This window comes from Equus przewalskii, chromosome 18 (genome assembly GCF_037783145.1).
Source record: "Equus przewalskii isolate Varuska chromosome 18, EquPr2, whole genome shotgun sequence".
NCBI lineage: Eukaryota > Metazoa > Chordata > Mammalia > Perissodactyla > Equidae > Equus > Equus przewalskii.
In genome coordinates, this window is record NC_091848.1 from 38,365,277 (window position 1) to 38,653,634 (window position 288,358).

Sequence of the window (288,358 nt, forward strand, 5' to 3'; positions counted from 1 at the left end):
CTATCAGAATCCAATAATAAGAAAACAAACAACCCAGTAATAAATGGGCAAAAGGTCTGAAGAGACTCTTTGCCAGAGAAGATTTATGAATGGCAAATAAACACGTGAAAAGATGATCAACATCATTCATCATTAGAAAAATGCAAATTAAAACCACAATGAGATACCACCACAGACTGTTAAAATGGCTAAAATTGAAAAGGCTGATCACACCAAGTGTGGTGAGGATGTGGAACGACTGGAATTCTCCTACACTGCTGGTGAGAATGCGAAGTGGAACAACCACTTTGGAAAACAGTTGGCAGTTTCTTAAATAGTTAAGCATACAATTACTATATGATCCAGCCATTCCACGCCTAGGTATTAACTCATGACAAAAGAAAGTATATGTCCACACAAAGATTTCTATACAAATGTTCATAGCAGTTTTATTTATAAGAGCCAAAAACTGGACACAGCCCAAATATCCATCACCAGGTGAATGGATAAATTGTGGTATATCCATACAATGGAATACTACTCAACAATGAAAAGGAACCAACTATTGATACATGCAGCAACTTAAATGAATATCAAAATAATTATGCGAAGTGAAAGAAGTCAGACAAAAATAAAGAGTACATACTGTATTGTTCCATTTCCATACAATTCTAGAAAATGAAAACTAATCTATAGTGGCAGAAGGCAAATCTGTATTGCCTAGGGTTGGGGTATGGTGACAGGAGAGGTGGAAGGAGGGGGGGCATATTAAAGGGGGCGTGATAGACATGTCCACTTACCTTTTTTTTTAATTGAGGTAAAATGTGTATATAACATATACCTTTCAGGTGTACAACATTATAGTTTGACATCTGTATACACTACAAAGTGATTGCCACCAAAATTATGGTTGTTCATCACCATATGGTAGTTATATTCTTAATTTTTTGAGGAATCTCCATACTGTTTTCCATAGTGGCTGTACCAATTTACCTTCCCGGCAACAGTATACAAGGGTCCCTTTTCTCTACATCCTCACCAACACTTGCTATCTCTTGTCTTTTTGACAATAGCCATTCTAACAGGCGTGAGGTGATATCTCATCGTGGTTTTGATTTGCATTTCTCTAATAATTAGAGATGCTGTACATCTTTTCATGTGTCTTTTGGCCATCCGTACATCTTCTGTGGAACGAGGTCTATTTAGTTCCTCTACCCATCGTTTAATCGGGTTGTTGGCTTTTTTGTTGCTGAGTTGTATGAGTTCTTTGTATATTTTGGATATTAACTCCTTGTCAGATACACGATTTGCTAATATCTTCTCCCATTTAGGAGGTTGCCTTTCCATTTTGGTGATGGTTTCCTTTGAGGCACAGAAGCTTTTTAGTTTGATTGGTTCCATGTGTTTACTTTTGCTTTTGTTCCCCTTGCCTTCGGCGTCAGATCCACAAACACATCACCACGTATGTCCACTTATCTTGATGGTAGTGATGGTTTCATGGGTGTGTACGTGTCAAAACTTATACTGTATACTTTAAGTATGTTAGGCTAAGTACACGTCAGTTATACCTGGATAAAGCTGTGAAAAAATGTGAAAAAATGTCCAACAAAATATAAAATACAAACTTAGCTCTTACAATGTTTCCTTTACTCAAAGGTGTACCATTCATCTGTCTGGAGTAGACAGGGAACTTCCTTCCTCCTCCTCGAAATACTCTCAAGTATGGGACACAGACGGGGGCGTGGGTGGAGGAGAGCACTCTCAAAGCTCTTCCTCAAGACTGAGAAGGGGGAAGAGGCCGAGGGGATGAGCTTCAAAAGCAGCATGCTTTATTCCAATCCCGAATATTCTTAGACGGATACAGTTAGATGAGGTGCACATCCTTGATGTGTGTGTCACACGGGAGAAATAAGGTCCTGCCACCGTCACCGTTTCTCACTGATGTTCTCCATGCTTTGCTTTCTTGGAACCCTCAGGAGTTTGGCAATCTTTGACAATAGTTGGGGAATGGAAAAGGCGAGGTTATTAAAGAATTGTCATCCTTTCTGCTCCCCCACTCTATAATACAACTGAATTCCGAGCATCTCAACACAAGTCAAAGGACCCCATTTATAATGCCACACTGTCCTTAACAAATGTGTGTAAGAAGGGACAGACGTGAAGCCCTACCTGGGCTCATGATAACTTGTTACAGGAGGAATTGTGGATGCACATAATTTTAATTGTCCTCCTCCCCTTTTGGGGGGGCGGCCAGGAGGTTTTTACCTCCGAGGACCTCCATAGTGATGAATAAGTGACAAGAGACAGGATATACTGGAGTAGATAAGAAGCCATTTGGTTTAAAACTAATACTACCTGATCTTGTTTTTCCAGAAAGGCATGACACGGCTTGTCAAGCATGCATCGTACATCTGCTTTCAACATTTACAACGTCCCAAAGCAGAGAATGATGCCCTTAAAGATAGGGATGTGACTCTTCCCATATCACCATTTCTTTAAGGATAAGCATCTCTTCCCAGAAACTAAGGATTAGTTACCGACCTGCTGTGCTCACTTTGTGACCACTGACCTGCTGACCACTGACCTGCTAACTTCACCTTGTAACTACTGACCTGCTGTGCCAGCAAAAGTATCCTGTGACTGTTGTAAAAGGGATATTCCTGTCATACGTGATGTATGCTCTTTGTTCCAAGACAGTATATAATCACTCTGTACACCCCACTTCTCTGGAGTGCTTCCTTCCTTTGTGAAGGTGCTCTCCCAGGCTGGATGGTCCTGAGGTTGGGCTCATAATAAACTCACCCCAAGTTTGATTTATAGATTGATTACAGATTATTTGTGTTGACAATAGTAATAATGCTAAGCGTGAGAGGTGTACCTTTCATTTGTAAAGTGGGAAAAGGATGCATATGAAGGGGGAAGTGGGAAAGCAGAACCTAGCTCTGACCTCATGTCAGCAGGAGCTGTGTCAGATGCATTTTAGGAAAGGCAGTACTCGGTTTCCTTAAATCTCTCACGCTGTGACCCTCTTGCACTCCCATGCCCTGATGACAAGGTCCCTGACGCAGAGGGATGACCCTGGACTTTTGAATTCTAGACCCACCACTTACCAGCTGTGCTATGTGTGAGGTGGGAGTAGTGACACCTACCTCGCAGGACTTTTGTGACAAGGGAATTGATTACAGAACAGAGCCTCACGCAAAGTCTGGCAATACACATACACTGCTCTTCGAAAAACTCCTTCGCTCGCGCGTGTGTGTGTGCGTGAGACAAAGTGTTACTCAGGACCTGCTGCCTCCTGGTTGGAGCCAGGGGCTCTGCATGCTGGGCTCAGACCCATCCCCACTGCTCACCAGCTATTGGACCTTAGGCAATGTGTTCTTCTGATGCAAAATGGAGCTAATAATAGATGTACTCTGGGTTTGCCGAGAGGGCTGAAGCACGGAAAGTGCTTAGAACACTACCAGGCACAGAGCACGCACCCAAAACGGTGATCATTGTTACTGAGCTATGCATAGGGGCTTAAGGTTTGCTTCTGCAATCTGAGTCCCTGGTCTGTCAAAGTAAATACGGAAAATATGGTCTTGAGCTTCACAGTTGCTTTGTTGACAAAATTCCAAAATATGCCCTAGCTTCCTTTGGCGAAGAAATGATACCAGTCCAGCAAGTTATGCATGAAACTGCTCTGTAAGACCCAATAGAGAAAAACTGAAGTCTTTCATATTGGGCCTTTCCTCTCCATTTAGCCAAACTTGAGAATTTCCCTCCTTCCTTCCATCCCTTCCTACATTGCCTCCTTTCTGCCTCTTACTTGCTGGAATTCAGAATTGAACAGGTTCCTAAAGATCATCAGGTCCAGTGTTTTAAGGGTTGAATCAGCCCCCATCCGTGCCAAGTGTGCGTGGTTTACAAGAAGTGAAGCAAAGAAGAGAGGCCAACGTGACTTGCCCGGCTGTCACGGCTCCTTGTCACTTTTCCCACCTGAGCAGAATCCCTGAAACTAACTCATTTGCTGGTGGACCCTAAAGGGACTTGTAACACAATAAGAAATACACATTTGGTTTCTGCCTCTACTTCCTGGCACCCAGATCCTAAAACCCCTGGAATCTCTGAAGTGATGTCCTTCTGTTTTCTAAGGAGATACTGGTGGCTGGATGGGCTCAGGACGGAGGCTGGCTGCCAGAGGAACCAACCACGGGATCAGAGGGTTGGAACTTCAGGCCCACTGCCCCAACCTCCTGGGAGGGCAGAGGGTCTGGAGTTGAGCTAATCACTAATGGCTAATGATTTAATCAATCATGCCTACATAATGAAGCTCCACAGAAACCCTAAGTGAAAGGGTTCAGGGAGCTTAGCTTCTGGGTTGGTCAACACGTGGAGGTGCCAAGACGGTGGCACACCCGGCGAGGGCATGGAAGCTCTGTGCCCCTCCCCTATGCCTTGCCCTATGTATCTCTGCCATCTGGCTGTTCCTGAGTTGTTTCCTTTTATAATAAACTGGTAATCTGGCACATAAACTGTTTTCCTGAGTTCTGTGAGCCATCCTAACAAACATAAAACCCAAGGATGGGGTCATGGGAACCCCTGACTTACAGCCTTTTGTTGGTCAGAAGTACAGGTGACAACTTGGACTTGCAGTTGGCATCTGACGGGGGGAGGGGTGCGTCCTGTGGGACTGAGCCCTTAACCTGTGGGGTCCACCCTAATTCCGGGCAGTAGTGTCAGAGCTGAGTTAAACTGCTGGCGTCTGCTGAGAATTGGAGAAGTGCTTGGTGTGGAAAAACCCTCACATTTGGTGTCAGAAGTGGGTATTGAGGGCAGGGAAGAAACAGTTTTTTCCATTTATGCTGGATAAATAACTAAATTAATATGGGGCTACTTGTCAGGAGCTAAGTCTTTATACCCGAACCAAGTAATTCTCCTAGGTATCTTTTCTATGAGAATAATCAGAAACTGAGATGAGGATAAACAGACAACAATGTATTCCCCAGAATACACCACTCAAGAAGCAGCCTTGATGTCCAACAACAAAATTAAATAATTTAAATGATAAAAGTTTCCCTTGTCACAGGCAAATGTCATGATATAATGTCAAGGATATGAAGCAAAAATACAGTGATGGTCTGGTCTCTATTAAAATCGTTTACAGCAAGAAGTAAAAAAAAGCCTTATTCTGCATTTTTAAAAATGAAGACTTTGGAACCTTCAAGAGAACAGGACTGTTTGGAAACTAATCCAGGAAGGTTAAGAAAAACTTTCCTCCAAAAAGTTAAAGATGTTCATGATTCCAAGTTTTCCCAAGGCGGGGCTCCCCATCACTTACCCGGGGACGTGCTTGCTTTGAAACTAAAGGAGGAAGGAAGTGCTTCCTGGTTTTCTATCTCAAGAGCTTTCTTGGGTGGTTCTTTTGTTTCAAATTCCACAAAGGCAAAAAACTCCTTGGGGTCTCCAGGAGACTCAGAAAGTGGTGGACTTACATAAACAACATTGCCACATTTCCCAAATACTTTCAATCCGGCTGTGATCAACATTTTTGGGAATTAACTCCCATGACAAATTAAAAGCAGTATTAAATACGTAAGGATTTAATAATCATCCCCTTACTCAGAAGGTCAGTACATTTTAACTTGAAGATTGAAAAAGAATAAAACAAAACTGGGGCCGGCCTTGTGGCATAGTGGTTAAGTTTGTAGTGGTTAAGTGCCCTGCTTTGGTGGCCTGGGTTCATGGGTTCAGATCCTGGGTGCAGACCTACACCACTCATCAGCCATGCTGTGATGATGACCCACAAAGTGGAGGAAGACTGGCACAGATGTTGGCTCAGGGCTGATCTTCCTCAAGTGGAAAAAAACAAAAAAGAGGAAGATTGGCAACAGATGGTAGCTCAGGGCTAATCTTCCCCAGCAAAAAAACCCCCAAAATGATGACTTTGGGAGGGATACAGAGGGAAGGAAAGGAAAAAGGTGAAAAACATCGATCAGGCAACCAACACGTACCAGCTCATCACTTTATCCATCATCACAAAATCCACGTGAGGTAAGCATAATTATCCTCTTCCTTTATTTTACTATATCTTGTCAATGGATGAGAACACAGGATCTCCAAGAAACGAAGGAACTCCCCCGTCTCAGGGCTTGTCCGTGGAAGAGGAGGATCGGGCCGGCCTGCCCCACTCCCTGCTCAGGGTTTTTCCCACCACATCTCACTGACCATATGCTCAGGGGGCTTTGGCTCCACTTCGACTGCCATTTGGAGTTTGATTAAAAAGAAAATGCAGACCACATTATCACAAGTGCTTTCACTACACATTTATTTCAAAACCACAGCACAGTAACTCTAACGTCAACATAACCATATTTTCTAACTGGACAGGAGCTCGCCATTCTAATGTGCATTCTCCCAAGAAGCGAGGCTGACGCAGAAGCTCCCGCGCTGTGAGTGATGACTAGAACCCCCATTCTGAACTAGGAGTTCTAAACCATTAAACATCTAATTACCACTTTGGCAAAGCAACGCACATTACCATTTCTACAATGAAACAGCACAGAGACTTTAAATGCATCTTTATTTTTCAGAATCTTCATTATTCACAACGTGTAAAACGAAGCAGAGTTTTAAATAAAACGCTATGCCAAAACACAGTTTCTTAAAAAGACTCGATGGAAAGGAAGGAAAATTGCATATGAACAATAGTTATTAGTGCTTACAGTTGACATTAACTATAGTTTTAAAAGAATAAAAATATGCAAGACTTCATTTCCTTACAAAAGTATACTTGGCCATAAAATTAAAAAATCTATAAAACCCGAAATATTAAAAAAGTAAAATGCAAAAAAATTTTTTTTATTAAAATGTAATACAATCTTTACATGGTAAGAATTATTTAAAGACGCACAGAACACTTCATAAGTTGTGAAGAGTGTCGGAGGGGAATTCATCACACACACTCATGTTTTGACGGTCGCACAGACCCACCAGGTGGCAGGGCTGGGCCAGCGGACATTCATGACCCCCAGCACCAAGTCTCTGTGCGGGCCGATTTTAAGCCCCCTCTCTGCGCCCTTTCATATTTCTGCCATGTCTAAGTGTGCCCGGCACATGGAGTGTCACAGGAGGAGGAGCACCTGCTGTCATGGAGCCTGTATGTCACTTGGCTCTTAGTGTTGCTATTTTAAAAGCTGGTCCTGGAGCGGGAGGACTCTCAAGAGATCATCTGGTCTATCCTCAGTCTCCTGGGACAGGCCTGACCCACTCTCCCACTCCGAGCCCCAGAGGCAGGGAGCCTGCTGCAGCCTGCTGGGAGTCAGGACTTCTCGTGCTCAGCTGCAGCAGTTTCAGCCAAAACCATTCCCAGGGTGGACCCAGATCCCGACAGGAAAGGACTTTGTCCTTCCATAGACTAAAAAGGAGTCAGGGGCTTTGGTGCAGCCTGGGACTGGGAGGAGGGAACAGGGCAGGGCATCAAGGGCAATGAGAGCCAAGGCCAAGAGGGAGGCCCAAGGCTGAGGGGAGGGTCGCCTCCAGGAAACCTGGGAAGGGGGTGGGGGGAGTCTGTTTGGCACGCTAGGAGCCCCAGTGTGGACTGTGATGGCTATGGGACCATCGCAGGCTCCTGCACCAGCAGCTGCCTCTGCTCCGTTTCTGCAGCCATCCTACCTCCACTTCCTTCCACCTGCTGCCCCGGCCTCTGCTTGTCTTCCTGCTCTGACTGTCATGCGGTGCAGGGCCACGAAGGCCAGAGAACTCCGGATGGTGTAAAATTAGACCAAACACACCGTGGCTTGAGAACAAGAGGACAACAAAGGCTTGGGCTTTTGGATAGTGATTTTGGTTGGACAGGCGCTCTGGCTGGCTGCCAGGAGTGTGACTGAGTGGGTGGAGGCAGATGGGAAGGCCTAAATGGAGTAAGAGCTGGTAACTTCACTTGGCTGTAGTCCACCTGGACTACCCAAGGTTCCTTCGCATCCATGAATTGGTATGAAAAGTAACGACTCTGGAAAGGTACACGAAGCACAACAGGATATTTTGAAGACACGCCTTCAACTACAGAGCATTCCTTTGGAGGATGGAAGGGAGGGGGGATTGTGAAAGTTACAGACTTTTGAATAAAACACAGTTCCTCTCGGGATGTGCTGGATGTCTAGATTCCCACTGCTATTTCAGAGCAGGACAGGAAGCTCCACTATGCTAGACGGGGCATCTGTGAGGGCGGGGTTCCCAGAAGGCTGGCTCCGCCTTCCAGCGTTCCCACATGCTGTGGAGTGTGAAGTGTGAAATGCGGAGACTCTTTCCCCACTCCCAGCTCCACTACAACTGCTCTTCATTTGAGCTCCTCTGCCCAGATTGGTTCTGCCCGTCTCCCCTCTGCCACACTATTTCTTGATCACCTCTCTCCTACCTCCATTCTTGGAAAGCAAGCACTTCTAAGTGCAAAGGGGTGGCTCTGGAACAGATGACGGGGAGGCTGTAGAATCTCCATGCCTCGAGAGCTGAAAAAGCAGTTGGCCAGACACACTGCAGGCAGGATGTGCTTGGAGGCAGGAGGCTGGGCCAGATGACTCAGTGAAAATGAGCCAGTTTCGGGGTTCTGTTTCCCAGAATCCGCTTCCACCACAACTCCCTACCTTCACACCTCCGTCTCCACTTTTGCTCAGTAGACACATTAACGAATGTCTATGGGCCTGGCTTGTATCTCACTGACTCTTCCACTGGGGTCACCTTACATGGGCCCATCTCCCTCTCGCCAGAAGACTTTTCCTTCTGCCTAATCCCACGTCTGAAGGAACACCAGCAGATCTGAAATCTTTGGAAGCTTGTTAACTTTCCCTAAAACCTTTCCACTTCTTTTCAAAGCATCAAAACAGATTTCTATGCTTTTCCCTTCAAAGCCTGTCCAGGGCATTTTTCACTCTATAAGATTACACATAACTGTACATTGATTAGGGGCAAGCATGGATTTTTAATGGCCCAAGAAAACAGGATTTAGAACATATTTTTCCAAATAGAGTAAGATCTATTAGATCTTAGCTGTAGATATAGACAGTTGTAGAAATAAGCTACGAAGCTTCCGACAGCCTTTTGGGGGTGTTGCTAGCTTTGAATTATAATTCTTAGGAATGGAATCATCAGAATATGCGTCTCTCTGAGCGCCAGGAGGCTGTCTTATCTGTTTTTGCATCCTCAGTGCCTAGCTTGGTGCTCAGCATGCAACAGGAGCCCAAAATTAGGTGAATTACGAGATCCAGCTTCCTCCATCCCAGTTTTTTTTTTTTAATGTGATGTGCCTCTCCCAGCATTTAATATTGACTATGAGGAAATCACTGCCTGACTTTCTCTTAGAATGTTCCATATGTTCAAAGTGTATTATAAAGTATTCAGGAGGAAAAAGATTGTAGTCTGCTATAAAAGAAGTGATTTTTTAAGAAAAAAATTAAAGCTTAAAAAAACATGCAATAAATTTCAGGACCTAGATAACATACAATTTACTAGTAAAGAAATATTGATAAAAGAGCGAATAGGTACGAGAATCAATAACTGGTTCATCAGAGTAAACGTCCCCTCAGTTAGATGGAAGGACAATCATAGCAACAGAATGTAGCATGAGTTGCCTGTGCCTGAGGGTCTATAGTAAGCTTGAGTGAAAAAGACAACAAATGTAAGAGGGGGTTCTCTATTCTGAGATAAAAGCGGGTGAAACGTCACTTGATGGCTTTTTTCCCCTCAAAAGCACAAGGGTAACTGCATTCCTTTGGGACGCGGGGCGAGGATTCTGGGGTGCAAGTCAAAAGGACCGTGGGCTGATGGGGGAGCGGGACGGCTCCACTGGAGACATTTACTTCACTTACTAACACGCTTTTCTCAGCAATAACTTACTGATCAGGAAGGGCAGTGAAACGTGAATTAGTGAGTTCAGGGAAGGACTCAGAAGAAAGAGACGCCCCCAACGCACACCCTCCATTTTAGCTGGATTCCACTGGCAGACTCTATTCTGCCTTTGGCAGGTGGGGTGGGATCAGTCACCTATCATGACTTTTTCCAAGCACTTTCTCTGCGTCACAGACCTAAAGAGAAATAGGTGGTTATGTGTGTAGGTCAAGGAAGTGATTTTACTTGGGACTCGCGGATGCAATTCAGTAAGATGGAAGCAGAATTTTCCTAATACTTAGTTTTTGTAAGCCTCCAAAATGATATATCTCGGGTGGGGAGGGAGGGAAATTTGGAAATGGGGACATCTGTAGTAACTAAAATCATCTCCAGAACTACAACCTGCCCTTTTTGGCATTCTCTGGGTTTCTGCAAAGGCTTAGGCGGCCAGGATTTCAGTAGCGATGCATCGAGTGTGGCTTAGGTTTGCCCACAGGCGGGGAGACCTGAAGAGCTTCCAGTCTCCAGCCCCTAAAGTAGCCCTCCTCCAGCCGGCTGGCTGACAGACCCAGTGACAGCACTGGAAACCCTTCCTTTTGGTGTTCAGTCTGTTCTTTGTTAAAATTCAAACTTCTTTGGGTCCAGCCGAGCGGTTAAGTTTGTGTGCTCTGTTTTGGCAGCCCAGGGTTCGCTGGTTCGGATCCCGGGCAGAGACCTATGCACCCCTTATCAAGCCATGCTGTGGCAGGCATCCCACATACAAAATAGAGGAAGATGGGCACAGATGTTAGCTCAGGGCCAATCTTCCTCAAAAAAACAAAACAAAACAAAACTCAAACTTCTTTTAGAAAGGACACTCACAAGGCCTTATGAGTATGTGCATCTTAGCGTATATGCCTTTGTTAAATTTTGTCTTCAGAGAAAGGTGGGGGGAGCCAACAATATTCCCAACTTTCCAAAGGAAGAGTAACCATTCCCCAGCTGTGGAATGATGGTAAGGTTTGGGATTCCTCATGCCAGAACTGATTCTCTGCTCCCAGAGAGACACGGGTTCTATGATGGAAATTTCAATGGAACACAATCTACTCTCCTTGGAATCAGTTATGGTTAACGATGTTATGAGAAAAAAATTTGGATTTCTGCTCTGCATAATTATTTGGGAAACTGTCATTGTTCCTTTTAATTAAATGATAGTTCTGGAGAGTATTTGTTTTGTAAAATCTGTCTAAAAGGTCCTCAAGGGTAGAAACATCTATTGTTTTCTGACTCTCTTTCACAGGCACACAATGCACACATAATTACTCTGTGTACAGAACGAATAAAAGGAAGAATGAACAAAGGACTAAACGGACATGGTAGACAGTCTGAGTTTCCATAACTGCCGGCACCTATAACACACAACCAGCAGGGCCTCGCAGAAGTTCCGCGCTGGTTTGAAAAGATAACGTGTAATGGGAAGTACTGGTGGGAAGCTATCACACTCACGTTTTCTACTTTCTGCTGTGTGTGACCAGTAGGTGCAGATCAGAGAACTGCAACGCTTTTCAGCAAAAAGGAACATCTACTCCAACCCTCCTATTTTAGAGGTGAGGGAGCTGAGGTCTAGAGAGAACAGGTGACTTGCCCGAGGCCCCAGGGGGCTCAGCAGCCGCACTGGAGACAGAGACAGGTTCCCAGGCCTGCTGAGTGCCCGGCTGCTCTTCTTTTGGTTCACTTCTCTCTCTGAAAGCTTCTGTGCCCACATTAGAGACTCAAGGAAGCCCTACTTACTAACACCTGTGTATATGTCAGACCTCGACAAGCGAACCTTGGCGCTCACTCTGTAAAATATCTGCTCAGGATTCAGCCATGTAGAGATGACATCATTGCAAAGCAACTTAAAATTCTTCAGTGCCATAACTCTAGAAATGTAAGTTCGAGGATCAGCTTTCCCACCTGATCTGACAGTTCGATTTCTCCAGGTGCAAACCCACCGCTGACTCACGATGAATCAAACCAAACCAAAGGACGGGTTCCTGGTTTGGCCTGATTCCGGTGAGCAGATGCAGTTCTCAGACCTGGCTCCCAGGATGCTATCTCAACATCAGATGGCAGATTTTCTTATTGCGTTTCATATGTAAAGTCCTTGGGGAAATAAACAGCACCTGCAGCTTATCTCCTACCACAGACACTGAAAAAGCCTTTTCTTCCTGGTGTTGAATGTGTGCAGCGTCATGTCCGGACATTCACGGGAGGAGGGCTACTGCACAAATGGAACCCGAAGGTGCCGGAGAGCTCTGCAGTTCAGGCTGCGTGTGCTTCGGTCGTTTGCTAACTCTTAAATAAGAACCAACCTGCATTTCTGACCTGGAAGAGAGCTTCGCGAACATCTTTGTTCACTCCCTCATTTTACAGATGTGCATAAGTGAGAAATGAAGTGACCTGCTCAAGGTCAAACAGCTGAAGACACCAGGCATGGGACACGAGCCAGGCGCTGGGGCTCTGAGGCCAGGGCTCTTTCTGTGTACTCTCTAGTCTAGTTTGTGAAGAAACCGGCCAGCTCTCCTAATGCCGACAACTCAGAAAATCTGGGTTTCACACAGCCTGCTTCCCTACATAGTCAGAAATAACGAAGAAGAGAAGCAGAAAGGGGAAAGCTGGACGGGAAGGAGGGCAGGAAAGGAAGACGTGACCAGACGAAGCCACGTTGTCCTGCTGCAGAGGAGCTTAATGGGAGCTTGAAGGTCAGGAGAGCTAAGGAAGGTGACGAGGAAAACAGTAAGGATTACCAGAATCATCATAGCTATTATTTTTAAAAAATGGAAAAGCATAGGCTTATTCTCTCAACTTTCTGCTTTCTACAGTATCGCATGCCTCTGCCGAGGTAGGGAGTCATGGAGGTCCTGTCAAGAAAATCTATTTGAGTTTTAGGGGTGGGTCATTCACTTTCCTCTCTCACAGGACATGGATGTTAGCTGGTGGCATAAAAACAGAAACCATACTTCCAATACAGGGTATCGCACATTGGAGTCACCTTTAAACTTCAGAATACGATAGAGCTTGATGGCATATAACCAGGTCTGTGAAATGTCTCTACTAACTACTGTGACATCTGATACAGACTCATCTGGGAGAGAAACGAGGATCTCAGAAATTCTGCTTCTGCCCAAAACGCAGGCAACGTGGTCTTAATGCCAACGTGGTCTTAGAAAATAGTTCCCTGGATGACTTGACTTTAAATTCCCTCTAAATTTTTATACATGTGCATGAAAATGCACAGAAAGACTTCTGAAAGGATTCTAAGGGAAGGAAGGAAAGGAGGACGGATTAGCCAGCACGTGTGTATGGAGGTAGACTTCACTTCACGCTTCTGCACTGGGCATTTTATAATAGGTATACTTTCACGTATTTCTTGTTTAACCTTCAAAAATTTAAAGGAAAAGAAAGAATGCTGGTCTGGGACCAGGTGACCTGTTAAAACCCCACTGTGGCATTTAACCTAAAGGTTCTGTTTGCTTGTTTTTAAAGTGAGGTGTTGGATTAGACCATCTCTTTGAGTCTATGATCCTTCTGGGTAAATGGGAAGAAAATCAATCTGCATTACAGGAAGTCTAAAATAAATGGTAATAAGTAGAAGTATCATTTTCTGACATTAAGGTAAATTAAAAGCATCTCCAAGTCATTCTTGCCATTTTGGTCAAGACTGCAGACACCTCCCTCACAGACCAGAAGCGCCAGGAGGGAGCCCTGAGAGCACAGTTGTGTGGGGCTGATCTTCTCGCATCCCCTTCAGAGCCCCGAGCCTCACAACGTACTAAGTCCAGGATGTTAGAGTTAAAATGGTTTGATGTGGTTTTTGGTGAGGAAGATTAGCCCTGAGTTAATGTCTGTGCCCATCTTCCTCTATTTTGTATGTGGGATGCCGCCACAGCACGGCCTGATGAGTAGTGTGTATGTCTGTGCCCAGGATCTGAACCTGTGAACCCTAGGCTGCTGAAGCAGAGGGTGTGAATCAGGTGGCCCCTCATTTGATGTGTTTTTATCATTTTACCAAAGTCTCTGAAATGAATTCTATGCTTTGTCTCATTTTTCAGCTGTTGAAAAAAATTTAATTCTCCCTTGTTGAAGGAACAGAACAGCTAGGGTGGGGTAACTTTTTGTTCTCTCTTTTGGAGTCTGGGCTGCAATGGAAAGCTGTCATTTGAAGCCTACTGGGTTCAAGGCATGACAGAGAGACTAGATACGGCAATTTACTCAGTCCATACTCTACAAGGCAACAAGTAGCAACTACGGAAACTTGTTAGAGACCTTTGTAATTCCCTTCAACTTACAGGACTCGGCTGTGAGAAGAACTGGGAAGCCTTTCTGGAGTGCCAGGATTCACTTATGTTCTGATCATGCTGGCGTCCCGTTCAGGAGAGGGAAGCCTGGGCCTGCGGCCTTATTACTAGTCAGGAATGACACTGGGTTTTCGCCTCAGAGCTTGGGGAGGGGTGGAGGGTGAAGAGGCCTGTGCCACGAAGTCCGCTCAAGGAAGTAGAGACCTAGGAGGGTCCCAGGGACGGAGCTGAGGTCAGGTTCATGTGAGGGTTCATAAGGCTGAGGGACCAGGCACTGAAGACAGGAGAGAGCCTCAGAAACTGTTAAATGAAACAAGAGGCTGATGGTGCTTCAGTCCCGACCAAGAACAAGCTTAAATTGTTTATAAAAAGAAACGTGGTTCAGGGGAGAGATTCAGGGCCACATCATTGCCTGTACTCTCTGCCCCTGGCCAAAGGAGACACCCTCAAGGGTCTCTTAAGGGCCTTGGTATTAGTTCCTAGAAGTCATTTCCTAAGTTTGAGGTTCCAGCTGTGCCGGGAGGACACCTGAAAGGCAGTGAGTCCTCAGGATGGCCAAGAAGACGTCTGAGTTCTACTGAGCACAAAGGCTCAATGGACACTGTTAAAAGAGCACCAGAAAATCTCACTGTCAAGTTTTGTTCTTCTAAGATGGTCCAACGCTTTCCCCCAAGTACTGCTTATATTTCCTAATGGACTAGCAAACTGTTCGACAGTACAGAAGCAAACTTTATCCTGTCCCTTTCTGTGTGATTATAATTCCAAATTAAAGCGGAATTCTATTTTTCCTATGTTTATAAATTAGTTCTGATCAAATTTCCTTATGGTTTTCTATATCTTTCTTTTTAAATATGGCACTCTCTTCTTATCATAGCTTTTTCATTTGCTGGGTAATATGGTATAGTCATAGCAATGCCTGAACTTATTATTTCAGGGACAAATGTGGAATTAATGTGATTTTTAATGTTAATTTAAAGCAAATTTACTGTGTATTTGCATTTGATCTTGAGTTTTAAATGAAGCTTGTACTTACACAAACAGTAAGATGAATGTCTAGATTTTAGTAAAAATAATAGCAAAAAAAAGCTAATTAAAAGGAGATGGGAATTTAATCTCTTTAATTTAAAATCTCGTAGCTTGAACCCCTCATTAGAAGGGGGTTTTCATTAAAAAAACAAGCTGTAAACATTCCCAATAATTAAACATGAGCATATGATCTATGATAAGACTTGGGCCTTAGTTCATATATGCTTAAATACACAAAATTTTACTTGATTTCCTCTTATTATCTTATTAAGCTCCACCCTCCAGTGAAACGCATTTGTGTGTGTAATTGTCTTGTTCCTATACCTCCAGCATAGACCACATTAAAAACACTTCTTCCCAGACTGTGAAGTATTCAGTGATAAGCCACAGGGAACTTAACACGATAGCATGTCCTTACCAATTAATTATGCTGCTGACTTGGTTTATGAGGACTGAATTATTCATTAGAATCTTTTTAGATCATGTCGCTGCAAGCTAAGACTTAGAGATGTTGGAGCACCAACAGGATAGTGATGAAGAAACTAGAATGATTTTACTTAAAAACCAAATAATCACCTCAATTTTAATGCCTGTACTTTCCACACCCAATAATGGCGGTTTACTCTTATGCCCTATCATCTTTGAACATGGAAGAGAATTCATGGCCAAACTAAGCTGTAATTCTGTGAGGTAGAAGAAAACACTGCTTTGGGAGTCAGAAGATGTGGAATTTAGTTAGTTCTACTTTTGTCACAAACTAGGATTGTGACCTTCCACAAGACCCTTCACCTCTCTGGGATTGTGTCTATAGACTCTAAAATGAGGGCTTGGAGTGGAGGGTTAAGATTTCTTTCCATTATAAAATTTCACTAAGACTCGATAATGTTTGTTTAGAAGGTGCAAAGATAGCAGCTGGTCTATTTTGAAGCATGCTAGAAATAAAAACAAAAAGTAGAAAAATATGATTTGAAACACACAGGTAAATAAATAATGTGTAGTCCTGCCCCCACCCCCAAAGCCTTATGGGTCTGTTCTGGTCAGGTGTGGCATATGAAAGTGCAATCACTTCAAACAGCTGCGGCTTGTGATTGGAACAATTATCTGCTGGAGGGGAAAGCGGCTATCAATGAGACGGAGGGACTCATCTCATCTCATGTATGCCAAAAACAATGCACGGTGTCTGGTACAATGCAAGGACTCTTAATTACTACCCACTTGGGACGTCTTTGAACTAATCAGTCATTAGGTAATATTTTTTAAGGGTTATTCTTTGTGTTAAAACTAGAATTAACCATAATTAAAATGTTCTATATCAGAAGTCCTGTTAGAGCAGAATTTTATACAGCAATGTCCCCAAACACAACAGTTCTGACTAAAACCAAATACATCATCATTCTTCCCTCTCTTTTCTATCTTCTTCCTAAACAGGAAGGGGTGGCTGTTACTTTAGCACCCGGGTCATGGACTACTGACACCTGTAGTGTCTGGCTTTCAATCACCTTCAAGAATTCTGCTTTCCTTTTATTTTATTTAAGAATAACAGAGTTAACTGGAACTAAGCCTAACTTTCATAGATCTTATTCTTCTCTTTAGCAAGCGCCTTAGTTCTTTCAGTTCTTGTTAAGTTAGCAAGGTGGTTATAAAGAGGGATGATTTAAAGGTGACTGAAGACTGACATTAAATCTGAGGGTTTTCTTACTTTCCAAGTTGCACAATTTAGGGTCTTAGAAGAAGGCTCAGCAGTAACAGAATCTTCCTCTAGGACCAAGGTCAGTTAATGCACAGCCTTGAACTTCCTAAGGGGGAAAGGATGGGCATTCGGGACCATGTGTGATGGTGTGTGCACATGTATAGAGATGAGTAGAACTGAGTGCTGACCAGCTCCCCTTAACCAGATTTCACCACCTTGGCTAACAGAAGGAACTGGCTTATACTCTATCTGCCCAGAAAAAGACAAAAAATATATATATTTAGCCAACAACGAAGATAGAATTTCAAATGAGGAAAAAAGAAGACAGGGTTGGAGGAAGCCTGGAATAATGAAGGTAAAGTACAATTCTTGACTTTTGGGAAAATGTTTGGTTTTCCTGTGTGCGGGGAATTCACATGTAAATTTGGACAGTGGTGATATCATAATCCCACCAGAGCGTATTTACATCATAGTGAAATACACATCTGAGAGCTGTCCGATGAGTAACTGCTATTTTTTAAAAGCCATCATCCATAGAAAGAAGACAAGTACTGGCAAAATACTGCCCTCTCAGATATGCTGACTCCATATAGAATTGGATATTTTACAACCCGAACTGAAATATAAGAATGTAATTCAGAAACCACTCAACAAGTTTGGAAGTTTCAATGTTATAAACTGTTATTTTCAAACAAGGGTCATTTAATAAAATGTAACCCTGGTAAATAGCTGGTGGTGGACTTGACATCCCATGCCACCATATATATATATACATATATATATATATATAGGCTGAAGACACGGAGTGTTCTACGTGACTTGTCATTTCACTTTTAACAAAGTGCTAAGTCAGAACAGAATTACATTTTTCATATACTATTTAATGCGATCATATTAAACATTTAGTCACCTTTAATGTAATTACTTAAGAGCCTAGTAGATGAAATTATATTTCACAGAAACAAGGATAAGTAGAGACCGAGACACAAGGTATGTGCTCGGAGTCCTGGAAAGCACTCGATCACCACAGTAAAGATGGCCAAAGGTTTCCGATCTAATTAAAACTAGGGAGTCGTATAAGAAATGGCTTTATTAGAAAAAATGTAGTGTACAGGTGGCTAATTCCTATCATTGATATACTTCTTGGAATTAAAATCTGACACAGGGTTTAAGCTTCTCTAGAAGTTAGTGGCATTTCTTCCTGCTCTGATATGTGACTTAGGGAAGGAGTTATCTCCACTTGATAGACACCCTTTATTTCTTTTCATAATTACAATCAATCACTCAGTAGTTTAGCACTGGCACAAAACATAGAGGGCATTATTTAGGTAGTGCTTTATGTGTAGACATCACTCTCCCAACCCAGCATCAGGCACAGATGGGCCATTTATAGAGTTTTAAAATCCCCTATTATCACTCAAGTTCCACATTATTATTACCTAGAAGTAATTAAATTAATGCGATCATCTGTAACCTAACAAAACCTCTGAAGGAAGTTTCTCTCTTCTCCTTTTTTTTCCTGTTAGATGTGCAATTCCAAGCAAATGTGCAGTATGCTGTATTGATTTCCAGTCTCTTTTTAAACTCCTTCAAGTCTGTGCTATTAAACTGAGACAACCACATCAAGATAGAGTCTGTCATAGGATTCCCTGAAGCACAGAATGAGGAGGAGACTGAGCAAACAGGACCCGGGAAGGCACCAGTTGAACCAAGACAACTCTGTAAGACAAAAACATGCAGTTGTCAGCATTCATGTGTCACCAGCTCAACACCACCTGCGTGCCGGGAGCCATCGGCTCTGCATTCACAAGCACTCATGACAAATGCGCCCTGGAGGCCTGAGAACGGGCTTTCAATAAACAAGAGACAATCCGGAGTCTAAGTGATGCATGTAATATATTACAGGGCTCCCATGGGGAATATTTGTAATCAACATTGTTAATAACTTCTCATCAATTTAATCCACCTTGACTTTGGTGGCAAAAAAAAAAAAAATCTATTACGTCAAAGAAAAAAATCAATCACCTTTAAATGCTAGTTTGTTAATTATTTTTTAAGTGCCCTCTACCACTATCGCTCTTGGCCCTGTTTAGAAATATCTGATGGATTAGAAATATAAATAAGAAAATCAGCTGAATTTTGAGATAATACTTTTAATTTTTTTGCATAGAAATAGCTAATTCTCAACAAAAACATCAAGTAATAATCACTATAGAACAGAGCAGAAAATATATTTAAAAAAATAAAGGAAAACAAATTAATCCTAATTCTAGCCTCAGGTAAACCACTGTGAATATTTCGGTTCATTTCTTTCTAGTCTTTTTTTTCCTACTAGGATAAACGGTTACCTATGACACCAATTATCAGAACGCATATAGACATCATCTAAACAGGTAATTCCATTGTTATTTAACTGATGGTATCAAGAACACACTTCTTCAAAAATGCCCACTCCTGAGTTCAGGCCTCTTCCACAAGTCAGCCCGGGCCTCCTGCTCCCAGCACCCCCAGCCCCGCGGTGGTCCGGGCTGCTTCCTCCAGCTCCAGTGGCCCTCATGCTGTGCCAAAGTTCAGCTTCCTTCCACCCCAACCCCTTGCCGGTCAACCCTGAGGCTCTGGCTGCAGAAATGAGCAGCTTCTTGGCATAAAGAGGGTGGTAGCAGGGGTATAACTGCTTTAGTTTAATATCCATTTAGCAGTTTCAATTAAAAAACCAACAAATGAGAGAAACAAGTTCCCCGGCACAGTTCTTTCTTTGGGCATGGCTACAGGTTTATAGTTTCCCTTTGTACTTCTACAGAATGCTAATACTGTCTTAATCTTCAAAAATCATCCTAAAGATTTCCACACTGCTGCCTTAGTTTAATCCATAATTCATATGGCTAAAAGAACATTATGCTCAGGAATGGAAATCAGAAAACCACCCAGTAAGAAAAGGTGCTGAAACAGAGCCTTTTTCTGCAGTATGCTCATGAAAACAGCCTCGCCACCCCTCAATTTCTACATTTAAAAAGTCAGACATGCTTTCTGTAGCATGTAACCAAGACGTATATTTCAGTGGTATTTTCATGCAAAGCTGTTCTCTGTGCTTTACTCGGATCGAATGTAATCTCAACACTCAGAAGGGCTGTGACCTCTGGGATCTTGTCTTTATTCTGATCTTCCCTGCAATGATGCACCAGGCATTTTCTGCTCTCACATTAACCATACAGCCCTTGGATTCTGACGATAATTTTAACAGGCAAAAAGAAGCAGTAAAAAATAAGAAGAGAAAAAGCAGTAGAATACCTCTTGTATTAAAAGTGAGCATTTTGACTTTAAGGTCGAATTTTAAGCAACAGCTAAAGGAAAGTATGGTACTTGACAAAACGGTGTATAGCAATGACATTTTCTAAATCTTAGAGATTGTGTTTCATGGGGAGCTAGAGCAACACACATGTAGCAACGATCAACTAGTGCTTGCTCTCCTTAAACCTAGAAAACGGTCGAATATTGCCAAAGCACACCTTTTATTTCATCAGAGTTGTAAAATGATTCCTTCTACCTGGTTTCAGATGAAATCTCTACAAATGCCTCATAATTGCTCTCTGGTGTCGTGGTTTGTTGGCTGTTTTTTACCACCGTGCCTCTCTCGGAAAAGTCAAGCTACCTTCCAGTAAGTTCAGTTGTCAATCAACTGTAAGTGTTCTCTGAGATTATTTGCCTTTTCAGAAAGCAAAAGGTCAGCGACGGGAACCTCTACATTTTCCCACTGAAAACCATTCACGTAAACCACAGCTCAGGTGCCCTACTAGGCAGGAAAGGGCTTGCTTAAAAGTCTAATTGGACTTCGCAGGAGCAAAGTCAACTGCCGTCCCTCCTGAGCCCGGTGTCACATGATGTAACTGAACCAACAGAGTCCTGATCCACTGAAATGTTCTTATTCTTGCCCTTGATATATATCCTTTAAAGTGAGCACAGTTTCCCAACATTCCTTCCCTCTGCCTGTCACTGGAGAAAACATAAATCCATACTCCAGCTCCACAACTGGCCTCCATATTTCTGCTGGCTCTCTATCACCTACTGTACTGTAACCTGAGCACTCTCTTTGCCAATTTGCAGTTAGACAGGTGCTGTATTTTACTCTGTGAAGTGGGCTCTGCACCAAATGGTGATGCTCTGTTGGGACTGAACTAATTAGGATTTTGCTCATCCTTTTACCTTTTCCTTCCAGAAGCACTATTATCCTTTTCACCTTATCCTTCCCTTCAGTGATGCCATACTTTCTGGTACGTGTCTGGTTCCAGATACTGTGCTCCAGAACCATCCTTCTACAGGCACACCTCATTTTAATGCACTTTGCTTTACTGCACTTCACAGATACTGCGTTTTTTACAAACTAAAGGCAAGATCCTCCAGCAGCAGAAAGATTATGACTCACTGAAGTCTCAGATGATGGTGAGCATTTTTTAGCAATAAAGTATTTTTTAATTAAGGTGTGTAGTGTTCTTTCAGACATAAGGCTATTGCACACTTAACAGACTACCGTATAGTGTAGATTTTACATGCACTGGGAAACCCCTAAATTCCTAACTTGCTTTATCGTGAGATTAGCTTTAGTGCTGTGGTCTGGAACCAAACCTGCAACATCTCCAAGGTATGCCTGTACTGTCTTTGTGATTTAACAAAAATTATGGTGATTTAACAAAACTGTCCCCACTCTCCCTCAAGAAGAGATAGCTGACACATGATTTCACAGTTTAAGGCCCTGCTCCTTTCACGCCACATTAATTACCCAACAGGTCTGACCATCACATTGCATTATCATACTCCTTAGACACAAAATTACTTCTCACTAGTCCACTGTTGAACCTGTTCTGGTAACCACTAGTCAAGGCCTCCCACTTCAGCCAGGCCCCTGAATCTTCTGAGCCACAATGCAGCCTCAAATCCATGGTCAGCTACTTCAAAATGAAAGAACTGAGGTAAAAACCTTTAATGCTTTTAGCTAAAACCTGCTGCAAAGCTTCTAGAACAAAAAATAACAGACAATACACACTTCAGAACAAGGTACAAACTATAAAATAGGACATTAGACTACATTTCAGAGTATGTAATGAATAAAATAGCATTCCCAAATTGATTTTGTATGTGAAATTATTAGACTAGAGCATCACTGTGCTGTCTGAAATAACTCGCTGAGATTCTCAAAGCAGACATTACAGGAAGCAATTCAGTTCTACAAACATGCTTAGATTGGGGAGCAAGTAACAATTTTTTTCCCAAAAGTGACCTTGAAAAACCCAAGTCAGAAAAACTCTAAGAAAATTCTGACACTGTTTCAGGTACCTAAAACAGAAGCAAAACAGGACATGGGAGACCCTGTAACCCAGGGCTCCAAATAAGCCAGAGGCATTGACAGCCGGTGTGACATTTGCTGTCAATGATAGTGATGGCCATAATCTGCAAGCAAATCACCAGCGGAGCCTCTCTTGGTGCACAAGCCAGTTGACTGTGGTCATTCTGGGCTTAGTCTGTTCAGCCCTGAAAACTTATCTCTGATGTAGTCACCTACCAGATAGCAGATTGTGGGGAAATAAAAACTCTAGTCAGGAAGTTTAGTACTTCTTTGAGAAGTGACCAAAAAACCCACAGATGTTCATGATGATTAAAAATCAGCCCTTCCAATCGTGAAACTTATAGTTGAATTTTGACATGTAACTAACTTCTGGGTGAGCTTTTCAAGTTTTAAAATGACTGAGTTCTGACATTTGAACCTAGCTTTAATGGAAGGGAATTCAATTTATCATATAAAATGTTTACGGCACTAGGCTGTCGGAACCACAAGTTATTTTTAGGAAATAATTTTACAGAATTTTCAGATTTGCAATTCATATATCATCATTCCTCAGTTATAAGGCATGTGGATCTGCCACAGGACTTCTGGGGTGAGACCAATAATCCTATGTGAAAGAATCTCAACACAGTTTTCGTAGTTCTAGTAACCTTAGCCTTAGAGAGCTGTGGGGTATGTTCGTGTGTATCCATTATACACACTCACAAATAAACATATAAAAGCATGTTTTTAAGTAGAAGCCTCGCTATTTAAATTTCTGATGTCAACCAGCTAATTAACTAGAAGGAAACACAACAAACACTGGTGAGTGTTGGCTATGCCCTGGTCTAAGCTCTTTTCCACATATCTTCTCATTAACTCTCTAAAATGTGAAAATGTACTGAGATTTTTATTTTTTCTGCAAATCACCTAGTTGGATTAAAATTAATTATTATATAAAGTTTCATTTTGCATAATAATCATGGAGTTTGGGCAGAAACCTTTAACATCTACACAGACATGTAGAACACGTGATCAAGAAACACGTGATCAGAAACCAACCAAAAAGAGGGAAGCCTTTGTTCCCCAGCTAGATAAACCCCTGGTTCTATCAGTGAGATAGGAATTAGCAGAAACGGTGCTAAGTGTTTCTTCTGCCACCTACGCCAAAGAGAGAAAAATATCTGCTTGTCTCTGGTCACTCTGCAAAATGAGAAGTGAGCACTGACTGAGGCCAGTTAATTCATGGCAGATGCAGTCTCTGCGGAACAAATTGGAAGAGCAGTGGACCTGGGATGGTGACAGAGAGACTCTACCGGCCAAGCAAAATGGTCAGGAGTGCACTGGGGTCTTCACAGTCGGACAGTTTAGGGGCATTCCCTTCCTTATACTGATCAATAAATACATGCTGGTATATTCTAGAGACCACATGCAAGAGGCTTATAGGGAGATAACATTACCTGTCATCTACTGTTGTTTTTAAATACTGGGAAGATAAAACTATTTCCAGCAGACAGGAAAAGCCACACTCTACTAGGCTGCAAGGACCCCCAGCAAACCTGTGCCCGTGAGCTGGAAAATCGTTTCTATCACCTGAAGGGGCGACACAGCCACCTTTGGCACTTTACCAGGCAAAAGAGAGGCACTGAGCCTCTTAATTTCAACTGTGTCATAACTGAAGTGGATTAAAGCTGATACGTAATAAGCGTTAGATGATCCTGTTTAGAAAACTCATTGAAAGCAAAGACCTGGGGATGGCATTTTCCCTAATGGAAGCACGTTTCCGGGAGGATAGGAAAGTGTGGTCTGACTTCATTACTATCACTCTCCTTCATATGATAAACCAAACTCACATCGAGTTTAGCAAAATTGAAATCTGCTTTACCTGCATTACTGATTGACAGAAATAATCTAATTTGTTGTTAATTATATTAAGAAATTAATATATCATTTAGATGCCTTTGGCTGTTAACTCAAAGTGCTATGCCAAAAGCTGTCCAAAACCCAGGGCGGTTTCTGTTTCACCAGCTTTGAAAGTTTGAAAAACTAATTTTCCAGTCAAGGAGGTTATTGTGGTTATTCTTTCAATTATAAGCATATCAGAAAGTTTCCTGTAAATAAATAGGCATCTTCAAGTATCACATTTTAGAGCCTTTCTTATCTGAATCTTATCAATCAGATTCTTCCATGTACAAATTATCCAAATTTACTGCTATTTGATGAGCAGTTAGGAGATCAGCCACCAGGAAAAAAAAAGGCAGTAATATTAGATTGTTTAAGACAAGGAAATAAAATGGGATGTAAATCTAGTAGAAATTAATAAAAGCTTTATATTCAAGACTCCCAAGTATAAATCCTTATTTCAACATGCAAAAAAGAATCCTAGAAAATTATGCCCAAATTTTCTGAAATAGTAAGACAGAATTTGGACCATAGAAAAGAGAATCTCAGAGAACACCAAACAACTGTGCAAAACGGAGTTACTACAAACCTATGGATCTCAACACCAGCCAGGCCTGCCCTCAACATGCCCAGCCATCTTTCCAGCTCTCCCTGCAGCGTCTCCTCTCACCCTCTCAAAGGTTATTTTAAAGTTTCATTCTCTCCTTAAGCCCTTTCTCAACTTTCTTCCCACCAACTCTTAATAGATGACCTGGCTTCTAAGCAGAAAGTTGGTGTCATCAAGAAGTGACTCCTTCAACAATCTGTCCAGCAAAGGTAGCTGCTTCTGTGCCATGCATACTGCCTTCTCTCTCATCTCCGTCTGTCCAAGGCTGACTCCTCCACTTGGGTTCAGGACCCCATCGATTTCCTCTTTCGTAAGGATTTCCCTCTTCTTCAAAACTGTAACCTGGGGTTCCAACTTCAACCTTCTTTTCTCTCTGTACTTGCACTCATCAATTTGGTAGCTGCTAGCCACATGTAACTATTTAAATTTACACTTAAATTAATTAAAATAAAATTAAAAATCCAGTTCCTTAGCTGCACTAGCTTCATGTGGCTGGTGGCTACTGTATTAGACAGTGCGGATAAAGAGCACATCTATTATTATAAAAAGTTCCATCGGCTAGTGCTGTTCTATATACTCTATACACTCCTTGGGTGACTTCTCATTCATCCCTAGGGCTTTAAACTACATATATACCCCTGACATTAATTTATACCTTGTGTTAAGACAGTAGATTCTAAGTATTTTTTAAAAAGCAATATACCAGTGGTTCTTAATGAGAACCTGTATATTAGAATCACCTTGGGTGGGGCTTTTAAAAATACAAGTGCTGGGCCCTAGTCCAGGTTAATTAAATCAGAAACTCTAGGGGATGAGAGTGTATTAGATCAGGCTAGGATGCATTTCAAGAAAAACAATTGAGGATATTTTCTTTTATTGGCAAGTGACAGCTCAGATAAAGCAATTTGCCTTAGCGAGAATTCTCCATATAAATTCTCTATATGTCAGTGCCACAAACCTCTCTCATAACACATTTGGATAGTAAACAAAGAGTCAAATTTCTTACCTGTGTGATAAAATGTGAGAAAAAATAAAAGTACTCCCATGAACATATTACTTAAAAAAGTGACAACTCCACAAGTAATTCCTTCTGGAACTGGGTAGACAGTTTCCACAAAAAGCTCAAAAAATATAGGTATACTGCTGTTCAAGAAGACTCCCAAGAGAATGCAGGAGGCATACAACGTCACTAAAACAGAAACACAAACATTTTAGTTTCATGGTGGCAGCAGAGTCGTAGCGGACAGATCTTCTGGGTATCCTCCTTCAGAAGTATTGACTCTGGAATTTCGCCTCTTTTCAATGGTAGTTGATAAAGTTTGACCAAGCATCACACATCTGTCAACTCTTTGCTCAGCTCTTGTGGAGCAGACAGGAGAAGGTTTTGTCACTGGATGATTACTAGTTTATTTGCCGTATCTTTTTGGTGAGTGAGTCCAAAGCACAGAAACAATTTTACCACCCTGATATCATTAAAAGGACTCTTCGCCCTTGGTCACACTCCTGGCAAATAGAGGGACAGACAAAACATACCAACTTAATTCAAAATCTAGACTCATCCTATAATCTTATAGAGAACTTAAAATCTAAGAATAAATGTGAGAAACATTGTCAATGAAAATTATATATTTAAAGAGATTGGTTAATAATAGCCTCCAAGTACAAAATAAAAATTATTCAGTATGTAACTCCTGGAGAAACACTTAAAATAGAATTAGTCTTCAATCTTGGAATGAGTTTCATGTCAACAGTTTTTTAAAAATACTTTTTTTTAACACAGAAAAAGTTTTCATCCAGAAATGTATAATTAAAAGTGGTTAGGATCCAAGATCCCCCAATAAAAAGCCTATTAACTCTATTTCGTAATAAAATCTCTGAATAAGGACATTGCTTAGAGACATGCACCCCACTCCAAATAATTATATGTTTTTTACTGTATGCATACAAACCTTCATTAATTTTAATTTGAAGGTGAAAACAGAACCAATGAGGAAAAAAATGATTTCCCTATTTAGAAACCTAAAACATTCCTATAGACTAATAAGTGTATCACACTCAGTGATGATAATGAGTAGAATTTATTCTAAGCTTAAGGTTACCAGGAAAATATTTTTAATAAAAATATTTGTTAAGGAAAAAAATTTCTGTACAGGAAGTGCAGAAAGTGAGGGAATTACCCTAAATCTGTTATGTATTATTCATCGAACATATCAAATCACCAGAATTCACCATAACTGATTGCAATCACTAAAGTCCATAACATTGTTGAAGAGGTAATAGGACCCACTGTTTTCTAACAGAATTTCTCCAATTAACTTCAACTCCCACTTCCTCCTCCAATTACACCAGCCTCGTAGGATGATAAAATATTTAGTACATTCTAATAACACAAATGGCTGGTGATTTTTTTGACTTTCTTTGAACAGAAGACACATATGAAAATATGGAACAGAAGGATGACAGTGAATAAAGAACATACTTGGCTGAGGCATTGACCAAATTATTCACAGAATTAAATGGGAAGCATCTGATAGTTACAATAAATAAATTTAAAACATGAAGGAATTTTCAAGAGATTCTTAAAAACAAAACAAAACCTAACACCTCATGCTCACTGTACATTTGCTAAACATAGACCACGTCGATCAATCAAAACATTCTACTTCACACGTGGCTCGTTATCGGCACATTGGGAAATCGAGGGATGTATTCTATCTACAAAACACCTTATAATAATTTACTGGTCAGTCAGTGGTAATCAGAGCAGAGATGGCTACTGATTCAAACACAGATGAGGCGAGGAGTTTAAAATAAGAAAACACTGAAAAAAAGGACAGGAAAAAGCAAACTCTTAAGAACCAGGAAGTGCTACTTCTAAGTAAGGATTCACAAACCACCCATGGAATTGGTTGTTTTCAGGAAATATGTTTAGAAATGATCCTTTCAATATTTATATTCCTGAAGGAAATATATATACCCTCACGTGTAATTTGTAATCAGGCAAATTAAAATGTAATAATAGAAAAGTAATTATAATCTGTATATAACAGAATAATTGCACATTGTAAAAGAAAGAATGATAACGTAATGATGAGGACACACTAAAGGGGGAATATCGGTATGGACTCTTGAAAAGAGAGATTTGATTCTGTTGATTTTTATCAAGCATGGTCCAAAAAACACAAAGGAGAGAGAGACATAGGATGTGTCGGGAAAGCAGAGCCTGGGGAAGCAGGCCTGTCTGAAAACCCCTCAAGACCATGCAGCTCCCTCCGCTTCATGCTCCTTAAGAATCTTCTGATTTTGGTTCCTAGGTACCTAAATTCTGGGAAGAAAACTGGAAATCTTTGTCATTGGAAAGCTAAGATTTCTACAGTGGTTGAACAAGGTTGATGGAACTATAAACAGTCCATCTTCTGTCAGGAAATTTGGAAACATCTGTCAAAATAAGTAACACACTCCCTCTGTGACCCAGCAATTCCACTTCCAGAATTTATTCTATACCTATGCAGGTACAAGTATACAAATATGCTGCAATATTGCTTGTAGTATGTACAGATTAGAAACAAGATACATGTCCACCGGTAGGGGTTTGGTTGTTTAAAAATTTATCAGACATCCAGAGGTGTATTATACAACCATTAAAAATGAAGTAACTCTGTATGTACTGATATTAATGACATCTAAGGTATAGAAATGAAAAAGGTGTTGAAAAGTGTATTATGTTTTTTAAAAGGACACACACACACACACCCATCTGTAAATGTATAAACTTCTCTGGGCAAACACCCAAGAAACTGACATTCACGGTTGCCTCTAGAGAGGAAAATTGGGGGCCACAGAAGGGTAGACATCTTTCATTGCATACCCTTTTCCTACTATTTGAATCTGACTTCTTTACTATGTGTATATCTGACCTATTTAACAAAATAAAAAAAGAGAAATTTCATTGTAAGCTAACGAATTGGCAGCTGATCCAACTCCCCTTCCTGCGAGTTTGTTAGCTTACTGACTCAGAAGTGGTTTATCACTGGGTGAGCTGACCCACAGACCTGATGTCTACACCTGGGAGGCACCTAACGCAGCCTTGGTGCAGGATCCTTGATGTCAATATTCCCACTTCGTTTATTAGAATTCCTGTTACACACAGGAAAAAGGGGCTGTGATGCATGATAGAACTTCAGAGGCCAGTAATAAAAAAGCAAGTATTTTCATTCAATCCTCTCCCTCTTGTTGTTTCCTTCTTGTATTACTACAAAAATGACCAAGAGGTTGTTTTGCACTGGATGGATGTGCTGAAATAGCTTCTTATTGAAGAAAGTAAAGAACCCAAATAATTACACAGGAAAGAGTTAAATTAAGATGTTCATACTCAGAATGGGGAAAGGAAGCTGTGTCAGGACTGATTTAATATATTCCCCAATGCTCTGGGACATGCATAAAATAGAAGCCGATTATTACGAGTCTAAATTTGACCTTCATTTGAGTTTTCAGTTTACAGTCTGAGACAGCGTATCTTTGTCCAGTGGTTTGGCAGATCCAGTGGGTGAATGCCATCTATTAAAAGTCAGGCAGACAAGATAATTTCCTGTTCGTCAGAGAGGGTTCAAACTACATGATCGTTAAATATTTCCATGACTTTCTACAGTAGTGATACTAAAATTAAAATAAACTGCCTTTCAATTAAAAAGCTAAGGTAATTTAGCAGAACAAACACAATGCTGATGCAGAGTTTTTTCAAAGAAGCTAATAAAATTTCACAGGCCCATAATTTAAATTGCAAAAAGACAAAGTCTTGTGTAGCACAAAATACAGTTACAATGGATGTATTTCAAAAACACAAATTGGACCATAACCCTGAAAGTACTCCTCCCCTCAGCCCTGCTCTTAATGACAAATGAAATTACTAAACTTTAGGGAAATAAAACTATGGATGAATACAGTTTTATTAACTGAAACACGCAAACCTTAGGTCATCGGCAGTTATAAAACAAATCACAAAATTTCAGATAATATGAACTATTTCCACTCAACATTTAATGAGATCTTCAAGACATCATCAATAACAATAACAACTTCAAATCTTGGATTTATAGTTTTTTAAACATTTTTTGAAAATGCCTTTAAATATATTATCACATGTGGTCACCCTATCAAGTCTTTGAGGCAGGTAAAGTATCTTACAGATGAGGTGACAAGTTCTGAAAGTCAAAATGACTTATTTACAAACAATGTAAATTAGCAGTGCTAACAATAATATAATTAAGACTTATAGAATCTAGCATGTTTTCCACCAAGCCACTGTGTCAAACTGAAAAAAAAAATAACAAGGCTTGGTATTTCTTTCATTCAATGGTACTGACACAAAAGGCATGCTTCCCAAATCTGTTTTCCACACAAAAGCTGGAAGTGATTGCACAGAAGGCAGATGATGGAATCAAAAATAGACCACCAAAAGGTTACAAACAAAAAGATGAACTTTAATCGTGATAAATGTAAAATGGTCCAAGAATTATTGCTTGGATATATAACAGGGGAAACTCAGCTTAAAGCCTTTCTTCAAAACCATTTATCAAGTGCCTATTGTATGTAAGCGGCCCTGGTGGAACAATAAATAGGACACATCCTATCCTCAAATCACTCCTAATCTAAAGGAATATGGTAGACACCTATTGGCTCAGTAGCCATTTATATGCACAGTATCAAGGAGATGATTATACTTCATTCTTAAAAAAAAAAAAAGCTATGTCTAATCACAAGAAGCAACAGTCTCCCAGTATTAGGTGTCGAATGTAGTGAGAAAAGTGTGCTAAATTCTAGTAATATTTTCTAAGGAGGACCCTGACAAGCTATGGAGGTTGAGAAGAGAGTGAGTGACTACACTGATTAGTGGTGTGGAATCCAGGTTAGATGAGGAGCGGTTGTGAGAACTGGGAGACGTTTAGATTAAAGGCCAAGTCCAGACATGACAGACACCTGCAGATGTTTTGAGGGCCATCAATGGAAGAGGGAGGGAGATGACTTGCTCTGTGGGAGCTGTGTTGCTCCAAATCACTTACAGCTCAGTAGGAGGAAGAAGCGCTCAGGACTCAGAGCTGACTAACAATGGAAGAGGGAATGTGTTTCCGCTTTCGGGAGGTGTCCAAGTGGCAGTCAGATGGACATATATCTGGAGGGTAACGGAAGAGACTCATTTACTGAGTGATAAGTTATATCAGATGATGGCTAAGGTGCATTTAAGTAGATCAATAACAAATTTAAATACGTGTAGATAGAGAGTTTAACTAGGATATTAAAAACAAAAATCTTACAGGAGCTTCTAGGTAGACAATAATAGAGAATTTGTTTACAGTTTTATTATGGAGCAATATAAATAAGAAATAAGAAGGATTATAAAGTAACACAATAAATTTTTATCATGCATTATTTTAAGGGTTAGAATCAAGAATTTCCCTAAAAAGTAGGTTTATAACATTAACATACTTTACTGGATGAACTTTCATTATTGTGCATATTGACTAAATTTTTATTTGATTGATAACGTTTGGAAAGTTAACTGGGAATTATTAGATTAGACCTTTATTAAATATTTCTATAATCTAAATTAAACTTGATATTGCAAGCAAAAACACTCTTTTGGAAATAAAACACTTGTAAAGAGAAACAGTAAACATCCATAATGTTTGTTAGCTACATAGTTTTTCCGTAGGTTTTGGGCATGTTGAATACATAGAATATAAATGTATGTGTGTACACACACTGATAGACATTTATTTAATAACATGCATTTCTTTGACCATGTTCATCATCCTTTTCTGAATTTTCTCATTCCCTTCCCCATTTTTGGGCAAGTGGATGTTTTTACTTCTTTGCATGCTATAGAACGGGACATAATTATCTTAATACAGGCAAAATACATGAAAATATCTTAAGAGGATTACCCTCTCACCTATACATGTCACATGCCTTCCAATACAGCCAGATGTTTTCTTCCTTCAAATGTCACTTGAAGTCAGCTCTCTCTCTCAAGGGGCTTGTGTCTAGCTAATCATCCCCCTTCTCCCCACCCACTATCTGTTTCTGCCACCGCCATCCTGGCATCCTACTGACTTGAATTGGATGAAGAACCTCTCCCAATGCAGCTGCTGTTAAACAGTCAAATCAGTTATATCATTTCAGCAAACTCAACACCAAAGTGCTAACATTTTTCAAAATGCCATTTTCAAAGGATTCATCTGTTTGGTGAAAAACAACTGTGTGAACAGTGGCTAAAAGGGCTACACTTACTCCAGTTCTCAGATAAGGTGAATGATGCATTTTCATAATTTTGTTTGTAGCATAAACTTCAAGATTTTGAAAAACTCACATTATCTAGTTATGAGTTTATTTATTTGTCCTATAATGTAGTGGATACTTAAACTAATGAAGATATAGTACAATTTTAAATACTGAGTTTCCCTAAGGAGACAAAAGCATGCTGCTGATAGCCTCCAAGAGGATGTACGTAAGCAAGCACGTGTATCACAACAGTACACCTGTACATGGGATGGAATGATCAAGTTTTTCTTCTGCAGAGATGGCAACAATAACATCAAGGGCAGTGGACAAAGATTGCAATAGAAGGTTTAAGCAGTAGTGGCACGTGTAACACATGGATTGAACAAAATTAACTAGCTTTTAATTTATGTCAACAGTTATAATTAACACATATATTTTCAAGCATTTTTCACGTAGATTCTTCTGATATATTAAAAAGTAATAATTGAAATACTAAGTTTGCTGGAAACAGGAAAAACACTATTTTCCTGATTACAAGAAGACTGAGTCTGGTAAAAAAGAAACACAAATTTGCCATTACTGACTTTAAATACCAGCCTAAAGGTCTAGATTTGTCTATAATTAGATTCTGTAGTAAGTTCCCTTTCCTGAAACCTCTTTTACTTAAAAGGAATTAGGTCAGAGTTTTACAAAGGCAGCTCTAAGAGTATCTGTGACAGATTTATTCAAATTCCCCATTGTTCCATTAAAATGTGCCCTTTTGCCTTCCTACAGCTAGTGCTGAATAACAAAGAGAGGCCCTGGTTGCTGTCTGTTACTGGCATTAAGTCATATCTACTGAGATTCAAAATGAAGATAATATACACTTCATTCGTTCATTCACTCATTCATTTATTCCTCAGGACTTGTGCTAGGGACTGGGGTGGGAGTTGGGGTCAGAATTTATAAGGCACAAGGTCATGCTCCAGATTTTCAGACTTGTAGGGGAGATAAGACATACTCAAGTAACTACTAAGTGGTAAGTATCAGGAAAGAGAAAAAAAAATACTACGACAATTCAGAGAAGGTAACTGAACAAATCTAGTTCTTAACCTAGTGTATTTATAGGTTAAAAATGCATCTTTCAGGAGTTTCTAAGTGACATTCAAAAACTGACTTGCAATTGAAAACAACAGCAGAATTTATAAATTCGGTGCTTGTTAAGATGTCCATATCAAACTCAAGCTTTCAAGTCTGGCCTTGATTTAATTTAGAATTCTGCTTTCCTTTCTGTCCAACATAATTATTTTCAAGGACAGACTGGGAAAGCAGTCTTGACCAGGGTCAATTACACCAATTTTCTTTTAATTCAGAAGATATATAGTTTTCAAATATATACTATTTTTTCTAATTATAAAAGTAAAACACGCTCATTTATTACAAATCCAGACAAAAAAGAAGGTGAAAAATTAAATTCATTCCTAATGCCTCTATCCAGAGATAACAGTGTTAATTTTATCATGTTAAATAGAAAGTACATAAAATTTAATGAATGTACTATCTTATAATGAATATTCTACACTAATTCAAGGGAAAAAAAATCTGTTCATTATGTACTCACAACTACGTTCTTGTAAAGTCTAACAGATGCATACTTGACATGCAGTAGCACAAAAAAACTGAGTGTAATGCCATGAATAAGAAGAGTTGTAAACTAAAACTGTTCTACCAGAATGTTGTACAACTGCTAAATTATGAAATTATACCAGGATAAAATAAGAAAAAATTCTGGCCCAGAATACTTGCCAAAACTGCTCAAACTCCTAATGTAGGAATGTTAGTATATAAAAAGTGCACAGTATCCAAAAATTACTACTCTGGACAACTGGGCTTTATAGACAAAGCAATAAACATTAGAGAGAGGGATTCCCCGCAGGATGCTATAGGGCGGAAATTTCCCAACCTTTCTTCTCAGCGCCCTTAGTGTCTCAGTAATTTTTTCATGGTGCCCCAAGGCCAAAAGAAACAGCTAACGATTCTATTAACTATATCATTAAGTCTGAATAATTTAATAAAGATATATGTCCTAACAATTTAGTGGTCATTTAAAAATAATACCCATATATTGAAAGAAATATATTTTTATTTTGTTCTTAAATAACCACAATTACTTTCTAATGGGATGTGCGCATCGGATGGGCACCGCACGACTTGTCAAATCTTGGAATCAGGATGACACCACCTCCTCATTTCCTGTTCCACACTGATTTTTGTGTGGTATTTGCTTTTTATTACAATTGTAGAAAGCCAAACTTTGCAAAGATTGACGTCATCAAAAAGAATGTAGCAGGTTCTAACGATGAAACTGGGAACTCCCTTGAACCAGAGGTTCACGCAGTGTCTGACCGACAGGGAATATCCCCAGGTTTCCCCTGGAAATTTAAAATAACCCACGCTGCCCTTGTGAGCTTGCTGTGGCACGCGAGGGTGGCCGGCTTGGTGCCGTTTGGTAATCGTAACCTCATCCCATTGCCTTATTATCATTGTAAAAGTGGCTGGAACTCCCAAATAAATGGTTGTCTTTGAAAGGCTTGATGCCTTTGATGTGTAAACTGCTGGTCATTTTATTATAGAGCACACAAATCCAAACTGGGATATGTAATTACATGTAGACAAATTATATGTAGATGAAAGGAACTTCCTCTCATGGAGACCTATGAAACGACATGCCACTGGGTAATAGGCCCATAAAGAGCCACTTTCAGACTCTTGCTTATTCCCACCATACAAGTGCTTGTTATAACAAATAATCCTACAGTCTACCTTTATAACAAATAATCCTACAATTAAACACACAATCCCAAAGGGGGCTAAATATTACTTGCAAAAAGAATAAAAAATAAGCATCTTAATCTTTTGTTAAAGGAAAGGAAGAAGCAATGATAGAGCCCTCTTAGCTTATAAAATGATCTGTTGTAGTAATTTTAAAAAGATCCTGTGGTGGGCAGAATAACATCTCCACTCCCCTCAAAAGACACTCATGTCTTCATCCCTGGAACCAGTGAATATGTTACCTCACATGGCAACATGGATGAAGGCTGCACATGGAATTAAAGTTGCTAATCAGCTGACTTTAAAATTGGGAGATTATCCTGGATTATTTAGTGGTCCCAATGTAATCACAAGGATCCTTAAAAGTGGAAGAGGGAAGCAGAAGATGAGCGTTCAGAGCAAAATGTGACCTTGCAAGAAAGGCACAGACGATGTAATGTGAGAAGGACTTGACCCACTGTTGCTGGCTTTAAAGACAGAGGAAGGGGGCCACGAGGCAAGGAAGGGGGGCAGCCTCCAGAAGGTAGAGAAGGTGAGGAAACAGATTCTTCCCGAGAGTCTGCCCACACTCTGATTTCAGCCCAGTGAGACCTGAGCTGGACTTCTAACTTAGAGAAATGTAAGATGGTAAATTTGTGCTGCCACGAAGTTTTGAGCTACTAAATTTGTTGTAACTTGTTACAGCAGCCACAGAAAACTAATGTAGACCCCAAATGATACTAACAATAACGATAAAAACAACATCTACTATAAAGGTTTCAGGTGAATTGGGTAAGCTAAGTAAGCTGCCTATAATACACTTCCAATAGGTATTTCTAGTAAGTTTTATTTTGTATAGATGATGTAATAAGACTAAATATAAAATAAACCTATAGATTCCAGATCAAAGAATTTTACTGGGTGTACTTCAAACATAATAGCTTTTCGCCTTTGTTCTTCCTCCTTACTGCTTAACAATAATGTAATGGCCATAAAGAAGATAAAAATCTTTGTATTATGTTCTGATATGAATTTTAAAAGGATATAAGCTTCTCCATGCTATATAAGCTTAAGATAAAGTTTACACATCTATTCCATATGTAAAATATCAATGAAAATATTTTTAGTTACATCTTGAGCTCTTTTTAGATGGGATGATGGTTTGATGGCTGGACAAGGGAGACCTTTTTGTATATTTAACAATTACTTATGGAAAGCAAGAAAAAGTCCTACTGTCAGAGTATGTATACTTCTGTGAACTGAAAAAATTTCTTCAAAGTTCAAAATAGTCTGTATTTACCTGTGGTTAAAGGCAGGTGTGTGATGCTGTTCAAACAAGTCAGAGTGAACCATGTGGATGATATTGTAGCCCCAGAAAACAGGAGGAGAAGAATTAGTTTCAGCATACCCCTGATAAAATCTGCAAACCTGGAAAGAAACAATGTTCTATTAACTCTAGTTAGATTTAAAAAATACTATTTAAATCAATGACACACTTTCATTAAACAATAATTTCTTTCTTTCTTTCTTTTTTAAAGATTTTATTTTTCCTTTTTCTCCTCAAAGACCCCTGGTACACATCTGTATTTTTTTAGTTGTGAGTCCTTCTAGATGTGGCATGTGGGATGCTGCCTCAGCATGGCCTGACGAGTGGTGCCATGTCTGCGCCAAGGATCTGAACCAGTGAAACCCTGGGCCGCTGAAGCAGAGCACGTGAACTTAACCACTCAGCCATGGGGCCAGCCCCCTCAATACTATCTTTGGATTTGCACTTATTTGACATGATATGGTTAATCATGTTTGTAAGTGTTATCTAGACTAAAACGACTTCCTATGGGAGCTGGTGCCATCTTTTGGTGGGAAAAATGGATGCATCTCTGCCCAGTGACTTAGGTTTGCTTTCAACTATGAAAGTTCACAAGCAGAAAATTCTTATGTACTCTGAAAAAGGTTCCACTTGATACAAAGCTTGATAGAAATACCCCTCAAGGAAATCCAAAAACTTTGTTTTAATTCCATGCCCACCAAACAGTTTTCTGATCTATATTTTGGTGCTGCATGAACTTAGTTGTCAGACCAGCAGATGGTCAGGTATGAGAGAATGAAACAGTTTTCTGGTACAATCAGAACTGAGTGAAGAGTGACGAAGTGTCACAGGGCCAGATCACACAGGAATAAACTGACCACTGCAGTCTGCTGTTTTTGGAGACCCAGTCCTTGCAAATGAGCTAACACCATCAAAGTATACTGTTAGGACCAAAGTAGGACATTTAGCAACACAACTACAAAAAAATCACCCCAAGCACTCATGTCTATAGGGAGATTCCATTCCAGAGATCCCAAAAATGGTGTTATGAATATAATTTTAAAATTTACTTTAGGTCTAGTAGATACCTACAATTTATTTCAGATCCCAAGGTGAGGGCAGTAATTTTTACAACTCTCATTTCAAAAAACTAAAAACAGAAGTGTCCTCATTCTAATCGTTCCCTTTACTTCTATTTCTATATAGTTAAAATTAGGGTTTGTAGAAAGAAAATAAACACAAAGAAGCATGTGAGATGTCATTTCTGATATATGATGGTTCCCTCTTTGACTTATTTGGTGCTCAGAATAGGATTTGGTAAAGGATGACTCATTATAATTGGTTTGGAGATTTAACTGAAAAATTAGATATGATTCCTGTCAAACGTGACAGGTCAATGTATTTCAGTTATCAGTGTAGTGATTTCCTATGCAGAGCTACCTTCCTGTTCCTCCTCTTTAGTTTTTAGATTTTATTCTTATACTTTCCTAACTTGTAAAAACATCAGATAAACTGATGTAGAAATTACCGTGTCAATGTATTCTTTCATCATCCCAGAAACACTATACACACTGTAAGGTCTAGGATAATATTATCCTGTGTCAATTATGGTTAAGTATTTAGATATTGAGGTGATTTACATATCTTATTTTATCTCCCCACATACGTAATTAGAACCTCCTCTTCCTGGTAAAGTTGATTACCTAATTTTGTTTTTGATTAAACAGGGTAAAATGATTTGGGGAGTAAATGAGTATGATCTCTATGGAAACACCATGAGTAGCTTTATAGGCAGTCACCTAGACGAGTGACATTTTCATTCTTTATTTTTTTTTCCCCTAGAAAAAATGGGACTTTTTCCTCCTTCTGACTCATTCTAAAAGCGTGTTGTCATAATAGGTTAAGATCAAAGAGAGTTCGATGAAACTGGAAGTCTTTAAAGACATTTTTCATCAAAATGGGATAATCGGAGGGACATACCTGGCAAAAAGGACCAGAAATAAATATCTGCTAATCAGGACACTGCCTTTTCATGGAAAGTTCTAGAGATGTCCTTACAAATAATTCATTTTAATTTTCAATATCTATCAATTTGCCTTTATTATTGTATCACCTTTCTTTGGGTTCCACTTGTAGAGGTTGTCCTCTAATAATATGGAAAGAGGCAGCTTAATTACACTGGAAATACATTTCTAGTCTCCAAAAACATTTTGGGATGGACTACTGCTGAAAAGGTTTCTCATAGGAGAAAAAACTGTCTACTGCATGTGAATTTTATTGTAGCCCAAACAGGTGCCCTTTTCTAACCTTTGCCTGTTTTATTTTTCCCTGAATTCTACTGTTTATCTAGGGGAACCGATTTTCCCTTTGGGCTTTGGTTTGGTTCCGTCCACTCACATGTTTAACATAAAATATTCTCACCTTGCCATAGCTATACCAACAACACAGCCTCCAACTATGGACCAAAATCCAATCCAGCCAGCATCTACCTGTTGAGAAAGTGGCAGACACATTTAATTCAATAGTATCATGTTGAAATTTAGAAGGCATGAAAAAAAAATCCTCTACAATCAATATATAATTCAACATGTAATATATATAATTCTATATGTATAATTCAATATATAACCAATAGCTAAATGGCAACAAATCTAGCAAACACTATTTAAGAAAATGAGTAAAAGGATTTATGTGTCACTAATTAATACAAACTTATCTAGGTAAATACATCCTTGATTAATTTTTTATTGGAATATTTAAAACAACAAAATAATGTCACAAACAAATATTTTCACGTATGTAGTATATGCTTAGCATTGTACTAGAAACTCTTAAGAAAACAGGAAAAGGACAAAAGACGGTCATTGACCTCAAGAAGTTTAAATATAACCAACATAAAGGAAGCTATTAGAAAATAATTAAGTGCTGAAACATCTGGCAACAACTAAAAATGTATTAAGAGATCACAGAAGAGAGAGAAATGTGGGGTTGAGACTGCATAGAGAAAGAGAACTTGGGCTGGGTTTCAAATGTATAGCTCACTCCACTCTTGAGAAACCATTTCCAGCACTGCCATTTACTAGCTTTGTCACCCTGGGAAAACTAGGTCTTCTTACCTATAAAATGGACTACATGAAATAATGTGTATACAGGGCCAAGATCAGTGGTCAGCATACAGCAAGTGCTCAATAAATGTTAGCTTTTAGTATTACCTGATGATGCTTCCCCATCTACCTACTGTCTTATGTCTTTCCTACCTTCATGGCCAAACTTATTCAGAGCAATCTACAATGCTGCCTAGGTTTCCCCATCACTCAAATATTCTTAACTCTCATTATGACTTGGCTCCTGTCCCAACTCACACTCTAAGTGAGACTCTCAGTTTCCTCATTTGTAGAATGAGGGTAAGAAAAGTTTTTTTGAGAATTAAATAAGTTAACAAATGTAAAATGCTGAATAACGTTATTTGTGGTTACCACTGAAATTCCACGTATCCTAACAAAACCAGTACATTCTGTCTCCTCTTTCCCCTTCCCATGGCCACCACACTTGCTTATTACCTTATTTCTTACCCCTGAACTCCTGTAGTAGTTTCTTAAACGGTCTCCACAATCTATTCTGCCCACTACTGCCAGGATAATTATGACAATCATTCCACTTTCCTGCGCAGGAATAGTTACTGGCTTTCCTTGTACCTATCGGGCCAAGTTCAAACTAGACCTGGCACTTGAGCTGCCCAAACTAACTTATTATTTTTCTAGTCATAAATTATATGTCCCAGCTCCTATTCAGTTACATGTGACCATGTGACTAAGAAGTCCTACAAACCTTCAGTAGAAAAAAAAAAATCACTACTTAGGCATATCATAGTAAAACCGCTGAAACCAAAGACAAAGAGAAAACCTCAAAGGCAGCAGGCTTTTAAATTTGAGAGCTAACTTCTCAGTTGAAACAATGGAAGCCAGAAGAAAATGGAACATTGTCAAAGAACCAAAAGAAAATAACTGCCAACCAAGAATTTTATGTCTGACAAAAATAATCTTGAAAAATAAAGGTGAAATGAAGACATTTTCAGACCAAAATAAAAAACAAACCCCAAATAAGAGAATTTCTTGTAAGTAGATCTGCATAACAGACAAACACACATCTACACCAAAGGAGTTTTTTACACAGAAGAAAAACGGTCACAGATGAAAGTCTGAAGACGAAGGAAGGAATGAAGAGCAACAAAATAGGTAAACATGAGGGTGAATCTAAATGCATATTGACTGTGTAAACAATAATAACAATTTATTCACAGTATAAAATATATGACAATAATAGGACAAAAGATGGAGAGGGTTAAACGGAGTTGAAGGGTTCTAAGGAACCTGGACTGTCCTGCGAGAGGTGAAGGTTCTAATTTATAATAGATGCTGATAAGTCAAGAGTGCATTCTGTACTTTCTAGGGAAACCATTAAATAGTAAAAAAGACTAGAACTACCAAGCTATTAGAAGTGGGGAAACAGAATAATAAAAAGTACTTAATCCAGAAGAAGGTAAGAAAAAAGGTAAAAGGATAGACTAGACTGAACAAAATGAAAACCAATAGTAAGATGGCAGATCTAGACCCAAATTTATCAATAATTACATTAAATGTAAATGAACTAAGTATTCCAATTAAAATTCAAGGATTATCAGACTGGATTAAAGAAAAAAATTATATGCTGCCTACAAGAGATGTACCTTAATAAAGTTTCAAAGTAAAAAAAAGTAAAAAGATATACCATGCAAGCACTAACCAAGAGAAGGCTGGTACAACTAAGCTTTAAGACAAAAAGCATCATTAGAAATAAATAATACTTCAAATGGATGAAAAGGTTCAATTTACTGGTCAGATACTACATTCCTAGATTTACGTGTACCTAATTACATAGTCTTAAAATACATAAAGCAATATTGACATAAATAAAAGGGGGAAACAGACAAACTCATAATAATTGTGGAAGATTTTAACACACTTCTCTCAGTAACTGATAGAACAAGCAGATGAAAATGAGCAAAGATATAGCAGATGTGAACACACACAATTAACAGAATTGATTTAATCGACATATATAAAACATTACACCCAAGAATTACAGAATATAGTTGACCATATATCAGGTCCTGAAATTTGAAAATACTGAAATCACAGAGTATGTCCTATGACCACATTTATGCATTTAGGGATTATGCAATTCCTAATAATTAGTTAGGAATTAAAAAAAAAAAGAACTAGAGAATCTTCAATAGTGTGCAGATTAAGAAACGTCCTTCCAAATAACACATGGTTCAAAGAGGAAATCACTATGGAAACTAGAAAATATTCTAAATTGAATAATAATGAAAATCCTACTTAACAAAACCTATGGAATGCAGCCAAAGCTGTGTTTGAAAGGAAATATATAGCCATAAAATGCATATATTAGAAAAGAAAAGCTAAAAATCAAGGACCTAAGCATTCATATCAAAAGTTAGAAAGAGGAGAGCAAAGCAACTTCCCTCAAAAGAACAGGAGAATAGAAAAATAGAAAGACAAAATCAGAAATCAATGAAATAAAAATAAGTTCATTTAAAAAGCCACTGGTGAATTATTCAAGGAAAAAAATAAGAGAGAATATATACCCAATCAATATCTGGAACGATACAACAACTTATCTTGGAGACTTAATAAAATCATAAGATGATACTGTGAAGAACTTCTTACCAATAAATTTGAACAAGATCAAATGAACAAATTCTAGAATGGTACAATTTATCAAAATTGACACAAGAATAAATACAAAATCTGAATAATTTTATACCTAGTAAAGAAATTGAATCCATATTAAAAATCTTTTCACAAAGGAAACTAGATGCCTTCATTAATGAATTCTACCAAATATTTAGTGAAAAAACAAAAGCTCCAAACCACCAAACTTACAGACAAATTCTTCTGATAATAGAAAAGAAGGAAACCTTTGCTAAGCTGTATTTTGAGATTAACAAAACCTGGATACTAAAATTGAAAGGATACGACAAGAAAGAAAAATTACAGTCCAATCTCATTCATGAACATAACTGCAAAAAAATCCTAAAAAATATGAGCAAACTGAATCCAGTGATATATAAAAAGTATAATAAATCACTGACAAATTGCATTTAGTATAGGAATGTGAGGTGGCTTAACATTTAATAATCAATAAATGTAATTTGCCACATTAGTAGTTTAAAAAAGAAAAATTATACAATTATCTCAATGATGAATTTTATTATATGTGTTTTCCTCCATCTATTTGTCATTAGTCACATTTGATCTGAGTGTATATGTAGAGAGGCCAAAGTATCTACGGATAAACTAATACAATAAATGAATTTAACAAGTTGCTGGATACAAGATCAGCCGTATTTCAATTACTCGCCAAAATCAACTATACTTCTATATGCCAGCCAAGAGAAAATAAAATTTTAAAAGTTTTATTTTATTTTTAAAATTTTATTTTATATATAATATAAATATGAGCATATTTATATTATTTTTTTATATTTTATATTATTTTATAACCAATTACAATAGCTTCAAAAAGTATCAAATACCTGGGAATAAATCTAACAAATATATAGAAAGCATCTTCGCAGACAATTATAAAGCATTATTCAGAGACATTAAGACCTAAGTAAATAAAGAGAAATACAATGACTGTGGTTTGGAAGACCCAATATTAGAAAGAAGTTAATTCTCAAACTGATACAGATTCAAAAAAATTCAAATGAAAATCCCAGTAAAGGGGAATATTTATTCTATCAATACCAAAACTTACTATGACACTAGAGTAGTTAAGACTATTTGGTATTGGGACAAAGACACACAAAGGGACTAGAGGAAAAAAAGTAGTTTAGAAACACATCCATCCACGTAAGGGCACTTCATTACGACAAAGACAACATTAGAGAACAACAGGGAAAGCACGACCTTTTCAAAATTTGATACTAGTTTAATGGATATCTATATGGGAAAAAAGAAACTTAACCCCTACCTTATAACAAGCACAAAGTTCAATTATAGGTTTAAATGTGACAGAAATAATGACAAAGCTTCTAGAACAGCACTGTCCAACAGAACTTTCTGTGATGATGGAAACGTTCTATATCGGCACTGTTCAATATGGTAGCCGTAAGTCACAAGTGGCTAGTGTCATTGAAAAAGTGACTTTTTAATTTTAATTTTCTTTCAACTAATTCCGATTTCAAACTAAATAGCTACATGCGGCTAGTGGCTACTGTACTGGACAACCAAGTTCTACAAGATAACACAGGGCAATATTGTACGAACTTGGAGCAAGCAAAGATTTCTCTTTCTCTCCTTTGCATTACAGTCTCTGCTAAATCCAACATCTGACTATCTCTGAGTTGGTTTCTATTGACTACTTTTTTTTTTAATATGGGTCACACATTCCTGTTTCTCTGTACGTCTAATTTTTTCTTTTTAATTGTTTATGTCGTGGATGATACAATATAGAGATCCTGGATTCTTTTATCTCTCTCTAAAATGGTTGATTTCTGTGTTAGCAGGCAGTTCAATTCCTCACTGATCACCCTGAACTTGAGTATGCTTGATTTTATGCTTTATTAGGGCAGATAAGCTGAAACCAACGTGTTTCCCCAGGCCCTCTCATTTGACAGGACGCAATCTCTAAATTGTCTCCTCTGCAGATTTTGGTCAGGGCTTGGTTCATGGTCCGTCTTACTCTATCCAGGGCAGGGTCCTTGATTCTAAAGTTTGGCCTTTTTGGTGTCTCAGAGTGTTAATGAGGTCTTACCACTTTGGCTGAGCTAGAACTCCAAGAACCCTCTGCTCACCCTCTACTCTATTTGTTCTGCTTTCAACCCCATAGTAGTCTCTCTGTGCAGCCTGTGGTAGCTCTGCCCTTTACATGTGAAGTCCATTTCTCAGCCAAGACTTGCTGGAGACCCCACACAGTCCTCTGGGGAGTCCCCTTCTGCACAGCTCTCTTCTTTATAAATCAGTAAGAAAAAGGCAGCCCAAGAGTAGATAAGAGACTTGAACAGGTACGTCACAAAAAAGGATATTCAAATACCCAACAAATACTTAAAAAAAATATCACTACGGTGGCATACAACTGCCCAGCCATCAGCATGTCTAAATTTGAAAAGACTAATATTGCCAAGTGCTGGTAATGATGTGGAGCAACGTACTGCTGGTGGGACTGTAAACTGATAGAACGACATCGAGAAAGTCCGGCATCATCCATCAAACAAGTCATCCACTATCACCAGCAATTCCATTCCTAGCTACACATCTAACAGAAAGGTGTACAGAGGTGCATCAGGAAACATGTGAGAAAATTCGTGCAGCACTGTTTGTGACAGTCAAAAACTATAAACCCAAATATTCATCAAAAGCAGAGTGGACAGGGGGCTGGCCCTGTGGCCAAGTGGTTAAGTTCCTGTGCTCCGCTTTGGCAGCCCAGGGTTTCGCAGGTTCGTATCCTGGGCGCGGACATGGCACCACTTGTCAGGCCATGTTGAGGCGGTGTCCCACATGCCACAACTAGAAGGACCCACAACTAAAATATACTGGGAGGATTTGGGGAGAAAAAGAAAAAAAAAAGATTGGCAACAGTTGTTAGCTCAGGTGCCAATCTTTAAAAAAAGAAAAAAAAAAGCAGAGTGGACAAATTGTTGTTCATTCATACAACGGAATATCATCCCAGTGGGCTGGATTTCTCCCAATTACCTTCCAAATCTCTCTACCCCTTTCTACCAAGCTACTTGGAAGCAAGGAGAAGGAATGGATGGCATCAAGCACACAGGTGAAACGGTTATTTTTAAAGAAATGAGATACATTTATCCTGAGACTGGAGAAAAAGTGAGAAATTAGATGCATATACTTGACAGGAGCTTAATCTTCTTTATGAAGTATGAAGCAAGGATAAAGGATGGAGTCAACAAAACTAAGATTTTCCTCCTTTATTTTTTGGTTTATTAGCATCATTAATAACACCCAAAGAAATGTGAAATTCATGGCTGTTAACAAAATCCAGGAAGAAAAATCAATATTGTTTATAACCATTTCATAAGCATCTTGCTTTTGCAACAATGGTCTAGGATAACATTTTACCCAGGCCTTGAAACTAAATGTAGACAACATTAATAATTTAAATGAACTAAAAATACTCACAACATATTAGGAAATAAAATGCTTACTTGGCTGACATGCACTGGTGTTAAAATTAAGTCCAGAACTCCAGACCAGCCAGCAAATACACCAAGTGGTATGGCATATGCTAAAGCAATCATCAAAAATCTCAAATTGCTGTAAAAGAGAAGTAAAAGAAAATATTACTACAGATTCAAAATCTAGAATTTAAACTCTTACTCATGAAAAATGTAAGTCATTTGGAAATCAGAACACCAGAATCAGAAATAGAAAATATTTGTCAGTTTGTTAATAAGTTCAAAGTTCTTTAAATTTTTTACCTTTATACAAGGAATATTTTTTGTTCATATTGTGTAAAATTGTCAACATTTATTATATAGACGAATTACCAACATTATTTCATAGAATGAGTAGGTAGATTCAGTTAAAAAAAGCTCTTATTTGAAAAGACAAATTACCGTTTCTCCTTATGAACAAGGTAGAGGGAAAAAAACAAAGATTAAAAAGAAATATATAATTTGCTAGTTTTATTATTTTCAAAGAATAGTTTTAATTTTTGTTTTATTATTATTAAAGTTTGTAATAATAAAAAATGTTAATGGGCAATACAATTCAAATGGCTCAAAACCAAAAAGGTATAAAAATATGGGAAAATGTCTCCCTGTTACCCCTATACCCTTCTTCCCACAATTACCAATGTTATCACACTCTTGGGTAACGTCCCAGAAATATTTCAAAAAATATAAGCCAATACAAATATATATATATTCTTTCCCCAATCTTTTTACATAAATGTTAGCGTATTACAACCATTTGCTGAACTTTACTTTTTTTAACTTAATAAGTCTTAGAGCTCTTCCACAGTCAGTACATATAGAGCTTCCTCATTCTTTTTTATAACTGCACAGTATTCCATTATGTTAGTATATCAATTTATTTAACCAGCCCCTACTGAGATATATATATATATGTAGAATTTTATCCCTTTGCTCTCACAGTCATTTCACATGTGTACTAGCAAACTTGGAGAATCGATTTCTTGAAGTGTAACTGCCATGTCAAAGTGTATGTGTATCTGTAACTGCAAGAGATAATGCCAACTCCCCTCTATAGAAATTGTACATCCACATACCTATCAAAATGGCTAAAATAAAAACATAGTGATAACACCAAAGTCTAGTGAGGATGCACAGAAACTGGATGACAGGTATATCGTTCACGGTAACAAAAAAGGCATAGCTACTCTGGAAGACAGTGTGGCAGTTTAAAAAAAAAAGCTAAATATACAACTACATAGAATCTAGCAACTGTACTCCTGGGCACTGATCACAGAGAACTGAAACATGTTCACACAGAACCCGTATACAAATGTTTATCGCAGCTGTATTTGTAATCGCCAAAAAAACCCCTAGAAACAATGCAGATGTCCTTCAACAGCTGAATGGTTAAACAAATTGTGTACACCCATACCATGGAATATTACTCAGCAATCTAAAAGAGTAACTACTGACACACAAAACAACCTGGATGACTCTCCAGAGAATTATGTTCAGTGAAAAAAGCCAATCCTCAAATTTTATGTACTCTATGATTCCATTTATATAAGATTCTTGAAGAGGCAACATTACAGTAATAGAGAACAGATGAGTGGAGTGGGAGGGAAGTGGGTGTGGCTATAAAAAGGCATCAGGAGAGATCCTTGTGATGCTGGAAATGTTCTGTATCTTGACTGCATCAATGTCAATTTTCTGGTTGTGCTATATAGTTTTGTAAGATGTTACCATTTGGGGAAACTCGGTAAAGAGTCCATGTTATCTCTCTGTATTATTTCTTACAACTGCATGTGAATCTACACTTATCTCAAAATAAAAAGTTTAATTTAAAAAATATCATAAAAATTGGGGCTGGCCCCGTGGCTGAGTGGTTAAGTTCGCGTGCTCTGCTGCAGGCGGACCAGTGTTTCGTTGGTTCAAATCCTGGGCACGGACATGGCACTGCTCATCAAACCATGCTGAGGCAGCATCCCACATGCCATAACTAGAAGGACCCACAACGAAGAATATACAACTATGTACCGGGGGGCTTTGGGGAGAAAAAGGAAAAAAGTAAAATCTTAAAAAAAAAAAAAAAGGAATAAAAATCACATACCATTCACACCAGCTATTTAAAAATTTTAAACTGTAAAGTATCTAGGAATAAACCAGGAAGGCCCAAGATCTTTATGGGGTCAGAGGGGGTAGCAACCTTTAATCTAATTAAGGGCATAGAATATGATCTAAAGAGATGGAGAGACAGTCCATGCTGTCAATTCACTCCAAATTAATCTACAAATTCAATGCAATCACAATTAAAATTCCAGTCAAATTTTTTAGAAACTCAAGAAATATGCTCTAAAGTTCACACAGAAGAACAGAAGTCCTTGGAAAGCTAATTCATCTTTTAAAAAAAAATGAAAAAGGAGGCCCTGGTCCTATCAGATATTAAGACAAACTGTATGGCCAGAGTAATAAAAATAGTTTGGGACTGTCTCAAGAACAAAGAGAACAATGGAGGAGAATAGAGAACTAAGACATGGAAACAATACACAGTAACGGTGGCACTACGAGTCAAAGGCTAATGCTTGTTTCCTACGTGGCGCTGGATCATTAGTTATCACCACATACTAAGGTGGATTCCAGGTGACTGAAAACCTAAACGTGGAAAACAAACCAGAAAGTTCATAATTAAGGAATCCGTGGACAAAATAGGTAGGCAGATGACAGACTGGGAATAAATATCTGAAATTTTTATAATATACAAGGAACTTATATCTAGAATATGTAAATCATGAAGAAAAAGATAGCAACCACCATTAAGAAACGGGGAGAAGCTACGAGGAGGAATTTACAGTAGATGAAACCTATGAGGCAAACAATCACATAATTAGAGACAAACTTCTTAATAACCAGAAAATGCAGATTAAGCAAAAGATATATTAGTTTATACCTATTAGACTGGAAAAATTAGAAAGAAGGATAATGCCAAGTTTGGTGGGCATACAGGAAAATGGGCACTGCTGATGCAAGTACAGATAAGTGCAGGCATTTTTGAGAGCAATCTGGCAACAGTTGGCAAATTAAGCCTAAAATATCTTATGACCCAGCAATCCTACTGTGGGGTATGTTTTCCAAAGAAATTCTCAGGTCTACAGTAATGTGTATGAGGATGTCACTGTAGTAGTATTTGTGGTGGCAATGAATTGGAGGCAATTTGGGTACGCAGTGGGAGTGGGTAGATAAAATGTGATGGTTTTATACTACGGAGCACACAGAAGTAGGTGTACACATAGCAACAGGGATGCAGCTTGAAAACAGTGCTAATATCACAAAATGAGAGCTATCCAGATAGCATGTGCCTCCTTATGGAATAAGGTAGCATCACTGATGAAGTAGTCTTCTAAAGCCAAAACAAAAACCTAAATCAGATCATAGCTCTGGCTAAGAATTTACAGGAAATACAAGGACAGAGGAACATGGTAAATGACGCCACAAGGAGGCAATCAACAAAATCCAGACAACGGGGACAAAAGAGCAGAGTCGTCAACAAATAAATTAGGAGAAAAAAAGAGAGAGATGGAGAGGAAACCTATAGATTATAAGGCATTTGAATCAATTGCAATGTAGGGACCTAATGTGGATCCTTATTTGAACAAATTGTTAAAAAAACATTTATGAGACAACTGGAAATTTAAATATCGATTTGATATTAGCCAACTATTGTTAAAGAGATTTTAAGGGTAATAATGGTACTATATTTGTTTTAAAAAGTCCCTATCTTTTTAACACATATTATACAGATTGAAATATTTATTGATAAACTTATTTGTCATCTGAGAATTTGCTTAATGATTCCAGAAGGGGAGACGTGAGTGGAACAGACATGAAATAATACTGGCTATAAATTGATAATTGCTGATATTGGGTTATGGGGATATGGAGGTTATACTATTCTACCTTTGTACATTACTGTAACTTTCCAAAATGAAAAGTTATATAAAAAAAAAAAAACCCACATAGTGTTTAGTGAAAAAAGTCAAACATAATGAGATACATAATAGGCGATCATTTAAATAAAACATAGATGCTACAAAGCAATACACATATTGCAAAAGCACAGAGACAAAGAGATACACATTAAAACGCATTTGAGAGGCGGTCTGGGTAGGGGGAGGGGAATGGAAGTGGGAAATATAAATAAAAGAATCAATGAAAAAATAAAAGAATAAATATGTCCATGTGTCCTGAAGTAAGGAACGTGTTCAACTCAACTCTCTACTCTTGAAGTCTAAAAGGCAAAACCCACCAGCACTATCATCTAACATTAAACCAATATTTAAAGGCAGAGAGAGGTTTACATTAGGTCACACAGGTTAAATGCATATTAGGAGATGGGACTCATATGGATATAACTGTAGTGGGAATTCTGGAGCATAACCATTGAGGGGGATTTTTGCCCATCAAAAAAAAAAACAGGCAATTTTTTTTTGCTGAGCTTATAACTTTGGCCAGCTATCAAACAGTTTGGATTCCTGCACAAAAAAGAAAACCACTTTTAGATGGAGACATGGTAAAAGAAATTGTTATTTCATCTATGGAAATTTTGTTAAAAATTATGAAGAAAAGACTAAAAAAAAAGTGAGAGAGCTTTAATTAAGGCCCAAACAATTGCCTGGAGAACATAAGACCTTACAAACAATATCAAAGATGTGTTGATTCAAAGTTTCAAAATTGAAAAGTTGATCCAAAATTGAAAAATCGCAAGTACTTATTTTTAACTTTAGATAAGTAGTGTAATATGGGAGACACTGCTCAATGAAAACTTTTTCAGCTGTAAACTTAATGAAATCTAAATGCACATCAAGTATTTACTTCTAATGAAAGCTCAGCATCTGAATTGAGATGTGTAACCGTAAAATACACACTGGATTTCCAAAGATTTTATAGAAACAAAAGAACGTAAAATATCTCAATAATTTTGCATATTGATTACATGTTAAAAGTAATACTTTAGATATAGTGGGTTAAATGAAATATGTTACTAAAATTAGTTTTATCTGTTTGTATTTCCTTTTTTCAATGAGGCTACTAGAAAATTCAAAATTACTTATGTGGCTCACATTATATTCCTGTTGGACAATATTACTACAGAGGATACAAACACACAGTTCTTGACCACAGGGAACTCACCATCCGTGGGAGCGCAAGACTAGAAGAGACAAAATCAACTGGAGACAGTCGCCAATGAATCAATAAAAACTCATCACAACTAACTGGGAAAAAAAATTCAAAAGAAGTTCTAGCGGCCCAACTACAAATCATAATCAACAGCAATGGTCTATATAACCACGGAATCACATTCAGTGCTGGGGCATTGCAGCCTTCAAGGGTAGAATTTAATCTAATTCCACTTAAGTTATACCAATGAAATATAATAAAATATTAAGTTTCTCAAAGTATCATCCCACTGGAGGCACATGATTTTAGGTGATATGTAAATAAACATTATTTATTTTATTTGCTTTGTATTGACTAGCATTTATTTTAATGTGTATTAAAAATACATAAGGAACAAAAAGCATATGCATATTAGGAAAAAATAATAAACACCTACAACCCATGATTTCACAGACACTATTACGTGATATGTGTCCTTATAAAAGACTTGATTTTTAAAATACTAAGTAAATAATAGTATAGGTGGCAGGTAGAGAAGGCAAAAATTATAGAGGTTTTTGTTTTGCGTGATTTTTTAAGATAGATTTCCGATAGGAAGTCCCTCTGAAATATTTAACCGGTATTTTATCAATTATTTACAACCTGATGAATCGGTTGCTGAAATATTACTATCTTCAATAAATGTGGAATTATCTTGAAGGTGCTCGTTAAAACGACTCTGATTCTAGGTACTGACCTCAGTAATCTACAGAAGCTCCGCCGGTAACTCAGCCGCTGGCTGGCCGCAGCAACACTGGGAGGAAGGGGCGGCCGGGGCGGGAAATAGGCTAGAGTTGCAGAAAATAGTAAGCAGACAACTCCAAATTCTGGGGGAAAAAAAAAAAGAAAGTAAAATGTTCACCAGGCAACACAAAAAGTTTCAATATTTCAAGCATTTATCTAACAAATATTTATTGAGCATTAGCTGAGCTCTAGGCATATAAAGATAAGTAGAATACAGTACCAAGCCGAGACAGCTCAGCCTTGTGAGAAAGACGGATGTGTAAAGATAGAAATTTCAAGGGGTCGTAGGTAAGAAGTCACGCTAGAAGCAAAGAAGTATGGTGGTACTGTGGTATACTCCACAGACAAAAAGGTTGAGGCAGTAAACAAATGTAAACAGATGGAGAAAATGAATTAAAAACCCACAGTACTGTACTGTAAGAGGGATTCTGAAACAGGTCTAGGAGGACTGTCTGGTAAGCATGGTCCTCAGAAGTATTCAGACTATGACTGGGAAACTTGTTCACTGCTAGTGTATAGAAATACAAGTGACTTTTATATATTAATCTTGCATCCTAAATTTGTTTTTTTAGGATGAACTTGTTCACTTTGGCTGAACTTGTTTTTCAGATCTAATAATTTTTTTAGTGGATTTCAGAGGATTTTCTATATTCAAGATCATGCCATTTTCAATCGAGATGATTTTACTTCTTCCTTTCCAATCTGGATGCCTTTCATTTCTTTTTCTTGCTCAGTGGTCCTGATTAGAACCTCCAGCATAATGTTAAATAGACATGGCAAAAGTGGACATCCTTGTCTTGTTCCTGATCTTAGGGGGAATGCATTGTCTTTGACCATTAAATATGATCTTATCTGTGGGTTTTTCATAGAAGCCCTTTATTGGGTTGAGTGTTTTTATCTTGGAAAGGTGTTGGATTGGTTAAATGCTTTTTTTTATCTATTAAGATGATGACATAGCTTTTCTCCTTTATTCTACTGAAATGGCTACTACATTAATTGAATTTTGACTGTTAAACCAATCTTGCATTCCAGGAATAAGTCCCATTTGGTCATGATGCATAACCCTTTTTATATGTTGCCAGATTTGGTTTGCTAGTATTTTGTTCAGGATTTGTGGGTCTATATTCATAAGAAATATTGATCAACAGTTTATTTTTCTTATGCTATCTTTGTCTGGAATAAGTTAGTTTAAGAGTCTTTAATCTTTTAAGGTAGCAATTCTAGCAAAATATTTTTAATGGAATAAAGGGTCAAGGGACAATACTTTAGGAAGGCAGATTGGCAAATACGCAAGCACTGAAGCAATAACTGGGAAGCTTTGAGTGGGGCTTCTGCTTGACTGCATGGGAATCATGAGCCAGAAGGATGCAGAGCATGAATACATGCCCAGTAGTGCCTAAAATCCAGTCATCTAAAAGACACAAACATTGCTTACGTTTTCAATAAAAAGAATGACATGACCAAAATAAAGTTTAAAATTTGTTTCACCTGCTTTCAGTTTTATTTACTTATTTTTACATTTTAATTTTTTTCTTTAAAAGGAGTGAGTTGTCTACAGTGGGTTAAATGCTTTATATACTGTCACCACCTCTGCTTTCACTTTTATTTCCTCCAAATTATATTTTGAAATGTAAATCTCGCAATAGTGTAGAATCCTTCAGAGTGCGGCCTTTGCCTACAGCATGGTGAACTTCACACCCCTTGGTCCTGTTTGGATGGCTTGCATGGCCTGGCTGACCTCTCTAGCTTCATCTAGCACTGCTCCCACCAGATCTAAGCCACTCTGCACTTTCAGTTGCTTAAATGCACCAGGCTCTCTCCCCTGACTGGCCTTCTCCTCCACGGCTCTCTTTCTAGTATATATTTCCTCCTGCTCACTGTATTTGGCTAACTCTCTCTCATCCCTCAGGTTCCAACTTAGATGCTGCATGGCCAGGAAGCTCAAGTTGACCTTCAAGTTCTGGGTTAGGTGTCCCTCCTGTGAGCTCTCAGAGCAACTGTGGGCCTTTGGTTATAGCACTTTTCCCTCCCTTCTACAATTGTCTGCCTGTCTGTATTCTTCAGGATGCTAAGTTCTGTAAGGGCAGGAACCATGTCTACTTCAGTGCCTAGCACAGTGACAGATATATAGGAGCTCAAAATATATTTGCTAAATTAATAAGTGAATAAACGAATTAATGCAAAATTCATCATAATCTGGTCCCTTATCTTTCCAGCCTCATTTTCTGCCACTTGCTACCTATACCCAAATGCACACATTTACACTACTGTAGCCACAGCAGATTACGTAAAGTTCTCTGGACAGACTGAGCTCTCTCATACCTTCTTTGCCTTTGCAGTTGTTGTTCCTTCTGTACAGAATACCCTAACTCACTTGAACACTCAGTGAACTCCTATGAAAGTCTTGATTTTGTTTAATTATCACATTCTTGGTGACGCCTTCCCCGACTCCTCAACTTCTCTCCAAACCCAGGCCAGTCAGGCCTCTCAAGCTCTGTACATCTCTATTTGTATTATAATTGTCTCATCAGTCATCTTACTAATTCCCAGTGGTTTGCCCAGTGCTTGGTATACAGTAAACACTTATAAGAAGTTTCTGAATGCAGAAAGAAATACAGTCATACATCACTTAACAACAGGGAAATGTTCTGAGAAATGGGTCGTTAGACAATTTTGTCGTTGGGCGAACATCAGAGGGCGTACCTACACAAACTTAGATGGTATAGCCTACTACACACCTAGGCTGTATGGTACTAATCTTACAGGGCCAGTGTCATAGATGTGGTCCACTGTTGACTGAGACATCATTATGTGGCACATGATTGTAATGAACAGGCATATGGGCAGAAGGGATATATTTAAGGACATCTGTAGGGGACTGTAATATAAAAGTTGACTAGGACTCGACCCTAGAAATAAAGAGAAAGGGTGCAAGAGAGTGTTTTGGTGAGGTCAATATCCTTGATTAATATACTAAACATACAGACAGTAGGAAATGAAGAGAAGAATAAACTGTGGGTGACCCAAGTTTATAAGGTTAGAGAACATGGCCAATGATGGGGAAAGTGCAAGGGAGAAAATGGGCTTAACACCTACTAACAGATGATTAACAAATGTTTACTGTTGATCATGATGTTTAGTCTTATACACTGATAAGATTTCTAGAAAAGACACTACACAATGTGCTACACAGTGCTTAACTGTAAGTGGATGGGAAAAGTAAAATTAAGAAATAACCTTCTGTGTAGCAATAATACATTTTAAACTTAATAACTCCCTAGAAAGGGTACATTTAATTTATTTACTTACTTACTTATCCATTTATTTATTTATTGGCAATTGTAACGCTTTTTCTTATTACCTAGGAAGATGAGGAACACTATTACTGAAGCTGGTAAGAGTCCAGGCTATCTCACAAGACTGATTTTGCTAAAACATAGAAAACCATTACACAAGTTTAGGAAAGATTTCACTACGAAAAGACTTTGGAGCTGGCCCCTGGAAAATGTGCAAATTTTGCAGGTGAAGAGGGACAGCGTCTTAGAAAAGGGTAACTTTCAAATAGGCATCTCCATATTATATGACAAGGAAAGCTCACATATGCATATGCCTGTGTTAGTCTGCTTAAGTATTTCCTAAGAAGTGATCTGGTACACAAAATTAGAGGGAAGATGACTGGGATAAAAGATAAAGTGTAACAGGAAGAAAATAAATTTCAAAATACCTGCATATAATACGGTCTCTATGCGATCTTTAATGTGGGCCCTGCTATTCTCTGAAGCAAAAAGAGGCGATGTCCCATTGGGAGCTGGAACAACAAGTGGTCCAACTAAAAATGCACAGGCTCCACCAAGATAACTGAGCATTGACGCGATCGCTGTGGCAGTAGCCCGTTCATCTGCAGAAAACCACGTTGTGGACAGGAAAGGAGCTGCATTCATTACAGTTGGACCTGCCAATCCATTTAACAGCTGTCCTCCATGGATTAGTCTAGAATTAAAAAAATTAAAAGGCTGTCAGGCACGTGAAGCGAGGATTTCTGAACAAAAAGAAGTTAGCCAAACAGCAGTTTAGTTCTAGCAATAAGTATACACAGCCGAAGGAATATGACAAATCTGAAAGGTAAAGTGTGTTGACTCTCTGTGAGGAAGAGCAAACACAGTAATGGTTTCCCTTGTTCATCTCACAAATATTCACTGAAGCCTCTGACTTGTGCCACATACCAAACTAAACAGTTCCAATCACCTTGTTTCATTTGTTATAACACCATGTGGGAGCTATTATTATCCCTATTTACTGAGATGCGACAGCCTTGGTTTAGAACAATTAAGAAACGTGCCCAAGTGCTAACAGGCAAAGTGGAGATTTAGACCCAGGTCTGACTCCAAAATCCATATTCTACTAGATTGCCACTTATAAACAGAGCACGTAAGTGCCACCAGTCATACAAATAACACAGCTGAACTCAATACTGCACGCCTACTCTGCTCCAGGTGATGGAAATACAAAAAAGACAAGAGCCATCACAGTATCTTCTAATAGAAAAGGAACTGGTTGAGGAGTCGGAAGACCTGAGTTCCAGCTGAGCTCTGAAACTAACTAGTTGAACGGTCCTGGGCAACATGTAAATTTGTGGAATTCCATTTCTTCTCCCATAAAATGAGGAGACTAGTCTAACTCAATATGCATTCACAGAGCATCTGTTGGGTTAAGGTACTATAATCATAGGATCACTGGGTCCCTTCTTGTTCTAATACTTTGTGACTTTTAATTGTTAAGGGTTAGTGAAGACTAGTTTCTTGCTTCCCTTCCATTTGTTTTCCTGCTGATCTTTCCTCGATATTCTATTTAGTGCTCTATCTTGTTCCTTCTTGACCATACCCTTTTCCCGCATTGCTTCCTCTAACCCCAAAATACACATTCACATTCAAGAGTAGGCTTGAAGGAGAAAAGAAGCTGCAAGTCCAAAAAGCATAGACAAAAAAGGGAGGCAAGGTACCTCTTCTGCCTTGGAGGTAGAGGAGAGGGCAGGCACAGAACATGTGACATACACATGATACTAATTACTCCTTTTTTCCTGCTTATTTTGCTTTTTAATCACCATGTAGGTGTCAAATTCTCTTTTTTTAACAATCGCCACCTTGAACTACTTAGAAAAAGTTTTTTGAACGCAGAAGGAAATAATAAACAGGCATACGGGAGAGAGGCAGGGCCCTAATATAGAAGCATGAGTGAGTGGGAAGTGAATATGTGAATCAGGCCTGCTCAATTCTTTGAAAATGCTGGAAAAATTATTTGAAGGCAAAATCGCTCCAAGCATCATTAATATTACTAAATTAAGAAAACTAAAGACATTTTAAAATCTTTTTTTTATAAGGGGAACTACTTTCTAGAGGACAAAAACTATTTAAACTGTTTATGAAACCAAATACTTCCCCTAAAAGCCAGTAGATCCCAAGCTGTCAGACAGCAATTTCACCATAAAATTTTTCTTTAAAAATGTCATTAAGTGGTTTTAATCAGGACTCGTGATGGCACAATAATCTGTGTGTGGTGGCTCATAAAGGTCACTGCTTTGATATTAACACTTAGTGTTCCAGAAAGACTCGTCTCATCTAGAAGGAGAAGGGTTGGGATGAGAACATTTTATTATGCCTAAAAATACTAAGAGTGGAAGGAGAATATGGAAGAAACAATCTATGAAAAAACGAAACAAAAAACTTGACAAAACAATATGAATCTTAAGAGTTATGATACAAAACAACTTATTGCTTAACTCGTCATGAGCTCTCAGTAGAATCACGAAGGGACTATTTTCTAAGCAGCAACGTAAGTGTCATAGGACGTGTCAGCTTGTGACAATGTAAGGATCATCCAAGTCCAGTTTACTCAGTTCTCAGATCAGAATACTTCTCACTCCAACAGGGTACCCGTGCTCAACGAGTACCCAAAGAAGGTAGAGCACTACGGACCTTCAGATGGGCTCTAAGTCTATGAGGTCACTGAACTTGGGGGGCCAACCTTGAATATGTGAATTTAATGAAAAGTCATCTCAGGAAGTAAAACATACTGATTTGACTTTTAAAAGTTACTCTACTTTAAATAATTATGTGCTTTTTGCATTAAAAGTCGTCATACACAAACACACTCCTCACAAATAAGTTCAGTATGAGAACTGGGACCTACAGGATCTTAGGGTTACCCTCTGAATTCACAAGAAACCTGGCAGGGAAACCCAGTTCCATTCGTCCTGACATCTTTAAGAATTCCAGAATTTAGCCCTGCTCCTTGTCCCATCTGTATCCTAGAGTCCCTCAGAGCTTGGCATCACTAACGTAACTGGTTATATAAACTGTTGACCTGGTAATCCTGACATAACACTGACCTGTAACATCAAGATTTTCATGTTAGCCTGACACTATTTTCTGTCACCTACCATCAACCTATCCTATTTTGTGAAATTAACTTTTTAATAAAAATACATTTAAAAGTAAAATTTACTTGTATATATAAAAACCAGTTTTCCCATTTAAAGGTAATACAAAATAAGAGGTACGTTTTTCTGGAAAAATGCTGGCCATAAGATATAATAAAATCATACAAACATAATAAATTCTTTAAAATGACAATAAAGGAGATGAAATACTTATAAGTTGTTCAATACAAGCTGTGTTATTTAACTCATTCAACAAACACACACTGAGTATGCATTGTATATTGGGTAGGCATTGTGACAGGCCTAAGTATATGAGAATATAAAATTAAAAGCTAAAGCCCTTGCCCTTAAGAATCCCTAAGAGTAGCTGAAGCATCAGCTACCAGCACTGTACCAGGAACATAAAGAAAAACAAGGCAATAATTAGTCCTGCCCCTAATGCTTGTGGGGCCTGTGACAAGAGTACCAATAGAGGTCCCTGCACGTCCTCCTCTTCTCATCTCTGGCTCTAGTCTGCAAGATCATCGCATGTGTATGCACGTGGACCTGAAGGTCCAATTCCATCCAAGCTCCATCTACCCCCTTACAAACAGCTGCCCCTCAGCTACTCCTTGGGCCTAGGGAGTACACACCAGGGATGCATGAGGTCCACTCTTGGAAGAACAGACCAGGGAAACCGGCCCACACAGGGATTTCTGGGGTCTTGTGTAGCTAGAAGATGATGGGCAGGGTGGGCACATTTCCTTGGCTCTAGAGACCCCTCAGCCCATAGGTAATGGCAAAGCTGAAGGAAAGCCAGAGAGGAACACTCTCGGGCATGGGGTCCAGGACACAGACCCTTGGGCAGTATTGACAACAGTGGGGATACAGAAGGGGATGGTTTGGAGAACTGTTCCTAGCCATACAAGAGAGATGGCTGAGTGAAAGATTGGATACTGGGGGAGGGGACACCCACAACTCTGTAAAAATGTACAATAAGAGGTTGAATATAGTCAGAAGGTAAGGAAAGAGGTCTGAGCGAAAAGATATATGTTGGGGTTGGGAAACAAACACTGGAGAACACTAACTTTTTTTATACAGTCAGAGGAAGAGAAATTTAGAGTGACATTTGAGAAGGAGCAATTACAGAGGCAGGAAAAAATAAAAGAGGGACGACTGGTGTCATAGCAACTAAGGAAAGAACGGTTTTGAGAAGATGAGAGGGAGCTGTTGACAGAGTCAAATCAAACAGAAAGATGGTTTGGTAATGAAAATGTAATCACTGGATGTGGCAACAAGGAGGTCGTTCGTGATCTGAGTAGAAGCAGTTTCAATACAACATCGAGGGCGGAAGTCAAACTCGTGAGGAAATGGAAATTTGGATTTAGGCTATTCATTCTAGTAGTTAGAAACAGATGGCAGAACAAAAATTAGGTATATAAGCTTGGCAACATGAAAAAACACCCAGCTTAAATGAATAGTCTGAACTGCAAAGTCTCTGCCTTCACATATCGAAAGACAAACGCAACTCGTAACTGTCCTATCGCTTTCTAAGCCCTCGTGAAAGAAGCTGGCTTTCGGAAATTAATACCTATTGATCTGGGCTGTCTGTTAAAAATAACATGCAAAAACAAAAGAGGAGTGATTCACAATCTTCAGTAAAGTGAAGGAAATCACATAATTTAATGTTAATGTTTCTGTGTCATCATTGCACGCTTCAGGTTAGTTTGGCAAGTAACAAGTTAAGTTCCTTGCAGACAGGACCATGGCTTCTAAATTCCGCTCAGCCAGCGCCTCACAAAGCACTAAGGCAGTGCGCACGCTCCCTGGGACGCATGGACTGATTCAAGGACGGGGAAGCGGGGTCACCGAAACACACAACTGAGCCTAGTTTTAAAAACCTCGCAAAGTCCCTTCACGTACATCCTATCAGTTCCATTTATAAATTTTAAAAAATTTACTCAGCAATACAAAAAACAAGGTGATTAACAAATATTTCGGGAATAAGGCTTTTTAAAAGACATTGAGGGTGGTAAAAGGCAGGCCCTCACTTTACTACTGTCTCGGGCAGGGGGCACGTGGGAAGGGTCGGCAGGAGTCAGGAGGGTAAGGAGGTCATTTGGGCTCCTGGGCAGTAAGCTCTGCAGAAGAAAGGGAGCTCTCTGGCAGCCGACTGGAGAATTCAAGGGGTCTAACTCTTGCTTTCTCCCCTGAAGCTGCACACCTGACGCAGGTCAGTACATAGTCACGGTCAGGGGACTGCAGGTCTGGCCTCTGCAGGTCAGCCTGGCACAGCTCTGCAAGGGGGCAGGTGGGTTGCTCTCCTTCTTCATCCCAGCCTCCCCACACTGATTCCTTAATTTACTCCCTCTTCTCGTCCTCCTTCCAATTCCCTTTCCTTCTCTTCTTCCTTGGGTCTTTTTTCCTTTTCCCTTTTTTTCTCCTTGCATAACATCTACCCACTTCTGAGGCCCAGTTTGTCCCACCCCCATAGGCCAGGTGGAAAAGTGGATGAAAGAGAGGAGGATTTTCCTAGCAGGCTGAGAGAAAGATTAGACTAAAGATCTCGGAGTCTCTCCAGCATCAGCAGAACTAGATGACAGAGACTAGGAAGACCGAGAGCTGCCCATGAGTGTCAGTGCTGCTGAGGCATGCTAGCCTGTGGTGAGCCTAGGAGGGACCTAAGGGGGCCTCACAAAGTCCCACCCTTGCCCTGTGCACCTTCACCCCTCAGTTAGTGCCTCTGTCCTTAGAGAGGCTGAGGCCTCGGTGGCACGTGGTATGGCATCTGTGCACAGCTGCATTCCTTTTTGTATCCCTCAGTTTACACTACAGCTTTTCAAACTAATGCCAACTGCTGAAGTTCAAACTGCAGAACTGAGTTCATGATGTCTAACATACTTGACATTTTTGTTTGTATTTAATCATATTCTGGTATCCTCACCTTTTGCTTTCTGACATCGTGGAACAAATACCTATGATTCCTAAGTTATTTTGTACTTAGAATAACATGATGTTTTAGAATTAGAATTTTTATAGCTGGAAGAGACATCAAACCTCACCTAGATAACCCACCCTCCTCATTTTACAGACATAAAAGCTGAGTTCCAGAGAGGCTAGAGACACATTTAAAATCATACTTATAATTTTATAACTTTCCTTTCTCCAAAAAGTATTGGAGAGAACTCCAAATTCATATAAGTAGCTAGTGGCTAAGCCAGGATTAGAAATCAAAATTAGAACTGATTTTATCAGTCCACAAGTCTCTCTATCCGTCCACATGGTCTCATTCTGAAGGTTCTCTGTTAATAAGAGCAACAAAAAAAAGCATTGATGTTAAGATAATCCAACGTTCTCAGATCTAAAGTCATGCGGTAGCTGGCATATTTTTATTCTGTGCATAGACCTACTTTATAAACCTCTGGTTTATGACGACCAGCATTGGTGAAAGCAACAGAGTCGGCTTTTTACAAACTTAGCAGATACTTTCTCAGTGTAAGTCCTGCATTCTTAACTTAAATTCTATGTATTTTAATATGAAATAACTTAGAATCCATAAAAATACTTATCTCTAAGACTCAACATGCCAACAGTTCACAAACTTTCCCCCAATTCCCAAATCCTAATCATCCTGCATCAGAATAAACTCATGTGTTACAGGATTTCCTGGATACTGAAAAGGGCAAAAGCACTAGAAATAGTTTTCCTTTATTTAGTCCAAGAAAAGATAGAGAAATAAAAAGAGGCAGAGATGTTATGAATTAATTACAGGAAAAAGGAAATTAGGAAGGGAGAAATAGAGACGGTGGTGGAACAGAATGAGCCTTCTAAAGACTGTTATCACAGCCTCAGTTTTCTTTTACGAAAATCTTTTTCACGTTTGTATCCTTTAATAATTTTGTCCAATTATGATTCAATGAAAAATATCTACTATGGTCAAGGCACCTGTGGCTAGACACTCAAGAGAATATAAAGATAAATATTACAGTTTCGGTCCTAAAGAAACTCATAATAATAACTTATCAAGTGCCAGTTATAGCATCTATACATAAAAAAATACTGTGAAAAGAATATTGGGTTAGATATCAGAAGACTCAGCTTCTAGTCTTAGCTAAATTTATTAACCGTATAATCTTTGGTGAATCACTTATTCTCTTTCTGTTTCAATTTCTCCTAAGGTATTTTATCTGTCTCATGGGGTTTTTAAGGCCAAAGATGATAATCTCTCGGCAAGGAACAGGGGAAATGGACTTAGTCTTGACTGAGAGGTATCTACCTCCCTCCATTTTGTCTCATAACTTTTTCTTGTCTCATGACTTTTATTTTGTCCTTTTAGTTTAAAAGTATATATAGTCACAGTAGAAAAGAAGTGCATAGAGAAGGAAAAAAATCCATAAATTCACTAACTCAATTCAACAAATCAGACAACCACTACTAACATTTTGATTTTTCAGTCTTTTTCTTTCAGTTTTTTTCCCTACATAGCTCTCAATCAATACTTAAGCATAGGTAACCCCAGATACCATATTGAATCTACAGTTTTATGCACTAAATCACTTTAACTGTATAGTCTATCATCAGCATTTTCTCATTTCATTGAAGATTCTTTACAATCATAATTATTAATGGCTCCATGAAGTCTATTATACAGAAACACAAAAACTCATTTAACATTTTCCTAATGTTTGCTATTTATTTGGTAATACTAATAACACTGCTGTATGCAATAATCTTTGTAGGTAATTATTTGCCATTTTCCAAATTATTTCCTTAGGGTCAATAAATTAAAGGGTATGAACATTTTAGGCCTTATGAAACATACTCTTAAATTGTTTTCCAGAAAGGTTTGTAGTAATTTACATTCCCATCAGTGGTGTCCACAGTGCCTGCCTCACCAGCACTGAATATCACTATTTAAAATATACACACATATACACAAATAACTTGGTATATTAGTTTTCTATTGCTGTTATAACCAATTACCACAAACTTAGTGGCTTTGAAACAACACATATTTGTTATCCTACAGTTCTGTAAACCAGAAGTCCAACATGAGTCTCGTCGGGCTAAAATCAAGGTATTGGCACGCCTGTGATCCCTTCCAGAGGCTCCAGAGAGGAATCTGTTTCCTTGCATTTTCCAGCTTCTCACAGCCGCCTGCATTCCTTGGTTCACAGCCCCCTTCCTCTTTCTTCAAAGCCAGCAACAGCAGTTTGAGTCCTCACACTGTATCTCTCTGACGTCCTCTTCTGTCTCTCTTTTAAGGACTTGTGTGATTATGTTGGGCTCACCTGGGTAACCCAAGATACTCTCCCTATTTTAAGGTCAGCTGATTAGCAAACTTAATTCCACCTGCACCCATAGCGCTCCTTCATGTATGTATGCACATGAATATGTAACATAACATATTCACATATTCCAGAGATTAGAATGTGGACATCTTTTGGGGATGGGAGGCATTATTTTCCCTTCATATTTGGGAAGGCCAAAAGGTATCTCCTTGTTTTAATTTGCTTTTCTTTTTTGACTATAGGTCCTTTTTTCTCTTGGTATAATTTTTCTTATCTTGAATGAGGGCTTTATATAGTATCTGCATTATTTACCTGTTATTGCTCTTATTTTGACAAATACGTTTTCCCATTAGTCTATGTTTTGTGAAGCAAAACATTTAGCCATCTGTAACTAGTCAGATCTATCACTTTTTCTCTTTATGATTTTCCTTTATTTTTCATGCTTAGAAAAAAATATCTTTCTCATGTAGAGATTAGATAAATATTTCCATATATTGTTTTCCAGCTAAATATTTAACTGTTTAGTTCATCTGAATTTGTTTTGATGCATGGTATGAAATGAGGATCTAAAATGATCCCTTCCCCAAATAGGTAACTGATTTGCCAGGGGTAGACAACCAACTGTCCCCCAGTGTCCATTCTATTTTCCTTTTAGTTATAGAGCACCCCAAGTTTTTGCTGGGGTGCCACATTCTACATCTCAAAGCCCCCCTTGCAGGGAGGTGGGGCCTTGTTACTATGGGTAGGCCAATGAGATTAGAGTGGGAGGACTTTAAGGTCACCTCTATGAGGACAAAGAGCTCTCCCTCTTCCTGTGGGATGAAATGTAATTACAGTGCTGATGGACCAGCTTTGGACTTTACTGCCAAGGTCATCTCCCTAGGGGAGAACATGAGGGGGAACTTAGGTCCTTTGTAGAACAGAGCTGCCCACCTGCCCTGGCCCACCCGCCAACTCTGGACTATCAAGTAAGAAAGAAATACTATCTTGTTGGGGGCATTACATTTTGGGGTATCCTCATTCCCTAACTGAGGAATCAACTCGAGAATGCGGGCACTGTGTTCACATAGACACAATATGTTTGGTACTGACTTAGTGGTTAGGCTGTAGCCTGAAAAGGCAGGTGACTTGTGAGGCGCACAAAACCACTGCTTGGGATAACTTAGAACCGGCTGGAAAAAATCAGACCATTGAGTTCCTGCCCCTTGCTGCTTTCAGGATGGCACTACAAGAGAGATATAAAGTCAGGCAAGTGTTAGATTGTTTGCAAGCACAGAGGGAAGGGACAAGAGCTATGCTAAGAGAGTTTCTCTCTGCTTGAGGACTGCAATCTAAATTTAATGAGAATCCAGGAATCTGAAGCCTCAGGTTGCTTCTGTATCCTAAATGGCAAGAAATAAAACGTCTTTTAGAGCCTGTCTAGCAGCAGAGATCATATAAAAGGTGTTATTTTCCTACACACAGGCCTACTTTTTTCAGATGGCATCCAGGGAGCCACCACTAAATTGAGGGGAAAAGGGATGGGCTGAGCACAAAAGCCAGTAAATGAAAGGAGATGCAGCAAGCGTTAGAACCACAGCCACGGGTAAAAATCTTTGGGTGTGGCTACATTTACACGAACCCACTGGATGTAAATAGACCAGAAGGCTACTAAGCGTGTGAGAGAAGCGTACTGCCAGACACTACAAAACAGGTCTTTCCACAAAAGTTCAAGACTGCTGATGTGGGCCAGCCCCGGTGGCCTAGTGGTAAGTTTGGTGTGCTCTGCCTTGGAGACTCAGGTTCGGGTCCTGAGTGCAGACCTACACCACCCATCTGTCAGTGGCCATGCTGTAGCAGTGGCTCACATACAAAAAGAGGAAGATTGGCTGTGGACGTTAGCTCAGGGCTAATCTTCCTCAGCAAATAAACAACTAAATAAACTAACAAAAGACTGGTGATCCTGCAGGTCCCCAAGTCAGGCAGAAAGTGAAATGTGAAAGCTGGGTAGCCCCCAAGAAGGGCATATTCCCCAACATTCACTTCAGGTGTGGCCACTGAGGATAATGGACAAAAAAGTCTCCAGAGGACAAAGCCAAAAGCCACCAAGAACAATCAAAGAAACGTCTTCCAGAGAGCCACAAAGACCTGACAGGACCCAGAGATGCTGGAGTTTTATGAGTTGGATGCAATAACTGGACAGGACTGTGGGTTTTCTCCTTTGAGGAAGGATGAATACGTTCTCTGCATGGGAAGAGGCAGGACATGGATATATGGGGGAATTTGATAGCAGAGACTCCTAAGTGTCTCCTTACATCTATTCTCCCTTTCTTTGTTACAGCATCTTTGAGTTTTGACTGGGTACATGGCTGCTGAGCCACATTTCCAGATTCTCTTTCAGATAGATGTGGCCATGTGACTAAGTCTGTAACAATGGGATGAGAGTAGAGATGATACACACAACCTCCTAGTTATCACTTAAAGATGTGGTCACTTGCCCTGGATGTCCTACTTCCTTTTCCTGTGGGCCAGAATGACAGTATGATAATGAGCCAGCCTGGACCACTTGGACAAGGAAGATATCACCCTAGCGGATTTTGGAGCAACAAAAGAGAAGGAGCCTGGGTCCCTGGAGGGCCTTGTGGAACAGAGCTGCCTACCTGCCTTGAGCAGCCCCAATCTTTTAGACTGTTTCTTTGGAGAAAAATAAACTTCTATCTTACTGAGACTGTGTATTTTCGGTCTCTTTACACAGCTTAGCCTATACCTTACTAACACTTGGCTGTCAGTAAATGTTGACTGTTGAATTGTGGACTTAAAAGATGAAATTTGGGAACCAACATTTGTTAAGTATGTCTACTATGTCTGTTTTTCCATTCTCTTTTCAAAAGTGCTTACATATTTTTATGTTATTTTATAAGTTATTTATCATATTTGCGATGCATATTTTTCCCAGTTTGCACTTTAATTTTATGATTTGTTTTGAAGCATAAGGGTTCATATGTTTATGTAGTCAAACCTACCTTTCACTGTTTTTGTGCTTGGAAAAAAGCAATCTCTCAGGGCTAAGATTCATTTTCCCTTATGCTGCCTCATTTTAAACATGCAGCTCATCAACCCATCTGGAATATATTTCAATGCATGGTCTCTGGTAAGTACCCCCAATTTTTTTCTATTCGGTAATCAATTTGCCCAAACACAGATCAGATAAACTTATTTAATAAAATAGGATTTAGTTAATAATCTTACTGATTTGTGTGTTTATCACCATATGTTACATTATTATCAACATCTACTTCTGGCCTATTTTGTTCCTATAATCATTTTGTTGCAGACAAATAATGTTTTAATTATTTGTCCCTTTCGATATTAAGAGAAAAGAAACCAGGGAAAATCTTTATTCAGAAGAAAAGAATAAATAGGCATTTGCAACAGACTTTTAGTATATCTTTCATAACTTTTAACCCAGTCTACTCTGAGTAACCTATCAACATGCGTGACTATGATTATCCACAGCAGGGAGAGAGAGGGTTGTTGTGATCAGGGAGGGGCACTGAGGGGACTTCTGGAATTCCAACCTGGGTGATGGGTATATGGCTGTCTATTTTATGATTATTTCATAAAGTGTACATGATACAATAACGTATATAATATGTAATAATATAATAAAGTAAATGTACATGTACATTTAACAACAGTGAATTTAAAAATTCATATATGATATTGTGGGCCCTTGGAAGAAATGTCTCAGAAATAATCATATCCCAAAAACAAAGGGGAAAAAAAAAGTATTTTCCAAAACTCTAAAGATCATTTTACACACCTTTCTATTCCCTTTCTCTCCATGTTAAATGCTTATTATGAGGAGTTAATCTTCTCCTACTAATCTTTCTTATTGAATCCCATATGGCTGATCACCATGCAGAAATACCTTCATGAATCCTGACCACTGGAGTGTTAAAAGTCAAATTGGGGCAAATAAAATTATTAAATAGAGGGTAAATCTTAATTTGCTTTAAAATAAGACATTAAAAATATTATGTGATTATACTGTAGGATGGGCAAGCACAATGCAATTTGCTTAATTACTATGTAAAGTGAGGAGGTTATGTACCTAGTGCAGTAGTTTTCGAACTTAAAATGAGCATAAAATTAACTAATCCAACTGGAATCTACTTAAATGGTAAGGCAGACATTTAAGGTTCTTCATTTTTTTTTTTTCAGAGAACTAAACAGTTGTCATAAAGCCATTTGCTAAATAATTCATCTTTCTGGTATGGTCATTTTAAATGTAATTTCGCCAGCTGCAAAGTATTCCACAATGGGATATATTTCTAGAAAATCTATATTTATTAGAACTATACTATTTAACTATTTAGCATGTTAGTAAATGTTACCCATTGTTAATATTAATGAAAATTACACACAAATGAAAGATAATATGGCACGTGTTATGGAAATCACTGGGTACACCTATGATTAAAAGCAGATATAGCTTACTATAAGTTCACCTTCCAGAAGTGTTTAAATTGTTTCCTGGGCAGATAATATCATATTTCACACTTAGAGTAATGCCATTCATTGCTACAGAGCAATGCCATCTATCATTTTTTTTGTATGATTTGCTTCCTGATCATAGAAGAAGAAATGCTTCATGGTTCAATATTCTAAGTTCTATGATGTTAAAAAGAGAAAAGTGACAAAATAATTTTTCCCGAATTTTCATTGGTAACATGCAGACCAAAGAAATACTGACACTATGCAGAGGCAGAACACCATCAGGAAGGTGGTAAGGATAGTTCTGACTGAGGAAAGGGCTCTTGTGAAAGCTGCTCTTCTCGTGTCTTGAGACTTACGGAAGCCAAGATACAGGAAGCCAAGGGTGCAGGGCACTATTCCAGAGGGCTGGGTCAGAAGGTCAAAAAGCTCCAAGTGCACCAGGGCACAAAAACACAGACTGCTAAATACTCGTCTCAATGCCGGCCAAAAGCAATATTAAAGGTCTTTATCCCTTCCCGCTGAGTGTCAGATCAAGACTGAAGCTTAAAAGTGGTGAGTGATTGAAACCACTAGTCAAAAATATGTATTCCAATCATAGCATTTTCAGTTTAACAGCTGCGTATGCATTGTTAGTAATACTGCTTAAAAGAAATATTGTACGGACATAAAAGGAAATTTCATTTCAAGGGAACAATATTCCTACATTCTCTATAGATAAACACACGAGGACTGAAAATTCAATTTATATCGTCTTTTTATGAAAGACCCAATCTCTCTGAACTCTTTATTTTATTTCTCTTTTTTCTCTTTCCTATCTTTATTTTTTTTCACGAGCTCTCTTTCTTTTTCATACCATCTTCTCCACTGACACAGAGAGCCAACTCTATTATTCCTAGAATTTTGTATCTGGAAATGATACGAAGGGTATAAGACTAGAGAGAAGCAATAACATGGATGGCCAAAACCAGAAGAAAAGCCAGAAAAAAATTAATAGGATTTTTAAAGAATATGTTGTTGAATTTAAGCTTACATTGAAATTTATACTTACAAACTTTGGATGCTTAAAAAAAACCTGGATGTTTGAAAAACTAAGAACATCTCAAACACAATAACGAAACTCATCCATTAAAACCTTGCTCAGAAGGACAAGAAATGGAGACTCGCTTTCCACAAGAACCCAAATGATTTTGCTATCTTCCTTTTTAAAATATGAAACACTTGTACTCTACGTTTTCTGGAAAGATAACACATTTTGAAAATTTGAAAATTAACAGCATTTATTTTGAAACTGAAAAATTCTGTTCTGAATGAAAGTTAGCATCTTTTCCTTCAAGTCCACTCCTTCCTCCTCCTGCATCCCCTCTCTCTGTGAATGGAATCAACGAGGTCAGTCTCTGGAGTGAAAGCTCAACCATATCGCCTCCCATTGCTCTCTCTCACAAGGGCTATCCTTTCCATTCTCACAACTTCCCAGGGCCAAGAGTCATTCTGGACTTCACTCTCTCTCTTATTCCTCGTATCCAATCCGTCAGCAAACCCTTCAAAATATAAGCAGAATTTGACCACTTCTCACCACCACCACTGCCCTCACTATGGTCCAAGCCACCACCATTTCTCACCTGGTCTACTGCACTGGTTTCCTAACTGGGTGCCTTACTCCTGCCCTTGACCTCCAGCTTCAATCTACTCTCAGTAAAGCAGCCTGTGACCATGATTCTCCTCAGCTCAAAACCTCCAATGGTTTCCCAGCTGAGACAAAGCTGACAGCCTTAAAGGCCCTTGCCTTGCACTCCACCCCCCCCTCCCCCGACACCCGCTTCAGTCTCCTTTCCCACTTCTCCTCCCATGAAGTCTCTCACTGCGCTCCAACCAGACGAGCCTCCTTGCCAGGCCCTACTCTTCCCTTGCCATCCTTTACACTTTCTGTTCTCTCCTCCTGGAATGCTTGTCCCCTAGATAATGCAGCGACTATTCATTCCTTCAGGTTTTATTCCAAAAAGTTACCTTCCCAGGAAGGTTTTTTCCAGCCCTTCTTTCTGAAACTTCATGCTTCCCCTGACATTTCAAATCCTTCTTTCCTATTTTATTTCTTCTCCATGGCACATACTATATATTTTATTTATTTACCCAGTTGATTGCCAGTCTCCCCAGTGGAATACAAACTCCATCAGGCAGGGATTTGCCTATTGTGTTCTCTGTTGTATTCCCCACCCTCAGATGAGAGCTTGGTGCATAGTAGGAGCTCAGGGAATTTTGCTGAATGACTGAACTAATAAAGAAATAAACAAATCAACAAAAGAATGACTCCAGCTTGGGCTCTCACCGCGTCTTTCCTGGTCGCCTGATGGCAGTCTCTGTCCTCTGTAATCAATCCCACAGACCTCAAATCAGCAGTTTACCCAACATAGGTCTGATCCTCCTGCTGCTCAGATTAAGAACCTGGGTGGCTATGTGAGGAAAGTACAATTCCACAGAATGGCATCAAGATCCTTCATAATCTGGATACCCTTTCCTAAATTCATCTTTTTATATCCCATTCTTTTTTAAAAAATTTTTTAAAAATTTAAAAATTTTTTTTAAAGATTGGCACCTGAGCTATATCTGTTGCCAATATCTTTTTTTTCCCCTTCTTCTTCTCCCCAAAGCCCCCCCACCCTCGGTACACAGTTGTATTTTGTAGTTGTGAGTGCCTCTGGTGTAGCTGTGAGTGCTATGTGTGATACCGCCTCAGCATGGCCTGATGAGCGGTGCCATGTCCGCGCCCAGGATCCGAACCAGCAAAACCCCGGGCCGCCGAAGCAGAGCGTGCGAACTTAACCACTTAGCCACTCAGCCACGGGCCAGCCCCTATATCCCATTCTTACACTTCATTCTGTAGACCAGCGTCTCCCAAACTTGAGTGATTTATGGGTCCTTTTTAAAAGAAAAAATTTCTCAAAGGCTTTCAAGGTCACATGCAAGGAACTCCAGTTTGAGAAACACTAATTTAAGAGATTGACATTCTGGTCAACAGAAATGTCTTTTAATTACAGATTGTTACTGGTAAAATAATTTTTGATATTACAACCACAAGGGAAACAAAATGTAAACATCTTCAGATACCTTGCACCCCCTGAGAATAAATGCATGGACCCCAGCTGCAGAAATGCTGCTGTACACGAATGAAACGACCTAGCCATCCCCGAAGGGGCCTATGCTTACTCGCCTCCACGCCTTCATCCCTGCTGGTCCTCCACCCTGGAATATCCTTCCCCTAACTACACTTACCAAAACCCTACTCATCTCGCAATGCCTAGTTTACTTATCACCTCCTTCACGAACTCTTCATTTTGATACCCTCAGCCGAAACTTCTCTCAGTCTCTCAGGGCAATTTTATCTCTCTCTATGGCATTACCTACATGATTCTTCCTCATGCTATACTACTATTTTCCCACGGTTATTATACTATTATCTTCCCCTGGTTATTATAGCTCCTGGACAGCATGAAGATTAACTTGTTTTCTTTTTATTTACACAACAATTAGCACAGTATCGTCCATATGACAACAAATAAATGGCCACTGAATTAATCATCATGTAGGAAAAAAACACTACTATAAATATGACCCTCTTCTGATCCTATTAAAAATGGAATTGTTTACTAAAAGCTTATAACCAAACAAATATAATATTCTCATAACAAAAGACAAAATGTGGGAAAATATTAAGTTATTTATAGGATTTACCTTCTTTTAAGCATTAAGTCTGCTATAGGTATGCATCTTAGACCAGTTCCCAAAACCATAAGGAAGGATGTCAGAAGCACAGTTATCCGAAGACCTAAAAGGAAACAAAAACATCTGGATTATTTTCTATTTTCTCTTTAAGTAAGTCCACTGTTAAGAACAAAGATTTTTTTACTCAATCAGACTTATGTTACATTCTAGCTTTTCTCTATAACTCCCAACATGGAAAAGAACCCTCTACATGCCTAAAATGAAATGATTCTAACTTTAATAGAAAACTCCATTAGCTCTGTTTTTTCAAAATGAATGGCTAGAATGTTTTGTTCACCTATGACACAAAAAAATACAGAAAAATAATTTTATTGTATGTTTTTAAAGATTGGCCCCGAGCTAACATCTGTTGTCATCTTCCTTTTTTTCCTTCTACCCAAAGCCCCCCAGTACATAGTTGTATATCTAGTTGTGGGTGCTTCTAGTTCTGCTATGTGGGACACTGCCTCAGCATGGCCTGATGAGTGGTGCTAGGTCCATGCCCAGGAACTGAAGGAGTGAAACCTGGGGCCACCAAAGCAGAGCGCGTGAACATAACCACTTGGCCACAGGGCTAGCCCCCTAGAAAATAATTTTAAAGGACTGGGTATTTTAGTTTTATATCTCCAATATAAAATTTCGAATTTTTAAATGTAAGCTGCAAAAACTCTGAAACTCTTCAAAAACTGGCCCCAAAAAGTTTTTTAAGGTGATAGATTATTGCTTTAAATTTTCTCAAAAAATGACAATTGGCCAGTTACATATTTTATCTTATAATCAGGAGGACGAGCTAACGCTTGTTATAGGGTCATAGGAAGTGGTCCTTTAGAACCTTTTGATTATTAATACAATGATGGTCAATTATTTTGAAAACGTGTGCCAATGGTTGGTCACATGGATAACAGGGTAAAAGAGAATATAAAAACAAAGTAACCAAAACCAGGCACAATATTCTAGCTATGGCAGAATAATATAATGGATCTGTATCTTCCTACTATTGCAATGCTGCACTTATGTTACCACTAAACTAATACTGCCTTACTGTTTGCGGCAGCCACATCACACAGGTGGCTCATACTGAGTAAGTGGCAAGGTGGCAACATTTCTTCCATTTGCTCCCAAACTCAACACCTCCTTGAGACCACTTCACAGTGAATAGATTTAAACTGTTTAATGCAAAATTTTCTTTTTTTTCAGAACTTTCTTTTTTTGGCAGAGGGGAGATGGTTAAATCCTCGGTTTTCAAAGAGCTTCTCTGCTTGAAGGAAACTGAAAGTCAACAAAACTATAATTATGCAGACTAAACACATCAAGGAAAATAAACTTGAAATCTGGATCAGGCACACACATGCTACATTAAGCATAATTTTGTGATATGAACTGAGTTTACTTTATAATATTCTTATATAATCTGAATATGATTAACACAATTTGGCAGAAGGAATACCAGAGAAAATCATGCTTCTCGGCAACAAGTAATGCATATATACTGCTCATTTACTGCTTCTACTAACAGAATACAGATTTTAAAACCACATTATAGCCACAGGAAATAGAGTGTAATTAATAAAAAGCACATTCATGGTCATAAATATCCTAAACTTGCAAAATGTTGCTCTTATAAGGTTAGACTGGGTGCTGTATGAGATACTGAAGAAAATTTTACAGATTTGGGACTATAAGGCTTCCATTCCATATGATGTTTATTTTTTTCCTAAATATTTGGTTTGTAATTAAGATAAGTAGCCACCAAGTAGGCAGTGGGGCACTGTTTACGGCTATATGGTCCAAACGACCAGGTTCCCTATTGTTACTGCTGAAGCTAGCACACTTTTGTGCTCAATTATGCTGTTTATCAAATAAACAACAATATAACAACTAATATAAATATTTAAGAGTAGAGCAGCTGTGAAAAGCTGATTATTAAAGCAACCTCCCAGAGACAGCTCACGGCTTTGTTGCTTATTTTCAATTATTGCCAACTATTATGTAATCTAATGCTCAATTTTGAATAGAATGTTTTCTTCATCTCATTGATCTTGACAAGGCAGGACTCTATAATTTCATGTAATCAAAAAGATATCAACTGACTTTGGGAAGGAGAGGTATGAAGACCCCAGAAAAATGAGTATATGAGACTTTATGTAAATAAATCCCAGATGATTACAGTACTAGGATGTGAGGGCAAAAACCATCTGATGAAAAAGGTAACAGAACAATTTTGGGAAACAAACATGATGGAAAATAACAATAAATTCTATGCAAATATAGCATCCAGACATTGCAGTAAGCTTCCTTCCAATGCATGAGATACTCTTTTTGCTGGGAACCTATCTGGTATAGGAACAGAGCCTCTAAACAGGTGCCAAAACAATCAGGATGCAAAGTTGGCTGGAGAAAACCAACCACACACACAGCCATAGCAGAAGTATGGGAAATCAGTTATGCCCACAAAGTTGATCTGGTAAGACTGCCCTTTCCAGCCAGGCTCCATACTTCCATCAGCTGCAGAGGTGACAGCTTTGCTTGCTCCTGGCCAAGACCTCCTGTTCCTGCCCCAACAGTCACAGCCCTGCCACCTCCATCTGCTTTGGAGGCTATCAGGCCTAATCACATCATGCCCATTTTTCCTGTTTACAGCAGTCACAAGAGACCCAAATTCACAGGTCACCCTTATCCCAATGAGGTTTCATATATCCCCTAATCTGACCTCATCTCCACCATCTCCCCAACTCCTGAAACCCTTCTCCTGTGCCTTATGGAGTGCTCAGAATCAGTGGATCACCGGAATCAGATTCTCAAGCTCGTCTCTAGACGTTCTCTTCACCTTCTTACTCCCACTGAGAACTCTCCCCTGATGACACTGCTTCCCAGCCACTTCCACATTCCTGTTACTCTCTCCTCCCTAAAACTCCCCAATCTCTTTTCGTTCGATGCTTTTAAGATTTTCTATGGTTTTAAGCGATATGATTATGATGTGCCTTGGTGTAGTTCTCTTCATGCTTCTTCTGCTGGGATTCTTGAATTTCTTAGATTTGTGGGTTTACAGATATCACCAAATTTGGAAATTTTTCTGCCATTACTTCTTCAATACCCTCCCCCCCATCTCCATGCCCTCTACTTCTACCTCTCTCTTCACCTTCTGGGACACTAACTACATGTATATTAGCCCACTTAAAACTGTCCTACACCTCACTGATGCTCATTGGGTTTTTGTTTTAGTCTTTTTTTCTCTTCTTTGTTCCATTTTGGACAGTATTTCTTGCTATGTCTTCAAGTTCACTAATCCTTTCTTCTGAAATGTCTAATCCGATGTTGAATCCTGTCCAGTATATGTACATTTTTTGTCTCCGACATAGATTACATTACATCCATAGAAGTTTAATGCTGGTCTTTTTATGTTTTCTGTGTCTCTCCTTAACATGCTCACACTTCCTTCTATCTTCTTGAACACATGTAGTATATTTACAGTAGCTGTTTTGATGTTCCTGTCTACTAATTTTAACATCTCTGCCATTTCTGGGTCTGATTCTATAGATTGCTTTTTCTCCTCTTTATGGGTTATATTTCCCTGCTTCTTTGCACGCTTGGTAATTACTGAATTGGATGTCAGGCATTCTGAATTTTACTTGTCGGGTAATGGATTTTTTTTCTTTGACCCTCCTTTAAATATTTTTGGATGATGTTCTGGGATACAGCTAAGTTACTTTTGATCTTTTCAAGGCATACTTTTAAGCTTTATTATGTGGAACCAGAGCAGTCTTTAGTCTAGGGCTCTTTTGTCTTTACTATTGAGGCAATGCCCTTCTGAATATTCAACCCAACCTCCAATGTATTCTGAGCTCTTCTATTCTGGCTGTGGGGAATGTGAACTATTCCCAGCCTTCTGTAAACTTTGGGAATTGTTCTGCCGGCTCCGTTTTGGTGGTCCCTTCTCCAGACTTGGCTGGTTTCCTCACAAGTATCTGCTGATCAGTGCTTGGCTGAAGACTCAAGAGAACTCCCTGTAGATCTAGAACTTTCTTTCTCTGAAGCTTTTTTCTCTCTGGTACTCTACCCTAAGAATTCTAGCTAAGTTGGCCTCTTGCAATTCTCAACTGTCTCCTCAACTTAGGAAAACTGTTTGGGCTCCCCATCTCTGCACTGCTGCCGAGAAATTCTCTCCAGGCAGTAAGCTGAAGCAATCTCCAGGATCACTGTCCTGCTCTGCCTGTTGTCCAATGTGTGAAAACACTGTTTCATATACTTTTATTTTGTTTTGCTTTTAGTTGTTTAAGATGGAAGGATAAATCCAGCTCCTGTTACCCCATCATGGCCAGAACAGCCTTTGATCTAAATTTATCTGACTATAATACTCACCATTCCTTGCTGCAATTGTCTATAGACCACCACATACCTGCCTCCAAGTCATTCACCCTCACTTGCTTGCAAATGTCTTGGCTCATTATTACTCATTAGCATGCTACTTCTTTCATAAATCTGGTGATTTCAATATCCACTAGATGATCCTTTCAACATCCCGACCTCTTGGCCCTGTGACTTCTTATTCCATGATCACGTCCTCTACCCTACCTCAGGAGTCTGTTATCTTGGTTATACTCTGACCTTATCTTTACTAGAATGGCATCCATGACATAATCTCAATTTCAAGCATCCCATTCTTCAACTATGACCTCCTCTCTTTCCCATTCATTTCCTCTACTACTCTAAATTCTTGATCCAATTGGGAATGACAATTTTGGAGCCTTCTACTTTCTCTCATCCACCTCAAGTATTTCCTTTCTCCTTTACACAGTTTAGATTCCACAGTCCATTGCTGTATCACTCTCCACATAATCCTCTACTCTTGGCCTACACTTTCTTAGTCCTACGCACCTAGCAAACTGCAACTTTGGTTAAATCTTGCTCTGCCAACTCTGCCCGTGCCTGCACTTGCCCAACAGCACAGGGTGAAGGAAAACACACAACCATGGCAACTGGTCTCGCTTGAAATTAATACCCAATCACCTAAAGCAGGCCCTTAGTGCTGCCCAACAATCCTACTATATAATTTCCTAGTCCATGTGTTCTCCACTTTCCCAGGAAATAGTTTCATAACTTATCCTCTCTCTTCAATCCTCCAAAAACTGCTCTCCTATCTTCACTCATCACTAACTTCTCTTCTTATTTTCTAAGAACTATAAGCAAAGATAATTTCTACAAGCTCCTACCACCCACCATCTGCATCTGCATCTATTCATCCTATCTTCTCTTCAGTTAGAGGGGAGAAACAAAGGGAAGAAATCACTCCACCACTATGCTGACGTCCCTCCCCTCTTCTCTTCAGTTGCTAGTGAAGAATTAGCTATCTTCTATCCGAGGCCAACCTGTTTACTTGTGCTCGGAGGACCGCATTCCATCTTGCTTACTCAAGGCCATGGCTACAGCAGCTCTTCCCTCTCCCTCCAGCATCGTCAATTTCCCCCTTTCTATTGGACCCATTAGGATACTGCATTAGAGAGATATATTTAATAACTCTTATGTTTAAAGATACCTTGGCAGTAGCCACATTCCCTCCAGCTACTGTCCCATTTCTCTCCTGCCCTTTACAGTGTAACTGCTTGACATAAATGTCTACTCATTGTCTCCAATTCCACACCTTGCATTTTATTTTGAATTCATTCCTACCACTTGAGTGAGACTATTTTAAAGGACACCAAAAATCTCCATGTTGCTAACTCCCAGGCTCTATTCCAGTCCTCAATAGCAGGTTCTTCCTTATCTTCCCAACCTCTAAACGTCCGAAGGCCTCAGGGCTCAGTCCTCCACAGAAGCAACACCCTTCTCCAAAAGCGATCTCACTTGGCCCTGAGACTCTAAATACCATTACAGGTTGACAAACCCCAAATTTATTGCTCAAGCCTCTCCTGTGAACGCCATATTTGTAATCCAGCCGACAGTTTAACATGTCTACTTGCTGCTTCCACAATCTTCTACCTCTGAGTAAAGTGCAGCTTGATTCTCCCAACTACTAATGCCAAAGAGTTGAGAGATATCTTAGACTCCTCCTTTCTTCACGCCCCACCTCTGACCCATCAACAATCACTGGTGAGTCTACTTTCAACACGTATCTGGAGTCTAACCGCTTCTCAGATCCTCCATTCCCAATACCCTGGTTGGAAGTCACCATTAGCCCCATCTGGATTATTCTGCCTGCCTCCTAACTGGTCTCCCTGCTCTGGCCCTTGTTCTCAAGACAACAGCAGAATCATCATTTTACTCTTCTGCTCAAAGCCGTCCAGTGGAGTCAGGCCCCCTCACTCCTTAATGGCCAACGTGTTAACAGTGGCCCACGAGGCCCTGCATGATTCAGCCTCCCACAACGTCTGTGACCTCATCTCCTACCACTATTTCCCTCATGGCTCACCTCTGGCTGCAGAGGCCCCACTGCTCTTTCTTGCATATGCCAAACAAAAGTTCAGGACCTTTGTCTTTTTGACCCAAACAGTCTTGTCCAGAATTGACAAGTCAGGCTTCCTTTTTCCCTCAGGTCTCTGCTCAAACATACCTTATCAGTAAGGCCTTCCCTGATACTCTATATAAAGCAGAATACCACGCAATCACATTCCTTTTTTCCCTTGCTCTGCTTTATTTTTCTCCAAAGCGTTTATCACCATCTGACTTACTAAATATTTAATTTTATTGTCTGTTGCCTGGATCTCCTCTGAGAGACCAGAATGTAGGCTCTGGGAAGGCTATCTCCCCAGTGCTTGGCACACATTTACATGCTAGCTCCTCCTTGAAACTTTCTTCACTTGGCTTCTCAGAGCACACTTGCTCTTGGCTCCCCTATTATGTCACTAGCTAGTCATTTTTTGTCTCCTTGCTGGAAAAGGAAAAGGGGTGAGAGAGTATGAAATCTATTTTAGCAAGATAATTGGTCTTCTATGCTAAGCTGGCTGGGACTCACAGCAGCAAGAAAGCCAGACTACTCTCTGCCCTCTAGGGAGCAAGATATGCTAGCATCCTGGACGCTGGGAATTTACTTTCTATGCACACAGATAGGACACCTGCAGCAGCAGCCAACAGATGAGTGTATTAGCTTTCTCCTACTGAAAAGGAAAAGCACTTTCTTAAAAGAGAATTTTTAAATTTATTTTTTATTGCTTCAACCCACAGAAAATAGAAAATTGAATTCACCATATAGTTACAGGAACTATGAAAGAACTCCTGAAGTAACTTATCTTGCAAAGCAAATAAGTAACCCCTAATTTATCTGGCCATAGATAAAAGATACGATTACAATAAAAAGGGTAAAAAATTAATCTTTTTATGCCATAAAAACAAGGTTAGTTAAATTTAGGGAGTAATATTGAAAAATGCTCCTGATAAAAAGATGATAAATAAACTATAAAATAGCATTTTCCCCTAAATTTAGCCAACCTTGTAAGAATGACATAGGAATTGACACAGATTGAAGATTAAGGAGAAATCAGAATTAAATGCCATTTGGACCCTAGACTGAATCCTGGAAGAGGAAAAAAAGATACTGGTGGAAAAACTGGTGAAATCCAAATAAAGTCTCTGACTTAGTTTAAAAGCAAACAAAAAAAAATCTAAACAAAGAAAACCTCCACTCAGTACAAGAAACTCTTCCTCAGCATCTAGCACACATCCTCTGCATAAGTACTTACTCTACCTGGAAGCTTGACACTGGTCAAGACACACCTTCCAGAGCTGGACACCTTTCATTGTTAGAAATACTTCCTCGTCCCGCTTTGAGTTAGAGCCCTTTGTAACTTCACTCCATTTAGTTCTTCCTTCTAGAACTACACACACTAAGTCCAATTCTTCTTTCGCTTGATCTTCACATATTTTATATTCCGCCTTAAGTTTCTTTTTGCAGCTTGACACACCCAGTTCCCTTCATCTTACACATTATGATTTTTACATCCTTTATCGTTCTTGTTACACAACTTTTAAAGTACGCAAGCTTGTCAATGGCCTTAACGCTCAGAACTGAACACTAGAGTAGAGCATAGCCAACTATTTCTCTTCTTGTTGTGGACACTATTGTGCCTAAAACAGTCCTTCCTGTTCTTAGCAGCTACATCATATTGATCACGAATTCTTTACTCAAACTTGTGTGGTCTAATTCAATGCCTTATCATTCAGTCCTAGGACCTTTTTTCTTCTCCTCACAGAATCACACTGGCAAGTGGTAAAGTCAGACATCTGGCCAGAGTATTCCTCTGCGAAGTCTTCATTCATCTGCCAAGCTTTATCTGAGAGTCATAAATCTCAACCGATACAGCCACCAAGTCACACATACACACTTGAAAGCTGCTGTTAACCATTTTCCAGAAACCAAAGCGTCAGATCTGAGTTTCCCAACAGCTCTTCCTGGGCTGGAGTCATCTATTATGCAAGGCCAACTCATTACTTCCTTATATCTAGGCATCATCAGTCTATTTTCTGACCTTTCATCCTCAACATCCCCAAATCCCTTTGAAGTCAAAGCATCAGTCATTTTTGTCAGATGTAAAAAACATACATGGCACGTGCACAGGGATGCTCTCTGATGTCCACAACATGCAAAAACTTGAACACTTGGAGATCGCTTAATCCCTGCTGTTGCATAATGGGCTTTGACATAAACAAACAAGTATCTGCAAAGAAGCCTTCCCATATTCATCGCTTTAAGGACGGAGGGTTTCTATTCAGGAATGGGATGCCAGCAACACTCGGTCACCTCACACAATCCCAAAGACGAAGGCGAGGGAGGCGGCCCGCGGGCCTGGACACCGGGCAGACTCCGTTCCCCCAGGAGCGACAGCGCTGGCCGGCGCTCCCCGGACCCCCTCACCTCTCTTGTCCAGGAGCCACATGAACGCGAAGCAGGGCAGGAAGCCGATGGGCCCCCACAGCACGAGGAGCGCGATGTCCCAGCTGGAGAAGCCGTAGGCCTGGCGCGCCGAGTTCTGGATGGGGCCCCAGGTGTTCCAGACCAGGCCCTGCGCGAAACCCAGCAGCGAGAAGAGCAGCAGCACAAGCCAGCGGCGCCCGTACACCCGCCCGGGACCCGGGGCCGCCGCGGGCAGCGCCGCCGCCGCCGCCTCCCGGCTTCTCCAGGCAGCCGCCGGCGCAGGCCCGAGCGCGGGCCCCAGCAGCGGCTGCCGCTCCTCCTCGCTGCTCCAGCCCGAGCCCATGCCGACGCGCGACCCGCGGGGCCACTGCCCGGCGCGGTCCGGCCGGCCGCGGACCAGCCCCGCGCGTAAGCGGCCGGAAGAGGCGGGGGCCGAGGCTGCTTGGGTCGCCTTCGGCCTCCTGGCCGCGCCTGGTGCGCCTGCGCCGTGCGAGCCGGTCCCAGGTGGGGAGGCGGGGCTGGGACGGCCGGCTGTCAGGAAAGAGACCAGAGAGGGAGTGGACTCGGGTCCTGGAGAGAGGACGGAGAGGATCTGAAAAGGCAGGGAGGACCGCGGCTGAGCCCGGGGCACGGGAATCTCCCAGAGAGGGCTGTGTTAGAGGAGGTTGGGCAAGGAACACGGGGTTGCTGGAGGAAGTGCCCAAGTTTACATCATGTGCCTAATAAACAAGTCGGAGACCTCCGGTCGCTTAAGCTAGTTAATGCTTGCTTCTATATTGGGTTTATTCTTATTTTTCTTGGATTTATAACTTGAGAAATTATAGGGGGAGATAGGATAAAATTGAGGAGTAGTAGGGACTAGAAGATTGCTGCATGAAAATAATGTCTTGTTTTTTACGTACAGCAAGAAATGCCTAGTTTTATCAGCTTTCTTTTTGTGTCGTACATACCCAATGAGGAGATAATAAAGTAGCCAATTTAATTCATCTGTATATACATGGATAAAGATATAGATATCTTCCTATCCATTTTCTTGTCGCTTAATAGATGAGCAAACAAAGATATGTTGATTAAGGCTGGAAGATTTCTGCCCCCAAACGACCTCAATTCGTCTCCAGTTATTATGATTTTGATCAAAGAGTAAATGAGGAGAAGGGTGAGGGTTGTTGATCTCTTGCTCAAGCAGCCGATTGTTTATTTGGTATACAAATCCAGAAGCCTGACAGGTGTCGGTTAGTGTCCTTGAAAACCTAAGTCAAGCGATTTGGCTTGTCTAGGTCGGGAAATGAGTCACGGGGAACGCAATTAAAAGACATTTGCCTGAGGTTCGTATTCTCCGGCAGCCAAGAAAACCAGATGGAGTCATGTTGCTGCCAGAAGGGCAAGGGAGGTGGAAGAGAAACGTGAGCTCTCCTGGCATCCAAGGCTGGTTAAGAGCGGCTGCAGAGCAAGCGAACGCAGAGCCACATTCCACTGTCCCGAGCCCCACAAAAAAAGCAAACCGTCCCCTAAAACTCCAGTACGGTTGGGTGGCAAAGAGCGTCAAGGTGGAAAGGAAGGGCCTGACTGGAAAACGAGGAGAAGCAGAAATGAAGCCAAGAAAAGACTACAGTGAAAGGAAGGCTAAGCTCTGGGGAAGGTAACAGGCGCCACAGCCTACACCACGTGCTTCCGTTTCAACAACAGGGAAATCAAAACAAATCTGCGGGGCCCCGCCCAGCCCGTCACGTGACTCCACGTGAGCGGCGCTTCCCTGGGACCCCGGAGAAGTCCTTCCGGTGGTGCTGCCTCAGAACGCGGTTTTGGCACTCGTCGTGTCCCACTCCCACTCCACTTTTGGGTCCGGGCGGAGCCCTTGTTGTGCTAGCCATGGCTGCAGGCCCGGGGGCGACCTCCGATACGGGCCCTGCAGCTGGAGCTGGCGAGGAGGCAGGTAGGTGCCAGGCTGAGGTCTGACCGTGACTACATCCCTGTGCCGACTGGCTCTTTGGGCATCCCTCATGTGGCTTTGCGGACCTGCCTTAAGCTATAAGGAAAATGATTTGTTTTCTAGTGAACGTGTCTTTTCTCAAATTGTGGCATCCATATTTTTGATCGTCGTTCCGGGCCCCATATCCCCTCCTCCTGCCAGTTCTGTTTCACGCAGGAGGATGTTTTGAATGTTACAGTGGCTTAAAATTAAGTTTGTGAAATTGGAGCTCACCCTTGGGGTAATTAGAGATATCCGGGACTTTTGTAAACAGCGATTACGAGCTTTTGTTTGGTTGCGGTGGAATCCTGCTGTAGAGAACGGGTAAGGTTTGGAGACCCTTGAGCCTGGGATCCCCCTTGGCATTTATTGAATGATTGCTCCGTGCCTGGCACTGTTCTGTATACTGCCGCGGGATCCAGAGATTTTTGGATGTTTATAACATTGCCTTTTCCCAATTGAGTAAAGGGGCTTAGCAAGGAAAAAAGTATGACCAATGTGTCTCACGTGAATACTAACAGTACACAGTGGGTAAAGGCTGTCACCTAGAGGAGCGCGCCCAGTGGGGAAAACATAGATGCTTCTAGGAGGGACTAGTTGGAGGTCGGCCTTTATGATTGGCTGAGATAGTGACAAACTCAGGTGGTGGCTCTGGGGGGTCATGGGAAGACAGGGAGCAGAAAAGCACTGGATAGATGTGGCTGGAGATAAAATAGTCATGTTTGCCTAGAGCCGGAGATGACCATTCCAAGCAAAAGAAACTAATTATAACTTCCTACTGACAAAAGTCACTTGGTTCTGTACCCCAGGGTACATGAACTTCATCTGTATCTCCAATCCATTAATCCTTCCGTTTCTGTCCATCTGTACCCCCTTACCCAGTTTAGAGTGTGTGTCAGTTTATCATTATAATCTCTCCTTTGACAATGCGCTATTCTCTTGTCCCTCTCTGCCTTTTATTTTTCTGGCAGAACCCTTCCTCTGGCTGAACCCAACCTTTACCCTCTTTGCATCTGCACCTGTATGGTTGAACTTTGCTCGAAAAAGTCTGGACAAATTGGTGATACTAAATTGAAAATGGCCAACCTCTTGAATATTCTCTCAGCATGATCCTATTTCTCTGATAAGCCTACTTTCTTTCTCCAGTGACAGTTCCTCAGACTCTCTCTCTCCATCTCTCACTTTCAGCTGATGACTTTGCAAGTCAGGTCAATTCTGCATCTAATCTGTCCACTTTTTTCCTCCTTCACTGTCAGACCCTTGTCCACAATGTCCATATTTCTCATCTAAACCACTCCTGTATCTTCAGGCCGTGTGTTCTTGTTTCCTGTCTTATGTCCCCCCAATCCCTTCTCCATTCAGCAAGAAAAAGTGACACTCCCTTACTTGAAATTCTTCAGTGAATTCCATTGCACCCAGAATTTAGAAACTCCTGACCATGGCCTACAAAAGTCCTTGGTCTGAGCTCTGCTGTTGTCTCCAAGAGCATCTCTTGCCATTCATCCCCCTCCTCCTCCCACCTACTTTCTCATATCTGGCTTGTTAATCTTCAGGTTTCGTAGTATATCACCACCTGAGACCTTACTAAACCAACCCATTGAAAACAGTTGTGGTTTTCCGCTGCATCCTAACCCTAGATGTTGTGTAGTGCTGCATCCTGCTTCCTTCCTTTCACTTATCACGTTCGGTATTTACTTGTTTATTATTTGTTTCTTCCATTAGACCTTATGCACCTTGAGGGCAGGACCTATGTCTGATTTATTTCCCTCATGTGCCCAAGCAGCAAGTACCATGCCAGTGTATAGTGGGCACTTAATACATATTTGTTGAGTGAATGAATAGGGGAACCCTGTACTAAGTCCAGAGGCAAGAGGAGAAAGAGCATGGCATGGTCCAGGAACTGACAGAAATTGAAATGAGAAGTGGGATCCTGCAAGGCACCTTGTACCAAGTTAAGGAATCTGGACTGTAAGACAGTGGGAAGCCTTTGAAGAGTTTCAGGTTGGGGAGTATCTTGGTCAGATTTGGTTTTAGGAAGATCACTCTGTGAAGGGTGGAGGGTACGTTGGAGGGAGAAAGACTGAAGAGCAAGGTACTTAATCCCCCTTAGCCTCAGTTTCCTCCTCTGTAAAACACAGATTTTTGTGAAAATTAAAGATAATTGTGGATTATCTAGTATAATGTCTAGCAGGAATTAGATATTCAAGAAAGGTAATTATTTTTATTAATAGAAAGTGCTGGCATTGGTGACTGACTGATGTTGAACCTGAGAGAAAAGAAGAATTTCCCAGTGTGAGAAATTAGGAACCTTAAGAAAAGGAGGTGGTTGGGAACACTGTTGTTTTAGTGTGAATGCGTAGAGTTTAGGTATGGAAAGATGATGCAAAAGAGATGTCAAGCATGCAGCTGGGGAAGAGGAGGTTTTTTATATACATATACATATATATATATGTATATATATATATACATATATATACTCACATGTGATTCGCATACCATAAATTCGCCCATTTAAAGTATACGAATCAGTGGCTTTTAGTATGGTCACAAAGTTATGCAGCCATCACTTCTATAATTCCAGTTCATTTTCATCACACTGGAAAGAAACCTGGTACCCACTAGTAATCACTCCCCATTAGCCCTTCCCCCCAGTCCCTGGCAATCACTATCTACTTTCTGTTTCTGTGGACATGCCCATTCTGGACATTTCTTATAAACGGAATCATACAATATATGGCCTTTTTTGTCTGGCTTCTTTCACATAGCATAATATATCTATGTTGTAGCATGTGTCAATCCTTCATTCCTTTTTATGGCTGAATAATATTCCATGGTGTGGATATACCACATTTTGTTTATCTGTTTATCAGTTGATGAGCATTTGTGTTGTTTCTACTTTTTGGCTACAATGAATAATGCTACTATGAACATTCATATATAAGTTGTATTAATGTATGTTTTCAGTTGGCATATATCTAAGAGTGGAATTGCTGGGTCATATGATAATTCCATATTTAACTTTTTGAAGAACTGGTGATTCTTAATCTTGATGTCCTAAGGAGGGAAAAAGTCTGATGAAACTATGGATTTGCTCCCCTGAGAAATGCAGCATGCACACACACATATTTGCAAGTGACTTTAAATTTTTGTATTAAAGGGTTCTCTGAATTCCATCTGTGGAACATTCAACCCTATTTTAAACTTTCATCCTCCCCAGAAACACCACTTTGGAGTGACTGCTTATAAGCATTACAGAGTAAGTTAAGTGGGCAAAATCCTACTGGAAGAGAAGGCTTTGCTTTAAATTAGGTAAGGATTATGTGAACAAAGGTACATAGACTAGATAAATGCATGTGAAAGGGTCAGGGTGATGAATAATATTGTGGGAGTCATAGAAAAGTTGATTTTTGAGCAAACTTATTACCGTTCCATTATCAAAAAATATTTGAATGTACACTGTAAACAGGAGACCCTCTCATACAGTGAAGTAGAAGATAGTCTTTGCCCTAAAATAGCTTATAAACTATAGCTTAGAGTTTTGGGGAGAAGACATAAAAAGAGTTGTCGTATAAGATAGATCCACAAGGCAGGAGGCAATTAGATGGGATGCAAATATTACACACATTAAGTGCTTTGTGGGCTGAGATGAGAAAGCATGAATACAAATTGAGTTGGTCTCTGCTTCCTAGAGTAATTTGAATGCATAGAGTTCAGTATAGTTCGCCTATGGAATTGATGGAAGAGGCCATTTGTGGTGATGGGAAGCCGGGTTGTGGAAGTGAGTGGAGAAAAGCCCAAGGCACAGAGGGCGGGGAGGGAGGTGAGGAGACAGACTGGTTCTGCTAGAGTGGAAGCAGTGGCCGAGAACGCTGGTGCAAAGGAGGAAGAGTGTATCCTTTGAGACCAAAGAAGAACAGGGTGAACCAGAAATGTTGAAGTGAAAAAGAGGGAAATCATGGGTTTCAGATTTCTCAGAAAAACAGAGCAAGGCACCACACAGAGTGAGGAAGTGGAGAGGGGTAGTGGGGGTTTGAGAGAGGAAGCTTTGGCGTGGTTGCTGTAGGCGCGAGAGGGATTAGGAGTCAATTAGTGATAAATAGTGTGATGGGGAGCAGGAAAGGGAACTGGTGGAGGTGAGCGTGAAATTGTGGAACTGGTCCCGATCTTTTGAGTCTGTTTCTGATTCTATTCAACATCGCATTATGCAAAAGTGGAGAAAACAGATGGTTAGTTTTGTTTTTTTTTTTAAAGATTTTATTTTTTCCTTTTTCTCCCCAAAGCCCCCCGGTACATAGTTGTGTATTCTTCGTTGTGGGTTCTTCTAGTTGTGGCATGTGGGACGCTGCCTCAGCGTGGTCTGATGAGCAGTGCCATGTCCGCGCCCAGGATTCAAACTAACGAAACACTGGGCCGCCTGCAGCGGAGCGCGCGAACTTAACCATTCGGCCACGGGGCCAGCCCCACAGATGGTTACTTTTAATAAAATTTAGTATTTTTATTCATCGCTAGAAATGTGGTGTAAATTCAGAAAACATTTATTTATTTAGCATCAGTTTATGCCAAGCACTGTGCTGAGTTCTGGGGACATAAAAGTAACAGGCTTGCCTTCAAGGATGTGATATTTTTTATTTGAAGTAATAGCTTGGAAATTATTAAAAACAAACGTGAGATGAATAGGCAAGGCACAGAGGATTTTTAGGGCAGTGAACATACTCTGTATGATATTATAATGATGGATATATGTCATTGTACTTCTGGCCAAACTCATAGAATGTGCATTATACTTTTGTCCTCATACTTTTGTCCAAACCCATGGAATGTACACCATCAAGACTGAATCCTAAGGTAAACTATGGACTTTGGGTGGTTGTGATGTATCAGTTTAGGTTTATCCTTGTAAGAAATGTACCATTCTGGTGAATGATGTGGGTAATGGGGGAAGCTATGCATGTGTAGGGGGAGGAGACGTATGGGAAATCTCTGTACCTTCCTCTCAATTTTGCTGTAAACCTGAAACTACTCTAAAAAATAGTCTTAAACAAACAAACATGAAACTACTTATTGTTAAGAATCAACTTAAATTCTGAATTCCAGGATCACACATTGGTTGAAGCATTTCAGTGAAAGTAAACATTGCAATTCTTTGAATCCGATTCAGTCTTTCAGACTGAAGTTATTATATTTCTTTCTGTTGAGCTCTCATCATTTTAGTTGTAGCCAGGTTTATGCCTTGATGAAGACAAGAATGGATTCTTAGCAACTCTTCTTCCAGGCCTTCCCAAGGATGTAGGTCATTCCCGAGTTGTAGGGATTTGAATTTCATATAGAGCTGACACTCCTGGATGACTGGATTTACTCCTCTTGAGTTGGAGATGTCATACTCTTCATGTCATTCTTGTTTTCATTTTTTTAAAAAGGGCAGTGGGAGGCAGGGGGGTTTAAAGAAAAGCCAAAGTCTGGGTAATCTTTTTTGTTTTTAAAGATTGGCACCTGAGCTAACATCTGTTGCCAATCCTCTTCTTCTTTCTTCTTCTTTCGTCCTTCTTCTTTCTTCCTTCTTCTTCTTCCTTCTTCTTCTTTTTCTTCTCCCCAAAGCCCCCCAGAACACAGTTGTATATTCCAGTTGTGAGTGCCTCTGTTTGTGCTACGTGGAACACCACCTCAGCATGGCTTGATGAGTGGTGCCATGTCCACGCCCAGGATCCAAACCTGCGAAACTCTGGGCCTCTGGAGTACAGCATGCAAACTGAACCACTTGGCCACAGGGCTGGCCCCTCTGTAATCTGAAAAAGTAAAAAATTCGCCTGCTGGGGCATCTGTGTAGTTCGTAAATTCATAAATGTAGCTAAAATCCTTTATATTTGATAATGATGGATATCAGAAAAGCTATATTGTTGAATATTTTTAATTGTGGTTAAAAACATAAAACTTATCATCTTCACCATCTTTAAGAGTACAGTTCATAGTGTTAAGTATGTTCACGTTCTTGTGAAACAGGTCTCCAGAACTTTTTCACCTTGCATATCTGAAACTGTATCCTGCTAACAGCTGCCCGTTTCTCCTTCCCCTCAGCCCCTGGTAACTGCCATTCTACCTTCTGTTTCTATGAATTTGACTATTTTAGATACCTCATATAAATGGAATAATACAGTGTTTGTCTTTTTGTGACTGGCTTTTTTCACTTTGCATAATGTCCTCAGGGTTCATCCATGCTGTAGCCAGATGAATATTCCTTTTTAAGGCTGAATAATATTCCCCTGTATGTATAAACATTTTGTTTACCCTGCCATCTGTCGACGGACGTTTGGGTTGCTTCCACCTCTTGGCTATTATGAATAGTGCTGCTATGAGCATGAGTGTGCAAATGTCTCTCTTCAAGACTCAGCTGTTGAATATCTTTGATGAAATACCCATTTTATTTTGAATTATGGAAAATTTACTTAGTGGAAGCTGAGAAGTTAGATGTTACATTTTGTAGTTACATTTTGGTTGCAATTTTGAAGATACTTTGGAGCATTTTAAAGAGCATTAATCTTTAAGACATTGTGCTTTCTAGTATTAACTTCGCTTAAAATATAGATTTACCTTTCCTTGCTTTAGGTTTAGGACCAGTATTACTTTTGAACTTGTAAGTATTATTTGTGAGCCATTTTGTGGCTCATAAATGGATTAAAGTGAGAAGGAGAAGACAATTTTCTGGGTTGGCTGGACAGGAGGATGGTAACCGTTTGGCATGTAACTGTCTCTTGTCCCCGGCCTGAACCTGCTTGGGTGTCACCGCCACACCAGGCATTGGTATTGGCAACTTTGTGTCCTAACAGCCTCCACACTTCCGTTTGTGGTTTCTTCAATGGCACCACCTTCTAGACCTTGAAATTTCAAGGTTTATGACTAGTCATCATTTTACTTAAGCATTATGTTAACATTCAGGAGAATTTTCTTAGTCTGTATTGACATTTTAAAATAGTGACTATAAAATAAAAAATTATCTTTGGCTTAAGTTTACCATTTGGTCTTTAGTACAAATACAGTCATTTTGTTAAGTAGTACTTGCATACTTCTATCAGTGTTTTTTCTGACGTGGCCCGAATGGTCCGTGGTTTTTATCCTAATATCTACCATTCCAGAAGTTTTATTAAAATTTCTTGTATATATATGTAATAGTTGTCAGAGTGATGAAAACATCATAGGCTTACATGTATATATTTGGAAATAAATTAGCTCACCCTGCCCGGACCCAGTTTTTTATTCCTGCTATGTCACTATGGTGAGTCTCTGACACATTGTAACTTGTAACTTACTCTTGTGTCACCTTCTGAAAGTTTTTGAATAGAATTAAAAACTATTAAATTTAAATTTAATAGTTATTAACATTTCTTTTAAAATTATACTTGACATAAGAGTTGAGTTAATTTCAATTTCATGATCTTTGTCTTTGTTGTATTCTCTCAATATTAGGAGAGTATTCTGGAAACTTGGTAAATTTTCCTTATTCTTGCCTTGAATTCTAAATCTTGGATATAAAGCCAACCCAGATATTAATTGACTAAAGCCAGATTGCTAGAAAATTCAGAGAAATAAGATTTCAAATTATCTTGTACTTTGCTTTAATTAAAGAAAAAATTACTGAGAAAAAGGCAATTTGCTTTTTGATGATGTTTCACTATCTCTGAAGAATTAGTTGTGACCAAAGCTGTAATAAATCCTCTGAATAACGTGCCACATTTAGAGGGAGAAAAGACTATTGTGCAACACTTAGGTCACTCATCTGTTTTTTCAGCAGTTTCTAAGTCATCTGATTAGAAATTGCCGCTGGGTGCAAGTTTAGACCAGAATACCCTTGTGCTTTAAAGGCTGTCAGAGTTACTTCCGAATTTTTATAACTCTTTGCAGATATTCCTGCCATGAAATGACTGGGTACATCCTTAGGCTATTTAATTAATGCAATGTCGATTGCATTCTTCTTTAAAGGAAATTGTAACACTTAAATTTGTTAATTTAATTGCCCAGTTCATTGTTGATTAAGCTATCAGAAACCAAATTAGTTTTATCTCACAACCAGCTGATTGTTTTATCTCACTGATAGGCCTGAAATTCTGTAAATATGCTAATTTCTTGTAATGGTGAACATCCTCTTGCTCTGTTCTGCACACACTTTATAGCACTTTTCATTCATTTAGCAGATGTTCGAGCATTTAATATATTTCAATCACTGGGCCAGGTGCTTTCTCAGCAAATTTTACTTTTTAGAATCTCTTATTAAATAACCTCTGGGATGTCTGGGACTTTTAGATCAGATCATTAAATATGCTTTTTTTCCCCTTAATTTAACCTTATGTTAGAGGAAAAAATATTTATTGACTTCTGTGAAGCTATTCTGTCAAAACACTATTCGTGTGTTACTAATGCCCACGTACTTGTTTGTGGAAGGGTGCCTAGACATGTCTTACCCAAATATGACAGCTGTTTTGGGAAAATTCAAAGCCATGTGGTCTATTCACTCCAATTTAAGATAAGCAGAACAAAATCCCCACCCCAAAAGGACAGGTGCTTCTATTTTTCTCTGCCCTTTAGAGTTCTCGAAGCTGAATGTTCTAAGTCTGACTATTTTGCCTTAGAACTGAAAGGATGCCACTGTGGGTCAGACCAGCCGTGATTCATCCATCCTAAGCCACAGAGCGCTTTACAGGGAGAATACGGTTGTCCCTGAAAACGATAGCCCCAGAGGGCAACGTGTTACGCAAGTTATGAACTAATAACAGAGTCTTACTATAAGAGTTAATTTTTTTATGTGAAAGGATTCAGGAGGTAGAAATTTGCCAATGTTGGTCCAGTGACACAAAGATGGACATCTTTACAGTATTTTGGCTGAGGTTTGCAGTTTTCACAACTTTTCTCTCTCAAGATGGCTAGCCATTCTGTCTGTTTTCTAGGCAGAGTGTAGGAGAGGAGGTTACGGGCAAAAAGGCTGACTCAGCAACTTCAAACACATCTCTGGCCACTGTTATCTGCAAAGGAGTCTAGGAAATGTAGTTTTTCAGCCACTCCCATTGCCCAAAGTTCTGTTAGTGAAGAGGATGAGAATGGGTGTTGGGTAACTATTACAGGTATTAACACATACACCCCTACTCCCACCCCCCACACACATAGGCACAAACCAAAACATTCTTCTCTCCCCAAGAGCACACATGCATTTATTATCTATGCATTGATCTAAAGCTTTCCTAAACCTAATTATCTTTTCAGGTTATACTCTCCCCTGAGTTTTTAGTGCTAGTGTAAGTCCCACAGTTTTAATTCTCTGGAGGCAGGATTGTGCAGTGGAAAGAGCACTTGGCTTGGAATCAGGAAACCTGAGCTATAATTCCAGTTCATCACAGGTGTGTTGACCTTTGACGTCTGAGCTTCTACTTCTTCCTTTGGGAAATGGAAATAAGATACCTTCTCTGGCTGTGTTTTACTGGCTTCTTAGAGGATCAGATGAGCACTCTTATTTTAATATATATGAAAGTACGCGGCAAATAGTAAAGCAGTATACAAGTAAATATATGGTATTATGATGATGATTTTCAAAACCAAACTCTTCATCTTCCCAACAGAATGAGCTGTTGCGCCTAACTTTTCTCTTACGGCAAGTCACAAAGTCTGGAAACCTCAGTCTTCCTTATAGCTGCATCTGCCTCCCGCCCTGTCTCTTTGGTTGTAATAGTCTTTATATTATTCTTTGAATATTTCTCCATTCCTGTCATCTCTGCCACCCTTTATTGTTCAGGGCCTTATTATCACACTTCTTGCTTGGCTGTTGCAATGGTTCTCTGAGTCAATCCTAGTCCCTACATTTCCACACATTTCTACATAGCCCTTGTTTTTATTATTAATGGATATAATGTACCATGGGAATGTACTGTGGAAACAATGTTAGTAAATATTTTTCTACTTATAGACATTAAGTTGTTTATATTTTCAGTTTTTATATTGTGGTAGTGGGTATGTATATAGCTTATGATTAACTATTTTGTTACAAATTCCCATAACGTGAATTACTAGGTTAATGGGTTCCTTGAGATTTCTGCTTCATTTTCTCAGTTGTTTCCCAAAAGTTAGTTCTAATTTGTATGCCTCAAACAACAGAGTGTTATCATGGATGTATCGTAGCTTTTCATAGTCTAGCTAAACTTAAAAAATACGTAATGAAAAGTACAGCTTGTCCGTTTCCACACACATGGAATCCAGGCGCTCCAAGTCCAGGAAGATCGGGCACACTGTGTCTAGGTGACCTTGTACTTAGGTTTATAGGCTGGTTTGGGTTGAGACCTTTAATGAGAATTAATCACACATGCCAAAAGTGGCGGGGGGAGGAGGGAGGGATCTCAAGGAAAGTTAGAAAATTTTGTTCTGGTCACATCCCATTTTCCTTAACATGGCTCTTCAGCACTTAAGGTCACTTGGGGACAAACTCGGGGCCTCTTGCACTTGGAGACCTAAGGGCACCTTCTGTCTTCCTCACTCCACGTGGGCCCCAACCCATCTACCTGCCCTTTGCCTCTAAGCATCCACCCTCATCTCCTCCTCGCTTGGGAGCCCTGACTGTGTAGAAGGTGACACATTGTTCTCAGATGTCCACTTCTGAGGCTTAGAGTCTGCTCACTTTCACCAGGTGCTTAGGAAAGGATTCCGAGTTTCTGCCCTTGTCTGAGAAAGGAGGCCAGATTGACTTAAATTTTCATTTTCTTTAAAAATAAGCCTTACATTCAGACAAGTACAAATTACTCAAGTTCCTTGATGAGTCCTCCCCATTGCCTCTTCCTCTCATCAGAAAGTTTAGAAGAAAGTTGGATGATGGGAGAATTTGGGTTATTTATGAGCTTTTCTTAGTCTTTTGAGTTAAGGTAATTACAAGTTTGGTAACTGAAATAGAGGGTTTAGCTGATTGTTCTGGAGAATCATAAATATATGTTTTGGGGGTCAGAGTATGAAGCATATTTTGACTTTCCCAAAAACCTTTCATCTTAAGATGCCTTTGAAGAGAAACCTACTTGTTCTTTTAGTTAACAAATAACTAGTCTTTACTATCCTATCCAGGATTAACATTCTGTGATTCTGTGAAATGTGTTGAAGCACTCAGTACGTCGCAGTGTTAGTTTGTACATATCCCCTGTGCTGTTGATGGATGCAGTTGAAGTCGAGGGTTAACACTGACCTCCGTCCTGGCACATCTTTTGTCTTCTTAAATCTTGGAATAAGAATACTCTCTCCATCGTTGAGTGCTGTATTGATTCCGTAGTCTTTTCGGCACAGACGCGTGCTAGAGCCAGGAGACTCATTGCTGACTCTGCAGCTCTGGCTGTTCTAGAGTAGTTCCCATCAGCATTTCTCATACAATCCTTCATTTATTTATTTATTATTCTTATTAATCCTCTCTTGGAAATTGTAAATATTTTCTAACATTTAAAATTTAACAGGATAAAAATCATTTAAGAATTATGGTTCTTTGAGGCCAAATAGTAATAAGTGAAGTGTAAATGCAATGTAATTATACAGAATTTGCCATAATAGAAATGATAGCAGCTATTTTTTTGTCATGTTATCTGGAACTACCTTATGGTTATCTATCCTTTGCTCTATTTTTTTTTATCCCTAGGTGAACATGTCAAACCTTTTACACCAGAGAAAGCAAAAGAAATTATAATGTCTTTAGAACAACCCGCAGTCTTCTGTAACATGGTTTTTGATTGGCCAGCACAACACTGGACTGCTGAACACCTTTCGGAGGTCCTTCCTGGCAAGCGGATACGATTCAGGATGGGACTGAAAAGCACTGATACAGGTAGGACTACAAGCACAGTCATGTGCCGCATAACGTTTCGGTCAACGACGGGCTGCGTGTATGATGGTGGTCCCGTAAGCTTGGGACCATACAGCCTAGGTGTGTAGTTTGTGTATGTACACTCTATGATGTTTACACAGTGACAAAATCACCTAACGACAGATTTCTCAGGGTGTATCCCTGTCATTAAGTGAAGCATGCCTTAATCACGGGAATGCCTCTTCAGTAGCATGCCTACATTCTGTTTCTTTATCTCTAGAGAATCCTTTATTTCTCATCCTCTTTTTGACCCATTTGCAGATAGGAGAATTTTATTGGAAGTTGTAGGATAGTTTCTGTTAAGATTTCTTTTTAGACTAAACAACCTAAAGTTTATGGCCTCATATAAAATGTATTTGTTCATGTATCATGGTTCATTGAATGTGATGGACAATAAATATTTGTTAATGTGTTGTTATATATGTTCTTGTGTGACTGAAAAAGACGAATGCTAATCTCATAGTCCCTTCCACTGTTGACTCATGTAGAATGTGTCCTTTTATTTGTGGCTTCAGGCACTATTTATAGTGCTCAGTCTTGGTTGTGATTTTATCTCTGCTTTATCAGCTGCCTGACCTCTATTGCGTTGCATAAACATGAAACGTATGTAAAGCTGTTTTGTTCATCGTCTTAAGAAGCCGTTAGAGTTTGCTCCCTCTTCCTCCCTGAAGACTTGGAACATTTTGATTTTTTACCTTATAGTCAGATAAAGCAATTACTGTTAACTCTAAAAATAATTTAAAGGAAAAAATAGTGCTGTTTCTAATCTTAAAGAGTTCATAACCGTTGTCTGGCTTCAGAACATGTGTTTAACTTCTATTTAAATATGAGTAAGTTTGGGAGTCTAGAAATTCACAGTGTTTTAAGCATTACTGTGAAGTGGCTCTATGAATATCTGTTAAAAACTCAGAAGGAACTAGAAAATTACCCACCTTCACTTCCAGTTTCTCCAAGCTTCTTTCTCTTGTGTTGACCTTTTTGTATTTTAAAATTAAATGCTACACCAGCAGCAGCCACGTCAAAATCAACCTGTGCTTCTTCCCTCTTGATTTTAGTCAAATAAATCTTCCACTCATTGAAGTGTCTCTTAGACAATAATTTGGAGAGAAACAGGAATTGTAGTTGTTTTCACATTCTGGTTAGACTCCAAGTACACTACCGCTAAGAGCTAGCAGTCATCAAGAGCTATTGTGTCCAGCACTGCTCTGAGTTTTGTACATACTAACTCTCTTAATCTGCTTCAGACCCTCTTAGAATGGCACTCTTATTATCCTGGTTTATAGATGAGGCACAGTAATTTGACATTTTCAAGTTAATACTTAAGCATAAAAGAAAAAGAAGGTAGAAAGTCTCTGCAGTTGTGGGCAACTGCTCTGAGTTTTTACTAAAGATGATTTGTTCTCTTTTGAAATTCAGAGAAAATTCACATTACATAAAAGTCACCATTTTAAAGTATACAATTCGGTGGTTTCCATGTAGTCACAATGTTGTGCAACCATCACCACTGTCTAATTCCAGAACATTTTCATTGCCCCATCAAGAAGCCCAGTACCCCTTAAGGAGTCACTGTCTATTCCATCTTATCCCCAGCCCCTGGCAACCACTGATCTACTTTATGTTTTTCTGGATTTGCCTGTTCTGGACCTCATACAAATAGAATAATACAATATGTGGCTTTTTGTGTCTGGCTTCTTTCGCAAAGCATGTTTTCCAGATTCATCCATGTTGTAGCATGTATCTGTACTTCATTTCTTTTTATTGCTGAATAATATTCCACTCTCTGGATATACCACATTTTGTTTATCCATTCATCAGTTAATGGACATTTTCACCTTTTTTTTTTTCCATTGCTCAACAAAAACTTTATGAGACATCAGACAGTATTTCCACTTTTTGGCTATTGTAAACAGTGCTACTATGAATCTCTATGTACAGATTTTTGTGTCAGTGTATGTTTTTGTGTCTCTTGAGTTTATACCTAGAAGTGGAGTTGCTAAGTCATACTGTAGCTCTGTGTTTAACCTTTTGAGGAACTGCTCAATGGTTCCAGGCAGCTGAACCATTTTAAATTCCCACTCCAATGTAGGAGGGTTCCAGTTTCTCTACATCCTTGCCAGCACTTCATTTTTTATTCCAGCCATTCTAGTGAGTGTGAAGTGTTATCTTATTATAGTTTTGATATGCCTTTCCCTAATGACTAATGATGTTGAGCATCTTATCATGTGCTCATTGACCTTTCGTATATCTTTGGAGAAATGTCTTTTCAAATCCTTCACCCGTTTTCTAATTGAGGTGTTTTTTGTTTGGGATTTTTTGGGTTTTTGTCTTTCTGTTGTTGATTTGTGAAAGAGATCTTTATATATTCTGGATCCTAGACCCTTATCACTATATGACTGGCAAATATTTTCTCCTATTCTATGGGTTGTCTTGATAATTTGTTCTTTTAAAAGTTATTTCTTTGAGTATAATGCAGTATTTCCACAAGCAGTGTAGGGTAGTGGCGTAAGAGAACTTAACTCATGTTCAAATTTTGGCTTACTGTGTGACTTTGGGCAAGTCACTTAACCTTTCTGTATCTTAGAAATGTTTTCAAGATTAAATGCATTCATATGTATAAAACATTTAGAACAGTGTCTAGCACACAGTAAATGCTCCAAAAATGTTATTTAAAAATAGAAATAATTAAAAAATAAAAGTATGGATTTCCTCATTGTAGAAAACATGGAAAACATGGGAAGATCGAGAAATTTTAAAACACTTGGTCCCATTACCAAGAGATAACCACTAGTTGCACTTTGATATATGTCCATGCAGGCCTTTTTGTATTTTAAAAATAAAGTATTAATTTTCACAGCCTGCTTTTTTTTTTAATATAACATATTCTGAGCAGCTTCTCCTGACATTAAATGTGACTTTTAAATGACTCCCTAATATTCCATTATATGTTCATATCATAGTTTATGTTAAAAATCCTCCTATTTTGATTATTTAGATTTCTTAGAAGTTTTAAATTATAAATAAGACTGTAGTGAACATCTTTGAAAATAAATCTTGTCCGAGTTTCTGATTATTTGCCTGGGATAGATTCCTAGGAGGACGATGGAGTCGAAGGGTGTGAACATTATCATCAGTAGCCGCACCTTCTATGGAGCTTCTGATACCAAAGACCTCTGACTTATTCTCATCGCCTCTCTAAGTGGTGTCTGGTGACCCGGTGACTTACACCCTAAACATCTAGTATCCACTAGCTTCTCTCCTTCTCCCTGGCCATCCTCTAGTTGGGGTCTCTCTCACCTACACAACCACAGTAGCCTTGTCCCTGGTCCCTCTGCACGCCCCCTCCACCTAGGCCATTCTTCATACTGAAACCAGAGACAGTTTTTAAAAAACAAATCTCATCTTTTTTCTCTGCTTAAAACCCTTCAGTGGCTTCCCGTTACCCTTAGGCTAAAGACCCAGGTTTTTGTCTCGTGTAGAAAGCTCTGTTTGCCTGTCAGCTTAATCCCTCTCCCTCAGTGCAGGCCAAACGAGCATTCTTTTCAGTTTTTGTGATTCCAGAGGTTTACTGCTTCTTACTTCAGGGCCTTTCCATCTGCAGGCCAGCCATTCTCCTTTCTCTTCTCGTTTCCCCTTACCCCAGCTCTACCTAGTTAATTCCTCTTCTTCCTTCAGATCTCAGCTCAAATGTCATTTTCTCACGGAAATCTTTCCTGACCACATCTCCCTCCCCCACCCCCCAAATCACATGCAGCTATCGAGTTACCTCAGTGCCCCTTCTGTTTCTCAGTAGCGCTTAGCCCAGTTATAATCACATGGTTAGTTGTGTTTAAGTAAGTAACTGTTTAAAGTCTCTCTTCCCCTCCAGGAGGTCACCTGTGAGGGCCAGGGCGGTGGCTCATCATGCACCGAGCGCCTAATGGACATTCAGATATTTGTGGAGTGACAGCATGAAAGGCCTTTGGTCCATATGGCCAAGTGCTTTCCATTTATTCTCCTTCCAGAAAGAGCGAGGGTGCCTGTTTTGCCTCTCCTTTGCCCAACTGAGATTTATCTTTTAAAAGAAAATCTTGCTGATAGGTGAAAAATGGTATCTCATGATTTTAATTAGCATTTCTTTGATTGCTGGTGATGTTGAACATGTGTTCAAGTTTATTAGGAATTTGTATTTTTTCTGGTAATTGTTCTTTGTTCCTTATTTGGGTTTCACGTTTTTGAAACCTGAAAATAGATTTCTTTTTTATTAAGAATACTGTATTTGTTGCTGATGTGTTTCCCAGTTTATTGTTTGCCTTTTGATTTTGCTTCACATTTTTACATTTTTATATAGTTGAATAATATTTCATTAACATTTTCATTCTTATTTATTTAGAAATTTCTTCTGTATCTTTTTTACATTTTACTCTTTATCCATTCCATATTTATTTTGATATATGGTGTTCACTGACTTTTTTCTAAATAGTTGTTAGAAATAACAATACCTTTTATTTTAGTACCATTTACTGAATAATCCCTTTTTCCCCTACTGACTTTGAAACCACCTTTATTATATTAATATATTCTTTTATATTCCAGCTTCTGTTTTTTGGACCATGTACTGAGCTATCAGTTTTGAGGCCCATTAAACACTTTTTAAAAACTATTTTAGCAACTGGTATATATTTTACTGTTTGAAACAATGACTCATCCTCCCTAATGCTCTTCTTTCTCTGTATTTTCTTAGATGTTATTGAATTTTATTCCTCTAATGAATTTTAGAATTAAACAGTGTGCTCACATTAAACAAATCCTTTGGGGATTTTAAGTGAAAATTCACTAAGCACTGTGAATTAATTTGGAAAGAGCTACTCTGTGATAATACTGTATCTTCCTACACAAGAACATGTTATTTTCATTTATCGAGTTTATTCATCTCTCAGTAAAAAGATTGGAGTTTATCATAGGTCTATAAATTTTTTAAAGTATTGTAAATTTTTTATATCTGTTATGAAGGAAATATTTTTGCCTATTATATTTTTCTAACTAGTTGTGTTTGGTACATGAATGAAAGCCATTCATTTTTGTATGTTCATTTTTTTATCCAGCCACTTATGAGTGTACATAGTTTTTTAGTATATTGTTGTGGGTTTTCTGTGAAGATGGGCATATTATCTTAGAAGGATTGATAACTTTGTTTCCTTTCTGTTTCATGTATTTCTTATTTTTTTTTTAGGTCTTGGTTAGAATTTTTCTAGAATGCTTGGAAATAATAGTACTAATAAATAGCATATTTGAACATATTTGTAATGTATCTCTAGTTTCTTTTAGGAAGCAGATAGTGACATCACACAGCTCTTTTGAAACCATTTTGGATCAAATTCCTTTGCCAGCATATGTGCTCAATGGCAATACTATATCTCAGCTGACAGTAATTTGGCAAGCAATTGTAGAAATAACCCTAAACATTTGTAAATAGGGAATGGAGCAGTGATCAAAAGTTCTCCCCAGTACCCACATACCATGCAGTGTTCCTTGCTTGTGAAATGATGAAATCTAACAAAAAGAGGAATATTTGTTTGCCTGCTGTGCAAAAAATATTTTAGCACTCCCTTTTATGAGAGTTAAAAGCAAACTCAATTTATACACTATTTCCAAATCCCGAACTCGGTTGAGCTGCTTCGTACCTGACACTTTCACAGTAAGTGGGATGCAAATTGCAGCTGCCTACGCTACTTCATTGTTAAACGAAAGAACAATAATAATAAAACTAGAAAGGAATAACTTTGCTGCATCGAATAAACTAAGAAAAACAGCTGTACCACCCAGAAAGACATGGTCATGATAACAGAATGAAAACAGTACCTTTGGTACTGCTACTACCAGGAAGGAGTGAAAGACTCTATTTTGAAATCACTATGCAAATGAAAAAGTCTATCATTTCCATTCATTCCATTCATTGTAATTTTCACCCGACAGTGACTGTTCTCACATATAATTTTTGCGTTTTTAGATTTTCATTTTTTAAAGTACAGAACTTGATGTGACAGAAGACAAAGTCCCCTGGTGAGGCTGCAGTGCAGACATGCCTGTGAAGCTGGCCTTACCTGAGAAGTCCTTCTCAGTCCACCCCAGCGCCCAGTGGCTCAAGTAATGGCTTCAGTGTTCAGTTGCATCAGTTGGATTGAATTCTGTGAAGGGAAAACTCAGGAGACAGTGTCCTGTCTTCAGGCTTACACTGGAGCTTACTGAAATGATTTAGAAATGACTCCTGTTTGCCTGCGCCGTGCAGCTTTCTTGCCACATGGCTTTTTGTTTATTAAAAAACTCGGATGTCCTCCTAGCCATTATGGTAAATTCTTGATGGTGATGTTGATAATATTAAGAGTTTATGTATATTGATGGGTTACTGTGTGCCAGGCACTATTCTAAGTACGTCTCAAAAATTATCAAATTTAAATAGTTCTTAAAGATGCAGATTTTTATCTTTTAGATAAATGTACCCTAGTAAAGTTTTCCTGTTTCTCAAAGCAGGTGACCAGTTGATGAAGCAGATGAAGTAAGATGACTCTGACACACACCCTCCCTTCTATTACTTCTCTGCCATTCTGAGGTTTTAGGAAAAAGGTAGAAACGGGTAAAGATAATGGGGATAATCCTAAGCAGTTCAGGCAGAAGTGGGAAAATATAAAAGCTGTTGAAATAAGAGTTTGAATACCCTTCTCCTCCTGCTATTAATATAGCTAACTTTTAAGGGGCCCTAAGTAAATATATGAATGAATAATAAGTACTAATAATAGTGCCTGGCTTTTACTGAGCATCTGCTATGTGTCCAGCGTGGACCTAACTGATTGACATGCGTTAGATCTGCATCCCCGCTGGAAAGGATTTCATGCTTTGCAAAGGAGGTCATAATCAGATCTCTTGAATATTAGCTTTCCAATGCACACTTAAAATATTCTGCTCACTGCCCTCAAAAAATTAATTTCATCACTATTTAGAAAAATAATTCTTGTGTAAATGAGTCACACTCATAATAACAAAGCACTGTGGACAGACAGTAGACCTCTGTAAGCTTTTTCCAGATCAGCCCTCATCTCTAGTGGTCTTTGCCTTTTTCCTATGTGTCTATGGCACAGAATTTTGCATTTAATTTCATGATGCCTCAAATTCCCTATTCTGGTGAAAGCTTTTTCTGTGTCTCAATATTCTAAACTCAAGAGTATGATCTATTTCTTTTATGTTCTCACAAGCCTGAGCACAGTGCTAGTTACAAATTAGGTACTTAATAAATGATTCTGAAATAAATGAGTTAATGAATAAATGAACAGACTTTAAATTGCCATTGTCCACTTAATGATTCTGAGGAGCTGTGTATAATATACGTGCAGGATAAAGTCAGATAATCGTCAGAAGACAGGTTTTTGGTGTTGCTTTTTCTTTAATCTGAAGATGAGTTCTCAAACTTTTTGGTCTCAAGATCCCTTTACACTTAAAAAATTATGAGTACCCCAATGAGCATTTGATGATGTGGGTTATACTAGTGATACTTACCATATTAGAAATGAAAACTGAGAGATTTTAAAATACAAGGACATAAGCACATATTCCATTAACTGTCAGAGCAGTGACAGCAACGTGTGTCATGTGGCCTCTGGAAAACTCCACCTCACACTCATGAGAGAATGAGAGTGAAAAAGGCAAGTAGTGTCGTAGTATTACTATGAAAATAGTTTAGACCTCACAGACCCCAGAAGAGGTCTTTGAGAATTGATAATCTGAAGTGTTGCACTGGATTACTGACTAGGCTATAGTAAGGGTAGTCTTTAATCTTAAAGCTAAAACCGTGTTTTTTACTTTTATGTTTAATCATGAATATTGTGAGTGTTGTAAATGGTTCTAATTATATCGCAAGTACAAAATTAATTTTCAATTAATGTTAAAGGATAGCTAACATTTTTTGGTTGAAATTACCTTCATTTGAAAAAACAGCAATGTTTAGAATCTGTGTTCGGTCTCTACATTTAAAGCTGGGTTCTCTTACATTGCAGCTCCTCAGTTTGAAACTGCCTGTAGTTACGCAGAAGCGACACTTGAGGAGTTTCTGACCTGGAACTGTGGCCAGCCTCATATTTCTGGACCATTTAGAGATTATGATCATTCTAAGTTCTGGGCTTATGCTGACTATAAATATTTTGTCAATCTGTTTGAAGACAAGACAGATATTTTCCAGGTAAGTCAATACATTGTTTTTCATCACGGTAATAATTTCTTCTTGAGAAAAGATCACAAATTAGAATTTCCCTAGTACCTTTTTCCTTCTCTGTCTTTTTCTCTCAAAAGTAGTTATCATGAGTCTTGTGTATTTTATCCACTCAAGCCAGAAGATTTGCTCCTCAAGAGGGCTGTCATGTTTGGCTCGCACAGCTGAGCAGCCTTCTCACTGTTTTCCTGTTCACCAAACTTCCTATATACTCTCCCTTGCCTTTACACAGCACCCGAGCTGTTTGAAGTACATTGGGAGCAGAGATTGTGTATAAAACTTCATTTCCTCCTGGCCTATGTCTAAGTTCTTGTTCTGTCCGCGAGGCAGACGGAGGTGCCCAGCTGACTACATGAAGAAGCATTTCTGGAAGCCTAGAAGCACTGCGGGCTGCTGCTGCCGTGCCTGCCTGCACTGGGGGGTTTAGTGCAGGGTGAAGGCCTGACGCAGGGAGGGCTGTGCTCCCGGTGTTTGATTGTAGAAGTCCTGCAGGAGGATGGGAGCGCGTGCAGAAATAAGAATGTGGAAGTTCTTTGCTATGTGTTGACATAACTGACAGCAGAGTTTGCAGACTGCCATATCCTCTTTTCTTTTCAGGGTTTTCTACCTCAAACTGACGGTTTATTTTGTGGGGTGATTTTACAAACTCCCTGCTCTGGTTTCAGTGCATGTCTTAGGCATAGGGCAGGGGTGGGAATAGTCCCAGGAAGCTGTTCGGAGGCCCACAATCAGGCCAAGGCTCCAGAGTTCTTTATCCTGCCCCTAATCCTTTGTAGAGCCGGCCCTGGTGGTCTAGTGGTTAAGTTCTGATGCTCTCACCGCCATGGCCTGCGTTCGTTTTCCTGTCAGAGAACCACACCACCCATCTGTCGATTGTCATACTGTGGCAGCTGCATGTTGCTGTGATGCCGAAAGCTATGCCGCCACCGTTTCACATGCCAGCATGGTCACCTGTGGTGAACAGTTTTCAGCCGAGCTCCCAGACTGAGACAGACTAGGAAGAAGGACATGACCACCCACTTCCAAAAACATTGGCCATGAAAACCCTGTGAGTAGAGTGGAGCATTGGCTGATAACAGCACCGGAAGGTGAGAGGATGGCGCAGGGTTCCGCTCTGCTGTGCACAGGGTCGCTCGGACTGGGAATTGAGGGCGCTAACAACAGATCCTTTGTGGAGAGAAGTATCTCATCATCAATGCAGGCTGTTCACCCCAACTCCTCTCCTCCTGCCGGGCACCACCACCCACTCTCCGCACTTTCCTCTCACATAGGCTGCTAGTCCTTAGACTCCAGAGTACTTTTACATTCAGCCTATACTGCATTTGTCTTTTTCACTTTGCGTTAAGGAGTAGATGCTGATGTTTACATAGTTATTATAATACAACTACCAAAACTTTGTAACTTTCCTTTATTAAATTTTTTATGTATTTACTTACATTTTGCTTTTTATAAAAAAAGGAAAAATATATCACCTGCCCCATAATTGTTAGTTGAGGATATGTTTTCATTCTCATAACCATGAAGGAAATGCCTCAGTTTTGAAAACATTCAGTAGATGCTTTCTGAATCCAAAGTCTATCCCACATCTAATATTTGCTCATTTTTTGAATGATAATTTTTTTAGGTAACTTTTTTTTCTTATAACCTTAGTTGTGATCACTTTATGGATCTTTAACCCTGGAAATTCCAGATATCATAGTTAATGTTTAGAGTATTTTATTTTATTTCTTATAACCTCCCCACTCTGTATGTTAGACTAGTACTTTTTTACTCCATATTTCCAGTAAAACATTGTGTAATGGTAATATTTATAAATACTTACTTATACTTGGTGCATACTTGGCCTATGATTTAATAATTATCCCTGTTTTAAGAAAGCTGAGACACAAAAAGGTAAGTGAACCTTTTATGAAATTAGACAACTAAGAAAGACGTAACCTGCCCTCCAAGCTTTGCCTGCCGCACTGTGTACTGCAGGGGGTCTGATACCGTCAGTTCCGTAGGGCCTCTACAGCGTGGATTAAGGACTCCATCTGTGCTGAGTCTGGGCCCACTCTGCCTTGGCTGCATCTCTCTGACCCCATCGTTGTTCTATCTCAGCCCGGGCGTGATAGCACTGGGCAGACATGCGTCCTGTCCATTAAGTGTGGATATAAAAGGCAGCCTTTTGATAATGTGCTGGAATTCTAATTGACCCGTTATAAAATCTGATATTTTTAGTTGAATGAGTTTTCTGTCAGCTCACATTGTGGTGATTAATTCTCTGGATTGGAACAGGCCGGTCTACTATGAACAACCAAGTCCATTAAGATTATATCATTTTTTATGTCAGAGTTTTCTGAACACCAAGTCCTCTTACATTCCAGGTACCTAAGTTTTTGTTGTTTTACTTTTACTGTATAATTCATTCAGTTACTAAGTCGTATTACTTAGTGTTTCAAGCTTTCTTCCATCTGTCATAAAATGGTGGGTAGTTGAGCATTAAAACTGATAAATTTTTAAAATATTTATTAATTCACTCAAAACACACTCATTATACTCATATGAAAATAACTGTATTCAAAATTTTTAAAAATTTTATGAGAGGAGTGGCATTCTTTTACGTTTTCATAAGTCTCTTTAATGTCTGGCTTCACAGAAGACAGCTGGATTCTTCTGTCTGCTTCTGCATTCAATCTGTTGCAGTTTGTTGGTTTGTTTGAAGTATATGAAGAATATCTTGCCTCACGCACATTTGCAGCTGAAAGAGAGGAGTATTTTAGCAGCCTTTTTAGATAATTGTGGATTTTTTTTAACACTCCACCACACTTGACAAGAGGTGATTTCTTAAAGGTTTGTTTGCTGCAGTACAGAATCTGAACCCACAATTGATGAATTCTTTGTATTCTTAGAATAAAATCCATTGATCTGTCTTGCATGGAATGGATCTTTGTAATGCCTTAATTGGCCATTTGGAAAATATTGGTTTACTGAGTTACATAGATCTTCCAAATGTTGACAGATTCCCTATACTTCATTATTTAAAAAAGTGACATTTGTTAATATCTCCGTTCTCGTCAAAAAAGTTTTTTAAGTAATAGGAAGCTTTCAAGCTCATGTGTTTCAAGCTAGGAGTTTTGGAAATCATTTTCATTTTGTTCAAAATATTTTCTAATTTCCCTTGTGATTTATTCTTTAGTTTATTGGTTATTTAGAAGTGCAATGTTTAATTTCCAAATATTTGGAGATTTTCCAGCTACGTTTTTATTCGATTTCTAATTTAATTTTACTGTGGTCAGAGAACATACTTTGTGTGATTTCTCCTTTTAAATTTAAGTGTTTTATGGCCCAGAATATAGTCAATCTTGATAGACATTCCGGGGCGCTTGAAAATAATGTGTATTCTGCTGTTGTGTTTTATAAATGTCAATTAAGTTAAATTGATTGTTTTAAGTCTCCTGTATCCTTAGTAATTCTCTGTGCTGATTATATAGAGAGAGGTATTGAAATTTCCCAACTATAATTGTATATTTGTTTCTTTTTCAGCTTGGGTTGGTCAGTTTTTGTTTCATGTATTTTGAAACCGTTATTAGGTTTATACACATTTAGGATTATTACGTCCTCTTAATGGCTTGATCTTTTATCATGGTGAAATGATCCTCTCCCTCCTGGGTTCTTCCTTGTTCTGATGTTTACATTGTCTGAAGTCTGCTTTGTTTAGTTTACCTTTGGTTAGCGTTAGCATGAAAGAGGAGTACTTACTATATGATTCCATTTATATAAGATTGTAGAACTTGCAAACAAGTTTATAGTGACAGAAAATAAATCAGTAGTTGTCTGAGAATGAGCAGGTCGAGAGAGATGGGTTACAGAGGGTCGTGGGGAAACTTCTGGACCTGATCAAAATGTTTGTCATCTTGATTGTAGTGGTGGTTTCTCAGGTGTATGTAAAAATTTGTCAAATTGTATACTTTAAATATATGTTGTTCATTGTACGTCATTTATGCCTCAATAAAGTTGTTTTTTTTTTAAAAAAAGAATACAGTGCTACCAATGCACTTTGATTCCACTGTCTTGACACCAGCAGTTTGATTCATCATTGTTTTGTGCCATCAATGCAAATGTCAACACAGTGAAATAGGCAAATAACATCTTAATGGTATTATAAAAATAATTTCAACCTCACAGATCCCCTGAAAGTGTGTCAGGGACCCGCAAGAAATTATTCTTTTAAATAGCAATGAAATTAAATTTTTTTTGGCAACTAGCAGAATATTTTAATGCACGTTAGAAAGTTAATATTCAAGAAACCTGATTATGATCTCCTTTGCAAAGCATGAAATCCTTTCAAGAGGGGATGTAGATCTAATGTATGTCAATCAGTTAGGTCAATGCTTGACACATAGCAGATGCTCAGTAAAAGAAAGAACCCTGGTCTACAATATCACTTCTGAAATTACTCTTTATTCCTCCAGTTCTGACTCTTCTAATTGATTCTAAAACTGTTTCTTATGAAACCACATTTCAAGTCATGCTCCAGATTAAATATTGAAATATGTTAATGATGTTCACCAACATTTCATGATTTAAAATTGTATCGGGATAGCATTTAAGACTCTCTCCAGTATGACTGACATGACCTGTTTCTTCTGCGTAAGTCCCTGACTAGTCTCTTCGCCAAGTGCTGGACCGCCATGTTCTCTCTCATCTTCTGTCTTTTGCCCATGTTCTCAATTTCTGCCTATTAAAATTCTGCTTCTAGGGGCTGGCCCCGTGGCCGAGTGGTTAAGTTCGCGCGCTCCGCTGCAGGCGGCCCAGTGTTTCGTTGGTTCGAATCCTGGGTGCGGACATGGCACTGCTCATCAAACCACGCTGAGGCAGCGTCCCACATGCCACAACTAGAAGGACCCACAACAAATAATATACAACTATGTACCGGGGGGCTTTGGGGAGAAAAAGGAAAAAAATAAAATCTTTAAAAAAAAAAAAAAAAATTCTGCTTCTTAGGGCCTGGCTCAGATTCAGCCTTGGCTGTCAATCCTTCTCAACCACTTGTACCCACATCCATCCATCACTTGCCTTCATTCCTTTATGTTTTATTTGCATTGTTATTTAAATGATCAATGACACAGAGTGCTTTCGTCTTGTTCCTCTAACAATATTGTAAGCTCTTTGGGCACAGGGACTGTGTTTTATAATTTTTTATTCCCCAAAACTGCTAATGTAGTGCTTGAATACATAATAGGTATTTGAATGATTATGTAAATGTGGTTTTTTCCTGGTCTTACATTTCTTGTTTTGATATTTCTTTGGTCTTCAGGGCCTTTCAGAGAATGTTTTAACTTAAACCCCCAGCTTTACCCTTGTCACATTTTCTGTGGCTTCTAGTAATCAATTGTAGCATTTGTCAATCTTGATAAGAAATTCTTAGCTCTCTTCAGCCTTCTATTAGTTTTATAAGGTTTTGCTTTTAGCCTCTACTTAAAGATTCCATCTATTAACCCTTTTCTTCCATAAAGTAAATTAATCTGCTGATAATTATGTAATATTTATATATACTGGTAAATATACTGATATGATTGGAAAAATATCCTGGGGCCTTAAAGGTGGCCAGAAGTTATTATTTTGATGCTTAACTGACTTTCATGTCTGGCAAGTGAAATCAGTCCCATCAGTTTTTAGTTACACATCATATCATTGGCTAATCTAAGTAAAACATGTATTCGGAAGATTTTGTTCTCTACTTCCCAAGGAGAGTAGGGAATGGGTGACAGTCCCATGTAAAATTCTTTATCTCTGACTCACTAGGTAAGAATGACAGGTGTTGCCTTTTGTAATTATCAGTAAGTATCATCGACATTGAAGCTATTAAGAATCAACATATGGCAAAAGGAATTTCGCCCCAAGAATGTTTCCCGTGTAGATTCCATTTTATGTTGTGATTCACACTGGCTACTAAGAGTCAGGAGTCTTGTTAAGACACCAGGACACAGAATCTCAAAGTACAATATGTGGAAGATTAGTTCTAACCTGTCTTGGACTTTATAACGTAGTTATAAGAGTGTGTTGAAATTGAACCTGGTGGTTTAGTAATGATGAAAGGAGTTTGATGGCTAGTGGTGATGATGGGGCAAATTGGAATGTAAGAATTTGGGTGTTTATCCAAGCCTGTCTGTGGGTAGAGTTAACTCCTTCTCCTCTGGTTATGTTACCTAAGGTAATTTCCCTAAGGAAAAAAGAGGCTTAAGTACTTGCTAATTTATAATGTCCATCTAAGGAGCTGTTTGAAATTTAAATTGAAGTGTTTATCCTTTATACGTTTTAAATCGTCATTATAGTTTATATTGTTTTAAAGTTCCATTTTTGTTGGTTTTGACCAGTATTGGTTTTTTTCTTTTTTTTCAGATGTAAGTTCGTTATGGAGTTATGTGTAATCAGTTTTCTGTATTTATGACCTAAGCCTGGAGAATAAATAGAATGAGACACATTTTTTTCCTTAAAGATTGGCCGTGAGCTAGCATCTGTTGCCAATCTTTTTTTTCCTTCTCCCCAAAGCCCCCCAGTACATAGTTGTATATTCTAGTTGTAGGTCTTTCTAGTTCTGCTGTGTGGGACACCACCTAAGCATGGCTTGATGAGAGGTGCTAGGTCTGCACCCAGGATCCTAACCAGTGAAACCCTGGGCCACTGGAGCAGAGTGTGTCAGCTTAACCGCTCGGCCACGGGCTGGCCCCAGAATGAGGCAACTTTTAATATCATTGACAGACTCACATCAACCATGACTACAAGTTGCCCAAACAGCATGGTATAGGTAAAAGAACAAATAGTTTTGAGTTGGAGCCTTCTCAGAGCCTAGAGCTTAGACTAGCTCATATCAAATCTAGGCTCTGAGAATGCCCCAACTCAAAATATACCATCTTTTAGAAGTAAACAACTTAAGAATGAATTATTTTTTGGTGATTGGTTTACATGGTAGGCTAAAAAGTGATCCTTCAATATTATAAGCATCTTACCAGTTTTTCTTCAGTTCTTTGGTTAAAACTAAAAATTATGGAAGATTTGGTGACTTGTACAGCATTTTTTAAATGGTGTTTGGTTCTCTAACAGTTATTTAACTTGTTAATTGAAACAGGTTTAGGAGCTACTGAAGATAAAAATAGACTAGTTACGTAGATCAGTAACTCAGCAGTGTGTCAGCGTTTGTTGTGCTCGCTGTTAGTACTGGAGATGCCAACCTGAATGAAGCTGGGACTCCCTTGGGACTTGAAAGTCAAATGCGGAAACCAAGTCTTAATATAGAAGAGTATAAAATGTGCTGTTAGAGTTCAGTCCTGTTTTTGACGTTATTTCATCACTTAATTGGTTGTAATAGTTTTGGAATATTGTGCATAATCAAGAACACTGAAGCATATACATTTTCTTAAACTTTTTTGTTACACTCAGATTTTTAGAGTCTCTTATTTTGTTTGAAGTGTTGGGGACATTTTTAGTTAAGCAGTTTTCAAAACTGATCCTCATTGCTGTTATGTGTACCTAAAGGAATCCAGTTTCAAAATATTCTTATAACAGAAAGTAGATCAGTGGTTGCTAGGGGCTGAGGATGGAGACAGGCAGACTGATTGCACAGTAAGAGGGAACTTTTGGGGGTAATGGAAGTATTCTGTCTTGGTGGTGGTTACACTGGTGTATACATTTGTCAGAACTTGTTGAACTGTACTCTAAAATGAGTGCATTTTATTGTATGTAAATTTTACCTCAAGAAAATTGATTTAAAAAGAAAACTAGGCAGTGGAAAAAATATAGTTTCTAAATATTCCGTTATGTTGGTATTTGAGCACTATCTCCCCAACTAACTCTTATCTTCCACAAATGGCACAAAAATCTCTTGTCACCCTGTGTGTCCTGGTTTTTTTATTTGGGAAATATGATTACTCTATGTACACATCAAATAAAACCATCTTTCTTTATAAATTGTATATTATGTTCAGAACATCATGACAAGGCAGAGCAGTCCAAAAGAAAGAGGAGAGTTAAGTACCTGCCCTACTTTTGTGTTATAAGCAAAGTTCATTTTCATTGGCCAGCCAGTTTTCAGCTATGAGTGAAGGATGAATTTTGGTCATATTGCTCATTCTGTACAGAACTGTGCTACATTTGGCCTTATCCTGAAACACTCTAATGTGTTATTTCCCTCCCATTTCCCTCAGGGGTCTTTAAACTGCAGATGAACTTCCCAGATAGATTCTTGGGGGAGACTAGGACTCAGGGCTGATAGGAAACCGTTGGGGTTAGAGATGAGGGAGGGCGAAGAAGAGAACTGAATTCCTCGCTAACTCCTTTAAGTGCTGGGGTAAGATATGGTGTTATTTCCATCTAGAACTTCCCCTAGCCACTGGAGTATCTAAAGGACTACTGAGTTACTGCAGCCCTGTGTTAGTACTTCCGTAATAGCTAGAGTCTTACTCTCTAATTAAAGAGTTGGTTATCCAGACCTTTATGGCTCTGTTTCTCTTTTGCTGTCTTTTAAGTCATTTTCGTTGCTTATTATCTACACTTTCTATTTGTATATGAGTTGTTTGGACTCAGAACGTTTTTTTTCCCCCTGGAGAAACAGTGATGATGTTGGCGGTAGGTTCTCCAGGCCAGCCTGGGGAAGCCTACTAAATTTATGGTGTACTCGAAGAATAGTACCGTAGAACTCTCCCTATTCCCACCCCAAAGCATCTCCAGGAATATTTCTTCAGGGGTAGATTTCTCAGGATATATATGTATGGGGTTTAGGACTAGACTAGCTGCAAACCTGGGATAAAGGCTCTGACAAAATGGGATGATTAGGGAAACACAGGGTTCTGTGGGTTAACCTGAATCAGTGTGAGTTGGGCTTGGTTGCTTATAATGAAAAACCCAGAGCTAGCCTAACCAAACACACAAGGGTGATGTTTTTCCTCATGTAAGGAGAGTTTGGAGGTGCTCTGGCCAAGGCTGGAATGGAGGCTTCGTCATGCCAAAGAACCCAAGTTCTTCCTGCCTTTCTGCTCTGTCCTTGGGATATGGCTTCCATCTTCAAGGCCGTCTCATGTGCCAAGTTAGCCATTACAACTGTATTCCGGAAAGGAGGAAGGAAGAACAAAAGTATACTCCTGGCTCTCTGTCTCTCTTTTAAGGAACTTTCTCAGAAGTCCCACCCAACAACTTCTGCTTAATGGTTAGAATTTAGTCTCATGGCCCCGCTTAACTGCAAGGGAGGCTGGAAAACGCGTGTCTCTTAAGCTGGGCACATTATTTCCTTGAATAAAATTGGGGATGAGATATTAAGAAAGATAGGCAGTTTCTGCCACACCTGGTCATGGAAAGTCATGAAAAGTTGAAGGAAGATTTACATCTTAAAAGGAAAGTAGAAGGGCTGGTCCTGTAGCATAGTGGTTAAGTTCGTGCACTCTGTTTTGGTGGTCCAGGGTTCGCAGGTTTGGATCCTGGGCGCGGACCTAGCACCGCTCATCAAGCCACACTGGCAGCACATCACATAAAGTAGAGGAAGATCGGCATAGACGTTAGCTTTGCAACAATCTTCCTCAAACAAAGAGGAGGATTGGCATCAGATGTTAGCTCAGGGCCAGTCTTCCTCACAAAAAAATTTTTTTTAAAGCAATAAATAAAAGGAAAGTAGAGTTATTCCACGGTCTCTGCATGCAGCGAGAATAGGGCCTGGAAGAATTGCGGCATTTAAGGGGGGCTTCCAAGTCTTGCCCTCTGCACCGTCATCCTTAGCGCACAGCTGAGAACATCCTTGCCAGCAGCGGAGGGAGCCTTTTGAAGTCAGGGGGAAGAGCAGTTCTTAGGCAGTAGGTCTGGCAGTTTCAGGGGGAGGCCCTATGGCCAGATGCCTGGGGCAAGATGATCGACTGTCATTTTATTTAGTGGTTAAGTGGATAAGTTGGCATCTGCTCTACTTCTCCCTGAAGCAGAGAGAGGGAAAGGAACACAGTTCAGATCTCTGCGTTAAGTACTAATGCATTGGTTCCTTGTTGAGGGATCAAGACAGATTGGCAAAAAACAAATTTCCACCATTCTTGACCTCTTTATTGTACAGTTGTGTGACAGTGGTAGAAACTGCCTTCTGGCATTATTTTGATAATTTATTTGTTTATGTTGTTATTTCAGGTTGGTGTCTCCAGCTAGATTGTAAATTTCTTGATAATGGAGATGTTTACGTCTTACACTTTTTTGAGTCTCCATCCTTGATTATTAGCGTATCACGTTACCAGTCAGTATTTGTTGATTTGAGTAGATGTGTTAGAGCAGTGATTCTCGACTCTCTTGGATCTTGCATTCCTTTTATGATTCTGAAATACAATTTGTAGATGATATAATTACTTACACATGTAGTTTTTTAAAATTGTTAAAATGCCTTACCTGTAATATAAAGGAGAATTTTAAAGAAAGTAATGTATAATAAAACAACATATATTTTCTTGTGTAAATGCTCAGTGACTGTACTAGAAGATGTAATGAAGTAGTCAGATCCAGGTGCATGATTAAGTCAACCTCCAAAACCAGTGTATCATCCTCCTGAAGAAATGCCACATTCCATGTAGTCCAGAAACCAGGCCGAGCTCCGGCGCACACTCTGCTCTGGGATGCTCCGCTTCCGACGCTGCAGACCCTGAGGGAGCTTGCTGGGTTCCATGTGAGGCTCTCCCAGAGGCTGTTTTCAGTCGCTGTGTGTTAGGAGAGTTGTTTAGACTTGGGCATTGGCCTAGGATGACCAAGGAACCCCAAACCATACCCACCAGACCTATATTTGCCCAAGAAAAAAATTCCAGAAGCAAAACAGTAATAAGAGTTCCAGCCAGTAAAAAACATGAAGTGCCAATGCTGAGGCTAGATAAATGCAGAAACTAGATTTGAGCTCTGCTGCTGCTGTATGCTGTGGCGTCTGCCAGTTGCTGGAGTAACTGAGGCAAGTAAGTGTTTGAAAGACAGAAAACAATCGTAAAATGTGAGCGGTTACGTATTCCTTCCACAAACACCTGTTTTTCGGGCGCTGTGCTCAGCCTAGAGAGTCACAGACAGCCCTGGTCCCCTTTCCTCGGGGAGCTCATATTCTAGTGAAGAAGACAGACAAGTGAGTTTAACAAGTAATGGCCAAACTGTTGTTAAGTGTTATGAAGTAAACAAAAATGGGCCGAACAGCAGGGTAGCTGCAGAGGGACTGACTCTAGATAGGGTAAGTTGGGAAGCCTTCTCTGAGGAGATGATATTTAAGCTGATACCTAAAATATGAGAAAGGAGGGTCAAGAGCTTTCTAAGCAGAGTGAATAGCATGTGAAAAGGCCTTGAAGAAGGGAAATGTTTGCCTTTTTTGAAAAAAAGAAGGCTGGTTTGACTGAAGCCTCGCCAATGAGACAGAGAGGGTTAGAGGTGTCAGAGAGATGAGAGGGGTCACACAGGCCTATGATAGAGGACATTTGGGTCTAATTCTACGTGTAAAGCAAGGGAGTGACAGGACCTAACCTTTTAAGGTCACTTTTGCTGCTGTGAGGTCAGAGGCAAAGAATGAACGTTCTTTGGAAGAGAATGACCAAGTTGCACAAGGGGGAGTGGAAGGGTTCAAGGAAGTGACATTTACATTGGGTCTTGGAAGAGAAATGTGAATTGCGGTGTGGGAAGGGATGGGGAGAAGACCAGCCAGGCAGAGGGAACAGCAGGAGCAAAGGCGGGGAGGTCTGTGGTCCGTACTGGGGGAGCTGTAGAGATGGTACAGCAGTGGTTCTCATATCAGAGCCTGCATCCCCTTCCTGCACCAACCTACAAGGAAAAGGCCCAATTTAAAATAATAAAGATAAAATTCTTAGAATATTTCCAACATTTTGTATTTAACACTTGGAAATGAGGCTAAATAAGTATATTCATCTATATGCATGTAAAAATCCTTTGATGGTATGTGGAATAGAGTAAGAGTTCTAGTCTCAGGTAATTAAGGTCAGATTTTTCAGCATTATTAAAATTGTACAAGATACAGGACCTTTCTTTGTTGTGTTAAGCTGCATCTGTGGCCCCTGTCCATCAAATAACCCGTAGCACCCCCTCCTATTCATCATGACAACCAAAAATGTCACCACGTCTTTTTATAGGACTGTCAGAAGGATAATACTGTCCCTTAGTTTCCACATATGTAAAATGGGCACAACTACCTTTAATCTCATAAGGATTAAGTGAGATGGTACATATAAAATGTTAGAGTCAGGGCCTGGCTCACTGTAAGGATTCAGTAAGCAGGTAGAAATAACTTGTTAGCAACTGAAAATACGGGGTTAGTCATGGACAGGAGAAAAAGACTGGAGATGAAGTTTGGGAGTAGTGTACAGAGGTTGATGTAAACATTGCAAAGCATCAGGCAGAAACTAACAAGATTCCGTTTAAGAGGGATAAAGGGAGGGTCCCATGGCTATTTCCTAAAATCTGTTAATGAGTGAAGGCTGAAGAGATAATGGCTGGGCAATAGTTCATAAGAAAAAGGCAGGCAAGCCCAAGATTAGCCGTGGTATAATTCAGTTACTTAAAAACAAAACCACACAGCACTGGCAGTGCATTAATGTATAACGTCCAGGTCATGGAATGTTGCCATCGCATATACAAGGTACCACGCGGGCTGTGCCTGGGGTTCAGTTTGGGAGCCAGGCTTTAAGAGGGCTGTTGACGAACTAAAGGCAGTGGGAGGAGAGCAGCTGAAAGGAAAAATGCTACTGAGTCTAGGTATAAAAAAAAGTTACAGGAGAAGGCCTGACAGTTTTTCAGATAATTTAAAGACAGCAACTTTTGGCAGAAGAGAAGTTAAATTTGTTGTCTCTAGAAAGCAAATCTAGGACTTTCTTCTGGAAGTTGCAAGAAAGCAGATACTGATTTTGTAGTAAGCCGTCAGCCAGACACTTGATTGCTCTTTTCAGGGGTGATGTAGAATAGAATTTTCTGGATATAGATGATTTCTGAAGACTTTTCCAACTCCTGAAGTGGATAATAGAATAGACCCCAGGATGGATCACCCCACTGGTCACCTGTGTTGGTGCCACTGATATACAGCAGCCTAACAGGTCACTTGTTTCTAGCAAGACTCAAGGCAGAGTCTCCTGGGCCCGTGTTGATTTCAGACAGTTGACTACCTGCAAGTAGCTGAACTCAATTGGCCAGAAAGTCCCAACTCAAGACCTGAGGAAAAGAAACACTAAGTAGGTACACTAAATGCTCTCTTTTTTCTGACAAATTTACTTTGACTCACTCCCTCTCTCTGCCCCTACCCAACAAACCCTTCACCCTTTGGCTGTCCCAGCCAGTTTGCAACTGAATTTTAGGTAGTTTAGGTCACCCTGATCTAATTATTCCAAAGTAATTTCCCTTTTCACATCGTTGCTGTGTTAGATTAAGAGGTCAGGGAAACCTCTCGTCGGTTTCTCATAGTCACCCCCACCCGGCAGAAAATTCTTCATTCTCTGACTCTTCCTAAAGCTGTGCTCTAGAACAGGGTTCTTCCCTGGGGTCAGCCCATCAACTCCCTCAACGTATCTATGAAATTGTATGTGTGTGTGCATTCTCCTCAGGAGAGGGGTGTTGGGATTCATTAGATTTGCAGAGGGGTGTGTCTATAAAAAGATTAAGAACCGTTTAACCCAGCCTCTTCTTAGCTAAGGCAGAACCCCGTTTTTTGTTTTTATGCTGCAGGTCTTTCAGCTGCCTTTAGTTAACTTCCAGACTGAGGTGTTGTGACTTGTTCCCAGGACCGGGTTAGTTGGAAGCCTCTCCTAAGCTCCTGCTTGGGCCCGGAGCCCTTCTTCTGTGATCTTAGAGCTCCCTCTGCTCAGTTCTGTCAGAGCACTTGCCATACTGTATTGAAAAGGTCCATTTATGGGACTATTTCCCACGTTAGATTTGAACAGGGGCGGGAGGGGGGGGCCTATGTTGCATTAACATTTGTATTCCAAACACCCAGCATCATACCAGGTGTGTGGTACATGCTCAAAAATGTTCTTGACCTGAGCCATTTGTCCATAATAAGCCAACAGATTCTTCTTTCCGTCCCAAGCAGCCAATGTCATCAGCACTCCCCCTGCGCCAGGCATTAGGTTAGACATTGGCAATACAGAGCTCCCTGCCTGGAGCTTATGGGCTATATCCAAAGGGGATGTGATTTTTGCCACCCCGGAGCTGCTGCGTGTGAGCCATATGCATTTACAGTAGTGCTGACCTTGCAAGAACTCCCCTTCCATAACAGACATTAGTTACATGCACATATTCCGCTATTTTCATCACTCAAAACAAAAATGAAAATGCCTTTTTCTAGGCTTCCTCAAAACCATCCATTAAATATCTCTCCAAAATCTTTCTCTTTGAATACAGCTTTTAATGGTTTGCCTCTAAAAATAGAAAATATAGATTGAAGATACTGATAAAAGAGGTGTCAACATTTAGGACCATGTTCTGCACATAGAAGTCTTTCTTGTTTTATTTTTCAGAACTCAGTAGGAAAAATTGATGAGTAAAAAAATGAATAAAACAAAATCTTTATGTCTGGTTCACTAGTCTGTTCTTTTCTAGCTTATACATATTTTTAATTCCATGGATTTCGGTTTATGTCAAACTATGTTTGTAGTTTTCCAATTTTTATTTAAAAGCAGGAACAACCCTTTCTTCAAACCTGAATAAAGTAGAGCAGAGCCATTGGTAGCAGGGCAGCATCCCTGAGGGGATGCAAGGGAGCCTGGTTTAAGAACTACTGGATCAGATGGTAGTTATGGGTCAGTAGTTGACTTGGGCACGCTCTGTCCGCAGAACCACGTGTAAGGAGAGCCAAGCCAAGAGCGCTGTGTTGTCTCTATTTAAAAGTTCATTACTTACTACACTTAGGAGTGCATGACTTTTGCTGGTACAGCAGAAGTCTTCAATAGATGTGTTTTTCAGAAGGTGTGCTCTGCTGCCCCCACGTGGAGACTGATTTAGCAGGTATGAACTAAAGCTCTGGCATCTATAGTTTTAAATAACTCCGCTAACCTAGGAGAAGGCTTCTTTTATGTGATCATTGAAGGGCAAAAAGTTAATGTAGTACTTGTGTCCAGAAATATCTGCACTGCTTACAGGAAATACGACCTTCTGGCTTCCTGAGTTGAGCTTCAGAGATATTTGAAATATTTCTACTTCCACTGCAGTCACTGTTCCTGCTGCCTGAAACACTGTTCCCCTAGAAATCTGCATAATTATGTCTGTAATTTACTGTCTATCTCCAGCCTCTAAAACATGAGCTTCATCTGGGTGGGCATTTTATGTGTTTTGTTCATCGATTCATTACAGGCTTCTAGAACATTGCCTGGCATGTTGTAGGCAGTCAGTAAATATTGGTTGGATAACTACTATTAGTGAAGTAATTCAGATATGTTATTGGTTTAAAAGATCTCTTGGACTTCTCTGGAAACCTAACCTCCTCCATCGATAGCTTTTTCTATAAGAGTATTCCAAGGGCCAAAAACCAGACGCTTAAGTGACAGTGTGCAACACTGCCATACAGTGGAGTTGGTTGGTTCTTGATGGACTGTACCTTTATTTTCAAAACAGGATGTGATGTGGTCTGACTTCGGATTTCCTGGAAGAAATGGACGGGAAAGTACATTGTGGATCGGCTCCCTGGGGGCCCATACACCCTGTCATCTGGACTCCTACGGTTGCAACTTAGTATTCCAGGTCCAAGGAAGGTAATGCACAGGCGCATGCATGAGTGTGTGTGTGTTGCACAGGAAGAGGAATGAGTATCAGGTAGGTGGCAGGACCCCAAGGTTTAGTCCCAGCTCCATCCTGTCAGCCTGCCTCATGACCAGGGCAGATCTCTTAACGTCTCGTTCACTTTCCTCCTTTGTGAAGTGAGGGGAACAGTTTACTGGTGGTTTCCACGTGTGTCTCTCAGCTGTGATGAGGATCGTCTTCAGAAAGCTGATCCTGAAACTCCAGGCTTCCACTCCCAGTTCAGCCAGACAGTTGTCTGCTTCGCTCTTTTACATAAGAGTCTGCATTTGTAGCTTTCAAACTTTTATTTAAAAGGAGGGACACCCTTTCTTCAAACCTAAATAAATAAGAATAGAGCAGTTTGTTGAAAGGAAGAGGCTTTGCTGCTACCTGCCAGTGCTGAGGGGATGCCTGGGAGCCTGGTTTGAGAACTACTGGACCAGATATTTATGGCCCCTTTCAACTCTAAATTGTAGTTTGTGCCTCCATGTAGACACCATGCAGTATCTTACTACCTTAAGTCGGTTTTTATCTCCAACTGTCTGTGGCCCCTAAGAGATGCCGGGGCTGAGTCAGGCAGCACTCTGGTAGTCCCTGGTTCTGGGAGTCCAGTGAGAGTTAGTGTTTCTGCCACTTGGAGGATGTACTCAGAATGCTGTATGTGCAGCCTTATTTCCCCCCAATTAGTGATGCCCCAGTCTCCTCCCTTGGCCTCTCGGGACATTTACAGGGAGCCCAGAGGGAAAAGCAGCAAGGGCCACATGCAAGTTCTCAGACCCTTTGGACGTGAAAAGGATTATGAGGATTATGAGATCTAAGAGAAACAGTGAGTGTGTTTGTGAGTAGATTTCACATGCGAAGTACTTTGAAGACTATAAAATGGTGTAAGGTAGTCCACTCCTTGATTCATCAGGTCTTTTTTAAAGGTCCTTGAACTTCTCAGGTGCATTATTATGCACCTTGGATGCAACAGTGAATCAAGTATGCATGGTCCCTGCCCTTGTGGAGTTAATAGTCTGAACTTAAACTCAGTAAGGGAGGGCATCATTTTAGGTAGCTGCTTTCCATGTGTTCTGAATTGGGAAATAAGCCAAAGAAATTCAAGTTGGAAAAACATTAGCAAAAATACCTGGGTTCTTTCTATGGTATAAAATTAACATAGCTTTATGTGAACTTTGTAGTAGAGTGTATTTTATGGCCTCATATAGCTCTGCAGTAGTAAAGTAACTATTCCGTAAGTGGTCGTTGAATATCCTGCTGTGCAGGTACCACATGTTACAGTAGGAATCTGGAAGTGAATGAGGTGAGTGAACAAGACGCCTCTGCTCTAAGAGAGTTTACAGCCAGCATGCAGGCAAGCCCACTGCTAGCTGTGATATAAGGCAGGCCGTGCATGCTCTTGAGGAAGGTTTTATAGAGCTGGAGAACTCAAAAGTGAAGAGAGAACGTTCCTGTTGGAAAGAGCAGGGAAAGATAGAGAGGAGCTGCCATTTGTGATGGACTTTGAAGGATGGGTAAGCGTTCAAAAGACAGATGGGAGGGGCCGAGTGACCAGCACGAGCAAGACCCTGGGAAGGCATGGGATGTAGAGGAGCCTGTGAGTGGTCCCGTGTAAGTTGCGCATTAGAGACAGAGGGATTAGGTCGGAAGGGCAGGTGGAGCCTGGGGGTCTTGCCTCCCAGGCAAATACTGCTTATTCCCTGTCCTCTCAGCATGCAGAACCAAGGATTCTTGAGCAGGGAGGACAGGATGACAGACTACCTTTTCCGATTAACAAGAGGAGGACGCATATATGTTACATTTTAAGCCAAGCAAAGCAAATTGTATGAGATGGTTATCATTATGGCTATTTCTTTGGGAAACACAGCTATGGTGCAGGAGAAGGACCTGGTACCTGGAGAGGTCAGGAGATCTGTGACCTAGTCCTGGGTCCACCACCAACCATTAGCCCAGTGAATGGCACTGAGCAAGCACTGGTCCCTCTTCCACTACTTTGAAAGTGAGATTAGACTGATGATCGCTTAAGAGCTCTTCCAGCTCTAACATTCTAAACATACTGAATGCCAGAAACTGCTCCCGAACTCGTCACAGGTACAGTGGAATGGAGCAGCTTTGTCATTTCTAAGGCAACTAGAATACTTCTTAGTTTGAAAATAGCAGCCAACTGCATCCCGGTTCTAAAAGGACACAATTGCCCCACTGTAACTGCAACAGGTCACTGGAGGGCGTGAGGGCTTTTCCAGAACTGGGTGGTTTTTATATCTTGCTTTCTCTTTGCTTCCCCATCTGTGTATTTCTGTCGCTGTCTTTTTCTTCCCTTTTCACAATTCTCCCTCCTTCTCCTCCCTCTGTTGGCTCTGAAGTATGGGTGTGTCAGGCATGTTGTGAGTTAAGATTTATCACTTCTATTTTTCAAAAATATTTAAAGTGATGGAAACATTTTACAATTTTTTCTTTTTGAAAATTCCTATATTATGCAAGTTTCTAGCTATGTGGCATCATTTTTGCATTTCTCTTCCTTCGTGGATAAACTTAACAAATGTTTAACTTAAGGAATTTATAACCCAAACAGAGAAGTCTGGAAACTATTTTAGTTAGAGCTCTGGGTGGTTCCTCTGGCTAAGAATGCAGGTATTTGAGAGGGTGGAGCTCGTGCTGGGTAGCTCTAGAGTCAGGACAGAAATGGTTTATGAGGAGGCAGACTTTGATTAGAGATAGGAAGCAGTGATCTTACAAACTAGATCTGTCCCGGCAACAAAGGGGCTGCCTCAGGGAGTCATGAGCTGTCCACTGGTTGCTGTCCTCCCCCGCCAGGTGTCTGCAGAGGGGATGCCAGCCCTGAGTGAGGGATGGGCCAGGTGACCACTGAGATTGCTCCTGTATTTCTTTATGGATTGAATTAAAATGAGTAAAAATGAACACATGGCTGCTGCCCTCCTACCTGTTACGTCTCAAGTTCGGTGTACTAACTTGTATCTTGCTTTTTTTAATCAGGAAAAGATGGCATCTCTTTCCTCCTGAAGATACTCCTTTCCTTTATCCAACTAGAATCCCTTATGAAGAATCTAGCGTGTTCAGCAAAGTCAATGTTGTCAATCCTGATTTAAAACGTTTTCCTCAGTTCCGGAAAGCTCGAAGACATATGGTTACGCTGAGCCCAGGACAGGTAATGTGGGCTTTAAACATCGATGACCTGTCAGTGGACCCACCAGCTGTAACTTCTCTCAAGTCCTCATGCCACATGCCTCCCCAGCAGTACAAATGAGCATGGTTTTCCTCTCTGCCGTGCTGCTAGTGGGAGGCAGCTAGAGGCTTCACACACGGACTTCTCGGCTTCACAGGTCGTGGAAGGGAAATGGGAGGGGGTACACAGCTCCCCCTACTGGTGAAGAGGAGAATGGACTGTGGAGGAAGACGAACTCACAGTCGTTTTTATTCAGGTTAAGAGAAGGTGTCAAGGCTTGGGTACTTGAGCACCCTGGAACATTTATTCACAATTAATGTCTGGTCAGCTGTGCTAGAACCCAAACACAGAAACGCAGGTTGGAATGCATCCAGGTGGTGGGCCAACAGAGCAGAATGAGCTGAGAATGATTTGCTTTTAACTGACTGCCTCTGAAACATTTCCAAAGGTATTGTACTTAGTGCTGCTACCCAGGGGGACAATCCCCTTTACAACTCCGGCAGCTGCTGTCTTCTATGTTATTAACAATTTGAAAGGTTTTCTTAGTCTCTAAGGAGACTTTATGTCCTCGACCATCCCTCTTCCCTGCCTGTTTTTCTTCCTCTGCTCCCTGCCCACCGGCTCTTTTTCTGCTTCCTTCACACTCAAGTACTCCAACTCTAACAGTTTGACTTGACCAAGTTGCCTCATCCTGCGAGCAGTGGCTCCTCACTGACCCGTGCCCCCAGCCCCTGACACCCACTCTTCTCTTTTCTTTCTCTGTAGATTTGCCTCTTCTGGACATTTCCCATAAGTGCCGTCATACAAGTATGGCCCTTTGTGTCTGCTTCTCTCACACACCATGATGTTTGCAAGGTTCATCCATGCTATAGGATGTTACCAGTACTTCATTCCTTTCTGTGGCCGAATGTGTTCCATTGTGTGGATATACATTTTATTTCTCCGTTAATCAGTTGATGGACATTTGGGTTGTTTTGACTTTTTGGCTATTACGAGTAATGGCTCTGGGGTTTTTTTCTTGTTTCCCTTTCCTACAGCAATATTACTATAAATTCATTTGTATTCCTTTTTTTTTCTGGCAGCCTCAATTAGGGTGTGATTCTAAAATAACAATAAAACGTCCTGTTCTTGTGCTAACCATTTTTTGTTTGGTTTTCAGGTTCTCTTTGTTCCCAGACACTGGTGGCATTATGTAGAATCCATTGATCCTGTCACTGTCAGTGTAAACTCGTGGATTGAGCTGGTATGTTTTTCTTTTAAATAAATGTAATCTCTGCTTTTAAGATATACAAAATTTGTCTATAGAACTTGGTGATTAATTTTAACCAACACTCCAGTCTTACTTTGTCTTGAGATGCTATAATTTATGTATTCTATTTTCTGCTGATGGATGTTTAGGTTGAAAATAGGATTCTTAGTGACGCGCCATTCTCTTTCTCTGGAGGGTACACCATGGGCCCTGATGTCAGCATGCAGGGTCTTCTGCCTTGACCAGTGTTGTTAGGAGAATTGTGTTGGGCCTGGCTGGATCTGCCATTTGTGTCCCGTGTTGCCAGTCCCTTCCCACACCATCTGGGCTTCTTGGTTCAGGGTCCTCATTATGAATTTCAGAATTCTTAGTCCTGGCTTACCCATTTTCTCAAAGCAGAGTTTTTCAGAGCTAGGTTTTTATCACTTCATTTCTGCCAGAAGCCTCTTCCCTCCAGTGTGCTATGCTTAATCCTGGTTGTGTGCTCTACTTGACAATTAAAATGGCTGCCATTACAGCTCACGTCTGTCTCTTTAACCTAAGGCTTTGATTGTGCCTATACCCTGTTTAACCTGAGGCTTTGATTGCATCTCTCTTCTCTCTCTGGCAGCTACATCCTCCCTTCAGTCAGGCTTTTCTTATCCTCTGGTAATGGAAATGCCTTTGGCATAGGTGGAGCATAAGGAAAACAGTCATGGGCCACATAACGAAGTTTTGGTCAACGGTGGACCACATTATACGCCAGTGGTCCCATAAAGCCTAGGTGTGTAGTAGGTTATACCATCTAGTTTTGGAAGTACACTCTATGATGTTCGCACAACCACAAAATCACCTAATGATGTGTTTCTCAGAACACATCACCACTGTTAAGCAACACTTGACTGTACTGTAACAGGAAACTGTTTTATGGGTCTTAGAGAAGAGTGATGGGTAGCCTTTGCGGATTAGGTGAGAGGTATGGCAGGAAAAATTCTGCTCGTAGCATGCTGAATTGGAGTTGGAGCAAACGTCAAGGTGTAGTGTCCATGGAGTCCACCTCTGCTCCCAGCGCCAAAGGCACATCTGCAGTAGTCCTGACGGATGCTTCGCCCCCTAAGGCGGCTCATCTGTTTTTAAGTACTCGAGCTGTCATTTGCCTGCTCGTGACCATATCCATTATTTCTGAGACTATATAGAATTTTTTTCTTTTTCAAATATTTGAAGATACCTGTCATGAGTCCTCTTAATCTTTTTCTTTTCCAAGCTCAAAACCTCTGGTTTCTTTCTTTTTTTTTTTAAACATTGGTACCTGAGCTAACATCTGTTGCCAGTCTTTTTTTTCTCTCTCTCTTCTTCTTCTCCTCCCCAAAGCCCCCCAGTATATAGTTGTATATTCTAGTTGTAGGTCCTTCTGGCAGAGATATGTAGGACGCCACCTCAGCATGGCTTGATGAGTGGTGCCGTGTCCGCGCCCAGGATCTGAGCTGGTGAAACCCTGGGCTGCTGAAGCAGAGCGTGTGAACTTAACCACTCAGCCATGGGGCCAGCCCATTTCTGTATTTTTATCTCTTCTCTTACACTGAAAATCTGGGTCCTTAATAACAGAAACATATTTACTTATTTGCTTTATCCAGCAATATATTTGTTAAGATGTAAAGTTTGCAGTTCCAGAATTCCAATACTAATATGACTAACCATTAAACTTGCAAGTAAAATTTAAGATTTTTTCACAAGCTGTTTTGTTATTTGACTGTATCCCACTAAGGGAGTACAAAGCCCTGTGTTCAGAAGTCATTAGGAAGGAATCCTTTTCATTTGTGGTTATGTTACTGATTTCAGTTAGGTTCATTTATTTCAGTTTGTTTTCAGTATTAGGATTTACTTTTTCCCCCATTTTGATCTAATTTAATATTTTGAATATGTAAAACATTTAACTTGTCAAAGTCACATTAGAAGATATACTCAGAGAAGTCTCCCTTTCGTCTCTGTCCCCTCTACTCCGTTCCCCCATCCCTATAAGGATCCACTTTTATTCGTTTTCATTTCATTATTCCAGTGTGTCTTCTTTGTAAACATATATATACAAATACGTAAATGAATAAATATACTTATGTATGACTACTTATATGTGAATAAATAAGAATTTACATATTTATGTATTTATGTGCTTGTTCATATTTGTTCATTCATATTTCCTCACTTTTCTTACACAAAAGGTAATAAACTATTTATAGTGTTCGGCACTTTACCTTTATCACATAACAATAATATCCTGAATTTAACTACATAGTGGTACAGAGAAATGTTCCTTTCTTCTGTTATATATAACTTTTTTACAGTTATATATACCCCATATATGGGTGCACCATGGTTTATTCAGTAGTTCCCATATGAATGGATGTTTGGGTTATTTCCAATCTTTTGTAATTATAGATAATGCCAGTGAATAACCTTGTACATATGTTTTTTTATATTTGTTGAAATGTGTCTTCGGGGTAGAGTCTTAAAAATGAGTTTGCCAAGTCAGAGGGTAAATGTATCTTTAGTTGTTAGGTTTTGCCAAGTTCCACTTCGCGGTGATTGTGCCGTTTTGCATCTCCATCAGAAGTATGTGAGAGTGCTTTCTTCTTCCACAGCCTCACCGACGGATGTGATGTTGAACTTTATGGCTTCTGGGTTTTGAATTATAGTTAGAAAGATTTCATGCTCTTCCAGATCGTGAAGGAATTCACCTGTGTTTCCTTTTAGAATTTGGATTGTTTCATTTTTTTACGTTTAGGTTTCTTATCCATTTAGACGTTTATACTAGTGTATGGTATAAGGTTGAGATTTAGTTTTATCTTTTACCAAATGACAATAGAATTGTCAGTGATGTCATTTATTTTAAAGTCTGTGTTTTTTCTGGTGGTTTGAAATGTGACCTTAATCGTATACGAGAGATCTGTACATACTTGGATCGATTTCTTCCATTGGTCTTTCTTCCTATTCTTTCATCCCTTCTATCTTGTTTTGTTTAGAGAGTATGTTTTAATATCTGTAGGGCTAACTTCTCTCCTAGCTTTTCTTTTGCAGTGTTTCCCTGGCTCTTCTTGAATTTGTTTTTTCAGATGACCTTTAGAATTGACTTGTCTAGCTTCAGGGGAAAAAAAGATTGACATTTTTATTGAATCCGTATTAAATTTTATATGAACTTTGTGATGTCGAATTATCCTGTGTAAGAATGAGATACCTTTGTACTTGTTCCAGTCTAATTTTCTTTATTTCACGAGTGTTTTAAAGTTTTCCTCATGTAGGATTTGCACATTTCTTTTTAAGGCTTATCCCTGGGTAATTCATCTTTTTTGTTGCTGTGGTCTGTAGAGTCTTCTCTTCCATTATATCATCTGACTAGATATTGTTTGTGTATGTGAAGGGTATTGATTTTTGTGTTAATTTGAATTATTTTATTGTTTGTAGTGATTTCTTATTGAATTTATTGGGTTCTCAGGCATCTCTCAAATTACCTGAAAATTAAAATAGTTTTTACCTCTTTTTTTCATTTGTTTGCATGTAATTGTTTTCTTTTGTCGGACTACATTGGCTAATAGCTCCAATTCAATAGTAAATAATGGTGGAAATAGTGGGCATCCTTATCTTGTTTTTGACTTTAGAGAGAATTCCTTGAGTGATTTCTCTCTCTTTTTTTTAAAGATTTTATTTTTCCCTTTTCTCCCCAAAGCCCCCCGATACATAGTTGTATATTTTTAGTTGTGGGTCCTTCTAGTTGTGGCATGTGGGATGCCACCTCAGCATGGCCTGATGAGTGATGCCATGTCCGTGCCCAGGATCTGAACCGGCGAAACCCTGGGCTGTCGAAGCAAAGCGCGCAAACTTAACCACTTGGCCACGGGGGTGGCCCCCTTGAGTAATTTCTCTTTTTAAGTTAAATGCTGGATCTGGAGCTGAGTTTTATATATATATATTTATAATCATGTTAAGTATCTCTCAGTTTGTTACATTTTTATTTTTTAAAATCAAGAAAAGGTGTTGAATTTTGCTGAATGCTTTTTAAACATTGATGGAGATGATCATATAATGTTCCTCTTTAGTCACTATGTGGTGTTTGAGTAAATGATATCAATGTATTTTCCTAATATGGATCCATCCTTAATTTCTGGAACAAATCCCACTTGATTGTGGTGTATTTTTTTAACGTACTGTAGAATGCTCTTTGTCCATATTTTATGTAGATTTGAATTTACATGGCCTGAAGGGCTTGAAAGCCTTCACCATGGTCTTTTTAGAAGCTTGTTATATATAGTCGTCTCTTAGAGAATTTTCCAAAGGATTGGTATCATTGAGTATAACAAGCTCCAAGGAAATACTTACAAGTTTGGTCCTAAGACTTCATACTGATTTAAAGTGGATGCTTTCTGTCCTCCACCAGTCTAGGACTCCAGGTCCTTCTTATCTTCTTTCTGTGTACTTCACAGTTTGAAGACCATTCATTCTCTCTTGAAAAACTGGAGTGCAAAGTAGGAGCTGAGTGATTCTGTCTTCCTCTTCGTATGTTGCTTTTATCATTGTCTCTTCGAGCACTGGACCATAATTCCTTCTCATTGCCAAATTTAGCTGCAAAAGCCCCTAGGTTTCAAAGCCTGCCGTATCCATATGGCTCAAGCTAACTCCAGGCCCTGGTATTCGCGTCGTGAGTCACATCGGTTTGGAAGAAAGTAGAGATTCTAGTCCAGTTCAGGTGATGTAATATTCATCCCTTCTTAGTTTCTCCGTTAGAGAAATGCAGTCTGTCTGTTCTGATATATTCTAGGGGATAAAGTACATTCTCAATTCTTCTCACTTGTGCCTTTTTCATCCTTTTCACCTTATTCTTTTAGTATTGAAATGTATTCATTTTATCAGTATTTGCCCAAACTTTGTTTTAAAGTATTTTTAATTTGTAAGGGCTTTCCTCTCACTCTCATATTTTTCCATTATTGTGTCTTTTATTGTATTTATACATATAAAAGAGTATATATATAACATATTTGTAAGATATAAAGGAAAATATAATGAATACCAATGAAATCACCTAACCCCAAAACTAGAAAGTTAGCAGTAACCTGCATCTGTGTTGCCCTCTTCCCCACCCCATCTCGTCTGTCCCCTTCTCTAGCCTCATTCTCTTGCTTAAACAAGAGTTTTATCACATATTTGTATGTCCCTGTAAAATATGTTTGTGTAGTTTTACATGTTTTTGAACTTTATACAAATGAGATCATATTTAATGTTGCCTTCTGGGGCTTGCTTTTTTTGAAAAAGTAATGGCTTTATTGAAATCTAATTCACAGACTATACAGTTCACCCATTTAAAGTGTACAGTTCAGTAGTTTTTGGTGTATTCACAGAATTGTGCCACCATAACGTAAGCAATTTTAGAACATTTTCACCACCCTAAAAAGAAACCCCATATCTATTAGTAGTTACTCCCTCATTTTTCTCTCTGGCCATAGGTAATCACTAACCTATTTTCTGTCTCTATAGATTTACCAATTCCAGAATCATATAGTATGTGGTCTTTTGTGGCTGGCATTCTTTCACTCAGCATAATGTTTTCAAGATTCATCCATATGGTAGCATGTGTCAGTGCTTCATTCCCTTTTTTTTGGCTGAAAAATACTCCATTGTGTAGATAATACCACATTTCGTTTATCCATTCATCAGTTGACAGACATTTGGGTTGTGTCTTCTTTTGGCTATTATGAATAATGCTACTGTTAACATTTGTGTACAAGTTTTTGTGTAGACATATGTTTTCATTTCTCTGGGGTGGAATGGCTGGGTCACATGGTACATTAGTCAGGGCAAGCTAGCAGGCTGGACACTCGGACAAGGGTTGAACTTCAATCTGGAGTCTGAAATCTGTAGGATAGGCCAGCAGGCTGGACACTCACTCAGGATTTCTGTTACAGTCGTGAGGCAAAATCCCTTCTCCAGGAAACCTTAGTTTTTGCTCTTAAGACCTTCAACTGATTGGATGAAGTCCACCCACATTATTGAGGATAATCTCCTTGACTTAAAGTCAACTGATTGTGTAAATCACATCTACAAAATATCTTCACAGCGACATCTAGACTAGTGTTTGACCAAACAGCTGGGCACCACAGCCTGACTAAGTTGACTCATAGAATTAACCATCACATAAGGTAACTCTATGTTTAACCTTTTGAGGAACTGCCAGGCTGTTCTCTAAAGCAGCTGCGCCATTTCCATTCCCACCAGCTGTGTGTGAAGATTCCAATTTCTCCACATCCTCACCAACCCTTGTTATCTTTTTGATTACAGCCATCCTAGTGTGAGATGGTGTCTCATGTGGGGATTTGCTTTTTTTAAATTTAGTATTATGTTTCTGAGACTCATCTGTGTTGTAACATGTAGCTGTTCATTCATTTTCACTGTGGTATAATATTCTCTTGTGTTCCTGTACCGTAATTTATTGGTTCATTGTTCTATTGTTGGATAATTGAGTTGTTTCTAATGTTTTGCTTTTTTTTTTTAAAGATTTTATTTTTTCCTTTTTCTCCCCAAAGCCCCCCAGTACATAGTTGCATATTCTTCGTTGTGGGTCCTTCTAGTTGTGGCATGTGGGATGCCGCCCCAGCATGGCCTGAATGAGCAGCGCCTTGTCTGCGCCCAGGACCCGAACCAACGAAACACTGGGCCGCCTGCAGCGGAGCGCACAAACTCAACCACTCGGCCATGGGGCCAGCCCCTCTAATGTTTTGCTTTTATAAATAGAATATTCCTGTACACACGTGCAAGAGCTTCTCTAGAAAATATGTATATATGTAGGAGTGGAATTGCTGGTCTGTAGGGTGTACAGTACTCAAATTTACAAGATAATGCCAACACGTTTTCCAAATGGCTCTATCAGTTTGCACTCTGACCATCAGTGTATAAGACTTCTGTCTGTCAACGCACATTTCTCCACGACCTGGAATTATCAGACGTTCTTTTGCCAGTTTCATGGATTTTTCATTTTACATTTCCCTGATTATTAATGAAGTTAAGCATATTTTCATGTGTTTATTTGTCATATGATTGCCCTTTTTTTGAAATGCTTGTCTTCATATCTTTTGCCCATTTTTAAAAATTGGGTCATTTATTGATGTGTACAGATTATATACTCTCGATAGCAATCTCATATTAATTGTGTGTGTTACAGACATCTGGTTTTTCTTTTTCCTTTATAGTGTCTTTGATGAGCAGAAGTTGTTGATTTTCATGTAATTTATTATTAATGCTATAGTTTATTGTATCGTAAAAAAGAAAACCATATTCAGGCGTTTAACCCTCTCATTCTTGTGGCCCACCATGTTTATTATAATTTTTCTCCCATTCCTCAAACAATTAGCTTATCAAACTCTATAAGGATTATTCCTCTGTATGTAATACTTTTAAAAAAAATTTTAAACATGTCAGAATGGATAGCATTGGACAAAATATCACAAGGTGGTTCACACTTAATGCGTATGTCTTATAGACAGGATACATACTTAAATTTGATTGGTGAAATGTTCTACAACTCTTCTAGATGGCAGATGATAGTGAATATATAAAAATTGTGGTCTGCCAACAGTATATTCGTTCCTTCTGTAACAGAGTTTCTATTAATGAGAGAACAGAATACACACTTAAGAGAGACTCTATTCTATCTGAAGCCATGAGACACAGAGACAAATGAAGAAACCTGTATTTTTTTAATCAACTTAGGAAGAAGATCACCAGGCCCGGGTAGAAGAGGCAATCACACGCACACTTGTATGTGCCCTGAAAACTGCAGAGGATCCGCACAACACCAGAGCTTGGTTAAACCCAACCGAGGTAGGTCGCTTCTGCTTTTCATCGTGGCACTTAGTTTCCTACGATAAGTCAACCCCAGCTAGCACATTTGTCTTCCAGGTTATGTAAGTGCATATAACCATTCTAAAGGGTTTTCCTTTTTCCTTAGGTAGAGGAAACATCTCATGAAGTCAATTGTCGCTACTTAAATGGAGCTGTTTCTGCCTTTTTTGATCATTACCGAACATCTAAGGTAATAGAAATGCAAGCGCTGAGAACAAATGGGGAAGAATTAAATGTGCACAACCACATGGAGGTGGGACAAACAGGTCGCCAGAACTTAACCTTGGAAACAGTGAAACAGGAGGCAGCAAGTCCCTTTGGCCCTGATCTGGTTCCTGTAATACAGAGTCCTGAAGAAGCTCCCTCAGAAAGAGGAGGCATATTTGAAAGTGACGGTAAAGACTTTGTTGGCAAAGATGGAGAACACTTTGGAAAATTGCATAATACCAAGAGGCAACGAAGGATGAGTAGAAGTGAGAATGCAATTGTGGAACAAGTTGCTTCACATGGTACTACGGCCCCTTCTCAAACACTCATTTCTACAGATGACTTGCTGGACTGCTTGGTGAATCCACAGGTAACCAGGATAGTGGCACAACTTTTGATACAAGGAAGAAATTTGTGATTCTAATAGAAAATGACTTTTTAAATAATATTTTAAAATATCTTTTAAATAGTATGATTTTTAAGTAAAAGAACAGCAGAAGGTCAGTTTGCACGTGCTTGTAAATGTACATGTTCTCACCTGGTTAAATTTCAGCCTCCTGCCACCTTCTTGCATGCATGTTGCTCTTTGGCCACACTAGCTCTTTGTTATTTGTAGGCCCTCTTTCCTCACTGCCTTTATCTTTCCTCTCCCCTCCCATCCCTGCAGCCTATCTCAAATGTAAGCCCCAAGTATTCTCAACAGGAAGTAGTCTCTCCATCAGCCTCAAACAGGGGTCAGCCTGCTGCTTGTTTTTGTAAATAAAGTTTTATTGGAACGCAGCCACGCCATTCATTTACATATTGTCTCCCATGGCTTTAGGGTTACAGTGGCAGAATTGAGCCGTGACAGATTATATGGCCCGGGAAGCTGAAAATATTCAGTGTCTGTCCTCTTTAGAGAAAAGGTTTGCCAACCCCTGGCCTGTTGTATCCATTGGGTGGATTCTGGCCTTGATCTGAAGTGATCACACTTTTAGCACCTGCAGAATTCTCACTGGTTAACCCCTGTCATCCAGAGCAGGATACCAACCAGGAGAAGAGTAGGTGGGGGTCCAATATGAGGCCTCCTTCGGAAGGAACTGGGACATCTAGGAACACCAGTCCTGACAATCAAAAGGACTGGGTGCTGCTGCCTTCTGAAACTGACTAAAAGCTTGGTTTAGTGAAATTGATCCCGCTCTCATTTGCAAGAAGATCTGGGGATAATTATTACCATTACTGTGTAACTAAGAATTTCAAAATTAAAAAAGCATATCGATCTCTGAGTAACCATTCATGAAACAAATACATAACAGAAAAGATACGCAAAGTCACCTTTTAAGATGACTTGACTACTTGCCCCATCCTTCTCATGCTTTAAACTGAGGGTATCGATAAATCCGAAGACAGTGTATGCCTTCCAGGAGAGAGAGTGAAGGAGGTGTTATGTGAACGTGCTCAGGAAGAGTCTGAGCAAAACCCTTCTGTACCACCGTCTGACCACTATCTATTTACCTATTTATTTGATAATTGTCTATCTCCCCAACCAGAATGTCACTGCACGAGGGTTTGGACTGTTTTGATTATTGCTATATTCACGGAGTCTTGATCAGTGCCCAGCCATTATAGCTGCCTGTTAAATATTTGACTGAGCAGATCTGAAAAAGGAGACCTCTGGGGGCCGGCCCCGTGGCCGAGTGGTTAAGTTCGCACGCTCTCCACTTTGGCGGCCCAGGGTTTCGCCGGTTTGGATCCTTAGCACAGACATGGCACCGCTAGTCAGGCCACGGTGAGGCAGTGTCCCACATGCCACAAGTAGAAGGACCCACAACTAAAATATACAGCTATATACTGGGGGGATCTGGGGAGTAAAAAAGCAGAAAAAAAAAAAGATTGGCAACAGTTGTTAGCTCAGGTGCCACTCTAAAAAAAAAAGGAGACCTCCTTGGCAATACTCCATCAAATACATTGGAGCAGACGATGTTGTCACCAAGAGTAAGATGTCTCTTACCCTGAGCAGGTATATCCCTATATTGCAGAAATAGACATATCTTTATCTTCATTTTATTTTTTATATTTGCTACTCCTTTGACCACTGTTTTTCAAGTTGCAGGTTGTGACTCATTAGTGGGTCATAAAATCAATTTAGTGGGTGAGACCAGCATTTTTAAAAGAACAGAATAGGTAATTTTAGTGAATTTAACAGTAAATGTAAGTATTATTTTGTGAAACTTGGCCAGGAAAAATATTTTTGTGGGGCGAATATACTTCATAAAACTTTTCAGTCCTATCTGTGTATACAGGGCCTGATATAAAATGTGTATTTCTTTTTTTTTTTTTTAACAGGCTTAATTCACTGTATGTTGTTTTTCTTAGTGTAGGCTGGGATCAGAAAAGTTTGAAAGCTGTTCTCAAGCAAGGCATTTAATTCAGTTACAGGCATGGTCTTTGCCATGTGGAGACCTGGGAAGAGAGTTAAAACAATATGAATGGATTTCTAAACGTAAAGAGATCCTGGCTCACTTTGAAGGGGGAGTGGGAAGGTGAGAAAAGATAGTGAAAGGGGGAGGCTGTCAGTCACCAAGAGAGCTGGGTCCCATTTCCTCCTACATTTCTCAGATGAGCATGCCTGAATGAAATCAATTAGTAAATAAATACTTTGACCCTCTAGAGGCCGAGGAGATTAAAGGATACAGGCTCGGTGTTACAGCTAAAGGCACAGTATCCACGTAATGGCAGGGCCCACCTAGCCAGCAGGCACAGTAGGCACAGTGGCTAGGGCCCATGAGCTTTTAGAAGTCCACAAAAATAGTTTCTTTTACACTAAAAAAAGGAATATAATACAGCCTCAGTTACATTCATGTTTATATCAATACAGTTGCAAAGTATAATTTTTACTACTTTTTATAGAATAAGGGACCCACAAAGGTAGAAGTGCCTCCAGCTCATGAAAGTCCTAAGCGGCTCTGGGTATCAGGGATGTCAGGAGCCTTTGAGGGGGCTTCTTAAAATGCAGATTTCCAGGCCCCACTCGAGCTAGAGAATCTGACTCCTTTGCCATGGGCCAGAACTTGCAGGCTCTGCAAACACCTCAGGTGATTCAAATACCCAAAATGTTAAGAATCTTTGGCCCTAGCTTAGACCTCCAAGACCTAGCTCAGGCTCGAAGTGGACTTGTTTTAGCAGGGGCTACTTGCTGTGGGCAATTAGCCCTTCAGATTTACTGAACTAAACCTGTACTGTGGCCTTCCTGTAATTTTCAGCTGAATCTGACTGATAGGCTGAGGATTCCTCGCTGCTGTCTTGGGCAGTGTGGTCTTCTGTCAGCAACAGCCTGTGTTTATCATCAGGCTCTCCTGTATTTGCCTTTAAGGATAAAGATGTTTACCACCAAATGCCATTTTCCAAGTATTTTACTCAAAAAGGAGTAAATGACATATTCCTTCAGTTTGAGGATAACTATCACATTTACTGACCAGATCATTCTACTTTGGTGCAATACACTCTGATATTTAGCCTTGCCCTAAGTTCACTAAACCACTGGAGAACAAGAGCAAATTCACGGCTCTCCTTTTTATTTCTTAGACTCACTGTCAAGCCCGAGTTCAAATGGCAGTGGCTGGGAAGGCACTCATAAGCAATAAGGAGACTTTATCAATCCACTTAAAAAACAAACAGCACAAACAAGAAAAATTTCAAGACAGCTGTGTTAATGAAGCAGCAACTGTGGCCCTTTCAGCCTCCTCAGCTTGAAGTGCAGGCGTTCCGGCAGTCAGGGAAGAGCACCTTTATCTTCCTAGCAACTCCTAGCATGCAAGGGCACCATCTGCACTGGCTCCGCGTGGGCATCGGCTCATGACCCTTGGCCTACAAAGCTTCAAATGAGGAGACTCTACAATAGAAACCAAAGCTACAAAGAAAAAGCCAAGGGAATATGAGAGTAATTCACAGATTGTCTGAGATGTTCCTGAATCAGTAATGTTACTCTAGAGGCCATCTTCTGAAGCAGGAAGAGCAAAGGGCTTGATGACACAGAGACCAAGATGCAGTTCCTGGCTCTGAAGCTGTTACCTAGGTGACCCCAGGCAAGGAAGCTTCTTGCACTCTTAGCATCAGTCCTCAGCTTTAAAATGGGGATATAAGTCTTACCTCACAAGATGGTTTGGGAGAATATAATAAATACTGTCTGTGAAAGCAGCTATTAGACTACGTGGTACAATCTAGATACTCAATAAACAGTGTTTGAACCTGAAATTCGCCTGGAAAAGTTAAAAAAACTTTTCTTTACCATCCATTAGATACGAGTTAGCAAATTAGCAATATGCTTAATTCCTTTGGTTTATTTATGCACAAGGCTTTAAAAGTATCAAAAGCTAGGCTGCCAAGGAAAATACGCTATTTAAAAACCTTACAATTCATTTAATCTTAACATAGTAGAGGATTTCATATTGAAGATGTAGCAGGCTTTATCTCACTGTTTTCACTGGGCAAAACTAAGACCAGTGAGTAGAAGTTAGAAGAAGGCAGATTTGGGTTCAGCATAAAAAGGACCAATGGAGCCAGGACTACGGGCTGCACAACTCCATGGGACACAATTCCCCTGGACCACAAGCTAGACCACAGCCCCAGGACTGGGCGGGTGCAGCTGCACTGCAAAGCCAGAGCCCAGAATGGAGCTGTCCCATGTGTTATGGGCTGGTTCTTGTAACCAAAGTCCCCTGTCAAGGAATCTGCTCAATTTGAGGCAAAGTGACAAGTCAAGGGTGTTGAAGAGATGGTTCCTACTTTGGGTAGGAGTCCAACTAGGCTTTTTCATTCTTAATTGATTTATGAAACATTTATGGAGCATCTAGTAGTGTACATCAGGCACGGACCTCAGCCCACGGATAAAAAAAAATGAGTAAGACACCATCCCTGCCCTCAGGGAAGAAAGCAGTCCCACCCACTTAGGAATACTGTGCTCCCCACAGCAATATGGCGTCCTGGCGGGATACCAGCTGTCTCCTTCAGCAGCAGCTAAAATTGCATGGCTGTGCCCTCTGCTTTTAAGACTAATGTTATTCTCTCCTTCCTGAGAATACAAGCCTGTTCTACAGTGTGATGTCCACAGTTGGGACACAGTTGGGACCAAGTTATCTGATTTAAATTCTCAAATTTATTGCTCTCAAGATAGCTTCTTTCCAGTTATGAAATGGAAGCTGAAGAAAGTATGACTTCAGTGACAAGGATCCTTTGATCTTAGGAAAAGCTGTTAAGAGAAAAATAAAAAATCTAAAACTTGTTTTACAACTAGATATGTGTAGATGAATAACGTCTCCTGTGAGGGATACCAAAATTGTTACTGTCTAAAAGTAATGAGGTACTCGGGGTAAGCCTGATAGTCATAAAATACGACAAATAAACTTGGATTCTGCATGTTATCTGTGACTGTGTCATAGAGGTCAGTAGGATTTTGAGCGTTTTTTGGAGGAGGCACAATTAATCCCTGATATCCACACGTGTAGACTCCAGTAAGTACTCGCACATAATACATATGTTTTTTCCCATTACTGTCTGGTCTGGAGTATGTATTATGGGCAGAATAATTGGCATTGACAGCAAAATAGGTTCCCTTTCCATATGCCGTAGCTGTGAAGAGAGAGAAAAAAAAAATTTTAAGAATTTTCATTTAGTCTATAATTTGATATGTTGACCCAATATACCAAATAATGGTAAATTAATGTTCAGTCCTTCTCTCTAAAGCTTCTTAGAAAATTTTTCTTTGTGTTTTCAATGAAAAAAATCATTCCTCCATCCCAGAGGGCCAGTCAGTCCCTTTGGGATGAAACATACAGAGTCCAACCCGAAACTCTGGCTGCAACATGGCCCACTAATCATAAAGGAACAAAATGCAATCCACACTGTCCCTAGCCAGTCCGGGTTCTCATGGCTGACACCTCGTTTGGAGCAGCCAGATTACTTGCTTCCTTACCATTCTTTCCAGCGTAACTGCGGTTAAAGCCATTTTGGTTAACGTGTGGCACTGAGCCAGCATCTGTCCCGTGGAAGAGCTGCTGCTCATTTGTTACATAGACATTCTTGGCATCCATGGTTTTTTTCTTTGCCTGGTAGCTATTCCAGAGATCTAGATTCTGGATCCTCTCAATCTGCAAATCCATAAAGAAAAATATTCTGTCAGTGACAAGAGCCCTTGGCAAGATACAACCAATGAAACATGACCACTATGTTTTACAAGTAAAAATTAAAATAAACAGCAAATTCAATGCCAGACGGCAGCTTTGTGCATTCAGAAATCTTTTTAGATCCAGTGTTCCACAAAAATAGGCCTTGGGAAGAATGTTAATTTAATTTTTAACATCTTTTATGCACCACATGACAGCAAACAGTGTTTAGGATCTTAAGTCCTCATTATGTGGACTTGGCCAACCAAGCCTCTCCAACTCCCGCTGGTCACCTTCACTCTAACAACTCCCGTTGCTGTCCACCTGACTTTGTCACTTTGCCTCTCCCACTTCAGTCCTTCTGGGGGACTGGTTTACCTAGCCATGTTCTACCAGTGGGAGAAGCAGTAGAGTGTCTAGTCAGGAAGGAAATTAATTAATGAAAATTAATCCCTAATCTAGTTGGAAGAGTCGGGCATGAATCCCGGGGCGGGGGCTTCTGGTTGCAGACCAAAGTGGCCATGCTCTGACCATACTCTTTGGACAGTGGCCTCCAGGGCTGTGGTGGACACTCATTGGGTCCTGGATTGCAGATGAGTTTCTAAACTCCCCTAATCCCCAGGTAGTGGCAGTTTCATAAGGTTGTCCTGGGAAAAAGTGAGGTGTGAGGGGGGCTAGGCCTCTCATGGAAAGGCACAAGGTGAAGATTCCATTTTGTCAGAATCTTTGTCCATCCTAGAGAACTCGCGAGTTGAACACTATTACCTACCTTCATCTGGATCTTTTTTTTTCAGTTTTGCATTTCCTATTTTTAGTTAAGATACAGTTTGCTCTCTAGTTCAGAGTCTCAGCATTGTCATGTGTTTTGTTGATCTGTTTAAGATTCTAAAACTTATTTTTCCTTTTCCCCACAACCAAGTTTCTAATCTTCAAACTGCCTACTTCCATTTTGTTTCTATTTACCTTAAATTTTATTTATTTGACTCATTTTTTAAAAGCCTTACAAATTTCTTCTTACAGAGTTTTGAAACCCTTCTTAATTTTAGTCTTTTCATTCTTGTTTCTCACCCTTTTTTAGTATAGAGGTAAACCTTGTTTTATTGCACTTCACTTTATTGTGCTTTGCAGATAACGCATTTTTTTACAAGACCCTCCACCAGCAAAAAGATTACAACTCGCTGAAGGCTCAGATGATCGTTAGTGCTTCTTAGCAATAAAGTATTTTTTAATTAAAGTATGTACATGTTTTTAAAGACACAATGCTATTGCACACTTAACAGATTACAGTATAGTGTGAATGTAGTTTTTATATTGCACTGGGAAACCAAAAAATTCATGTGACTCACTTTATTGCAATATTAGCTTCATTGCAGTGGTCTGGAACCGAACCCCTAATATCTCTGAGGTATGTGCTCCTGAAGCAAGCACTCACCCTTTTAAAATTTAATAAATACACAAAGAAAGGAATTATTTCAAGTAATTTTGAACACAGTAGTCTGATTCTATATTCCTAGTGGGATAAATCCTAAGGTAAAAAAAAAAAAACCACTGCAAATAAAATCTTAAATTTACTTAGTAGGTTTCTTTTCGCAGCAGACTTCTGGCTATGGTAGACTACTACTTGTATCAGACCAGTCCTCTTGCCAACAACTGCTAGAAGAGCTGTGGGGGAAAGGTTTATTTGAAGGCAACAAGGATTTGATGGGCTAAGTTCCCAGAGAGTAAGGAAGTACAGAGAGAAGCAAAGTCAGAGACAGTAGAATAACTTCTTCAAAGCACTGAAAGAAAATAACTGCCAATCCAGAATTCTGTACCCAACAAAAATATCCCTCAAAGAATGAAGGAAAAAAGACATTTTTCAGACCAACAAAAACTGAAAGAATTCATCACTGCCAGATCTATACGAGAAGAAAGCCAGAGGAAAAATGATCTCAGATAGAGGCATGGAAATACATGAAGGACTGAAGAGCAGTGGGATGGAAGGGTAAATATGTTGGTAAATATAAATAAATACTGGCTGTATAAAAAAATGAAAGTGTTTTATAGGGTTTCATATATACATAGAATTAAAATACATGTTAAAGTTAGTACAAAAGGCAAGAGGGAGATAAATGGGGTTAGTGTCCAAAGTTCATTGTATTGTCTGGGAAATGATAAATATACTAATATGCATTAGAGTTTAATAAATCACAGCTGCACACCTTAATCTCCAGGTAACCAAGGAAAGAACTGTAATAGAAGGTATAATCAACAATCTAAAAGGAGATGAAAATGGAATAAAAATACTTAATCCAAAAGAAGGTAGGAAAAGAGAGAAAAAGGAGCAAAGACTAGATATGACAAATAGAAAACAAAGATTAATATGGTATATTTAAACCAGTACAGCAAATACATTAAACAGACTAAGTAGTCCAATTAAAAGATAAAGATTTTTAGACTAGATGCAGAAAAAACTCAGGTATATGCTGCTACCAAAAGACATCTTAAATATACAGTTATAAGGAGGTTAAAAGAAAAAGGGTAGAAAAAATACAGCATGCTAACAATAATCAAAATAAATCTAGTGTAGCTATTTTAATATTGCTAATAATAATTTTGGTATCATAATTTTGAAACAATTTTACATATACTGTAAGATAAATAAGACAAATAAGTAAATATATAATATGATTAGGAACCAAAATTTCTATTGTATAGGAAAAGAGACATAAGTATAAAATATAAGAAATTAAGAAAAAATCTACGATATTACATTTTCATTGAAAACATCAATATGAACTCATGATTTTCTTAGCTCTAGCCATGAAAGAGCCTGGGAGCAATAACACCTCAGGAGCAGTGAGCACCCAGCACACAGATCTTGGTTTCTCACTACCATTCCCAACTAAAAGGAATCAGGGCTTCTTAGAGAAAAGTCTGATTCCAGGGCTCAGACAGGGAAAGTACAAGGTGAGCTGAAGAGATCTTGTGCCAGAAAGTAGAGAATGTTCCAAGATCAATGGGGTCATCAAAAGGACATGAGAGCCAACTTCAGAGGGTCCCTACTAGCTAAATGTAGGATAATTTGTGCCTCTAAAAGAATAATCATTGTAAATATAACTTACTGAATTTTTTAAAAAGCAAAAGGGAAGAAAATTTCTTCTTTACAAAAATGACAGATAATAAATGTAGAAGGAATGACAGGATTAGAAAATCACCATTTGCAACCTCCAATGTAATAATGAATTTGGGAAAGGGTCATCAATGAATGATGTTAAAGTCAGTTGGTAAAAGGTTGTTGAGGAAAAGTGACAAAATATCATCCCACAGATTACCTACTGATTCCAGTGGAGAGAGATGGTGGTCACCACCCTAACTAGTGACCAAACTTCGCATCATTAATAGTGGGACAGGCTTATCCCATGAGGCTTCTGATGTGATGTATCACCTATGAAATATTCTTGCAAAGAATATTTATCTGAATTTACCCAAGCCCTTTCAACCTAACTCCCAACTTACCAGAAATAAAGAGGATAGAGAAATAAATTAAATGACACCATGAGGAATCAGACAAATCTAGAATCTATAAGAAAACTGGCTTGGGTCCTTCAACAAAAAAAATTAAGGCAAGAAAGAGCCAGAATGTGAGACATTCTATAACACAGCAGGCTTGAACACTTCAAAAATTTTTAAAAATTCAGTATCATGAAAAATTATTTTTTAAAATGCAGAAGTACCATTCTAGATCAGAAGAGATGATGGAGACATGACCAAATGCACTGTAACAACCCAGATTGGGGAGAGTTATAAGAAAGCTGTTTTGAGCAGTTAGAGAAATTTGAATATGGACTCTATATTGGATATTATTGAAGGTATGGTATATATCTTTGTAGGACACTTCAAATCTTTTTTGAATTATTATGTGGTTAACAACATAAATAAACAGAATGGTGGCAGTGCAAATAGAGCGTAAGAGAAAATTTGCAAAAAAAGAAAATGGAGCCTTTATTGGCAGGCTCGTTATTCTGGATCAAGGGAACATACTCAAAGATCTCTGGCTTTATTCAGAAAGTGATAGAACCAAGGACAGAAATGGGGAAGGAAGGGGAAAGATAATTACTTAGAGATGATGAGTTAGGTTTTAGGGAAATTGATTTAGCAGAAAGATATTCAGTGGAAATTTTTTAGGCCACTGGGAGTATGTTCCAGAGCTGGAGTCAAGGATCCAACTTGGTGATGCTGATTTGGGGGCTATCAACATTGAGATAATAGATGAAGCCAAGAAGGGTAAAACTCTCACCTGGTGTAGTGCCGAGACAGAAGACCAACGTTTAAGTCCTGTGGGTAAAGCTAAGACTAGAGGTTTGAAAGAGAAACAGATACCAGTGATACTGAAAGGAAAATTAGTTAAAGAAGGAGAAGAAAGCATCAAAATAATATCGTCATAGAAATCAAGGGAAAACATAATTTCAAAGAGCATATTAACATTTAAAAGTGTAAGATGCCAAAATAAGTGAGATGAACAAGGAAAGGACCATTGTATTTATCAAGGAGGAAGCACTGTTGATCTGCGAATGGCAAGGCAGAAGCCCAGAATCCTCATCAGAGGAGCCTCCACGTGCCTGTGGTGGTGGTTTGCTAGTTATCAAATGGAACTCTGAAGCCATATCTTTGAATTTTTGTTAGCTTGCATCACAAAGTAAATATGTGTCTTCGGTACTCTAATATCATATTACAATCTAAGATAGTGTAGTAACTGACACAAGAATTTCAATGTCTCTAATTATGGTGACATGAGTAGAATCTAGAATCTAAAATCTAATTACCATAAAATATTCTAATTCTGGGTAAAACCATGTGATAGGAAGTGAATGAAAATGTATTTTTCCAGGACCATGATACCCCTTATTTTCACCATTAAGAAACTCCATGTCAGCAGAAGGCTTACCTTCTCTATGGTGAAGTTTGAGCAGGTCTGATTAAACTTGCTTGCCACAGTGGTGTATTCTGGATGACCAGGCTGCAGCTCAACCACACAGACATTCTGCTGCTTCATATCACTCCAGTGTGGAGGGAGCTCAGCTGCAAAGTAGACATTTGAGGACTCCCTCACACCTGGGAAGGCTCATCTACATAGTCCACATTTCTGGTATGCTTTGAAAAACTGACTATCATTTGTGTTCTTGTTTTACAATCTCCTAATTCAATGTATTCAAGAAGTTCCTTAACTTTCTAGAAGAAAGCTTTTCAAAGCATGGACCACGGACAACCTACATCAGAACCAACCATAAAGCTTATTAAAAACAAGAGCAACAACAACAACAGATCTGTCAAACCAGAATCTCTGAGGGATGGAACCCATGCAGCTGCACCTTAACCAGTTTTGATCATGCTCAGATTTGAGAACTGTTGGTGTCGTATAACTCAGCTGCATATTCTGTTCAGTCTCTAGTCTGTTATAATTTAGTAATTTAACAATAAATTACTTTCCTACAATGTTTTAAATAAATAGTCACTATTGTCTTGTTTGCAAGTGCATGGGATTTTGCCAGAATTCTCCACCACCACATAGCCCTCCACATCTATTCTTTCATTATTCTTCAGTGTCCGTAAGAGTTGGGTGGGCAGCAGGTTTTGCTATGTGGCACATTCTGGGAGCAGCTCTTTCTCCCCTTCTGCTAAACATTAGGATACTAGATTTGTCATTTCCCCAGGGTTGCTCAGAGTCTGACTTCATTCGCACCGATTTCACAAGAGATGAAGATAATGTACTAGAAGCCAATTTACTAGTTCTCAGTGGGGGACTTATGTGGTTCGAAGGCGGGAGTGGCTGTCTTCACAAGACAAGATTTCCCATCTTGGGGAGTAGATCCAGCCAGAGAATCTGAAGGCTGCTTCCTGATGCATGTGTCAAGGAACCTTATGTTCAGGGTAAAGGAGGAAGTGACTTCTGGGAGAAGATCCTACAGGTTCCTGATCCTCTCTGGGTTATCAGTCACAGACACAGAGAGTGCCCACTTTCTGACCAGGTTGTCTTCTCCCTTTGGTTCTAGAAAACCTTGGGCCACTTTCCTTTAAAGCCCATGGCTTTCCCTCTCCTGACTGAAGAAGCCAATAGCTCCCCAGCAGAATTGGCTCTGGGAAGCTTGTAAACTGTAGAGATGGGAACAAATGTAAGGTTTGGCTATTGCCACCATTAAGATGGTCCTCCTCAGGCTGTTGGGTGCACCCATACTATATTTTCCTGGCCATGATGTAAGCCCCTTAAGCTCAGAGACCACATTTTCTATTTTATTCCATAACACTTACTTGAATTTTATCTACTTGAATACAATTTTGATGTATGTACAAAATACAAAGTAGGTGTAAAATAATGGATTCAAGTATAAAAGTTTGACTCACCTTCTGGTTTTTTAAGGCGCTGAACAGATAATTGGTATCCATTTGCATCTGTAGCAGTGTTTGTGTTCAAGTCGACTGTGTAGCGCTGAGAATTAATTTTGACACTAACTGTCCTTCTCTTTGCTTTTCTTGCCTCCTCCAATTTCAGATTGGTTATTTTGTCAAAACTATGGGAAGTGGTATTATCACTATATTGCCATTCTATAAATTCACTGACAGCATCTGCCCGGGATTCCTGTTCTTTGTCTGACCTAACTCTCTTCATCATTTCCTCAATTACATCTCTAGCCTTCATCACATCTCTGGTAATTCCAAAAACCTCAATCAAAGGTCTTTTATTGTCCACGGAAATGGAAATATCTAATTTCTCCTGCAGCTCCTTCAATTTCCCATATTCCTTTTCGTAAAAGTCTTTGATACATTCATCTTCACTGGTGTAACTCCACTGGTCCTTTTCAATCAGATTCTGTATCCAGGAGAGGGCGTCTGCCACACATTTTACATTTTCACCACACACCTGAAAGATGGCTGATTCTGTTTTCTTTTCCAAAACCAAAGGTTTCTGTTTTTTGGGAGATTGCCTTGATAAGCCAAAATATGCTAAAAAGGAAAAAAAAGGAAGATTAGCTGTTTCGTTTTGGTTGTTATCGCCATAGTCTACATTATATCCCGCAGACCTATTTACCTTATAACTGGAAGTTTGTACCTTTTGACCACCTTTACCCATTTTGACCACCTCCCACCACCCCTGCCTCTGGCAACCACTAATCTGCTCTCTGTAGCTATGAGTCCTGTTTTTGTTCTTTTTTTTCAGATTCCACATATAAGTGATATCATACAGTATTCATCTTTCTCTGTCTGACTTATTTCACTTAGCATAATGCCCTCAGGGTCCATCTATATTGTTGCAAATGTCAATATTTCATTCCTTTTTATGGCTGAATAATATTCCATTGTGGGGGGTGTATGTGTGTGTGTCTTATATATATATATATATATATATATATATATATATATATATATACACACACACCACATTTTCTTTATCCATTCGTCAATGGACACTGAGGTTGTTTCTGTCTCTTGGCCATTGTAAATAATGCTGCAGTGAACATGGAGTGCAGATACCTTTTTGAGATAGTGATTTTGTTTCCTTCAGATAAATAACCACAAGTGGAATTGCTGGATCATATGGTAGTTCTATTTTTAATTTTTTGGTTTTTGACTGAGGAAGATTCACCCTGAGCTAACATCTGTTGCCAATCTTCCTCTTTTTTTTTTTGCTTGAGGAAGATTAGCCCTGAGCTAACATTTGTACCAGTCTCCCTCTATCTTGTATGTGGGTCACCACCACAGCATAGCTGACAAGTGGTGTAGGTCTGTGCCTGGGATCTGAACCCACCAACCTGGGCTGCCGAAGCAGAGCACACCAAAGTCAACCACTATGCCATGGGGCCAGCCCCTATTTTTAATTTTTTGATGAACCTCCATATTGTTTTTCATAGTGGCTACACCAACTTACATTCCTACCAACAATGCACAGGGTTCCCTTTTTTCCACATCCTCACCAACACTTGCTATCTCTTGACTTTTTGATAATAACCATTCTGTCAGGTAAAGTGATATCCCAATATGGTTCTGATTTGCAGTTCCCTGATGACTAGTGACGTAGAGCATGTTTTCATATACCTTTTGGCCATTTTTATGTCTTCCTTGGAGAAATGCCTATTCAGATCCTCTGCCCACTTTTTAATCACATTGGGGTTTTCTTTGCTATTGAGTTGTAATGAGTTCTTTATATATTTTGGATATTAAGCCCTTATCAGATATACGATTTGCAAATATTTTCTCCCATTCCATAGGTTGCCTTTTCATTTTGTTGAGGGTTTCCTTTGCTGTATAGAAGCATTTTAGTTTGATGGGGTCTCCGTTGTTTATTTTTGCTTTTGTTGCCTTTGCTTTTGGTGTCAGATTCAAAAAAATCATTGCCAGGACCTATGTTGAGGAGCTTACCCCCTATGTTTTCTTCCAGGAGTTTTAGGGTTTCAGGGTCTTACAGCCAAGTCTTTGATCCATTTAGAGTGGATTTTTGTATATGGTGTAAGGTAGTAGTCCAGTTTCATTCTTTTGCATGTGGCTGTCCAATTTTCCCAACACTATTTATTTAGTAGATGTGCTGCCAAAGTGAGCACCCAACACTACTGAAGAGACTATCCTTTCCCCATTGTATATTCTTGACTCCTTTGTTGTAAATTAATTAACCTTGTATGTGTGGGTTTATTTCTGGGCTCTCTATTCTGTTCCATTGATCTATGTGTCTGTTTTTATTTCAATATGATACTGTTTTGATTACTATAGCTTTGTAACATACTTTGGAATCAGGAAGTGTGAGGCCTCCAGCTTTGTTCTTCTTTCTCAAGATTGCTTTGGCTATTTGGGGTCTTTGGAGGTTCCATACAAATTTTAGGATTGTTTCTTCTATTTCTGTGAAAAATGCCATTGGAATTTTGATAGGGATTGCATTGAGTCTGTAGACTGCTTTAGGTAGTATGGGAATTTTAACAATATTAATTCTTCCAACCCATAGAATATGTTTCCATTTATTTGTGTCTTCTTCGGTTTCTTTCATCAATGTCTTGTAGTTTTTCATTGTACAGGTCTTTCACCTTCTTGGTTATATTTATTCCTAGGTATTTTATTCTTTTTGATGTAATAGTAAATGGGATTGTTTTCTTAATGTCTCTTTCTGATAGTTCATTAAAGATTAGCCATTTCTCATGTAACATCAATATTAGGAACATACATTTCATAAAAATGAATAACTCACATGCAAGTTTAGATATCATAGATTGTTTGACAGAAGCCTGAGATCCTACTCTTTTTTTCATATTGTCATAAAACACATCCAGTAGTTTAGGCAGAAAGATAACAACTTTAACTTTTTTCACAGACTGGACTGCTCCTTTCTGGATAAAGTCTTCAATGGCATCAATTATGGCTCTGGCAACTTTATCAGGGTCTTGTTTGGCACTTCCTGGAAAGGCAAATAATAAAAATGACAGGGAAAAAAAAAGAACAACTGGAAAAATCTGAGGAATAAATTAGGATTTCCAATTCTCACAGAATAAATGCCCACTCCCCAACTCTTAATAACAATGCATCAGCAAACACTTTTGAAGTCCTAGGTTCAGTGGGGCATTTTTGTTCCAGGATGTCAGGAAGCCAACAGCCCAGCAATGAACAAAGGACCCAGAAACCTAACTTTTAGTGTCTGACTCTGTTCATATCTGCTCTACCATCTGATCCAAGCTTACTGTGATCCTCTCTTACAGAGCACAGTTAACATTTCTTGGCTCATTAGCATCCTCAAAAGACCCATAAAAAGAAAAAAACCCACTAATATATGTTGAAACATCATGCTCTTTAAAGAGAACAACATTTTTTTTCCTCAGACATCACTTGACTTTATGCATATGTCCTTGTTCTCCCAGATGTCTTTGGGGACATGATTTAAACTAAGCTAATTTTGCAAGACACCTGGAGCTATCAGCCATTTGTTATAATCTCTCGTTCTTTGCACAGAAGTTGTCCATGAGCCTCCAGGAAGCCTTTCCCCTCACACTCAGTGAGATGTTAGCTGACTTGCAGATGTTCAAGGTTGCCACCTAAGTAGGTCTTTTCCTATCTTCAGCATGCTCCATATCTTGTTTCTTAAGCCTACTGCCTAGGTCAGATCATGAAAATTCATGCAAACATTCCCATGTGAATGGCAGCGGGAAAAGTCACTTGGGGTGGGGGGGCAAAGTAAAAGTCCCCTGGCCAACCCAGTGTGATAGATGAAGGGCCTACCATTACTGCAGAAATGATAGTAGACCTCTTTAACTTGACTCTGTAGACAATTGTGGGAATGTAGACAAACCCCATATAAAACTAACCAAGAGGGTTTGTTTGATTAGATGATCAGGGAAAGAGAGAAATTCTTTGCAAAGCTCTGGTTATCTTTTCACATTTGGAAGGATTTAAACAGGAGTGTTCAGATACATTCATTCACTCTCAATAAACATTTACTGTGTCCCATCATAGGCTAGATGCTAATCTAGGCACTCAGGACACAGAGGATGTGATATGTGGGGATGACCAAGTGTTCAGTAGGTAGAGTGTGGAAAACTGAGGGAAAAGCTAAACCAGATAGAACTGTGTAACAGGGGTGTGAGATGTTCACCTTGGGGTGTTCAGGGGAATAGATCTGTTTTTGAGAAAGATAAATCTGGCGGGGGAGGAGGGGAGTGGAGAAGGCACTGGAGTGGGGAGCCCAGGTCTAGATAGGAGACTGTAATAAAAGTTTAAGCAAAAGACAAGAGCTGAAGAAAGAGAGGAGGCCAGAATGAAAAGTTGGCTATAGGGACTGGGGAAATATTTAGGAAGGAAAGTCAGCAGGACCTAGTGACCACCTGGGTTTAACCTTGACCCTTTGTCCCCCATCTTCTGCCGCCCTCACCCCTTCATGTGTATATCATGGGTCACGCTGTATTGAAGCTGCTTACATGTCTGTCTCTCACAGTAGGCTGGGTGCTCCTTGTGGACTGGACCCTTTCCTTAGTCATCCTTCTATCCTTAGTGCCTAGGCACCGAGCCTGGCACGTGGCAGGCACTCAGTAAATATTTAATCAAACAAATTAATAAGCTAATGAACATGGGAGCGATAAAGAAGGTAGAGGCAAGGATTCTAGATAGAAAATGATGCATTTAACATGATCAGTGATGTAGGACGAAGGGCTGGTTTGGGGGAGAAGACAAGGAATTGGAGTTTGGAGTTTGCATTGAGCTTGAGGTGCTCGCAGGTTTCGCTGACCACCTTCTCTCCCCTTACGCAGACGTCTGTAAGGAATGGGGAGAGGGCTTCCTTTACTGCCCAAAGCCTCCTGATCACAGTCCCAATTCAACTCATAAACACCACTAAGGGAGAAAACTCCCCCATCCATTAGTCTAAGGAGCAGCTCAGGTGGTGCTAAGACAGGTAAAGAAGACAAACAAGGAGAATCTGCTAACCTTGACTTATTTGAGCAGACCAGCAATGGAACCGGTCAATGGAGGAAACAGCAGGTTTGCAATAACCCAGAAATACTTAAACATGGGTATATATTTATAGAAAACTAAAACTGCCTCCTCTCCTTGTTTCTTCTTTGACTCCACTCAGGGGCTCCCTTGGGAAGGTCTGTGCCACCCCTGGGCTGCCTGTTTTCTTGGCCCAAATCAAGTTAAGGTAGAAACACAAGACCAGAGCTTAGAGGAAGAAGCAGATAGAGACAGAGACTGGGGAGTCATTAAGTGGGTGTCCATAAAAGATGATAGATAGACAGACAGACAGTCAAGTAACAGGTTGGCTAATCTGCTAGGATTGGATGATATTACAAGGGGGATTAAAACATAAAGAGACTATAAATTATTTAGAAATAGAAAAGTAATAGACAGCATTCCATGTGAGAACATTAAGAGGAATGGTAGAGAATTACAGAAATCAAAATATGGGATAGAGGATTAGAAGAAGGCCCAGAAAGTGACAAGGGTGGTTAAGTTTATTGAGGCTAAACTTTTGGAGGGCCTAGAATGCCACTGTGAGACACTCGGATTCATATTCCTGAGCAACGGAATGGTCAATCCAGTACTGAGTATTCTCCCTCTGGGACCAGTCTGCTCCATTCAACTTCAAGCCCGAGAGTGTTGCCTCCCTTGACCAGCTCTCTTAAGGGAGACCAAGCAGGAATTCCTAATCAAGGCACATGACTCAGATTCCTGGGAAAAGAGCTCGCGGAGCATCACCTTACTAATGATAAACCCAAAGCACCAACTTTCTATATGAAGAATCACAAAATCATTATATAGTTTGAAGAAAGCAAGTAACTCAAAAGAGGCAAGTAGGCTTGAAAAGAGGAAGGTGGAGAGTTGAGTTTCTGACCCATTAGAACCCATTCGGTTCTGGTGACTGAGCAGCTTCTACGCAGAGATGTCCTAAGGCCAAACCTACACAGCCACTGTTGAGAAGTGAGAAGAGAGGGCAGGAAATGCTCATCTGGGAGTCGGGTACAGGGAGGTGGAAGTCGATGCACAGATGTTCTCCATGGAGACGGGATAGAGGAGGAGGTTCAAGACTAAAGAATGGGAAACTTAGGGGATGGGAAAAAGAGGCAGCAACTGATGAAAGAGAAGGAGAGATAGGCTTTCTTTCTCTTCCCCTCCCTCTCCCTTCTCTTCCATATTAGAGAGCAAAAGTCTCTCTAATATTCTCACACACTCTTCAGTTTTCCTCATTTCTTCCTCTTTTACTTAAACCACCCACGAGCCTTGCCCATTCCCGCAGGGGCTGCCTCGGGTGAGGAGGCTGCTCTGACTCAGATGCAGCACTAACTATATTAACAGTCAGCACCAAACCTCAGAGAAAGTGGACGCCTTGGGATTTAGACTTCCAGAGGCTACAAACCTGTTCCAATGGCTGGGAGGCAAATGGACGAGTAATTCCGATTTTCACACTCTTGTAAAACACAGGAAACCGATGTCTTGACATCATTTCCACCAACGACATGAATAATATTCTTGCACCTCAATGATCCACCTTCAGTAATTATATAATCACTTTTGCCCTGTTGAGCTGGGAAACACAAGACAAAAAGATGCAAAAGCAGATGCTGAGCCCACTCTTTGATTGTTTAGAAAGCAAAATGTCTCATTTGGCAAAGCATTTTATGTGAATAAGAGACTCCTGAAATACTATTTTGGATGAGGGGCTGGCCCCGTGGCCTAGTGGTTAAGTTCGCGCGCTCCGCTGCAGGCGGCCCAGTGTTTCGTTGGTTCGGATCCTGGGTGCGGACATGGCACTGCTCATCAAACCACGCTGAGGCAGCGTCCCACATGCCACAACTAGAAGGACCCACAACGAAGAATATACAACTATGTACTGGGGGGCTTTGGGGAGAAAAAGGAAAAAATAAAAAAATCTTTAAAAATACTATTTTGGATGAATCTTTCTGGCTTATCTTCTTTTTTGAACTGTGAGATTACTTTTCGCTTCTAATTCTCTACAATTGGAATTCTTCAGTAAAACGTGTGATTTTAAGATTAATATGCTGTCTCCCCAATCGCAACACTTTCCCCAGCCTGTCCACAGCCTCCCATATTCAGTCTTCCACTTATAATTTAGGACCAAAAATAGCATTGTGCTTTACCTTGGAGAGAACATTCCATTTCCACACTTGGTCCAGCATGTTCTAAAATTGCTTTGGAGACCCCTACATGAGAAAATCAAGATGGTTACAAATATGAATTAAAAAATCAATATAGTACATTTGGATCAGAATGATTGCCTCATTATCCAAACGCTTTCCCTATCATCAAAGGAATCCTATAACCTAGGAATTTCTGATAACAAAGAAGAAAAGTTCACATGAAATAACTGTTACTAATTATGAGAAACCATGTCAAAATAATTTCAAAATTATTAATTAATATTAATAAACCAAAGTTGTAGAAACCAGTTTAGCTGTAGGAACCATCCCTTATGGGATCTACTGTGACTATTACACTGGTCAAAATCCTACAAGTGGGCCGGCCCGGTGGCGCAGCAGTTAAGTGCGCATGTTCCACTTCAGTGGCCCGGGGTTCGCTGGTTCAGATCCCGGATGCAGATATGGCACCACTTGGCAAAAGCCATGCTGCGGTAGGCGTCCCATGTATAAAGTAGAGGAAGATGGGCACGGATGTTAGCTCAGGGCTAATCTTCCTCAAAGAAAAAAAAGACATCCTTCAAGTAAAGTACCTGCTTTGAGATTAAATGTGTTTGATGTTGAATTTACAATCACGTCTGCCTCTTCTTTAGTGATATCTCCAGAGGCCACCTGGAAGATGATGGGACCAATCTTCATTTCATGCACTCCTAAAGCAGGGCTAGAAAGAGTCCCATAGAAACCTGAAAAGAATAAAATTGGAGTCAATAACAAGTTGGCAACAGCAAGAATGACTTAGGTCTCATGCTCCTCACATGTGCCCCTCTCATACTTCTTCCCCCGCTCTCTCTGTGATCTGTAGCTTTTAACCTGACCCTGACCCTGAGCCCCAGTGATGGTCTTCTTCTGAAAAAGAATGATAAAATATAATACATATCAAACGTGGACTTCTGGTGCTGGCCAAGGTGAAGTTAGCCCACTAGAGCCTATCTCTGAAAACACAGGACAAATACAAGAAGCCACGAACTGAGAACTGAAAACTAAACAAAGGCAGGCAGGTTGGGGAAGGGAGTCACAACGTGAAGAAGCAACCTCAAACACTGCTGGTGAGAATGCAAACGGATACAGCCACTACAGAAAACAGTATGGAGATTTCTCAAAAAATTAAAAATAGAAATACCACATGACCCAGCTATTCTACTACTGGGTATTATCCAAAGAACATGAAATCAATAATTCAAAAAGATTTATGCACTCCAATGTTCACTGCAGCATTATGCACAATGGCCAAGACGTGGAAGCAACCCAAGTGCCCATCAAGGAATGAATGGATAAATACAGTGGAATACTACTCAACCACAAAAAAAGACAAAATCATGCCATTTGTAACAACATAGATGGACCTCGAGGGTATTATGCTCAGCGAAATAAGACAGATAGAGAAAGACAAATACCATATGATTTCACTCATATGAGGAAGATAAACACATGGATAAGGCGAACAGATTGGTAGCTACCAGAGGGGAAGAGGGTAGGGATAGGGCCAAAGGGGTAGCTGGGCACGTATGGATGGGGATGGATAAAAACTAGACTATTGGTGGTGAACACGATGCGGTCTATAGAAACCGAAATATAATAATGTACACCTGAAATCACACAATGTTATGAAGCAATATGACCTCAATAAAATAATTTAAAAAGAAAAGAAACAACCTGTACAGGGGGAGTTTCCCATTTGCTTCTGTTTTGAAATTTACCCTCGTTTCTCTCCCAGCTTTGACCCAAGGGTGGCTCTAGTTGCAAAACTGCTCAATGAGCAGAGGCAGCAAAACTCTCAGCGCATCCCTGTCCTTGTGGCCAGAGGACTGGGAAAAGGGGTCCCTGTGGGCTAAAGAGTATGAGACGAATCTTCATCATCTTCCACACTTTTTCTTTTTTGATCCAGGCCCTGCCCCAAGGCGACTCCAGTTGCAGAACTCCACAGTGGCACCACTGGGAGCTAAAACTCTGAGACAGATTCTGTATTTCTATCCAGAAGAATCAGGAAAAAGGACTGTGGTAGTCTGAAAAATGTATATATGTGTGTGGGGGGGAGGGGAATCCCTGTTATTTATTTTTTCTCTCTCTACTTTGCCCAAGGCCAACCCTGATCATGCAAAATTATGAGGCAGCTTAACTCCGAGAGAACCCTGTCTTTCTGGCCAGAGGACCTGGAAAACGGGCTCCTGCAGCCAGAGTGTCAGGGCAACCCTAGAGAGGCGAGAGCTGGAAGAGGTGAGCCCGTTCTGTGTATGAGCTGGAATAAATGCCGAGCTCATCCCAGAGCTGCCCACGTGGGGGCAGACGAAGCAGCGCAGCAAAGGCTTTCAGAACTGAACTGACCCTGGAACCGCTGCCCACACAGAAGGTGAGACAGAACTTCAGAATAAGGTCACCTGACTGACTGCCTGCTCAAAGAAACAAATGATCACCATCTTCCAGAGGATTTTGACAGGACCCAAGTCTCACAATATAATAATCAAAATGCCCAGCCTAGAATCCATAATGGCTTGTCCTACAAACAACCAGAAAGATGTGACCAATTCTCAAGGATAAAGACACTCAATCTAAATGCTAATCTCTAAATAATCCAGATGTTGGAATCACCAAATACTTTAAAGCATTTACTATACCTATGCTCCCGGAGGTCAAAGTAAACACATTTGAATGCATGGAAATGATTTGGAATAAATGGAAAAACAGTTCGGAAAAACTGGAAAAACAGTTTATATTCTCTGCAGAGAAATATAAAAATATATATATATAAATATTAAAAAATAAACTATAAAATAAGAATCAAATGGATATTTTAGAATTTAAAAATACAATATCTGGGGGCCAGCTCGGTGGTGTAGTGGTTAAGTTCGCACGCTCCACTTTGGTGGCCCCGGCTTTGCAGGTTTGGATCCCGGGCATGTACCTATACACCACTCTTCAAGCCATGCAGTGGCAGTGTCTCACATACAAAATAGAGGAAGACTGGCACAGATGTTAACTCAGGGCCAATCTTCCTTAAGCAAAAAGAGGAAGATAGGCAGTGGATATTAGCTTAGGGCCAATCTTCCTCACCAAAAGAATAAATAAATAAATAAATAAATAAATAAATAATACAATGTCTGAAATAAAAAATTCACTGGATAGGCTCAATAGTAGTAGACAGAGAAGAGTCAGGGAACTTGGATGTAGATCATTAAAAATTACCCAATCTGAAGAACAGAGAGAAAAAAGATGAAAAGAAAAAATAAAAAGAAGAATAGATCCTCAGGGACCTGTGGGCACTATCAAGAAGCTTAATATTCACGTTATAGGAGCACTAGAAGAAGAGAGAGAGAGACGAGTGCAGAAAAAATATTTAGACAATGACTGAAAAATCCCCAAATCTGATGGAAGACATACATATTGGGACTCAAGAAGCCTCAGCAAGCAAACAGCATAAACTCAAACACAGCAACAGCAAATTTGACAGAGGAGAAGCATTTGGTTGGTATTATCTCTTTAAATGTGTCATGTCTGAAAACACACATCCTTAGAAAATAGCAGCCTCATCACAACTTAAAAACGAATTGTACACACTACATGACTCAGCCTGCCTACTCTTTCGCTCCAGATCACGTAAACATGGCCAGTGTCTTGCATGCTCAGGGGCATGGAATATAATTTAATATCTTCTTTATCACGAATTGATTTTTCCATAAAAATCATCACTACCATCTTTCACTTATGACTGAATAGTTATTTAGCAACTAGAAATAATTTCGCGATTTAAAAGCTTTACTGAACCTTGCGTATCTTTGGCCTTGGGAAGTTGCTCACTGACGAAATTTCCATTAGCCATTCTGGCAAGTTCATCTGCAAATGCCTGCAAATACAAAGACAGTTTTGACCACTATAATCCGCAGTAGATAAAGGAATTTGATTCAACAGGGCTTTTGATCCTGCATGCACACAATTTTAGGAGAGAACAGTTCTCCAAATATTATTTATTTTCATTATAGATTTTTAAAGTTATGAAAATAATACATATATGCTGTTTCTACAAATGCAATTCTGTTTCTACAAATAATTTCCTATGAAAATTATCAAAGATGTGAACAAAGATATAAACACAAGAATATTCATCACAGTGCTATTTACAATCAAGGAGAAATAAAACAGTTTAAAAATTCAATAGGGAAATGGCAAAATAAATGTTAGTATCCCCATGTGTTGGGATATTTAGCAGCCATTAAAAATCATATTTCCAAAGAATAGTTAATAGAAAAGGGAAATGCTCATTTTATACGATTAAATGAAAAAAGACTGATATTAAATTACATCATGTAATCCCACTTTTAAAAGTACGCATGCATCAAAGAATCCTGGAATGAAATACAGCTAAAAGAACTTATGCATTTTGTATTGTTCAAAGTTTCTACAATGAATATGTATTACTTCCATAATTCAGGAAGAGCAAATAACTTGCTAATTGTTAAAAATACAGTGTTAGAAAAACTATCACAAGGACCCAAACAATTCAGTTTTTAACTTCTTATTGGGACCAGGAGAGGAATGTCTAGGGCACAAGCGCTTTTTGGAGGAAGAGCTGGTATATGTATTCTAGGGTTAATTAACGTGTGAATTCCCTTTCTTCGCCTGGTAGTGACACCCCAACATCATCACTTTCTCCCTCCTTGTAAATAAACAAACAGAGAATTTTGTTGGAAAAAAACAAGTCACATCTTGGCTAAAAGGCTGATACAGTAACGGGAGGAGGCCTGGGAGAGACCATAGAGCCAGGGCCGCAGGCTCACAGACCCCTGGAGGCCGGGCAGGTGAGCCACGTGTCAAGGTGGACTGGTTTAACTCTGGAGAACTAGAGAGCACCTGTCACTCAGCCACAGCAAACTGTTCAGGCAGAAATTCATGTCCCATGTGCCAGAACTTTTGAATTTTTAGGTTACAGTGGATATCTGGAGTTTTATGTGAAATTCTTAAACGTTAGCAACTGATTCAAATTTCTTAAAAATACCTGACATAAAGCCCATCTAGAGGCCACGATCAGACCACAGGCTGCTGTTATGCAACCTCTGTTACAGTCTCCACCTACAAACATCTCAATAAGTCTTGCTGATTTTTGTGAAATTATAACCAAAGTTTAACTGTCTTTAAAAGTCTTAAGAGAAAAAGTGTCACAGCCTTGTGTGGGGCATCAATACTATTTCCAGTGACAGTAAAGGTGTCTGTATAGACTAATCCTTTTACAGAATACTTGCAGAGTACTCTGAGTCTTTAGGAAAGAAAATGAGGGCTGGAGTGACACAGAATTAGTGAGATTCAAAGGTTTAGGTCCCTGTCACACACTCACTCTCCTCTTCACTCAGCCATTCATTCAAAAACACTCAGCACTTCACATCTCTTAGTTCATTTTATGTGTAAAAATCTTAGCTCTCAAAGTAATTAAGATCTATAGGAGGGAAGGTATGTGCTACATACCCATTCCATAATCCACATCACCTTGGACAATGCAAGTCACAGGGAGGTTGTTCAAAAAGTATTCATTTACTAGAAATTCCTGGAGTTATGCACACCAACCAAATAGACTGCCTGGGTGGTTTGGCCATCTGATTAGAATTTAAATTAGATTTGTTTGCTTCCAAAAAACTTAAAGGTAGTGTTGAGATCCAGAAAAAAATTAAGTATGACCTAAAAATTCAGATGGTCCAATGATCGGTAGACATCTCTTGAGTTGCTGACCTTAATCTGTTTAATTCTTGTACTATCATGGAACTATCCAAACATTTACTGTCATCTACTCTGCTGGACTCTAGGGACTTGGAAGACAGGACTAACGGCCTCTTATTAAATGCCTCTTGTTCTCCCATATTGACAGTGAGTCCAGTGGCTCACTCACAGCTGATGCTCAGCAAATGTGAGCTGGTTCATAAACTCTCTATGACCGAAGATGGTTCTGGTGTTTCTGGTCCCAATTCTCCTACTCCCATGGGGATGTGCTGACTTCATTCTAACCACACCCTTCAGTTCTATCTCATCCTGACTTTCTCCCATTTGTAGGACCACAACTGTGCTTTTATATTAAGTATCAAAATGTCTATGTTCATATGGAAGGGAATCATCTAGATTAAGAGAGAGTTAAGGGATATGTCAACTCTATTGCAATGTATGGGCCTTATTTGGATTCTGATTCAAACAAACTAGCTGTAAAAACAAAATTACACGTTTATGAGACTGTTGGAAATTTGAGCATTGACTTGATAATTGATAAAACAAAGGAATGATTGTCAATTTCTTTTGTGTGTGAAATAGTATTGTGCTTATATTACTTTTTAGAAAGAATCCTAATGTCTGAAATAAATACTGAATTGTTTATGGGCAAAATGTATATATCTGAGATTTGCTTCAAAATAATACGGGAGGAAGGTAAATAATAGAGATAGAGATGAAACATATTGGTTATTGGTTGATAATTATGAAGATGAGCGATGGGTACAAGGAGCTCATTATACTATTTCATCTATTGAAATTTTCCTTAATAAGAAGCTGAATTTTTTTCTACATTCATAAATTTGCTTGCAATTTGCCATGACACAACTACGCTTTTAACTTTCCTGGATGGGAAATATATGAAAGAAACAACCTATTAGACCAAGAATACATTTGAAAACATTAGGGCTCAGTTGCCAAAATAATCAGAAATGTACCTGAATATTTCCAAGATCATTCGGGTGCAGCAGAAAGTGAACCTCTTGTAAAGTTGACGGTTGGTTCTTGCTATGAAATTTGAACACTTCGGAAATGATTAATTTAGCAAAAACAGGTTTAGGAAATCCCAAATTTCCTGTTCCTATTGCTGGAAATGCAATTGATTTCAAGGACAAGCTCTCAGTGACTTCCAAACATTCTCTGATTATGTCTTGCATGATCTGAAAAGCGCAAAGCACATCCTTATAGGTTTTGCGTAGAAATAGGAGTTAAAACAAAAAGAACAAGAATTTAGCAACTTTGACTGTGATCTCTGTCTACTCCTTTTTGTTTTCTACAAGAAGCAGGTGAAGGGCAGTCAGAAATAGAAAGAAAACTACAGGAGTAGACGAGGAAAAGAAAAGGAGAATGTGAGAGACCCTCCAAAAAGATTCAAACTCACTCAGCGATGAAGGAAAGAAGGAAAGCAAGGACTCTTCTAACCCTTCATTCTCTTCCGTTCTCCATGCCCTCACTTCACCTTCTTCATTAAAGACGTGTTGTCTTCAATAACTCTTCCCTGAGCCCCAATAATGTTTGAGCACTCGAATTAATTTTTATTATTAACTGGTCCTCAGGAGAAGCTAGCTACAGGGGAAAGAAAAGGCCAGAATGACGAAACCCGCCAAGAAGGTGACGTTATTACAGAAGAGAAACAGACAGGGTCCAATCTACATTATAGTGAAAGGAGAGTCCAAAGGGCTACGAATTCCCTGGAGAATTTACAACCCGGCCAACCTTGGATGAAGAGGTGCTGTCATTTGCCCAGTCCGGAGCCACCACGTGAAGCACACGGCGGCAATGCAGATTGCAACCACTGGTTTGGAGAATCGTGCCCACGCTGACGGCTATCCCTTGTCCGGCTGTGTTCAATTCCTCCTGGAGCTTTGGCCCAGCTTTATTCAAGAGGGCCTGAGAAAGGGGCCCGCTATTAAGCTCAAGTTCCGAGGAAATGGAGTTGACAACAACATCGGTCTTAAAGACAAAACCAACACTTTGTTTCAAATTCTAACAAAAAGCATTAATCAAGGATTACTATATCTGAGCTGCGGGGCTTGGCACAACGGGGGACAACTAAGATGATTTAGTGTTCAGAGACTGAAATACCACCCCAGGACAAACTGTTATTAGAAACTTATTTAAATAACACTCCAGGACAAAAGAGAGCTGTCAAAAAGCAATGTATAAGTGTCATGCGATTGCTGAAAGAATGCAGAGGAAGCACCCTCAGGGCCTAGTGAAGACACCATGGGCAATGTGGCATCTGAGAAAGGGGAAGAGTGGCAGCAGGCAGAGAGTGCCAGGGAAGTCATTCGGGAGGGGGAACAGCATGAACATAAAATGGTAGGTTGTGAACTGTGAGTAGATTAGTTTGACCTGATAAGAGAGCTTCTGCAGCAAAATGGTGCAAGCCAGGCCAGAAATGTTACCCTGGGGATAACTGCAGAGGCCTTTGAGTGCCAAGCCAACCGGACTTCCCGACAGTGAGGAGCCGTGGAAGTTTTTCAGCAGGAGAGTTAGTATAGGCAGATTAATCAGGCTGGATTAAGATGCCGAGAGAACAGAGCAGAGGGAATGTGACCAAGGGCTTTCAAAGCTGCCCTGGATGGGTCACTGAGGAATAACAAGTAGCAGGAAGGCACACATCGACGGGAATGAAAGGAGCGGGAGGAATGTCTCACCGGTCAGTGTTCAAGGTGGACGAGAAACGGAACTCATTGCGATTATTGACTCTTGGTCAAAAGAGTTTCTTGTTTATTTGTTTGGTTTTTTCAAAATGAGAAACAAAATTATTTTTAATATTTTGAAATAGTGCAATGGTTAAGAGCCTGAACAAATTCCAATCCTGGATCTACCATTTATTAGCTGTGGGACTTGAGCAAATTATTTAACCGCTCTAAGTGTCGTTCCTTCATCTGTGAAATGAGAATAATACTACTCCGGGAATTTACCTCATGGCACTGAATGAGAATATGCACGCCAAGCACTTAGCGTAGTGCCTGGCACATGGTAAATAATCACTGTTAGCTATTATTCTTTTAGTTATTATTTAAAGTTACTGTCAGTAGAGATCTAATTTTTAAAAATCTTTCAGTATTTTAAACTAAAAAAATATTTTCTAAAAAGTAACAGCGTGAGCCAAAAAGGAGGATGACCCACAGAATGGGAGAAGATATTTTCAAATCACATACCTGGTAGGGGTCTGTGCCCCGAATATATAAAGAACTCTTAAAATCAATAATATAAAGATAACCCAATTTAAAAGAGGGTAAAGGATCTGAATAGACATTTCTCCAAAGGAGATTTGCAAATGACCTTTCCTCAAGTCCCTTCCCCAGGACTGCCCACAATTGCCCAATTAAAGAAGAAACACCTGGCACAGCAGGGGCTTGCAGAGCGGCTGTTCCGAGACATTAGAGTTTCCAAAATATGACAGGTGTAAAGGCACTGAAAAAGCATAGAGAGCCTTGTAGATAGAAAGTATCATTGTGGATTTTCACATTTACTGGAAACCTAGTGATGTGAATACACTTCCAGTTCTCACAAATAACTGGCCAATCTGTATCAGTAAACCTCTTGCTGAAGTAGCCCAAGTTTCCAAGGAAACCTGTTTCAAAGCAGGGATGGAGGGCATAGGATTCTCTCCCTTGATTTTTCTTTTTTTTTTTTTTGAGGAAGATTAGCCCTGAGCTAACTGCTGCCAATCCTCCTCTTTTTGCTGAGGAAGACTGGCCCTGAGCTCACATCCATGCCCATCATCCTCTACTTTATATGTGGGATGCCAACCACAGCATGGCTTGCCAAGCAGTGCCATGTCCGCACCCGGGATCCGAACTGGCGAACCCAGGGCCGCCAAAGCGGAACATGCGAACTTAACTGTGGCGCCACCAGACTGGCCCTCTCTCTCCCTTGATTCTAATCTTCCTTTGTCAACAGACTAACTGGAGTCACAGCACCTCGGTGGAGTTCTGTACAGAGGGACACACACCGTTGCATTCTGCACATCTCCTTTCACCAACAGGATCCTCAGGCCTCTCGGGGACAACAGCATTTGTCCGTGTCCGTGATCTTGTCTCAAGCTGGACTGGACCGCTGCTGGTACACTGGGTGGGGAAGCAGTACCACGCAGGGTGTCTCTAAATATAGTTTTCACGGTTTCGGCAAAGGCCTCGACAGTCTTCTCAGCCGTATCAGCTAGGTAAACCTCTTTCAAGGTGTATCCATCCCAGGTGTCCTGGAAGTATTCCTTGATAGCCAAAACAATGGTCTCCACACACTGCAGTAAGGGAAAGCCAAAGATTCCAGAACTAATAGCAGGGATGGCTATGGATTGGCATTTGTAGTCTTCGGCCAAAAGGAGACTTCCTTTCACCACTCTCTTTAGCTGGCCCACACACCTCTGGGCCTCATCTCTAGTCCACCGGGGCCCCACGGCGTGGATCACATGACGGTAGGGGAGCTTTCCTGCTTTCGAGATGGTGGCATGGCCAACGGGGATCTTGCCCTCTCGCTTCACTATCTGGTCACATTCGGCTTGGAGCTCAGGGCCAGCTGCTTTTAAAAGAGCAGCAGCAAGGCCGCCGCTGAGCTTGAGGTCCTCGTTTGCTGCATTCACCACGACTTCAACAGGAAACTGTGTCAGGTCGCCCTGCTGCACAATCAGCGAGACCCCGGGGGCCACGTCTGTGCGACAGAAGCACTTCCGCCCATCAGTGCTGCCTCCCTCCTCCTCTTCATTCTTCTGTAGTTCAAGAAAACAACCAAATGACCGTTTGACCTCACTTTTACAATACTGTGCCTTATCCTGGAACAACTGCCTGGCTCCCGGCATATCGATACGGATGCTTTTAACATGGACTGAATCCCGGGCTTCCTTGACCGTCTTCATTCCCTCGAGGACTTCGGGCTTTGGGCCAGTTAGTAAAATCCCTTTTGGTTTGTGCTCATGATTGAAAATTACCTGCACATTTTCCCTCTTTAGCTTTTGCCAGACTGGCTTATTTTGTGACCTTAAATAATCAATAACTAAGGAAGGCTTTACTTCAATCAATCTCTCTATTTTCGTGTGTTTTTCCACGAAGTTAAAAAGCAAGCGATGGACTTCATTTACTTGTCTCACACAGCCTGCAATGATGACCTCAGCCGTGGTTTCTGAAGTTAACTCGTTGATTATTACAGTCTTTGACAATGAATTATGTGTCTTATGCAAACTACTAGTGAGTCCTTTCCATTTCTTGTCATTAAGAACTTCCCTGTCCTCAACGTCAATGCACTTATAATGTAAGGCGCTCACCATTTGCTTTTCAGCTTCTAACAGAACATCAGAAGAACAGCTGGTTAAGAGAATAGTTGTGCCCTCTAGCTCATAAATTGCAAGAATTTTCTGTGCTATAAAAAGAGACTTAGAGAATTCTGCACAGTCTACCTGTTGCAAAAACTGGAAAACCTCAGGGGGAAACTGAATGTTTTTCTGAACCATGGTGTACACCATTTCCTGGAGTTCACACTTTACTTTATACACATCTACTCGGAGTCCTTTCAAGCACAAGTGTTGAGTGGCTCTATCATAAGAAATCTCCATCTCTGGGCACTCCTTGAAGAGACGCTCTTGGACACCACTGTGGCACAGAAGAGAATACCTTCCTGGAGAAATGGCCACTTTTTCCTTCAGACTTTGCTCTTCTCTTTTAATTTTTTGAGTGGTACTTTCTATTAATTCCTTGATTTGTGGCTCAATGTTTTGTATATCCTCTGATTTCCCCACTAAGGTTACAATCCCCATAGTTGTATCAAACTCCATCAAAATCCTATCATCTTCTAAATCTTCTTTTATGACGTCCCACACTATTGGATCCACCTTAAGTAGAGTAACTTCATATTGAGACCTGATACCAGAGAATGCTGTGGAAGCGTCTTTCTGCCAGGTCTTGATTCTTCGTCTTCCTTGATTGGCTAAGGTGGCCGCGGGTCTGATGGTAACATCACCACTGAGTGGGGACCATGTTAGCTCACAGTGACAACGTTTCACTTCATCATTTATCTCCTCAATCAGGTGATTCTTTTTCTGGAAGAACTTCCATAAGGGAAGATCCACGGATTCTCGGAATGGGGCTGGAAGCTTGATCAGAGGCTTCTCCTTTCCATACAAGGCTGTGCCCAAAGAGGTATAATACGGGAACACAGACAGTGGCATATTATTGAGTTCAAGTTTCTTGGTCAAGATGGTGTCTAACACTTAAAAGGAAAGAAATAAAATAAAATAATCTCAGTGTGATATGTTTCAAATAAAAAAAAAAAAGCTTTCCTATTCTAGAGGGAAAAAAAGCCTCATGTTTCTAGAACTTTGCTGTTACAACATGCTATTAAAAAGCAGCACTACTCTCAAAGTTCTCAGATATAAAGTGATATGTATTAACACTACACAGATATCCTTCGTTTAGTGGAATAATTGCTTTCCAGTTAAGGTCGCTCTAAGTTGAAATTCTGTTAAGTAAATTCTATTTTCTGTTTTTCTGATAACACTGATATGTCACCACCAGGTTAAGAAAGAGGTAGGAGTTTGGGCACAAGCATGGGGACAATGTTGCCCCGCTGTAAATAATACTTTGGTGCTCAGAGCAAAGCTCATCTGAGTATCACACTATTTCTTCTTCTCACACAGTTTCACAAGTTCAGCCTTCATACATAACTTAGAGTCCAATGGAACCACTGAAATACAATATTGCTAACCAGATTCTGTTTTTAATCCAGCTTTATCTACAGTTTGCCTCATTACTGGTAACCCATTTTAAGGGGTAAAATAGCCTACAAGAAAAATTACTGTTACAGGTGTATAGGAGATTAGGGAAAAGTAGAGAAGTTAAGAACATAGAATATGGGGCCAAAGGCTCAAATCCTGGCTCTGTCACTTATGAGCTGTGTGATCTTGGTCAAGTTATTTGACTTTTCTGCTCCTCAGTTTCTTCATTTGTAAAACAGAGATTATAATAATAGCAATGCCCATAAAGCGATGTCTGTGAATGCACTTTGTAGCACACTGCAGAGCTAAAATGTAAGTGATAATTATAAGAAGGAACAGCCAGAGAAAGAAAATGAGAACCAGTGAATCTCAGACCACAGAGAACAGGGGATGAGTGAGTTTGGAGAAGGAGGTGTGGTCAACATAGTCAGTTGGTGCAAAGAGGTCAAGGTGATATAAAACCTTGAGAGTGCCCTGGACATTCATATGTGTGGCTCTGGCATAAAATGAACCTTAATTAAGTAGTTCCTGTTATGAGTTGTACACGTGTAATGTAGACATTCTGAGGAAACATGCAACTACCCCACGCCCTCCAGATGTTTGAAAGCCCCAAAGCTGTCAACTCCACCACAGGCTGGGAGGTTAACTTCTAGGGTAGAGAGCTTGATGTAGCTTTCTCCCTGGGCCCAAGACCAGGCTAAGGGAGATTTAAAGGATGTCTGACAGAAGCTCCACTTTAGCCCCTTTGCCCAAGGAACATGGAGTCTTTCATTCCATTTTAATCCAAACCCAACCTTCACCCTAGTTTCCCTAACTTGTAAAAGCTGAAGGGAGCTTCCTCCAGGTAGCCCCATGAAAAAATTTCTCTTACATGGGTAGCATACCACATGCTCCTTTCTCGTGCTCCCCCAATTAGTCCCAGGCACAACACTCTTTCTCTCCCTAAGAAGCCTGGCCCCCTTATTCCTACTCCTCAGCCTTGACCTCTGAACATCAGTGGAGACTCAACATCAGTCTCCAAGCTGACTCATCCTCAGAGAACTGGCAATCTATGTCAACAAAACCCTAAGAAGTGTTTCCCTAAGGTTCAGCTGGACATGGTTTTCACAGGGTCACTGCAAAGAATAATCCAGCAGGCATCCATTGCTCATGTGAAATGATGACACTGACAGGTGAAAAGGGAAGGATACTTTATAGGAACTGTATGTGTGTCTGAGTATTTCCTTACCTAACCTTGTTGAAATTAACTTGAGAATTTGTACCAAGTGTGCAGCTACAACACAGATCATCTCTTTTTTTAATACAGTATTTCAGACGCTAAGAATTATATATTTTTCAGTCCATCGCAGGCAGAGACTCATGAAAGATTATCCTTATATTTTTCAAAAACCTGACGTTGCTTCTGTAAAGTTTGAATCGCTGGACTCATTAAGCATATATCCCAGATGAACAGAATGACTAATTGGATTTACAATTAAATATATGAGCAAAAAAATTAAATACATCAGAATTCAACTGATAAGGGTTAAGATCTACTAAAATATGGTTTAGATTATGCCAGGTAAGGTTTACAAAATCAGGCTAAGAGATGTTACCTCTTTTGTCAAAAAACTCAATCAGAGCCGAACTCTCTTCAGGAAAATACTCAATGTTGACCACTCTTCCCCCTCCATTATGAGGATTTCCAAATAAATTTTTTAAACTATCATCATCAACACCAGGCGGTAGGTTTTCAACCCTGATAGTTTTTGTCACTTCCAGAAGTCTTGGAGAAAGCTGAAGCTCTTTCACTGAATGGTAGTTGGCACAATCTTCAACAAATTTCATGATATCTACAAACCAAAATCAATCAATCAGAAAATTATGATTATATCTTTATATTATTCAGAAGAAACGGTGGATATTAATTGAGATAAGGGAGAGAGCTAAGCACTGAATTTTTAGACTCAAAAGTTTAATTCCTCCATGAGAATTTACAAGCCTAAAACTCCAGCTCTCTGAATGACGCACATATGAAGGTCTTGCCTGGATTACTGTCACTGAGCTCTGTCCCTTAGGTGGCCCTCTCCATCCCTCCTTGACGTTGTCACCTGAGTGCTCTCTCTACAACACAAATCTCCTCATTCCACTCCTTTGTCGAGCCTTTCAGTGGCTTCCCATTACCTGCAGGCATAAGTTCACACGCCATAGCTGGCCTTACAGTGCCCTTGGCTATTTGACTCCAAACTAATTTGCAAGCATCACCTCTGGTTATTTCCTGCTATTCATTTTATTTCCCATGTTGCCACAAAAACCAGTCATTATTTTGAAAACTCTATTCTCTTTGAAAACTCCATTCTTTTGCCTTTGTATACACAATTTTCTGTGCCTGACATGCCCTTCTCCAATTTTTTATTCTGGTCCTATTCCTCCTTCAAGACTCAGCCCAACTATCTCTTTCCAATTAATAAATATTGATGGTGGGCCCACGATGTACCAGGCACTGTGCCAGGATCTGGGGATAGAATGACGAATATAACAAGCCCTTGCAACTTTGCCATCCAGGAGGGAGGAAAAGCAAGCAAAGTACCTATTGTGGGATCAAATGAGGTGGGAAGGCTAATACTAGGAATCAGACAAGGATTCCCAGAGTAAGTGGCCTGGGTTTCTAAGGATGAAGAGGAGTTTACCAGATAGATAAGGGGAGGAAGCATTTCGGGCAGAGGGAACAGCAGTGGCATGAAACAACGTAGTGCATCTGGGACCTGACAGACTGGCACTGCTGGAGTATAAACTTCGCAGAAGAGAGTAGGTAGGGCAAACTGAAGCCACCTTGTCTGGGTCCGCTTTCCTCCCATTCCCCACAGCCTCCTGTTCACAGCTGAGGGAGGCAGCTCCTTCTCTTCCATCTTCATTATTCACTTACACATGGGTTTCCTCCCTGCCCCATGTGAGTGCCTCAAGAACAGGAACCCAGAATTATTTCTCTCTGTACCGACAGCACTTAGACAAGTGTCTGGCACATAATAGGTGTTTAAGATTTTTGATCAATGAACAAAAGCAAGTCCATTTACTTTTACCTTTATAAGAAATAATCATAAATTTTAAGTAAGAATAGCTCCCTTTATTGAGTCCTTACCATGTCTCAGGTACTGTGTTAACATCTTTTTGAACATTAGCTCATTTAATCCTCCAGAAACTGTCTTAGGTAGGTATTATTATCCCCATTTTAGAGATGAGGAAAGTGAAGCACACAGAGGGTAGTAACTTGGCCAACCTCAGATAATTAGTTAAATGGTGGAGCTAGAATTTTGACTTCATGACCTGCACTCTTAATTAACTAGCCCACTGCCATGGCCATGGGATAGAAAGGGCTGGGGACTGGAAAATGTCCTTGTCTTTCTGGAGATGGCTCTTCCAGTTTCAGAGATTGTCCACAGACTGCTGACACAGACCTTAAGAAGCACTCACTTTCTGGATCACACACACTTACTCATCCCTGCATTTGTGGTGACCAAGAAAGTACTAGGAAATTACGGTAAAGGGGATAAGAGAACAGGCTGTAAAGGTGGGCTGCCTGGGTTCAAATCCAGTCCTTCCATTTATTAGCATCTCTACCTCTGTCTCCTCAACTGTAAAATGAGGAATGATAATAATAATCTCAAAAGATTGTTGAAAGGAACAAATGAATTAATACATATAAGGAGCTTAGCATAGTCCCTGACTTAGAGTAACACTATACAAGTGTTTGCTACTATTACTACCTTCTGCTAGGTCCAGTTTGGTAATACAGATCACTATTTACTTCTTCCAATGAGATAACACAGGTGAAAACACTCACTCTTCTGCTTGGAATCACTTTAACAACCTTAGACTTTAGATTTCTATCTACATGTCTCTCTCTCTCTCTCACACACACACACACACAACTGATCCAATCAAGTTTGATCTATTAAACACACCACATTTTGGTTTCAAAAGAAATTTGCTTCCCTTTCAAAGTAAAAAAGCATCTCTATTAACTTGGAGTTCCCTCTTACCAGCTACTAGAAAGAGTCAAACTTTCAGAGAAGCTCCATAAGCTGCGTGTCCAAAATGCCCAACTGTGGTGCAAAGAACACTGGGAAATGAAGCATCACTTGATCTTACCTAGATATTTTTGAAAGGTAACCACGGCAACATCAAAATCTCGCATTACTTCCATTTGAAAGTCATCACTGGACAGGCCACTTATGTTCTCCACTAACAAGGTTAACATTATATCCGACACATTTGCCTTGAGATTTTCAAATGCAACCAAAGAGGGAATATTTTCACATTCTTTGGGGATATCTTCCATTTCTTCTGATCTTCTAGTGAGAGAGAATTCTGTTTCCAGTTCTTCTGATGCATCTGATTTTAGGGAGACAAAAGAGGTACAAAATGTTATATTTATCTACCACGGTCTTAGCAAAATAAATTAGCATATGACATTGCCTTTTTTCTTTCCCAATCTCTTGGCTAACTCAAATAAAAACAGATCTCAGAAGGCTTTTTGCTTAATTTAATTAAAAATTAAATGCAGCATTTGTCTATTATTATTAAGCTCAATTTTATTACAGTCTTTTCTGTCTTGTCTCTCTGAGAAACCTGCCTTATCTGTCATAGCACTTGACTTAGATCTCTATCACAGCACCATATTATAGTTATTGAACTCAGCTTCTCAAAAGCGAGGAACATGTGTAGTTGTGTTTGTATTGTTGGCACACGGTACATACTTGAGGCTCAATAAGTGTTTGCTGAATTGCAGATTTACTGCTTGGGCCACTGGAGGAAAGCAAGAGTTTGAAAAGCAATAAGCTCCTATTTCGAAAGAGAAAAAAGAATGTTGGCAGTGAATGACTAAGGACTAAACATAGAAGGTGAGATGGCCTAGAGAGCTGCATATATAATCTAACTCACTGAATAGCAATCACCCCAGCCAGGTTGTTCCTCTCCATTGTTGGCCATAAGTGAGTTACATACACACATAAGGTCAGTCTCACTCTGTGCTTGTCCAGTAAAGCATAATGCATGTGATGTGATCTTTAGACATTCTGTGAGCAACTGTTCAATTGGGGCCTTATTATGTTCAAGACACTGGATGTGTGGAGAGGGGTGCATACAAAAAACATTAGATAAGGAACAGCTTTTCTGACAGAGGTACCCAAGAAACTGAGAAAGGGAACTGACATTTGTAAATGTTTATTATGGCAGAGTAAAATGCTACATGCTCATCAAATCCTTTTTTTTTTTCTTCCTGGGCAACATTTCCCAGACTTCCTACAGTTCAGTTCCTACAGTAGAGTTGATGTGGCTAATGGAATATGGGTGGAAGTGGCAAATTCCACCTCCAGGCCTGGCCAATACAAATCCCCTGTACATGAATGTCTATTCTCCCTTGCAGTGACCTTGGAGGCCACATATCGAAGATAATGGTGTCAAAAGACAGAAGGAGCCTGGATTCCTGCTGACTGCGCGGAGCAGTCTAGACTCCCCCCACCACTCTAGCTGCCAGCTACACTGAACTATGACTTGGGAGTTGTTTGTTACACTGGTTAGATCACTCTGAAAATATTCCTGTTATGTGCTGGTTGTGGCACCACACACACATACATACACACTCATGCCAAATAAAAAATATCTGAAGGATTTGATAACAACATAAATTAGGTATGACAAACCAGAATGACTACTGGGCTAGGGGTGAGGCTGTATGAGTCTAACCCCTGACACTGCCACTCTTTAGCCATGTGACCTCGGGCAAGTCTTTTAATGATAAAATGAGAGTACTGGATTAAGTGAATAGTAAGAGCCTTTCCAGCAACATAGTTTCATAACCCCACGGCTACTAGAAGCTTCATCACAGAGAGGCTTGGTTAACTGCCAAATAAAGAAAATCAACAATCAAACCAGAAGTCCAAGAAAGAGAAAGGGATTGGGCTGGCTTGGAAAGGCTTCAGAGAAGAGGACGAAGCTGAGTAGATCTTGAAGGGCATATACAAGTTAGGTAGAGATGAGTAGGGTAGAGGGTATCGTGAGCAACAGAAGTACAGGCAGTACTGTAATGGCACCAAACTGTTTAGGAAATGGCGATCTCACTGATGAAGCTCAAGGAGCACTTATGTGCGGAGATGTAAGAAAGGAGACCGGAAAAGTCGGCTTTGTCCAGAATGTGGTCTGGACTTTATTTTGCAGTTGGTGGTAAGGGTGAGGCATGGAAGCTTCTGTGAAAAGGATGCCAGGATATTCAACAATAGTACAAAGGACTGGTCAGATTTAAGGAGAAAGAGCTCAGATACAGAGAGCAAGGAAGGCGCTCCTGCCACGCTGGATTTGTGAGGTAATAAAGTGGCCCTGCAGTGAAGGAGTGCTGGAGGAAGAAAACATAAAAATTAAAAAAAATTGATAAGTCTCTGTGCCCAACATATGTGAAAGCTTAAAGAAGAGAGAGGACTGAAATTTCTAGGAGGCTATAGGCAGACTGGTTGTGTACTTCAAGAGAAATAAGGAAGCCAAAAGAGGACACTGGTTTGGGGAGGAAGATGACACAGTTGGCTTCAGACCAGGTGGCTCTAACATATTTTCTAACAGGAAGGTCAGACACAAGGTCTAGAATTTAGAAGAGAGCCCAGGCTGGAGATACAGATTTGGAAAATCCAGAATTTTCTGAGTACAAGTGTCCAGTATTTCTCTGCTCTTGCCCTTCTCTTTTCTCCACATTCTTCTACTTGCTGATTTCCACTTTTCAGGCCCAGCTCAATTCAGCTTAGCCTGGAACAGGACAGCAGCTCAGTACTCACCCCCGATGCTGGTGTGTGCCTTGACTGACCTTGCCCTGCTCTGTCAAAGACTTGTCAATCTTTTACTTCATGCCCTGGGTTTCAGGCGTGCCTGGTGCATTCATGGTGCAGCAGCCTCTGCTCTCCACATCCCTGTGACATGGGCCCTATTAGGGAACCACGCTCCACTCTCATTTTGCTGAGTTCTGAAAACTGTCTAGACCATTCCAATTAATTCAAGAGACCTAGCCTTAGGGCCACTGTCAGGATCCAGTGTGGAGCAGCCATTCAACAAAGGACCTTCTCTTCCATCTCTTAAAGGGGCCAACTTAAGTATCTCGTTGAAGACCATCCAACTTCTTGGCTGGTTACTACCATTAGAGGCTGGGTCAGGTAAAAACAGGTTAATAAATGGGTCTAAAATCTCTAGGACAATGAAAAGTCCATTGGCAGAGTGGGGCTGGATGGCTCTCCCTGAGAATACACTTGGGGTTTTACACAAATCTGAAACAGTGCTAAGAAATCAGCTGAGACAGAGTCAAGGTAAAATCTATGAAACCATAAGAATCACAGTTGATTAAATTCTAGAAATGGGAAATGGTACAGATATAAATGTACAAATATTAGGTCACTTCCTGGTCTAAAATTGGGCTTGATGGTACAGCACATAAGGCATCTTCCGAGAAACAGATAAGGATTTAGGGGATCACAGTGAACATTGGGAGTTGAGTGAGTCAGTCCCATATCTGAAGAATGGAAAGCAGGAATTACTCTAAAGAGACAAAAAATCCATATCTCATAAGACTCAGGAGCTTCTTAAGAAAATCATGCATACTAGATTCTACAGTTTAATAGTACATCCGTGTTGGGTAAAACAATCTATACGTCCTTTTCTTGCCAAGTAAAGGCAGTTCTCACCCGAATGCCACTTTCAAAAAGAGACAGTTAAAATCTAAATATATTCCCAAGACAATTTCAATTTTAGAGGACAATATTTACACATTTTTGGGGATTCCTTCCCCTCAGATTTGGAGGAACGTATCACTTTATCTCTTCTGCTCAGCCACTCAGCACAGTTCATCATTCCCTCCCCTTTAGAACAACAGGCTTAGCCAGGAAACCCAGTCCCCTCTTTAAATGTCAGGTGGTACTACAGGCCAACGCCCGGGCACTGGGGAAGCAGCAGAGTCCACAACAGCTACTCAGCTGCAGGCTTGTTTCCTACAGCAGAGGGGGCAAGGAGAAGTGGGGCTGGTCTGCGCCAGGGCTCAGAAGCTGCTGTCCACAGAGGACTCACGCCTTCCTGTCGTCGGTCCAACGGACAACACCCTCCACACCCAGTGCCCAGAAACTGACTTAGCCACCCCCGGCACCCACTGACACGCCATATCCTTGCTTCTCAGTGGCCAGTCGGGCACAGGCGGGCTCTAAAAGTCAGTTCCTCACCACCTCCCAGGCACCTCTTTGTTCTCCCCTCAACCGCAAGGTGTCTCCCAGTCCCCACAGAGAGAGCTGTCCCCATCCCTGAGCCATGAGAGCTGAAGGGGCTGCCCCAGTGTCTGCCCTCTGCACAGCTGGCTGAGAGGATGCAGATGATGCAGCCCAAGGCATCTCCAAGCTGCGCAAACCCTGCCTAGTGAAGTCCAGAAGAGGATGACCTCTGCATCTGCCATCTTTAATAAAAGCACAACTGTCTGGTGAAAGCCAGTCATCTCAACTGAGACCTTACCTGGTTCTTTGACATGTTCTTTGGGCTTGGATTCCTGAAATCCAAACAATAAAATAGCATTAATAAATTACAATTATTTCTTTACATTAAGAAAATGTCCCTGGGACCAGCCCGGAAATGTAGGGTCAACAGAAACGATAATGAAAAGCTCTGGCAGTGATTCTGTTGAATGCACCTCATCTCTAGTGGCATATCCACTAAGCACAAAAAGCATGGGTAAAAACGAGTCACAAATAACAAAAACCCAAATTAACACCAAGTGTTTGAGGTATGGGGTGAGACCTAAATCTTTTCCCCATTTACCATTTATTGAGTGTTTACTATTAACAAGCACTGTCCCTTGTGCTTTATAGAGGTTGTCCCACTTAATCATCACAACCATCCCCCGAGATAGAGACTCTAACTATCTCATTTGACAACTGAGGAAATACTTAGCGCATGCAGTATGGATCACTGTCCCCTCAAAATGATGTCAAAATAAAATGGATATAGCACATTCCAGCTTAAAAGCACCCAGGAAAAACAGACCCAAAATTTTACATCTCAAACCATCCTGATTATAAACCCTAAATCTTGACTTTTCCAAAAGAGTCTAAAATCAAACAAAAAGTGCTCCCTCCTTCATTATTCCACACCTACCCTATCCCACTGTCACTCCCGCCACATCTGTAAGGTGCTTTTCTCACTCTTGTTTGACTTACACTTCTCATTCACGGTATTTTCCTTTCGTGATTCCCACCCCACACGCCCTGGAAGACACTCTACTTCCCTTTTACTCCTTTACTTACTTCTGTTGGAACTTCCTCCTCAAAGACAGCATCTGGGGCTGTGGGCAACTGGACAGTTAACTTGAATGTTCCTTTTCCTGGCCATACTAACTCATGGTTCGCTCTCTCCAGAACTTTTGGCCGAACTAAAAGTTAAAGAGAAAAGGAGTCCACTGTCAAGCAATCTCTAGTCACAATTATTCCATGATTTCCATAGGCTTCATCATCACCAATCAATGGCTTGCTCAGTTTCCCAAGAGAGGCCTTGTGTAGCGAAAAGAGGAAAGTGGGGCAAGTAGACACGGATTTGAATTCCCTCTTTAAATTTATTTCTTTAGCCTTGAACATGTTCCTTAATAAGCCTTACTTACAAAGCCTTGTCTATTAGTAAGTAATTAATGAAGACTGCCTCGTACAGGTGTTATGTGGATTAAATGGAAGAAACATCATAAAGAACTTAGTACAGTACCTGATGCTCAGTAGGCACTCAGAAAGATGGCGATATTTATTCTACACTGAAGGAAAATAGTGAAAGCACCCCTCGTGGTGAGCCAGTGAAGACGGGTGCTTAGGCATGGCACGAAGAAAGGCAGGTTTGGGGAAGGTGACTCAGGAGACCACAAACAGAATTGCCAGGAGCCTAGGTAAGCACTGTTTCAATCCATTCTTTAACCTGTGATGATAAGAGCCTCACATCCCATTGTAAAAGGAGTAGAAAAGAAGGAATGGAAGAGACTTTACCAAAAAAAAAAAAAAGAATTAGCATTAGGCAGCTGGGCTGTAATGAAAAAACTGAACAGTGGACATAAGACTCCAAAGACCCGGATTCAAACTCCAACTCTGCCACACACTAGATGAGTGACATTGAGAATATCTTAACTTCTCTTGAATCTGTTTCCTCAAAGTAGTGTCTGTGAGTGAATTTTCTAACACCCACAAGAGTTATAAGGAATAGCCAGAAAGAAAAGGAAAATCAGTGAATCTCAGACCCCGGAGAACAGGGAGGAGTGAGCTTTGAGGTGGAGGTGTGGTCAACATAGTCAAACGGTACAAAAAGGTCAGAGTGAAGAGGAGCCTTCGAGAACGCCCTTCTGTTCACAAGTGTGGCTCTGCCGTGAATGTGTGACTACCATGTTGTGTTCTGATATGGCTGGCCTGATGAGGCCAAAGACACAGGTAAGAATCTTTCATAAAGAGGAGCTTGAATAGTTTGCCCACCTCAGCCATCCATGAAGGGGTGGGGAAAGTGAGTCTCAACTGGATGCCAACTCAGAAACGGGCCCCAGAAACAATGAGCAGGAACGCCAGAGTCTAATTTCACTAGGAGAGGGCAGATGTTTTCACACAGACTTCTGAGGGAATGTCCCAAGCTAGTGAAGAATGAGGACTGCATGAGACCCCTGAGGCAGAGAGTAAGCTAAGTTTTGTAAGCCCAGTTGTCTAGAGTCATGGACCTTTGGGATGCATTCCTTTTATTATTCCATGGACTTCGGTGGAGTCCTATCCAGGCTCTAAATGTGCCAGCCTGTTCTGAGACTGTGTGCAATACATATGGGCACCACTATTTCAAAAGAACAGACAGTTAACATCAGTAAGTGATTCCCAACAAGGAGAAGGTGAACCTGGGAGGAAAAAGGGCCAAAACTCTGACGTCCAGCCACCCTTACTCATGTGGACAGTCTCCCTTCTGTACCAACTTCTGACCGCCTACATTTAATTCTATTTAAGGAGAAGATGGCTTCCCTTACCCCAAAGAGACTGACAATGATCAGGAGTCAAATGATGACCAGAAAAGATGATCAATCTGAAACAGGGTTTAAAATCTTGTAAGTCAATTTTACTCAACTTTTCAGAAATTCAGTGAACTATATAAAAGTAAGAGAGAGCTTCCGAATGGTTCCTGTTTGCTCTACACTAATTTCTACAGAGAAGTGCTGGGGGGCTCAATCCTATGAGGTGAATTATATGAATAAAGTCATGTTACACCATGGGCCTGCACCTGTTGAGGCCACTTCCGGGAGTGGAGGGCAGAGGGGATCCCCGCAGGAGAAGGTGCTCTAGGATGGCCAGGACAGGTCACTCAGGTCACTCACTGTTAGCAAACTGCTGACAACTTGCTGCTAAGAAAGCAGCTCCTCTAATGGGAAACCGAAACTGAAGAGAGACTTTCCACTCCCTAAGAACTTTGACCATAAAAGGTTTTGAGTTGTCCTGTTGAGAGTAACACAAGAGGGACCACTGGAGCAGCCTAGGGTGGAGGAAGAGGGCAGTGGGCTTCGAGCTAGGAAGGAAGAAGCCTGACAGGGAGACTGACATCGTTTCTGCTGTGGAGGCTAGAACAGAATGATGTTATCATCCCAAAATTATATTTTGTGCTGTTTGCATGTTTATGCTGTCTGTATTTTCTATCATTATTTCGCTTTTTGTTTGTTCAGGGTTATCAAACACAGGCATTCTCAAACTTGAGCCCATCAGGTCACCCGGGGTGCTGGCGAAACGAGCAGATTCAAGCCCCCTACACTCAGGGTTCCTGAATCTCCAGGACACGGCTGGCAATGTGCCTGTTTCACCTGCTGTGACTCAGAGGCAGGGGGTCTGGGGCCCCAATTTGGGAACTATTCCTGAGGACAATGGGATTCTAAAGAAGAAAGGAGCATCCCTAAGGGCCAGGTCCAAGGTGATGTTGACAGTTGGAATCAAAGTGGTAAAAGCCCTTGTGGAAAAGTGAACCCAGGGGGAAATGACTCACTTTGCACAGCTGCCCTTCTGAGCCTCCCTTGGTGACTAATCGTGGAAAACTTTGTTCTTTGTTTTCATGAGGGCTCTGAGCCAAGCAGGTCTCCTGTCTCCTGCCGGTCTCCTTCCTCCATACCTATCTGTGCACCCCTCTCCTCCTTTCCTTTTCGGATCCCTGCCTAGAGCATTCCAATTGCTCTCCGAGCTCGTCAGCCTCCCTGCCTCTCCCCTGCCCCCAATGCTCCTCCAAATCCAGCGTCAGGAAGGCAGGATCAGGATGGTTCACACCGTTGCCTAGAGATTCCAGGGGGAAAAGTGCTCGCTGTGGGAACAGCGGTCATGTGCCTCCCAGCACAGACCTGGTAGGTGCCTTGAGCAGGCAGATAATTGCAGGGTCCTGGTACTCCCCCTTTCCTAACGGCGGTAGGAGGGGAGAACGCAGCTGCTCAACTGCTTGTCTATGAGGAGGGAACTTCCCCAGCAAAGCCCCAAACTCCTAACCCACGATCAACTCTGAATGTCACCCCCGCTCCAGTCTGAGGACCACTGTGAAACAGAGGAAGAAGTACCAGCGGGCCCTTGACAAAGGTCCTGTGTGTTGACCAGCAGCACAGCCTTCTGCTCCAAGAAGCCTCTATATTTACACCCAGACAGTGTGATTTTAGGCAGCCTCTGACCCTCTACCAAGTGACACCAGAACCACTGGCAATCTCCACGTTTCCTGGGGGATCCCCATGACTCTCCCATTGCTGAACCTCTTTCTTTCCCCACCAAAAAAATAACAGAAAGAAAAGGGGCTCTTTCTCCCTCTCTCAAGTGGAGCATTCGCCATTCCCATAGCACGAATTGCCAAATCCACAACAGGACACAAACAGGTACCTTCCACCCCGACATTGACTTCACTGTTCAAGGCCTCACTTGTCCTCACTTAAAACATTGCACAAGGGGCTGGCCCCTGGCCAAGTGGTTAAGTTCTTGCAGTCTGCTTGGCGGCCCATGGTTTCACCAGTTTGGATGCTGGGCGTGGACATGGCACTGCTCCTCAGGCCATGCTGAGGCAGCATCCCACATAGCACAACCAGAGGCACTCACAACTAGAATATACAGCTATGTACTGGGGGGGCTTTGGGAGAAGAAGGGGGAAAAAAAAGATTGGCAACAGTTGTTAGCTCAGGTGCCAATCTTTAACAAAACAACAAAGAAACATTGCATGAACCTCTTAAAAGGCCTGATTTCTATGGTCTCTCCCGACAGAAACCAATGTACTTATTTTCAACCAAATTTATCTTCCTAAAGTATATTTAGACATGGCTTTCTCCTGCCTACCTGTGGGCAAAGTTCACATTCCTTAGAGTCATACAGGGCCCTCCATCATCTCAACCCAACTTTCTCTTAGCCTTAATTCCCTCCCCTCCTCTTCACAAAAAGGTTTAATAGCAGAATGCCTACGATTTTTCTTTTCAGTGAAAGATTCACCGTAACTAACATCTGTTGCCAATCTTCCTCCTTTTCCTTCTTTCCCCCCTCAAAGCCCCAGTACATAGTTGTGTAGCCTAGTTGTAGGTCCCTCTAGTTCTTCTATGTGAGCCTCAGCCACAGCATGGCAGCTGACAGATGAGTGGTCTGGTTCCCTGCCAGCCAGGCTGAGCGCACCGAACTTTAACAACTAGGCCATCAGAGATGGCTCAGATTTTTTTAATGTAAGCAGCCCCTCTGTAATCTTATAAAATGTCCAGACCCCATGTGTTCCTTTTGTCATCCAGTCTATGACGTTAGTTGAGCACAGGGCTAAGGACACAGCTCAGTACTCAAGGGAACCAGCCTGAGGGCGCCCCGCTTGTCCCCTGAAGATGCCACGTGCTTTCCTGCCCCCAGCGCTTGTTCACGCAGCAAGCTCCCATGTGAAGAGCCCTTCCCAACATCTTGCCTGTCAGGAACTGAATTCACCTTCAGAAGTCAGTTTAGATGCGACTCTCCCAGGAAACTTTCTCTTCCCTTAAAATTGTGTTCCCATAAACCTTTGGAGTTCTAGAACTGCTGCTGTAATAGGAAGAAGGCAAAACTTGCGATGGAATTGCTACTCTGCCAGTAACACATTATGCAGCCTTGTAAAATGAGGTGGGTGAACCAGCTCTCAGCTCCCTTCTGTTCCACCATGCTCAAAGTCTAATTTAACCCACTTGCGCGGTTCTGCCGCCGCCTCCAGGCAGCACCCGGAGTGCCCGGAAGGCCGCGCGGGGAACCGCAGCGCCCCCGCGAGTCCTCTCTGTCCCTTCTGCGGCCCCGCACGCTCTCCCCTAGCGCCGTTGCTGGAGCCGCACGGATTCTCCCGCTGCGTGCCCCAGCCCCAAGCATCCCCTGAAGGAAGAGCCCCTTGTCCCCTCAGACCCCCAGCCTTGCGCCCCTCACCGTCCTCCGGGAAGAAGAGCACTAGGAAGCGGGGCGGGCTGCCTGGCTCCTGGCGGACCTCACACTCCCCGCCTCCCGATCTCTTCCGGCTCTGGAAGTACATCTGCAACTTGGTGACCAAGTTCTTCGGGGGGTCGGGGCCCCAGGACCCTTCGACCAGCAGCGGGAAGGGACCCGACGCAGCCATCCTCAGGCTCCGCTCGTTTGGCTCGTTTGGCGCCGACTGCCACTCCCTCCCCAGCTCCGTCCGGTTAACTTTGCCCCTTTCGCTTTCGATTCCCGGAAAACTCCTCCCCGCCCTTGGTTTCTGCCTTTGGCCTTGGAGCTGCCCCGCGAGTGGCCTAGGCGCTCCCCGGTTCTTCACCTTCACCTCTGCCCACAGCAAGAGCTGGCCGTCGCCGCTCAGGCATCTGGCCTCCCTTCGTTTTTGTATTGAGGTCCCTAAGCTCAGGGCCCTAGGTGCCACTCACCCGAGCCACGGCTGAAATCAGCATCTTTGAGTCACAAGACCCTGCGCGGACACAAAGACAACTTCATTGTTGCCGCAGGCGGACATTTTACAAGAAAATAAAATGGCTGGGCAAATGGTGACTCTTTAGAATGTTTGGGGCCCATTTGGGGACTTCTTTCGGCAGTGAATTAAGTATCAGAATTTTGCCTTGTTTTCCTTAATTTGCATTTGTTCCCTGACCTGTTGATATTAAACGTCTAGAAATGAGGGGGTAACGGTGCATTCAGTGTTTTATGGGATATTTACAGGGTGCCATGCCCTCCGGATGGAGTCAACAGATAAGATAGTTCCTGAGCTCACTGAGCACAGGAAGCTGTGGGGACGCATGAGGTATGACAGTGGAATAAGGGCTCTTGGAAGGAACAAATTAGGAGGTGCAAATTAGGAGGAGCTCGTAGCCCAGGTGTGGGGGCTCAGGGAGGTTTTATGGGCAGGTGACATGTGACCTGCGGCCTAATAATGATGAGGGATGACCTGGGAGGGTTGAGGCGGGGCTAGTTCATGACGTGATCTACTTCTCCAGGATCACTTTGGCTGCTGTGTGTAACGAGAGAGCGGGCAGGGAGGCCAGCCAAGTGGCTGTTGTTGTGTCCCAGTGAGAGATGAGAGTGGCTGAGACCAGGGTGCAGGCAGAGGAGGACCGAGGAAGGGTGGATTCCAAGTTGATTGAAAGCACAGCTGCAGGACTTGCTGAAGGGTGGGGACAGAAGGAGAGGACACTCAAGGATGACTCCATGGTCATCCACGGATGGCCTGAGCGGCTGGCTAGACAATAGTGTCATCTACCAGATGGGAGCACCAAGGGGGGCCAGAGAGGTGGGAGAGAGGCTAGGAAAGTGTGTATCCTTAACCCATAATGAAAGAGTGTTTCAGGTGAGAAGGAGGGGTTGTCATTCAAATATATACCAGGTGTCAGGTATACAGCATATCAGGTAAGAGAAGTGTCTCTTGGACTGCTGGGGACCTGCCAGGCACTGTCCTCCTGGTGAAGAGGCAGGGGAGGGTGAGGGCGTGGACAGAGGACTGAAAGGAAGGGGGCAGCAAGAGTAGTCAGCTCTTTCTAGAAGGGTGACCCTGAAGGCGAAGAGGGAATCAGGCAACAGCTTATGGGCTTATAGCATCAGGGAGTTGTTATTTTTGTTTTCTGGCTCTTTAAATATTTTTAAGATGGAAGAGTCTTTGGCATGTTTAAATATTGGTAGAAAGATAAAGGGAAAGTTGAAGCTTCGGGTTGTGGGGGAAGGTGGGAGGGGACCCTAGAGGATGAGCCTCAGGAAGGCACACCTTTCCCACTGCACCGGGAACAGGGCGGAGATGGAGTACAGAAGTAGGCAATTCTGAACGACCGCGGACGCCAAGGCAGGGGAGCTCGCCCCGCACCCATTCTATTTTCTCTGTGAAGGAGGTGGGCAGGTCTCTTAGACTCTTGCCACAATTAGAGCCGCCTCCCCCTGCAGGGCTGGACCTTACCTATTGTCTCTTAAATCACAGTAAAACTAAATTTCAGGATGAAGAGAACCAGAGACGGCCAAAGAGAGTTTTCTGGGCGTTTTTTCCTGATCCGTGATACCTAATGCGGAACAGTATTGAGATATTTTCACCCGCAGGTGGCGCTCATCATCTGTTCCAGACCAGCCGGGGTCCGAGCAGGAGGACGTGGGGCGGACGCAGAGAGGCTGTTACAGCTCCCAGCCACACAGGGGTGACTGTGTCCCCCGCCCCACACCACAACTAAAATCAACACCCTCCTCTCCCCCAGAATTCGGGGGTCCAGAACTGGGCAAACAAAGTTTCTCTTTTTCCTCACGTCGTCATTTTACAACAAATAAAATCAGAGTGAAAGTGAAAGCCGTTATTTAGAGTAGAAGTTTTAGCTGGCCGTTTCCGGAATTCTTTCAAGGATTTGTTTAATTATCAGCAACGTGCCTTGCCACTCAAGGTCTGCTCCTCATTCCTGGGTGGACTGGAAAGGAGCTATCAGAAGGTCAGGATGGCACGTCTTGAAAGCCAAGGAAAGAAAGTTCGAGAAGGAGCAAATTGTTAATCATCATTAGGCCCCAAAGTACCTTGACTTCTCTCCTAAGTTGTTTTGACCCTATTCACTTGTTGAACCAGTACCCTCCGCCCTCCCACAGTGGGCTTATACCCCCTCAAATCTCTATCTCCCCGGAGTGTCTACCTCCTGAAACTCATGTTCTTCCTAGGAAGCAAGTGTCCTCTCAGGGCCTGTGGGAGAGCAGCCTCCAGCATAGAAGTGGCCATGTTTGCATGGCTGTTCCTTGGTTCTCCTTCCACCTCATATCCATGGCTGATCTTAATATCACAACCCACATTTGCATTTTTTGGCTGACTTCCTTTTGGCTGTTTCCTCTAAATTTCCCCTTTCAGCTTCTCAACAAACGTCTATTAACCTAGTGTCAGACTCCCCGTTTCTCCCACTGAAGCGTACATTGGGGAAAGGGTGGCTTTCCCATCTGTTCTGAATCAGCGAGCTGTGAGCGCCTCATGCCCACCCACCTCTCTGCCTCACTTTGCTTCTGAAACTCCTGGCCCTGGCCCCCGAAATGGGATGTGACTTCAGAAAGCCACCTTCTCTGTTACCACTCCAAGTTCAGTCCTCAGAGGGAGTCACCTGATAGACACATCCCAGTTCCTGGCCTTCCTCCCTGTGCTCAGGTCCCTTTCAGGCGCTTCATCTTCTTCAGGCCTCTAGAGAAAGTCTCCGGTACCCCTCGGTACCCCTCACTCTGCCAGTACAGTAATCCCTAATGGTACATTTTCCCAAAGAGGAGATACTTGGGGTCACAAATACTACAGTGGGGTGGGAAGTGGGGGGAGGTTCTGCAGAAGAGTCCAGAGCAGACTTGATATTCCAAGTTTGTGTGAGATAAAGAATAAAGCAGAGTGAAGAATCAGACACACGTGCCTATGTCTCAAGCCAAGCGGGAACTCTCAGAGACAGTGCAATCTAGATCATACTTAAAAAGAAAAACATACGATATTTTACTCCCACACCATACCATGCATTATCTCCATCAGTGACGTGCTCTTCAATAGTGAACAACCAGCTCTGTAGGAAAAAAAGAAGTTTGCATGCATGTCTCTGTTTATTATAAATTTGATGTATATAAAGGTTGCATAGCACATACTTTACAAATAATAATAAAACGTACAATACTCATCACTGTAAATTTCAAATAGCCAATTGATTCTCACAGAATGTTTCAAAGATTTTTGCCCAATTCTTATATTTGTAGCCAAACTATGGTTGCAATTAACGAATGAGTGTAGTTCTCACCTAAATGTTGGTTGATACTTTTGTTTACATTAACAAGTGAGATGAAAGTGAAACAAGGAAAACAGAACTTCTCTTATTTGGCAGTGACATGAGCTCCTTCTTTGCTGAATTGGATAATAGTTTTCAAATTCTGGAAGGATATTTCCTCAATCGTTTGTGCTCTTTACAATGTAATGGCCACAGATATGGCATACTTAAATTTAACCTGCCTTATTAACATGTTCTCCATCACTTTCTTAAGTCTAGACAATCAACAAAACAATAAATCAAGCCTGATCCGTAGTGTTTGCCAATTCCATGGTGTAAGTATTCCCAGTACAGCTGATTTTAAGTTCCCAATGTGATATCACTGATCGGAGAGTTGGGGAGAGATGAATAGTAGTGCACAATTATATAACCCTTCCACCACACGGATACAAGAGACAGAACGAACACAAGGGCATGGAGCACAGTAAAATGTAGTAAAACAATTAGGAAGTGATGACTTTTCAGTATTTATTATCTTTTAAAAATATATTTTATTGTAAGTTTATATAATGTAGTTCTAAATAATAGTGGCTAATAACTGGCTCACAAAATTTCTGAAAATTTAACAGTCAGCTGTGGTGAAGTATGAACTGGCTCTCAGCACAAGACTGTGCTTTTCTCCCAGCAGAGGCAGCATTGTCAGATAGGCCGTCAGTACGTTCTCTCCACCATCCCAGGCTCCTCACCCCCACACCTTAGGACAATCCTTGTACTAATATTCTCCTGGTCAAATAGATGTTAAACCTGATTGCTTCCCTTCATTGCTACAGCCAATTAGTCACCAAAACAAACATTCATTAATCTATTAATTATTTTCAAGAATTCTGCCCTGGAAGAAATAAAAGCAGCAATGAAAATCATAAAACAAGGACAAATGTAGTAAAAAAAAAAAAAAATGTAATAATTAATTTGTGGCCCAAATCACAAAGCCATGGCACTGGGGGTGCGGGGAAATGGGCTGTCTCAATATGGTGGGTGATTTGTTAATTCCTCCTTGTAATTTTGCCACTTTTCATCTTCTTTTGCTTTCGTTTAATTTAAAGCTGTATACGTTGAAAATTGTTGTATCATCCTAGTGAATTGTTCCTTTTTGTCTTTGGTGAGTGCCACTCTTTCTTCTGTGTTAGTTGTTGTGGCCTTAAAGTCCCTTTTGTCTTATATTGATATTGCTCTGACCACTTTAATTTGGTTAGTCCTTGCTTAGTGGGACAGACCCTTTGAGCAGGTGGTTGCTTAATCAAAGGCAGTCTCCTTGTTTGTTAGGAGGACTTCGATTTTATTTAGATATTGAGCAGCAAAGAGCTGACGTAAAATACTTGTCCTTCAGACCCACACTTGGCTCATGCTTAGGCTAAGCCAGTTTTAGTCATCTCATTCCCATCTGGTGGGATTGGTTTAGGAATGGCCGTGTCACCCAGTTCTGGCACAGAGATATAAAGGCAAGTCTGCTATCTGCTCCCAGAAAATATTATCTTCCTCCATCAATAGAGACACTTAAGGAGAAATCCTTTTTCCCTCCTTTTTTGCGGTGTTATCAGGGGGGATGTGATGATGGGAGATGCTGCAGCCATGTTGTGACCATGCAGGCCAATATCTCAGAAATACTGAGAATGGCAAATTGGAGAGATGGAAAGAGCCTAGGTCCTTGATGGCATCATTGATCTACAGAATTAGCCCTAGCACCACCTACCTTCAGATTCTTTATCGAGTCAGTAAAAGTCCTTGTTCTGTAAGCCTCTTTTAGTTAGTTCTTCAAATGCCTACAGCTGAAAGCATTCTCTCTGGTATGCCTGAATAATTTTTTCATCCCTTTCAGTCATATTTTCTATGTCCTTAGGTTGGTTGTGTCTCTTGTTAACAGAATACGGCTGGATTGTTTTTAATCCAATTTCTTTTAATGAGTAAATATAAATTCATAGACATTATAAATGACTAACACAGTCAGACTTATTCCCACCATTTTATTTTGTATTTTTAAATTAACTATGGTTTTCCTTGCTTATTTTTCTTCCCATCTTGTCTTATATTAGGTTGATAGCTTTTTCTTTATTCCTTCTTTCCCTCACTATTTGGTTTGAATTTACAAATTCTATACCTATTCTTTTGTGCATCTTAGACTTGACAAAGTCTAAAATTAATCAATACATCTTCTTAAACAACAGGAAGACCTGAGAAAAATTTATCCCTATCTTGCTATCCTTCTGCTATTTTTAACTGTTCCTTAAAAGCCTAGTCTTTTAAAAACTAGTTGGTATTTATTTAGATTGATCGACATATTTAACAATTTCTTTGTTTCAGAAGCCCTCTCCTTTCTTCTTCACTCAATTTGCTTCTTCCTAATGTGGCTACTCATCCTTTGCAGTTCTCTTTGCAGGAGCTTATGGATGGTGAACTTCTTCATTCTGTTTATCTGAAAATGTCTTTATTCTTAAAGATCATTTTTATTTTTACATAATTTTTACCTTACAGAAAAGTTGCAAGTGTAGTACAAAGAACACTTCTTTTCTAAACAATTTGAAAGTAAGCAGTTGACATGATTAGCTCATTTCTGATAATGTGTAATAGTATCAATTTATTATAATTGTTTGGTATTTAATTTTATTAGAATAGTAAACCATAATATGGAAAGGATATGTCTTAGTTGGGTCCCCTGGAAGCAAGCTCTGAGACAGAGTTGAATGCAGAAGGTTATTAAGGCTCACCCTAAGGAGACGTGTCTGTAAAGCACTGAGGGAGGCAGGTCTGGGCACAGGGAGAAACCGACTTGCAATATCCTTGCAAGTGAAGCCTCAAACGGTCCTGTGAGGAACTCTGGAACTAAGACACCTGTCATACTCCCATCTATTCTTCTAAAGGCTCATTCATCTTTCCTAAAAATCATTTTCTCTCTCCTAAGAGACCTACTTCTGCCCTCCCCTTCCCCTGTTAAGATGGTATTTAAGTCTGAATTCTAATCCACCTTGGGTAGTTACTCATTCTCCTTTGGGATCTCCCACGTGTACATGAGTTATACATGCTAAGAAACTTGTTTGTTTTTCTCTTGTTAATTTGTCTTTTATTACAGACATCTCAGCCGAGAACTCAGAAGGCAGAGGGAAAATTATTTTTCCTCCCCTACAGAACATCCCCCTGGAGTGGGGTGACCCACTCTGACCATCGTTTACCTCTGACCTTTTTTTCTTTCTGTAAAAATATAGCTTCAATAAGGTTCGCATAACTAAATGGAAGCAACTTCATCTTTCCCTCGTCACTTAAGAAGGCAGCAAATAATGGTATTTCTATAAGCCAGTACAATATCCTGCGAAGAAAATCCTGCTCTCATTAAAGCAATATTAAATTCTTTAAAAATCCGATTTTGACAGCTTTACAGAATAATTCACTATGAGTCTATTGATCTTAACCCAAGTAGAAACATTCCTGGTATCCGTCTTTCTCCTGCTGAATCTATTCATGGTTCTTTTATAGTCGTAATGGGTGTGTACACACAATTTGGTATTCTTCCTTTTATGTAGCATAATTTAACCAAATGTTTCCTATTTCCTATATCATCTGTATGTTTCTCATTTTTAGTATGTCACTAGAGCATATCATTTTGATGTACCACAGTTAGCTTCCGTATTTCTGTATTGTTGGAATCTTAGCTTTCTTGCAGTGTTTTACTATCATAAAATGAACATTGTATGTGCATACATTTGTTTTTTATTAAACGTTATTTCCTCAGGATAAATTCTGTTACTGGGTCAGGGGTTAGGTGTATTTATGATTCTCTCAAGAAAGTACCATTTTGCCCTTCAGAAAGGCTGACTCTATTTACACTCCTATCATCAATGCATGATCATATCTGCTTTTCTAAAGCCTTGCAGGCTTTGGGTTTTATCATTTTTTAAAAGTTTTTCTAATTCTTCTTTTAGGTCCAAAAGGAAACTTCACAGTAGGTTTAATTTGCAGTTACTTTTACCAACAAGATTGACTGAATATTTTTAAAATCATCTTTCTTGAATGAACTGTGTTTTAATCATATGTTTAATGGACAGTTGGCATTTTTACTCATTTCTATGAGCTCTTTATACTTTTTAGTTATTGAACTTTCGTGTTTATGTGCAAACATTTTCTCCATTCTTCTGAATTTGTAAATCTCAGCATTATTGATATTCATTTCATCAAAGCTAAAACTATCTAAGTAATGAAGCTGTCCACCTTTTTTTTCATTTCCATTCCATCAACAGTCAAAATGATTTCCCCTAGTGCTAGTCTGTTCACGTAGGTGGGAGTATTTGTTTTGACTTTGAAGTATTTAACTTTCAATCCACTTGAAACTTTTTGGAGAGTATAGTGCAAAGTGTGAGTCTTTTTAATATTCTCATTATTGATATTCTTGTGTACCATAGGTCTCCAATTGGTTACCAATACATTTCAATGTCTGCTAGGACAAGTTCTTCTTATGACCCCTTTTGAATCCAGAATACGCTTCATGTTCTTGCCTGTTTATTTTTCCATATAAAATAAAAACGACATTAATTTTATGAAGCATCTTATTTCTGATCCATGGCTGGTCACCTGAATCCAATAATGTACCGTGCTGAGTTGAGGCTGAGTTGCAGCCCAGGTAAGGCTCAGTCTATCTCGATTTTGCTCCTGTCTCTTCAGGATTTTCAGCGGAAATCCCCCTGGTAAATCCGCAATTCTAATCTTTGCCTCATAAGATTTTGGAAGGCTCTGTTCTGCTTTCAGATCCTTCTGCTTCTACTTTTAGACTCCAGCCTCATGCATTCCCAGAGTTTAACAGACTTTCTGAAGGGACCTCTCAAATCTCTTCCACTGGCCTGTGTCCCAGCACTGGTCTTCCATGGGTGCAAGGCCTGGGATTATCAGCCCAGAATCCGCAAATGACCCCAGGTAAAGTGGCCGCCAAGTCAGCTCTCCCTCTCCAAGTTTCTCCCTCTCTGGAACCTGGCTTCTCCAGTCCTCATTGATTCAGCAGCTCTCCTCTGCCATAATATGCAGTCACGTATGGCTTAACGTTGGGGATACATTCTGAGAAATGTGTTGTTCGACGATTCACTGTCGTGTGAACATCATAGAGTGTACTTACACAAACCCAGATGGGATTGCCTACTGCACACCTGGGCTCTGAGGTGTAGCCTCTTGCTCCTAGGCTACAAACCTGTACAGCACGTTACTGTACTGAATACTGTAGGGAACTGTAACACAACAGTAAGTATTCGTGAATCTAAACCTATCTAAACATAAAAAAGGTAAGGTAAAAATATGGTATAAAAGCTGAAAAATGACGTACCTGTATGTGGCACTTACCATGAATGGAGCTTGCAGGACTGGAAGTTGCTCTGGGTGAGTCAGTGAGTGAGTGGTGAGTGAATGTGAGGGCCTAGGACATCACTGCATTCTACTGTAGACTTTACAAACGCTGCACACCTATGCTATATTAAATTTATGCTAAATTTATTAAAAGATTCTTTCTTGGAATGGCAAAAATATCCAAAACCAAGAGTGACAAATGTTGGAGAGGTTGTGGAGAAAAAGGAACCCTCATACACTGTTGTGGGAATGCAAACTGGTGCAGCCACTATGGAAAACAGTATGGAGAGTTCTCAAAAAGTTAAAAATAGAAATACCTTATGATCCAGCCATCCAACTGCTGGGTATCTATCCTAAGAACCTGAAATCAGCAATTCCAAGAGTCCCATGCACCCCTATGTTCATCACCGCATTATTTGCAATAGCCAAGACATGGAACCAACCTAAGTATCCAGCAACTCATGGTTGGATAAAGAAGATGTGGTATATATATACAATGGAATACTACTCAGCCATGAAAAAGGACAAAGTCGTCCCATTCACAACAACATGGATGGACCTTGAGGGTATTATGTTAATTGAAATAAGCCAGACAGAGAAAGACGAACTCTGTATGACTCCACTCATAGGCAGAAGTTAACATATAGACAAAGAGAACTGATCGGTGGTTACCAGGGGAAAGGGGGGGTGGGGGGAGGGCACAAAGGGTGAAGTGGTGCACCTACAACATGACTAACAATAATGTACAACTGAAATTTCAACAGGTTGTAAACTATCATAATCTTAATTAAAAAAAAAATTCTTTCTTTGGGGCTGGCCTGGTGGCATGGTGGTTAAGTGCACATGTTCTGCTTCAGCAGCTCAGGGTTTGCTGGTTTGGATCACGGGTGCGGACATGGCACTGCTTGGCAAGCCATGCTGAGGTAGGTGTGCTACATATAAAGTAGAGGAAGATGGGCATGGATGTTGGCTCAGGGCCGATCCTCCTCACTGGAAAGAGGAGGACTGGCAGCACATGTTAGCTCAGGGCTAATCTTCCTCAAAAAAAAAAAACAAACTTTCTTCAATAATAAGTTAACCTCAGTTTACTGTAACTTGTTTACTTTGAACATTTTTAAAAACTTTTTGACTCTTTTGTAAGAACACTTAAAATACAAATACATTGTACAGCTGTACAAAAATATTTTCTTTCTTTATATCCTTATTCTATAAGCTTTCTTCTAATTTTAAAATTTCTTTTTTTTCTGTTTTTTAAAGTTTTTGTTAAAAATTAAGATACAATCAAACACATCAGCCTAGGACTGCACAGGGTCAGGATCATCAGTATCGCTGTCTTCCACCTCCACATCTTGTCCCAGTGGAAGGTCTTCAGGGGCACTAACATGCATGGAGCTGTCATCTTCTGTGATAACAATACCTTCTTCTAGAATAGCTCCTGAAGGACCTGCCTGAGGCTCTTCTGGGGACGGTGTCACTTTTCAGAAATATGTCCATGGTGGTTTGCTTGGTTTGTTTCTTTTTTCATTATAGATTTGCTTGTAAGCCCATAATGCACCATGAACATTCCTGTCTATTAATGAAAACCTTTCAGTGTTGGGGTTCATATTTTCAAACTTTTTAAGGAGCTTGTTGAGGTCTGCAAAAGCTTCTGCTAAACTCTTCACTGTGAATTTTCTTGGGGGTTCTTCTTCTTTTTCTTCTCCTGCAGTTTCCTTTTCTCTTGCCTCTTCTTCAGCTGTGCATTTCTGTTTCAATTCCAACAACTCCTCATTAGTCAACTCCTCAGAAACCACCTCTAGGAGCTTGTCAATGTTATCCTCATCCATACCCAGATTAAAGTTGTTTTCCCTCTCAACCACAGCCTTGTCAATTTTTGCCACCTCCTCATCCTTAGCAAATGCTTTGAAGTCATGGACAAACTTCTTGAGTGTCTTCTTCCAGATGCTGTTCATATACTCCTTGGTGACATCACCCCAAGACCAAGCAAGGTTCTTGATGCAGTCATAGATGTTTTAATCCTTCCAGAATTCCATCAGTGTCTTCTCAGTGTCTTCCTCAGTTGTAGGAATAGCCTGGGAAAAGGTCCTTGTCAGGTAGTAGGCCCTAAAAGCTGCTATAACTACTTGATCCATTGATTGGATTAAAGAGGTGGTATTTGAAGGGAGAAACACTGCTTTGATATTGGCATAAAGATCACAATAAAGGAGGATGTCTGGGAGCATTATCAAAAACAAAATCTTGAACAGTGTGTTCTTCTCCAAAGAGTACTTCTCCATTTCTCTGGCATAGAAATTCAGGAGGGCATCTTGGAAGGGGAGTTGAGTCATCCATGACTTCTTACTGCTCCTGTAGTACACTGGCAGTGTGTGCTTATTGATATGCTTGAAGGCCCTGGGGTTCTCACTGTGCCAGATCACAAAGGGTTTCAATTTGTAGCCCGCAACATTGCCTTCAAGCAAGACTGTTATCCTGTCCTTAAAAGCCTTGAAACCTGGCATTGACTTGGCTTTCTTATGGATGAAAGTGTTTTCAGGCATCCATTTCCAGAATAGGGAGGTTTCATCCATATTGAATATTTGCTCTGGCAAGTAATTTCCCTCCACAATCTGCTTATCTAGCGTTTCCAATAATTCCTCAGCTGCCTTCATTTCAGCACTCACAGATTCACTATTATGGCCTACAAACATAGGTCCCCTATGTGCCATTCAAGAGGGGCCAAATAAAAACTGGAATACCAGGCTTATGGCAAGGAAAGGGTTTTTATTTCAGATACTAGCCAGGAGATGGGAGTGAGCCCTCAAATTCATCTTGTGCTTTTTGTCTCCCCAAAAGATGGCAAGCAAGGGGTTTTAAAGGTTTGTGAGGAATGTGGCTGCTTGTAGAGAGGAGGGGGGAGTCAGTGGCCTTGCTGGCCAGACCTTTCCCACCAGCCTGCATTCTGCGTTGGGACGCTGCATGCAGGGAGGAGGAGATGATAAGGAATCCAGGTGGCTGTCCTTGGCCATCTGTCTCCATGGCAGATAGTGGATTCTGGAGCCAGGGAGCCAGGGAGTAAGCAGGGAATGAGTGCTTTGGTTTTGACTCCATATATGCTGGGTTTAATTTAGGGGAACTGATATCAGGACTGGTATCAATCCCCCCTATTTTATGTTCATTTCTCAATCTTGAGGGATTTGGGGTGAGGACCAATCTAGCTCCTTCCTGCTGAATCAGGATGTAGATTGTTCCATCTCATTAAACCAGTCTTTTAATAAGGCAGTGATGCAGGTGGGCTCCCCAAATTAGGCCTGTATTGTGTAAGTAAGTAACCAGGTATTTAATAAGAAGCATTTCTAGAGAAACAAAAAGAAAAAACAAGGTTAATGGTTGGAGCAAATTGTAAAACAGTTCTTGAGCACAGGGGGCAGTCAGTAAAGAAGATTCTAGAAGTCAGGGTGAAAGCGTCTTTTGCAGTTTGAATGTTTCTGATGATGTCATTGGGCCCTCAGGTATCTTTCTGAGCGGCTTACACAGCAGCAGACATAAATGTCTCTTAAGTTTTTATCAAGTCGTACAGCTTCAGTTTGCAAAGCTTCAGGAAAAAGAACAGGTTCAGTTCTCAATGATTCTGAATGAAAATTATGGGAAAAAACCTGAAAATGTTATTTTGGAGATTTGTAGTCAGACATTTTAGGAGACAAGAAGAATTCAGGATCCAGTTCAGTTAACAGATATTTAAAAAACCCCTCAAAGACAATTAATGGAACCAGAATCTAATATCGGCAAATGTGTATTCTAGTCTTTAATGAAACATAATTTTTCTCTCTAAAATCACCCTCAATTTTACCAAGCACAGCTAAATTAAGACTGACTGAGTTGTAAAATAAATCTCATTTCAATAAATTTGGCCCACTTATTTACCTAAGTACAGCAAGAATAGCCATTGATCACATAGACTCTTTTAAATCTGCTTTGGTGGAACTTTTTATAAGGAATCTCAGGTTGAACTTTAAAGGTCTCTCAAGGCCAGGAAAGCCAAACTAAGAACTTTTCATCAGATTTCACCTGCAATACCTACAGATTTGGGTGAACTCCTCTCTTCTGAGGTCCCCCCAAATTTTGAGGTTCCTTGTACCTGCCAGAGGGAGTGACATTCTTTACTCACCCTTGCCAGTTTACTGGGAACCCAAAGCAAGGTACTAGGCCATTATTTCCAAGTGGCTTTATTCCAGAAAGTCAACCTTTATTCCTCAAAAGCTGTCTTGTCATATCCAAGTCTGTATGTTTTTTTCAAAGATGACATTCCAATCAAAGCCTTGGTAATAAAACCAGTGTTTCCAAACATGTCCTGTCATAAGAACAGATTCTTATTGAACTTACACAAACACCATGCAACCATGAAAATAAGAATACTTACTCATGAGGAGCTTTTACATTTTGGAGGGATCAGATAGGGAGAAAAAGATAAATGTTTTAATTTTGTTTGCAAATGTATAATTTCATCAAATTGCTATAAGTCATCATGAGCATAAGAGAAAAGAGAGGGCTGGCACCATGGCCAAGTGGTTAAGTTTGCGTGCTCCACTTTGGTGGCCTGGGGTTCACTGGTTCAGATCCTGGGCATGGAGTTACCACTCATCAAGCTGTGCTGTGTGCTGTGTGCTGTGCGTCCCACACACAGGGACTAGAATGTCTTGCAACAAGGATATACAGCTATGGACTGGGGCTTTGGGGAGGAAAAAAGAAAAAGAGGAAGATTGTCAATAGAAGTTAGCTCAGGGCCAAACTTCCTCAACAAAAGATAAATAAATAAATAAAAGAGAAAGGAAAAAAAGATTTCCTGAAATCTGAGAAAACAAAACAGAAAACATTAAAAAATCAACAATAGTTTAAACAAAAGTCATAAAAATTATAATTATCCTCATCAGTTCATTCAGTCATGTGTAACAGATTTTTGATCTTCTGATGGCAGTTTTATGAAGTCATCAGTAATTGAGTTACAGTTCTATAATTTCTTATCCAGCTCACTTTTATAATCTGAAAGTTTATTGGAAACCTGCATTCCAGAGTGTTATAATTTTCTTATGAACTTCTCTAAAGGTAAAACATATTTGTAAAAAATCAGAGTAAAATAATTGTCTGTAAACAACAAAAGACTTAAAAATGGCAATTGACAAAGAACTTAGCTAATTTGGTGACATATAACACTTTAACCAGAATTATGACTGATCACCAGGACAGATCAGAATTTTAGTAATGTTATACAATTTTTAAACATTTGTATTAATAACATTTACCAGGACAATATCATAAGTCCCCATGGAGCAATGTCTAATTGTCCGTTTAACTATGGTGACAGTTAAAGAATTTTAGGCGAATACAGAGAATTAAATAGCTGTAAGAAAAACCTTAGCATCTGTGATTAGGGACCTGATAAAAAGAATATAGGAAATTTGTTTTGATAAAACATAAAATCCTTATCCTTCTGGTAGACTACTCAAGGAAAAAAACCTTTCATAGTTTTTTTTACCACGAGAAGACTAAAAGTTCAGGAAAATTATCATTTTAAGAGAGAGAAGACAAAGTTTTAATTTTTTATTAATTTACTTTTGACATTAAAACTCATTTACTTACATCGATTTACTTTAATCTTTGCCAACTTGACCAGGCACAAAACTCCTTAGGATTTTACTTTTACAAACATTTTGTCACTTACTTTTTATATTTAGAATTTGTCCCAGGTTTTCTTTCTTCTCTTCTAGTACTTCAGGACAATTTTATCTTTTTTAACCCAACAAATAAAAATACTTTTATTTTTTACACCTTCTTACTGAAAACATACATTTTACTTCCCTTTAATATAAAGATGTTTTTAAAAGAATTTTAGTAGTTTTAATTACATATATTAATTAGAATTTTTAACCCTTAGAATCCTTAATTTCTAAGTATAAACTAAGTAAGAACTAATAAACTTTCCTTTACATTAGCATTCTGTGTCTTGACAAATTTATAAATACCTTTTATAATTTTTAGAAACTTTGTAGTCATAAAACACAAGGTGTGTTTATTAATAGGCCAAAACACTTTTTAGTTTCTCTGTAATAAGAAGCCAAAAGTAGATAAACTTAGACATGTTCAGCAATAATGCGTCAGCGTTCCATTCTATCCAAAAATGACCTAGATATTTAACAGGTTTTGTCATTTAAATTGACTAGGAAAACTCTAAAGTTTTAAGTTACTAAAAAGTCTTTGGGAGCTGTTTTTCAACTGTATATACCATAAAACATAATTATTGTGCTCAAAAACTTTTGCCCATTTTGATCTACTTAAATTATTTGTTTTCAGCAATTATGTTTGGATTACTCTCAAAGACTTCATGTGACATTAAAACAGTTAGCCATCATCTTAAGTTGTTTTAAGAACATACATAATAACACATAATTATTGTTAAAAATTTCTCCAAAGACTTTCATCCTTCTATATCTAGTTAGTTTACCTGTTTTCAACAATTATATTTAGATCATCTACAAAGACCCCACGAGACATTAAACAAAATCAGCTATTATTCTAAGTTATTACTCTTGCTGACAAATTTTGTAACAGAGATAACACGAGCTCATTTGACCAGTAAACCCAGATGTATGTTTGCATCATACCCAATGCTGAGAACTCTGAAAACATATTTTAATCAAACCAAAAAACTTAAACAGGCTTTTATTTACCAAAGATCATTTTACATCATGTTAAATAACTTTGTCTTTTAGAAGATTTTGCAAATAAATTAAAGACTGCATTCCGTTATGAGAGGTTTTGAATCCTCTCTTTTAAGAGTGACGCTTAAGGTGGGCTCATCTGAAACAGAGGTTCCCCAGAATGGCTATTAAAAGTCCAAATTATCTCAAGAATTTACTTGTTTTTACTTTAATTGTAGATCAGAAATTTGTGGGGAAGTTCAGCAAGAGAAGAGAGATTTGGTTTCCTTTCACTAGCATGTTTAATTTTTTTTTTAAAAGGGACAGTAAAGTATTCCTGATTTTATTTAGAAGCCTCGAAAGATTGGAGTAGGCTTCCCATTGTGGTAGCTGGCTTTTCCAATTGCATATGTAAATACACTAGTTTCGGTAAACTGAAATCGCACCCTTTTGGCTTTTTTAAAGTGAGATCTCCTTTAGCATGTTTCACTAACATTCCCGGAAGGGTGGATCTATATGCTCTTATTATATCAGGCAGGGAAAGGCTTCCCCAGTGAGACATAATGTTTATCCCCACAGCATAATTTATAATACAATCAGACAAGAGAGATGCAATTATTTTACATAAAGCCCATTTAAATATATCATTTTTTTTACAAAACTTTGTCTTAATTTTATCAACTCTTATACCGCTAATTATAATTTACATTAGAATTTCATTGGGGCTGACCCAGTGGCCAAGTGGTTAAGTTTGCGTGCTCCGCTTCGGTGGCCCAGGGTTTCCCTGGCTGGGATCCTGGGCACGGATGTGACACCACTCATCAAGCTGTGCTGAGGTGGTGTCCCCACATGCCACTAGAAGGACCCACAACTAAAAATACACAACTATCTACAAGGGGTCTTTGGGGAGAAAAAGGAAAAATAAAATCTTTAAAAAAAAACAAAAAAACACAGCGTTTAAAAAAAGAAAAGAATTTCATTACCACATTTCAGTATTACAATACACTGTAAGGGAAGCATATCCAGCCAGACATAACATCCATTCCCAAAAAACGTTCAGACAAAGTTAATATAACCTGTTCATATAATATTAGCTTAAACTTTAATCTTTAACTTTAACCTTAAATTTTAATCTTTATAGTCTTATTGACCTGATCAGCCTAACTGTTGCCCCAAACAATTGTTGGTCAGGTTTTGCACTGTGATTTTGCCTCCTGATTTTTAAAACTTTTTCCAGTTGGGGTGAATAGAACAGGCCTATCTGATGTCCTTTAATGTTGGGGGGCCAATAAGGGGCTCCCTTTAGCCCATCCAACCTTAGGCAGTACTTTATTAAAACCTTTATTTTAACTTTATTTCTATCTGTTCCATTCATCCTATTTTCCTTTTTAATAACTAGCTAAAGATTTCCATCCCATTGGGATGAGTCCTGCGATTCTTCCCTTTCTGAGTTCTCTTTGTTAACTTAATGTTTTCATTAGCCTCTGTAAGACCACAAGAAGAAGCTGAGACTCCAAGTTTGATTAAGGTTTTAAGACTAGTCATTGTATTTCCCTTTTAATTTGGTCTTTTCATAGGTACCAATAAAACAGCTGTTTATGACGAGAGTTCACTAAAAGTTTTCCAACTTAAGGATCCAGTGTTTGGCCATTTTCTCTTCAGAGTTTAAAGAATATCGTGGCCATGTGGTGTTAGAGAAGACAACCATCCCTTCTTAGACCTTGGCTTGTACCTATAATTAGACCATCTACTCAGAATCAGCCCCAATGGGCTCTGCTTGGGGACAGACAGCATGTTTCCCATTCCAATACACAGAGACAGACAGACACACAGATCCAGACACAGAAGAGCCAGACATCAGTGAACCAGTTTCCAGACCTAAGGTAGAAAATCATACAACTGTTCCCACTCAGCAAGCATGCCCAGATGGCCCCTCCATGAATGGAAAGGACCCCAGAGGAGGGGAAGGAAGTTCATGAGAGTCCCTGAGGCTACTTACCCTATTTCAGACAGAGTCCGTAGACTCACCAGAAGGAAAAACAAACAAACAAATCTAGAACCTGTTTCCTTGCCATAAGAAAATGTGCCTAGGGTCAGGGGTGCTGGGTCAGATGGAAAGTACTGGGGACAGTCCCTAGGGCAAATCCCCTAGGCAGCTGCTGGACTGCATCCCAGGAAACCCCAGTTGGCCTGGGACCTCAGAGCCTCAGGCAAGAGCCTCCTGGCTGGCTCACCAACTGTTACTGCCTACAAACATAGATTTTCTACCCGCAACACAAAAAGGGCCAAGTAAAAACTGGAATGCCAGGCTTATGGCAAAGAAAGTGTTTTTATTTTGGATGATATCAGTCAGGAGAAGAGAGGGAGCCCTCAAATGCATCTCATCTCTTCTCATCTCCCTGAAAGGTGGGAGGCCAGGGACTTTAAAGGTTTGTGAGGAATGTGGCTGCTTGTAGAGAGGAAGGGGGAGTCAGTGGCCTTGCTGGTTGGAGCTTTCCCACTAGCCTGTGTTTGGCCTTGGGATGCTGCTTGCAGAGAGGAGGAGGAGATGATAAGGAATCCAGGTGGCTGTCCTTAGTTGCCTGTCTGCATGGTGGGGAGTAGATTCTCGAGCCAGGAAGCCAGGGAGTAAGCAGGAAATGAGTGTTTTGGTTTTAACCCCACATATGCTGGGTTTAATGTAGGGAACTGATATCAGGGCATCATCACCACTCACTTTTACAATATGTAATGAATAATGATCCTTGAATCATTTAAACGACCCAGAGGTAGCAGAAAATTCAGCATCATAGTTGGGTCCAGCTTTGTCTTGCGACTTCACAAACAAACCTTTTGCTTTGGCCATGATTGTCATGGTGCTGAGGGGTATACGTTTCTGTGTCTCGTCTTCAATCCAGATTGTTAGAAGCTTCTCCATATCTGATATAGGCCTTTCTCAAATTTTTGTTAACATTGTTGCCTTCAATGAAGTGCGTCCTTTAACAACTTCTTCCACTTTGCTCTTGTCCTTCAAGATCATAGCCATGGTGAAATGAGACATGCCTGACTGGTGAGCAATAACAATCAACAATTTTCCACCTTCATAGTCCTTAATGACTTTTAATTTTGTTTCCATGTCAGTAACGCAAGGTGGCCTTTTACTGGCAACATTAGCAGTGGATTTTGTATGCTTAGGGGCCATGATGAACAAAACAACATGAGATTAAATCAAGCACCAGAGAAAATCATGTAATGAAGGGACGTGGTCAACACAAGATGTATGAGGCTGCTGCTGGCATAACATGGCATACTGTTTTACAGTAAACTCTCTTTTATAAGTAGAAAGAATTAAATAGCAATGAAAAGTATGACATAGTAAATACATAAACCAATAACATAGTCGTTTATTATCCCCATCAAGTACTACATACTGTACATAATCGTATGTGCTGTACTTTCATATGACTGGCAGCTCAGTAGGTTTGTTTACAGCAGCATCACCACAAACACATGAGTAACATATGTGCTACAATGTTAGGATGGCTACAGCTTCACTAGGCGATAGGAACTTTTCAGCTCCATTATAATCTTATAGGACCATCTCAGATATATGGTCCGTCTGTTACTGAAACCAAAGTGGGTTCCCTCCCGGCAAGTTAAAGCAGACTCACCACAAGAGGTAGATGTCTCACAAAGTAAAGTATATTTGTGGCAAGTAGGAGACCATGAGGAATCATTTCCAGAGTCATGGCGTCCCCAAACAAAGGGAAGCAGAGACCTTTTATTTTGGATGGGGAATGAATATGCAAAAGGGAGAGGTGGGTATTCGCTTGTGCAGGCTCAGTTGGAAAACGTGCTTCCACACACACTGCAGATGATGGTAATAAGGCCTTAGCTCCTCCTGGAGAGATCTTAGCATTAAAAATAAGTCAAAGGTCATAGGCATGGCTCTTGTGGTGGGGCTCAGTCTGGTTCACAGAGGTTGGTGATTGCATTTCCTAAACATAACAAAAGGAAAAAGAATAATTTGGAAAAACAGTTAAAATATCCAAACCCACCCTTGAGTTCCTTGGGGTAACTAACTGGTGATACATCATTGACCAAAACATTGTTATGTGGTGATAACGGTAGATGATTTCTCTGTTTTGTTTTGATTCTCTGGTTGTTTTAGGTGTGAGCACTGGTCTGTCACTAGCTAATCCACCTCTCTTGGAAACAGGTTCATTTTGCCTTAAAAATTTTCGTTTTAACTTCTTATATTTTAAAACCAAAAAATCTTTTTTTAAATTAAGATACAATTCACACAAAACATTGTGTAAGTTTAAGGTGTACAAGTGATGCAGGCTCAGTGAGCTGAGGAATTGAAAGAAAGATTTCTTGGACTCTCCAGGACTGGTAGTATTGCTCCTTTATTCAGAGAATAGACGGGGACAGGACCATGGCTAGTGAAGAGCTGCAATGTGTTGAGGGTAGGGCTAAATTTCTAAGGCATAGGTATGTGAGATATTTGTTTACAAGACAAAGGATGGATCATGCAAACAATTTGTTGAAGTGGTATCAGTGCAGGTGGGGTCTGTTTAGCGGATGGTCATATACTTTTGGATACGGATCGGGTCTAATCAGGTCGGAACGTCCTATGCTTCCCGGAGGATGATATAGATCAGCATGTAGGCCAGGACACCTTGGGCTCCTCTCCCTGGGGCAGCCTTGATCCACATCACCTTGCCCTATGTAACTCTTCCATCTGGCTGTTCACGTGTGCCGTTTATCACACCTTTCATAATAAACTAGTAAACACAAATGTTTCCCTGAGTTCTGTGAGTCGTTCTAGCAAATTTCAAACCCAAGGAAGGGAGTCACGGGAACCCAGGTTTATAGCTGGTTTGTCAGAAGCACAGATGATGATCTGGGACTTGTGATTGGCATCTGAAGTGTGGGGGTGGGTGGGTTGGGGGGAGTCTTGTGGAACTGAGCTTTTAAACTGTGGGATCTCCAGGTAGGTAGTTTCAGAATTGAGTTAAATTGTGCGACACCCAGCTGATGTTGCAGAGAATTGCATAGTGTGTGGGAAAACCCACACACCTGGTATCACAGGTGTTGTGAGTGTGGTAGTAGTGTGAGAGTAAGGGAGAAACACACAAGAAGAGCGAGTTTTCCTCAACATCTTGTAACTGTAATAATTTAATCAATTAAGCTTGTAAAGCATGTTTACTCTAAAACACGTTTACCATAGGAAGCTGGGTTTGTTCTAATAAAGTGTTTAGCAGAAGTTGAATTTGTTCATATTAGCTGTAAATGATCTTACCAGCCTTGTGATAATTCACTCGCCAACCTGCAAATGAATTCACAAACCTTGTGTTCAATTAACTCATCACCATTTATACTACATGGAATTTGACTGGCTCTCTACTATAGATGCAGGGAAAAAGAAAGTTTCCTCTGATTGATCCAAGCAGCATATGTGTCTTCATTCTTCCACAAGTGAGGGAAAGGATTGGAGGGGTAAAAAGGAATAAGAAGGAGAAGTAATGTTACCACTCAAAGGAGGGTTGTCTGCCTCCTGCAAGACATGCCAATATTTGAGAGGCAAGGTGGTAGGAGACCAAGGGTTTTATTAAAGCTTGCTAGCAAGGGGGACTATGGCCGACTAATGTCTGAAAGGACCATCTTACAGAAGAAAGACTACAGGGCAGTTATATAGGAGGCTGGTCTCCTGGTGGGAGAGGTATCTTGTCTCTGGGTGGGGCAGATATCTGGTCTTCAGGTGGGGCGGACATCTGGTCCTAGTTTCTGTTCCTAATAATTTTTTGTTTTACTGGATATGCATGAGAGACCGGAGCAACGCCCTATATACTGATCATAGATGATGGCTATCAGCATAGGCTCTCTGCCTGGGGGACATCACATTCCTAAGGAACTCACAAGAATAAAGTTATGGACTTACTGCAGCTGGGTTAGCTAATCAGAGGTCATTCAAAGTTACAATATGGTTTCCTTTCTACAATATGGTTTCCCTTACGTCAACCTTGTGCTGAGCCAGTATTCGTGACAAGAGGAGAAAAGAGATATGAGATAACAAAGCCCTCTGCGAAAGCAGGCCACCAGTCCAGGATTGTAGCTCACAGTCTCTGGCCTCAGATCAGTCAGGTATCATCGGCCTGAACTCTGAAGCGTTCAAAAACCCATAGAGAAGAAATCCATTTCTTCAGTAATTAATCAAGTTTGAGAAGGACTTTTAATTTTGAATAATTTGAAACAGTGGGTTCTTAGGAGAGAAGTAGAGATCATTCTAGTCATATGGATAGAGAATGCCAAGTCAGCTGGGAAGGAGATGGACTTACAAGATGGAAAAACATGGTTTAGCTTCAGACTGACGGAAGGCAGAATTTATAATAACTGTAATTATAGATTTTGTTCCTCAAGAAACCATCACAACTTTAATAACTCAAGTGTATTATACTCAAGACTTCTGTGTCTTACTACTGAAGTGGGAGTACAGCAAAATAAATTGGGGAGCCCTTGAGTAACAGCCTCAGAGGCGACAGAAGATGGCAGTTTACATCGCAAGTAAGAGCCCACCTAACCTAAGTCAAAGGAGTCCTTTCATGTTCCAGCCTGGTTCTCTGGAATTCTGCACTGCAGTTAGAAGCCAAGGCGCAGGTAGTAACAGAGCATTAGTTAACTTTGCCTTGTTCTCCAGGACTATATTTCCCTCAAGAGGTTTAGGGAGCAGTGTCTTCTTGAAGCTGGTTTATGGACTTTGCATCTCATAGTCTAACCATATATTTACCTAGAAGTATAGGCACCCTATTTTGACACGACATGGATGTAGAAACATACAATGAAATACTATGCAACCATTAAAATGAGGTATAAGGTATTTAATGACATATTTAGTGGGGAAATTGATACAGATACTTTACAAAAGAAAACTTGGATTATTAAACTATGAATAAAGATGATGACATTTTTTAAAACTTCGTTATTCTATACACACAAAAAGAGGACAACATACAGCAGAATAACTCAGCCATTAAGATTATGTTTATGGAAAAAATTAATAACATGAGGGGAATACTTGTAATGTTAAATGAAAAATGGTAGATAAAATATTGTATAGTTAGTAATTGAATAAATTGTGATTTTGACTTTGCTGAAGGTAGATGGAGAAGAATCTAGAAGGGAGTACATAAGAACATTGGCAGTGGTTTCCTCTGAGTGTTCCAATCACGGGTGATGGAGTCAGGTGAGAGAGGGTTATTTCCCGTATACTTTTCTATACTCTTTTTACCATGCATGTGCTTTATGAGAATGTAAACACTTCTTCAATGTCTGCAACTCTTGAACAGTGATGCTTCAGGATAAATAAGCTGCTAAATAGTTAAACAATTTACCTGACTAATATAATAGAGGGAAGGGATGAATCTGCAGGGCCACCATCTGTAAAAGAGATGATCTGTGTCCTCCAGAAGGTAGGACAGTCATCAGCAGGTAATAGACATAGAAAAACAGATTTCAACTCAGGGAAACCCAAGAGTTTACACAAGAGTTTTCCAATAATTACAGCTGTCCCACAGTGGAATAGGTTCCCTCAAGATGTTGAGTGTGGGAAGCGGTCAAGCAGAGGCTAGAGGGCTCTTTGCCGTGGGAGTGGGGGAAGGTAGGAGAAGAAGGGAGAGGGGACAGTGGGACTACATGACCTGTAGCTTCCTTTTTGCTGCTAACATTTCTTCAATTCATCATTCATTCACTCATTCACATGGCCTCCAAGATGGTTCCCAATGGTCCTTGCTTACTGGTATCCATGCCTTTGTCATAATTCCCTCCCACATTGAGTAAGCTTATCCACGTAACCAATAGGATATTGCGGAAAAGATGGAGTCTGACTTCAGAGGCTAGATCATAAAAGACATCTTCTCTTTCTCCTGAATTGCTCACTGTGGAGTAAGCCAGCTGCCATGTCATGAAGACACTCAAGCAGCCTGTGGAAAGGCCCACATGGAGAGGAACTGAGGACTCCTGCCAACAACCAGCAAAAACTTGCCAGCTACTTGAGTGATTCATCTTGGAAGAAGATCCTCCAGCCCCATTCAAGCCTTTGGATGACTGCATCCCCTGCCAACATCTTGACTGCAATTTTATGAGAGACCTTAAGTCAGAATGACTCAGCTAAGCTGGGCCTGAATTCCTTACCCACAACGCCTTTAAGTTTTGTGGTAATTTTTTATGTAGCATTAGATAGCAATGCAACACATTCTTTTCTTTCTTTCTTCTTCTTCCTCTTTTTTTTTTTTTTTTTTTTTTTTTGCTGAGGAAGATTAGCCCTGAGCTAACATCTGCTGCCAATCCTCCTCACTTTTTGCTTGAGGAAGATTTGTCCCCCAAGCTAACATCTGTGCCAATCTTCCTCTACTTTATATGTGGGTCGCCACCACCGCATGGCTGATGAGTGGTGTAGGTCCACACCTGGGATCCGAACCCACCAACCCAGGCTGCCAAAGTGGAATGCGCTGAACTCAACCACTAAGCCATGGGGCCAGCCCCAATACAACACGTTTTTACCTGATTTGTTCCACAACAGATTTGAGGTACTATCCTTTGATTCAGTCCATTCTAGCTGAGCTGTTACTAATAAGTGTTTCTTAAGAAGGCAAAATTCCAAGCTGTTACAGATGCACATAGTAACCTATTCTCTCAGAAATATGGTTAACTCAACACAGTTTGATGTCTTAATATGTTCCAGTATGTTCCAATTAACAATAATATCTTGGCTTTAAAATGACCCATCTAATTTCTTTTTCAATAGAAAAAAGCAATGTGCTCTTTGTTCTTCTGTAGACTGGGTGTCTGTGGATAACTGTAGCTCTAATTGTGTTCTTTACGTTTGTCAACCTCCACCCATCAATAGGCTCAGAGGAGAAGTATGCTACAAATAGCAACAGAGCATTTTAAAAAGGCTCTTCTAAGTATTTCAGCACTTAACAAGGAGATTTTTATTTATGTAAACAAGTTAAAGGCAATGACAAAAAAATCTATGTTCTTTTTTCAAAAAAATTCTTTTAGAAAAATTATTTTACTTTTTAAGAATTATGATTTATCTATAAATTCTTCTTATAAATCGAGGACTAAATCATCTCTTTGTTTTTTAAGAAACATTTTTTTTTCTGAAAGTTATGAGATATTCTGGGTAAGCTTGATGATCAGAGAATACCACAAATAGCTTTGGATGCCGTGTATCATCTGTGACAGAGTCAAACAGATCCGTAGGGTTGTCAGGGTTCTTTGGTGGAGGGCTTTTTATTGCTGCGTGTCCAACTGTGTAGACTCCTGTAAGTACTCGCACAACGTAAATATGCTTTCTCCCACTGCTGTCTGCTCTGGAGTATGCATCGTTAGCAGAATAACTGGCATCAACAGCGAAATACGTTCCTTTTCCAAAGACTGTAGCTGTAAAGAGAAAGACAAAAGCTTCCTAAGAACATAGAATCATCACGGTATGTAGAGCCACGCCCATACCAAACAGGGATTTCTAAAAAATGAAGTTCTTGCCCACCAAAGCCACTTTTCATCATTTCTGGAATTCACTCCATCTGTCCAGAAGGTGGCCAGTCCCCTTTCAGTGGAACATCCTGTGAGCTCATCCTGACGAGGACAATATGGCACCATCTACGGTTCTGCACTGCTTGGGTTTGAATAGTCAAGACTAGAACTACTGTTTGCCTCGTTCTGATCAGCCAGATTACTCGCTTCCTTACCGTTCTTCCCAGCATAACTGCGATTAAAGCCGTGCTGATTGATGTACGGCACTGTGTCTGCATCTGTGCCGTGGAAGAGTTGTCTCTCGTTATTGGTATGGCCATTCTTGGTGTCCATGTGGTTTTTCTTTACCTGGTAGCTCTCCCAGAGAAATACATTCTGTATCCTCTCAATCTGTAAATCACAAAAGGCAAAACATTTTGGAAATGACCTTAGAGCTCAGTACATAGTGTTTTTTGTGGATTTTAAAAGAAGCAATATGGAGGAGGAGGAGAAGAGAGACAAGAGTGAGGAGGGGAGGATGAGAAGGAGGGGGTGGCTGGGGATGTAGGAAGGTGGAGAGGTGAAAGAAAAGGGTAAGAAATGCAAATAAACAGCAAATTCAGAGAGTACGTACCTTTGTGCCTTTAGAAAAAGGAAAGGCTAAAAGTATCTATTAGTATCTATACTTTGTAATAGTGTTTATTACTACCTATTTTACATAAGAGAACTTATAATTTATACAAAAATGTTTACCTATACATGTTCCCTGGAATTCCTGGAGATTCACTGACATTCAAATTTCTACTCAAAAATTTGTGATCATTCAATAATGATTTCCTCAACTCGTTCGGATCTCCAAATCTATTCCACGTGTCTTCTTCCCAGTAACAGTTTTTTCTGCATTGCTCCAATTATGGTCATAAGTCACCTCATAATTGCCTAATCTAATGACTATTTCTTTCTAGACCCTCAATAGCACTTCAAACCATGAACCACCCCTTCCTTAAAACTCTGTCTTTAACTTTTTTTCAAAATATGATTCTCTATGGGTTCTTCTTCCTTCTAGAAAATGAATTTAACATACATTCAATAATCACCTATTGAACATCTACTATGAATCAAGCCCTGTGTTGGGTCTCTGCCCTCAAGAAACTTTTAGTTTAATGGAGGAGAAAGGCAAGAAAACAAATCACTACCCCTCAGAGAGATAAGAGATGGGTTAGGAGAACACACACAGACTATGAGGGCCTAAGAGAGAGATCCAGATCATCTATGTCTAGACAGGGAGGAGGAACTCTGAGGAAATGATGTTATGGAACAAAGGAAGAAGAGAGTTTCAAGAAGAATGGAGCGGATACCTGTAGCAGATGTTGAGGAGAGACCAAGTAATAAAAGCAGGAGGGGAAGTTATTTTACTGAGAGCCATGGAGGCCTCAAGGAGAGTGATGACAGTTTGGAATGGAGAATGCATGAGGAAATAGACCCGAGGAAGCAAGGAAGGATTCCTGGCACCTGGAGGGTCCAGCTGTTAGGCACCGTGAATTATAATGATTTTATCTAGGAGCAGTAGGAGAGAAGGTAGGTTATGGAATAAATCCAAAGTTAAGGTGTTTCAAAATGGGTATGACAGAAGGACAAGAGCCAAGAAAGTTGCAGATGTGGGGTAAACACAATTGAAGTGAGGTTCTTGTACTCTCAACAGCTTTTAACATCACGAAGCATCTCTCCTTTAAATTCTGTCCTTTCTGCAGGAGTCTCTCTCTTCTGATTCTCCTTCTTTCTGAGGAAGTAAGTTCATTCATTCAATTAAGTCCTTTCTGTCCTACGACATGCTAGGCACTTTGCTAAGTTCTGGGAATGCAGAGATGAGTAAGATGCGACTCCTACCTTAAGCCCACTGTCTAATGGGGGAGTCAGGCATGCGAAAGCTTACCAAAGCACTATTTCATAAGTGCCATAATGTAGTTAAGTTCACAGTTTTACGGAAGCAGCAGCTAGATTTTAAATCACTAGCTTGCCACACCCCACTCTGATATACGTGGTGTGATAATGACCTTCTAAAAACTCTCATACTTTACTGGCTAATATTTTTATGTAGCATAGTGGACATCATAGGAATCTCTGAACATCCCTTCCACTTCATCCCTACTGTGCAGCAACACCCACTTATAGTTCTAGGGTGGAGTCTAATTGGGTTAAACCAATCAGGGTACTCTCATGATGGCAGCACACAATCATGTGATCCAATAGCTCAGCTCCAAGCCAATGGCATATGGCATTCCCCTGACACAGGCTGGTTGGAGTGGTCCACTCAACACAGAGCCTGAGACTCCTGTCCAGTGGTTACGGAATAGGACACAGTTTCTCATCTGTGGGATGTGAATGGGGGAAACAGAAACCCCTGATGGCCACCAACAGCCATCCTATAATCACAAGGAGTGTCCAGTCTTCAGATGAAGCTGATACCGAGGACTGCAAAGCCAGAGGAACTGGATCCATGACATCATTGAGCCACTGGATCAAACTCCTTCAAAGACCATCCTCCTTCTGGACTTTCCATTAATTTCTGATACATTTCTTCTTGTTAAGCCAGTTTGAGTGGGTTTGTGAATTGTACGTATCCAAATATATACATGTGACTTTTGGGAATCTCCTTCATTACTGCTCATGAATGAACAATAAGATTTGAGGTCCATGGAGATTGAGTGAGTCGAATTAAAATTAATACAGTAAGGTATAAAGGAAGGAGGAGTGTTAGGAAAAACATGGCTTTCACATTGGTTCTCCAATATTTAAAAGAAGTAATTCTTTAATGTAATATTACCTTCTCTATTTCGTGGGAAAGACAAGTCTCACAGAACTTGTCCTTCACGGTGTCATATTCTGACTGTCCGGGTTGTAGCTTGACCACACGGTATGGCTGCTGATTCATGTCAGTCCATTGTTCAGGAATATTATCTAGAAAGTCAGCATTTGGTGAAAACACAGCATCCCTTTCCAGGGATGTCTGAAAATCAGGGCACTTCCTATGTTCTTGTTTCTCATTCATCTAATCCTGGTCTTTGAAAAAAAAAAAAAAAAGCTACACATTTCACAGTTGCTTCTTTTATTATCCTCAATTTGGTAACACAGATGATTCAAACGGTTCTGACACTAATATGACATGTTTACCTACGATTTAGCTAAAATTTTTAGATAAACTTAGAGTCACTATAGCTTGAAATTATAATTTTCTCAGAAAATTCTATGGAATTAATTCCATAAGAAACTGATATGAAACATGAAAGCCAATTTATTGATGTTTTCACCTCTATCAGTTTTATTTAGTGTGATTCTTTATTATTTTTCCTTTGAAACATGATGACCCTGTTAAAGATATTTAAAGCACATTGATCTGTATCCCATCTTCTACGCTAAGAAAACACTATGTAAAGAAAATAGTGGAAGTGTCAAGTGAATGCTTTCATATAAAGTGATGAAGCTCAAAGTTTTCCTTTGCTTTCCAATGGCTTCCAGAAACTTCTAACCCATTGAGGCTACACATCAACTTGCTGAGATGGCATGCCTAGCAGAAATATGGACAGAGAAGAAATGCCACAAAATGGCACAACACCACAGGTATAAACCAGAGGATTTCTCCGTACAAACAAAGCCACAATTTACTCACTTTTAGTCAAAGGTATACCAGGCCCTGGAGGCGGGTCCAGGTCACTCCCTTCTTGTCTAGCAGGTCCACCCAGGGAATGAAATTCTGGTGACCAAGGGAAGTATCTAACCCTAGTCTAGAAGCCTTTTTCAAATTCCCTTCTAAAAGAGATTTTCTGGAGAAGTTTCCCACCAATATGGTGTGTAGTTTCTGCAAATTAAGATCTTTCCTTTCCCCCACTGTGCACCCCTTTCAGATCTTTTGGCCTAATCATTTCTAGTCCTAGGCCTTAGCGTCCTCTTGACCTGCTACTTTCTTTTCTCTGATTGCAACAGGCAAGGCTGGGAAGTAAGCAAGTGAAGTGTTTCTTCGGGCCCCCTCTTCCTTCCATGCCATGAGGTTGCAGAGCAGAAACTACCAGGACTCGGAATCAGAAGACCTGGTCTGCTTCAACCTGGGACCAGCCATGTGGCATGGAACAAGCGACACCACTTTGCGTGAGTCTTCATTTTCTCATCTATACAGTGGAAATGACAAGATCTGCTCTATTTACCGACTCATGGGATCGTTACAAATTTAAAATATAATAAAGGGCATGGAAGCACTTTAGGGAATACCAAGTCCTTCATAAATATACAGTTATTATTCTTTAAAAAAAAAAGATTAAGCTTGATCTTTTCTACATTCCAGAGGTATCTGTACTTAAAAAGGGAGTAAAGTGTAAAGCCAAGGGTATTTTCTTGAGAGGAAAGACTTAAATCACATCCTTAAGCCACACTAAACTGTGTTATGTATTCTGCCTTGTGGACAAAAGGTGACTCTGGCTAGACAACCTAGAGATGAGCAAAGCGACTCCCCAGAAAGCTGAGTACTCGCACATCCTATGTTACAAGGAAGGCCTCCACCAAAGGAAGAAACAGAATCTTGTTCTCTTAACTTGCAGCCCAGCGCTTCCTGGAAAATAACACGATAGCTGTCTTTCCGTAAGTGTTTACCACGTGCCAGGCACTTGCCTGAGCCCTTTTTCTATCAATCTCCTTTAAAAGATAGATGTCACTCTACTCTTCCATTCCCGATGTTCAGGATCAATGCCGCCCACCGCCCCCCCCCCCCCCCCGGACCTCCCCTTGTGCGCCAGGCCTCCGTCTCCTCTCCACACGTGGAGGTGGGATTAAACACCAAGAACCCTGGCTCTTCAGTCTTCACCCTCTTCATCCTTCATTCTCTCCATGGATGGTCCAATTCACACGCACTGGCTTCAACTCCCACCTACTTACATGACTCCCAAATCTGTGTCACTAGTGTGCGATATACAGCTGGTGCTCAATAAATGCTCTCTGAATCAGTGAACAACTTTAACATACATTGGAAAATTAATTGTGTATCATCTACTCCAATGAAGCTTAAAGCTATTGTCTTTAAGTTCTCTTCTAAAGAAGTCCGTATGATAAATTATTACTAAAATTCAGTTTGTGTCTGCCAACAAACTTCCTTTCACCTGACATTTATGTGTACTATTCTTCTTATCTATAACAAGGACCACGTAAGGCAGTTTTATTGTTGTTATTTTTCCCTCAAGTGCCATATGGCCACTTGCCTGCTTATTTTCGTCATTGTTTTGTTTGCTTCTCTCTTTAGCTGTCCCGTTTTGTTTTTAAATTTTGTAGGCATGTAAATTCATGATGGAAGCAGCCAGTGGATGAGCCAGTTTGACTTTACTTTTTACTTTACTGATAATGACTTACTGCTCTTATATTTAAGTAAAAATTTTCTTCTCCAAAACCAAAGGGAAAAAATAGGTTAATTTCTTGGATCTCTAGAGACTACAGTAGGCATGAATTATTTTTAACTGCCCTGCATCCTTTCCCCCTGGCACTAGCATCCTGAATTTCTTCTGGGAACAACCCTTCCCCCTTGCTTCAGACATTGATTCCCACCAGCTCAAGTGTGGAGCATGGTGACTCCGGCTTGGTCAGTCAGTGTAATTCTGGTTCCCTGGCAGCAGTGATGATCTAGCTGGTCCAGTTAGAAGGAATCTTGGGCCTTATAGGAGCATTTCTGTTCTTAGGTATCACTCTCCCGATGATAAATATATATCTCCACTGAATATGCTCTTTCCTATGGGACCTGACCAAACCAAGATATGGGCCTGAAGCTGCCAGCAGCCATCTTTCACCATGTGAAGCCTGAGGAAAAAGATAACACAGCTGAGAAGAGAGTGAGAGATGAAGAAAGTTAGGGTCTAGATAATACCATGTGAGTACCTGGATAAAACTGTACCTTAAGTCAGTAGGCATGGACTTTATCGTCATGTGAGTCAGTGAATTCCATTTTTGTGTAAGCCAGTTCAAACTGGATTTTCTATTACTTGCTACTGCAAGAGCCTTAACAGATGCAACTATCATTTTTATTTTTATTTATTTCGTGTGTGTGTGTGGCTCTTACATGTGCTACGTTACACTGAGGAAAACAGTGGTCGGGAAATAAGTGTAGAGAGAACTGAAATTCCTGCTGGCAGCTGCAGGCAACAATTTCAGTTTGGGGAGGCTGCTGACGTCAGGTGTGCCTCATCAGTAGTAAAACTCACAGCGCCTCGTGGGTGAGTGCTCAAAATGGCAAAAACAGTGATTGCCAGGGGAGGCTGCATTTCTAGTTATTTTAACAGCAATACAGAAGTCACAAAATGGGGGAAAGCTAGGTCAGAGGGGCAGGTCGACACAGACACTTAAGCACAATGCATAAGCACACACCTTACAGAACAGCACCTGGGCATCTGCCTGCTCGCAATTTGCTACAACCAGAGGACTCTGGCCACTCCCTTCTTGCATCTGTCTCCATTCCCAGGCTAACTGGTCTACAGGTGGCTGATCAATAACCAGCACTGATCAGCTAGTTCATCGAGGCAAGGGCACTGAGAGTCAGTACCAATCAAGAATCAATAATGAGATGATTGGCTAGGATTTTCAAGCCTATTCCCCTTTTTCTGCTTCCTCATCTCTATTCTCTTCCTGTTCATTTGCTATTCCCGTTTCCCAGGCCTGATTTTGTCCCTCAGAAGAAGAATCAGTTGACAGGAGATTGTGTCCCATCGTTCTTGTACTTTTCACACGTATCATAGGAGGTTGTCTGTAAAGCCCTGAACCTGATACAAACAGCGAGCATTCACATCTGAACACTTTCTAAGTGATATCAGAGATACCACGTGAGGTTTTAAAGATGAACATCTTACATGCAGTCTTGGAGAATATGGATGTGGAGACTGCTCTTTTTTTCATGCTGTCGTGGAATACCTTTAGCAGATCAGTTAGAAAGATGACAACTTTAACTGTTTTCAATGATGGAGTGGAATGTTTCCATGCGAAGTCTGCAACTGCACTGATTATATCATCAGCAACCATGACAGGGTTTTTTCCACCATTTCCTGAAAAAAAATTTTTTGAAGTCACAGAAAGAAGTTTCAGCTGGCGTTGCTCATGTGACAAGATTTGGCAAACGCGGTTCTTGATGCTGAAAAAGTGGAAGCAGCCTCTGACAGCCAGGAACTGCCCTGGCACTCACAGCTGGGGCCTGGGGTCTCTCCAACTTGACACAAACAATTTCACAGAACATCACCAAACGTAACCACGCTGTGATTGGGATGAAGCAAGCCAAAAACAAGACCACTGCATACTCATGTCTGACCACAGACAAAAACATGAACACTTTCCAAACCACAAAAATGGCCAAACCTCCTCCATCTTGACTACTGTGAGTGACAGCTGCTTTATTGCCAACCACAGCTTTTCTCTCCTGGATGAGATACTCAGTCATAGAACTATGTCTGCTTCCTGGAAGTAGCCAATCCAGAGCAAAGCTCCACTTCCTTGAGACCGCCACAAAATCTCCTAGTATAAACTCAAATCCACTAATAAGTCCTTTCGAACAACCTCCCGCTGAGACAGTGCACGGTTCCCCACAGCGTGTGTTCCTGGTGGACTTGAGCTGCAGGGCTTTGGCCGTGCAGAGAAAAGAACGTGTGCTCTGGATGCAGAAGGTGTGGCTTTGGGTCCTGGCTCTCCACTGCCCAGCAGTGTGATCTAGGGTAAATCATTTGATCCCTCTTACGTGAGTTTGCTAGGGCTGCCATAACCAACTGCCAGGGACTGGTGCTTAAGCAACGGAAATTGATTTTCTCACAATTCTGGAGGCTAGAAGTCTGAGGTCCGGGTGTTGGAAAGATTAGTGTCTTCTGAGGCCTCCCTCCGAGGCCGTCCTCTCCCTGTCTTCACACGGTCTTCCTTCTGTACCTGTGTGTCCTGATCTCCTCTTCTAATCAGGGCCCCAGTCATATTGGATTAGGGACCAACCTAACGATCTCATTTTAACTTGATAACCTCTTTACAGACCCTGTCTCCAGTTACACTCAGATTCAGAGGCACTAGGGGTTTGGACTTCAACATGTGAATTTTAGGGGGACATAACTCAGCCCGTAACACCTCTAAACTCTGGTTTACTCAGCAATATAATTGGAGTGATAATAGAAGGTAATAGATAATAGAGATAAGAATGCGGTAGCTGGGCCAGCCCCGGTGGCCTAGTGGTTAAGTTCAGCACACTCTGCTTCGGCAGCCTGGGTCCAGTTCCCAGACGTGGACCTACACCACTTATTTGTCAGTGACCATGCTGTGGCATCAGCTCACATACAAACAAAAACAGATTGGCAATAGATGTTAGCTAAGGGCAAATCTTCCTCAGAGAAAAAAAAAAAAAAAAAAAATCGTTAAAATAAAACAAAACAAACAAAAACGAATGTGCTAGCTAAGAATATAGTAATCAAGAGCACGATGAGAAAAGAAAACACCTAATGTGAAAAACAAAATGCAATGTTTGAAGTGTACAGGCCAGGCTGCCTGGGTTTGAACCTAGTTATGTTGCTTACTAGCTGTATAACCTTGTCCTTTAATACCTCAGAATCTTATCAGAAAAATGGGGAAACTAATAGTCAGGGGTGGGTCCAGGGTTTGTAGGGTTTGAAACTTAAACATCTCAGAAAAAAAATACAAAATCGCAAATATAAAATTATGTATAAAAGTGAATGTTTAGAATCAGAAAAGAGATCACAATAAAGTATAAATTTTAAAATATTGAAAATTGTATTTCCAAGTCAACTTTCCTTAGCTGTATTCCAAAAGAGCCTGCAGCCACTCCAACACCCCGGGTCAGGGGGAGTCTGAGAAGTCTGAGTGGGAAGCGGGGAAGTGGGGAGAAACAGTGGTCTTAACCCACGGTGGTTAAAATACTGTACTTTTGGAGTTTTACTAAGGCGCATAACCTTGTAAAAGCATTATTAACGCTTCTCTCGGGGCTTTTACAAATCCTGTGCCGTTGAGAGGTGAATGAATCAGGGAGCAGGTCATTAGCATCATCTTCCACTAAGGAAATTATTGTATGACGTGATGGAGACGATGAGGAAAGTGTTCCTGGAAACTGTGAGCAGGACGAGGCTGAGCTTGTTGCTTAAGGTTAGCGACTGCATCTTACACGTGATTTATCCCCAGTGGCTTGCACAGGGCCTGGGTGTCAACAGCATTTCAACTTAATGAATGTACCAATGAGGAGCCTGTGGGAGACACCGCAGTAAACCAGACGGGGGAGGTATTCGGGGTTTTGAAAGTAAAAGGAAGGCTGAAACTGAACCCCTCCCGGAAGAGGATTTAGTAGGACTGGCTGACCATGGGGGTCGGAGGGCACATAGAAGCAAGGGTGGTAGGACAGCTGGGAGCATCATGGCACCACCGAAGGAGGAAACTAGAAAACAACTCAAGAGTGTGACTCTTAGCCAGGGATGATGGTGACAATGATGAGTGTGGACTCTGTTATAAATGAGTTTCTGGTATAGAGAAATCTCCCAGAGGAGATCCTGGAGAAGGCTGAAAACGCTGATTTGGGAGTCAGAGCTGAAATGGTAACTGAGATAAGGAGAGTAAATGAATCCCCCAAAGGAACAAAAGGAAGAGTGAGAAAACCATGGAGTTAAGGCCAGGGCCGGTCCCGTGGCCAAGTGGTTAAGTTCACACGCTCCACTTAGGCAGCCCAGGGCAGCTCTGGTTCGGATCCCGGATGCGGACATGGCACAGCTTGTCAGGCCACATTGAGGCAGTGCCCCACATGCCACAACTAGAAGGACCCACAACTAAAATATACAACTATGTACTAAGGGGATCTGGGGAGAAAAAGCAGAAAAAACAAAAGAAGATTGGCAAGAGTTGTTAGCTCAGGTGCCAATCTTTAAAAAAAAAAAAGGCCAAACCTGGGAAAATACTTAGGGAACATAACACAAAGAAGAAAGATGGTATAGAAGAAAGGGGCATAGGTCCCACAGATGGCTGTCAGGGTCTGAAAGTCTGCCCACTCTCTGATTGACATCACTATTGCTGCCTAGGCTCAGCACTGAGTTCATTAAGAGCGAGACTGAGTCTAAAGGAATCTGGATCACTCAGAATCTTTGAGTGACGAGAGGCTGCAAACCTGTTCCGATGGCTGGAAGGGAAACAGATGTGTACTTCCTCTGTTCACACTCTTCCAGAACACTGGAGACCGTTTTCCTGACATCATTTTCCCCAAGAACATGCATTATTATCTTGCACATTAGGAATCCACCTTGTGTAACTATAAAATCTCTGTGAGGCTGTGTAGCTGAAAAAAAAGGAAGAAAAGGAAACACACATAGCACGTACTTACTCTAAGCAACACTGATCACTGAGGACTGAAAATAGCTGCGATCAGGAAAAGTCGAGAAGATTCCTGTCTGAGTCCAATCTCCCTCCACCCATCTGGTTTCATTCACTGGGACTGTGACAGGCTCATTTTCTCTACAATCAGGATTCTTTAACTCAACAGCTACAGTGTTGAATATTTAGGGTGCTATTCAAAAGCGCTCTATCTGCATCAACCCAATCAATCCTCCAAACAAGCCTATCAGGTAGGTTCTGTTCCCTCCATTTCACAGATTAAATGGAGGCACAGAGAGGTAATGTCAGTAGCCTAAGATTGTCCAGGATTTGAACCCCAGCAATCAGTGTCCAGGACTCTTAACTCCCACTATTCTGTCCAGAAGAGCAATTATGCGCTCATTCAGCCAGATCAAATTTTCAAGGAGGTGAAAGCAATGTATTCTGTTGTGTGGAGGTGTGAAAGGATGAAAATTTCTCCCTCCCTCAGGACCCCGAGAGCTCTTGAGCTCATGGAAATTACCAGGGCTGCTTTAAGGACCTTTTGTACCCTGAGTAAGGCAGGGCTCCAGCAAATGGACTTAGGACAGGACTGGGTCCCTGTCCACCCCACCCTGTCCTCCTGCTGAGCTCCCATTGCCCAGGCACTCCCTGCCGCCTCTCAGGTGTCCCACCTGCTCCCCCCTCCCAGGCAGCCTCCTTAGGCTTTTCCAGCTTGTCCAACCCAGCTTCCTTCTCTGCTTCTGCCTTCCAAGGTTCAGCTAGCTCTTCCAGTGCAGAGATCCTTGCTAACATCCTCATGCTGGTAATCAATATTTCCTGCCTCTGATCTCTCTCCAGGAATTCACTCCTCCAGAGAAAATGTCTTAACCAGAGGAGAGCTATTAAAGTGGGAGTTTCAGGCACGATAGCAGATCAAGTTGTGGGAACGTATTATTGTCAAATGTAGGACACCTATGATTCCTTCAAATCACACTCAGGGCGGACTAGCTACTTGGCAAGGCATGAGTCTTGGTTTTGAAGGATAAATAGCTTATGATCACTCTTACAGGATCCCCACTGTGATGTAATAAAAAATAAATGTTTGGTCTTAGTCCCTGATTCCTGGCTCAGAGTTCCTAGATCCTTTGGAATCTCCTGAGGGGTAAGAGTGTATTTCTACACTAATGAGATGACTCCTCCAGGGTGCGGGGCTAGACAGTTTCAGAACGGGGCTGGTCTTCAGAAAGACCAGGCCGTGATTAGAGGATTGCAACTCTCAGCCCCACCCCCTGACCTCCAGGGTCAATCACAATTCCGACGATTTAATCAATCTTGCCTACAGAATGAAACCTCCTTAAAAACCCTAAACAACAGGGTTCAGGAACTTCCTTGTTGGTAAACACATCTAGGTACTGGAAGGGTGGCGTGTCTGGAAAGGGCTTGGAAGCTCTGTGCCCCTTCTCCCACACCTTGCCCTACACATCTGTTCAAATAAATTTCTAGGCCCAAGATGGAGCTGCTTCTGCCTGGGGTGACACATCAGCAAACTGAACTTTCAAACTAAACTTTTGTTTTCCAGTAAATGCCCCATTAGATCAGAAACACAGTATATCCAGTCAGCCAATCCCTAAATGCCAGGCCAACTCTGGGCTCTATACTTATTTCCTTTTCCCTGAATGTTTCTAAATAAGGTCAGATATGCAACCCCAGCCAAGCATGCTCAATTTCCCCATTGCCTCCTCTAGTGCTCTGTAAAGTCGCTCTCGCCCACAATCCCTCAGGAAGAGCACTCCACTGCTTGAGAGGCACTATACTCCCCAGTCCACGGATTGTCTTCCCTTGAATAAAGGACCTCAAACTTCTCACTAAATTGTTTGCTTTGTCATTGGACACATTTCTTCCATTTGCTTGTTCCTGAGTTGTATCTTTTATAATAAACTGGTAAATGTAAGAAAAGTGTTTCACTGGGTTCTGTGAGTAAAAACTGAGAAGTGGGTTGTGGGAAACCCTGAATTTATAGCCAGTCCACCAGATGTCCCGGTGGCCTCTGGGACTTGCAACTGGTGTTTGAAGTAGGGGCAGTCTCGGGGGACTGAGTCCTTTAACTTGTGGCATCTGGTGCTAACTCCAGGTAGATAGTGGAATTAGAGAATTGGTTGGTGTCAGAAAACACCTCAGACCCACCCAGGCTCCCACATTCATTCATAAAAGGATTAGAAGTCAGCTACATGATGTGCTATAGGAAGAGGAACAAGCTTGGGGAGAATAAAAGATGATTTGTACGGCACTTTACAGTTTACAAAACTTTTTACATTCATTGTACCTTCTGATCCTCACAACCACCTGTGAGAAAGCCTTTACCAGATTCCTCGTTAGTAAAACTGTCTTGAGGGTGAGAGAGGCAAAGTTCTTAGAGGTCAGATGACGTGCCCAGGATCCCTCAGTATATGGTGGAACCTGGATCATTAGGACCCAGGCCTGGGTTCCCTTTAATACCCAGGAAGGAAGAGAAAGATGGGATGGTGGGAGAAAGGACCTCTGCCCCACAGCCTCCAAGTCACACCACCTATGTCTGCTGGCCCCGTGAACCAACCTTCTTCCAAAGCGCTCACCACTTACTCCACCCTCATCCTCCCGTGGGTCCTCTCACAGTATTCTCAGCCCTCCAATTTTCAACAGGTTGTAGCCAAAAGGAACATGTGACCATACCTAGTACAGCACATTCATTTTCCACAGCTGGGCCAGCACCTTCTAAAATTGCTTTTGACACTCCTAAATAAGACATGTTAATGGTAAAAGGCATTAGTTAAAATTCAATAAGTGGTTATAGCTTTTTTAGATTAGACTTTTGTTCAACTCACCCTTTTGTGCATAATGCACTGAGGCCCTCCCTCCCCCTGAAAACTGCCTTTCTATGGCAACCTCCATTCAATGGCTGATTAATAAACAATCTGGTCCCCAGCATGGTGGCACTGCCCAGCAGCTGAAGGTCTCCAGGGTCTGCAGCTTTACTGTCTCAATTTGTACGGGGAGATTTTTGGCGTTATTTGAAATTTTTTGCATTCTATCTTATTACTTCATAAAGTTGGATGAAAAACGTAAAAAAAGTTCTGACACTAATGAGAAGCATGGATCTCAAATCTGAAAAAAATTGAGCATTTTACTTAAGTTCATTGACTGTTGTTTAATTTTGTTTTGTTTTTCATCACTAGACATAGTTGGCTGGCTTCAGTCCAGTGAATCTTCCAATCAAGGCTTTAGTTTCAAAACTTTGCTCACATCTAACGACAGCCAGGTGAAGTGGTTGGAAACATGGACTTTGTATCTTGACAGACTGGGCTGGAGTTGACTCCACCACTTACGAGCTGCTACGTGACCAGTCAGTTCCTCATCTGTTACACAGAACCTAGCCTAGTACTTCCCTCACAGTTATCTGAGCATTACAAGAGATAAGGGGAGACTGCTGGGAAGACGGCAGCATAGGAGGACTCTGAACTCATCTCCTCCCACAGAGACAGCAAATTTACAACTACCTTTGGAAAAATTACCCCTGAGAGAGAACGGGAAACTGGATAGAAAGAACCCCCTCAATAAGGGACAGTCCTAACTGAGGTGGAAGAGGCAGACATTCCTTTATGGAGTGGAAAAAGCCACAATCTAGCGGTGGCACTTCACCACTGGGAGGAATCTTAAGGTACACAGCTTTCCCTGGAGGAGCAGGGGATCTGAGCAGGAGAGCTTTGCCATAATAAGCAGCTTTTGAACTCAGCACAACTGAAGTGAGTGTCATAACATCTGGCTTTCCTGGCTATTAAATACGATGGAGAATACCCCAAGAAAAGCTACTGAGAGAGAAAGCTATAAGAGAAAGAAAAACCTGCTCATAAAGGGCCCACTCACAAATTCACCCGTTTCAGAAAGCAACTTAAAATCACCAGAAAGAAAGGTACACAGTCCTTTGGTGAAAAGACTCACTTGAGAGGCTCTGAGTGCATCTTGGTGAGGCAGGAGGCAGCTGGACCACTTACCCATGGACTGAGACATTGGCGGCAGCCTCATTGTGACCTACAGGTGTGCTGACACAGACACTGGGAAATGCCGTTGGAGTTCTTACCCTGGCCTGTTAGTGCAGGGGTCTGCTCTACGCACTAAGGCACTGATTTAATCCAGCTCAGCCAGGGCAGGCAGCCTGCCCTAGGGACTGGCCCCACCCAACAGCAAGCCCTCAGGCAACTTGTGGGCCTGTATAGGCAGGGTGTGTGGGACCTCTGCAGCAGGATGAGTGGGTCTGCTTTGTGGGTGGGACATATGCACAGGGAGGACTGAGTTGACGGGATACACGGGCCTGCAGATGGTGGGGTTAGTCAGCAGCAGCAGACTTGTGCTTCTTAAACAGCCACATAGGGTATCAGCCCCACCTTCCAACACCTGAAACAATTGTGTGCTGCTATGTCTAGGGCCAGCCCCACTCAGCTGCAACCCTGAGGTAGGTGACAACAGCCTTGCAGGCCAGAGGCCTCCAGCAATTGTAAGTCCCTAAGCCTAGCAACCAGCCGTGCTGGGGGCCAATTCACTTAACATAAAAAATGCAGCAGGAATGTGCTATTAGGCCTTGCAGCCAACTGTGCTGGGGCTACCCCCCGCCTGATAAAGTGACTGAAGAGACCACAGCAGCTGCATGCAGTAGAGTATTACAACCAGCTGGCCAGGGGTACAGCTTAGACTCCCCATGCACCTGCAGCAAGAGAAACCCTGCCACAAGAGAAGGACACACATAGCCCACACAGGGAACCCTTCTGAAACATTTGGAACTGGTGATGAGAGGGAAGCACACTGCTGGGCCTCATAAGGCATCTCTTACATAAAGTCACCTCTCCAAGATCAGGGACATAACTGACCCACCTAATACACAGATATAAGCACAGAGAAAGAAGCAAAACGAGGAGGCAAAAGAATATGTTCCAAATAAGGGAACAGGACAAAACCCCAGGAAAAGGACTAAGTGAAACAGAAATAAACAATCTACCTGATAAAGAGTACAAACTAATAGTCATAAGGATGCTCACTGAGCTTGGGAGAAGAACAGATGAATATGGTGAGAATTTCGACAAAAAATTGGAAAATACACAAAAGACACAATCAGAACTGAAGAATATCATAATGGAAATGAAAAATTCACCAGAAGGACCCAATAGCAGAGTAGACAATACAGAAGAATGGATCAGCAAGCTGGATGAAAGGCTAGAGGAAATCACCCAAGCTGAACACAAAAAAGAAAAAAGAATTAAAAAGAATCAGGACAAGCTAAGGGTCCTCTGGGACAACATCAAGTGCACTAACACCTATATTATAGGTGTCCCAGAAGGAGAAGAGAGACACAAAGGGACAGAGAATCTATTTGAAGGAAGAATAGCTGAAAACTTTCCTAACCTAAGGAAGGAAACAGACATCCAGGTACAGGAAGCATAGAGAGCATCAAACAAGATGAATCCAAGGAGGCCCATACCAAGACACATTATAATTAAAATGTCAAGAATTAACAACAAAGAGAGAACCCTAAAAGCTGCAAGAGAAAGGCAAGAAGCTAAATACAAAGGAAATCCCACGAGGCTATCAGCTGACTTCTCAGCAGAAACCTTACAGGCTAGAAGGGAGTGGCATGATATGCTTAGAATGTTGAAAGGAAGAAACCTTAGCCAAGAATACCCTGCCTGGCAAGGTTATCATTTAGAATGGAAGGAGAGAAAGAGTTTTCGAGACAAGCAAAACTTGAAGGAGTTATAACCAATAAAACAGACTTACAAGAAATGTTAAAGGACCTATTTGTGTGGAAAAGAAAAGACCACAAATAGGAATAAGAAAATTATCAAGAAAAAAAACCACAATAAAATCACTGGTAAAGGTAAAAATACAGTAAAGTTAGCAGATTAACCACCGATGAAGCTAATATGAAGGTCAAAAGACAAAAGTACTAAGATTATCTATTTCCATGATAAGAGCATAACAGATATACACAAAAAAGACATTAAATATGATATCAAAAACATAAAATGTGGGAGGAGGGGATTAAAAGAGTAGAGCTTTTATAAGAGGTCAAATTTAAGAGACCATCAACTTAATATAGATTGCTATATATGTAGCTTATTATATACAAACCTCGTGATAATCACAAACCAGAAACCTATGATAAATACAGAACAAATTAAGAGAAAGGAATTCAAACATAATACTAAAGAAAGCCATCAAACCAAAGGGAAGAGAGCAAGAGAAGAAGAAATGAACAGAGAAGAACTACTAAAACATCCAGAAAAAAAGTAATAACATGGCAATAAGTATATACTTATCAATAGCTACTTTAAATTTCAATGGACTAAATGCTCCTATCAAAAGACATAGAGTGGCTAATTGGATAAAAAAACAAGACCTATATATATGCTGCATACAAGAGACACACTTCAGACCTAAAGACAATCACAAACTGAAAGCGAAGAGATGGAAAAAGATACTCCACACAAATGATGAAGAAAAGAAAGCTGGGGTCGCAATACTTATATCAGACAAAATAGACTTTAAAACAAAAACTGTGACAAGAGACAAAGAAGGGCACTACATAATGGTAAAGGCAACAATCCAACAAGAGGATATACACTTGTAAATATCTGTGCATCCAACGTAAGAGCACCTAAATATATAAAGCAGTTATTAACAGACATAAAAGGAGAAATAGACAGTGACACAATAATAGTAGGGGACTTTAACACTCCACTTACATCAATGGATAGATCATCCAAATAGAAGATCAATAAGGAAACACTGGCCTTAAATGACACATTAGATCAGATGAACTTAGTAGATCTATACAGAACATTTGATCCAAAAATTAAAGAATATACATTCTTTTCAAATGCACATGGAACATTCTCCAGGACAGATCACACATTCAGCTCCATAGCAAGTCTCAATAAATTTAAGAAGATTGACATAATACCAAGCATCTTTTCTGACTACAGTGGTATGAAACTGGAAAGTAACTACAGGAATAAAACTGGAAAAGCCACAAATATGTGGAGATTAAACAAAATGCTACTGAACAACTATTGTGTCAATGAAGAAATCAAAGGAGAAATAAAAAAAAAATACCTGGAGACCAATGAAAATGAAAATATGACATGCCAAAATTTATGGGATACAGCAAAAGCAGCTCTAAGGGGGAAGTTTATAGCAATAGAGGCCTACCTCAACAAACAAGAAAAATCTCAAATAAATAATCTAACAGTGCACCTAAAGGAACTGGAAAAAGAAGAATAAACAAAGCCCAAAATCAGTAGAAGGAAGGTGATAATAAAAATTAGAACACAGGGCTGGCCCTTTGGCCAAATGGTTAAGTTCATGTGCTCTGCTTTGGCAGCCCAGGGTTTCACCAGTTCAGATCCTGGGTGTGGACCTAGCACCACTCATCAAACCATGCAGAGCCAGCATCCCACATAGCAGAACTAGAAGGACCAACAACTAGAACATACAGATATGTACTGGTGCTCTGGGGAGAAGAAGGGGAAAAAAAAAAAGATTGGCAGCAGATGTTAGCTCAGATCCAGTCTTCAAAAAAAAAAAAAAAAAGGCAAGAAAAAGAAATAAAAGGGATCCAAAATGGAAAAGAAGTGAAACTGTCACTATTTGTAGATGACAAGACTTTATATATATATATGTATACAAATATATATAACCCTAGGAATTCCACCAAAAAACTATTAGAAATAATTAACGAGTACAGTAAAGTTGCAGGATATAAATTCAATGTACATAAATCACTTGCATTTCCATACACTAACAACAAAGTAGCAGAAAGAGAAATTAAGAATACATCCCCATCCCATTTACAATTGCAGCAAAAAGAATAAAAATACCTAGGAATAAATTTAACCAAAGAGGTGAAAGACCTGTACATTGAAAACCATAAAACATTGGTGAAATACCACAACTAGAAGGACCATAACTAAAAAACATACAACTATATACTGGGGGTATTTAGGGAGAAAAAGCAGGGAAAAAAGCAAAACAAAACAAAACAAAATTGGTGAAAGAAATAGAAGACACAAAGAAATGGAAAGATATTCCATGCTCTCGGAATGGAAAAATTAACATAGTTAAAATGTCCATACTTCCTAAAGCAATCTACAGATTCAGTGCAATCCTTATCAAAGTTCCAATGGCATTTTTCACAGAAATAGAACAAAGAATCCTCAAATTTATATGGAATAACAAAAGACCCCAAATAGCTAAAGGAATTCTGAGAAAAAAGAACAAAGCTGGAGGCATCACACTCCGTGGTTTCAAAATACACTACAAAGCTATAGTAACAAAAACAGCATGGTACTGGCACACAAACAGACACACACATCAATGGAAAAGAATCGAGAGCTCAGAAATAAACCCACACATCCATGGACAGCTAATATTTGACAAGGGAGTCAAGAACATACAATGGAGAAAGGAAGTTTCTTCAATAAATGGTGTTGGGAAAACTGGACAGCCACATGCAATGGAATGAAAGTAGATCATTATCTTACACCATACACAAAAGTAACTCAAAATGGATTAAACACTTGAAAGTAAGACCTGAAACCATAAAACTTGTAGAAGAAAACATAGGCAGTACGCTCTTGGACATCAGTCTTAGCAGCGTATTTTCAAATGCCATGTCTGACCAAGCAAGGGAAACAATAGAAAAAATAAACAAACAGGACAACATGAAACTAAAATGCTTCTGCACAGCAAAGGAAACCATCAAAAAAATGAAAACACAACCTAACAATTGGGAGAAGATATTTGCAAACCATGTATTTGACAAGGGATTAATATCCAAAATAATAAAGAACTCATACATCTTAACAACAAAAAAATCAACAACGCAATTAAAAAATGGGCAAAAGATCTGAGCAGATAGCTCTCCAAACAAGATATAGAGATGGCCAATAGGCACATGAAAAGATGTTCAACATCACTAATTATTAGGGAAACGCAAATCAAAACCACGATGAGCTATCACCTTAAACCCGTCAGAATGGCTATAATTAATGAGACAAGAAATAACAAGTGTTGGAGAGGATGTGGAGAGACGGGAACCCTCAAACACTGCTAGTAAGAACACAAACAAGTGCAGCCACTAGGGAAAACAGTATGGAAATTCCGCAAAAAATTAAGAACAGAACTACCATAATCCAGCTATTCCACTGCTGGGTATTCATCCAAAGAACATGAAAACACAAATGCGTAAAGATATATGCACCCCTATGTTCACTGTGGTATTATTCACAATAGCCAAGACTTGGAAACAACCTAAGTGCCCATCAAGGGACGAATGGATAAGGAAGCTGTGGTATATATACACAGTGGAATACTACTCAGCCATAAAAACGATGAAATCTCTCCATTTGCAACAACATGGATGGACCTTGAGGGTATTATGCTAAGCAAAATAAGTCAGAGGGAGAAGGTCAAATACCATATGATCTCACTCATAAATAAAACTAAAAACAACACCAACAAACACATAGATATAGAGATTGGATTGGTGGTTACCAGAGGGGAAGGAGGAGAACAAAGGGGTGAGTAGGTATACATGTGTGGTGATGGATGGTAATTAGTGTTTGGGTGGTGAACATGATGTAATCTACACAGAAATTGAATATGATGATGTACATTTGAAATTTATATAATGTTATAAACCAATGTCACCTCAATAAAAAAAATAATAAAAATGATAGAGTGGATGAAAAATTCTTAGACAGAATCTGGCACATAAAAGTATTGAATAAATGTTAGTTGTTTTATCATTATAAAGATCTGTCTCTCTATCTACCTGTATCTCCTTGATTATGTGTGGTGTGTGTGTGTGTTATGAATTGTCTATTTTTTAAAAATTCCCTTTCCTGTTTGTTCGTTTTGGTCTCTGACTTTGCCATGGTGGAGGTTTTCCTCAAACATTTGTGATCTTTGCCAGTCCATTCACGTTTAAGAGTGAGTTTGGAAGCTCCGTGTGCAGGAGGCTGGCTGATGGGTCAGCTTCAGTGTAAGGCGAGCAGGTAGTAAGTACTGGACTTTGCAGTCAGACTCCCCAGAAAGACCCTCCAATCTCATGCCGGGAGGGCAAAAGCCCATGTGCTGTTCCGGGAGCCCCCTGGGGACAGGGACTGGGCATTTGCTGTTCAGTACAGATTTCCCTTAATCGCTGCTTCCATCTAGCTCCCCACCCTCGCCTGTGCCTGTGTTCTCAGCCCAGAACTTTTAGAGAATAAACCTCCCATGGCTGGCCAGGGAAGAGCAAGAGAAGTTACTGGTGCAAAGGATGGGGGACAGAATCAACAGGTCCAAGTGCGCCTCATACAGAATTCCATCCCATTCTGTTCTCATCTCTTCACTGGCCCCCCGCCTTCGCAGGTTCCTGCTGCCTCCACTCCGGCGTCTTCCTGGGCCTGCCATTCTCTCTGGCAGGTTCTCAGTCTTGTCCACTCTGGGTCAGTTACCTCCACTGGCTAGCTGCTTCCTGTCTTCTGGAAATACGTTGCTATCTCTTTTTCCCTCCGACTCTCCTTTTCCCTGTGAGTTTGTGTCCTTTTTGTTAATTCCCTCGTGCTTTAGTGGAGTTTCAAAAGGGGGCAGGGATAAATGCATAAGTTTAGTTTACCAGGTTTCAAATAATTCAAGGTTCTTTAGGTCTACACTTTGAATGACTGATAAATTGAATGGCTATATTACAGACTCACTTCTGCAGAGTAAGTTCCATAATATTTTGCGGCTTAGAAAGTATTTAAACTTCGATTTCTATTTGTGCTTTATCTTACCCTTTTAATTTAAACATTAATCTTTTGTAATACATAAAATATATTAGCAAAAGAGTGTATGTAAGCTATATTGGGAAGGGTATGCACAAAAGTGTTATTCAATGGGGATGGTCAAAGATTTTAGGGAAAATAAAGAAAAAGGGGTTATGGGGCCGGCCTGGTGGCGCAGTGGTTAAGTTTGCACGTTCCGCTTTGGCAGCCCGGGGTTTGCTGGGTCGGATCCAAGGTGTAGACCTATGCACTGCTTGTCCAGCCACTCTGTGGCAGGCGTCCCACATATAAAGTAGAGGAAGATAGACATGGATGTTAGCTCAGGGCCAGTCTTCCTCAGCAAAAAGAAGAGGATTGGCAGCAAATGTTAGCTCAGGGCTAATCTTCCTCAAAAAAAAAAGAAAAAGAAAAGAAAAAGTGGTTGAAGTTTGTTTCAGGTCAGTATAGTATAGAGAAGAGTTGAGTTACAGGAGGTGAGATGTGAGTACCAAGTGAGTTACACAAAAAAGGAAATAAAAATAGAGGAGCTTAAAGCTTATCAAATTTTAAGTGTGGAAATTTGATAGTTCAGAGCTAAAAAGGGGAAGAGAGCTGACATTGACTGAGAACAATGCATTGGTTACACCCACCTTTACATCAGTTATAACCCATCTAATGTTCCTCTGGGAAATAGGCACTTGACAGGCAGAGAAACCGAGACACAGAGAGGTTAAATGATTTGTCCAAGGCCACATAATGGTAAGTGGTATAGCCAGGAATCAAACCCAGTTCTTTCTGATTCCAGGGCTGGTATATTTTCTACAACACTCTCTGTCTACTCAGGGCAACATTAGGCATAATTTCCCTCCCAGTAATACATTAGTTATAATAATAGTTACAATCAAGTATATTGCTTACATAAAGTACCTGATTTCACATTAAATGTCCTTGCTGTCGAGTTTACAATAACATCTGTTTTTTCCTTGGTGATATCTCCAGAAACAATCTGGAATGTAATCGCACCAATGTTCATTTCATATGTTCCAAACTCAGGGTTAGAGACAGCCCCGAAGATATCTGAAAAGGAAGAGATGGATGAAGGGATAGCAGGCTTCTGGAGGAGAAAAAACATTATGGGGCCCTATTCTCTCCCAGTCCCCTTTCTTCCCCTACATGAACCCCAAACATTACCATGTCTCCTAGCCTGTTAAACGGCTGGCTTTTCTTTTTTAAGAGAATTAGAAAAGAATGCTTTGTGGCAGTAGCAGTATCTATATTTTCTCAGTTAAATAGGGTGACGCAGAAACATCTGATTGGACCATCTGTCTCTTTGCTAAAGTTGCTGTCGTGTCACAGAAAGGAGCAAGGAGGAAGGAGAGGCTGCAGACCGCACTCCCATTTCATCTCTGGGAGATTATCTTTTTTTCTAGCTTTTATTGACAAATAAAAATTGTACATATTTATGGTGTACAATGTGATGCTTTGATATACATATTCATTGCGAAATGATTACCACAATTGAGCTAATTAACACACACATCACCTCACATAGTTACCTTTGTCTGTGTGTGTGTGTGTGTGTGTGTGTGTGTGGTGAGAACACTTGAGATCTACTCTCAGCAAATTTCAAGGATACAGTGCTTTGTTATGAACTAGAGTCCCCTTGCTGTATATTAGGTCTCAGAATTTATTCATCTTACAACTGAAATGTTGTGCTCCTGGGAGATTCTTTTATTACCATTTTACAAAAAGGAAAATGGTCTCAGAGTGGCCAAGGCATCTGTCCAATGTGAAACAAGGGCTCACTAACTGGAGATGTGAGCTCTTCCTGCCATTTCACATCCTGCTGGGGTGGCGATACTTAGGCTGCTCAGAGGAAATTACCTAAAACATGTTGGAATATTACTGTACACTCTACACTCTAGGGCTTCACAAGTTAGATGTGCCATTTCTACTTGTCCCTTAAACTCTTCAGTTCTCTCTTTCCACATTTATACAGTAGCAACAGAACCACCTGCCCATGGGCTATTGTATGAGTTAAACAATATAATATATATGAAAGCCATCAGTACAGTTTACTGTGCTAGGCATATTTTAGTTATCTTTTATTATCACATATTAGAAACTCTGGCCTCATTACCAACGACTTGGTTCACATCAATAAGGTTTGTTCTTTGTGAGCCCAGACAATGGAACAGGCTCTGACACCTCTTCCATCACTGATTTGGTCTTCATGTGAATTTGTCTCCTTCTATTGGACTCCATCTAACAATGAAGAGTTGCCAAGCAAAGCAGAACAACTTTACCAGACCTTGCATATCTCCAGCCTTGAGAATCCCGTCCTTGTTGAGATTTCCGTTCGACCGTCTAGTGAATTCATCTAAAAATATCTGGAAATGAAAGAAACACAGCTACTTTCTCTGCCACAACAACGTTCTGTAGAAACGTTGATCCAATCCAATTCTTTGGAACATTGATTATCAGACATCAGTTAGGAACAACAATTCTCAATAGATTTCCTCTTGTCTCAGAGACTTTTTAATTAAGGAACTGTAGTTCAACCTAGGAATTTTCTCAATAAATACCAGTGCTGATTGACTTTATTTCATGGGAAGACCACAATTCTATCCCAAATGCCTAAGAAGAACTAGGAACTTGGAGGACAACATTATCTTCCATATCTTTTTTTAAGTGCTAATGTTAGTAAGCTGCAGCAATTGCTCTCAAACTCAGGTAATAAAAAGGTAAGAAGAACCACTTCTACAACCAGCATTAAGGCTTGCTATGTGCTAGACGCTTCAAATCCATCCTCTCGATTCTCACAACTCTGAGAGGTGTTATTGCCACGCTCTTTTCACACGATAAAACTGAGATTCAGAGATGTTACCTCACTCGACCTTTAAATGGCAAAACCAAGATGCAAACCTTTCTTCTTTGTACTTTTATGTTGTTTGCATTTTTGCTATAAGTATGCACAATTTACATAAAATCAATAGAACTTTTTCAAGGGTGAAAACCAGATTTTGGTGCTCAGCATGGGCCAATCAGCTGAGGAGCCCTCCTCAAGGAATGTCACCTTCCAAGGGCAGTGTCGGTAATGAGCACTTGGGAAATGTGCTGGACTGCTTCTCCACCACTGAATATGGTGCTGGTATTTCTAGCTTTAGACCCTCAGAGATGTGTATAGACTTGCTGTATTCTATCTAAATAACTAAATCCTTGAGGCTTCCCTTTTCCAGTCTTTTCCCTGTAGACAAAGCCATGACTTAGCTTTCATTTAGACGGTGTTAAATGTCTAGGCCACTTTTATGCCAATAACTTTCTGCTTCTTTCTAAGGATTTATTTATTATAGATTACCTTGTCTCTTTATAAACTGTCTAGGAAGGATGTATGTGTTATCAGCGTTACCTCCTACTTAATCCATTTGACAACTCTCTATCAGCAACCCACACTTACAGGCAAGGAAGTAGAAAACACTGTTACTGACAGATCTGCAAAGACATCTGATTGCACTGAGGTTGACTTGCCAGAATGACCAGAAGTGATATGTAACCATACCTGTTGGCTTTCCTCATCATCTGGATGTACCAGAAGTTGAACTTCCTGTAAGGTTTTCAGCCACTCACTGCTACTAAATTTGAACACTTCTGAAAGCATTAGTTCAGCAAAAATAGCTTTGGGAAACCTCAAGTTTCCGGTTCCAATCATGGGAAATGTGATTGATGAGAAAGAAAGCTGCTCTACATTCATCAAACATTTCTTGATTATATTTGCCATGATCTGAAATGTAGAAAGTACATTTATATAAGTTAGGGCTCAAGCTGGAAAACAGAAAGAATCGTGGCTTCAGCAACACTGACTCGGCTCTCTGCCACTCTTGGCCTTGTCAGGGCCTAAGGAGTCAGAAAGGGAGAACAAGAAAGAGGGGAGAGAACTTTCCAGAGAGACTCCAACTCATTCAGGAGGGGAGAGTCCAAAGGTATGGGAATGTTTACAGAAACAATGGTATCTCATTGTAATTTAAAGTGAAGTTTATGAAGATTTTTTTGAACATTTTTATGAAAACTTTTAACAACATGGGGAAATGTTTATGTTAAAAAAGCAGGATTAAAAAAAGTTTAGAAGGGAATCTCAACTAAGAAATAAATATACATAAAATTAACTTGAAAGAAATGCAGTAAAATGTTAACCAAAGTTATCTCTAGGTGGTGGGATTATGATTTTTATTTTTTTACTTTTCCGTATTTTCTGCAATGTACACATATTACTTTTATATTGGGAAAAACACAAAGATGGGAGGTTAAACTGGGAGTAGACATGAGAATTAAGTCATCAAAAGAAGAACACTGGGGGAGTAAAATTAGCAATATGGCAGAGTGAGCTGTTCCCTTTATCTCTCCCCCTTTGAACTACAACTAAATAGACAGTCTTTGATCAATGGAGGACACCCACACAGCACAACAGGACACCTGAGAGACCCGTGCAATGATACATCTAAAGGTGGATGGACCACCCCCGGGGAGGTGGTAGAGATAGGTGAGCACTCTCTGGCTCTTCTGCAGATGACATGATTCTTTATATAGAAAACTCTAAAGGATCCATCATAAAACTATTAGAAATAATCAACATCTATAGCAAATTTGCAGGGTACAGAGTCAACTTACAAAAAGCAGTTGCATTTCTATACTCTAGTAACAAACAAGCAGAAAGAGAAGTCAAGAATACTATCCCATTTACAGTTGCAGCAAAAAGAATAAAATATCTAGGAATAGATTTAACTAAAGAGGTGAAAGACCTATACACTAAAAACTATGAGACATTATTGAAAGAAATTGAAGAAGATTAAAGAAATGGAAAGATATTCCATGCTCATGGATCGGAAGAATTAACATAGTTAAAATGTCCATATTACCTAAAGCAATCTACAGATTCAATGCAATCCCAATCAGAATCCCAATGACATTCTTCACAGAAACCGAATAAAGAATCCTAAATTTATGCGGAATAACAAAAGACCTTGAATAGCCAAAGCAATCCTGAGAAAAAAGAAGGAAGCTGGAGGAATCACAATACCTGACTTCAAAATATACTACAAAGCTATAGTAATCAAAATAGCATGGTAGAGGCACAAAAACAGATACACAGACAAATAGAACAGAATTGAAAGCCCAGAAATAAACCCATACATCTATGGACAGCTTATCTTTGACAAAGGAGCCAAGAACATACAATGGAGAAAGGAAAGTCTCTTCAATAAATGGTGTTAGGAAAACTGGACAGCCACATGCAAAAGAATGAAAATAGACTATCTTGCACCATACACAAAAATTAACTGAAAATGGATTAAAAACTTGAATGTAAGACCTGAAACCACAAAACTCCTAGAAGAAAATATAGGCAGTACACTCTTTGACATTGGTTGTAGCAACATATTTTGAATACCACGTCAACTAAGGCAAGGGAAGCAAAAGAAAAAAGTAACAAATGGGACCACATCAGACTAAAAAGCTTCTACCAGGCAAAGGAAATCATGAACAAAACAAAAAGACAACCCACTAACTGGGAGAAAATATTTGCAAATCATATATCCAAAAAGGGGTTAATATCCAAAATATATAAAGAACTCATACAACTCAACAACAAAAAAACAAAGAACTCGATCAAAAATGGGCAGAGAATGGACACAGGGATGGTTCAACATCCGCAAGTCAATCAACGTGATTCACTACATTAACAAAATGAGAAACAAAAACCACATGATCATCTCAATAGATGCAGAGAAAGCATTCGACAAGATCCAACATCCATTTATGATAAAAACTCTCAATAAAATAGGTATAGAAGGAAAGTACCTCAACATAATAAAGGCCATATATGACAAGCCCATAGCCAACATCATACTCAATGGACAAAAACTGAAACCCATCCCTCTCAGAACAGGAACAAGACAAGGGTGCCCACTTTCACCACTCTTATTCAACATAGTACTGGAGGTTTTGGCCAGAGCAATTTGGCAGGAAAAAGAAATAAAAGGAATCCAAATAGGCAACGAATAAGTAAAACTCTCACTGTTTGCAGACAACATGATCTTATATATAGAAAACCCCAAAGAATCCATAGAAAAACTGTTAGAAACAATCAACAACTACAGCAAAGTTGCAGGGTATAAAATCAACATACATAAATCAGTAGCATTTCTATATGCTAACAATGAACTAACAGAAAAAGATCTCAAGAACTCAATCCCATTCATGATTGCAACAAAAAGAATAAAATGCCTTAGGATAAATTTAACCAAGGAAGTGAAAGATCTATACAACGAAAACTGCAAGACCTTCTTGAAAGAAATCGACGACGACATAAAGAGATGGAAAGACATTCCATGAACATGGATTGGAAGAATAAACATAGTTAAAATGTCCATACTACACAAAGCAATCTACAGATTCAACGCTATCCCAATCAGAATTCCAGTGTCATTCCTTACAGAAATTGAACAAAGAATCCTAAAATTCATATGGGGCAACAAAAGACCCCGAATTGCTAAAGCAATCCTGAGAAGGAAGAACAAAGCTGGAGGCATCACAATCCCTGACTTCAAAACATACTACAAAGCTACAGTAATCAAAACAGCATGGTACTGGTACAAAAGCAGGTGCACAGATCAATGGAACAGAATTGAAAGCCCAGAAATAAAAACAAACATCTATGGACAGCTAATCTCTGACAAAGGAGCTGAGGGCCTACAACGGAGGAAAGAAAGTCTGTTCAACAACTGGTGCTGGGAAAACTGGACAGCCACATGTAAAAGAATGAAAATCAACCATTCTTTTTCACCATTTACTAAAATAAACTCAAAATGGATCAGAGACCTAAAGATTAGGCCTGAAACAATAAGTCTTCTAGAAGAGAATATCGGCAGTAAACTCTTTGACATCAGCTTCAAAAGAATCTTTTTGGACACCATAACCCCTCACATGAGGGAAACAATAGAAAGAATAAACAAATGGGACTTCATCAGACTAAAGAGCTTCTTCAAGGCAAGGGAAAACAGGATTGAAACAAAAAAACAGCCCACTAATTGGGAAAAAATATTCACAAGTTATTTATCCGACAAACGGTTAATCTCCATAATATACAAAGAACTCACACAACTCAACAATAAAAAATCAAACAACCCAATTACAAAATGGGCAGGGGACATGAACAGACATTTCTCCAAAGAAGATATAAGGATGGCCAATAGACACATGAAAAGATGCTCATCATCACTAATCATCAGGGAAACGCAAATCAAAACTACACTAAGATATCACCTTACACCTGTTAGAATGGCAAAAATATCCAAAACCAAGAGTGACAAATGTTGGAGAGGCTGTGGAGAAAAGGGAACCCTCATACACTGTTGGTGGGAATGCAAACTGGTGCAGCCACTATGGAAAACAGTACGGAGATTTCTCAAAAAGTTAAGAATAGAAATATCTTATGACCCAGCCATCCCACTACTGGGTATCTATCCTAAGAACCTGAAATCAGCAATTCCAAAAGTTCCATGCACCCCTGTGTTCATCACAGCATTATTCACAATAGCCAAGTCATGGAACCAACCTAAGTGCCCAGCAACTGATGATTGGATAAAGAAGATGCAGTATATATATGCAATGGAATACTACTCAGCCATAAAAAAGGACCAAGTCGTCCCATTCACAACAACATGGATAGACCTTGAGGGTACTATGTTGAGTGAAATAAGCCAGACAGAGAAAGACGAACTCTGTATGACTCCACTCATAGGTGGTAGTTAACATATGGACAAAGAGAACTGGTCAGTAGTTGCCAGGGGAAAGCGGGGTGGGAGGAGGGCACCAGGGGTGAAGTGGTGTACCTACAACATGACTAATAATGATGTACAACAGTAATTTCACAAGGATGTTAACTTTCATAACCTTGATAAAAAAAAATGGGCAGCGAATACGAACAGACATTTTTCCAAACAAGATATCCAGACGGCCAATAGGCACATGAAAAGATCTTCAACATCAGTAATCACTGAGGAAATGCAAATCAAAACTACAATGAGATAGCACCTTATACCAGCCAGAATGGCTATAATTACTAAGACAAAAAATAACAAATGTTGGAGAGGATGTGGAGAAAAGAGAACTCTCATACACTGCTGGTGGGAATGCAAACTAGTGCAGCCACTATGGAAAATAGTATGGAGATCTCTCAAAAATTAAAAATGGAAATACCATAGGATCCAGCTGTCCCACTACTGAGTATTTATCCAAAGAACTTGAAATCAACAACACAAAGAGATTTATGCATCACTATGTTCACTGCAGCATTACTCACAATAGCCAAGACATGGAAGCAACTCAGTTGCTCATTAAGGGACGAATGGATACAGAAGATGTGGTATATTTACAGAATGGAATACTATTCAGCCATAAAAAAGACAAAATCATCCCATTTGCAACAACAAGGATGGACCTTGAGAATATTACGTCAAGTGAAATAAGCCGGACAGAGAAAACATACACCACGTGATCTCATGTATATGTGGAGGATAAACAAACACATAGACAAAGAGAACAGATTAGTGGTTACCAGAGGGGAAGGGGGTAAGGGGGTGGGCAAAAGGGGTAAAAGGGCACATATATATGGTAATGGACAAAAATTAGACTATTGGTAGTAAACACGATGCAGTATATACAGAAATTGATAAATAATAATGTACACCAGAAATTTTGCAACATTATAAACCAATATGACCTCAATAAAATAAAGATAATTTTTTTTAAAAAAAAAAAAAGGACACTGACCCGTCTTCATTCCTCACCACAGCTCTGGCCACATCTCTTTGTTGTACTTAAGGATTATTGCACGAATCTTCAGACACCATTCCTGGAGAACCCCAATGATTGTTACTACTTTTGAGAGTCAGTTACTCTGAAATAACTGGTAGTTGTGATGGACTCTCCACGGAATATAATAAAGATTTCAATAAATAGACAGGGTTCAATCAATACTAGGGTTTCTCAACCTGGCCCAGATCATTCTTTCCTGTGGAGCCTGGAGTACGCTTTATAGGATATTTAGCAGAATCCCTGGCCTCTACTGTCTAGTTACCAGGAGCAGTTATCAAAAGCCAACGTCCCCTGGAAGACAAACTCACTTTGGTTGAATACCACTGATCTACATCATGCCAGAAGAAGATTATCAAGGCTATTAAATGAAGCAGAGAACTAGGGTCTTTCTCTACCTGCAAAGATCTTGCTCCATTATCCCAGTCTGGAGCCACGACATGGAGCACAGCTTTGCAGTCCAGATCGCAGCCACTTGTCATGAGTATGCTACCCACTTCCTCCTCTGCTCCCTGCTTGGTGGCATTTAACTGTTTCTGGAGCATTGGACCAGCTTTCATCAAAAGAGCCTGAGATAGTGGTCCTCTTCCAAGCTGAAGATCAGTGGGAACAGTGTTGACAATGACATCAGCCTTAAGGAAAACAGAAACAATTTGTTAGATTGAATCAGTAAGTAATCATTGAGCACCTATAACTTGCTAAGTACTATGGGGTAATGCACAAGATATGTTTGCCTATCATACAGACCTGTCAGCTCTACCCTCAAGGAACTTACAATCTATTGTTAGTACTTAATGCCATACTGAGGTGACTCACAAAACCTAGAAATGAAGAAAATATATTAGCCACTACTGTCAAGTCAACATGTAATAAGTTGGAGCAGAGCTGTGAAAATGAGTGAAAAAGAGACCAGAGACAGAGAGAGAGAGACAAAGAAAGAAGGAAATTGAGAGTGAAAGGTAGAGGCAGAAAGCAAAAGATGGTGAGAATGACTGAGACAAAAACAGAAAAATTGAGAGAGACTGAGGAAGAGAGAGATTTGCTTTTAGGCTGGAACTGAGAGTAATTGTTTTGACTTCATTAACTACTAAAGAAAGAATAGGTCCATGTGAAGTGGCATCTGGTCAGCCCTGAAGGCCTGTACAAATGAAGGGCACTGAGGTGGAGGGAGGCAGGGTTTATTCAAGCCTGTCCAGAGGCATTGAGTTCTCCAATGTCTGCACTGAGGCCATCCCTTTGGTGAGATGGGGTCATAGCTGATGTCAAAAGATATTAGACATTCAATTCATCCAACTCCATTTATTCCAATTTTGTGTTCAGGTTTGGAGGGGAGAATGCTCTGATCATGTGGATTTTGAGTATTCTGGTTCCTTGGGGATCTCTTCCTCATAAATTAAAAGGTGTCTATGTCTCTGGGCCACGTAATAGTTGCATTTCTCACTCTAAGTGAATAATTGGCATCCATGGGTACACCTCCATCTTATACAAGGTTAGTTAGCATAAACTGATCTCAAGACCTGAGAAGCCCCCTGCAGTGGCAAGAATGAGGGATGCTTCCAAAAAAAAAAAACAAAAAAAACAAAAACAAAAAAACTAGATCCAGCCTACTTTCTCTTCACTTCCGCTTGCAGCCTCACTCTCTACTTACTGATTCCTACACAGTTTGGGGAAGCAATACATCAACATGTAAAAAAGTAAAATAGTCTGATTTAATGCTTAAATCAGTTCAAGATAACCAAGAGAAACTGTGTTAAATATACAAATAGTAATTGCTATAGAATTTCAAAAAATGGTAGGAATCGTTTAGACTGGACTGGTTAGTAAGAGCTTTACTAAGGGGATAAGGATTTAAGACAAGCTTGAAGAATGGATGTTACTGGGACAGGTAGAAACAAGGCAGTAAGGCATTCTAGGGGGGTGAAACATCTAAGAAAAGACCAAGAATTGAGAAAGGTCAGAGAGGAGTCCAATTGAGCCACAGGAGGGTTTTGATAGTGAGAGACAGGGCTGGGAAGAGATTTGGGGCCAGATGATGGCGGACTCTGAAAATCACATTTTTTTGGGCTTGATCCTATAGGCAGCAGGGAGCCATTAAAGATTTTTGTGCAGGGGAGCACCTGATAAAACAATGTTTTTAGAATATGCATCAAACAGCAATGTAGAAGACATATTGGAGGGTGACAGACACTAAAGGTGAGTAGGCTAGGGCAGTACTGAGAGGTGACTGCAGGAATGAAAAGGAAAGGGAATGCACATGAGTCCTTGTGAAAGGAGGCCTGGTAATGAATTGGATGGGAAAAGCAACTCAGAGAAGAAAGAGTTAAAGAGGTTACACAGTCCAAAGTTTACACAGTACCATCCAATGGTGAGAATAGGCACCTGACCTGAGTTGGCAAGAGTTTAATAATCAATTTAGCAGACTATGCAGTGGAAAGACTTTGGTTTCCTGATCTATGAGATGAGGGTGAGTAATGTTTATCTCAATTAAATTGTAGTACTGGTTGGGTAAGGTAAAATTTAAAGTGGTCCATTGTGAGTGGATGATGATGATAGCTTTCATTTTTACCATGTACCATGAAGATGCTCAAAACAATCCTAATATTGTCATCATCCATATTTATAGACAAGGACACTGAGGTATAAAGGGGATGTGGACCAAGATCAATGGCTGGTCAGTGGTAGAGTGGTATTTGATCCCTGCCAGAACTGGCTTTTAGAGTTGGTCTGTGTCACCACTACTCTATACCCCCTCCTAGACTGAAAGAGAAACTCACTGTCTTTTGTGTCATCCAGGTCTTTTCTGGTCTGATTGTACTCACTAAGCAATCTCATCACAGTGACTCATGTGGATCTCACTATTCCTGGTTCCATGGCAATGATCATTCTCATTGCACATTAAATAACTACAATTCCAGTTTTATAACCAGGTCTCTTGAGTTTGATTAGTGTGAGTCAGATCAAGTCTGGGTAAATGATAAGATTCAACTTCTCAACCTGCAGATCTGAGGACAAGGTCCTGAACCCATCTCTAAAAGTCTAAGGACTCTATTTACTCTAGAGAACATGAAGAAAGCGGCTGGCTTGTCTCTCCTCTGCCATCTCAGTAGCTGCAACAAAAGCAAAGAATATTTCCAGTGGCTCATAATCCATGAGTCTCCAAATTTCTCAGAAGGGTTCTCTGTCTATTAGTCTGGATTGTGTGCCCTCTGAAGGTAAATATCAAGTGTCAAAATGGTGGGTGCTATAGAATTCTGAAGAACAATCCAAATCAGTAATTCTCAGCCCTAGCTGCATATTAGAATCACCTAGAACACCTTCAAAAACTACTGATAGCTAGACCACAGACCTGACCAATTAAAATCAGGATCTCTAGGGATGGGGCCTGGGCTTCCACATTTTTAAAAGTTCCCAGATGATTCTGACGTGCAGCCAATATTCAGTGTCATGGATGTCAATAGGGATGGGATATAGGGCCTGCATCTCCTGCTAACTGGTGATTCCAAGGAAAAGGAAGTGGTAGGAGGGGAGAGGCAGGCAAGATCCTGGCTGAGCATGTAGTACCTGTACTGTGACCTTTCTCCCTCCTCATTGTGCCTCTGTCTGGGAAAGTGCTCAGGCAGGAGCAACAGGGTGTTTTTGTGAAGGGTGATATTACAATGTGACGTACATATGTCTTCCCCATTAATGCTAATGGGAACAAGAGAGAAAAACAGAACTGGGTTGAAAGTAGGTCAAAATAGGCTACAGAGAAATAAAAGGGGTGGATTTGCACACCCTGGTTTGTGGTTAAACTTGGATCTCTTCCTATGAGTACACATGAATAAATGTAGGGGATAGTAAATACAGCCCTGCATGAGTTAAATCCTCAGGTGGATTTAACTTCGCAAATTTAGATGATCTTAATCTTTGACCTTAAATCACACTACCAGTTAGATCCCATTTTTCCCTGGTGGATTTACTAAATAGCACCACTTACCGTGAGACATAAAACATCCCCACGTATCAACACAAGGTTCAGACCTTCTTTGGTTTGGGTTGAGGCTATAACATTTATGTTTGAAAGGTGATCTTTCCTGTTGCCTTGGTCTCCTGACTGTTGAGAAAACAGGAAAAAGCATTACCAGGCAATGCTATCTGAGGACTTTCCTCATAGGTATCCAAAGAGAAAATAACCATTAGATTTCACAGACTTATCTAACTCAACCCATGATTCAAAAGCAAACAATTTATTATCACATTTGAGTCTCAATTGTATTTAATACCCCAAATGTCGGTGAGCTCTTTGACTCATTCCCCCCCAAGAATCCTAGCCTTGCATATCCTGTCCATATCCCTGGCTCTTACTATTTAAGGATGCCCGGTCATATTTACAACTGTAATTCTTGCCTGAGGGCTTGCTGGAGTGCCAAAGCCTGCTTTGTTTGTCTGTGCAGCCAAGAGGAAGTGCAGGTAAATTAAGCCATCCTTCCAACTGCCCAAGCCCTCATCCAACCATTGACAGGAGTTGGTGTAAAAGTACTCCAGCAACCTTGCCTCCCAGATGGGACTTGCTCTGAGTTTCCCCAATGGGATTAAGTGGTAACTGATTTGATAACACACCCTATCAGTGTCCTTTACTTTCCTACTGAATCACTTGCACTTGAATCCTGTTTCAGTCCTCTTCTCGGGGAACCCAAACTAAGACACACCCCTCAGTCCTCCACAAGAATGCACTGGTGGTTTGAGTATTCATCAGTCACAGAATTTTAGAATTTGAAGGGTCATCACAGATCATCCAGTTCAGAAACTTCATTCTCCTGACAAGGAAACCAGTGTGCAAAGGGATGAAGCCACTTGCTCAGAGCCAAACTACTAGCTAATAAAGGACACAGTACTTTAATCTGCTCTTCACAGAGTCAAGGAAGAGGAGTCCATCTACCTGACAACGTTCTCACACTTATGAATGGTAAAAACATGGCCTGTGTCACCCTTCCACTGCTGCCCCCTGCATCTCTGACAGACAATATAATTGGTATCAGCACTCTTTCTCAATCAACCCAGATACAGTCTCAGGATCTTTCTCAACACAGAGCTCTAGTCAACAACCATGATTTGATCAGAGGAAACCCATGAAATGAAGGGTATTTGCAAGCCTGGTCTAGCTCAAAAAGGATAAGAATTTTCTCTGCTTAAAATAGTCTTAGAGAATTTTCCACACTCTGCTTTCTGTAACAAACAGAAAACTCCAGAAGGACTGGGAATGGCTCTTGGAGCGGCCCTTTTCATTGCTCAGGGACTTCATTCTTCGCTTTACAGTCTCCTGCATGCAGTCTGGTATGTTTCGTGAAAGCGTTATCAATGACCTCCCACTCTGAGAATTCCATGTGTGTAGACTCTTTCAAAACACTGAAGTGAAGACTAGAAAAGCTTCCTGAAGAATCGCCACATTCTCTGTCAAATTGTGTTTTTTCTTTTCAATGTTTTAGTTGATGTCTTTAATTTTCTTACAATTCTTTTTGCATCCTGCAAACAACCTATTATTATGACCATCTCCTTGAATATACCAGACTCAATCAAAATCCTATCATTCTCTATGCTATTTTTATGTCCTCTCATACCACTGGCTTCACATTTTATTTGGTGACTTGACATTTAGACATGATACGGGAGAATGTTTTAGAAACATCTTCTTTCCAGGTCTTGATGACATTGACTTTTGCTCCTTAAGTGAGTTAGGTGGCTGCAGACCTGAGTGTTACCTCCAGCCCCTTACAGGTGACCTGGGGCCATCTTATCTCACAGTGACACTTTCCCCTTTTAAAATTTGTCATTCCAATCAGGTGATGCTTTCTCTGCAAGAGCTTTCATATGAGAGGATCCAGGACCACCAGGAAGGTGCTGGCAACTGTCTCAGGCTGTCTTCTTTCCATGCAAGGCTATGCCCAAAGACATATAATATGGAAACACAGAGATGGACCTTTCGTTGAAGACAAACTTTTTGGCCAAGCAGGTGTCTACCACTAAAAAATAAAAAATGAAAGGGAGATATCATTCAGACAAAATCTTTGGCACCAAAAGAAATCCTGATACTAATAAGACTCTGAAATACAGTGTCTCTACCTCAAATGGTACCACTGTCAAGCAGCTCAATGAAAGATGTGACATTCATGAATGCAATAGGGCTAATCCTCACCTAACAGAATAGATCTGTTCCATTCATGTTTACTTTGCAGTGAAGTTTTTAAAAGTTAATCCCATTTTCACATTGACATCTATTATAATATTGGAAAGGTAACTTTTTTCCTTGAAAAAATCTAGCCCTCAGAGATACAATAAATAGAAACAATAATGCTTAAGCAATTTGAAATAACCTACTAGAAGTAAAGCCAATACCATTACAAAAAGGAATAGTTACAACAGTCAAAAATGTTAAAAACAAGTGTGTGCTGTAATCAAAAGAAGTCATAAAATTAGGTCAGATTCCCTAGACGCAGAGCCTGAGATGGCGATTCACGTGCAAGTGATTTATTACAGTTGTGCCCTCAGGAGAAACCTGTAGGAAGTGAGAGATGAAGATACAGAATGTGGTTTTAGGTTAAGCCTGGCCTCTTCCTGACCCTACAAGGAGCCCTGGAATATATAAATTGCATCACAGTGTTGTCCCAACCTTGAGGCAAAGGAGCTGGGTTCTTGCACCTTCCTGGTGGTTAGTTACCATCTATGGGCCATCCTGGTTGGGAGATGAATGTCAGTTGCCTAGAACCTCCAGGCTCCAGACCTTCAGTCTCCCAAAGGAAATCGTCTGGAGGAGGTTGTAAATGTGAGTCCTTAACAGTAATAAATACAGCGGTTGAATTATGAGTGCACCTAATAAATACAAGAGACCCCAGAGATCTGCGAGAAGCACCAAAGGAAAGGAAGAGCACCAAAGGAAATGCAAAGAAAAACTGCACAAGTTAGAGAGAAAGAGAACATGGCTTAGCAACTAAATTGAGTAAAAGCATCTAAGGGATTTTGGTTGACAGTCAACTCAGTACAAATCAACAGCGATGTAGCTGTGTTTAAGAAAAAAAAAGGTCACCAAACTCTGGCAAGGACATGGAGCAACAAGAGTTCCCATTCATTGCTAGCAGGAATGCAGAATGGTATAGCCGCTTTGGAAGATGGTTTGGAGGTTTCCTACAAAATTAAATATGCTCTTACCATAGGACTCAGCATGCATGCTCCTTGGTATTTACCCAAATGAACTTCGAACTTAAATCTACACACAACCTGCACAGGAATGTTAATAGCAGCAATATAACTTTATTCATAATTGTCAACTTGGAAGCAACCAAGATGTCCTTCAATAGGTGAATGGATAAATAAACTGTGGTACTTCCATAAAGTAGAATACTATTCAGAGATACAAAGAAATGAACTATCAAGCCATGAAAAGACATGGAGGAAACTTCAATGCATATTGCTAAGTGAAAGAGTCAGGCTGAAAGGCCACAAATTGTGTGATTCCAACTCTAAGACATGCTGGGAAAGGCAAAACTACGGAGACAGGAAAAGATCAGTGGTTGCCAGGGGTTTGGAGGAGGGAGGGAGGGATGAATAAGTGGAACATAGGGAATTTTTAGGGCACTGAAATTATTCTGTATGAAACCGTAATTGTGGACACATGACATTGTGCATTTGTCAAAACCCATAGAACCACAAAACAGTGAATTCTAATGTAATTAACTTTAGTTAATAATAATATATCAATATTTTTCATCAATTGTAACAAATGCACAACACTAATGCAAGAAGTTAATATTAGGGAAAACTGTCTCAGGGGCAGGGGGCATAGGAGAATTCCCTTGACTTTCTGCTGAATTTTTCTGGAAAACCAAAGCTGCTTTAAAAAAACGTAATAATGATTTGGGACTCTAACTATAGAAACATAGTAACACAAATGTGTTTGATGAATAATAACCCTATGCTACTTTTCATTGGTAAAAACAGGCAACGCCTGGGGTATTGTGTTTAGTTCAAGGCGCCAAACTTTGCAAAGGGATTATGAAAACTAGACATGTTCAGAAGCAAGAAACTGAGGTTGTGAAAGGACTCAAAACCATGTCACGTGAAGATATACAAAAGGAACTGAGTCTGTTTAACTTGCAGAGGTAGAGTAACGAGTGGGGTGGGATGCAGGGAACGGGACATAATAGTTGCCCTTAAACATTTAAAGGGCAACCTTGTGTGTTTGTGTGTGTGTCTGTGTGTGTTCCAATAAAATTTTATTTACAAAAACAGATGACGGGCTGGATTCGGCCCACAGGCTAAAGTTTTCTGACCCCTGCTCCTGATCAATCAATGCCTGTGAGATTGACACCTGCTTGGGTAGGGCAAGTTTGATCTTGGTATAAGTATTATTTAACTATAAATCTTCTACAGAGCTCGTTCAGTTTTCCCCAGGTTAAAATCACTTTTATCTTCAGATTTTGATCTAGATGTGGTAAACACCAATCTGGTGATCTTTGAAGATCCAAAAACTGAGATGATGTTGTTAAGCCAGCAAGGGCAGCACTGGTCTCTTGAGGTAAAGACCTGTCTGAGTCACTGAATGCCCACGGGCCTTCAGCGTTCCTAAGGATCCTGACAACTGCTGCAGTTTTCGTAACTCCTTCATTATCTTTTTTCTCTCCAATTTTTTTAATTCTGTTTTTTATTAAGGCATAATTGACAAACAACATTATATTAGTTTCAGGTGTACAACATAATGATTCAATATTTGTATATATTGTAAATTGATCACCACAATAAGTCTAGAATCCATCACCATCCATAGTTACAAAATTTTTTTCTTGTGATAAAAATATGGAACGCTTCAGGAACATACGTGTCGTCCTTGCACAGGGGCCACACTAATCTTCCCTGTATTGTTCCAATGTTAGTAGATGAGCTGCCAAGCAAGCACTGAAGAGCTGTCTCATAATAAAAGGATTGACTTCTACAACTTTAAGTGGAAGAACAAGGACTAATGGGTAGAACTACAGTAAAACATATTTGGGCTTAATGTAAAGCTAAATTTTAAAAAATAATTAGAACCATCCTAAGGTGGAATGGGTCAATGAGATGGTGAGTTCCCAGGAAGCAGAAGATGGGCCATCACTTAGTGGTCTGATTTTACTTCTAGAGAAACTGTTTTGTGGTTTTTGGGTTTTTTTGTGGTGGGGTGGGAGGCATATTTTTCTTAATTGAATTCGCTAACCTATTTTCAAATACATTTTACCCAGTAGAAATAGTTTATTCCAGTACTCTTATGTCAGAGGTGATAACAACACCAAAACAAAGGACACTGAACTATTTAAATCTCATTTAATAATGGCAGTTTATCTCTGCATCTGCTGAGACATACCACCATCTAAAATGCAATTCATATCTATTATTTCGAATCAAATTAGTAACTTGTGTTTTCCATTTTTGCCTAATTTGATAATTGTAAGAGCTTTATTTAGTGAATACCTGTTGTGTGTCAGATATTTTACAAATATTACCCCATTTAATTTAATCTTCACAATGACCCCGTGAGATAGATTTTATCTTCACTTTTTAAATGAGGAAACAGAGAATCAGAAAGTAACTTTGCTATTGCTATCCAGCTAGTATACTCTAGAAGATTTTGGATATATGCCTTTGGGACTCTAAAGGTCAGTGGTGCTCCAGAATTTCTATACAGAGGGCTTAGGTGTGACAATCTGGCCAGAAGTAGGGGGTGATGAAGGGAGATTGTCTTAAAGCTGTATTTTCTTGACTGTGCAAGTAAGATGGCGCCCAATGATCCCTACTTCCTGGTAATCACACCTTTGTATAGTCTTCTTCCATATTGTATCAAGATTGGTCTGTGCGACCAACAGAAGATGGCAGAAGTGATGCCATGTCACTTCTGAGGCTAGGTTACAAACATCACTACAGCTTTCCTTCCTTCCCTTCCTCAGATAACTCACTATAGGAGAAGCCACTGCCATGTCATGAACCCCCAGTGGAGATGCCCTCATAGCAAGGAACTGAGGTCTCTGGCAGCAGCCATGTGAGTGAGCTTAGAAGCAGACTCTCCAGCCCCTGTCAAGACTTGTGATGACTGCAGCCCCAACCAACATCTTGATAGCAAACTCATGAGAGATCCTGAGTTAGAATCACCCAGCTAAGCTGTTCCCAAATTCCTGACCCACAAAAGTATAAGAGGACAAATTTTGTTACGTAAAGCCACTAAACTTTGGGGTCATTTGGTATGCAGCAATAGAAAACTAATACAGATTGTATGCTTCTTCAGCATGACTTGAAGAGGCAGGCTGATGGAGAGAGTGGGGATAAGACTAAAACCCCTACCTCCTAACCCTTTCTGGCAAAGTCATTGCTGAAAGTCAACCTCTAACCACTACGCCAGGGGTACGAATTTTAAGGGTCTTAATGGAAAATTATAAATATGCATATATATATGTTAAAATAGAATAGAAAATAGAGTGCATCAGTTCCTTAATGAGAAATGCACATGTTGCAACAAAACATTCTCCAAAATTGCTACAAACACCTTCATTTTCATATAAGATGGGTTCGGATATTATATATCTATCTATATATTTTTTTTAATGATGTGTTGTTGTTAAAAAAAAAGTTTATAAAATGCTGCACTGCACTTTATATCACCCTGCCTCCTCTCTTGGTTTCTTTAGTTCACTAATTGCTGGAGTGCAGATTGAGGCTCTGAGTCGGCCCAACTTGCACGTTATCTCCGGAAAGATTGAATATGCTTAACCATTAGCCATTTTCTAGAGTATAACAATGTCTAACTGTTTTTTTTTTATAAAGGCTCTCTAGATGTCAACAGTAGCATTAAGAACTAGATGAGAAGTGTGTGAGAGACACGGGGCCTTCAAATTCGGAAAGTTGGGAAGGCTGGTTTCAGTCCTAAGAATTAGACAGTTTTAAATGCAGAAGTCGCTAAGTGAGGGATACCAGTCCTAAACTAAGTCTTCTCACAAGGTACCAATTAAAAATACCCAGTGGTATCAATTCATTGCTATACTAAGAATCAGGTATCATTTCAGTCTAGTGCCACGACTATTAGCTTCTTAAATCACTACTGAAATGTAAGCTCCTTTTCTTTCTAGATAGCGTCTCAATTTTTGGCTTTTCCACCTGACTGGTTGCCACTGAAGCTCCATGAGGAAGATCCTAATACCTGCTTCTCTCCTCTTGACCGCACTCTCTTTCCCCTCCAGTCTTCCATCCCCACCTATAGTTTCAGAGATACTTTTTGGCTTCACCACCTCTTCTTATGGATCACAGCTGGGAGGGGATGTGCAGGTGAAGTATGACCATTTAACATGGCACAGGGAAATGGGAGGTCAAAGGAAGTTTTTTGTTGTTAGTTTTTTTTATTACTGCTAAAAAACAAATTCTTTTAGCTAGATCTCCACAGAGACCTGTTCAAAGCCTTGAGTTAATTCATAGCCTATCCCAGTAAGAATGTGGTGGCTTTGATGGATTTCCTAATCACCTGAGTGGCCCCTAATCTAACGTCAGTCATGCATGAAATGGTTAATAATAACCTTAAACAGGAAGAAAGAAGAGAAATTAATTACCTTTGTAGTCAGAAAACTCAACCGGGGCTGAACACTCTTCCAGGAAATACTAGACATTGGTTACTCCTTCTCCATTTTGGGGGTTTCCAAAGACAATTGTTACATAATTATTATCAACATGAGGTGGCAGATTCTCAATCTTAATGGTTCTTGTCAGTTCCAGAAGTCTTGGAAAAATCTGAAGTTGCTGAATTTTGTGGTGTCTGTGACAAACAGTAACGAATATCCTGACATCTACAAATGAAAACCAGTTTATTGGTACTGTAATTTCATTTCATATTGGAAGAAAACAGATTTTACAAAGGAAGTTGACTTTGAGACTATAACTAGGATTTAAAATTTAGATGCAAAATTTCTATGTAAAGTTATATTTCACAGTGTCAGCTTCCCACTATCCCACATTGCCTACCCTGGGCGCACAGCTATCTTTAACAGTGACCTCCATTTGTGATCATTTTGGGAGCATGGATCAACAGTTACCTCTCCAAATGAAATCAAGTGTGTACAGCCACTTTGTAAGCTGATAATGGTAATAATGGTTGTAATATAATAATCTTTGCTAAATCTTATTTCACTTCATTCCCCCTACTAACTTCACCATATCTTGGTCTCTATTTGTACATGCCATTATCATAAAAATAAGGTCCAATTACTAATAAAACTCTTTGGAGATTTGAGGGCACATACACAGTGGTTAAGAAAATACACTCAGAAATCAGAATGTCTGATTTGGAATTATGACTCAAACACTTACTAGCTGTGTGACTGTGAGCAAGTAATTTAATCCTCTCTAAGCCCAGATTTATTCATTTGTAAAATGGGAGATAATAATAGTGCCTATGTCATGGTGCTATATGTTAAGACACAAAGTAAGTAAAAACTTAGCAGAATACTTGACAGAGAGCAAGCACTTGATAAATGTTAGTTATTAGCAGCACCAGGAGTAATAATACATAGATTCCCACACGATTCTCTTACTGAGAGTTAGAAAGAGCACAACTTTTAAAGAAGACCCATTGAGGGATACCTGGAATCTCAAAATAAGATACAACTACAATTTGCAAATGAAGGATTAAAAACTATTGTCCGTCTTACCAATATTTTTGAGAAAAATGAAGCCAGCAATTTTAATATTGGGTATTACTTCCACCCTGAAGTTGCCATTGGCTTCTGACAGGCCGCTAATTGATTCCACAAACAAGGACAGCACATTCTCAGTCATAGTGTCTTGGATATTGTGAAATGCACCAAAAGGGAGGCTTGTGAAGGATCTTTCGAAAATTCATCTATTTCATCCACTTCCATGTCATCTATTTTATCCACTCTTCTGAAAAATATTACTTTTGTACTGAGGTCTTCGGACTTCGCAATTTTTAGAGAGACAGAAACACTCGAGATGTTAGTTTTTATATCTGATTTGAGATTTGACAAGCTTTGGCTTTCATATTACTTTCTGATGTCTTAAATACTTTGGAAGAAGATAGAATTCACTCATTTCCTTATTAAAAAAAAAGAAAATAGTAACTCTTTGATTAAACGATTAAGTAATTAAACATTATACTTTTAAAGTCAAATTTACTGATGAAACTACAGGGAAAAAAGTAAAAACATGGCATGCAATGATGGTGCTCATCCACCAACACAAATTAATAGAACCACAATTTGTTACTGAAAAGAAAGAAGTTTCTGTTACTGCATAATGAAAGGGCAATCTACAGAGATAACTAAAATACAAAATGTTACATAGTCACAAAGAAGATTTGGTATGGTTAGACATTCTTGGCAGAATAGAGACTCTTACTTCCAGTTTTCATTGTTTTTAATCCTTGAAAGAGAAATAAAGGGATTTTCCCCTTACCATTATAAACAGGCTTATTCTGAACTCAGAAATCAACAGTATTCACAGCGAAGAAACACAACAGTCACTCTCCTTAGAAGTAGTATAAAACAAAATAAACCAAAAATCAGATATATGTTCTGTCACCACTTCTATTCGATGTATTATTTAGAACTCTTCCTGGTCATCAAAATAAAGTGAGGAAAAGAAATGAGGATAAACATAGAAATGGAAAGGAAATCAAAAACAGTCATTCTTTACAAATAATACAGCAATATATTGCAAAAATTTAAAAAAATCAGCAATGCCATTAAAAAAGTGAGATGACAACTATAGAATGGGAGAAAATATTTGCAAATCATTTAAATGATAGGGGACTTGTATCTAGAATATTAAACAACTTTTACTACTCAACAATAAAAACAAATAACCCGATTTACAAATAGGTAAAGGATTTGAAAAGATGTTTCTCCAAAGTAGACATATATAGGACATAAAAGGACACAAAAAGATGCTCAAAATCACTAGTCATTAAGAAAATGCAAATCAAAATCATAATGAGATACCACTTCGTACCCACTAAGATAACTAAAATAAAAAAAACGACAGACAATAACAAGTGTTGGCCAGACTGTGGAGAAAATGGAACCCTCATACATTGCCAGTTAGAATATAAAATGATACAACCACTGGGGAAAAGTTTTGCAGTACCTCAAAAAAGTTAGAGCTACCGTATGAGCCAGAAATTTCACTTCCGGGAAGGTCTACACCCAAAAGACATGAAACATATGTCTACACAAAAACTTGTACAAAAATTCTATGGACAAAATGTCCCCCCAAAATTCATATATTTTAAAGCCCTAATTCTCAATGTGATGGTATCTGGAGGTGGGGTCAGATGAGAGGTAACTAGGTTTAGATGAGGTCATAAGGGTAGAGCTCCCAAGATGAGATCAGTGCCCTTAAAAGATGAAGAGAACAGAGCCAGGTGAGAAAATAGCAAAAGAGGGTCATCTGCCAATCAGGAAGAAGGCCCTCACCAAAAACCCGATCATGCTGGCATCCTGACCTTAGACTTCCAGCCTGCAGAATTGTGAGAAATGAAGGTTGTTGTTTAAGCCATTCAGGCTATGGTGTTTGTTATAGCAGCTTGAGCTGAGACAAAAAATGTTTGTAGCAGCATTATTCGCAATAGTCAAAAAGTGGAAACAACCCAAATGTCCATCACTTGATGAACAGAAAAGTAAAATGGGTATACCCATACATTGGAAGACTATTTGGCAATAAAAAGTAACAAAGTTCTGATATATTCTACAACATGAATGAACCTTGAAAACATGCTAAGTGAAAGAAGCCAGTTGCAAAAGACCACACATATATGATTCCATTTATATGAAATGCCTAGAATACACAAATTCATAAAGACAGAAAGTATATTAGTGGTTACCAGGCTTGGTGGGGAGACAACGAAGGGGAGTGACTGCAAAGGGATATGGGATTTCTTTGGGAGTGATGAAAATTTCTAAAAATAGATAGTGGTGAGCACTGTGAATATACTAAAGCCCACTGAGTTGTACACTTTTAAAGAGTAAATTTTATGGCATGTAAATTATATCTCAACAAAGCTGTTACCAAAGAATAAGACTCAATAAAGCAGTTCCTAGGGAATATGTAGGGCGTACTAAGAGCACCGCCGAATTTCAATGGCAAAAATGAAGTCTGAGCAGATATTCTCTGACCTTGCAGAAATACATTATGATTATAATAATCTCCAAGTTAAATTATAGATATATCAATAAAATATCTTAATTTAAGCCCAACTAAGATACCAACATGGTAAATTATCAAATTTGATAAAATGAATTTTAAAAAACAAAACAATACCGAAGGAAATCATGAGAGACTTGGCATGCTACACTTTAAAATGCATCTTTCCACAGACTGGAAGAAAATATTTGGGAGTGACATACTTGATAAAGGACTGTTATCCAAAATATATAAAGAACACTTAAAATTCAACAGTAAGAAAACAAACAACTTGATCAAAAAATCAGCAAAGAAGATATAGAGATGTCAGATAAGCATATGAAAAGATGCTCAACATCATATGTCATTAGAGAGTTGCAAATTAAAACAACAATGAGATACCACTACACACCTATTAGAATGGTGAAAATCTAGAACACTGACAACACCAAATGCTGACAAGGATTTGAAGCAACAGGAGCTCTCATTCATTGCTGGTGGGATGAAAATGGCACAGTCACTTTGGAAGACAGTTTGGTAGTTTCTTGTAAAATTAATCATATTCGTCCCATACAATCCAGCAATCACACACTTTGGAAGCTACTGAAAGGAGTTGAAAACTGATGTCCACACAAAAAACTGTACCTGGATGTTTATAGCAGCTTTATTTATAAATGCCAAAACTTGGAAGCCACTAAAATGTTCTACAATAGGTGAATGCATAAATAAACTGCAGTACATCCAGACAATGGAATATTATTATCCTAAAAAGAAATGAGCTACCAAGCCATGAAAAGACATAGAAGAACCTTAAATGTATATTACTAAGTGAAATAAGCCAATCTGAAAAGGCTGTAGTGTGATTCCAACTGTGTAACACCTGGAAAAGGTGAAACTATGGAGACAGTCAAAAGATCAGTGGTTGCCAGCGATTAGAGGAGAGGGAGGGATGAACAGCAGAGCACAGAGGATTTTTAGGGCAGTGAAACTTATTCTGTATGATATTATAGTGGTGGATATATGCCATTAAATATTTATCAAAACCCACAGAATGTACAACACCAAGAGTGAACTCTATTGTAAGCTACGCACTTTGAGGGATAATAAAGTTATCAGTGTAGGTTCACCAGTTATAAGAAACGTAACATTCTGGCGTGGGATGTTGACATTGGGGAGGTTGTGTATGGGGAGGTATACGGGAATTCTGTATCCTTTGCTCCATTTTTCCATGAACTTAAAACTGCTCTAAAAAATAAACTCTATTTTTTCTAAAAAAAAAAAAAATGCATCTTTAAGTAATAAGTATAACACTAAATTGTTCTGAATTAAGAATAGATAATCTGACAAGAAGTAAGACAGAAATTCCATAAATAAGCCTTAACCTATCAAAAAGTTTAAGATATGAAGAAGGAAGAGGACTAAGAGAGTGGAGACATGAATCATAACTTAATAAATATTGTTGCGAAGGGGAGTCTCAATTATGAAGAAAATTAGATATCAATTCATACCTCACAATCAATACCTGTCTACAATAATATTAACCCCTGGGGGTTAGAAATGTTAACATTAAACACTCCAAAAGCGTTAGAATAAAAGTTCTATATTTATTTGACTAATTGTATTAAGGTGAAAAATTTTCAACTAATGAAGCAAAACAGAAGATCTAGAGATATCAATCTAAATAGATTCACATAAAAAACTAAAGCAATAATAAAAATAAAAAGATATCTGCAACACAGCAGAAACTCAAGAAATGCAGGTTGATAGATTAATACAATGGAGCATAGGGCCCTCTCAGCCAGGGCAGTAAATTGTCTAAAATTCTACGAACAGAACAGGGGATGGCAGGTTATTGCTTCCATGTGACAAATCAAAATAGTCTTCCATCAGACGATTCATGAAAAGTGCAATTCAGCACGCCAAAGGCAGCTTTAGAAGTATCAGTGTTTAATGCACTAGAATATGAGTTACATGAAAGTCAAGCAAATCAAGGATGGAACAACATTGGAAAATCTATTAATATAATTCACTGTAGGTCTGAGCAAAACAATGTGAGTATCTCCATATCTGCTGAAAAAGCATTGGACAAAATTCACACACACTCCTAACAAAATCTCCTGAAAAAATAGAAACGGATTGATCTATTTCCTTAACATAGTAGAATATCTATACCTCAGTCCTAAAGTCAGCAACTTACTTAGGGAAACCCTGCAGGCATTCCCATTAAGGTCAGGAACAAGACAACTATGGTGACAACCTACAATACCACCTGACATTGTTCGGGACATGCTAACTAATGCAAACAGATCTGACAAAAAATAAGAGTGTAGATTAGAAAAAGATGAAACAAGACTATCTTCATCTGAAGGTAACAATGTCTACTTGGAAAATCCTAAAATAAATAATAAAAATATTAAAAATAAATAAAATAATAATAAAAAATAATAAAAATAAATAATAAAAATTAAAAAATTCAGCTAGTAGCAAGACATAAAATGAGCACACAAAGATTGATAGCTCTAGGACATCCGTTTAGGCCAATATGGAGTAACCGATTTACTATCACACCTTAAACAACTAAAAAACTGGATAAAAGATATGAAGCAATGCTTCTGCAGATGTTTGGAAACAGGCAATATGGCACAGTGATCAGATGAGGTGAGCCCAACAATTGCTCCCTTCCAGGCTTACCATAAGGAGAGAGGTTCCAAGCCATAGTGCAGGAAGGAGAAACGTAGGGGAAGCCTGGTAGCCTCACTGAGTTGAGGAGACAGACTCAGCACTCTGAGGAGGCCAAAATGACCAGAAATTGCAAGTCAGAATATGGGAGAGGAAAGAGATGCACAAAGATCTCCAGAGGTCTACAGAGGCTCTTCCCGGAGCCTTCAGCTCCAAAAGAGCTGGGAAAAGTGCCTGTTCCCAACAGCCACAGAAGAAAACCTCATGAGAAGTTTTAGATATAGGGTAAATAATTCAGAAGTGTTTTGCCTCAGTGGTGGAAAAATTAGCTGTAGATTAAAGGCTACCCTGCTCCTGCCTAACAAAGCTTAAAAATAAGCCTCAAAAGGATCAAACTGTTTTCAGGTAACTTAACTGTGACCCAGATAAAAATCTCAAAAATATGTTTTAAAGTACAAGAATATCTAGGACTCAACAAGGCACAATGCATATGTTTGGCATCCAACCAAAAATTCCCAGACTAAGAAGAAGCAACATATGATGCATAATATGGAAAAAAAAATAAATAATTTGAAACTAACCCAGAAATGATAGAATTGGTAGACAGGGCTATTAAAACAATTATTATAACAATATTGCATACTTTCAAGAAGGTAGAGGAAAACAAGAGTGTATTTAGCAGAGACTTAATATAAAGGAGAACCAAATCAAATTTCTAGAGAGGAGAAATACAATGTTTTAGGTCAAAAATACACTGAGTGGGATTAAAAGGATAATTATATACTGCAGAAAGAAAAGATTAGTTGACTTTGAGACATAAAAATAGTAACTACACAAAATGAAAGACAGAGAGAAAAGACTGAGAAAATAATGAGTGGAGAATCAGTGAGCTGTGTGACAAGTTGAATAACATACATGAATGAAAGAACAAGAGAAGGGGACAGAAGAAAATATTTGATGAAGTAATGGCCAATATTTTTTTCAAATTTGATGAAAACTATATTCCCATGGATCCAAGATGCACAATGAACTCCAAGCACAATAGACATGAAGAATGCTACACCCAGACACTTCATAAGTTGCTTAAAACCAGTGATAAGGAAAAAAAATCTTAAAAATACAGAGAAAATTATACACAGAAAGACAAAGTATAAGAATGACAGGAGACTTCTTGTCAGAAACAATGGAAGCCAGAAGACAGGGAAGCAACATCTTTGCTGTCAACTTACAAAACATCTTTCGAAAATAAATGTAAAATAAAAACCCTTTCAGACACACAAAAGCTGAAAAAACATCACAAGAAGACTTGCACTATAAGAAATGTTAAATGAAGTTCTTCAGGAAGAAGGAAAATGATGCCAGATGAAAAGAGTGAGTACATGAGTAAATATAAAATAATGTTTTCCTTGTTTTAAAAATTCCTTTTAATCACAAATAGTCAAAACAATCTTGATAAAGAAAAAAAAGGCTGGAGGCCTTACACTTCCTGACTTCAGAACATATTATAAAGCTACCGTAATCAAAACAATATGATACTGGCATACAGACATATAGATCAGTGGAACAAAAGAAAAAGTTTCATGACACTGAACCTGGCAATGATTTATTGTATATGACACCAAAATCACAGGCAACAAAAACAAGAACAGAAAAGTCGGACTGGACTACCTCAAAGTTTAAAACTTCTGCATAGCAAGGAAACAGTAAATATATAGAGTAAAAAGTCAACCTACAGAATGGGAGAAAATATTTGCAAATCATATATCTGATAAGGGGTTAATATCCAGAATACATAAAGAACTCCTACAATTCAACAACAGCAACAAAAACAAAACAACCTGATTGAAAAATGAGCAAAGGACTTGTATAAACATTTCTGCAAAGAAGATATTCAAATAACCAATAAACACATGAAAAGATGCTCAACATCTCTGATCATTAGGGAAACGCAAATCAAAACCATAATGAGATATCACCTCACACCCATTAGGATGGCTCCTATTAAAAGAAAGAAAGAAAGAAAGAAAATAACAAGTGTTGGTGAGGATGTGGAGAAATTGGAACCCTTATGTACTGTTTGTGGGAATGTAAAGTGGTGCAGCTGCTCTAAAAAACTAAAAATAGGATTACCATATGACCCATCAATATGACTTTTGGACATATATCCAAAAAATTGCACATAGCATCTCAAAGACATATTTGTACACTCATATTCATTGCTGCATTATTCACAGTAGCCATAAGATAGAAGCCACACAAGTGTCCACTGACAGATAAATAGATTTTAAAAATGTGGTATATATATACAATGGAATATTATTCACCCTTAAAAAGGAAGGAAATTCTGACACATGCTACAACATGGATGAACCTTGAAGACATTATGCTAAGTGAAATAAGCCAGTCAGAAAAAGAGAGATACTAATTTAGTTTTGCAAGATAAAAAGTTCCAGAGATTGGCTGCACAACAATGGGAATATTCTTAACACTATTAAACTGTACACTTAAAAATGGTTAAGATGGTAAATTTTGTTATGTGTATTTTATCACAATTTTTAAAAGTTAAAAAGAAAGAAGACTGGTAGATTTCAGTGCAAGTATTAACAAAGATAAAAATGTCATTTTATCCTGACGAACGAAAAGATTCATCAAGGAGAAATAACAATCCCTAAACATTTATACACCTAATAACAGAGCTTCAAAATACATGAAGGTAAAATTGATAGAATTCCAAGGAAAAATAAATCGACAATTATATTTGGAGATTTCGGCATCCCTTCTCAATAACTGATAGAACAACTAGACATAAAATCAGTATGGATAGGAGTCATCACACAATATTATCAACCACTTGCTCTAAGCAACATGGATGAATACTCCATGCAACAACAACAGAACACATTGTGTTTTTAGGTGTGCATGGGAATTTATCAAGATAGACCATATTCTGTCCAGAAAACAAATCTCAAAATATAAATTTTAAAAGATTCAAACAATAAGAAATATGTTCTCTAACCAGTATAGAATTAAATTAGAAAGCAACAGAAAATTCATAATACCTGCAACTAAATGGATGAATCTCAGCTACATTATGCTGAGTGAAAGAAGCAAGGCTCAAAGACTATGTACTGTGTGGTTCCACCTATATGACATTCTGGAACTACAGGGACCAAGATCTGACCAGTGTTGGCCAGGGGCTCACCTTGAGTGAAGAGGTTGACCACAAAAGGACTGGTGGTAATTGGGGGGGGGGTGATGAAACTCTTTTATATCTTTATATCTTATGATTGTTACATGGTTGTATACATTTGTCAAAACTCATAGAACTGTACACTAAGAAGTAGGGATTTGCTGTATGTAAATTATACTTTAATTTTAAAAATGAAAAGAAAAGTCAATAGCATTCATACGCACAAATAATTAGTTAGAAGATTGAGTGAATAAGAAAACCTTGTTTACAATAGCAAGAAAAATGATAAAATATTTAGAAACAAACAAAAAGTAATGTTCTATGTAAGAAAACTATAAAATACTCTTTAAAGACACAAAGTAGACGAGCAAATGAAATGGCATCCTTTGTTCTTGGTTAGAACATCTCAACATCGTCTCAAGGTGTCAGCTCTCTATAATTTATAAGTTTAATGCAGTCCCAATAAAAATCCCAATCAGCTGTTTTTGGACACTCATCATAAATCAGAACTGAAACTCAAGGTTCATAAGGCAAGACAAGCACACAAGAATGACTAGGAAATCACTGAGAAGGAGGAGCTATGTAGGGGGCCCTGACATTAAAACGTATGACAGAGCCCCTCCAAAACAGATGAATAAACAGGTCAATTGAATAGAACACAAGTTCCAGAAATAGCCAAACTACATCTAAAAATCTAGTATAAAGGTGGTATCTCAAGTTACGGAGGCAGCGATAATCTTAATAAATGGTGTTGGAATTTATTAAGTCTTACCAGAGATAAAAATGTGGATACCCATTTGGAAAAAAAAGATAAAATTAGGTCTATTCCTCAGACCAAACACAGGAATAAACTCTAAATGTATCAGAGACTTACATGTAAAAAATAAAGCATTAGCAAAGAGAAAAAAGTATGGGCAACTATAACCTGGGTGAAGGGGAAAGCTCTTAAAATGCGGCCAGAAGTCCAGATAGTCCAGATGCAAAAAAACAAAAGACTGATAAATTTCACTACATAAAAATAGAAAACGTTTGCATGGGGGAAAAAAAGCCACCATAAGCAAACTCAAAAGACAAATGATAGGGGCCAGCCTGGTGGCCCAGTGGTTAAGTTCGAGGGCTCCGCTGCGGCAACCCAGGGTTTCGCTGGTTCGGATCCTAGGCAGGAACCTGGCACCACTCACCAGGCCACGTAGAGGCGGCGTCCCAAGTGTCACAACTAGGAGGACCCACAACCAAAATATACAACTATGAACTGGGGGGATTTGGGGAGAAAAAGTAGAAAGAAAAAAGAAAGAAAAAAGAAGATTGGCAACAGTTGTTAGCTCAGGTGCCAATCTTTAAAAAAAAAAAAAAAAAAGACGAATGACAAACTGAAAGGAAATATCCATAAGAAATATCACAGATAAAAGACGAATCTCCCTAATTTACAAGCAACTTTTAAAATGTGAGGGGAAAGGACAAAGGTGCCCGGCACTCCACTCCCTTCCGGGACAAGTCAGGTGGTAACTGCCTCCTAGAAGAAAGCCTTCGGAGGGACGTGGGGTCCCTGCGCCACCCCAGCTGCAGGGCCGCGCGTGCGCCCGGCTCCTGGAGGGCATCCTGTCGCCCCCTCCTCACCCCTGCCCCTGCGCCCCTCACCATCCTCCTGGAGGAAGAACGCCAGGAAGCGGGTTGGGCTGCCCGGCTCCGGGCGGGCGGACCTCACGCTCCCAGCCTCCGGATCTCTTCGATCTCCTCGCGCTCTGGAAGTACACCTGCCGCTTGGTGCCCAAGTTCCTCGGGGGGGGGGGGGGGGGGGCGGGGGGGGGCGGTTCGGGGCCCCAGGGCACCAGGACTCTCAGATCAGCAGCGGCGGGCTGTGCGCCGCCATCCTCAGCTCTGCTCTTCTGTCCCCACTGCCAGCCCGCTCCGCTCAAAAAGTTTGTCCCGAGATTCTCTTTCGCTTTCTTTTCTGTGAAACGCTTCGACAGCAGTATTCAGTCTTCAGAGAGGAAACAGCTGCCTCAAGATTATGTCTCCCTTTTGAGAGAAACCTTCCTGTCAGACAAATTCTGGGTCAGAGTCCTGGGCTCTTTAATTCATCACTTGTGTAACCTCAGTCAATTGCATCTGTACAATGGGCATAGCCATAACTACTTCATGATACTATCATGAGGATTAAATCAGATAAAGTCTCTAGAGTGCCTGGCATTAAAAAAAAAAAATATATATATATCAATATTAGTTCCCGTTTCTGCTGGGCATCCCATTCCTACCCCATCCCACTTTCCCTACACATATATCTTCAGAAAAATACACTGGGGTCTTTTCATGCCTCCTAAGACAGGGCTGGAATCAGGTCTAGCCTGACAAGACATTAATTTAATTCAACCAACTTGTATTGAAGGCCCTTGATATGCCTGGCAATGCATTAAGATTATAAAGATGAATTAGACACAATCCCTTCTGTCTGAGATGGGGGTGGAAGGAACAGAAGCGATGCGAAAAACAGACAAATACACATTTACCTGGTGTGTCATGGAAGGTCCTGGCAGGATATAGATAGTATACTCAAAATGGGTAATTGAAGAGAGGTTAATAAAGGAATTACCTAGATAGGTGTGGGCAAAGGGTTAAGGGAAATCAGTACGAAATGGTGAAGCAGCCCCACTCTCCCCTTATCATCTAGGCTGAAGGGGCAAGGGAGGGGTCATGGACTGAGCCTGATAAGAGCCATACATATAGGAGAGAGCTATTCGAGAGGAGATGTGGCTGAGTTTGGGAGACAACAGGGGGAATAAATCCCCCAATCTCTCTCTCCTCCTACCTTCCCATCTCTTGCTGGAACCTCGCATTGCTGAACCCAACAGCAATCAGAGAGCATGAGAATGGAGTCAATGCAATACCTAGAGGTCAGGGCCCAGCAGCACTCCAAGGCAGAAAGCAGGGTAAGTGGATTTTGATAGCACATCTGCATTAATAGAAATATGTATAAAGTATTAGGAACACAGGGAAACAAGTGATTCATAATATGGAGACGACTGGAGGAAAGTTCCTATAGTTAGTGGCATTTGACTAACACCTTGAATGATGAGTAGGAGATTTCTAAGAGCAGGACGAAATGGAGGGACATCCAGAGAGAGAACATGTGGTACAAAGGCCAGAAGAATAAAAGCATAGACTGTGGTTTGGAAGAGCTGGTAGTCTGGTGTGACTGGACCACAGGGGCTTTGTGGAGAGGAGGGGACATGTGGTAAGCAAAGTAGAATGAGAAATCCCTGATGGCTGTGATGTGGGGTTTGAACTTTATTTTCTAGGCCAATGGTCCCAGACCAGTACCATGAGCATCACTTGGAAACTTGTTAGAAATGCAGATTCTTGGGCCCAACTCCACACCCAATGGGTGAGAAACTCTAGGGTTGGGTCTTAGAAGACAACCTGCGTTTTATTGAGGCCTTCAGGGATGCTGACACAAGATCAAGTTCGATCAGTACTGCTGTAGGCATCAGGAGTCACTGAAGGCATATCATCATACTGAAGGGTGATGAGATCAGAGCTGTTTTTTCAGAAGGTAGTTTGAGGCGGGAGGAGGAAGGGGGATGGAGACAGAGTGATAAAATATTCTTTAGGGAATATTTTAATCATTCTGGTGAGAGAACCATGAAGATGAAGAACTGGGCAATGAGATTCGAAGTGAAGAAGGAGACGCAGGACTGGTGACAATGGATGTATAGGATGAGTGGGAGAAGACAAAGGTGCCACTAGGGCTGCAGTTTAATGTGCTATAAATGGAATATATTTTACATTGTTTGTTGTTTTCACAGGAAATAAACTGGGTGTCCTCCTCTATAAAATAAAGCATATAAACAAGATAATTTCTGCCGTCCTTTTCAACTCATATGCCAAGCAAATAAAGCTGCTGAGTGACCTGCTGTCTTTTCAAGGCTCTTTGTGAAGCAGTGGCCAGGGTGATAACTCAGGCATTGCGTTGCATCACATATTCGTCTCACTTCTCTTTTTGTTGTCCTTACCTTCACTGACCTGGGCTTCCACTTCCCAAACCAATTTTTGATCATTGCCTAAGGCTCTGTGTTTTAGGGACTTAACACTCAATCAATAGAAAAGGAAATAGTGCCTAACTCTTATGTGGAAATGAAAGCAAAAACAGTTCTAAACCATAAGATAAGGAAGCCCAAGAAAGGTTTGCTTTTTCTCGTAATGGTTGCTTTGATACTATCTGTGATGTTATGATTTATGATAAATATCTATTTGGTCTTTGTCCCTGTGTCTGGGATGTCTTTGGTTATGTTAATGATGTAGCTTTTGGAAAGCACCTAAGGATGGCGGCTCTGCAGGTTGGAAATTGCAGTCCCACCCCTTGGCCTCTGAGGAGGGAAGAGGGGCTGGAGATGGAGTTCAATCACCAGTGGCCAATGATTTAATCAATCATGTGTACATAATGAAGCCACCATAAGAACCCAAGAAAGGACGGGGTTTGGACAGCTCCGGGTTGGTGAACAAGTGGAGATTTGGAGAGTGGCGCGCTTGGAGGGCATGGAAGCTCCGAGCCCTTTCCCCATACCTTGCCCTATACATCTCTTCTCTCTGGTGGTTCCTGGGTTATATCCTTTTATAATAAACTGGTAATCTAGTGAGTAAATCTACTTCTTGAGTTCTGTGGGCCCCTCTAGCAAATTAATTGAACCCAAGAAGGTGGTCCTGGGAACCTCAGATTTATAGCCATTCAGTCAGAAGCACAGGTAACAACGTGGACTTGCTATTGGTATCTGAAATGGAGGGTAGCCTTGTAGGACTGAGCCCTTAACTTGTGGTTTGAATTGTAGGACACCCAGCTGCTGTCAGAGAATTGTTGGACGTGTGGGGGAAAAGCCCACGGGTTAGAATTGGGCACAGAAACTTACTATCTTTAGGGAAACATCAAATATCTCCATGTTATTTTCAATTCTCCTTTTTCTTTGGAGACAAGGGTGCCCTGATTTGCTGGTGCCCAGTGAGCCGACTGGGTAATCCAGCACTGATGCTAGAAAGGGGAGACAGAAACTCTAGGAGCAAGGAGGGGGCAAGTGTAGTTTGATAGGGTATGCTGCATATGCTTTCTCTAGGAGAGAAGAGATGAAACCTGCAGCCTATTTTTATCTTTGTAGTAACCAATGTGTTAAGGAGGAAAAATATTGAGAAATGTGATTTCATAGCTGAAAGTGGCAGCAGTGAGGTTAATAGTAGTTAAGGTCTACTGTGATACCATTTAGCAAATAGCTACACACAAAATCAACCAAAGATGTCTGCACACATGGTAAGTTGTCATACACTGTATGTGTTGTAAGGAACACCCACAAAAAAAGAAAAAAGGACTGGGGCAAGAACACAAGACAATCTGTTCCTAATGTGGATATAACTTTATTTAAAGCAGATCCAGATGATAATAGCTTCCGCAGAGCAAAAACAGTAATCCAAAGGCTCACCAACCCCGCACACCATGAAACTCGCCTATGCGCACAAGTTGCAGTCAAGGATCCAGAATTCAGCAGGAACCAAACTTTTGCTTTTTTGAAGCAAATCTAGCTAAAAGATCAGCAGATACAAAACAATCATAACAGTAAAGACTTTGATGAACCACCAAAAATTAAAAGTATGATCTGATTTTTTTTAAAAAAAGGCCCATTTAGTTTAAGCTTCCTCAACTCTCTGGACAAAGGAAAAGATGCTGGGTTTTTAAGTTCTTCAAACAGGACTTCCTCCAAGGAAATCTGCTTTGAGCGCTGCGCAGGAATCCATTTCTGAGAAAAGCTCAGAATAACAAGAACTTCTCAGCCTGCTCCCAGGAGGAGAAGCCCCCTGGAGGAGGCCGTATAGCTCTGGGGTGTGGAAGCCTAGGAGCCAGACTCTCTCCTTCAAATCCCAGCACTTCCACTTATTAACTATGCGACACCTTTGTCAAAGTACTTAGCCTCTCTGTGCATCAGTTGTCTCAGTTATAAAACGGGGATGCTGACAGAATCAATCACACAGATGTAAAGCTCTTATAAAGGGGACAAAATAAGTATACTTCAAATATTAGCTATGACTGTCTGACCAAAAAATTCGTATGTATGTGTACCCATATCTTTAGGAAAAGAAAAAGACATCTCGTTCATCATTTTTGGAGAGAGGCAGGGATGTGGATAACCAGATAATTGGCTACTATAACTTTCTTCTCACTTGGAGAACCATTTAAAAGTAAAGTTTGACATGTCCTATATTCGTTATAGTTGGCTCAACTCTTGGCTTCTCTCTGTCCAGAGAGAGTATCAGGGAGAAAGATTTTAAGGGAGAAAACATGACTTAGTGGGACTTAGTAAAAGGAAGGAAAAACTACTACTGTGGGGGCTACAATTACTGGGAAGATGATAGTCTATGAAAACTAAAGTAAGGTTATTTATCTGTTACAGCTGGAAGCGGAGCATACTCAAAAGTGCAATTTTATCCAGAGGAAAAAAGTGTTCAGAAACGTGTAGCATTACTATGACAGGGCAAGTGCACCCCTACGGCAGATGACAAGGATCGGGGGGAGCAAGGACCAAGTGAGAGGCCTGGTCAGAGTTCAGAGGCCAAATGTTCTGGAGTAAGAAACTCAGTTTTCCAAATCAGCTGGGTTATTAGCAACCTGAGTCAGGCAGCAACAATTTATTAAGCACCAACTGTATACCTGGCTCTGTGTCATGAAAAATAATAGCTTTGTTCCATTTATTACCCAAAGTTGTCCAATCTCTGCTCCTGGCCACTTTTCTGGCCATGAGGGAGGGAGGGGAACATGTGTCTCTAATTTTCCATAGCCAAAGCCTTTCTTTCCTCCATTCACACTAAGATTTTACTTTTAGGGAATTTAAAGGGCCAACAAACAAAAAACTAAAGGACCACCCCAGACAAAGAGAGTAACAAAGAGAAGATCAATTTTCAGCTAGTATTTCTACTGAAGAACATAGAAGATGTTATCAGTGCCACAGCACTCCACCCACTCTGCCCCTGAGCAGTGACACAAGAATGAGGCAGCACACCTCTGTGGCAAAACTACACTACTCTTTGGGCTTTTTATCGTCTGTAAAAAGTAACACTCCAGAAATGACAGACTAGCAGAGTCTTACTCTTACACAAACCACTTCCTGAGAAGAAAATGTTTAAAAGCTGTTCCTACATAAGGATTTAGATTGGTATTTACTATGCTTCTTCAACTGTCTTTTGAAAGCTTGGCTCAAGACATCCTTCCAGCAGTCTTCTTACTCAATTCCTTTGTCTTTCAGCTCCTGTTTGACGCGTTTCAGATAATCAGGATCGGGGTAGCCATACCTGCAGAAGGAAAAAGCCCTTTAGCTTCATCATAAGTGGTTTTAAAAGTTTTGTACAGTAGATCCCTGGCACTAACGTTCAGCATTGCAAACACGCACAAGCGGTCCTGAAGGCGGATGAGGTATAATCGCTGGTAACATGCAGATGTGAGTCATCCAGCTAGTGAGTGAGCCTAGCTGTCTGTGCAGGATCTGCCTTCCAACCAGACTTTATTTTCAGCTCATGGTAAGCAGTGACTCTCATGAAGTCATACTACACTATATTTTTATGGAAGGTAGTCATATGCAAGAGGAGGATTTTCAAATTTGGGAAATTTGCAAAAGTCTCAGGATATATTCCCTTCTGAACACTAAGGGTGTGAGGTATTCTATGTGAATCTCATGAAGAACAATTGGATTGCCTATAATACAACTTCCACCACCGTTAACTAAGACTTTTTCTAGAGTGCTATTAGCCAAGTGAATTTTGGATCTCTATGGAGCGATGAGAGGGGAGGGGAGAAGAAAGGGTGAGCTTAAAACAAGGCAAGGTCAATATCATTCTTAGGCTCTACCTTTCAAACAGACATGAAACTACAAATTAAATCACCTTAGATACCTTTCATCTTAGATTCTGAAGACCCCTGCCCTTTGATGCAAAATTTACTAACGGTATGATCCTTTGTGGTTGGGAGGGAGAAAGTGATGGGGACTCATCTTTCTGCCTTTGAGATCCGCATCTCTCAAATTACTTTCCTATATCCAGTCCCACTGCTATCAACAGTCTCTTTATAGCCACATCCTCAAATTGCTATATTTTATGACTTCTGAATTCTGTTTAGCAATCATTATGTTTTAAAAGGTCCTCACTTATCTGGTCCCCCAAACGGGGATGTTTTGTGGTGGATGTCATTCCACGTAATGACATCTGAGGCTCCTGTTACTCGAGAGTATCCTACTGTGAAAATCAACTTTTGGTCGAAGGCCTTACGAAGCAGTCTCAAAACCTCGTTTCCTTCTTTGTTATTAGGCAGGTACGCGGTTCGGTGGATTCCCAAGTATCTCCTTCCTGGATTTGGGTGCTCTTTCTGTACGAAGACAAGAAAATCTCACATGAAAACACTCCCATGTCTAAACTTTACTATACGTATAAATATGTTCATGTACAGATAGAGCGAATCAAAACCAAAAAATGTATTGAAGGTTTGCTCATATTCCCAATAATTCATATTTCTCCTCTTTCCCCACATTTATGCTGGGAACACTATCCACTTTCCTGACTCTTCCCACACTGACACATAATCACCACCGGCCTTTTCTCTGCCTTAATAGACACAAAAGATACCTAAGTTATAAGGAAACATTGTTACCTTTATCACTATTTAAGCCTTTGCATATGACCATGTAAGTAATTCCCTGGGAAATCCACGGTCTAATTGACAACAGAACAGTCTCCTTTGCTCTGGTAATCTCAGCAAAGATTATCCAGGTAATCCCCTGGAAAGAAATTCCTGGACCTCAGAAACACTTACTGTTTGTATGCCTCCTTCCATAATATAATCAATCACAATGGAGCCACAGGATTCATAACCTGGAAGTGAGTTTCTTGAGACAGCGACAGTCATGATTCCCTCTGGCTGATTCCCTTTCTGGATACCATAGGAAGTCTGGCATACAGGACAGACTGGCTTAAATGACATGGCTTTGTAGATACAAGGCCTGCAGAATTCGTGCTTGCACTTGGGTAGTACATGTTTGTCACTAATAATGTCCATACAGATGACACATGTGTCCTTTTCGTTGTCCACTCTTGATGCTCCAGAACTGGCAGAATGCTGGGATGTTGGTGAAGCTGTTTCTGAATCATTACTATCAATGTCCATGGATGTTTCACGATCCTCATTCCATTTCTCTCCAGCTAATGGAGTCATTCTCCCTCTTTCTAAGACATACTGCTTTGCCTTTGCAAGGTGATTGGGCAACCCAATCAAAGTCATTGATTCTTGATTTAGAACAAAGTCTACATGTGGATGCTTTTTTTTAAATTCATCAGCAAAACTGGTGCCATGTAAGTGCTTTCTCTCCTTGCCCAAAAGTTTCAGCGCAAGAACTTCTCTCATCAGCTGACATGAGAAGTGTTGATAGGCATCGATGAAACTCGCATAAGCATGCACAGACAGATCCAACTCCTTGTCCTTAGGTTCAAATAGAATGCGGGTTTTCCCTAAAACCTTACTTTTAGTATTGTACTTTTTTTCTATCTCTGACATTTCCTGGAGTAATTCAGCTTCTAAAAGCTTATAGTAAATGGTGTCAACCTCAATTCCATTCATCCAGCATCCAGAAGTGCTTATTTTCACAGGTGCCTTGACCCAACTTTCAGGGATTTGGTGGGCAAGAAAATGCTTGGCAGCTGAAACGTCATCTTGTGTCCCAAGGAGAGTTAATTCTCCTCCTTTCTCCTTTATACAGAGCTTTGTAAACTGGCGATTCAATTCCTGTTTGATCCTGTTTGCCTGCTTACTGTCTGCAAAAGGAACGCGTTCCTGCCCCAGAGTTGGTACCATCTTCTGAAACTCACTGGCAAAATAATCACGAGCTGCTTCACTGTCGTCTGACTGGCTTGAGATGAAGTCTAAATAGACCATATCTGAAGAACTCTCCTGAGCTTTTATTTCTACATGAAATCTTCTCTCTATTGAGTCTATTTTATGAGGAAAGTTATATTTGAAGTATTCAAAGAAAGGCAAGGGAACTTCACAACGCTTGCTTTCTTCTTCTAACCTGGTTGTTGGTTCAGAAGGAGAAACACAGCTGTTCCACACTCCCTGGAGGAGTGGATCCCTCTCTTTTGTCAAAGTGGACGATTCACATTTCTGCTCACTCTGCAGGAGTTGCTCACTCAAGAAGTGATGTATTTTTTCAATATCGCTGAAGTCACCGCACACCTTCTCAATGCCATCGTGGCCTTCCATTCTTCTGACACTGGGGCAGAGGGTGGTTATGTGTTCCCTCTGCTCTTTAGAGAAGAGGTTACAGTTCAGGTCAGCTGTGACAGCAAGGAAGATCTGAAAATTTAAAAGGAACAAATAAAACCTCTCAGACATCCAGGCCTATTGTCTCCTCTCAGGAGAATGTCTAGAGACTAGAGAAACAACCACTATGTCTTCCCTTAGCAGATGGTGCTTCTTTCAAATCCTTTTTGCGGAGGATGCAGCATGCTAAGCTCAGAGGCTCTGGGCCCTGTCTGCACATTAGAATCACCTGGGGAGTTAAAAAAAAAAAAAAAGCCAAGGCCAGGCACACCTCCAGAGATCCCAATATAAATGTGGCACCTGGGCACTAACATTTTTTAAAACTCTGTGGACCAGAAGTCTGGATTCTAGAGCTGCCACGACCTGTCTGACCTTGGGGGATGGGATGGAGGGAAGGCAATTCTGCCTTCTGGGCAAGCTGCTGTGTTTCTCATAAGACAGTCTGTGAGCCTGGAAGGGAACCATAAATCGGAGGAGGATGTTTTTTCCTATCACTGTTTTTTCTCTTCTTTTACCTCCTTTTTAATTTTTTTTAACTAAACATCTAACTGCATGCAATGTTGCTGGGTCCCCTAAACCCTGGCCTTTAGGAGCTCAAATATGAGACAGACACATGTGATTCAGCTAAAAAGGACAGAGGCAAATTGAACGTAATATAAAAGCAAGATTGCTCATGCTTTGTGTCCCTCAAGGTCTTCGCACATGCTCGCTCTTCTGCATGGAACATCCTTCCTCTACATTTGCCTTCAGAATGTTTCCTGAATCCAGCCACTCCTCAGACTTCCATCAAGACCACCCAGAGTCCAAGCCATTATCATCCTGCGTCTGGCCCCCTGCAACCCCTCCTGACTGGGCTCTGACCGTCCACTCCAGCCCCTTCCTATATTCAGTTCTCCACACAGCAGCCGGGGTGGTCCTTTAGAAAAGTACATCAGATTGCCCCACTCCCCTGGCTCAAAACCTTCTGATAAATTTAAGTTAAAAGCTAAAGTTTTTACCTTCATGCCGCCAAAGACCTGACTTCTGGGTTCCTCTCTGTCCCTTTCCTATCACTGTCTCCCTTGCTCACTGTCCTCCAAGCACACTGGCCTCCCTCTTGAAGCTCCTGGGGCTCGGGGTGTAAGCTCCTGCCTCTGGTCCTCAGCACTTGTTCTTCCCTCTGCCTAGGACACTCATCCCCCAGGAATCCACTTAGCCAGCTCCCTTACTTCACTCATGTCTCCACTCAGATGTCACCTCATTTGAGAGGTTTTACTTGATATCTTATTTAAAATAGCGGTCCTGTCACTGTCTATCATTTATCCTGCTTTATTCTTCTTGCTAGCACTTATCACTGGCAGTCATTTAGTACAGGTCTATTAGTTTACAATTATTGTCTGTTTCCCTCACTAGAATGTAACGCACCTGAGGGCAGTGTGTGCTGTCTTCCTGGCTGTGTCCCCAGCTCCTGTGACAGTGCCTAGCACACAGTATGCAGTTGCTATTGATTTGTTGAATGACTCTTTGCATGGCTGGCTCCTTCTCATCATTCCCCTCCTCCGAGAACACCACCTCCTTCTTCCCCTTCCTTTCCTTGGCGCTGTCACTCTCTAAGGCAAACCCCCACTATATGTTTTCTTCTTAGCACATATCACTCTCTAAAATTACTTTATTTATTTGTTTACTTGCTTATTATCTTTCTATGTATCTTCCCACCCCCAGCAGGGACCTCATCTGTGTGTTCACCTGTGTCCCAGTGCCAAAACCAGTGCCTGGCTCATAGTATGTCCTCAGCAAATGGTCGTTGGACCAATAATGAAAATTATGGTGAGTGGAGAGGAAGAAGCTGGAACATACCCAAGTCCTTCTTTCAATACTCACCTTTTGGACACAGGAATCCACAGCATTAGGAATATGTTCTTCATGTGGATGCTTCTCACCAAACCTCACCCCTTCTCGTGACTGTGTCAGTGAAGACATTCTGGGTCGTGGATTCTTCTCTATAGGCTTTTCAGTGGGTTCCAGGAAAATAGTCACACGTTTGCTGTCAACCACAATCTGGTGCTCTCTTTTTTTCAACACTCCCTCCTTAGCTTCAGTGGAGACATCAATACACACATACACAGAGAAATGGGAGAGGTTTCAAATAATCCTCTTATTCATGCATCTGCCCCATACCCTCCCGGTAAGGGCTGCTCCCTGCATCCTGGAATGGTGGTTGGTAACAGGGACATGAGGAAGCTTTTCAAAACTCTAAAGTGGGCAACTTAAGTTTTAATGTAGAAATGAAAGCTTAATGATAATGGAATGTCAGCCTCTCATTAAAAGTCATGTTTCTGAAACAGTCTCCAATTTCCCATTTCAGTGACAAGGAATACTACTTATTATATGAAGTTGAAACCGGGGGCCAACTTGTTTAACTATACTCAGTTGTCTGTTTGCAAAAGTAGTTAGATAATGTATTCCTAAAGCCCACACTACAGATAACATCTCTAACTCTTGGGTCACCATCATAAGAGATACTTAAGTTTTTCAGGAACTAAGAGTGGACTCCTTGTCCACTACAGGCCGGCTAAGATCATGGACTCATCAACCCGGCCTGCGAGGATACCAGTAGGCAATCCCCTTACAGGCAACCCCCAGACATTAAGTGGCTGAAAACTCCACCCTCAGATCATGCTCCTGCCGCCATTTTGTGAACGTGCGTCCAGTGAAGAGCCATGAAGCTTGACTACGCTTGCGCAGATCGTCAGTTACCGCACTTCTCCTCACCCCCAATCATCCATCCTCACACCTCAGACCATCCCACACCTTTGTTCCATAAATATCCCTAATCCACATTTTTGGGGACACAGATTTGAGATTTGTTCTCCCTTCTCCCTTGGCTGCCTTGTGAATAAACCCTTTCTCTGCTGCAAACTCCTCCTTTCCGTGATTGGCATTTTGTGGGGTGGGAAAAACAAACCTTGTTCAGTAACAAAGTTAAGTGAAAAAATCAGGAATCAAAATTGCAGACTAAGAGTTTTGTAAATAAACATACGTGTTTACTGACATTCATAGAAAAGGGCTGGAAGCAAATATACCAAAATGTTCAATTGTTTGTCTCCAGGTGGTTTTCTTCTTTCTCCTTTCCTCTCTTTTCTATAGTGAGCATGTGTTACTTTTGTAATTCTCAAAAATAAAAAATCAATGGAATAATTATTTAAAACATTCAAGTGGAATACCTAAATGACGAGGGGGGACAGGCGTCTGGGGGTGAGAGGGTGTTTTTGTGAGAGCTGAGAAGTATGAGCCAGGACGAGGATACCGGAAAAGTGTCAACTTTAGCGCGCCGTCTGACCAGATCTCGGACTGGGCACCTCTGGGCTTTATCCTCGGCGGTCGGCTGCGTCTCTCGGCAGCAGGAGCCCCCCGGGTCCTGTCCCCGACAGACCCTGCCATACTTGCCCCGCCCTCTCTCCTGGGACCGCTTGAACCGGGTCTGCATGGAGCCCCGCAGGGCTGGGCCCCCGGGGACGGCCTCTGCACCCCCAGCCCTGGCCCGGAGCTCACCTGCCCTTTCCCTGAACTCCACCACGAAGGTGTCCTGGGTGCTGCGGTCGGAGAGCCGGACGGTGCACTCCCCGCCACCCGACTCCCGGCTCTGGAAGTATTTTTCCAGCTTCCTGTGCAGCCGGGAGCCGGGTTCGGACACCCGAACGAGCAGCGGGGACGGCGGCCCGAGGTTCGAGGCCATGGCGGTGTCCCGGGGGCTGTGGTCGAAGGGCCGAACGCTGCACTCCCCGGCGGCCGGCGGCCGTTTCTGGAGGTCGCCTTCCAGCTGCCAGCGTAGCCCGGGGCCGGGCTCGGACGCCTGCGCGGGCCGCGGGGACGGCGGGCCGAGGTCCAAGGCCGTGGCTCAGGGCGTCGGGCAGCGCCGCGGGGCGGGAGGCAGCCAGGCTGGGACCGGGGCGGGGGTGCGTCCCGCCCGCAGCCTCGGGCCGCCAAGTTTCAGTTTCGTTTTCCCGGAGAACCCTCCCTGTTCTCGGCAGAGCCGCTCCCCTTCCTCTCTTTGCTGCGCTCCCTGCCGCGGTAAGTCGGTCCCGACCCCGTCCCGGTCCTCTGTCTCCCAGCCCCGGGGCGGCGGGCGCTAGAGGCTCCCGCGTGTGCCCTCCTGCAGGCTGGGGCTGGGGCGGGCGAGCAGCGGGTTCCCAGGGCCACCAGACCTCCCCCTGCGAGGATGGGACTGGGCAGATGGTTAAGTCAAAAAAGTTTCTCCTGAGTTTGGGATTCCTTTGAACTCTTAGTGTTACTATTTGCTGCTAAAATGTAATTCACATTCTGAATTTAGATTAAACTCACCTATATTTAAAAAAAATTTGAATTTGTTCACCTGCGTTCGATCCTTGGGACTGCCAGTGAGGGCTTTACGGCCCTCATTCCTTGATTCGGCCAACAGCGCTAAACTGCGTGCTGCCCTATGGACTAGGGAATAAAGATAAGAGCTGGGGCCTGACCTCACAGGCTGATAAAGGGAGGGGGACTTGCGAATAAAGAAGCAAAATCTCTTGAAGGCCTCCAAGAGGAAGTTTCAAACAGAATTTTAACGAGGGGGGGCGGGGGAGGGGGTGAGTGAGGGGTGAGGAGCATCTGAGGCGCAGGGACCACAATGCTCTGAAGCACAGAGGGAGCACTGAAACCCTGGAGAAGATGAGATGGTTGAGGGAGATGAGGGAGGAGGGGTCTAGATCTGTGCTGTCCAATAGAAATATAATGGGAGCCACATATGTAATTTTAAATATTTTAGTAGCCATATTTTTTAAAAGTATAAACAAGTGAAATTGATTTTAATGATATATTATTTAACTCAATATATCCTAAATTTAATCATTTCAGCATGTAATCAATGTTAAAAACTTATGAGATATTTTGCATTTTTTTTTGTCATACTAAGTCTTTGCAATCAATCCAGTGTTTATCTCGTACTCATATCACATCTCATTTGGGACTAGCCACATCTGAAGTCCTCAGGAGCTACACGTGGCTAATGGCCCACACTGGATGGCACAGGTCCAGCTGGTGAAAGGTCTTGAAGATGAGCAGGGAGAAATGGAAGGGTTGTAAGCAGGGGAAGTAGGAAAGGGACATGTCAGATGTGCACTGTGGAAAGCTGGTGCTGACAACCATGTGGAGGACACATTTCCAAGCAGGGATGAATGGAGGCAGAAAGGTCAGAGATAAAGTTTTCACACTTGGCTGGTAAGACTGGAAATGGGTCAGTCTTTATGGAGAGCAATTTGGCAGAACGATCAGAATTATAATTGCATATATTTTATTATTCTACAGTTCCACTTATGGGAATTTGTCCCGTTGATTGATTAGCACCTGTATGAAGTGACCTATGTACAAAGTTGTTCTTTGAAGCCTTTTTTATACCATCAAAAGACTGGGAACTCGTTACATGTCTATAAATAGGGGGACTAGCAGTTAAATAACTTAGAGTGCATCTGTGCAATGGAATGCAATGAGCAGGAAAAAGAATGAAGCAGCTCTCTGTGGGCTGATATGGAAAGATCTCTAGGAGACGTTAAATGGAAAAGGCAAGACACAGAAGAATGTGTGTAAGATGCTACCTTTTGTGTAAAAATGCCTCTGGAAGGATACAGGAGAAGCTAATAACATTGATTGCCTCTGGGAAGGGAATTTAGTGAGGGGAGTAGGAGGGCGACTTTTACGATTTCTAAATTTGAACCAGTAAATGTAATACCTATTCAAACAATAAAATATAAAATTAAATACATTTAAATCTTTAAAAAGAATGTATTGCCACAGCTCAGGCAAGAGGCCCTGAGGCCCTGAAGTGAAGTGGTGTCAGGGGCAAGGAGGGTAGAGGCATATCTGAAAGGGATTTAGGTGGTCAGGACCCAGTGATGGGTTGGATGTGGGACAAAACAGAAGATTCTGGATTTCTAACTTGATTGGGTAAATGGTGTATCATTTACCGAGCTGTGGAATCCAGGAGATAAAGTATGGATTTTGGAGGGGCTGGGGTGAGGGGGGAATCCAGGGAAAAGCCTGTAAAGGCAAAGTGACAAAAGAACCACAGGAAGATGGCATAGGAGAAGCCAAGAAAGCAGAGTTTCAGGAATCAAAGAATGAAATACTATAAAGAGCAATCAAGTAAAGATTAGGACAGAAGAGAGTCCACTGGGGTTAACCACGTGGCGGACACTGATGAGCGGTTTTAGAGGAGTGCTAGGGGTGAGGTGGGAGCCAGTCTACAGTGGGTTGAGTGGCAGGTGGATGGAGGAGGGTCAGCTCCTTCATGCTGCCCATAAGAGAAAGGAACACAGGAGGAACCAGTGACGGAAAGTCGGGAATGCTTTGGTTGTTATTGTTTTTAAAATAGAATAGATTGAATATTTTGGGCAATATGATCCTTGTTTCTAATTTCTTTGGGGTTAAATGAATGCCCCCCCTTACTCCCACCCCCCACTGCCAAGTCTAGCCCTAGGCCTGTAATGCCTGGTCTGAATTAAAAAACAAGTGCAACACCATTTAAAGCAAAAGCTCATTGGAAGCCTACAGTGGAAGCCGATACAGAAGGCTTCCTTCTTTTGTGAAAACAGCAGTGCCCTCTGGAGGCAAACATGCATCTTGTTCTTGCATTTTAGGATTTTACTGGACTTGCTGCTTTTCCTGACACGTAAGAATAATACTGCTCTAATTGCTGTAGATAGTTGTACAAAATTTTTCTACTGCAAAGGCATTAGAAGTCATTTCAGAGGCCTAAAGACAGCTATGGGCAACAAGTAGGAGCAACTGTGTCTTCAAGCATTTTCATCATCATTCTCCTAAAAATTCAGTCTTTGATTCCTACCTATTAGATGGAAAGTTGTTAAGATATATTTTCCCAGAGTTTCCCCTATCTAGTTATTCCCCTTTCTAATTCGATCAAGGATATTTATCCCAAACTCAGTCACATACACTCTTCACAGGCACATGGCCAGTTCCCTTTTTCTTCAAAACCTCTCCAGGGGTCTCCACTCACTCATAAGGCTGGTTTTCCCTCATTGTTCTTTGAATGCTGTACTCAGTCTTACCACTTGATATCACCCTCCTCTTCTAAATCTATAAAACCCACTCCATCCTTCAAGGTCTGGCTGTAGTCTCACCCTCTCCATAAAGCGTTCCCTGCTGAACTGCCACTTTGGTCCCTGTTGGAACCTCTCTGTAAAGGGTAGAAGGTCAACAGTAACAACAGCAGCAAAACAATGTATACTCCTTCACCAGTGAAATAAAAACTACTCAAGATCCGAAATCATGTATCGTCTTCCTATGGTGTGTACTTATTAAATTCCCTTATGCTGGTCAATCCTTATTGCCTCCTTCTATTCATTCCTAGAAGTGGGCCACCATATTTGGGAACAACAGTCTACGCTTGGAAACACAAAACAGAATATAAACATTTAAAGACCCCAGGGACCTGAAGGATGGACTCTATCAAGGTAAAAAGCACAAATGTATATAAATCGTGAACCTTGATCAGCACATGAATAGTTCTTCCTATAACAGCAAGAAATCTGGAGTCTTCAGTTATGCCTGGCATTCTTACCTGGTTTTAATAGCCCAATAAAAGATTTCTCGTTGAACCAAGTGAGAGATGGGTATTAAGAATATGCAAATCTAGTCAACAGAGTCAACATGAGGATGGATGATTTTTTTTAAATGTCACCTTAGTATCATTTTGATTCTCATTTAGCAATTCTGCTTTTGTAGGATGGGAGGAGGAGGAGGATGGAGGAGGAATAGAGAAAAGGCACCTCATTTGATTAACCGGAAAATTCCACATTCAGGCTTGTGTCATGAAATATGCAATAGGAAGTGGGTCCTCATTGGTAGAGGGGGACGTGTAGCTGTTGAGGCTCATGTCCCCAGGTCTTCTGTCTAGAGAAACCCACAACCCCTTTGGAAATTGGAGGCCTGTCTGAGAGTTTTGGTCATTTTGGTCTGTGATCTTTGGGCCTTTTCAAGTGTTAATTTCGAACCCTTCATCTCATCCTGAATTAGAAGCGCCTTGGCCTCTAGGGAAATAGGGTAGGGTCAATGTTTCCTGGAAAATTTGGTATTTCAGGTATTTCAGGCACACAGATTAAACAAACAAACAAACACATGTTCCCTTTTTCCCTCAAATCCAGTGCCTTTAGCAGGGTTTCTGTTGCTTTTTGTTTATTAGGCTGTATTTGTTACCAGTTATCTGTAGTCCTTTGGTTTCAACTGCTTTTTAAATCACTCTCATTTTTCACAGGGTGCTGGAGCAGCAGCTTCCAATGACAAATCAGGTAGGATCACCTCACCCTCACTCTTGTTTCGGAAAATCTTTGCTCATGTCTTTCCTCAGTGGAGAAAGGGGAATAAAGAAGGAGAATGTCTCCCCCTCAAGTGCTCGGGTGCGTGATTGCAGGACCTTGTAGTGACCTGGCACATGCCTCAGGAGGGTGACTGCCTCAGAGGCAGTGTGGTGCCAGCAGACATAGTCTTTAGGGCTCCCACCGATCCTTTCCTTTGCCCTCAAGATGTGAGACTCTCTGACCAGAGCCCGAGAGCTTCTTGGCCAGAAGAGATGTTTGTCCGCTTGCTCAACAAGGGCTGTAAAAGCCAAATGGAACTTGCCTAACCCCAGGGCTGGCCCACTTGAGATTTTCAACTAAAGCATAGGCCAATTGGATCTGACTACTCACGTGCTGCTTCTTTCAGGTAGTTCATGCCATCAGAGGTCTTTCTAGGTGGCTCAGATTAGAAATGGGAGTTGAAGTAAAATCTAATAGATTACCACATTTTATCTATTTTAGGATGCACATTTTTTTCACATCTCTGAAGTCAGGCTACTCCCTATCAATCAACAGTGTGCCATGGTTTAACTGGCGTCGTTTTTCCTTTCTCAGTGGCATATAATAGTGATGCTTTAGACTCCATGAAATACAGTGTCACGGGTTGGGTTCTCCAAGAAGCAGAATCTGAGGTGGAGTTAGGAGTGCAAAAGGTTGTGAAAGGAAAAGAAAGGCAACTGGATTGGGCGGGTAGAGCCACCAGAGTGTAATGAAAACTTGACAAAGCTCTGCCTGCCTGAGATTGCCCATTATGGGAGTCCCATGTTGGACATAAATGGCCTTGCTCAACCATTGATGGGGCCACTCTAATAGGGTGACCTTGGCTAAAAAGCTGAGATGGACACTGAGGGGCTAACAACTGGAGGCTGTCGGCTAACCATATTCTCCTCTTCATAACCACATCGAAGGGGGATCTGAGCAGCAACTCTTCTTGTCTGCCACATACAGTAAATAATTTTTAGTCAATCAGTTTTAATTCCACCCTAATTGTGCCATGAAACTAGAGTATGAGGAAGAATTATTTATTGTAGCACTGTCAGTGCTCCACCTGTTTGCTGGACTGTGTGCCCACAGGAGCATCCTCAATCAATGACGGATAGAAGTTGGATAACTATCCCAGCTCCATTACCCCTCTTGTGGTATAACTCTGAGTCACCTGATCTACACTGCCACTCAGTGGAGTTAAGCTTCATTTCCTTAACACACCCTTTATTCACTTCCTTCCTTTCCCTGTCTTACTTTCCCACTCTGCCCTCTGCACCCGACACCCCTGGTGTTTGCTAGGATCACTTCCCAAATAAACTTACACTCAAATCCTTGTCTCAGAGTCTGCTTCTAAGAGAACCCAAACTAAGACACTGACAAAAGTAAACAAGTTATAAATAAAGCTTCCACATATTTTGACTCATAATTAAGTCCTTTCCAATACTTGTGCCTTAAGCATGGGTCTTCCCAAACTCACCATTTTCACATAGATTTAAAAAACTCATGAGCCCCCATACATAGTTTTCTCATCACCATCCTTGTATCATAGTAGCTGTCACTTTCTGGGTACTTACTGTATGCCAGGCACAAGACTAAGCACTTTATGGTGACCTGACATTGAGATCTTGGATATCCTTGGTCTAATTACATGTCTAGGTGAGAAGGAGAATCAGGAAGGGGACTAGAAATTCTTGTCTCTTTTGCACAGAGGAAACGTGTCTCCTGGTGTGAAGTGGAATTACATCTTTTCAGAGGAACCCTTGCTCATTTCTTTATTTTTTATCTTCTCTTCTTTTCCAGAGACTGACATCCTTGAAGAAAACTATACTTGGCAAATTCCCATTAGTCACGATGACTTCCAAATTTTAAAAAATAATGAGAGTCAGCTCTGTGAAGTCCTTCAGAATAAATTTTGCTGTATTTCTACCCTGGTCTCTCCAGCCCGTGAAGGTAACAAGGAGTCTCTGCAAGTCTTCAGAAAAATGCTGACTCATGGGCTAGAGTTATCTGTCTGGAAGGATGACCTCACCAGACATGCTGTTGATGTTGTGGTGAATGCAGCCAACGAAGACCTTATTCATGCGGGAGGCCTGGCCCAGGCCCTGGTGAAAGCTGGCGGCTTTGAAATCCAAGACGAGAGCACATCATTGGTTTCCAGATCCGGTAAAATACCTACTGGTCACATAGGTGTCACACGAGCAGGGAGGCTTCCCTGCAAATTCATTATCCATGCTGTTGGGCCTCAGTGGCAGGCAAAGGATAGACAGTGGTGTATGGAAAAGCTGCAAAGAGCCATTATAAATATTCTGAATCACGTCACCTATAGCGATCCATACACTGAGACAATAGCAATTCCAGCCCTGAGCTCTGGGATTTTCCAGTTCCCTCTGGGTTTGTGTACAAACATCATTGTGGACACTATCAAGCATTATTTCCAAGGAAAGCAAGCAGCCAGTTATTTGAAAGAAATCCACCTGGTAAGCAATGAGGACCCTACTGTTGCTGCCTTTAAAACTGCCTCAGAAGCCATCCTAGGGAGGAACGAGCTGGACTCCTCGGTGAGTCAGGTAGCCACTCCTCCTTCCAGTATGATGGTTGTGAACAACCTGATTCTCCAGATTGTCCTGGGCCACATTGAACTGCAGCAGGTAAGGCTTTGTTTTTCTTCTCCTGCACTGCCAGAGGGGATCCCTGAACTCTTTATTACCTATCAAGGATGTTTTGAGTATATACTATTTCAAACGCTTTAGAAAGCATCTTGTTAAGGTTAAGAGTATGGACGTCAGAGACAGACCATCTGGATTTGAATACCAGTTTTGCCATTTACTAACTGGGTGAACTGGATTGAGTTACTTTATCCTTTGCTCTCAGTTTCCTCATCTGTAAAATGAGGATAATAACAGCACTTACATCTTAGAGATGGAATCAATACACATGAAATGCTTAGAATAGGGGCCGGCCCAGTGGAGTAGAGGTTAAGTTCGTGTGCTCTGCTTCAACGGCCCAGGGTTCGCAGGTGCAGATCCTGCGCCCAGACCTAGCACCACTCGTTAAGCCATGCTGTGGTGGCATCACACATAAAATAGAGGAAGACTGGTACAGATGTTAGCTTAGCGACAATCTTCCTCAAGCAAAAAGAGGAAGATTGGCAACAGATGTTAGATCAAGGTCAATCTTTCTCATACACACACAAAAAATGAATAGAGCTTGGCACACGGTAAGTATTTATTATTGCTATAATTCTTAGGCACCGTGAGGATATAGAACAATCTTTGATTCTACAGAAACGAAAATCTTTTATATTTTTTTATGTAAAAAAAATTCTCTATTTGAAAAATCTCATTGGGGAGACAAGCCATATGAACATTTCTGAAGCAACCAAATCAATAGTAAATAAACAGGTCTTACAATGCGAATTCATAATATTTAAGAGTATGTAAATTTGTGACAAGAATGGAATGGAGTGGACCAAGAAAGATTACTTCAGAAGATATGAGTTTTGAAGCTGATCTCAGCTATGATGGGTATGGATTGGCAGGAGGAGAAGAGAGGCCTGGGTGGTTAGAATGACTTGATCAGAGAGACACAGAGGAACTGACAGACTGAAAATAATGGGCTGGACCAGTCGGGAGACCCAGGTGGAGCTGTGAGTCACATTCTGAGTCTATGGCTCTGTGCCAGGGGCTGTGGAGAATACAAAGTGTAACTTAGCATTTAGCCAGGTTCACTGGGCACATAGGCAAAGGCCCAGGCAGGACAGGGAGAGAGTCAGGGTAACAGCGAACCTAGGTATTTCCGGGTTAATGCGGCTCCCCTGCTAGGCAGAGAGTGCCTTGAGGATAGGGATCATGGCTTGTTCATCTGTGTACCCCAGGGCCCAGTCTTGGCGTATGAATCTAAGTGTTCAGCAAATTATTGATGAATAAGTGAAGGGGGCAGCAGGGAGCAGTGCCTGCAACAGAGGGAGAGAAAGAATATAAGGTTATATTCTTTTTTTTTTCTGGATCAGTAATACCACATTTAAGACTCTCCTGTGGTCACAATCAAATAGACTTAATTGTAAGTGAAAAAATGCCACTTATTGCCTCCAAGACAATTAGAAAGAAGACCAAGGGGACCCCATGAAATGAAATACTCGATAAGTCATTAATATGCCAATTTAAAATTAAAGTGAAAACATCCTAGTTGAATAACTTATCCCTTTAACTGAAATTTTTTTGTATTTATTTATGGTCAACAACATTAGGAACCTTAAAATTGTTAAAGGGGCCAGTGCCCCCAGATTGCAAATTCTGATTACAGTTTCAAAGGGAAGCATTCATTAACATCCATGAGAAGTACCTAAGTTACTCCCAAAGGGAGCCAAAGCCATCAGGATGATTCAGGGGGATTTAGGCATGGGGGGAAAAAAGGATACAACTCCCCTTTAGCACAGCTCTGAGGTCTAACTAGGAGGTGATATTACTTAAAATACAGCCCATAACTATGTACAGTCTATTTCTAAACATACAGAGGAAGAACTACTGTGAAAGCAGTTGCCTATAGGCTGGGTGGGTGAGTCGGGGATCTGAGGACCCCACCAAGAGGGAGGCCTACTTTTCACTCAAGACCTTTTTGTCTCATCTGTACTTTCTTTAACCATGTACTACTTACCTTAAAAAATAAAAGCATTAGGAGGTAGAAGTTTCTGAGAAATTTTATTTCCACTCTGTTCAAAACAAAACAAAATAGAAAATCCACAGAGAAATAGCACAAAGTGATGATGGTGGGGCAGGGAATGAAACCATTTGTTGATAGAGCTTAAAACAAATCACAGGGAATGCTCAGAATCTGGGAATATGGGGAGGGTGGGGAGTATAAGCCAGCAAGGAGCTGACACATGTTTGCAATAAAAATTGTATCATTAACACACTTTACCTGATTTCTGAAGAGGACAAACAGGCTCATGGCAATCAAATGATCACTCTTTGGAAATAGGAGTCTCTAACCATTATTAAATTATATTTATGAGGATTTAGGATCTTCAAAAAGTGGCATAGTGGTTATGTTTGGCATGCTCCCCTTTGGTGGCCCAGGTTCATAAGTTTGGATCCTAGGTGTGGACCTATACCACTCATCAAGCCATGCTGTGGCGGTGACCCACATACAAAATAGAGGAGGATGGGGACAGACATTAGCTCAGGGCCACTCTTCCTCAAGCAAAAAGAGGAAGATTGGCAACAGGTGTTAGCTCAGGGCCAATCCTCCTCACCAAAAAAAAAGTATCTTTCAAAGCTCTTCAGGGAAATAAAGATTTAAATTAGTCATTTAGGGGCTGGCCCAGTGGCACAGTGGTTAAGTGTGCACATTCTGCTTTGGTGGCCCGGGGTTTGCCAGTTCAGATCCCAGGTGCAGACATGGCACTGCTTGACACACCATGCTGTGGTAGGCATCCTACATATAAAGTAGGGGAAGATGGGCATGGATGTTAGCTCAGGGCCAGTCTTCCTCAGCGAAAAGAGGAGGATTGGCAGATGTTAGCTCAGGGCTGATGTTCCTCAAAAAAAAAAAAATTAGTCATTTAAGACAAGGTAATTTAACAATGAATCCTGTCCATTTTTTCCCTTTTCAGACGGATGTAATTGTTAATTCTGTAAATCCACATGATGGGCTTAGCAGAGGACTAGTGTCGAAGTCAATTCTACAACATGCTGGAAAAGAAATGGAACAGGAATTTAACAATAAAAAGACTAAGATACGTTCAGATTCCCAGTTGGTACTGGTCACAAAAGGATTTAAATTGTCCTGTCAACATGTATACCACGTGTTGTGGTATTCAGAATGTCCTACACCAAATCTGGTAAGGTCAAAGTAACTTTATCTTTATGTAGCTCCATAGTCTATGTAGTCTTTGTTGGATTTCCATGATGTCATTACATTCATGAAATATTGTCAAGTAGTGTAGTCCCCAACATCTACCACTCCTGTAAATACCTGAAATACTGAACAAGTGTTGCCACAAGTTATCTTAAGAAGTTTAATTTAAAATATTACCTAACATATGTCTAAATTTTAAGTGGACACAGAAATACCAGGGCTCCCTCAGTCTGCACCCCTGATAACCTCCCCACACCCAATGACCCTGTAGGCCTTTACCTAAGTGGGCCTGGGATTCATCCTCTCCATATTTCCCTTCATCTGTTACATTCCAGGAGGACCTAGGATTTCCCTTCCAGCACCATTCCAGTCAAATCTATTACCCGGGGTCTCTTCCCACCTGTGCCTGTGGTAGAGACTGGCTTTCTTGCTGACTCTACACCTGAGGCACAGAAAGCACTATTAAAGAATAGGGGGAGCCCTCTCAGATGTGGAGAGAGGGGAACTTAATCCCCTCTCTGTCTGTCTAGCTTTATTTTGTCACCATTTCTGGTCCACTCTTGGCTAGAGACCCCTTTAATCCCAAATTGGTCTTCCAATCACTCTTTACCCCTTGGTTTCCCAAGGTCCTTCCCCAGACAATCTTCCTGTATTAGGATTCAGTTTCAATGGTGAAATGTTGATGGGAAGTTTAAATCTGCCAAATGCACTAGCACTTCTCAAGGAGAAACCACATGACAGTTCCAATGACATTGAATAAATGCTGCTTACTTATTTTAACCTCTACCTCCTTTATTAAACTTCTAAGAGCTCTTTATATTGATCTGGAAGTGGCAGGTAAGCGGAGATAAATTGATGGTTGGCGCTCTGACCTGGGGAGATGGGCAATGCTATATAAACTGGGAGAAATGGTGCCCAAATGTCCTGAATAGCACAAAATGGACCACTCAATTACTTCAGTTTCTCAGCCCTTTTCATTTTTCATCATCTAACCTTATAGCTGTAGTGGGTTCCCTGTAGAGTGGGACCTTTCCTGCCCTTTGAAAAGGCATGGATATGGTCCTGAGGGAGAGTGGAGGTTGGCATTGTAAAATATGGGCAGAATCGAGGGGTAAGTGGAGTCTTATTTTTGACTCAAAGGCTGATCTTAAATTTGTGTTTTTCCTATAGACATTGAAAAGTGCAATAAAGCAGTGTTTGGAAAAATGCCTTGAGCTAAGTGTAACTTCCATTTCCTTTCCTGCCCTTGGGACTGGAAACATTGGTATGCAGAAGAGTACAGCAGCAGAGCTTATGTTTGATGAAGTTTTAACATTTGCCAAACAGCATTTGAAAAGACAATTAACTGTAAAGTTTGTGATCTTTCCAAGAGAACTGGAGACGTATAAGGTAAGTAAATATCTTAGAACTGTCCTACAGTTCATTCATTCATTCATTCATTCATTCCACAGCATCTGTTTAGTATCTCCAATGAAAGACATGGGGCCAAGCACTGTGCAGTGTGGTGATGTTCTAACTTGGTGAAATTTAATTTTTATAGATTTCCCACCTCTGACCTAGTAAAGAATGTCATTATAGAAGCCATGTTTACCCCACTACCTGGCTTCTCTCTTTTCATGTTGGCATTTATTCTTCCCTCTGCTTCTTAAAGGTAAGCAACCTCCTAGTTTTAGTGTGGAGTCCTCTGCTCCTCTCTCTTCTCTCTCCCTCTAATCACACAATTGTTCTTACAACTTCTGCCATAACTTCTGTAAAGTCCTGTCTTCTGAGCCACCTTCAGACTCACTTCCCCAACCCTCTCTCTTTTCCACTTGGATATCTGACTGTCGTCTTAAATCTATATATTTAAAACAAATTCTTTGTCTTCTCTCCAATCAGTTAACTTGCTTGGGCAAGTTAATTTACTTATCTGTGCCTCAGTTTCCTCATCTTTAAAATGGGCATAATAACTACCATCTTATGGAACTGTTGTGAGGATTAAATGAGTTAATCCATGTAAAACACTTAGAAAAGTACCTGGCACACAGTTAGCCCTCCATAAAGGTTAGCTGTTGTTATATCAGCTGTAATGAGCTGTAGTTCCCTGAGTGCTGAACTGAATACTAAATTAAGTGAATTGTTTATCTTTTTTTCCTCCAATTAGATTATAAGTTCTTTAACTTATACCAGGGGTACATCTGGCTACTTTGGCCATGACCCTAGTACTACCCTCAAATTCAATCTATTCTTTCTTAATTCCTCTGTAGGTGACCTCAGAGGGAAGTCAGTTGTGGTCTAACACAAATGGAGGGACCTGTGTGTAGAGGAGTGTGTCTGTGTGTCTGAGGACAGAGATCTATGTGTCTAGCTTCTTTAGTTTCACTTCACCCCAGCTTTTTGTTCTACAGTGGCCAGATCAAGCTAAATTTCTAATATGTTAATAGTTCCCCGATATATTCAGCATAATTAGTATATATTGCTGTGCTGTTCTGTCTTTAAAGTACCATCTCTGTGCTTTATTCTCACTTAGCTGGCATTTTCAAAAGGGAGTTTAGTGATGTTAAGGAAGAATAAAAAGGAAATGAAATAAGATACAGCCTGTTAAAATAGGCTTTCAAGACATCAGTTTGTGATTCTCCCAACAGCAACATCCAAGTGCTAGTGCCACTTCTCAGGCATGTGTCTAGGTTTTAGGTATAAAAGGTCTTGCTTAGTGTCTGGTAGAGTGTGGCTCTGAACACTAGTCCTCTGACTGCTTACTTTCTCACCTCCCAGCCTGTCTCCATGTGGGTGGTTGCCATTTTATCTCTCCCTACAAGAAAACGAACTTATACTTGTTCTAGTTTGCTCCTTCCTCGAACAAGTGTAAAGGTTCTTATTCTTTTTACTACCTGATTAGACACAGGGAAGTTTGTAGCATATGTTGACTTACATTGCTGACTTCAAGCTATCAATATGACATCACTGAAGGTGGAGTTGGGAAGAGATGTTCACAATGGACTTTTGTGAGCCAATGTAAGGTGGCTCCAGTACACCATGGTGTCTCATCCACAACTGCAAGATGGTGGCTAATTACCCAGTGAAGTAGCTTGCCTTCTAGACAAAATGAATCATCCTGTCCTTCAAATGGAGTTCACCTGTTCCCCCTAGAGCAGAGGACTATCACTGGGGCCAGATGGGTGCCCTGAGTACATCCCTGAACTGCTCATGATGCACCGTATCCCTACAAAAGGAATTAACCACATCTAGAAAAGAAAGTTCATTCTTTCCAACACGCAAACAAAAATGTACTTGGGACTTCAATAAAAGTGGAAAGATCACCCACAGTCTGAGGGCTCCCCTAGGAGCTAATAATAAAAATAGCTGCCATGTATTGCATTGGCCAAGGACTGTGCTAAGAAGATGTCTTATTTCATTCTCCCCTCAGTCCTGTGATGAAGCCACGATTGTCATCTCCATTTTACAAATGGGAAGCATATTAACCCAGAGCTAGTCAAGTACATGTACACAGCTAGTCAAGTGGCCAAAACAAGATTCCAACCTGAGTCTGTCTGTCTAACCCCAAAGCCTGTGTTCTCAACCACTAAACAAAAACACAGAAAAAATAACTTGAGAGATCATACATCTTTCAGTTTTGTAACTCAAAGGAGAGGATTATCTTACACAGTAATTTACATTATACCCCGAACATTGACCATTCCTTCAGGCTTTTGTCAATATTAACACTACATTATATCCATGTGGAAGTGTGACATATGTGTACACATATGTATACACCTCTGGCCTTCTGAGAAGCACATCTTTTCTTCCCAAATAAGTCTTTGAATGAGGGCTGTGTGTTCAGAAAGATCAGAGGGCAACTTACACAGTTCCTTACAGAGGGCATTACCTACATTCCAGAAAATGCATTTGTAGACATCCAGAGTTGACCTGACTCAGGAAGACCAACCTACACTAAACTCACAATAAAGTGATGCTGATACACACTCATGAATTTTCCAACTCATGAATGACAGTGAGTAAATAACTCCCCAAGTGACTGAAATACTTGTGTTCACCAGTATTTCATGAAGATAAAGGTCCTGGGTGGAGCTGAGTATTTGTAAAAGGCGATGGATAGTCATTCATTTGGTTACTTAACAAATATTTATGGCATATCTAACTTGTGCCAGACATTATGTCTCAGAATAAGGAACACCTTCTCTAGGAACAGACTACTGACATGCCTCACATTAGGTGTTGGTCATTTGTGGATAGAGCCGGAAAAACTGCCAAATTCTTGCCATTTGGGTCGACTTTTCCAAACTCCTTCCAGACCATCTCCTTGTTATCCACATCTCCTATGTTATTGATACTGATTAAGTTACAGTTTTCTTTCACATCTAATGCAAAAGACTTGCCTAATTGATTTCTTACCCTGTGATACATCCTGACTTTTAAAGTGACTTCTGGAGAGAGCTGATTTTTATCCATTTTGCACTTGGCAGCTATTATTAGTCTATTTATCAGCAGATCGTGTTATCTCATTTGTTTTATCTCCAAGTCCTTGGACAGGGAGGGCAGGGAAGTACCCTTTTATGACCTCTCTAGGTACTAACTATGGTAAGATTGAGGGCTTTTTGTTCTGGAAATAGCAGCTGCAGATAGAATTTATGAAGAAAATGTCCTACCGATTAAGAAACTTCACTTTTAAGGGGTGGAGGACGATACTTCAAGCAAATAGCAAGGAAAAAAAGGCAGGTGTTGCAATTCTCATATCAGACCAAGTGGATTTCAAAATAAGACAGGTAAAGAGAGACACAGAGGGACAATATATAATGATCAAAGGGACACTTCATCAAGAAGAAATAACGCTTATAAATATCTATGCACCCAACACAGGAGCACCGAGATTCATAAAGCAACTATTAACAGACCTAAAGGAAGATGTTAAAAACAACACAATAATAGTAGGGGACCTCAACACCCCACTCACATCAATGGACAGATCATCCAGACAGAAAATCAACAAGGAAATAGTGGAGCTGAATGAAAAACTAAAACAATTAGACTTAATAGACATATATAGATCACTCCACCCTGAAAGAGCTGAATACACATTCTTCTCAAGGGCACATGGAACATTCTCTAGGATAGACCATATGTTGGGAAACAAGGCAAGCCTCTACAAATTAAAAAAAATTGAAATAATAACAAGCATCTTCTCAGATCATAGTGCTACAAGGCTAGAAATTAATTACAAGAAAAAAGCTGAGAAAGGCACAAAGATGTGGAGACTAAACAACACTACTGAACAAGCAATGGATCATTGAAGAAATTAAAGAAGAAATAAAAAAATACCTGGAAACAAATGAAAATGATAGCATGCCGTACCAACTCATATGGGATACAGCAAAAGCTGTATTAAGAGGAAAATTCATCGCAATACAGGCACATCTTAACAAACAAGAAAAATCCCAAATAAGCAACCTTAAAGCACACCTAACTGAACTAGAGAAAAAAGAACAAATGAAGCCCAAAGTCAGCAGAAGGAGAGAAATAATAAAAATCAGAGCAGAAATAAATACTATTGAAATGAAAAAGGCAGTAGAAAGGATCAATGAGACAAAGAGCTGGTTTTTTGAGAAGATAAATAATATTGACAAACCACTAGCCAGGCTTACAAAGAAAAAAAGGGAGAAAGCTCAAATAAACAAAATCAGAAATGAGCGAGGAGAAATAACAACAGACTCTGCAGAAATACAACAGATTATAAGAGAATACTACAAAAAACTATATGCCAACAGAATGGATAACCTAGAGGAAATGGATAAAGTCTTGGACTCCTACAATCTCCCAAAGCTCACTCAAGAAGAGGCAGACAATTTGAACAGACCAATCACAAGGAAAGAGATAGAAACAGCAATCAAAAACATTCCAAAGCATAAAACCCCAGGACCAGATGGCTTTCCTGGGGAATTCTACCAAACTTTCAGAGAGGATTTAATACCTATCCCTTTCAAGCTATTCCAAAAAATTAAGGAAGATGGAACACTTCCTAACACATTCTATGAGGCCAACATCATGCTGATACCAAAACCTGACAAGGACACCACGAAAAAAGAGAACTACAGGCCAATATCACTGATGAACATAGATGCAAAAATTCTAAACAAAATTTTGGCAACCAGAATTTAGCAATTCATCAAAAGAATCATACATCAGGATCAGGTGGGATTCATACCAGGGACACAGGGATGGTTCAACATCCGCAAATCAATCAACGTGATACACCACATCAAAAACTGAGGAATAAAAACCACATGATCATCTCAATAGATGCAGAGAAGGCATTTGACAAGATCCAACAGCCATTTATGATAAAAACTCTGAAAAAAATGGGCATAGAAGGAAACTACCTCAACATAATAAAGGCCATATATGACAAACCCATAGCCAACATCATACTCAATGGGCAAAAACTGAACGCCATCCCCCTGAAAACAGGAACGAGACAAGGATGCCCTCTATCACCACTCTTATTTAACATAGTACTGGAGGTCCTGGCCAGAGCAATCAGGCAAGAAAAAGGAATAAAAGGAATCCAAATAGGGAGGGAAGAAGTGAAACTCTTGCTGTTTGCAGACGACATGATCTTATATATAGAAAACCCCAAAGAATCCATTGGAAAACTGTTAGAAGTAATCAACAACTACAGCAAAGTTGCAGGGTATAAAATCAATTTGCATAAATCAGTACCATTTCCATACTCCAGTAATGAACCAACAGAAAAAGAACTCAAGAATACAATACCATTCACAATCGCAACCAAAAGAATAAAATACCTTGGGGTAAATTTAACTAAGGAAGTGAAGGACCTATATAATGAAAATTACAAGGCCTTTCTGAGAGAATTGGATGACGACATAAGGAGATGGAAAGACATTCCATGTACATGGATTGGAAGAATAAACATAGTTAAAATGTCCGTTCTACCTAAAGCAATCTACAGATTCAACGCCATCCCAATCAGAATCCCAATGACATTCTTTACAGAATTAGAACAAAGAATCCTAAAATTCATATGGGGCAACAAAAGACCCCGAATTTCTAAAGTAATCCTGAGAAAAAAGAACAAAACGGGAGGCATCACAATCCCTGACTTCAAAACATACTACAAAGCTACAGTAATCAAAACAGCATGGTACTGGTACAAAAACAGGTGCACAGATCAATGGAACAGAATTGAAAGCCCAGAAATAAAACCACACATCTATGGACAGCTAATCTTTGACGAAGGAGCTGAGGGCCTACAATCGAGGAAAGGAAGTCTCTTCAACAAATGGTGCTGGGAAAACTGGAAAGCCACATGTAAAAGAATGAAAATTAACCATTCTTTTTCACCATTCACCAAAATAAACTCAAAATGGATTAAAGACCGAAAGGTGAGACCTGAAACCATAAGGCTTCTGGAAGAAAACGTAGGCAGTACACTCTTTGACATCAGTATTAAAAGGATCTTTTCGGACACCATGCCTTCTCAGAGAAGGGAAACAATAGAAAGAATAAACAAATGTGACCTCATCAGATTAAAGAGCCTCTTCAAGGCAAATGAAAACAGGATTGAAACAAAAAAACAACCCACTAACTGGGAAAAAATATTTGCAAGTCATATATCTGACAAAGGCTTAATATCCTTAATATATAAAGAACTCTCGCAACTCAACCACAAAACATCAAACAACCCAATCAAAAAATGGGCTGGAGACATGAACAGACATTTCTCCAAAGAAGATATACTGATGGCCAATAGGCACATGAAAAGATGCTCATCATCGCTGATCATCAGGGAAATGCAAATCAAAACTACACTAAGATATCACCTTACACCCGTTAGAATGACAAAAATACCTAAAACTAATAGCAACAAATGTTGGAGAGGTTGCAGAGAAAAAGAAACCCTCATACACTGCTGGTGGGAATGCAAACTGGTGCAGCCACTATGGAAAACAGTATGGAGATTCCTCAAAAAACTAAAAATAGAACTACCATACGATCCAGCTTATCCAAAGAGCTTGAAGTCAGCCATCCCAAAAGTCCTGTGCACCCCAATGTTTATTGCAGCACTGTTTACAATAGCCAAGACGTGGAAGCAACCTAAGTGTCCAGCAACAGACAAATGGATAAAGAAGATGTGGTACATATATACAATGGAATACTACTCAGCTGCAAAACAGAACAAAATCATTCCATTTGCAATAACATGGATGGACCTTGAGAGAATTATGTTAAGTGAAATAAGCCAGCGAGAGAAAGATAATCTGTGTATGACTCCACTCATATGAGGAATTTAAAACTATGGACCAAGAACAGTTTAGTGGATACCAGGGGAAAGGTGGGGTGGGGGGTGGGCACAAAGGGTGAAGTGGTGCACCTACAACATGAGTGACAAACATTAATGTACAATTGAAACTTCACAAGATTGTAACCTATCAATAACTCAATAAAAAAAAAAAAGAAACTTCACTTTTACAGTTCAAATGCAAAGCAAAATCTAGTCTTTACCTTATTATCATCTTTTCAGTGAAGTAATTATTGCCAATTGAATCAACTTTAAATAAGGAAGACACTGAATTTGTTGGTTCCAAACCCCAGGAGAGATGAAATTTTTCAAATAGACACTACATTAAAGGATCTCCATGGCAAAATACACAAACCTTTGTCTATAGACTGTCATTTAGTAATAATTACAATAGCTTACATATATTGAATGCCTACTGTGTGCCAGGTACAATTTTAAGTACCTACCTCTAGGAATTGATCATTTATTCAACCACAGGCAACGCTTGGTGTGCTATATAACTTTTTAAAATGAATTTGTTTTATTTGTTACAAGAGCATCTGTCTATATTTGTCTTCTTCACATATCCACAGCTTCCGTTCACTGTCTAATATGCAATGAGCAGGGCATTAATATCTGTTGAATGAATGATTATATTTTGCTTTGGCTTTTTAAAACCAGAGTTTGATTTTCTTTTCATTTTTCCTATACTTGTTTCTCCTACATGTTCTAATAGATTGTGGTGCTGCACTTGCTGTTCCCTAGGACTCCAAAAGTCTGCTTTAAAATGCTTTTTTTTTTTTTTAAAGATTTTATTTTTTTCCTTTTTCTCCCCAACGCCCCCCGGTACATAGTTGTGTATTCTTCGTTGTGGGTTCTTCTAGTTGTGGCATGTGGGAAGCTGCCTCAGCGTGGTCTGATGAGCAGTGCCATGTCTGCGCCCAGGATTCGAACCAACGAAACACTGGGCCACCTGCAGCGGAGCGCGCGAACTTAACCACTCGGCCACGGGGCCAGCCCCTCCAAAAGTCTGCTTTAGATTTGTGGCAGTGGGAATGGGGGCTGATGGAGTGGATGAGGTCAAGTGTGGTGTGTGCAAGTAGAGAGGGATTTTGACGACAATGGCTAAAATGTCGACTCACGACTCTGCTCTGTTTTGCTTCTTGTAGATTTTCTGGGCTGAAATGGCAAAGAATATGTCCAAGCTGCAGGGTCTCAACAATTACAGTGGTGAGTAAGAAATTCACAGGCCTAGAAGTAGAGTCTTTCACCATAGGCTCATTCTTTTCTTGATCATCTGAACTAATGGAGGGGAGAAGAAGAAGAAATAAGCCAAAAGTATTTTATTGTGTTCCTGCTTGGATACCAACCTGCTCTCTACCTGACCATGATTCTTATTTTTGCTCAGTCTAATTTCAAGATATAAACAGAGAGAGGCCAAGTTTCAGTAGGTAATCCACAGTTGGGTAGTTCATTCAAAAATAGCTGCCTATAATTTTTTTCTAAGAAAAAGTTCTGTCCTTCATAATGTGACAAAGCCACAGTTACTCTTTCTGCTCTGAATGGAGTTACATCTAAATGGGGTTACTGATTAGTAATTATAGAAAACACATCTCAGTAACACCAGATAATAATAAATGGATTAACCCAATGCTATCCAAATCTGAATAATCACTGGGATCGTGATGGAAACCTTAACAAACAAAAATATGTATAGGCCCTGACTCTACAGATTCTGATTCAGAAACTCTGGGTCTGGGCCCACCATGTATATTTTTCAGTGCTCCCTAGTCAGTTTTGCTGCTGAACCGGGTTTGGGGATCACCAGACTAAACCAGTCCTGGTGGCTGAGGGTGGAGAAGGACTAACTTTGTCTTAGAACTCCATTTCTTTAGTGGAGTTTGAGTGGACCAAAATGTAATTGCCTCATGACAACTAGGATGTGTACTTCTGAAATAGTCTGTTAATGTACAGTGTTGTATAGATATTAAGAACACTAGGGGCAGGCCTGGTGGCACACTGGTTAAGTTTGCACGTTCCGCTTCGGCGGCCCGGGGTTCGCCAGTTCGGATCCCAGGTGCAGACATGGTACTGCTTGGCAAGCCATGCTGTCGCAGGCGT

At 40.4% G+C, this 288,358-nt stretch overlaps 6 protein-coding genes and 1 non-coding gene across 24 annotated transcripts in view; 2 read left to right on the forward strand and 5 right to left on the reverse strand.

Annotated features, from left to right (window-relative positions):
• Window positions 1-405: 405 nt before the first annotated feature.
• On the reverse strand, window positions 406-80,525 carry SLC49A4 (solute carrier family 49 member 4). Of its 3 annotated transcripts, none has more exons than XM_070583761.1 (9): window positions 80,040-80,504; window positions 71,165-71,258; window positions 54,978-55,243; window positions 51,207-51,336; window positions 45,305-45,413; window positions 38,497-38,564; window positions 36,070-36,197; window positions 25,708-25,890; window positions 406-1,967 (listed from the first exon to the last, which is right to left on the reverse strand). In XM_070583761.1, exons 1-9 carry the CDS (start codon window positions 80,380-80,382, stop codon window positions 1,915-1,917), a joined length of 1,374 nt encoding a protein of 457 aa, XP_070439862.1. In that variant the 5' UTR covers window positions 80,383-80,504; the 3' UTR covers window positions 406-1,914. The 3 variants fall into 3 exon arrangements, with proteins under 3 accessions (XP_070439862.1, XP_008536309.2, XP_070439864.1); XM_008538087.2 differs by lacking the exon at window positions 406-1,967 and adding an exon at window positions 17,951-18,597 and having other exon boundaries at window positions 80,040-80,525; XM_070583763.1 differs by lacking the exons at window positions 406-1,967; window positions 25,708-25,890 and adding an exon at window positions 29,719-30,870 and having other exon boundaries at window positions 80,040-80,508.
• HSPBAP1 (HSPB1 associated protein 1) lies at window positions 80,489-131,134 on the forward strand. 3 transcript variants are annotated; one of them, XM_070583759.1, is made up of 9 exons: window positions 80,568-80,639; window positions 81,383-81,972; window positions 93,650-93,835; window positions 101,899-102,080; window positions 117,690-117,826; window positions 120,849-121,020; window positions 122,198-122,281; window positions 130,016-130,126; window positions 130,254-131,134. In XM_070583759.1, the coding sequence occupies exons 2-9, from the start codon at window positions 81,909-81,911 to the stop codon at window positions 130,770-130,772; spliced, it is 1,455 nt and encodes a 484-aa protein (XP_070439860.1). In that variant the 5' UTR covers window positions 80,568-80,639; window positions 81,383-81,908; the 3' UTR covers window positions 130,773-131,134. The 3 variants fall into 3 exon arrangements, with proteins under 3 accessions (XP_070439861.1, XP_070439859.1, XP_070439860.1); XM_070583760.1 differs by having other exon boundaries at window positions 80,489-81,678; XM_070583758.1 differs by having other exon boundaries at window positions 80,554-81,972.
• Window positions 131,135-133,728: 2,594 nt separating this feature from the next.
• On the reverse strand, window positions 133,729-177,618 carry PARP14 (poly(ADP-ribose) polymerase family member 14). 5 transcript variants are annotated; one of them, XR_011529457.1, is made up of 17 exons: window positions 177,030-177,456; window positions 171,906-172,030; window positions 171,118-171,151; window positions 166,738-166,980; window positions 164,205-164,441; window positions 159,859-162,104; window positions 157,608-157,844; window positions 156,830-157,051; window positions 153,912-153,990; window positions 150,686-150,835; window positions 150,096-150,158; window positions 149,354-149,521; window positions 144,565-145,909; window positions 142,876-143,475; window positions 141,422-141,555; window positions 136,305-136,479; window positions 133,892-135,961 (listed from the first exon to the last, which is right to left on the reverse strand). XR_011529457.1 is itself a non-coding variant. In XM_070583756.1 (17 exons), the coding sequence occupies exons 4-17, from the start codon at window positions 166,925-166,927 to the stop codon at window positions 135,672-135,674; spliced, it is 4,998 nt and encodes a 1,665-aa protein (XP_070439857.1). In that variant the 5' UTR covers window positions 166,928-166,980; window positions 171,118-171,151; window positions 171,906-172,030; window positions 177,500-177,618; the 3' UTR covers window positions 133,892-135,671. The 5 variants fall into 5 exon arrangements, 3 of the variants coding, with proteins under 3 accessions (XP_070439857.1, XP_070439856.1, XP_070439858.1); XM_070583756.1 differs by lacking the exon at window positions 177,030-177,456 and adding an exon at window positions 177,500-177,618 and having other exon boundaries at window positions 145,703-145,909; XM_070583755.1 differs by having other exon boundaries at window positions 145,703-145,909.
• A 22,079-nt stretch (window positions 177,619-199,697) lies between these two features.
• LOC103544231 (protein mono-ADP-ribosyltransferase PARP15) lies at window positions 199,698-255,368 on the reverse strand. 7 transcript variants are annotated; one of them, XM_070583769.1, is made up of 15 exons: window positions 255,052-255,304; window positions 245,057-245,459; window positions 243,962-244,195; window positions 236,967-238,366; window positions 236,344-236,460; window positions 232,766-232,999; window positions 227,059-227,280; window positions 225,811-225,889; window positions 224,427-224,576; window positions 215,398-215,460; window positions 212,504-212,671; window positions 209,226-209,417; window positions 205,175-205,308; window positions 202,587-202,761; window positions 199,698-202,278 (listed from the first exon to the last, which is right to left on the reverse strand). In XM_070583769.1, the coding sequence occupies exons 6-15, from the start codon at window positions 232,925-232,927 to the stop codon at window positions 201,977-201,979; spliced, it is 1,647 nt and encodes a 548-aa protein (XP_070439870.1). In that variant the 5' UTR covers window positions 232,928-232,999; window positions 236,344-236,460; window positions 236,967-238,366; window positions 243,962-244,195; window positions 245,057-245,459; window positions 255,052-255,304; the 3' UTR covers window positions 199,698-201,976. The 7 variants fall into 7 exon arrangements, with proteins under 7 accessions (XP_070439870.1, XP_070439871.1, XP_070439865.1 ...); XM_070583770.1 differs by having other exon boundaries at window positions 245,057-245,323; window positions 255,052-255,170; XM_070583764.1 differs by lacking the exon at window positions 236,967-238,366 and having other exon boundaries at window positions 245,057-245,323; window positions 255,052-255,327.
• LOC139077136 (U6 spliceosomal RNA) lies at window positions 241,188-241,293 on the reverse strand. The gene has a single exon (XR_011529479.1). It is a non-coding gene; the product is annotated as a U6 spliceosomal RNA (small nuclear RNA).
• A 3,422-nt stretch (window positions 255,369-258,790) lies between the features above and the next one.
• On the reverse strand, window positions 258,791-267,681 carry DTX3L (deltex E3 ubiquitin ligase 3L). The gene is made up of 5 exons (XM_008509951.2): window positions 267,281-267,681; window positions 265,610-265,821; window positions 262,247-263,782; window positions 261,585-261,802; window positions 258,791-260,736 (listed from the first exon to the last, which is right to left on the reverse strand). The coding sequence occupies exons 1-5, from the start codon at window positions 267,462-267,464 to the stop codon at window positions 260,667-260,669; spliced, it is 2,220 nt and encodes a 739-aa protein (XP_008508173.2). The 5' UTR covers window positions 267,465-267,681; the 3' UTR covers window positions 258,791-260,666.
• PARP9 (poly(ADP-ribose) polymerase family member 9) overlaps window positions 267,662-288,358 on the forward strand; it is a 41,674-nt gene continuing 20,977 nt past the window's right edge. For 2 of the 4 annotated variants that reach the window (XM_070583771.1, XM_008509949.2), the window contains exons 1-7: window positions 267,662-267,799; window positions 271,113-271,215; window positions 272,016-272,049; window positions 273,883-274,730; window positions 277,694-277,921; window positions 279,109-279,327; window positions 287,407-287,467. In XM_070583771.1, the coding sequence (XP_070439872.1) occupies window positions 271,201-271,215; window positions 272,016-272,049; window positions 273,883-274,730; window positions 277,694-277,921; window positions 279,109-279,327; window positions 287,407-287,467 (1,405 nt within the window). In that variant the 5' untranslated portion in view covers window positions 267,662-267,799; window positions 271,113-271,200. The remainder of the gene's footprint in view (window positions 267,800-271,112; window positions 271,216-272,015; window positions 272,050-273,882; window positions 274,731-277,693; window positions 277,922-279,108; window positions 279,328-287,406; window positions 287,468-288,358) is intronic. The other 2 variants (XM_070583772.1, XM_008509950.2) reach the window with 1 other exon arrangement.

Bases quoted from the DNA above. Each gene is read 5' to 3' on its own strand.
- SLC49A4 (XM_008538087.2), bottom strand. From the start codon at position 80,382: ATGGGCTCGGGCTGGAGCAGCGAGGAGGAGCGGCAGCCGCTGCTGGGG. The intron at 55,244-71,164 runs GTAAATCCTATA...TTTTAATTCTAG, and splicing joins GACTTAATGCTTAAAAGAAG to ACTAATCCATGGAGGACAGC. The intron at 45,414-51,206 runs GTCAGTACCTAG...TCTCTTTTACAG, and splicing joins AGCTTCTGTAGATTACTGAG to CAATTTGAGATTTTTGATGA.
- HSPBAP1 (XM_070583758.1), top strand. From the start codon at position 81,909: ATGGCTGCAGGCCCGGGGGCGACCTCCGATACGGGCCCTGCAGCTGGA. The intron at 81,973-93,649 runs GTAGGTGCCAGG...TTTTATCCCTAG, and splicing joins TGGAGCTGGCGAGGAGGCAG to GTGAACATGTCAAACCTTTT. The intron at 121,021-122,197 runs GTAATGTGGGCT...TTTGGTTTTCAG, and splicing joins TTACGCTGAGCCCAGGACAG to GTTCTCTTTGTTCCCAGACA.
- PARP14 (XM_070583755.1), bottom strand. From the start codon at position 177,216: ATGGCTGCGTCGGGTCCCTTCCCGCTGCTGGTCGAAGGGTCCTGGGGC. The intron at 172,031-177,029 runs GTGAGGGGCGCA...TTTAACTTTTAG, and splicing joins GCTCTTCTTCCCGGAGGACG to TTCGGCCAAAAGTTCTGGAG. The intron at 145,910-149,353 runs GTTTGTAGCCTC...TTGCCTTTCCAG, and splicing joins CCTCCCAGCCATTGGAACAG to GAAGTGCCAAACAAGACCCT.
- LOC103544231 (XM_070583764.1), bottom strand. From the start codon at position 244,018: ATGTCTAGTATTTCCTGGAAGAGTGTTCAGCCCCGGTTGAGTTTTCTG. The intron at 227,281-232,765 runs GTAGAGAAAGAC...TCTACATTTCAG, and splicing joins ATGGAGCAAGATCTTTGCAG to ATCATGGCAAATATAATCAA. The intron at 205,309-209,225 runs GTAAGATGTTCA...CTGACTTTCTAG, and splicing joins CATATTCTCCAAGACTGCAT to ATAATATTCCTGAACAATGG.
- DTX3L (XM_008509951.2), bottom strand. From the start codon at position 267,464: ATGGCCTCGAACCTCGGGCCGCCGTCCCCGCTGCTCGTTCGGGTGTCC. The intron at 265,822-267,280 runs GTGAGCTCCGGG...TCTCCACTGAAG, and splicing joins GGAGTTCAGGGAAAGGGCAG to CTAAGGAGGGAGTGTTGAAA. The intron at 263,783-265,609 runs GTGAGTATTGAA...TTAAATTTTCAG, and splicing joins TGGATTCCTGTGTCCAAAAG to ATCTTCCTTGCTGTCACAGC.